This window comes from Aphelocoma coerulescens, chromosome 1A, assembly GCF_041296385.1.
Source record: "Aphelocoma coerulescens isolate FSJ_1873_10779 chromosome 1A, UR_Acoe_1.0, whole genome shotgun sequence".
NCBI lineage: Eukaryota > Metazoa > Chordata > Aves > Passeriformes > Corvidae > Aphelocoma > Aphelocoma coerulescens.
Window position 1 is genome coordinate 40,786,699 of NC_091014.1, and position 274,496 is coordinate 41,061,194.

General features: G+C 37.3%; 5 protein-coding genes across 9 annotated transcripts in view; all 5 read left to right on the forward strand.

Moving 5' to 3' along the window:
- Positions 1–2,340, forward strand: part of RPS16 (ribosomal protein S16) — a 3,750-nt gene extending 1,410 nt beyond the window's left edge. The window contains exons 4-6 of the mRNA XM_068999624.1: positions 286–382; positions 1,967–2,014; positions 2,142–2,340. Of these exons, the coding sequence (XP_068855725.1) occupies positions 286–382; positions 1,967–2,014; positions 2,142–2,287 (291 nt within the window). The 3' untranslated portion in view covers positions 2,288–2,340. The remainder of the gene's footprint in view (positions 1–285; positions 383–1,966; positions 2,015–2,141) is intronic.
- Positions 2,341–7,374: 5,034 nt separating this feature from the next.
- OTOGL (otogelin like) lies at positions 7,375–102,420 on the forward strand. The gene is made up of 58 exons (XM_068999633.1): positions 7,375–7,611; positions 8,555–8,594; positions 9,676–9,724; positions 11,821–11,878; positions 13,613–13,711; positions 14,413–14,567; positions 17,254–17,375; positions 18,532–18,737; positions 21,446–21,576; positions 22,219–22,325; positions 24,543–24,649; positions 25,312–25,437; positions 26,114–26,222; positions 26,462–26,508; positions 27,926–28,071; positions 29,643–29,766; positions 31,399–31,576; positions 32,500–32,624; positions 34,433–34,642; positions 35,499–35,664; positions 36,742–36,816; positions 37,347–37,399; positions 38,065–38,227; positions 41,722–41,829; positions 43,072–43,210; positions 56,923–57,057; positions 57,520–57,666; positions 59,320–59,439; positions 62,924–63,040; positions 65,796–65,952; positions 66,487–66,513; positions 67,973–68,140; positions 69,686–69,964; positions 70,597–70,714; positions 71,930–72,009; positions 72,913–75,725; positions 76,402–76,579; positions 77,453–77,595; positions 78,633–78,656; positions 78,800–78,892; positions 79,518–79,707; positions 81,938–82,152; positions 83,997–84,138; positions 84,474–84,659; positions 85,166–85,378; positions 86,228–86,332; positions 86,638–86,745; positions 87,110–87,211; positions 87,776–87,880; positions 87,969–88,009; positions 88,971–89,034; positions 90,001–90,179; positions 90,543–90,647; positions 91,459–91,578; positions 93,198–93,243; positions 95,116–95,187; positions 97,343–97,422; positions 99,932–102,420. Exons 1-58 carry the CDS (start codon positions 7,533–7,535, stop codon positions 100,130–100,132), a joined length of 9,795 nt encoding a protein of 3,264 aa, XP_068855734.1. The 5' UTR covers positions 7,375–7,532; the 3' UTR covers positions 100,133–102,420.
- A 3,973-nt stretch (positions 102,421–106,393) lies between these two features.
- Positions 106,394–235,976, forward strand: PTPRQ (protein tyrosine phosphatase receptor type Q). Of its 5 annotated transcripts, XM_068999669.1 has the most exons (62): positions 106,394–106,512; positions 109,121–109,258; positions 109,872–110,007; positions 111,077–111,331; positions 112,304–112,521; positions 115,631–115,817; positions 115,955–116,239; positions 118,808–119,092; positions 119,718–119,987; positions 121,124–121,384; positions 122,887–123,017; positions 123,196–123,325; positions 124,780–124,930; positions 125,427–125,533; positions 126,011–126,108; positions 128,908–129,070; positions 130,724–130,984; positions 132,709–132,869; positions 133,813–133,924; positions 134,610–134,836; positions 136,993–137,062; positions 139,106–139,305; positions 140,695–140,944; positions 142,078–142,206; positions 142,963–143,109; positions 144,902–145,074; positions 147,424–147,637; positions 149,310–149,462; positions 149,581–149,760; positions 150,561–150,668; positions 153,088–153,369; positions 154,535–154,717; positions 155,418–155,519; positions 157,787–157,907; positions 161,618–161,778; positions 163,341–163,486; positions 170,245–170,410; positions 170,878–171,168; positions 171,401–171,676; positions 172,479–172,630; positions 173,454–173,595; positions 175,190–175,459; positions 185,138–185,470; positions 191,760–191,881; positions 195,546–195,732; positions 198,006–198,250; positions 198,863–198,929; positions 199,511–199,669; positions 200,905–201,127; positions 201,575–201,648; positions 207,100–207,199; positions 208,010–208,138; positions 209,364–209,408; positions 216,304–216,385; positions 219,960–220,050; positions 221,439–221,515; positions 223,883–224,017; positions 224,134–224,259; positions 226,408–226,556; positions 228,326–228,461; positions 231,662–231,785; positions 232,074–235,976. In XM_068999669.1, exons 1-62 carry the CDS (start codon positions 106,465–106,467, stop codon positions 232,109–232,111), a joined length of 10,182 nt encoding a protein of 3,393 aa, XP_068855770.1. In that variant the 5' UTR covers positions 106,394–106,464; the 3' UTR covers positions 232,112–235,976. The 5 variants fall into 5 exon arrangements, with proteins under 5 accessions (XP_068855770.1, XP_068855745.1, XP_068855760.1 ...); XM_068999644.1 differs by lacking the exon at positions 209,364–209,408; XM_068999659.1 differs by lacking the exon at positions 209,364–209,408 and having other exon boundaries at positions 175,397–175,459.
- Positions 235,977–254,364: 18,388 nt separating this feature from the next.
- Positions 254,365–255,807, forward strand: MYF6 (myogenic factor 6). The gene is made up of 3 exons (XM_069003902.1): positions 254,365–254,880; positions 255,128–255,218; positions 255,439–255,807. The coding sequence occupies exons 1-3, from the start codon at positions 254,365–254,367 to the stop codon at positions 255,555–255,557; spliced, it is 726 nt and encodes a 241-aa protein (XP_068860003.1). The 3' UTR covers positions 255,558–255,807.
- Positions 255,808–262,068: 6,261 nt separating this feature from the next.
- MYF5 (myogenic factor 5) lies at positions 262,069–263,798 on the forward strand. Its single transcript, XM_069003903.1, has 3 exons — positions 262,069–262,651; positions 263,136–263,211; positions 263,352–263,798. The coding sequence occupies exons 1-3, from the start codon at positions 262,145–262,147 to the stop codon at positions 263,543–263,545; spliced, it is 777 nt and encodes a 258-aa protein (XP_068860004.1). The 5' UTR covers positions 262,069–262,144; the 3' UTR covers positions 263,546–263,798.
- Positions 263,799–274,496: the final 10,698 nt, after the last annotated feature.

Here is a 274,496-nt window from a genome sequence, read left to right on the forward strand (position 1 = left end):
GTTATGGCATTCTAGTTAAACTGTTCCATTGCTCTTAATTCCCATCTGCATGTGTTTTGCTGTTAAGATATTTGAAACTGAAATAAACCAAAGACTTCAGTAAATGCATGTTACGACAGCGCTAGTAAATGTTAAAGAACTCTGCAAGCGGTGTACTTGACCTTGGTGTGTGCTTTTAAAATCAAGGCTCTATTTTTCAGAGTATTCAATAACATCACATTTGGTAAATTATTACAAGCTCTAATCTTCATTACAAATGAATTTTCTTTGTGTTTTGTTTCCCAGCTGCTTGAACCTGTCCTCCTCCTGGGGAAGGAACGGTTTGCTGGTGTTGACATCAGAGTCCGTGTGAAGGGTGGTGGCCACGTAGCACAAATCTATGGTATGGTTCTTGGTGTGGGTTGGAATGGGCAAAGCCACTGTAGTGAGTTGATGCTGGCTGGATGCCAGGTGCCACCAAGCTGCTGTGTCACTTCTCTCCTTATCATGATGGGGAGGAGGAGAAACTAAGATGGAAAAATTTGTGGGTCAGGATGAAGGCAGATGGCAGATTATTAAAGCAAAGGCTATGCTGAAGCAAAGGAAAACAGAAGGCTTCCATCAGCAGGCAACGTTCAGCCACTTCCCAGGAAGTGGGACCTCAATACCTGTAGCAGGTGCTCTTCCTTTGCTTTTACTGCTGAGCAGATATCCTCTGGTATGGAATATCCTCTGGTCAGTTTGAATATCAGCTGTCCTGGCTATGTTTCCTCCAAGATCTTGACTGCTGCCAGCCTAATGGTGACAGGGAAATGTTGTAGGCACAGCCTTGGTGCTGTGCAAGCACTGCTCGGCTGTAGCCAGAACACAGACCAAGTGAGAACTGTCACGGGAAAATATCTCAGCCAGACCCAATGCAGCCATGTATTTAAGAGGCTTGTGTTTAGGATAGTGACTTGCCAAACTCTGTTCTGTTGCTTTCTCCACTATACAAATGTAGTTTTTCATAAGGGCTTATTAATTACCTTTTATGTGCAAAGCTGTAACAGAGTAAGCCGAATGAAGCAAAATGGTGAAGTTTTGAGGAAATGCTGGGGAACTACCTTTACATTGTGCAGTGTGACAGGATGGTTCAAATGCAGCTGAGCACAAGGATTTTGGGAGGGGTTTAGCATTAGAAATTATATGCGTAGTTGTATAGTTCCATCTTGTTCAGAAGCATCTTTCAGGTGATGAACAAAGCTGGGCAGTTTTCCCCTTGCAGAGAAGGCTGGGAATATATTTGCATTAGCTATTGATAAGAGTTCATCTTGACAAAAGATAGATTTGTTCTGCTCCTAATTTGAATGTAGTTCATGAAGTGGAGCTCATGCTGCATAAAAAGCAGAGGTAAATTTCAGGCTCAAACTTGGTAGCATGTGTTTTTCAGGACATTCATATTTTCATCAAAATCCTGATGTTAATGTTTTGACAGATAAGTGTGACAACATCCTGACAGTTATTCCCATTGTCGTGGTGTGAGTTCTGGTTACTGGGGTGTACTGTGCTAGTTTTTCTGTTCCAGCAAGCAGACTATCCTGTTGACCCTTTCGCCTCCTTAGTCTTTCAACACACAATCAATTTTATCCTTGTTGAAAAGTATAGACATTTCAGAGAACTGTTGTCTAAGGATTTTGAAAGTTGACTGCTTCTAGATAGGCAATGAACCTACATTAGTACTCGGGAGAGAAGGTGATCAGACAGCTCTTGTGCAATGTTTTGGTTAGCTGGCAGTTGTCAAATCGACAAATGAGTCGTGGGTGGCCTCTTGGCACAGATTCCTTAAGATTTTCCAAAGGTCACGTGGAGTATGTGGGAGGGGATATTAAGGAGAGAAAGGACAATTTGGCAGTGAACAAAATAGCACATTTCTCAAATAATTGACATTTTGTGTTTAAATTTTAAATAGATTTAAAATCCTTACTGATCTTTCATCTTTTTTTAATAGCTATCCGTCAAGCTATTTCCAAAGCTTTGGTGGCTTACTATCAAAAATGTAAGTAACTTTGATTGTTGTATTAGCTTGAAGTGGCAATATGTGGCTTTTGGTTGTTGTATTGCAAAAGGTATTAATATGGTTCCATGTGCAACTGCTTACACTAAAGATTTTTTTTTTTAAACAGATGTTGATGAAGCTTCCAAGAAAGAGATCAAGGATATTCTAATCCAGTATGATAGGACTCTGCTTGTTGCAGATCCTCGCCGTTGCGAATCCAAGAAATTTGGAGGACCTGGTGCTCGTGCACGCTACCAGAAGTCTTACCGTTAAAATTGGTCTCTAATCATGTGACAGTCAATAAACAAAAAGAATTTGATAATTTTCATGTTTCTAAATTGCCTTTTCTTGGGTGGATAGATAGATTTTTTTTTTTTTTTTTTTCACTGTGTGTTGAGATTGATACACAAAGGGATTTGTATCAAGTGAAATCAGAGGGCTGGAGGCAGTTCTTTTTTATCTTTTCATAGTAATTCCAGGCAGTTAGGGTCTTAAGAATGAAGAAGAGCTTTCTTCTGTTGATGAATGTGTGTGATGAATCCAAACATAAAGAAAGCTCATATCGTGGATTTTGCAGGTACATGCAACAACACAGTGGTTTGTGGAAGATTTGCATCCCAACCTTTCTGGTAGTCGACATTGTGAAAACCAAAGTAATTATGGGGGCAGGGGAGGGGGTGTGTTGAACTCTTGCATTACCAGATAATGCAGAGACAGAATCCTGGACTGGTGTGTCTAAATGTAGGAAACTTGAAATACTCACTTAAAAATACTATTTTGTAAAAATAAATCAAGGATTTTGTGTTTTAAGATTAGGTCTGAGTAATTAATCCTTCGACCACATGTTCACACAGTACAAGCACAGAGGAGTAACTGCTTATGTTATGAGCTGCAAGGCAGTTTGAAAGCCTTGGAGGAAGAAAGGGTGGAAAAAGTGAGCTGAAAAGTAATTTTCAAAAATTTAGCTAGAGAATGTGGGTATTAAATGTTGGAGAAGTTTCAGTTCCTATCCATTGACCCAAGGACAAAATGTAAATCCTGAGTAAGTGTGAGATGGGCCAACAGGAGTTTGTTGAAAAGACTCATTCTGTCCTTTGGAAGAGTTGCAAGTAATAGTGTGAGGCCTCGGATACAAGCTGACCCAACCAGTGTGAGTACAGCCCGGAGCTGTTTCCTACGTTAGTAAGCCAGTTTGGAGTGGAACTGCAAGAAACACTGGAGACTAAGACAGAGCCCAGCTACTCAATGCTGCTGTATTGCTCTCCAAGCCTGGTATTTTAATGTCATAGGTGTATATGCCAGTGCTGGAATTGTTAGAGGAGCACCTTAGTACTTGAGATTTTTGTTGGGCTTTCTCTTAGCATGGTATTCTCATTTGCTTAATGGGAGATTTTTTTCAGTGTACTCAAGTCTACACAAACCAGCTTACCTTGTGAGTTAGGGAATTGGAATGAATTGTAAAATTTCACCCTTTTGCTCTAGTTAAATAAAACAGGTGCTTACAGCTGTTTTTTTAATGTTAAGCATTTGTCATGATGCCTCTGCTTTTTCAGTAGAAAAGTATTAAAGGTATACTCACAGTTATTCAAGAGTTAAACAGAGCAAACAAATTCCTTCTAAAAAAGGAACTCTGCATCCATCTCCCTGTTTTAGCTGTCACTTTCTGCCACAAAATAACTGCATTCCATGATTTGGATAGAAGAGGAATGCTTGTATTCAAACCTCTCATGCTCCTATTGAAGCAAAGGGGACTGTTCTATGTTCTATCACCAGTTTACATACCAGGATTTTTTTGGTTTTACACTAAGCAAATGGGACACTCCATCCCAGACTCCTGCTATCTTTGGCAGGATGCATGGTCCGCTATCCTCAGTCCCCCATTCCTGCACTCTAAGCTCTTGGGCTGCTGAAAACTGCAATGCTCAGCCTCTTGGCTTTCCAAGGAAAAGATGCTATGCAGAGCTAACTTTGAGTTTGATTGCTTGAATTCCTGTGAGTTTTGTGAAAACTTGGGTCTTGATGATAATTAATTTCAGCTGAGGGAAAATAAAGTATTTTAGTTGTTTGGCTTGTGTGACTGAAAAGCAATGGCTCACTCATTGCCTGCCAGTTGGCACATACATACCCTATGCTGTGGCTTGTCCAAAACTGATTCTTGCCTAGCTGTGAGATGACTGGGATGGGGGGAAAAGAGATGATGCAAAATTGTAGTGGTGTGGAACTTAATGAGGCAGGGGCAGATGCAATACCTGATGCCAGTAACCTTAGGGGTGGATTTCACAGTTATGAGGAAGCCTGATGGACCTGTTTTTCTGCTCACAGAACAGCTTGTAACAATTGGGGATTATTGTTTTGCTGTTCTTTTGTGGAAAGGCTGAAAATAAAACTTGCATTGCTACTAATATATTCAGAGATGATATCTGCATATAATTTCTTCAACCAGAAGACTTAAAATAATAGAAACGCACTCTGATCCTATAAAAATGCCCCATTAATCCTGTAGAGTGATGTCATTCCCACATGCTTTCTTTCTAAATGAGAAATGTTTGTAGAATTGGGCCGCTGTCTGCCTGGATGGCTGAAGGTTTATATTCTGAGAAGTTGCTTACTGATCACCCACTAGAGGGCTTAACTTCATTGGGGAACTGTAACTGCTGTGAGTAAAGTTTGAAGGTGTTTGTAAAAATGTCTCCTTTCTTCATGTCCTCATTCTGCAGGGATGGTACTCAAGCACTTATCATTGAGCATACACTCTGGCCAGAGACACACAGATCAACAGAGAAGTAGTAAGAGTTTGATCTTCAAACCATTAGGAAGGTCCTGAGCATCTGTGGAGATGGTTCTCAGAAAAGAGGAAATGGCCCTAACCTCCTATTGTCCAGCTCTTTCATTAGTTTCACCAATGCTAATCCTTAGGAAGATCATCTGTGCACAACAAAATGTGGCCTCACTTGAATTCTTTATTGAAAATACCATATTTTGTTAACGATGACAGTGGACGTGGTTCCAAACCAGGGCAAGCTTGTGCCCACGGCATGGGAGGCAGTTATTTCCTTATCCATTGTTTATAATCCTGAGAAACATTGTAACCTGTATATAAATATAAGTCCTCTCAGATGTTATGTTGGAAAATTTGGAGAAAATTAATTTTGTCTGCAATATACAAATATATTAACATTGAAATGTTTAAATTTTATTTTTGAAGAAAAAACTGTTAACTTAAAAATGTAACACTGGCATTTTTAAAGTGTGGACAAGTGTGTTCTGTATTGTGCTTGTTTTCTTACAAAAGCAATTCTTTTCTAGTGCAATTTTTTCTGTTTCAGAAGTGCCAATCTAGGAGTATTCTAATACTTGCATAGATAATGTGTGTTGTTGCCTTGATATAATTTGATCTAATTTTTTTAATCTCTTAATATAGTCCTCTGAGTTACAGTTCAGAGTACTTGGCTGAATAATTCTTTTTTCTTAGCTGAAATGCTTAATGCACTTGAGACTTTGCTGTTTCCTACCTTGCCTTTGGCAGAGGTGTCTAAACTTTATGAAGCCTTTATGATTGCTTTAACTCTTACAAAGTTCCTTTGCAGCTCATAAGGCTTGGCCTATTTTTAAATATTGGAAGTTAAACAACTGTGAAATACTACATATACCAACTTTGCTCTAGAAAAAGTGTTTAAAAAAGCCCCCAAACCAAACAAAAAAGCTGTTTTGGATAACTTTTTTTTTCTCCTGTTAAACCAAAAGAGTTCCATTTCTATCAATATTACATTAATTTAGTTGTGAAACTGCATGTGAAGCATGGTGAGAAATACAGTCTTGAGAAAAGAAGGAATCCCAAATCAGATTTCTCAGAGCAGCTCGGAACAGTTTCTAAACCAGACTTAGCTTGACAGTAGGATTATACAGAGACTGGTGATGGAATTTGGAAGACGTAATGCTTGGTTTAGTCTCATCTTGAGAGCAGCCTTGAGAGTAGGTTTATGAGATGGTGAAAGTCTATTTCCTGTAAGTTCTCACATCAGAGTTAAAAGTCTGTGAGTGACTATATCAATGTGTCCATATGGCCTTGGAATTCACTTCTTTTGCTTCTGTTTGTGGTGTGGAGTGGTTTTGGACCACATGCAGCAGGTGCAACTGAGCTGAGAGATGCAGCCAGTCCACGGAACCAGCCCGTAACTAGTCAGAAGTAAAAACAAAGCATAAAAACCTCTTGAAATGCAATTATGGGAATGTCAGCTTCCCTGATCCAACAGTAATAAAAATAGTCCTTAAGAAATACTCCCCAAAGAGTGTAGTGCTATGTATGAATTTTCAATAAGTACCCTTGTGCCATCAGTGATCCCAAGCCTTCGCCAGTAGTTGGCTTCTGTGTGGACACAGGGTTTTGTGCTTGTCTGTGCTCGAAGAAGCTGAGTTTTCATTTGCTTTCTCTTGTCCATCTGGGGAGCAGGGAAGAGAAAGGGGTAGAAGAAAGCATGGGAGAACTTGTTACCCGAGAGAGGCCATCAACTTCTAAATTTTATTTGGGTCCAAACCCACCTTCTGTAGCATGCTCAGAGGGTCTTAAAAAGCACCTCCTAGGAAGAATGGAGGGTTAGGCAAAAGATAGGCTTTGCAAAATAAAATTAGCAGCAGCAATTTCAAGTAGCATTATATGTGTCTTTAAAGCTGTGGTTTTTCATGATTCTGTTTACATTATGGTAAAGCAGGTAAGAGTCTTTTATTTTAAAACATGATCATTTTAAATTTTAATGAAAATTAGAAATGAAACCCTCTGGTCCTGTTGACTTCTTCCTCCTTTTTTCTAATACAAAGTTTTTATAACATGATTTATTAAAACCAAAATATAATCCCCTGAGAAGCCTTCTTTTGTGCTGTAAGCAAACTGTACCCAGAAATGCATCCAGAATATTCTTAAAATCTAGATGTATTATTTAATAGACGTTCATCTATCTCCTTTTAGGACAGAGAAAAAACATTAATATGTTAATCTCTAAAACCATCTGGTTATAATTTATACAGTGGTATTATTTCAGGGTCTTGCAAAAACATTTTGCTGTACTAAGGAGTAGAGAACAGCACCCAGCTCAAGCCCCAAAGCACACAAAGGTGTGTGACGACTGAAGGATCTCTCAAACCACCATGACATGGCAACATTTCTGTCATTGTCTGCTATGTTATAAAGGGCCGATTCAATTCCACAGGGGAGTAATGCTCGCAGGTCTGGTGGAAGTGTAACTAATACAGACTGTGCTGAGGAGCTACCATGCATTGCTAATGAGAGACATGCAGCCAGGAAGTTGTACGCAACGCTCGCAAAGCTCCTGAAGCTGTATGCAGCTACCAAGCTTGATGTCTCCTGCTCTTTTCCTTTTCTGCATTGCATTATTTTAAATAATGAATCCAATTATCTAACCTCTAAAGGATTTAAACACACTGTAGAAATACATAGTTGTAAGATGCCATATAATCAAACCCATTAATTTGGATAAATTCCCTTTTCCTAACTTACACTGAAATGAACATTGTAGGAAAGCTCAGTTTAATGATACCATGGAGTATATTCTTGCTGCATTCACTGCTGTTGTCTTTGCAAGGTAAGAATTTGATTCCATTTTTTGTAGCAATACTAAGTTTTCAAAAATTTTTCCTAAATATTTTAGTATTACAGCTACTTCTTTTTCTATCGTTATAGTTTTTGACCTTGCTGGAATTTGTAAATGCAATTTAAACAAGTATATATCACCATTCTCTCTCACAGGTGTAGAAACTAAAATACAACTGCTTTTAAATATTCATTTTTTATGTCTGAATTTGTTACAAAATAATTATTTATGAATAAAATCTAACTTTCTTGCCTTTCTTGCTATTATGGCCAGATGAGTAAGCATTTAATGATTTTCAATGAGATATGATTTTGTTTGAACACTGCACCTGCAGTTTGTTTAAACATTTTTAGACTGCTAGGGTAAATAATTGCTCTCCTAGTTATAGAAATTACCGTATTTTATATGTAATGCAACTGGATCTTATAGATCATTTCCTCACAACAATTATAAAGATTCCTAATGTAATATGAAAAATTGTTTTGTGGTTTTGTTTGTTTGTTGTTTTAAGCATGGACTCATTTAAAAATATTTACAATTGAGTCTTAAAAGCCACGGTCAGAAAATTATTCAAATTCTGGAAGTTTGATTCTGGAAAGCTCAGGTTCTATTTTACCTGTCTACCTGTTCTATTGTTTTGTTATGAGCCTCTGAAGAACTATGAACTCTTTTCACTTCTTCATGGTAGCATGTACCAGAACTACAACCATGAAAACCTGCAGGTAAAGAGTCTGTGAGAGACTCAAATTCTTAGGAAGGAGAGCAAGTAGTGCTACATTCCTTGGAAACAGAGTTCGTGCAAAGGTGCCCTGGAAAACTCAGGATTGTTAAACCTCAAAATTCAATAATGTTCTTTTAAACTTGACATTGCTTGCCAAGGGCAGAGTGAGGCTGTAGAAAAAAATGTTTAACTTCATGATTTTTTAATCTACAGGATCTTATTGCAAGCTTTCTCTTTTGAGAAGAACTTTGAGGTAAGTTTTTATTCCTTATTTGTCAAGTCCTACAAACAGAACAAGAATGAGCAAGTGCAATGCAGTGCAAGTTAGAAAGTAAAATACAGCCTTGAACTCAACATGTAAAATGTCATCTACATGTAGGTTGGATGTAGAACACACTTTCAGAATGTTTACAACTCTTTTCCAAGTATTTACATAATGGGCATGGGTCATCTATTAGAAAAATGGAGGTCCTTATGAAAAATGATACTTCTATGGTCTCAAGAAAGCTTAGAGGAATAATGGAATGAAAACAGCATGAGATCATGATTTCATGACTGGAAAAATACATTAAACAAGTATCCATCCACAGTTTTAACTGCATGATAAAATCCTAGCTGCTATTTGAAGCACAGAGAAGTAAGTGCTATACAGCCTTAAAATAAACATTTTCAATACAAATTTTCACATAGAAGCTGAAATCCAAACAAAACCCAAACTAGGCAATGTTCCTGATCCCATTGAATTAAATGGGATCTATGCCATCAATTTCAATGGAAATCCAGCTTTATCCAGTTGGATAAAGCTTTGTATGTCTTATGACTTCTAATATATCTAGTGGACACACGTGCACGTCAAATGATGTGCCATCATGGAATATTGGTGGAATTAAGTGTGTTTTATAGTTTGATGCCCTTGTTTCTAAACTTAATCACAAATTAAAGTTGGCTCCAGCTGGAGAGTCATCGCTTGCTATCAAACGTACCATCAGAGTATATTCAAGCAACACTCTAGGGAATTGTAGCCACTCACATGTAGCATGAAGTAAATAAGAAGCTGGTTTACAATTTTGTATCCTGTTGTGTAAGTCTGTTTTGCCTATTTATGTCTTCCCAAAGCTCCAGGTACCTCCCTGTCCAAGTAGAAATTGGAGTGCCGCCCAATTCTGTAAAAGGAGACATTGACAAAAAAAATCACCTTTTAAAATGTTAACCCAAGAAAGACCTCTTTGATAAAGTGATGGTAATCAGAGAGAAACACTTCACTCTGGGGACTTGCTTATTCAGGTTGTTCCAGGGACCTTTGATAATACAAGATCCTTTTTGTTTTCTTCCAGAAATGAGTTTAATGCAACTCGACAGAAAAGAGATCTTGTAACAGCTGAGGTAGGTTATACCTCCTCCTCCCTTTTCTGCTCTGGGCCTTTGCCATCCTTACAAATGAGCCTTTGTGGGGAGAAGGACTATGGTAACAGGAGGACAGTGAGGAGGAGCAGCTACTCCCCACCTGCTCACCCCGCCTGAGCCGTGGCCTCATGCCTTCATTCTCCCTCAGCAAAGCGCCCAGTGGATGACCTACCCTGCCGAGCTGACTGATGCACACCATGGGAAATAAACCCGGGACGTCTCTGTCTTTTGTGAGGGCGAACAGAACGCCCTGGAAAGCTGTTTGTGTTTGTGAGAGGCACAATGGCGGCGCCACTGGCAAAGTTCCCTCCTGGCCATGATGCCCTGGTGGCTCCGGCCTGGCTCTGGTTCCCATCGCCTTGGCCCCAGCACTGCCTCATTGCTGCATCCCGGCAATGTTGTGCTGAAATTCAATCATAAATGGAGGAATCTTGTTCCCCCACTTATACACACTTGGGCTATGGAGCCCAGCCAAGGGTTATAACCCCTTTTGGAAGGGGTAGGCAGGAAGCCAGAGGCTGCCTTGGAATGTTTTGGGGAGCCTGCAGCTGAACCAGGGGTGATTTTCTCCGAGGCCCCTTGAGATCTACATACCCCTACCGAGTCAGAAGGCATCTGGTGTGAAACACTGTGCTAAGGGTAATCCAGCCTCTGAGAGAAGCAGGACTGGTGGTGTCCTTGGAGGGCCCTCAGTAGGGAAGTGCTGTCGCTCTACCTCTGAAAAATGACACAAAGGCCAAAAGCTGCTTTCCTGAGGCGGGAAGCTTGGAGTAGCTGTCAGGAAAAACGGAACTGGGTTTTGTTGTGCAAGGAGGGAAGGGACCCTCTCCAGCTAGCAATGGACCATGGGCACCAGGAATAATTTTGGTGCAGGGGCCTCCCAGGTGGTGATTCAATGAAATCTATTTCAGGTTGATTTCAGACAGATTGTACTACTTGGATGCATCCCACAACGTATTTCCATTTGGAAAAGGGAAGTTTTTATGTCACTGCAAGAGGCATTGGCAAGACCAACCCTAACAGGTTCCTATCACAGTGTTGTTCACCTTGTGATCCATCAGTTCAAACTCCAGATGTGGAGAATGAGTGGAATCAGGAGGGAAGAAAGAAATTAGCTTACAAGCAAAGACTAAAACAATTTTTTCACTTAGTTGTGCAGCCAAAGGCTTGCACTTAAGTCTGTGGGGACTGCAGAAAGGTAACTATTTTTTCATAGAACATCAGATAAGAAATAAATAAAAAACAGAGGGAAGAAGAGCTATTTAAGCAAAAAGGACCAGATTTATAAAGGAAGGGATTAAAACTGGCCATGAATAAATATAAGTGGGAAATATTTAAGTACTCAGCACTTCATCCTGGTAAGCTTTCCAGTCAGGCTAGTGAGGGCTAAAGCCCCAAAGTACTTTCAGTCTGGAATGGGATCAGTTATTGGAAGGGACAATGTGACGTGACAAACTGCAGTAGCAGAGTGCTGGGCCAGATGCAGGGCTTCCTCATGGTGTGAGGCTCCCTGTTCCTAAACAGGAAGCAGGTCAGGCAGATCTGCTTTCTCTTTTGTTTGGGATGAACCAAAATGCAATTCTGAAGGATGTCAAGGAGAAGACAAAATCCCTTGCAGCTAGACTGGCCATAGTTGGATGATCAGGGTGCAGCTCAGAGCATGACTCAGGGGAGTGGATGCAGTAGAGGGAGCTCTCCAACTGTGGGTATGAGTGAAGTGAAAAAGGTAGAATGCACTCTGTCCCCTCCCTTTTCCTTCCAAATGTAAGTGCAAAACTTCCCATGTGGAGCCTTGGTGATTCACAGGTACTGGAGGGCATGGATGAGAGGCCAGTAATGATCTCACAGAGCAGCTGTATCTTACCCCAGACCCCTCAAAAGCTACGATGCTTCTCCTCTCAGGCTGCCAATCCCTCCAGCAGCACCCATGACTGTGCCATGTGCTGGCTGAGATGCAAATTACTCTTCTGTATTAAAAGTGTTTAACCCAGTGTTTGACTGCAAGGCCTCAGGCTTTTATCAATTCATTTGAAAATCGCAAACCCCCTGATTTTGCTTTTATGTTTCTCTGACAGGTTCAAGCTGCCTCTCGGTTTCACCATCATGGGGCTCTGGTGCGGAGTCCACCAGGAGGTCAGTGCTGTGCTCCTCACCTGCAGGAGGAGAGAGCCCTGAAAATGTTGCCTTCCTCCCCTGTGTTACCATGCACTGCAGAAGCCCTCTTCTTCATGCTCCTACAAAACCCTGTCCTGTCTCATTTTCCCATTTTATCCATGTTAAAGAAGGAAAATTTTCTGTTAAAATTGTACTTTCAAAATAAGGCCTTACAACCAAATATGAACAGCTAATGATGCCAATCTTTTGTTTGGTTTTTTTTTTGTTGTTGTTGTTGTTGTTGTTTTTTTTTAAGATTAGTTCTATTGCAATTTTTCATTTCTTCCACTTTTTTTCTGGCCTTGTCAGAGGATGTAAGTATGTCAAAGAGGCTTGTAACTAGTTGTGCAAAGGGAAGGAATACTCAGGCAATGAGCATGAAGCTGCTCCTGGAGGATTTTAAGCACTGGACAAACATGTAAAGCAGGCCCAAGTTACAGAAATTGTTTTACAGAGAAGTTCACTGTATGCAACTTTGGTTGGAATTTTTGTGTCCTTCTTGGAAAATGCGTGGGTAGGTGCCTTCTTTTGCATGTTTTTATGTAAATGAATATATGCAATTTTATCACTCAAAATTCTAAAAACAGCAAAGAAGATTTCCCCATTAGTGCTGTTGTAGAAACAGTAGTTTTTTGCTTTGTTGGTATTTTCAGAGTATCTATGTATATTTGGAAAGCAGTTCTTAAATGGAAAAAATTCAAAGCTAAGCATGGAAAGGAATTTTCACAATGATGGATGATATTCCTAATCACTGGTAGCTTCTGTGTACCTTTACTGTAAAGGTCCCATTTGGTTCCCATTTAATATCACTTGCAGCTTTGCTGTGGCCTCATCAGGAGTGGAAGGGCCTGTTTATTTCATTTACTTTCTGTCTTTTGTGATGCTTTTTTAATCTCCATCAGCAACATTGGAAGATTTTGTATGTATGTAGAGTTTTAATCCTACACCAAGAAGGCAAGCAACTATCTGCAAAACCTGATGAAGTTTTGCTTTGGGACTAGTTTTCTTCTCCACTTTTGGGGAATTATGATTTAGACCCACCTCAATGAATGATTAGTAAATGACACGGAGGTCTTAGCTTTCAAAGAGACTATAAAACCATTTAATGTAACTGCTTTTGGAAAAAATTACTGATTATAGCATAAAACAAGTCATTCTCATGGAATCTAAAGTCTCTGATTCCAGTCACCTCTGAAGCAGAAATAACCTTTCAGCTGACTTTTTTTTTTAGCATGTGGGGAAGGTTGTTTAGGACTGGGTTTGACTCTCTAAAATATATATTCTGTCCTGTTCATAAATTGAATGTACCCTTTGCAGTAATGTTTAGGAGGGAGAAGCTAAATATATGTATAAATTATGCTGAATTTAGTGAATTAGAATGATCTGTATCCTGTATATTTTGAGATCGGCAGGACTGGGATTTGATTTCTTTACATGGGAACTTGACCTTTTGTTTGCTTGGAGGAGGTTGACCTTTTGCTCCTTTGTTAGTTTGTAAGTCTCAAACCAAACGAGAACCTTGCTTCTCTTTTAACCAAGGAACATGAAGGATAAAATTAAGCATATGTTAAAAAATGGAGATTGTTGTTGGTTAATTTTCTCAGCTAATATACCTACCTGCTCGTGATTTAACAATAAACAGATTTAACTGTGATCTCTCAGCCTGTTTGCAAAATACTGTATCTACTAAAAGGCTGGAATGCTTGCTTACAGGTTCATGTCCTCAGGAGTGCCTTAATGGAGCAGCCTGCACAGAAGCAGGTGACTGTGACTGTCAGTTATTTCAGGCTCAAGGAAGCAGGTGCCAAATTGGTAAGTTTTTTGGGCCAAAATTGTTTAGTGACAGTTTTCAGGAAGATCTGGGATACAGATTTTGAAAAAAATACTGTTACTAGCATATTTATGATTACTCTGTACTAGGACTCTCATTTGGCCAGTAGCTAGGAGGATTAAAATTATATGCATGAGGGACATAGAGAAAGCAACATCAGAAATGCCTACATTTTAGCACTTGGGCTGTAATGATACATAGATGCCATAGCAGATAGACCATTATCTAGTTTATCAGTAGCCAGACAGATGTTTTCTAAGTTAGTTGAACAACCAAAAAACCACTGCAGTTGTTCTAACAAGCAGTGGCTTATTGCAAATTAAATTACCCACTATTTAAATACATTAGTTTCTGGAATCTGCTGTGTGTAAGGATCAACAAGAATTGTCTTCTAGAATGTACAGAATATCTAAATCCCTTGCCTCTACTTGTAATTAAAATGTCTTTACTGAAGCAAATAAAAAACTTAGCAATGATTGCACATGGCTAAAACTGCAGATTTAAGATTGAAAAAGAGTTTTGAGTTTATTTAAAGTTGAAGACATAAGTTTATCTTTTGTACTTGCTATGTATTTTCTTTATAAGCTCGTTTCCTTTCTGAGCTCCTACTTTTGTAGATGCATGTGACACCTGTCAATTTTTGATGACCATGCTTCTTGTAAACTCAGTGTATTTTCTCCAGTACCTAACACTGGTAAGGATCGAGATGGGATTTGCAAATCGTGGGGACAGTATAATTTTGAAACATTTGATGGCATCTACTACTACTTCCCAGGAAATTGCTCCTATATATTTGCAAAAGACTGCAGTACTCTGGAACCCCAATACACTGTTTGGGTAAGTATGTGAACATACACTAGAAGTATGTAAGTAAATATAAAAGTAAATAAGTAAGTAAAATAAGTAGAGAGACAATAAATGTACCAAACTGGGCATTAACTACTTAAATATAAAACTGTGGAAATGTGGAAAGCTTCTGGAAATGCCTAAGCCTACATGCAGTAACTCAAAATACTGATGAATAATCAAAAGAGTCAGCATATTAAAAATAGTATTTCTTACTCCTCCTGTCCTTAATGGGAATTCTGCTCTCTCCCTTCTGGGAACAAAAGTGTGTCTGAAAGCAGAACTCAGAAACTTCACTATGCTTCAGATATCAGACTGTAAAAAAACCCACTGAGTTGCTGAGTGAAGTGCAAACAGCTATCACTTGCCTATTAATGAGGAACACAAATGTGCTAGGCTCTGATTCACAGCTATTGGCACGCTACGAGGATCTGCCTCCTTGGCCAATGGGATTTGCTCCCCCACCCTGTCCCCTCTAGGGATTTGCATTCTAATTTTGGATTACCTCTACGTCATGCAGAGAAGATTAACAGCTCAAAAGCTTTCATCTTGACCTATGAATGGAAGGCACTCTTTTTAGTAGTTTCTTCAAATTGCCGAGTATCCATGGTTAATGACTTTGGGTCAGGGGGAGTTCAGACCTATCCCCTCTTCGAAGAGAGATGCCCTGTTTGTCAGACTGGTGGTTATTGTGGGGAGAGGATACAAGCTCATTATATTACCTTATTCAAAATAGTTGGGATTTGGAGCCAATTGGGCAGGGAAGAAGAGACAAGAAGCATCCTAATTCTGAGCCCATCTAGGTTCAGTGGTCATAGGGATGAGGGCAGATCTAGGTGCTAATTTCTGCTCTGAGGACTGTTTTTCATTTATAAACAGATGACCTCTTCCTCCCTCAGATAATAGTACTTAGTGAAGATAAAACTACCATTAGAACTGCCATTTCTACCTACTAAAGTTACAGAGAGATGCTGTTACACCCATCTTTCACAATTTCATTTTAAATATTTGGATTCTATGTGCAGCTGTGACCTCTTAGAGGTTTTAAGAAAGTGCTATAGCAAAGTCCAAGATTATATTAAAATCTAGAATCAATATGTCAGTGGATTCCAGTGGCTCTGGAAAGCGAGAAGGTTCCATTCAATTACTGGAACAAATGTAATGTTTTACTAAAAACTGAAAATGTTTACTCAGCAAAGTCATAAGTAATGTGACACTGTAGACAGACTGGGCAATGGAGAGACAAAAACCTTGCCAAATCCTCACGTTATGGTCCTTCTGGCTTTAATAATCCACCCCTCAAGAGGAGAAGAAAACATAAGAATTATTTTGATTCTCGTTTATTGTTTTTCTGTCTTGGGCTGGTTTTACATAGAAGCCATCTGCCAGTACTAATAACTTTTATGTTGTCTTTAATTATGATTATCTTTATACATGTAAAAACTCTTAATGATTTTCCTGGTCTAGTTTATTTCACCTAAAGTAACAGTAACTGATTTTACTTCCAGGATTTAATGTCAGTTAAGGAAGATTAATTCAAGTATTCATTAGCACTGTATGTGTTTACTCATAGATATTTTCTTCAAAACAGTTACATTTACAGCTTCCATCACTATGTTGGTAAAATGTTTCCAATTACAAATTTATTTAGCTTTACAACACTGTCAAGTAAACTGGTGATGAAATTCCCATCCTTCTCAGAGAATGATGACATACACAGTAACATATTTGTAGTCATATTTGAGCTATCTAAACTCTGTCTACATTTTAATCTGGGTAACGATCGGCATCTGAGATTCAAAACATGTTTCCCTCTCTCTTCAGTGGTGTCTAAAATAAGCTCACAGGCTTTTGAAGCACTGTAGGACATTTTGCAGTTTGGGTGGCTCATTACCTCTGAGATTTACGAAAACTGTGTAAGTTTTGCTCAAGCACAAACCCACAGTTTTCAAGACCTGAGAGTACTGTATTAAAGAGAGGTAAGTTGATATGTGACTAAATCAACCCCCTGGCTCATTATGCTATATACATAAAATGAGGAGAAGCACACTTCAGAAAAGTCTACCCTTCTGCATTAGTAGGGCTGAAAAGCCAGTGAAAAATGGATTTTAACAGATCCATGTAAACTAGATGCCTGCCATAACCTGCAGGAGCACTTCAAAATCTCAGGAAATCCTGAGTGGTTCGGGAAGGCATGTTGTGGTTCAGCTGGTACTAGTCTCAGGTGGCAGTGCTGCTATTACACTGAGGTTCTGTATTGGTTTGTAATCCTGTTTTATAGGTCAGACCTCTAGAAACAGAGCAATAGGGGTGTTTCCTTAGTGCAAGTAACAAGCTCCTACTTTGGCCACTATAAGCTAGCTCACTACAGTGTCTCTGAAGTTTGTCAAGCATACAATACCTGTCTCTTTCATCAAGTATTTAGACTACTGGCCTGTGATGCTATGCACTATTAAACAGTTACTGTATTTCTCAGCAGTATTGTTTAGTGTGAACTTTGAGTTTTGTGTATCTTTGTAATTGTGACTTTGTAATATTCTAGGTATTTATTTGTAAAGCTCTTCCAGTAACTGGAGCATAAAAATGTAAAATATTATATACAAATTTAATAAAAATGGTGCGAAATTATTGAAGACAAGCATTTATTCTTATTGTGTGTCTATTTTTTCCCTCAAAGGTTCATAACAGTCCTCACTGTTATGGCTCAGTATATACTTGTCATAGGTCCATCAGCTTATTTTTTTCAAATCAAGAAGAAATAATGATTTCAGGACATGAAGTAAGAAAAAATGGAATCAGGTGAGTGTTCTAATGGTGGGTTTTAATATTTTATTGCAAAAATATAATGTGGAGTTTGGGAGATTGATGCTTCTTACACAATTCAGATAAATTAATTTGATCTTTGTGGATCCCTTGCTGTTCTATATGGGGGCTGATGGAGCTCTAGTGTGAGCAGATGTAACAGTACTGATAAAATACCTGAGTAAGAATAGAATACACTCCCTGCATTAGCTGTGTTCAACTTCTCAGCTGTAACCTGTAATTATTCATTCCTTCTTTGTACAGACAAAGTCTGTGTCAGGCAATCCTAGTTAATCCCTGGTGCATCCTGATACCATTTTGAACAAGGCAATTATTATTTATTCTTGGTAGCTATAGCTAATATAATACATGATCTTCTTCTAGACGAGTCTGAATTGGTTCAAAAAAAGATCTTAAGCTCCTCTGGGGCAAAAACTCCACAAAACATCTCTGAGGTACAGCAAACCTCCAAATTTACCTTTTTTGTTTAATTAGCAAAAAGATGTGCCTGAGGCTATCAGAAGTATATTTGCTGGTTGATAAAGTACAGAAAATTTAAGAAAGTTTTTGAGGTGCTTTTGCCATCCCCTTTGTAATGCTATGGCCTTTAGTATCTGAGAATGATAGCTACAGTGATACTGTTCAACCCAACAGAAGCAACTCTGGAGGACTAAGATTAGATCTGTGCTTATTGTTGTCCAGTGATCTTTCAACGAAGGAGGAAGAGCTACATCTTTTTTGTCAGTGGTGTTTTCTGTACTGCAAGTTCCTCCATTTAAAGATGTCTAACCCAGTGCCTAGAAGGGCTGCTGGTGGTCATAGCACCATATAGTTCTTGCCCAACGCAGCATGCTTGTGAACTCAAGAATTCCTCAGTGCAGTGTGCCAGGCTTTGAAAGTAAGGATGCATTATTCTTTCAAGCCTATAATTGGTACAGCTGATAGGTGTATACAACAGAAAGCACTCATTTTTGATGGTCGATACAGAGGATTAAACAGAAGATAGTAAAAACATGATGAAGAGTTGAATGGAGTGACTGCGTACACCCAGGAAAAAGTGTTTGTTGGTTTAGCAGGTGATGTTTTATGTGGTATTTTTCTAGCATGAACCTCACCTCATCTGAGATCTTTGATGTAGACTATATTTTTCCAGATTAATATTGCCTCAGACAGTTGGAAATGCTTTCATTGAGAGACTGGCTGACTATATTCTGGTGAAGACTACCTTTGGTTTTTCTCTTGCTTGGGATGGAAACTCTGGTATTTATATTAAGTTGACAGAAGAGCATAAGGGAAAACCTTGTGGCCTGTGTGGAAATTTTAATGGCAATAAATATGATGACCTGATACTCCAAAATAGTAAGTAAATAGCTTACCCTTACTTTGTGTGAACAGTTTCCATGTTCACTTTAAATACAATGCTTATAAATATCATGCTGTAAAAAGGCAGTCCTGTTTCAGTTATTTCAGGAAAAAAGTGTATCTGCTCTACTTTTCCTTCTCCTCATCATTCAAGATGCAAAAGGGAACAGGTCCTAGTTCAAGAAAGTATTTATATGTGCATTTAAGCCTCTTGCTCAGCAAAGCACTTGTGGTATGTTTATCCTAGCTGATGAAAATGCCTTCAAACAATGAATAAATAAACAAATGTTTATGGTTTTCTCTGTGTTTAAAGATGGAGGGAAGAGCACCATCTCGAGGTATTCCTTTATATCAACATCATAGAAATCCTAGTTGAAATAAATACATTTCCAAGCTGTTTCCAGGGAGTTCCTTGTATCTCCTGGTTGGTATCGTGGACTATGGCCCTCTGACTACCCTGTAGGATGAGGAGCTGCTTTGTGCTGTGTCTGAGGCAGAGATGAGTTTTTAAACTTGTATTCTGTAGCTTAGGTAGGGAATACTCCACGGGGACTTTTTTCCTACTTTCAACTAATGCGGAAAAAAAAAAAAAAGAACAAGAAGAAGCTTGAAAATATGAGGAGGATTTTTCTCACTCTTATAAAAACAAAATAAGATTATCTTACTGTTACCATTAACTGTGGAAGAATCTAGTCCCATGGCTCTGCATGTTCTTAAGTCACAAATGGTATCCCACTGTAACTTTTTTTCCCATTTTTTATGGTTGGTAGTGGAGCTTCACTGTACCTATCTTTGCAGAATCTTTAAAAATCTGCCTACGTATAAATTTTTCATAGCTTTTCTGCCATGAGAGCAGTAAGTTTTCTGCAGTAACTTCTGCACACCAGAGTACAGTATGTTTAATAAACAGTGTAATCTGCTGATGTATAATAATAGAGAAAAATAATATTTGGAGGAAATAATGAATTCAAATGATCTCTAAAAAAATAGTAATTTCAGTATCTTTAAATGTATTATCTGTTTTAAAAGATTTCCAGCTCATACCTGTCTTCATTTTCTGAGCTAAATTTATTCACCATCATAATTTCTTCTAGCATTTTTCTTTATCAGAAATGATAGCATTATTGCACTGTACAGCTGAGAGCCATATGAATCACTTTAATCGTGAACCAGTTGTATAACATGGTGCCTTGACTCTGCAAATGCAAAGCACAAAGTTCTGAGATCTTCATGAGAATAGATTGCTAATTCAGCTCCCTCCCAAGCTGCAACATTTTCCTAAGAGTTTCTATATCATATCAATCATTTGATATCATGATTTATCTCTCCCAACAAAAGTACTTCCCTGAGTAGTGTAAAGGTAGCTCTTAGATCTATCTTGAGTCTTTCAGAGTCCAAATGCTCATTATTTGTAATGCTCAAATACATAAGTTGCTGAGAGGCATATAATACTCCTTTTCAAAGTACAGTTTTAAAACAAACTCATTTTCTGTTTCCTTATCTTCACCTTTAATGCCATCTTTGTATTACTTTAACATGCAAGACTGTGTCTATGTATCTATGTGTCTATGAACTGTTTCAAGGACAGTGATTTTATTTTGTGGTATTTTTTAAAGACCTAGAAGTTTTTTTCAAGCCATGTCAAAATGTACATAAAACATTTTTAATGTCTTTCTAGAAGCAGAGTTATATCAATAGGTTCGCCTCTGGATCAAACCCAGCCTTTTATGTTTGGGAAGGGTTATCTGCATAAAGAAATACTCTGTCAGAGTGGAAGAAATATTTTAAGTCTGCCTCACTCTTAAGTAAAACAGAGTGATGGTTAGGATGTTATCGTCATTTATTTGTGGAGATCCAAGTGTATGTGTCTGATTAGTGTGCTTTGTGGCTTTCCACACTGCAAGTGTCCAACTTTGTACCTCTTGTGCTAGAAGTTTGATTAAGTTTTATATGGTACAGCTCTGGGAAAAAAAACCCCCTCATTTCAATATCTTGTCTCCTAGCCATGCATCAATATAGATAACCACAGCACAGATACCAATTACTACAAGGTTCTTCAAAGTGGAGGCAATATACCCTTTCTAACCTAATTAAGAATATAGAGAAAATGCAATATTTAGTTCTTGCTGCAAGTATATGGAATTTTTGTGTCTGTTTCTTTACTGCCAACCTTCTTGTATGTTCATGTATCTAACCAAGCCTGTTGCCATGACTTCCAGTCATGCATCTTGTTTGTTAATTCTCCCATGCTCATGCTGTGAGGAGAGCTGGGCATCTTGTGAATGTGTGTTGTAGGGCTTTTCTGCATGAGGGAAAAGGAGGGAGATAATAGCACTAACTGACCTTTGTGAAACCTGATGAAAGACTTAAATTGCTTCAAAGAAATGTATTTTTTCTTAAGTATTCAATGCCTTACACTTGTCATTATCTGTATATTTGTTGTAAAGCTATCAGTGATTGCACTTAAAAAAACCCAAGCCAACACTTTGTCATGTATTTTTCAATCTTTTTATTTAAATGTAGTATAAAATACAACCTGAAATTAAAAAAAAGAAAAATATCACTTTTCTTTACAACTCGTACTCTGAAATCATCTGTAATTGAGGTAATGAACGCATTGAAAAATGATTAAAGATTTCAAAGCTGTCTTATGTGTTTGTGTTGACAATTTTTTTTATTGTTGCTTTTTCAATGTTTTCATGCAGTAGGTGAATATACAGAAGACATTGCTGAATTTGCAAATAGCTGGGCTGTGCAAGCCTCAGATGATATAGCTTGTGTCCCTATTGCCTCAGATTTTTCCAGTCCTTGCTCGGCCGATGCAGAATCCACTGAGGTAAACTTACCATATTTTATATATATATACATAGATACATGCATATACATATAAATACACGAATTTCCTTAATCTTCACTGTCTACTGATGGTAAAAGAATCTAACAATATACACAATGTTGAAAAAACCTTAAATGCATTGAGACTTTGAAAAAGGAAAGATTCAGATCAGGGCTGTTGCTAGGGAGTCCCTGATGTTCTTCATATGTTTAGCTTAAAAGTACAAAGGCTCAGATGGATGTGCCAAGTGGCACCAGTCTGCTGGCAGAGCTCTTCATTACTGCATTAAACTTGGGTCCAGTTTCCAGTCCTGGCATCTTATAACTCATTATTTTAGCAATTGTGAAATAATGCAGAAATAGCTGCAGGTCAGCTCCTGCATTGATACAAAATACTTTTCTTTGTCATTTCACACTTTTTCATCCCAGCTGGTTTAGGACCAGCATGCAGTCAAGCAGGCCTAGGCAGAGAGGACAAATTTTAGGAAGAATAAAGAAAGAGATATAATAGTAAATTGAGACTGCACAATGCTCAAATTTTAATGGGGATATAAAGGACCTTAGACTAGGGAAACAAAGAAGAATGATGCCTGTTCAGAAAGGATTGGCTAACTTTCATTTACTGATTCTCCTTAATGCACAGGACATATTCTTCAAGTGCCAAATATTCCTACAGTTTCCTTTTCTCAGCTGTCATGAAAGCATAGATCCGTATTCTTATATTTCAAGCTGTATGAATGATCTTTGCAGGTAAGTACTGGCATTCTTGTGTATTTAATCTTGACACATGAAATGAATGCTCACTCTTTTGTGTGAGACCAGAATGAAAGAACATTGAAGGAAGTTAGGAAGAACTAAGTTCAAAATGAAAGAGATGGAGTTTCTCAGGGGGTGATTTTGTGTGGGAACAAAGGGCACAGAACCAGCCTGACAAGAAATATTTTGATTGCTAAGGGCTTACATAGATTCAAGGAAACACTAGACAAATAAGTGGAAGATAAATTCATGGAGAACCACTCGTGACAAAAGATGAGCTGCTAATCACAAAAAACCCATGAAACTTCTATCTGGAGGCCCTGAAACAGAACTGTATGAAGATGATACTAGGGAGAAATACCAACAATACTGGAGAAGCTGGACCATTTGTCAGACACAGCTGGACTGTTTTTTTATGAGTAACCACTATTGTTCAAATTAGTAGAATTTTTACAAAATGGTTCCACATACTTAAATTCAGAGTTGGCAAAAGAAATTTAACTCTCATTTGCTTTGGTGGGAGTCACACCCCCTCAGCTACTGGCATTGTAGGCAACTTGGTATTTTTTCCTTAGGTCTCCAGACTCCTGATTAGTTCTTGTCATTCAAGTTAAGATCGTACTCCAGTAATTGAATAGATAATTGAGCAACGTGCCACTTTCTTTTTAGTAAGGTTTTCAAATTAAGATGTAGTTGTCACAAATAGGAGGATATTTACCAGAGTATATAATTCTCAGAGTATCACCGGTTTAATCAAAAACATACAGAAAAGATCAAAAGACTAAACATAAGGATCACTCAGTATAATCCATTAAAACTTGTTAGTTCTATTTTTGATGAATGTTTAGTTTTCTGATTTACCATTGGGTCAAGATGGAAGAATTTATGTTTGTAGGCAAACATTGATGTTGCTCAGAAAAGAGATGTGTTGCCTCTGTATGGTCTGTTTGTAACACAGGAGTTTACTGTAACTTTTGAAGAGTAACAAAACCCAAATTTTTCAAATAGGGTATTGAATCAGTGCTGTGGTGTTAAGGAGGGTTGGATTTTTGTCAACAATCTGATGTGTGTTGATGTGAATTTTGTGAATGTTAAAAACCTTGAAGTTTCTGTGTCTCAGAACCTCATTAATTTAGGCTTATTTTGTTTATAAAAGAGACCTCTTTTCTTGTGGCTTAGTATCAGTTTATTAGGTTCTTTGTGTGGCAATAGTATAGGCCAAGTATTCTTTCTATTAAGACCCATTTAATTGGATTAGATAAGGAGAGTTGGAGAGACTGATCACTGTAACAAAGAGTATAGTGGTGTTTGATTTGATAAGAGATGTGTTGAAAGCAGAATACAAACACAGTATAACACGTTCTTAAAATGATTAATTTTGAAAGCATGATCTTGTGTGCTGAGAAGCAAATTTAGTTGATCTGTCATAAACATGCTTATAATAGAAATGTCATGTTATGACTAGTTAATTTTGGCATCAAATCTTCCACAGTGAATGATGTGAGTTGTTCGGCTTTCAGAGTAACAAAAGTTTGGTGGAATTTCACTGTATGTGACTTACATCTGAATAAAATTTGAACTTGCCTAAACATTAATGAATGTCTTTTTACTTGATTCTGGTAAAAATCCACTGTACAGCTTCTTCTGTACAGACTAAGGCAGAAATCTTGTCTTTGCCCAAGGTTGTGCTGTAAATCCCTGAGCCTGTCCATGGTATTCAGTGGATATTCTGGCTCTGAGAATTTCAGCACAACAGGAGCCGACTAATAAGGTTCTTTTCATCGAAGTTCAAGGCAATTGGAGACTTGAAATTCTTACTTGAACCAGAATGTCTTTTATCAGTGTAGGTCAGAGTTTCAACATCATGCAGGAAGGAGAGGCCTGAGATGGGGATCTTGAGACTCTTGAGTTGTCCATTGTCTTCAAGAAAAGGTCCTGTTTCTCTTTCACTATAAGCGGCACTTTTTAAAAACAATAGATTAGTGGTTTTGTTCATTGTGGTAATATTAAAATGAAATAACTTTTTGTGAGATCAAATGACAAAACCACAATGGTGTATTCAGTATAGCTTGTTACTTTTTACATTTTCCCTGTGTGCCTTTATGACCGAGTGGTGTCAGCTATGTGTGAAATATCCTGTGCCATGTCACATGGCAGGAATTGTAGATGGGATTTAAGTTCCTTGAATACTCTCTTATTTTATCATTTCAGAGTGGATGATGATGAAACATACTGCAGGGCAGTGACAGAGTACGCTAGAGCATGCTCTCACGCTGGGTCCCCGGTGCGGGACTGGAGGGATGACTTTCCTGCCTGTAGTAAGACTCTTTAATAAAGCATACTGTGTGACCTTTGAGCTATCCCATGTATTCAGTTCAAATAAGTTCATCTTGGCAACATTTGTCTCTGTAGAACTCAAACCTGATACTCAAGTTGATCAGCCAATTTCACTCTTGCTGGCAAACAATGAAGTCCATGACATGCTAGAGGAATATTTTAATTCCACTGTGGTATGGTTTAGATCCTAACAAAATTCATGTGTCTGTGGATTGCTTGAAACATCATGTGTGCTGATCATATTCTAGGACAAAGAACAAACATCTTTCAGCCTCTACTGGCCCTATAACATAATTAATGCAGTTAATCCAGCTCCTTCTTATTATCACTACCACCCATCAATTGCAGCTCAGTCTCATGCACAAGGCTTTGAACTGGCTGAGATATCAGCACATTTCCCTGTCACAAAGGCTATAACTTATTTTGGAGAGATGATATAAAGATTTGCTGAAGAAAAACTTAAATATTTATGAGAGCTTCACCATAGTTAATCAGTTAAACCTCCTCCAAAACATCCATTGTACTTGATCTGATTAACTACCTATACCAGCAGAGCTGCACAATGCTTATTTGACAGAAATGGGTTTTCTAGCATGGAAAGAGAAATTGCACTAATGTTCAATATACTGTGGGGTTTTTTTAGCTGAGAAGTGTGAAGACACGTTTGTTCACCGTGACTGTATCAGTTGTTGTCCACCAACCTGCACATTTGAAAAAGATTGTCTTGGCAGCAACCTGCACTGTTTAGATGGCTGTTACTGTCCAGATGGTAAATACTGTCAATATTATTTAAAAAAATACATGTAAACCTAGTATCCAATATTATAATGAAGTCTATATAGACTGTGCTTAAAATTAAAGCCTGAAAATTATGAATATTGTAAATTCTGCTGGAGCTGTTATCATTGTCACTGTGATTCTGTTCTTTATTCTGTGCTATTGCCTCAGCATGCAATATCAGTTAAAATATGGAGCCATTACTAATGCTTCCTGCAGTAAGATATTGCACAGATTTAGTCTCCTTTATTTGAATTATTCAAAAATCCATAGAAATTCTGCTCTGTAAAGCATGCTCTGTACAAGAAACTAAAGTTTCTGAGACCTGTACTGAATAAAAATTATTGACTGCACTGTGAACCGTCCTAGTTCTAGATGGACTAAAGATAATGAAATTTCAGAATATTTTCATTTTTGAGTCTGTGCAGTTCTACATGCTTAAGTCAGACATTTTTCATAAACCAATGATTCAGAGTGAAAACTTGTTTTAAGGGAGCTTCACTCTGAGCTCTCTGCACTCACTGGGCAACTGTTTTTGCTGGTCCTTGTTTAAGATTGATGACATCACTTTCTGGCAGATTGGAATGTTTGAGTCAGATGGGGAAGTGCAGTGATCTGGAGTTTGTTAATTTGTTTTATATCTCATTTATTAACTTCTTTCCCAATAGGTCTCATTATGGAAAATGGAACTTGTATCTCTTTGTCAAGTTGTCCTTGTATTTATCATGGAACTGCTTTTCCTGTAGGCTCAAAGATTGAACAAGAATGTAGCAACTGGTATGTGAAAGCCTGTGTGTTTCATCTCTCTGTGGCTACTGTCCATAGTTAGTTTAATATTGTAGTCACAGTTACATTTTAAATAACAGTTACCATCTATGTTTTACAGTCTGAGGCCTGTGTATCACTAAAATATACAGGTTATTCTGCGTGAATTCAAGGTATATTAATTAACTCAAAGCTACTTATTTTGCTAGAGATCAGAACACTGTTTAGTGTTTTGTGATTTTTCTTTTCAGTGTTTGTGTTGGTGGCATTTGGAACTGCACTGATCATGATTGTCCAGGTATTTGTATTTCATTACTTTTTTTTCACTTCATAACAAAAATTACAAACTTTCTGAAGACAACAGAACCATATATGACCCAAGACTTTTGGCTGCTAATTTAGGAAAGATTAGGCAGATGGATATTGACAGTAGCTGTGGGCCAGCTGGAATGAAGCTGTTAATTGCCTGACAAAACTCAGCCTGCAGTTTCCCACTTGCTTCCCTACCTCAGTGTGCTACATCCACCTCTTGTTTTCTATCTCTTGTTTATGCTCAGTATTATTTGCCACAGATGGTGTGTTTTTACTGCCTGTGCAGTACCTGGGCCAGGTATAAGGATCTCCTCACTTCTAGGTGCAACTTTAATGTACATAATAAGAAAACCATCATTCTGATGCTGTGTGCTGGATTTTCTCTCTCTTAATAGCAGTTCATGTTTGAATAATGATGCTTATCTTTAAAGATAGCATGTCTCTGTAATGAGTTACACAGAAGAACATGCAGCAGGCAGGTGGTGAAACTTCCTTGATAGTTCTGTACCACAGACAAGATTATATTATGAAGCTTCTGAAAGAGAGATTTTTTTACAAATTAAGGAGCCCTCTTTGAATGAGGCAATAAGGCTTAACAATTTCTAAGCAAGGCTTGACACTGTGGATCTGTAATGTAAAACAATTAAGATTGAGAACCACTCTCTATGTCCTGTGTGTGTTGTGTGTGGACATGGGGGGTTAATTATGACTATTTTGGTCTGGTCCTAGGAACTGAGTTGCTGTTAGTAGTGGGAGCAGGTTAGATGTGTTCCCACAGAGCACCTCTTGCAGCTAAAATGAATCTAGTTCATGTGCTCTGATGCTACCCCATGGTGTGATTGAAAGTGCAGTAAGTGGGGATGAGCTGGAGACTTGCTTCTGCTGTGCATTCCTGATTTGAACTGGAAAAAACTCCCAAAAAGTTGTGCCCTGAGGACACACTGAAACCTGCATCTTCTTCATACCTGTGGTAACAACCAATGCCATAATACCTAGAAGGATGGAGAAAGAAGCTTGTCCTCTTTCATGCTGAGTCTTGGGAAAAAAAAGAAGATTCTAGGATACTTCTGAATACTAAAGAGATAAATAAAGTAAATAAGTAAATTTTTATTTATAAAGTATCAAAGAGAAAAGTCTTTTGTATTTTTGTCAAAGGCATCTCATCTATTTAGAACCAAAAGATGCTGCACATGGATGTGTTCTTTATGAGATGGTATCTGTTGGAAATAGGTGTCTCTAGTATAATTTGTTTCTAAATGCCATTATAGCTACATAGATTAAAGTTAGCCTGGGTTATATGCTTAGAAATCAGGAGAAAGTTTTTTTTTCTCTCTCTTACATAGTTTGCAGACTAATGATACATTCTTGTGGAAGTGAACATTCTTTATCCTTTTTCTCTCAAGCTGAGTGCTCCATCACAGGCAGCTCTCATTTCACAACATTTGATGGACGTCATTTTACCTTTCTTGGGATTTGCCAGTACATTTTGGTAAAAGGCACTGGAAAAAACAAATTCACAATCACTTTACAAAAAGCACCTTGTGGACAGGTAAGCCACTTCTTTTTTTTTTTAATGTTGAAAAAACGAGTCCATCCGTATTTCAGGCAATCTTCTAGGAGTTCTACTGTAAACTACTTGGTTATGTTAAATGGAAAATATAAACTGAAACCATTTCACAGCTCTTTTTTTGTAATTGTTTTTGTTGCTACATGTTGTATTGCCCTTTGTAAAAGCTGTTGCAACTTTAGTGAGATCAATCTAAAGAGTTACTCATTTATGCATATTAAAGTTGTATAAACACCTTTAGTTATGGTACCAACAGATGTCAGGCTTTGGAAAAGCTGCTGTTGGCAACATTGTAGGTTTAATACAACACTATTTAGGCAAGACTTTTTTTTTTTTGTAGCTTTAGATTTTTATTTGATATAACATAACATATTTAATGTGTTGGAACAATGCCTTTTAGAAATCTATGAGATTAGTCACCACACATACTTGTTTGAAAATATTTTGGCAGGCATTCAAAAACAGGCTTTAGGAATAAAGGTGTTTATAAAAAGTACTTACCTGTGAGAATGGATTTAATGAGGCTGTTAGGCTCTCAGGAGAAGGGGCTTTGAGAGTGTGACTCGCAGCTGCCCATGTGCTGAGGAGAGGGATGTCTGAACTTCTCAGCAGAGAGCAATGTCCTACTACGGGACCGGCTCTCATGTCCTCCCTTCAAAAGCTTGATTATTATGAGCTGGTGCCTCTCTGCCTTTTTTGTAAGCACCTCCTTCTCCTGCATAGGTGTTGAGACAACTGTTTCTGCATTTCAGGTGGCCTCAAGCATGAAATGGTTGGTTAGGTAGCCACTGAGAAACAAGATTTCCACTGGTAATAACCCTTTGTACAACTCTAGGCACCTTGAAAAGTTTCTCGATGAAAACAGAGGGGTCCCCAGGGAGCACAAGATGCTTGGTGTCAGCTAATTCTGTGTGGGTTTTTGTATTTAGGTTCATGAATTCTGCCTGGATTGCACACTAAAATGATGTGTGTGACATAGTTTAGAGGTCACCATTTTTCAATAGTCAGATATTTATAAATTATTGTAATATAATACTGGAGAATTTTTATCCTTTTTGTCTGTTATCAGAGATCATCACTACATTTCATGGTGAGAAACACCTTCATGTGTACCAAAGTTTCTTTTTCCTGCATTGCTGCATTTGTGTTCTGATTGCAGCAGCTTGATTTAGACAGGATCCGACTCTTGCTCTACCACTGCTTAATCCATCAATGAGCAGTACCCAGGGTGGCCGTGCAAATACGGAATTTTGAACCCAGTATCAGTACCTGGGGACCTCTGCCCGCTTACTATAAGACTGCCATGATAACTAAAGTGCATTCTCCTGCCATATGGAGATTACACATAAGCAATGTTGTATTATGTTGTACATTTAATTTTGTGTGCTTTGTTTAATGCTTTGAGCCATAGTTTACAACTGATTTACCTGATGACAGTTCTGATATTTCCCTTCTGTATGATTGTCCCTCTGCCCCCGTTTGTTTGGTTCTGTTTTCCATGGTAATATTAACGTCATTGCCGGTTTCTGATGGTGAAACTTGTTTCTACTTAGAACTTTGACCACGCCTGCATTGAGTCTGTAACACTAGTTCTTGAAGATGATGTGAGGAAACAAGTAACCATCACAAGATATGGTCAAATCCAAACTGTCCCTAACCAAGTTTTTAATCTCAATGGTAAGAAGTGTATGGAGAAGAATTTTACCAGACTTAACATTCTGTCTCTTATATGCTCCAAAACTTTTTAGTAATATCGGTCTATGAAAAGGTAATTTCTTTAAACATAACTTATAAAAGAATACAATAATTTACTTCTTGGAACTTTAGTAATAATTATAGAAATTTACTTTTATTGTCTGTGAATCAGTTCTTCATTATGCCCTCATTTGTTTGCATTTCTTATCTTACAGATTACCTAGAAATTCCATTCATTTTGTTTGTGTTTAGGGGGAAGGAGGTGACAAAAAAACAGGAGGTGAAGAGACCTTGATGATAAAGTCTAGCTTGTTTAAAGCTTTTTTGACTAAATAGAATGGAATAGAATCCATGTGCTCCATGGGATTTGTATTGGTTTCACTGCTGACTTACATTGTGATTTCAGACAACTTATTTAACATTTTTGGAAAGGATAGTAAAATAAACCAGCCTTAAAAGCATGTTGTAAAATTAAGCACTGAAGGTAGAAATTACATTGCTAAATTTTGAAACTTATTTTGACCAGTTACTGGATTTTTAGTCTCTTTCTGAAAGAGTAAAGTGAGAGTAAAGTTCTTACCCAGCCTTCAACAAAACGGAATTTAGGGAGTCCTGTGCTGGTGGTTGCAGCTTTGTCTTTTCTTCATTGAATTTTTCCAGTCACAGTTCTTCTTTTGGCATTCACAGCTTTCTGTGGAAATGAGTTTCATAGCTCAGTTATGCTCTATGTTGACAGTTCTGCTTCATAATTTGATTTGTAACTCCATTTTATTTCTTTTGAACCAGTCCCTATTCACTTTCTTGCTTCTTTCCAGAGTCTGCAACAAATATAATATATGAAAAATATTTTAGTGTCACATTCTTGATAATTGTGTGTATCTAGTAAGTCTGGTCATCTAAGGACATCTTTAAGGATTTTATCTTCTTCTCTTGGTTTATGTGCCTGAGTCTGTGTGTGTGCATGCATAGAGGCTGCTTGTGAAGGTAGATCAGGTAGATCTACTTTAAGCCTCTAGCTGCAAGTAGCCCCACAATGTCTAGCAAATGAATATTGTGACTGAAATTTCTGTTTCCTCACATAATGGATTTGCTGGGAAGGAAAGCTGGGAATTTGATAGGGGCTCAGTTCACATACAGTCCAAGGAAGGAGCTGTACTGATGTCATGTCAATAGTGGTAAGACAGAACCTTCTATCCAAAGATTCAATACACCTTACAGAGATCTGTAAATTAGTGTTTTAATATCACTGGAGACTAAGAAACAAAGAGTTTTTTTTGTCGTGTCTTCTCATTGCCAGAGGCCTGCAGTTGCATTGTATTCTTCTAAAATAAAAAAACCAAAGAGAGGTGCACACATAGTTTCTAGATAACTCACAGGTACAGAAAGGTGTGAGATTCTTTTACTGTCAACAGTAGCTGGAATTCCTGATTTGTGTTGTTACTGGAAATAAGCTCAGATGGAGAATGGGTGAGGATATTTGATGGTGAGATTGTGCATAGTTTCTAATTTTATTTCTGAGTGTTCAAAATTTTTTTTTGTTTAGTGGGTAAACCAGTACAACCTGGAAGTTGTGTTTCATTGACTTTGTTTTTCTTCTTCTTTTGCTGTGTTCAGGGGCTATTGAAATTCAGAATATATCTTCTTTCTTTGTTCAACTGAAAACTAGTTTTGGTTTGAAGATACTGTTTGCTAAAGATGGAGAAAGGATCTATGTTCAAGTTGATGTCAGATGGAAGAGAAGAACATTAGGACTATGTGGAACGTACAATGGAAATTTAAGGGATGATTTTCTGTAAGTTGTGTGTTGTACATTTGTATCGTGTTTAATAACAAGTGAAAAGTTTTCTTGAACATAACAATCTGATTATTTAATTTCATTAACATGCTCAAACCATTAAAATAACCAATATAAAATGTCTTAATTAAAACGGTAGTCTCTTTTCAAAATATCAAAGTCACAAATTTAGGCATTCTAAGATGTTTTGCTAAGAAATTATAGAAAGCTACCACATTATTTGTAGAAGTTACTGGATGATATTACTTGAATGCACTTTTTTCTTTCTTGTTGCTCCCTTATCTTCAGAGCAAATACATGAGCACGGAGAAAAAGAGTGGGTGATAATAGCTGCCTCATCCTCACAAGGTTCACACTACTGCTCGATTTTCCTCCCCACATCAAGTTTTAATGTAAAAAAATGTAATTCTGAACCACAGGAATATTTGAATTAGAAGGGCACACTTTCCTTACTTTTTAACCTTATTTTCTCCAAAGCTCCTCAAGCTATAATGTCACAAAACTTGTCTGGCATTAATAAATGCTTCTGAAATACTTGGTGCAAGCCAACATCAAAATGCAAACAGCCCTGCTCTAGAACTCCAAAATTGGCTAACAGATCAAATTTTGACATTTCACTCCATTTATGTACTGGGATAAAGGCCAAATCTCCTCTAATGCATCTTCCCACTGATTCCAGACTACTTGAATTAAGCATAAGTGAAGGCAGACTTTGAGTGTAGGAGCATTTTCACATGAATTAAATATTGAGGAAAAAGTTTCACATGCCCTCTCTTCTTCTGTACCTGACAGATGGAAATTCTTTTGGCACACTGTTCAATGTGACTATGCATCTAAGCCTTTTTAATGAACTTGCATCCTCACCCATGTAGGCCCTAAGGTCAGCAGGATGCTTGCAGTGTTGATCTTTTCCTTTTCAGATCTCCAGCAGGGATGATAGAAGGGACCCCACAACTTCATGCCAATGCATGGAAGGTTTCCTCAGCGTGTTCCATGCCTATCAATATTCCTGTGGTTGATCCTTGCAACGTTAATCAGCAAAATGGTATGTTTTCACATGGGAGTCTGGAATTAGCTGTATCTTACTATTATGGGATAGTTTCTGTTTTCTCTGTGAAGAAGTTTCACATACATGTATTTCATGTATTTCAGCTCCAGGTTTAGATGTGCACTTTCTTTTCTTCTTCTTTTTTTTTTTTTTTGGCAAAGACTGTTCTTTCCATCCGTTTAGCATGTAAATTGAAGTGAGTACTTGATAAATAAAAGATAGTTGGTCATTTAGTGCTGGGTGTACTTGCTGTGAGTACTAAATTCTGATGTCTACTACACATGCAGAGTGTTAGCTGTCTATGGTCCTGTAAATTATGCCAGTTGAGAGGAAAGATGTGATGCATGTAGATTGATAAAGAAAGTACAGGAGACAGTGTTCAGGTCAAACGTCCTGTCTTTGGCTTCTTGATGCTTGTTGTTTTAAAAGTTTCTTTATCCTCCATCTATGTTCTCTGACAAAAACTGGTGCAGACAATATGAGAGCCTTGGATTTGTTCAAATTCCCAAGTAAAGATTTAGTTTTGGCTGGTTGGCATGCCTATGGCTTGTGTTGAACTTTCACTGTCTCCTTTTTGCATTGCTGTTCTTTTCAATTAATGAAGACAATGGGTAGACTGTAGTTGCCAATTCTGACAGAATGTAGTCTAATGTTTTTAATGTTTCAGACATCAGATCTCACTAAAGATGTGGGATTTATCCATATTTAGAGCCTAAATATGTTGCTGTTGAAGCAAGCCTAGAATAACAATAAACCTCTAACAATGTGGGGCATTCTAAGAGTTTTTATGCTTTCGTCATGGTCTGTCTTCTAAAGCAGTATCTCTCAGCCAGATCAGCTCAGAGCCTTTGTGCCTCACCCTCAGTTCTGTGCTGTCTCAGAGAAGGGGATGTCTGACATAAACATAAGCTGCTTAGAGCAGGAGGGTGGACTTTCTGAGGGTCCTTTCCAGCCCAAACTTCCCCATGATCCTCTAATAATCACTGTGAAAAAGCAGTGGAGAGTGAAGTGATCCACGCCATGCTACAAGCACAGGCATCTTTTCCAGGTGTGAGATGATACTGATCTGATGAAACTAAAAAAAAAAAATTATTGTTTGTTTGGTAACTTATTTTGTCAGGTTAATTTCCAGCCAAGTCAAGTTCAGTCCTTGAATCTAGTTTACTGAGAGACTCCATAAAATGTGAAAGTCTTCTGTCAATGTGTGTACATGGAAATGAACGTGGAGGTTGACGGGTAGGGGCATTCTTTTAGCAGCAAAATTGGCTTAAATATAATCCACACTACAGTGTTCCTTAGCTATTGTACCACTTGTGGTGGTAGTCTGCTTCAGTGGCTGGAGGGCTGGAGGAGGATTTGCTGCTGTTAGAAGGTGTATGGCCAACTTGGTATTTGCATGCCCTCAAGCTCTGCTTTGTAATACTTCCTGAGACCACATGCCAAAAAGTACATGACCATTGTTGATGGTAAAGCTAAATGAAATGTCAAGTAGGAAAACCATATTCCAAGCTTTGGGGACTCTTTTAATTACTCTTTTGAAATATATTATTTTGGCATTTAAATTTTCTGTCTTAGTAGAGGAAGGCATAACTTTTTTGGTATAGTTATTCTTATCGTAAGTGGAGTGTACTGTTGTGGGAGTTGCTTGTAATATCTATTTTAAACTATAGAATTTTATAGAATGATATTGAATGCAAGGTTTTATTGCACAGCTGGCTATGTTTGGTTTTAATATTCCATGCTATTCATTTGACTAACTGTTATATTAAAATGGATCTGGCTAAAACAATGTCACCTTCTCTTAGCTGGGTACGCATCTCACTGTGATATCATCAACCAAGACATTTTTGCTCCCTGCCATGCGTACATCAGTCCAGGGTTATACTACCAGCTCTGCCGCTTTGATGCGTGCAAATGTGGAAGCAGCTGTTTGTGCAACGCTTTGGCGCACTATGCTTATGTCTGCGGCAAGCACGGCGTCATCGTTGACTTCAGATCTCACATCTCTTACTGTGGTGAGTAACATCTCCACGATGGAATATCTTTTAGAAATGTGTAAAAGTCTAAAAATTTCATTCACTCCACAAAATACAGGGTTTGGCTTTTTCCTGGAAACTAGTATTGCACCAATGATGTACTAGGGGAGAATGATAATAGCCTTTACATAAGGCACCTGAGCTGGGGCCCCTGACCTGCCGCCCCTGACCTGCCTCACAGGGAGTCCCTGCCCTTTCTGTTGGTCACAGAGAGAAATGGAATTCCTTCTTTGAACTCCTAAGTCATATGGAAGCCCCTACTAGGATAAAGTAGTCAGGGAGTGGCAGGAGTGGAGCCATTCCATAAAGAGCTTGGCTGCCAGGAGCTCTCTAGGGTGGGCAGAGCAGGGTGAGCAGTGATCTGACAAGTAGGATACCATAATGATTTAAAACAAGGCATTTCACAGAATCTTAAAGTATCCTGAGCTGGAAGGAACTCACAAGGGTTATTCAAGTCCAACTCCTGTATTTCTGTTTCTAAGCCATATAGCAATGCCTCAGCCTTAGCTGGACCATTCTTTCTCTCTTGGATGCCTGAATTATTAGATAGATGCCCAATTTAACACATAGAAAGAATAGATAGTTACTGTTTACAAAACGGACTATTCCAGTCAAAGAATTATTTTAACAAAAACCCACCCGAATCTAAACCTGTCTAACTTAAGAAATTGGTAAAACAGCATGTTTTTCTCATGCTTTTCAACTAAACCCAGTGGAACAAGAGACCACTTTGATTTGCTTCTTTTGAACTTACATGATATACTGCTTTTTTTTTTTATTTTTCACATTTTAAGACTATGCTGTTCTCCCTTCTTTCTCCCTCTCTTTCCTCCAGCTGTGATGTGTCATAGTGGTATGCTTTATCATCAGTGCTCTTCTTTTTGTAAACATTCCTGTGCTTCACTTTCTATGGCAAATATCTGTGCTGATGACTGTGCAGAAGGATGTAATTGTCCTGATGGGAAGTATTTTGAAGAGTCGGTCAACTTTTGTGTATCAATGTAAGTAATAAAAAAATAGAATATATGTATGGGCATATTTTCTTCTTTCCAGCAAGATTTAAAATAGCTTTTCTGCTATTTCCCTTAAGATGTAGACTGCCTAGAGAAGATAACAAACAATATGTGAAGATTTCATATTCTTTCTTACTAATCCATAGTGGGGCCTCATCCGTTACTGTGTGTACACACATACACTGCACTTCAGAGCAGATATGTCAAACTGCTTTAGAGAAGGATAATGAATTTTTTAAAATTCATGGGATAGCATTTTCATGTGAAAACCTTGTTAGTAACACTTAAAAAAATGAGAAGGAATCTATAAAGCAGCAATCTACAAAGTAAGGGATAGTATGGAAAGAGCAGCTAGAAGTGTCTTTTTTCTGTCTCACAATACAAACCTCTTCAGTTTAATGGGAGGAAATGTTCAATGAGAGGAAATAGTTTTTGTATGGTGCATATCAAAATTTTACAGCTTATCACCATGGGTAGTTACAGAGTTATTTCTGTTCATTGCAAAATATATTTTGGAAAGATCAGTAAAGTTCATACTGTAGGGATAAAGACTGTTTCAAATTATTCAAGAGTGTAAACTAGCTTCTTACTCGCATATTTTTGCATGGTTTCTAGGTAATTCTGTTGCTGCTTCTAACCCATCTGGCTCTTGTCACAGACAGAGTTAGTGGATTTTGTATAATAACTGCTCTATCTCGTGATTTTAGCAACACTTTAAGCGGGAACTGCATGTTGCCATTCTACTCCCATAACTGAGAAGAAGTCCTTTCTATTAGAATAATGCACAGAAACAGCAAATTAAAAGTAGAGAGATTGAGGAAAATCCTGGCTTTGCTGAAGATCATATGAATTTTGCCACTGACTTCAATACAGTCTGACTGTCATCTTTAAGTTTTTGTCTTTCAAAGAATACTGTACATATAAGGACTGAGTTAATGAATAATTATATGTTATATATTATAATGTGATAAGTCCTGCTTATCATAATAACTTGATAAATTAATGGCCCTTAAATCCCATTTCATCTTGCTTTTGTATCTAAATGCATGAATATTCTTTTAACAGATCTGGCTGTCATTGTCATTACAAAGGCAAAGCCCTCCAGCCTGGAGAAATCCTTCCTACGCCAACAGGCTCCTGGTAGGTTTGAGTGCCAAGAGTTTTATTTTTCTTGTGTCTCACTTTGGACGCTACTTTAAGTGGTTTGAGAATTGTTTTCATGTAGATTGAAAGTTTATTGTATCAAGATTTTTTTGCACACTTAGTAAAAGGGAGTCTAGTATAAACTGGACGACGCACCTGATTATTTTAACAAAGTACCTGGAAAATTCTGCAAGCCACGGTGGATAAGGCTTTGTGTTATACTGCCTGCATCCTAAATCACCTGGCCCTCCATTCTCATGGGGGTTGACATATTCAGCTTTTTTTTTTTATTTTGCTGGAAGTTAGGAAATTATGTAGTACATAAACTGCGAATTTAGGCCCTTACTACAGATCAACAGTTAGGAAATACCAACAAAATATTGAGCAGCACTCAAGCTTTTGGATTTTAATCCACTTTCTCTTCCTGATTTCTGTTTAAATTAGGTTGAATTGTATAACCTTTTTTAACATGGTGACTACAAAACATTTTTTCCTTGAATAAACATGGGTTTCCTTTTCTTTTCTAGTCAATGTTTGAATGGAACAGTAAAATGTATTGAAGCCACTACAGAAAACATAGGTAATTTACAGTCTTGTCCCATATAAAAGTTGCACAAATAGAGAATTTGATATTGAATAGTACTTTGGTTTTCTCCTCATATGTATTTAAAATATGAGATACTTTACATCACAATGTGTTTAAAATAGGAGGTTAGGAGCATAAATAGTCTTGGGGTTTTTCCCTCTTTTTCTGTAGCACAAATTGTACTACTTAGCCACCTGGGAAATTAAAAGAAATAAATGATTGCATGTGACATCTAGGTCTGTGTTCTCATGGGAATACCTATAATTAGGCTTACTATCCATGTTTATGAAGCCTTAAGATCTTTATTTCTAGAAAGTAGATTTTTAGTGTATTTCTAGTGGATTTAGAATGCCACTTGTAAGGATTTTTTCTGCCTAAGGCATTATTGCTCCATCTTTAAGAACAGACTGTGGGTCAGATCCAGGATGCATACACCCAGATGCTTAATATTATTGGTTTTTTACATTAGAACATATATTAGTTTTATATTTCTGTAATATAGATTGTGTTATACACTGTTATTCAGATTGCATTCTTATATGAACTGTAATGAAACCTCACTTTGTATCCAAATAAATAGACTGTGAACAATAACAAATAGAAAACCTTCAGCATAAAAGAACAGGTGATTTTATCTAACCTGCATTTTGCATTTGAAGTTCACATATGCCCTGAAGGAAAAATCTACTATGACTGCAGATCTCCTGTGCCTGGGTTGCCAGCAGCGGGTGTGAATTGTGGGATCTCTTGTGCGAACCTTGCCATGAACTTCTCCTGCGTCCCGTCACCACCCTGTGCAAGTGGCTGCATTTGCCCCCCTGGGTAAGTTTTGATGGAACAACTTGGAGCACAAGCCACGTACATATTTTCCACAGTTCAACTCTGCATATTTTTTTTGCTTTTTAAATACCAGTGGTATCACACCTCTAATTTTGAAACTATTGTTCTGTAAATTGTCGCAGACACACAGTAACAGCTAAAAGGCCATCAGCTATCCAGCTTGCTCCCAGTCCAATTGGCTGCTATTTGGGACTGTCTGGACAGGAGATGATTTCCACCACTTGCAGAGTATAGTTTATTTGAATGTGAAAGCAAACGTGACAAAAAATTTTGATGAAAACCATTTGTGCTCCTGCTTATTGCTGCCCAAGTCATTTTCTCACCTAAATTTCTACTCAGGCTTGCAAGGTTGATGCCCAGCCTGGGGCAGGGAGGGCAGGTTTCTGCCCTATTTCCCCTCATTCTTCTTTTTTTGTTTTCTCAGCTTGTATCTGGTGCCCAGAAACAGTCTGCTGAGATTGGCAGGGGTCAAACCCAAGCATAAAATCTACACACTTCTGTTGTAGTTTGTGTCAGGAGCAACCACCACTCACTCCCTCCATTCATTTCCATTCCCTCCCCTGACACCTCCTGTGGGCATTTGCAGATTGAGGAGTCAAATATGCTGTGCAAATTGCTGTAATTGCTGCCCATCTCAGGTGGAGTGCTCCCTTTTTTTCTCAACTTTCCTTTTAATTTCACTGTGTGTGTAGCCAGTGGTCTCTTGAGAGTGTATCAGTTGTGCACTGATCAGAGTATAAACGAGACCATCACCAGTCCCTTTCCAGCACCTTGTCATGTTCATAGATGACTAAGCACTGGTGGAGGTACAGATTTCATGCATAGCTATTTATGATTTCACTAGTTCTTGCCTGGTAATCTGTAGTCCTCCAAAACCTCTACCTCAACTGAGAATTTAGCTTTCAGAACCATTAGTGTTATAGGAATAAAAAAATATTTTTAACACAAAAAGTGCATGAATTTTTAGAAGTAATAAACTAGTAAATTTTTGCTGAAATATCACTATGAAATTTTTGCATGAAAATAAACTAGCAGTATTGACATGAAAGTTCATTTGAAAATTAGAAGAAATTAAAATAAAAGTTAAAAAACAGAGCTAAAGTCTTGCTCTCACAGTCATAGCATATCAAAGTCAGTATTACTTGATTGTTTTCTGAAATATAAATGATAACAGGAGTACAAACAAACCAATTTCTAAATTTCTGTCAAATGGTAGAGTAAAACACATGAATTATTTTTTATTACATAAGAGAATAAACACTCTTTTTGCTATTAGGTTGAAAAGTAAGGGTATAATATTTAGCACAGTTAGTAATGTCTTTGTTGTTAAATTGTACTTCATTATGCCTTTCAGGTTCATGGCTCCAGAAAGTGAGTATGGTTTTAGCTAAGAAGGGGACAGCTGTATTATCTTAAAAATTAGTTTCAGAAGGCCTCTTTTTTTATGCAAGAAAATGTTAAGCATATATCTCCTGCTATTAAATCTAAGTGGACAAGTAATTAAAAACTTGTTTTGAGATATTTTACTGTAATGTAGTTTTTAAAATACTGTTAAGTTGCCATTCTTCTCTTTGGTTCTCCTTTGTCACCTTATTTCTACCACTACCCATTGTTTGACTGAATGATCTAAGCTTTTGAGGTGGAATCCTGAATTCTCCTGAGTCTGGAAAGTTATTCTAGCATCCTGGGTACTTATGGTGCTTATAAAGTAGAGCAGTTTGTGCGTGGTATTGAAACCCTTTTCTTTGGAAACCCATAAAAGGATGAGCTCTAGTATGCAAAAAATGGTCTTCCTAAAGTAAAAATGGTTTACATTTTCTGTTGTTAAAGCTCTTGCACAATAGCTTTTCATTCTTTTAGTCAGTAGTTGAAGAGGTGATAAAAGAATTAGAAACACTGAAAGTCTCTGGTATACTTTAAAAATTGAATAATATAACAGCCCATGACAGTAAATGACACTAAATTCATCACCCAAAGATACAATGAAAGTCACCCTTACACTGAGCTAGAGATACGGAGCTAAACTGAGTTGCAGAAGCACAGAGTAGTATGGAAAAGGACCTCATGGGGCTAAGTTAATCTCCTACCTTTAGGCAGCACCAGCAATATCAATGTTATTCTTGGGAGACTTTTCGTTTCTATTGACAGAAACTAAGTACCATCCCAAGCCGTCTGTTCTGATGCTTTCCTATCCTTAAGAAGTTTTCTGAACACTTGACTCTTACTTAAAGCTGATTGCTGTTTAATGAACTAGTAATGGGCTGAAGAAAACTCTAAGCTGTATATTCAACTTCCAGTGAAACAATCTCAAGAGTGTACTTTGAGCCACACGTCATGATGACTCCAGGAGCTGCTCTTCTAAAGAGCAGCACCGGGAGTGTCAGCAACATTTTTTGTTGTAACTGCTGGACTCTGCCTAGCAGGCTGCTGCTCCCTGAGAGCTCAGCGAGGGTTTCCTAGGGCCATGCGATCAGTGGCATCCCGGAGTCCATTTGGGACAGCCCTGTGATCTGGCTCCGGCAGCCAGCAGCGTTACAACGCAGTGAATGGTAAAGAAGGCAGAGAAGGGTCTCTCATGAGGGTTTGAGATGGCTTTAATCCCATCTTATCCCCACGATGTTCAGAGGTAGAGAGACAACGTGGCCTGGGTGCGGGGTGATTTTGTCAGGGGCCCAGGGGGGGTCCCTGGGCGGGGTTGGGGTACAGGAGCAAATAGGGAGAAACCGAGGGAGTGGCAAAGGCTAGGGAGGGAACAGGGGAAACACAGAATCAGGGGGTTAATAGGCTACCACAAACTTTGTTATAAAAGTTAATATTGCTAAATAGGTGGAAATGAGATAGCAAAAATGTAGTTGGCCATATCTCTGGGTCACTTATTGATCTAATTAGATTTGACGCTTTTTGCATTAAATACCTGTTTTTCTTAACCTTGTTAGTTGTTTCAGCTTCCCTTGTGTAGGCAAGTAACCTCCACCACTGCGCTTCATAAAGTGTGCAACAGATGCCATAGGCCAGCTCACTGTTCTGCACTCAGAACAGGACAGGTGCTGTCTCTGCAGAGGAGCAGACACACCAGTCCAGCTGCTTTCCTGGCACAGCAGGACAAGAGAGCAGCAGAGAGGGAAGGGCAATCTGGCTGCCAGCTCAGCAGCTTGCATGGTACCCAGATGCTCTGCAGGTTTCGGAGAGAAATACCTACACTACCTACACTCCTGCATGGGAGCTGCTGCCCACACCAACATATCCCTTTCTAGATAGAAGGAGAGCTGCAGCAGTGAGCTTGGCAAGGTCTCCAGCTGTGCACAGTGGACATCATTTGATTTGGACAGCTTTTGCTGATGGAACAATTTTCCTTGGCTGGATGGAAGACTGGTTTGGTTGGCCTTGCTGGGGTTTCAACAATTCACTACACATTCAGTTATATTGATCTTCTTGTGGATCTACTCTTTCATCTTAATAATTCTTTTATTTTGAAGGATGGCTGAGCACAGAGGGAAATGTTATATTCCTGAAAGTTGCCCATGCACCTGGAAAGACAGGGAGTTTCTGTCAGGAGAAGTGATAGCTACTCCATGTTACACCTGGTGAGTTCATTTTGCATACTTTCAAATCATGTGGATCTAGACCCAAAGTGAAACTGATACAGAAAATGTGTTGAGTACTTTGAAAATAAAAACTATATATGCTTGTTTGTAGATAGTTACAGGACATAGCTTTTATTAGGCTTACTGATAGACTTGGATAAGTAGGAAGACTTTGGAGTGAGTGCCTTTTCAGATCTAAAAAGGAAAGTGAAGATATCCAAGTTAAAAAGCAGTCAAGAACAAATGCTTAATTCCACACATATTTGCTAGTCTCTGAAATGAAGACGTGACATTTTGCAGAATAGAATATCATGAAAGACAACCAAGGAGAAAAAGAGAGCTATTAAATGTATGACAGCAGTAAATAGTCTGTTTCTTTGAGAACTGGATGGTTTTCAGTGTAATTTACCAGTTACTATGAGTGACTGTATAGGGAGAACATGAGCAAATTGAAAAAAAATTCCATTAGAATTGAAAAATGAGCTAGCACCCAGCATATTTTTAAAGGAGATTTACCTGATTCATATGGGCACAAAACAGTTCTTCATCCATGCTAATTTGCTAGCCAAAATATCTATGTTCAGTTAAGTGTGTATTTAATAATGAAAAAAAATTGGCATGGCAGGTTTTAATCAGTTAAAAACTGCACTGGCAAATCAACTGAGCATTTACACGTACACAAAGCAAAAATAGAGGATGCCAGTACTACTTTCATACAAGTTTGTGTAAGCCACTGAATGTAGCTGACAGGAAAAATAATCTTGCAAAATATCAGTGTTAATTTCTTAAACTCATTCCATATATGTCTGATACCCTGAAATCTTACAGGTAGCACTTGAAGTATTTTCCTTCGAAAATTTGCAGACCTTTATTAAAATTTAGAAAAAATAGACGATTGATGTCTTATGAAGGAGCATGTTGTGGCATTGGGCCTTATTTATATTGGAGGCAGTGATGGAAATATTTGCATAAGCCATGCAAAGTTTGAGATTTTGCATTTATTTTTAATGCATTTTTATTGTACATATGGGCTGATGGCAAAATGTTCAACACTTTTTTGCCATGGCATCACGAGTATCTTCAGAAGTGATCCACAGTATAGCTCTCTGTTTCAAGGTCTGAGAATTTTATTCCATTAATGAATTTCTATATGAGTTGAAATAATGACCACAAGAAAGCATTTTCTTGAAAATATAATGACTGCCATTACGAGGAGATACTGATTTTTAGTTTTCCTTGCAGTGTTTGTCGGAGAGGCGTCTTCAACTGCACCAGTTACCCCTGTCCTGCTGTGTGCACCATCTATGGAGACCGACACTATTACACCTTTGATGGACTGGAGTATGATTATGTCAGTGACTGCCAAACTTACCTGCTAAAGGTAAGAGGATTGGTCATAAGTTTTCTTGTGTCCATGAGGCAACAAATATTTTGAACATCAAGAGTTTAGCTATAGAAACAAACATTAAGAAAGCAGATGTAGAACAGATGTGAAAGAAGAATCTGTAAATGACATTTTGTCCTCATCTGTTTGAAAATGGTACCTGGGCATGTTCTTGCATATCATGTGGTTTTGAGAAAAAGAAAAATCAATGTTTTCTGGTTTAGCTTAACCATGCTTTTGTCACAATGAACAAAGAATATCACTATAGAAACTGCTAGAACTAGGTATAAGGTATAGATTTATTCAATAATTATCTATAAGCCCTTCTTGGCCTAGGGCTAATGATGAGCTCAGGCTGCTTGAAATTCTTCTTGAACATTATCTGCATCAGATCTGGTTTGTATGTGTATAATAATATCAAACACAATGATTTCATAATTCAACAATGAAATCATTCATTGAAATTGTCTGGCATCTACATGCTAATGTTCCTCATAGCACACATTTAGAGTATATTGCTAGCTTTTTGTTTAAAAATACCATTACTGACATTAAAAAATATACTCTTTTTCTAAAACCACTATTGTTTATTACAATTGTTGCTATTTTAAGACTGTCTTCTCAGTAATATGTTTAGAAGAATACTTATTTTCCTGACTGTCTAACCTTAAGAATAAAGCATAGTTTCTCAACAAGAACTACTGCAAATAGTTTATTTCAAGTATGCTTTAGTAGAGTATTTGCAGCTGTGAAATAAAATACATTGGTTCCAGATTTTTGAGTGTGTTTAAAAAGAAAATATATTTGAAAAAGATAATAATACCTCATAGGAAACTCCTGGCATGTATCATATATGATAAAAGAGCTCTTATTCTTAGACATATGTGAACCTTTGTACAAGCCTTCCTCCTTTAAGATGCAAAAAATACGGGTTACTTTACCTGTAATGATGATGTGGAAAGGTGGGTTGTAATTTCTTAATTCTTGTGCCATTCATTAAGAGAGGTTTGTAAAACAAATCTATGCTGCTTTTTCAAACTTCAGTATGATACTGTAATGTTTGGCTTTTACAATCAAATATCACCTGTCACTCTGCTTTGTAAGAAAGAACCTATCTGGAAGCAAACCATGGGGAGCATTTGGTGTCCGAGAATAAAGCTGACAGCCAGAAAATAAGGCAGGTGGCACACTGCCAATGGGCCATTCTTCAGGTGAACATGACACAAATAATGAAAATGCTGCCTACATAGATCTGCTTTTCAGAGTTCTCAGACTTTTTCCAGCTTTTCAAGCTTTATTTTTTTCCCAAACTCATTTAAGGTGAGAAACTATGCCTAATTTGTTCACAATTTTTCTTTCTTTAGTGTATGGAAAGCTTTCATGATCTATATTGAGGGATGCTTTTGTACAAATTAGGCACTGCATAATTACGTCTGTAACAGAAGATATATCTGTGGGTTATTTTTGTCTGGGAAATGTTTAGAGAATTTTTAAGAGGAAAAAAAAAAAGAAAAAGAAACAAAGGATGAGATTGTATGGCAGATGCCCCAGAGTTTTGAGGGAACTTAAACACAGAACTGATGAACTATGTGATGGGCAACCCTGGAAGCAGAGGAATGGAAGATGGCAGGATAACCAAATATTTTAAAAGGACTTAATGGCTGAATTTGAAAGGAACAGACCAATATGTCTGACTTATATATGAAGGAACTTAATAGAAATTTTAATAAAGAGAAATTGCAATGGGGGAAGAGTTGAACCACCCCCCCTTTTTTTTTTTAATAAAAGAAATTCAGGCATGATTAATTTTCTGAGTTATTCTGTGAATGCAATAAATATATGGATAAGGGTAATCAAGTTAATATGTGTGTATTTTAGCTCAAAGACTTTTTGAGAAAGATTTCAAAAAATATATTTTCAAAACTACTCTCACATAGGATGAGAATGAGTATTCTTTGAGACATGAATTTGCAAAATCACAGAATGGGTCAGGTTGGAAAGAACCACAGTGGGTCATCTGGTCCAACCTCCCTGCTCAGGCAGGGTCATTCCAGAGCACATGGCACAGGATTGTGTCCAGACACTTCTTCATTATCTCCACAACCTCTCTGGGCAATCTGTTCCAGTGCTCGGTCACCTGCACAGTAAAGAGGTTCTTCCTTATGTTAAGCAGAACTTCCTGTGCATCTCTTTCTGCCCATAGCCTCCTGTTGCTTGGCTGGGAAGAGCCTGGCTCCATCTTCTTGACACCCTCACTTCATATATTTATAAACTTTGATGAGGTCTCCTCTTAGTCGCCTCTTCAGGAGGCTGAACAGGCCTAGCTTCCTCAGCCTTTCCTTGTAAGAGAGACACTCCAGTCCCTTCATCATCTTTGTTGCCCTCTGCTGAGCTAATTACAAATCAGAGGTTAAAGCACAGGAATAAGTGATCTTTTTTTTTAGAAGGGAGAAATCCTGGTGAAATCCCCCATGGATCCATGCTGAGACCTGCCCTCAGCATCAGAAACAGTTTTGAAAAGGTGATGTGAGGATTGAGGTTGAGTATTCTGATGATAAAAATTCAGTTCAACAATGAACAAATGCAAATCAATGAACAGAACCACCCCCGCCCCGAACCCCCCGGTAACAGCATTACCGTGAAGGTAGGCACTAAATTAGCTACTATTATGCAGGAATGGTATTATATGTGAGAAAAATAAATGAAAATCATGTAATGGACATCTTCATAGTGGCAGCCTGAGTGATAACCCAGTGTCATCCATTCTCCAGTTTCACACATGCTTTTATTTGCATGTACGCAGTTACACTACACTTGTACCACATACTGATGTGGTTAAGCTGCATTATATATGCAGACACGATAGCATGATGAGGCTGCTCTTGTTTGAAGTATTCTTTTTTGTTCCTAGAGCAGAAGTTGCCATGTCTCTCTGTCTCTGTATAATCCTCTTCCCCTATATTGTGGCATTTTTAATACTAGTATCCAAGTAACACAAGTCTACCTTGAGCTAATATTTGTTGAGAAGGTATGCAAGAGAGTCCTGTCTCTTATAGCCCATTATCCACATAGAGAAGCCAAATGAAAGGTGGAAAAGTATGTATACAAAAGCAAAATTTTAAATTCCTTACCTAACATTTTGGCAGGTACAGCTATCCAAGGCACTAGCACCTAAATCATGCTACCTGTTTTATAAACCACTTTCTTTTTTTTTAGCACAATCACAGAATCACAGAATGATTTGGGTTGGAAGGGACCTTTAAAGGTCTTCTAGTCCAACGCCCCTGCCATGGGGATGTGTGTGCTGTGCTTCAAGTTTCCTACCTGTAAGGTATCACAGATCATAGATTTGATAGCTGCTAATACACGTGCCATTGATTTAATGCTAATTTGCAGTGCTGTTGCGAGGCTGATTTTTATGGATAATGTGAAATGCTCACCAGATACCTGAAACTGAAGCAGCCGAATTGGCTGTAGTATTGTATATACAACACTGTAATAAGTTTGTCCTTTCCCTTTTATCTTTAATCTTTTATCTTTTAACCTTTTTTATGTAAGCAGTGGACCACTTCGTTTCTACTAACAGAAATACCCTAAAGGTGTTGTAGCAGGGCAATAAGGGAAGTTATAGCTGCAATCAGTTTGTTGGCATATGAGGTCTTCCCAGATAGAGAACTGTGCAAGAATTATGTTCTGAATCCATCGTCCCCAGAGGCATGATAATGTGCTGTTCCCATCCACGTTACCAGCCTTCACCGTTTGATTTGGCTGTTGGCCTCCCTAAATCCGATCTGTTTGAACAACTCTTTAATTTGTCATCATATTGCACTGTACCAAACAGAGAACTCATCCTTACCTTTTATTATGTTTTTAATAAGGAGCCCTTGTGCTTTTGTGGGAGGAAAATCAAGTATAAGCTTACAGCCAATTATGAAACTTGTTTTCAGCATCAGTGTCCCCTGTCTGGCCTTTTTGTTTAAGGTGACAGTAAGTGTATGAAAAAGCCCTTTATAACTATATAGTTCCACAGATATATCCATTGGGCAGAAAATGACAGGAAATATTTAGAGCAGCAATTAAGAAAATTAGGGCAGTAAAGTCTCATGATTTGATAGCTTCACCTTTATTAAGGATTGGGAGTTACATTACATGCTGAGATGTAAAGTCCCTGTATAGATAAATGACATTCACAGAGAAGACTTCAATATTTACTTTTATCATTTTAAAATTGCAGTAATTTCAAAGGAAAAAAAAATCTTTGCAGACCAACTCGTTTATCAGTGTAGATCATGTAGACACTTCATTTTGCTAATCAAAATATGAATGATAAAGTCAAACAGTTTCTTACTTAAAAATATTTAAGTATCTTTTTTTCTTCCATTTTCTTGCTTATTGTCTTATTTTATTGTCTTTGATGATGCTACATTCTTCCTCCAAGAAAAGGGATTATTTTTCTGGCAAACTTTTTACTAGTTGCCATCTGTTTCTTCCACTTACCTATTTCATAGACTTCTGCTTTTATAGTAAAATTGATGTCTTTCTATGACAAGTGTTGGCCTTTTTCTCTCTTTGTGGTGGTTTTTAGTCCTGCAGCTCAGCATTTTCATTAAGGCTTGTAGGGTCAGTGCACTTGGAGCCCCTCAGACATGTTCTGTTCTGTGAAGAAGATAATTTTTCCTCAGAAAAAATATTATCAGAAAAATCAATCGTAATATTTCTCAGAAAAAATATTTTATCTGCTTTGGGGCAGACTTCAAGCAAGAGTTTAGAGGGATAAATTACCCATCAGAATATTCTCAAATGAGAAGGAGTTCTGTTGCAATGCTCATCTGCCTTTTAAAAAACACTCCAAACTCCCAACTGAAGTATTTCTGCTAACTTTAGTAGGTTGTCAAGGAGTTCCTAAAGCACAGAAAAGGATGGACTCTTTCGTTCCTATATCCTGAAAGATGAAGGTCAGCATAACTAAGTTCTTATCCTCAAGTATTCCTATTTAATAGATTAGTATTAACTTCAAAATATGCAATGAAAATATTTTCTCTTCTTTTCACCTGCCATTGGGGGTTTGAGCATTTTAAAGTCACCATTTTAAGCTTTTTTGATGTAATCATGAAAGCTCTTTTAAAGCCAAAGTTGGAGGATTATGAAAGCAACAACCATTTGAGCCATTTGATCAAATAATTGAACCATTATGCCAATTAGAAGTGCAGATGTAACTCTTTTGGGTCAGGAGACATTACATGAGAGACCATTTGTTAAATTCATTTAACAAAACATGCATCATCTCAGGAACCACTACTACAGTTTCCCAAATGATTCTGCTGTTGCTGACATGTCCCGAGAGCTAGATACCTGGACTGCCCTGGGGAGAAGAGCCAGGGAACTCTTTTCTTGCATTCCCCTTCTTTTGTAACTTGAAGCAAGTTCAAAGCTCTTAGTTAATAATACTTTTTATTAGAGTGCTTAATACAGAGCTTGGCTGATGTACTGATAATCTTTTAGCCATTACTTGCTGATATATTTATCTTGACTGGTAAATTTTTTACATGATGACTGGGCATAAGCTGGAGCAATCGCACAGAAAGCAGCAATTTTCAATTACTCATTTGACACATCTGAGGAGTCAGAAGTAGCATTTATCCTATTCTCCCTTATTGAATATCTGTAATATTTTGTGCAGCTTTTTTTCAACATCATTTGTGCCAGGCAGCCAGACTGTAGATCCGTGAAATTTGCAAATCTGTAGAATTAAATATTTTCTATGGTCTCTCTCATTATTTATTTCTTGTATTGTTTGTAAAAGAATACATTTTAAAAATAATTATTTGTAAAATAAATACATTCTTCTTGCTGTTAGTCACCCTACAGTGGATTGAAGCCGCAGGTGCATGGTTAATCAACGTTGTCGAGCTGACTATTCACAGTTAAGAGAAATAGTTTCTTTTAACAGATTTTGAAGATTTAATGGGAAAATAAATAATGTTGAATTTGAAATTACAAATGTTTAAAATTGGACACCAGACTCTAAAAGTAATTTCCATTTTTTCAGGGAATAAAGCAGTACATGGGGTTTCAATCAGAATACCTTTAATTTTTTAATTAACATATTTAATCCTCAAGTCACATTCTAGCATGTAGTTTCATGAGTAAATGATGTACCAAAATATTTCCACCTAAAACACTTGTCAAATTATTTATAGCAGCAGTAACTGCAAAAGTGTAGAAATAATGATGTGTTGCGTGAAAATTTGTGTCCAAAAAAGAGGGAGACTACATTTCAGTGAAAACACTGTTTACTGTGAATAGTTTGCCCTGCTCTAGTTGCAAAGAATACCAACAGTTTGCTTTTCATCAGTCCCATGATTTCAGATGAAACCTTTCTGGATGCCCTCTTTTTTTCTGAGTCTCTGGAAGATCTGTAAGGGTCAATAGCAAGCTCCCTCTGGGAGACATCCCTTTCCATCTTGTCTTCAGCCGTACCTGTTTTTCTATTTGTTCTATTCCTTCTGCGAGCAAAAGATCTGATTACATTTGGCAATGGATTTATGCTCTGGTTCCATTTTCTTCAGATCAATGATTTCAGACTCAATTACCTCCACATGCCTTTCCGCCTCCACCACCTGATTCTCCAGACCATTAAATTATGCAGTGAATGAATCACTTTTATTCTCCAACAAAGGAAAGATTTCTTTCAATTTGTGCAGATTAGCATGGAGGGCTTCCAGAAAAGGCTTGGGGAAACGTTTCTTACCATGAGAATGGCGATTTGGAGATTGTGTATGCATAGTGTGATTCAAAATTTGGATTCTCTTTCTGAGAACTTTGCCATTTAGTGACCTTTTGCCTTGAATTTCTGATTTTGGGTTAGTGTTCATCACCCAACAGCCCTTTGGCTATACTGACTCCAAAATGTTGTATTGTTGTCTGAAAAGGCAGTTCACTGTAAGAACGACTGCCTGAGTTGAAGCCCCTCTGGTGGGTACAGCTTCAGGGACTGTTGATCCAGCACAGTACAGGATGAGGAAAACCCAGCATGATTTGCTGCTGTTTCAGAGCTGTGGTGGCAGCAGTAACCCCCAGCCCTTCTCTGTGTTTGAAGGGGTGGGATGCTCGGGCCAGTCACCTGGAGGTGCTGCTTAGCAGTTTATGGCCTCTGACCCTGGGTGTTGGTGAGCTATGAGAACTGTGAATTAAATTTACTCTGATTTAGGTTAGGATATGAGTTGTTGGTTTGTTTTTTTTTTTTTTTCTGAATGTATAAAAACTAAACTTCAGCAGTGTAAATGAACATGCTTAACATTTTTATTTTGAAAAACATAAAAGCTTTGTGCACATACCAGCTTTCTAGTTCCTGCAATCATGTGCTGGAGCTCTGGTCCTTTATTTCCTGTTGCACTTTATCATTACCACCAACAGTGATAAAATATTAACATTTATAATGCACTTATTAATAAAACAAGACTAACAGGTCTCATATAAATGCATATAAATACATGCTTAGATATTAAAACTAACACCACCAACTCTGCTGCTGATTCGTAATTCAGAATAGTTCATGTTGCAGAATGTGTCACTTGGAAACAAATATTCAGATGTTCCCAAATCTTCAGTCTGCAGAAGGTCTCACTTTTAATTAGAAAGGGATTGCAGTAATATGACCTGTGCAAAAGCTAAATCTGGTACATGAGCAGGCAAAGTCAAGTAAATGAAACAAAAGGAAATCTGCTTTAAAAGATTTTTTCTCAAACCTTTTAATATAGTTCTCTTAAAAAAATCAAAACTTTTTCAGTGATCTCTCTCTAGTGTTTTCAAAATTAAGAAACACTGAGGTAGAACAAGGTTCTATTTTAAGTAGATAAAATATTCATGGTCATGTGTTTTCATTATTATCTGTATATTTTAAGTATTCAGACTTTATTGTTGCAAACCTTCAGAAGACACAACAGCTCTATGTTGCAGTAAAATCTGCTAGAAAAAAACCCAATGTATAAAGAAAATATATCATGATATGTTTTTCCTATTGCTTGTATATATATGTATGTATACATAATTGTAATGCATCTTTTTGGAGTTTTTGAGAGTTTATTCTGCCTGAGATGTATCCTTTTCAGAAGTCACTTTTAAAGAAATAGGAAAGAGTTATCATGGATGCATTAGCAAACATCTGGAAGTTGTTTGGGGATGAGTCAGAAGATAGAATAATCTCAGTCTTCTTGAATTTTCATCAGTGAATCTACTCAGTCATGTTGCTCTCCTCCATTTCTACTCAACTGTGCTTCAAAGCTAGAAATAGATCATATCTTACAAGTGTACTGAAAGCTTCTTTGCCATATTTTGAGTGAAAATAATCTGCAGCCATGTAGAAGATGTGAAGGAAAATTAATGTGCAATTGCATGAGCAATTTAGCTCTCAGGTTCTTAGTTCCTAAATGGGTTTTTTGGTTCTTTTTTTTTAATAGCTGAATAAAAATCCATAACATCAGTGGAAAAAAAGTGCTACTACTATTCCTTTCCTCTCTTTTTTCTCCTGTGTAAGAGGATCACCCACTGGCTTTCCTATAACATTTTTCCCAACTTTCATGTGGATTTCTTCCCAAACTGAGACAGTGTGTTTCAGTGCCATCTGTTGACTCCAAGCAATATTGCTCAGTTGTTTTAATAGCTATGGGGAAGAACATTTGCTGATACAAATTAGTACAGGATGCAAAAACAGGGATCGAATAAAGTTACATGGACTGTGCATATAATTTTGAAAAGGTAAAGAAGAAATTAGTGCACCAGCAAAACAAAGGAAGCCTTTCAGTAAGAGATGGTTCTTCGTGTAAATTAAAATAATTTTTGCATAATTAATGTGTTTTCACTGATTATCTGGAGATCAGGTCCATAGTAAAATGGCACAGGAAACTAATAGAGCAAGAAGATGTTGATGCCAAGGCATTTGTCTGCTGTCCAAAATCACTTAAATATTTATGCCCAAAGAAATCTGGGCTATCAGTAAATCTGGGCTAAGATGTTTTACTTCTCCGAGATCAAGCTCACTAGAAGTAATTTTAAATGTTAAGTTCCTTCAGAAGAAACTCAGAGCCAATAAACCACGACCAAACAAATTCTTACTTTCCATAAAATCTCCTGAAATGTTAGATCTGAACAGAGCTAAGGAATCTCTCTAAAAATATGTAGGAAGGAGAAAGCGAATTCTACTTTTTAAACTATTGTATATTTTTTTCAGTATGTTTAGAGCTTTTTGCACTTCTTTTTTATGTCTATATGTGAAAACATCTAAAGCATCATTAAAGCAAAAGGAAGATAGACCTAATCTATCTCTATTCCATTCCCAGGATGTCCTCATATGCCTTTATGGCCACCCTAGTTTGCAATTTAGTGTATTGTAAGGAATAAACCAAAAATAAGGGGTAAATCAGTCTATTAAGAATGGAAAATAATGAGTCTTTACACTGAACAGTTAGAGAAATTTTAATGAAACTTTCAAAGAAATAGATACAGCCACTTTTCAATTGTCTTCTCCCAGGCTGCATTTTGACAATGTAAGCACACTACACAGCATTGTTAGTGGTTAAAAGGGATAGAAAATGTCTAATAGGATATTGAAATAGAAAGTTTCTAACAAAAATAAACTCTAGCATTCCCAAGCACTGCTAAAAAAAAAAACAACAAACAGAAAAAACCAGAAAAAGGAAAGCAGTGCTTTGCTTTTCTACTAGGAAGAAATATGGAAAAAAGTGCAGTGAAGTCTAGAAAAAGAATGTCCTGAGAAGTGGGACTGACAATGAGCTTTTGACTGACTGCCCAGAGCTGTGACTCTGTCTCTTCTGTTGCTTGGCAACTCCATGTTATCACAAAGAAACTGATATTAAGTTGGAACAGGCTGGATATGGTAATTTACGTGGGAAGATACTCTTGCAGTGGGAAAACCATTTTATTTCAAGCTTCTGTCAGCGTAAGTAGGTTTCACATGATGAACTGTAGTACATCCCCTGCTGGGTGCATTTTACCTAAAAAGGTAAAGAGTGACTCTGCCTTGGAAAGAGGCTGTGCAGAAAAAAAACAAAACCGAAAAAACCCTGACCTTGTTATTCATTAGACCTGCTCCTGGTATCTACTCAGGTATTTCTTCTAGTGGTAGTAACAAAAGCTTGTTTTCATATTTGTTTGGATTTAGTGCAGATTAGAGAGATGGAACTCGATCATTATCATTTATACCATCACATTCTCTAAGATCTCTTGAGATTTGCCTAAGACCTCACTGTCTTATATAAACATCAGATGATCCTCGCCTAATCTGAATAGTCCTTTCTTTTGCATTGGTATTAGTTAAGTGTTAAGTTTCAATTGCACTTTATTTCTTCTTTATTGAAAGAAGAGACTGCATGTGAAGCAGATACAGAATAATTTGAAGACTGTGATAGAAACTGTCTTTCAAGTTTGAATTTGTCTAGTACTGTATGGCTGGGAAAGGTGTCTATTGAGGTATATGGAGAGAATGGCAAGAGTATATATGTAAAGCAAATAATTTTGTGAAAGCTTAGAGCCATAAGAGACATGTAATGTATAATGGTATTTTTATGTTTGTGTTTAGGTCTCAGATTTAATTTGAAAAAGAGAAAGCACAGAAGATTCAGGATTTAATGCAAAGCCCCTTTTTCTTAAATGTCTGGTTTACTCATAAGTCTACTGAACTACTGCCACAGTCTCTCTGCATTTCCATCCTGCATCATTTCTAGTAATTTAACCATCATGCAGTCCTAAAGTAAGGAAGTACTGCACATGTCTTCAGGACTCCTTGTTCTGCCTTTGGTCAGCAAAACACTTCCTGGCTCCAGGCTTCTCTGGACTTCAGAGTTAACTTGAAATATAACTCAGCTCATGCCCTTGGCTCAAATCCCAACCATACACAAAAACTTCTGACTTGAGTATGTTGATGCTGTTCAGATGAAGGGATTGGCCTGGACTGCCAGAAGGCACAGGCAGCAGCTTCAATTAGCATAGCTAATACAGCTACCCACTGCTGCCTCAAGGACTTGTCTTCATTGCCAAAAAAGGTGTATTTCTACTGTGGCATAATTAGCCTGATTTAACTACCCTTATTTAAAATCAAGCTCTTAATTTCTTTTCTTATGGGGAAGACATTGCTTCCCTATTAACTCTGAGTGTCCCTTTTTGCTAAGATTAAGCTAACTGAAGAGGAATGAACTGTGCCATGAAAAGAGCCCACAGTGTCATCGACATCAAATAGACCTAGAGACTGCAAGCAAAGTCCTTGTCTGCACTGAGCCATGGTGGGGAGGTAGCTTGCTTTCTTGCTTTCCAGTTGGCCAGCACAGAATGTATCAGCTTGCATCCTATCTAGCAAACTAATGAGATTGTCTCCTTTTTAATTTACCACATCACATCCAATAAATCAAAAAATGCTTTGGGCTGTTATCTGACTTGGAGGGGAACAATTGTTGTACTGACTACAGCAGCAAGCTTGTCTTAATTAAAACATAGTGTATTTCCCAATAAGGTAGTGACCAATTTTATTTTGAGTGCAACCTAAAACAACTTTACAACAGAATGGAACAGATGAACTTTGCTTTACCTTGAAGCTTTTGATACTTTTAAACTGAGTTCCCTTGCTAAATCATGGAGATCTGATTTCCTACACCCCCTTACCACTAAGCAGTTAGTGAATAATTTTACCCACTGTAAATGTTGTCTTCCAAGCTAACTGCTGACAAATACCATCTGTTTCCTAAGCCCTGGCATTAGGGTAACATAGAGCTTGCAGGCAGTCTCCCACAGCTTGTGTTCATTGCATTCACAAGCACTCGCTTGCTGTAGAGTGTTTTCTATGCCAGCTAGCAGCATCCTGTGGATTGTGGGCTATGCTAGGCTAAAGGCAGCAAAACTGTAGCACCTCCTCCGTGTGGCAAAAAAGTACCTCTACACTTTCCATCATCTGGGATTGGGTTTGGTTTTGATTTTAGATTGAAAGTGTTCTTTAAAGAGTTTGGTCACTGTTTCTTCTATTAAGGAAAAATACACGATCTGCTTCCTGTAGCACCTATGTTTTCTGTATGAGATGTTTATCACTGATGAGGAAAAATTACTGATTTTTTAAAAAATTCTTGAATTTTGATGAGCACGGAATAAATAAGGGCACAAATGTGAGACAGGCAAGAAGTAGTTAGGAGTAAGTAGCCAGCACCTTTTGGGGGTACACTGACCAAGGCAGTGGTACATTGACCACAGGAGGGAGCAGAGCTCTGGGGAGAGATTCTGTGGGCATAAACCAAGGCAAGGGATGCCTCCTGTTATGGCCAAGTGGAGCTCTTCAAGAGCATTGCTGGGAGCCAAGAGTAGTTCCCAGGACTGGGGAGATGCTGAGAGCCACCATTTCCATCTTGCACACCATGCCCATTAGCACCTGCAATTAGTTTCATCTAAACATAGTCTCAGAGACTATGTTTAAAGTAGGGTGGGAGTAAGGAGAGTTTTATCAGGAAGAGAAGCTTTTTGTTCCCAGCACTGCCCAAGTGTCCCATATAAAACTAGATTTGTCAGTGGGTGCCACTTGCCACTTCCAAGATTTTTATTTCATGTCTGTAAGATTTTTATTTTATGTCTGTCTCAGGTTTGTGATCACTGTAGGACTGAATTTGATCAAAAATTGAACCAGATTCAGAAATAGTGTTATTGGCTCATTAATGTTACGAAGTTAACTTTCTCAAGTAATTTCTGCAGTTATGGCTGCTTGTTGATTTGCAAAGATTGGTTCAGAAATTAACAGGAAAGCAAATTAAAATAGGAAATAATAGAAATAACTCAACTTTGCATTTGTTTATGGTAGTGTTAGCAACTCTGAAAAGAAAGTTGTTCTCCTTTGTTCAAGTAAAAACCTTAGCATGGGGAATTACAAGGTGCATGTGAATTTCCCTCAGGATACAGAAGAACCACAGAAGCTGTAGGTGAATAAACAGATGTGTTGAGCCAAGGTGCAAAGGTGGGTTTTTTGTGCCTAGAATGCAAAATTAATGTACAGGCTGTAGAGCCAAAAGGTGTGGGATTGGGAAGGCACTAAATTTGAGTTTAAAGTACTAAAACACCAGTAAATCAAGACAACAAAGTATTCAAATCTTCTAAATGTTAAAATAACCCCACCCCACAAACAAAAATATTGGCAGAAACCTTTACGCCCCCCAATAACACTGAGTATGACTCATAGTTTTGTGAAATTTGATGAGTGGTGGCACAGAAACTGTTCTATCTACTACTGACAGATGATAGGTTCCTTGGTTTTAAAAATACGAAAACAGCTTGATCTCATGTACCTTGGTTTAAAAATAAAGCTCTTTTTATAGCATGTCTCAATTTTGACAAACACACTGTGCTGTAAATATTGGATTCCAAGTATAAGCATGTTTTAAAAGCCTAAACCAGACTCTTATTTTAGGGGTAGCCTGATCCTCTGAGTTTGTGAGGTCTTTAGCAAGAGGAGTCACAGCTGAACATAATAGCTCTTTAACTCCAAAGTTCAGCTTTGAATTTAAAAATGCATTTCCTGGTTTGGTAACTTACTTAAATTTAATTTCAAAAGTGTGTAAACTCTAAATGATACACCTTTTTTGTGATGGTAAACATAGAATAAATCTTCAGGAGTGAAATGCAGTTGAATGTATAAGTAAAATGATTTCTTCTTAATGTTACAGAGCACAGATAACTCAAATATATCTATAATTGCTCAGAACAAAAAGTGCTTTGACAATGATATTGTTTGCTCGAAGAATGTTTTCATCACTGTTGGAGATACTGAGATTTATTTTAGTGAACCTTCTGAGAAACAGGTTAGTTATTTTCTTTCCTTTTTGTGTTGCCCTTTAAGATAAGCACTGCAAATTTACAGCTCTGAAGGAGCATGTTTTTGGAAAGCGTCTCTCAGTCTGAGTTAATACAGTACAAGTGCTTAGGCCAGGATAAAGCAGCAGGTCCCAGGACACTTTTTTTTTTTTTTCCCCGAGTTCTATTTGTCCTACAAAGAAGATTGCTCAAAAGTCTCAAGGTCTCAAGGAGTTGGAACATACTGGCATTTATGAGTTTCTTTCCACTTGGTTTTGAAAGGGAAACCAAAGTATGAAGCAAACTTGAATGACTGAAAAGACAAAATATCAAAGTATTAAACAGTTCCACTAATATTATTGATTCAGCTATATGCTGAAGTATTCTTCAATATAAATTTTGCTGTTATCTGTTTGTATACCTTGGTAGCACTACTTTAGCAGATCCTAATAAATATTCATTTGTGTCAGAAGACTCTAGGGGCACAGGAAAACAAATCTAACTATCAGCTCTGGAAGGCTGGATATTATACTGTGATACACTTTCCAGAACAGGACATTACAATTCTATGGGATAAGAAGACAATGATGCATGTTAAAGTTGGACCTCGATGGAAGGTGAGCCAAAATATAAACCTGAGATTTTGTGTAGATTCTCTATATTGCTAATGTGATCTTTTATTGAGTAACCGTGATAGTCTTTTCTTCGAGACTCCCAGTGGTATAGCTGTTTATCACAGTGTTCAGTGGCTAGCATTTCCCAGGGAAGAAGAGATGGAGAATGCAACTTCTGAAGAGGAGTGGTTTCTACATGTATGCTTACCCTATTGCTTGTTACACGACAACCTTGGACATATGCAGTGATTCAGCTCTGACTTAAAGATACTTTGGGGGCTCAAAGGGAGGGGTAGTTTTGAGATACCCATTTCACTGTGTGTTTGCATAATTGCTAAAGCCAATGGAAAAGAAGCTTCCATATCTAGTGACATGGAAGATGGCAAGTTTGCAGTACAGATTGCATTAGACTGATGATAGAACTGCAACCTGGGATGTAATAGAGGCTTCTGAGATGAACAGATAGAGTCACATCTTAGGTTTAACTTAAAAAGACAAAATACAGGAAAGGATGTAGACAAAAACTTACATTTAAACCTGAAAGATATATTGTGACAGGATTCTGTCATGATGCAAGCAAGAATTCAAGGCTTCTTCTTTTGCCAGTTGCTCTTCTATTTTCTATTCCTATATCATCATCTACCTTGGTGTTTCTGTAACTCAGTCTTTGGGTGCTGGCAGAGTAACCATATCTGTGCAATTCAGAGTTACAGTTCTCCTTTGTTTCAAACATGCATTAAGATGGGGCTCGTTCAGCAACAGAAAAGAAAGCATGCTAGGCTAGAACACAGTATCAGATTTTCTGAAGTGTAATTCAAAGCTATAATGACCATCTAATGTGGTTTTAAAGCAAAATTATTATAGACTTCTGTCCAAATAGCTGTAACATACTTACTTCACCTACAGGTTGATTTATCAGTCAACAAGACACATGGAGAAAAAAATTTCTTCTGTTTTTGAGTAAGCTAGCAGGGAGCTGAGGTTCCATTCAGGAACACAAATACTTGCAGTTCATTCTGTTTCCAATGACTGTTTCTTCCACAGGCTCCAGTTCAGTAAGATGTCTGCAGCAGACCTTAAAAAAAAAGAACTTATTAGCGTGAGCCACAACACTCTAAAAATCCAACTTTACTTTTTACTGTTGTACAGAAATATCTATTTTAATATATATTTATGTGTGTATGCATGTCTACGTAGGTTTTGCATCAGAAGTGCATACCCAACACAATAAAGTTGCAGCTGTCTCTTTTATAATTGTTATTACAAATGTTCTAGCTATTGTGAGCTAAAATTAGAGTTAACAAGTTTTAATGACAACACCTAGTCAGGCTTCACAATCATGAGGTAATTCACCTGAACTTTTGACTTTTGGACTGGAAGCACTACTAAGCTTTCAGAAAAAAAAATTATTAGATTCCAGTCCATTTTCACAGGCAGGCACTAAGAGCAAGTTCTGGAAAACAAGAAGAAAACCACTGATTTCTGTTAAAAGATATTTGCAATATGGAACTGCAGGCATAGCAGAGTGTCAGGTATTTTCAAAATATAAGTCAGATTTGCATTCACCCTTTTGACTTAAAAATTTTTATATTCCACGTGTGTCATTTGGGCCAATTATTGACTGTTAGTTTATGAAAAAAATTTCTTCTCCTTCAGGGCAAACTGGCAGGCTTGTGTGGAAATTTTGACAAATATACTTCAAATGATCTGACTACATCAAACAACATGGAGGTGAGAAATGCACAGGTGTTTGGAGACAGCTGGGTATTAGGACAGGTAAGTCCCATGTCCAGTAAAAAAATTAGAGAAAAACCATTATAATTTTAATTTCTAAATGAGCACATTGTAAGCACATGATGTACAGATATTTTCTAAATTTATGGTCACTGTATAACAGGACATTTTAAATTTTAAATTGTCTGTAGAGGTAAAATGTGTTAATAATGTAATGTCTTGTGTCATAGCAAACATATCCTGAATTTAAATGAAACCAAACAATCTCTTTAGGGCAGGATATGCTTTCCCCTATGCAAGACAATTATAATTGTCTGGATTTCAGTATTCTACAAAGTTAGGTACACTGCTTCTGATATTTTTGATTAATCCCAATTTTAAAAACAATTGTAATTTCTCTGGGATTGGAGGCATCAGGATACCAAAAGTAAACAGAATCTGAATGCTGGAAAGAAGTGGTCTGGAAAAGAGTTTCTGAACACTGAAAATAAAACAAGGATTTATTTTAGTTGCACTTTGTAAACAGAGTAAACTGATGAAGCAGAGGTGGTGAAGGGATGGGCAGAAAAGGCTCAGAACAGCAATAGGCACAATCCAGTATGGAAACTTGGTTTCTGAGGAGAAGGGAGGAGGAGGCTGTAGAGAGCGGATGACCACAACTCTGGTTTATAACACAGGAGAATAGGTATTTCATTAATTTGTGCTGAGATGTGAAGTTTTGTAGCCTTGTGGACCTCCTGAAAAATCATTATTTGTAAAGCTCTCTGTAGCAGGTTGGGTTTGTAACCGGGCAGAAACACCAATTTAGTGTAGTGGTTTGGTCCAAAAGACTCATTACTGTTTATCTTCTGTGAGATAAGAGTTAGGAGAAATGCACAGCAGGCACCAAAGTTGAAAGAATATAAAGAAGTTTATTAACAGACCTAAAAGAAGAAAAAAAATTATACCACACCTTCAGAATGCTTCTCCTCCCCCCACCTTCCTCCCTTCTCCCACTGACAACGTAAAAAGACAACCCTCAAGATGTTCAGTCCGTTTACCACTTCCATAATAACCTTGTTCAGTCCATTTAGGAAGAGGACTCTCTCTTGCTCATGCTATGAACACATTATCACAACGAGACAGCCGCCCACTTCCAAATAACTTTGTTCAGTCCATTTAGGAAGAGGAGTGTCTCTGCTCGCATGTGAGTCCCTTCCCCCCAACTTGCAGCTTTTCCCATAACTGCTTTTGAGGGTCCATTCTTGAAGTTTTTTGGGGTACAATTTTAAGGTTGAACCATTCAGAAACAAAAGTTCTCTTCACCCATCTCTGGGAACATTTAATCTCTAAGAACAGAGGCCCTTCTCCTTCCCTGGGAGCAAAGGGTCTTCCTCATCTTCATCTTTAGTACTATCTCTGGGAGCATCTCTAGGAACTGAGGTTTTCTCCTTTTCCATTTGAAGCAAAAGTCCTCATCACTTCTGTCTCTCCCTGTCCAAACTTCTCATGAAATTACGGCTGTGTCAGCATCTGCCTATCTCAGCGCAGGTGCTTTTGCTTATGAGTTGAACACTCCACCCCCCATATCTTCATGAAATTACAACGGGATACTCTGATATATCATAGCTTTACAACAGAATTTCAGCTTTAAGCATCTCCTCTTTCTCTTCCCTCAGGTTTTCAGCTCTTCACAGCACTAAAAGGATTAATCTCACCTCGGCCTTGCAGCTGGAATGTGGCTTATTGCAGTGGAGAGGGGGGTGAGCTGAGCCACTCCGGCTGCCCACAGCAGGGCTGTGGGGGGGTTCTGCAGGTGGAACAGGGCCCATCGGCTCCAGGATGGCACAGGGCCTGCAGCCACCTGTCCCAGCACCGGAAACGAGACAGACCCTCTGCCTCAGGGTTTCTGTTCTTAGGGGTGCTTCACAGAGGCGGTCACAACTTTAAGTGGCTTAAAGAATTGTCCATATTCAAACTGGCCAGCTGATAGGTTCTGTCAGGTCATAGAGGAAGCTGTAACCACCCCTTTGCAGAACATCACTTCTGGGACTATGCTTTGCTAACCTATGACATTCTCCCTTCAGATGTCTGTCAGGACTAGTTTTTAATCTGTTCTCTCCTTGACACAGCAGAAAATTGACTAAATGTTTCTCACCTCATGAAAGAATGCTTTGGAATAGAGATTTTGAGGCTTCTCTGCCTCAATATCTCCATTCGGATATATTTCTTTTTACGTAAGACCTTTAAATTTTGTAAGGAAACAAGGCAAATGTTTGAAGAATTACTGCTCATCTAAACGGCCGTACATAAACAAATGTGTAAATACTTTGTATGAAGTGTGTGAATTTTTCTTTTTCAATTTATCAGTTCAGTGCCTCCCTTAAAAAGCACAGCACATTAACTTGCAGGATGTTACAACTTTTGCTTATGCCACCCAGACTTTCACCTTACCTTTTGGTGGAGCTCTATATTTATAAAATATAATCTCCTGATGTAATCTCCTGTAATCTCCTAAAATGTAATCTCCTGATGTCTGTGTCTGCCAGAGCATTCAGGATCTAAGTTTGACCTTGGTCTTGCTGGTAGGCTGTGCTCAGACAGACTTGACACTTCCTTTTCCCCTGCAGTAGGCCTTAGGGATTTTTTCAGAAAGGACCTTTGGCCTTTATAAAGGTGTGTCCTGCTCACCATTTCTGAAAAATCTAAATACTGTAAAGCCAGAGGCCTAAAACCTAGCTCTGCTACTGGGAAATGTTCTTGTATGAGCACTGTGAAGCATGAGATGCTTCCAGGGCTTCTCCTTCCTGGGATTGGCCACACAGCAGTGTCTGAGCAACTGCACAGGAGGGCAGCACAGGTGGGTGACTGCACTGCAGCTGAGGCTGCTGTGGGACACCCCGATGATGCCTGTGGATTCATTGTCATACCCTCCTGGTGCATTACACCCACCTTCCCTGCTGCACCGAGACAGCATGGTTTTGGATGAACTTGTGTTCTCTGAGCTGAATGTCCCTTTCCTGTAATTTTCTGTTCTTTGTTTCTCTTTTTGAAGAGATCCTTTAAGTGATGTTGTTGTACCTCAGCCATTTTTGAGTTATCATGGTGATCTTTGACTCTATTTTTTTTAATGAGTTGCTCCCTTCCTACCACTGCTGCTTTATTTGAACTTACAGGGCTAAAGCTGTCTGTAGTATGACTCCATTTAAAGTCAGTGCAAAACCACCCAGGATGGATTTGGACCATGTATTTGTTTGTGATGTTACAGTTGGTTGCTCTGGTAATGATTATAATGTATCACAAAGAAAACATTTTGTCTTTATGCATTGAGCAGACAGCAGGAACATTTTAGTGCTTTAGAATGAAACACAAAGGTTCTTTTTTGTGCAAATGTTTTCAATTATAACAAAAAATCAGGGAAAGAAGATGAAGAACATAGCATTTAAAGTTTTTGTTTTCTGATTATGCAAGTATTGAATTATATGTGGTGTACCTGATAAACACAGCTACCTATAAAATATTTGTGGTATTCTTCCTTGTTTTCAAGTGCAAGAGCCCAAATGAAACACTGAGACCATGTGAAGTACATCAGAGCAAGTTCCCTTATGCCAAAAAGGAATGCTCAATTTTATACAGTGATCTTTTTGCACCTTGTCGCAATGTGGTAAGTTTATTAAATATTCAAGATACGCTGTCAGGAAAATAATAAAATTCCAGTAATTAATTTCTTCTTGCCATTACCCTCAGTCTGAATGTGAGGATACAGAGTAAATCCCTGCAAGTATCTCTGTGTGGGTGCACTATGTTTGTGCAGAGCTCCTTGTTCCTTTCAAGACTGGCATCGAAATATAATAGTGGTAACAGAGTTGTGAGTTAGACGACTGAATAATCAAGGTTCTATTATCTAGGTTTTATTTATACCTTTTATCTATATAGGTAGCTAAATTTTTATAAATTGTAAATTTGTATAAATTGAAGGACTCTAAAATAAGTGTATGTGTAATGCACCTACAGCTTAGCTCAAATGGTTTTATTTTGTTAAGTGTCCTGCTCTGTATAGAAATAAATATGAAAGAGCAAGATTTCAGCTTCAGAGCTATTGTTATTTTTAACTGTTTGGCAGCTTATCATCTGGTTTTATCAAAACTCTGAAGTTTGGTGTCCTTGTTTTCCCAATACCTGGCTGAGCCTGGGGCTTGAGTTACGAGAATGTCCTTCAGTTCAGTCTAGACAAGGTGGGGACAACAAAAGTTTGTGTGGTAATATTTTATTGCATTTTAATCCACCTGTTATCAATGCAAGACCTGCTTTATACACTTTTCCCTATTTCCAATTTTAGCCTCCCAATGGTATTTAGGTGCTTCTTTACACCTGTGCAAACAAGAACCACTATGACATTTCATCTCAGTCTCTTGCTTTCTTCATGATTATTAATACTAAATGATGTCATTAGCTGTCCCAGCTGAACCTCCTGACTTTCAGGACTGAAGCTGGACATCAACATGATTAGGAATTTGCCTGTGTAGGAGGTTGCAGTAGCTTAACCCAAGAGATTTATTAATGTTGACTTAAGTTACTATGTAAAGAATTTTCTGAGTGTGTGCCTGAGAACATAGTGATGAGTGTATTTGCAAAGTGGCAAATAATAAATAAAAATGGAACTTCTGAGGGTTTTTAAGAAAGTTTATTATTATAGCAACTTAGAAAGACCTTTTCTCTTGAACATTCATTTTCTATATCCATGTTGTGATTAGAATTTGCAAATATGATGCCAAAAATTTAGCGTAATTATATTAAAAAAATCTATGCCAGGTGCAAAACATGTAATTTAATTAGTAGTCAAATATTTCCACATGTACATATTTATCTTGTATGGGACAGTCTGTAAAGCAAACATCTTTCATGTTTTTTTAGGACCTATTAATCAGCATGTGAAAGTACAGCTTCTGCAAATGTAATGTAAAGTGGCCTCCTATCGAGGGCATGTGCAGCTGACTGCTGGGTGGGGAACTGGGTGCAAAAAGCCCAAGCAGAGACTGACATTGGGGGCAAAATAATAGATGTGGGCTTTTTGTTGCTTTTTGTTGCTCCTGCTATGTGGGTGATTGAAGATCCTGCAGTGCATGCAGGCAAGCTCCTGCCTGTGGGACAGGTGGCCTTGGAGTTCAACTCAGGCAGCAATGCCCGGTTTTCAGGGAGACAAAATCTTGCATCTCTGGCTGGCAGCAACTGATGGATTGTAGTTGTCCAGATAAGCACTGAATTCAACAGGGTCTGAGGAACCTGAACACTTGCAGAAAAAAAGGTCTTCCTCATAATTCCTGAACTCAGCAGAAGCTTTGGCCCAAGGCTCCCAGTTTGTCACAAGAGCAGGATATTGCTGACCCATGGAGAGATGCTGTTATTCAGGCATGAGAGACAGGTTGAGGTCTTTGGGGCCAGTTTGCTGTTTGGTGATTCCTACAAAGCTACTACTGCCATTTTCAATGGAGCTAATTCTCATGTGTGTCCCCCACATCCCCAGGGGTATCCCTGTTTTCAAAACAAGAAAAAGAAAGAAAGCACAGTAACATCTCCCTGCACTTGATCCAGTCCCTGCCAGCTTCTAGCAGCTGCCAGCTGAGAAGCTGTCTTCATGTTAGATAAGTGCTGCTTTGTTACTGTGATGGTATTTCTGTAATCTGATGTGTGCCATTTGAGTGCTGTACAATTGAGCTCGACCAGAGACTAAACTGAAGAAAAGCATTGCTTTAAACATTCCGTGTGTTGAGTAAGAACTCTGTTTTGGAAATATTGCTCAATATTACGAAAAAGATGATTTAAACTCAAGAAATAGTGTATCATGTAAAACCATGAAATATTGTGATAGGATTTTAGAGTGAGAATGTTGATTTCTGATCTAAGGAAGTTTTGTGGGCAAATTATATTAAAATCTTGAAAAGTACAGAAATATTTTTTTTCTGCCTAATGTTACCAATGGTCTTAATCTTTCTTTCCCTGGGAAAAATTTCCTCTACAACTTATTAATTTAATAACTTGGTAATCAGAGTTGCAGCTCTGATTTTGTTGTTCATGCAAAACTGACAGGATGACTAGAGATGGCAGTATTTACCTTATGAAAGCATAACTGCCAGCTTCAATAATTCTTTAAAGTTGATGAACAGCTGGTGTGTGGACAAGCATGTTAATAGTCACTGACTGAATTTTTCTTTTGACCTGTAACTTAGGTATAAGCTGATCATTTGAAGTGTTACTTTTTGTGTAGGAATATGCCCAAACTTTGAAAAATACCTTATTTTTTGTGTTTAATTCTTTCAGTCAATCCAGAAGTAAAACTCCTGCTGAAAATGCTGCAACAAGAATTTGTACAGCTCATGCAATTAAGCCACCTATTTTTCTTCTTTTTTTCCCCCCTGTAGATTGATGTCACTTCTTTTATCAAAAATTGTCACACAGATACATGCAACTGCAATCTTGGTGGGGACTGTGAGTGTTTGTGTACCAGTATTGCAGCTTATGCCCACAAGTGCTGCCAGCAGGGAGCAGCAATTCACTGGCGATCTCCTTTGCTCTGTGGTATGTACCTGGGCTGGCCATGCACCAGAGCTCATCTGGGGGGCATCTCTGGCTTTTTCCTGCCCAATTATACAAATATGACAGAAGCAGGGGGATAATAAACACAGTTCACATCTCTCAAGCTTTCTCTGTGTTAGCTGTGTCATTCTTATACACCCAAATTTACTGTTTTGCTGCAAAGGGCTGGCTGTGCTCAGGATGTGTTTGTGCAGAGACTGTGGGAAAGGCACTGGTGGATGTCCAGTTTTCTGTGTAGGGCTGCAAAGAGATCCAGTTCATTCTTCTTTTCATTGACAGCAAGAAGGGTTCTTGGCTGTAGAATAATTCCTGCTTCAGGCCTGCTGTCACTGAACAGAGGTCTAAGGAAATAAAATCACTGACTGAAATATCTTGTGGGACATTAAACTTCCTCTGCTGAAAGTGAGATTTACATTTTTAGAATGCAGATATGCATGGATTCTCTTGTTACTTTGTAGTAATAATAATAATAATAATAATAATAATAATAATATGCTTGTTTTCTTTTTCTTTTAGCTTATGACTGTGAATATTACAACCAAGGTATGTAGTATTTGATATTCCTGTTTAAAAAACTCAGTTAATTTACGGGCTATTTCTTTGACTTGCTGTATGTAGTTTTAACATCGCTTTTATTTTTAATGAGGGAAGATTAGTGGCCCAGCTGTGCTGAATGATCCTAGTAATCCCTAATATCTCCATTAATAACTTCATAATGTGCAGTGTGGGAGGTGGATTGATCCATCATCCTACAACATATGGTAGCAGTCAGGGAGAAGCAGAAGGATGTTACCTTGTGTTTGTACTGTAAATTTCAGAGCTGGGACCTACAACATTTGGACATTGATAGGCTAGGGGATTTTATGCACAAGTCTCACAATACCGTACTGTAAATAGAACAGTACCTTAGAATGAGAGTGGTATTCATTTAGCAGAATAAATTCCTGTGTCATCTGCTCTAATATTTGGATACTGTGCACATGCTTTGTAGGGAGCAATAGATACTGAAAAGGGAAACGTGACTAAGTGCAATGACATGAATCTGACTTTTAATGTTTTTTGATGACTAGGATGACTTGCATCCTATAATGAGCATCACTATAAAGATGGTTTTTTTCTCCTCCTGTCTGGCCTAGTACAGTAGTAGCATGTAAATCATGCTAGGTATGGCTGACTTTCCACAATTACTTTGTAATAGGGACTTTTATCTTACTCAAGAAGTTTTAAGGACATGGTTTTGATGGTGAACGTCATGCTAGTGATAGGTTGATGGTTGAACCAGATGATCTTGAAGGTCTTTTCTGACCTCAATTATTCTATAATTCTATGAAAAAGCAGGAAGGAGTACTGGTTTGGCTAATTTTTTTCATATAGTTAACATGAATTTAATTAACGTATTTTGTATTTGTGATGACAGTGGTATTTTAGCTACTGCTTACATACATCAAGACTATTCCCAGTTCTTATGCTGATCTACCAGTAAGCAAGCTGGGGATGCACAAGAAGTTAGAGGGGACAGAGTTGGGACAGCTGACCGCAGCTGACTAAAGGGATGTTGCAGAACACATGGTGTTGTGTTCAGCAACAGAAATCAGAGGGGAAGTTTGCTGGGGCTGGCATTGCTTAGGGTCCACCTACATAGTGGTCAGTTGGTGGTGAAGAATTTTGGTTTTTTCATCACTTTTCTTGCAATTGGCTTTTTTTTTCTTTTTTTTTTTTTCTTTTCTTTTTCCTTATTTCTCTATAAACAAAACTCAAACCAAACCATTATTTGTCTTTATTTCCACCCACGAGTTTTTTTCAGTTCTTCCCCTTTAATTCTTTTGTGAGATGTGGGGTGAGTGACCAGGTGTGTGGTGCTTAGCTGCCTGCCAGGGTTAAGGCCAAGGACAGTTATGCATGTTACCACTACCAAGTAGAACCAAGTGGAAAATTAAGACTTAAGTTTTGTACGTCAGGCGATGATGATTTTTCTTTTTCTATTTGATTTTCCTTCCCTTAGGTCTTGGTGAAGGACCCTATATTTTGGCAAGTTTTGGAGTGAATGACACAATTATAGGGGCTAATGTATCCAGCAGAAGGATATTTCCCCTGCCTAGAACTGGAGCACACAGAAATGTAATTTTCAGTTTCATGATAACTCCAGGTCTTTTCAAAGACAAAGATTTATGTAAGTGTTCTCAGGGGTTTTGTTAATGGTGAGATACATATCTCAAACTATATGAATGATTTTTGCTGCATCTTCTAAATGTCCTAAAATAGTCTAGATATTTGTAGTTATTGGAGTAAGTGGCCAATTTCAAAATGAAGGAGGGATTAAATTTTTAGGATTTTTTTAATATTAGAAAGCCTTACTTCCAGCTTTAAAGTTGACTTTTCAAGAATTGTTTTAGAAATATTACAAAATAAAATAATCTTGTGAAAAAATCCAGTTAGTTTGTACAACTGGAAACCAGTGAATTTTACACAAGTATCTAGCAAATATCAACACTGAATGTCAATGCAGGATATTTTTGTCTCCATTAAAATCTGTTCTACTTTATGTTTTCACCTTATTTGTTACTTTTCCTGACCTAGAAAATGTGCAACTTAGAATGATCGATCTATTTCTGCATTGTTAACAAGCAACATCTCTATGCAATGTAGAAGGTAGTTAGGTGAACAGCTGAATCCTAAGCTCTATTTTTCACTATTGAGACTTACCCAAACTATGCAACAAAAATAAATGTTTAAATATTTTCCCTTCTGTAATTATTTTTCTTTCTTCACATATATGAAGTTTGTGACAATTAAATCAATAAAGATTTTGTCATTGCTTTTTCAAATAATTTAATTTGTTGAAAAAATCACAAACCCTCAAAAATCAACAGCCCAAAAGAAGGGCTGTCTCCACAGAAGAATTTCAAACTAAGTTTATGAACATTTGGTTGTTTATTGCCATGGGGAAATTAGGTTTTTAGATGTGATTTTGAAATGAAAAATACATACAACAGAAGAATTAATTCAGTCTTGTCAATTCCCCATGTAAAGTGGAAGTAAAACATTCATTATCTCTGTGCAATACACAGGTGACTTTCACATAGAAATGAGGGATAAGATAGTATTCCTCTTGAATGAAGAACTTCAAGACTTTATTCAAGTTGAAAATCAGCTACTAAGTCAATCTTCTTATAAATTAATGCATTTTCAGAGAATTTTTTTCACTTTTGATTTGTGGTAGAGCAAATAGAGGTCAAGTCTCTTATTTGGCCACAGATTTTCTTACTGTATTTCTGGATATGACTGTATATAAAAAAAAGCCTGACCTCAATGTTCTTACAGCATGATATTATTTACTAATGAAATTTTGGCACTGCTAAGCTGTCAGACATTTGTCCAAACTTGAGAAAAACTCCCAAGATATGCAAGTTCCTGTCTGAGACTGCTTATGAATCATTTTTGAAGGTTAGTAGCAGTAGGCTGAATGCAGTTTTGATCTAACTGATTAGCTCCCTGGTAGTTCTGGATTATATGATCATTTGAAGTCTCTTTGAGGTCCTACACTGCATTTCTAACTCTTTTGTGCAACCTAAAGCTGATTTTTTTTTTTTTTGGTGAAAAACAGGTTTTTAAAAGGAGCCACTTAACAGCCAATATATAGGATTTAATCTCAATTATAAGTTGTTTTCTGTGAAAATCTCATTATCTTTATTATTTTTTCTTTCTTCTCTGGAAGCTCTATCTCTTGTTTCCTTTGAATCTGCTGAAAGACCAAACTACTTTCTGTATGTACATGACAATGAAACCATTGGGTTGGAGCAGTGGCAAGCAAGTGCCTCCTTTCAGAGACGAGCCACCTTCTTCCACCACCAGGGTCTCTGGAGTCCAGGCCTCAGTGCCTTTGAACTGCACAGTAAAAAAGGCTTTTTCGTCATTCTCACCTCATCCAGTGTTAAAGTGGAAAAGTACGATGATTCAGAAGAATTCAAATATTTCAGTAGCTTTAGTATTGAAGGTAAATTTTGCATAATCCCTAGGGATAAACATTCTTTTTCTGCTTGCCTTCAGAGCACTTTCTTTCTTGTCTCTCATCAGCTATAGTAACAAACATTTTTTCCTATTTTTAATTACTCTTTCTTTGTCTTCCATTCCATCTCAAAATGCTATTATTTTCTAATTTTTGCAGATACGATGGTCACTTTATCTTTGAACTATATTTTCATTGGTTTACTCTTTCAAAAAGAAAGTGGCATGTCACGATGTATGTTAATATCTCATTAGTAGTCTCATTAGTAGTCTATAGATATCTATTCTTTTAAACGGATTGAGTAATTGTATTACATCTGAAATCAACAGTATCTTCACTATATTTAACTGATCTTTTAGGTTTTGAAACAGAGTATATTCTAAAAGTGAATAGCTATTTTTATTGTCAAAGCTTGAAGTGTCTTTTAGCTTGAATGAATTTAAAATACTTGAAACTGAACAAAATTCACCTTTTTTGAAAGTTCTAAAGAATTTGTCTACTTGGTTTTCATTTTTTCATTTACCTGAAAATCCCAACGTATGTTATAGCAAAGGCTGTAAATTTATTTATTGTTTATTGACTATAAAATCAATAAATAATACCCTTTCTTTCCTTCTCAGAACTCAGTGCTTCTGTGCCTTACAGAAGGATGTGTGAATGGCGATATGAATCTTGTGCTAATCCTTGTTTTAAGACATGTAGTGATCCTGAAGGAATAGCATGTAAATTTCTTCCTCTGTAAGTAAAATTCGTCTCATACTGCTACTGTATTGTTTTTCATAATAAGCATACCATATGCATTCTGAGAATTACTGCTGCTGCAATATGCATTTATTTTTACTACCCTGATTTCAATATCACTCTTATGAGAAACTCTTACAAGTCATATGAAAACATTGGTTACAAACCTCTCATTTCCCACAGTTTGTATTCCCATTAACATGTGATTTCCAACACAAGAATGAGGGTTTGTATTTAGCCCAGAGGAGTAGCTTCTGGTAGTGGTTAAGTAGAAAGCTATTAAATTAAATGAAGGTTATTTCCTTCTATGGGTTTATAGTTGCATCCTAAACCAGCATACCCTGATGCTAAAACAACACTGTCTGGTGTTTACATGAGAGAGAGCAAAAATTGTAGGAATAATAAGGGAGGAATACGCCCTCTCCTGTAAGAACAGGGAACTTTTGTACTGGGAGATGCCCATCGACATGAAGAGAGGGATTTCAGAGCGGTGATGTTACCTTGTGATTTAGTAAACAGGTTTCCTGTCTCCATGGTTCTTCCCTGACCTCTATGAAACCGCAGTAAACTAAAAGGAAAAGTGCCTAAAAGCTCAAGGCACAATGTGGTGGAAAATAAAGGATATCCCTAGGCATATGCAATTTATGATCAGTAATACTATTAATAGTACTAATTTTCTCTGTTGATATTCTAAGCTTTTTCCTTATGGGAACACTGGTTGTTAATGTCATGATTTTCCTATTGAATAGCCCCCCAGAATGAAAAAAGGCTTGGGAATATAGTGGTTTGTCTACATTCTCTGATGTTGAAAGGACACAAGAAAAAGGCTTTATAGAGTCAGTCTACATATTTTGATATCAAAAATGAACATATCTGGGTAAAGCAACAGTCTTGTAGAGAAGTTCAGCATTCTGTGGAAAACCTTTCTGCTTAAGGATCTAAACTTCCACCTGGTTGTGGAAGCAGAATAGTCCAAAGCTATCATGTTCATCAGCCTATGCAAATAATGATTAACACTTTAGAAATAGAATTACGCTGCTCAATAACTTTTTTACCTTGAAATGCCTCAAAATGCTATGTTTATCATTTCATTGGAAAGTTTTCAGAACTCTGAAAAGACAGTCTAATGGTTTGTTTGGCCAAAACAAAATAATTTAAAATTAACTTGTACTTCTACTGTGGCTTTAGAGTTGACTGTGCAATATTTTAAAGGGTTGAAGGATGCATGCCATACTGTCCCAAAAACATGATCCTTGATGAGGTCACACTTAGATGTGTTTATCCAGAAGACTGTAAGTATTCTGTTGATCTACTCTTACACATTACTCTAGAGATCTCAGGAAAGGATTAATCAAATGTACATTTTTTAAAATTAAATGCTTTCTCACAACACCTTTCTGTTGAAGATAGTCTTTCTGGGACATAGACTCCATTTCCAATCATCCAAAATACGGCTTCTGCATTCAAACAAGTTATATTTCAAGTCGAATTCTTGTATTTCTTTAATAGTGGGTTATATATAACCTTTTGTGATTATGTTATACTTAGAGCAACTATATATTTAACTATATAATGCTAGTCTATTATGCATCTGTAAGGAAGAGATCCCAGATGAAAGACGCAGAGATGTGGCAAAAAGTTCAGTCTTTTCAGAGAATGACACACCACTAAAAATTTCAGCTCATCTATTTCATAATTTCTGGTGTGCAAAGATACCATATTATTTGCTTATTTTGGGGGATAAAATATTATTTTAATATTAAAATGTCATTTTAATATTGTATCTTATTTTATTGTACAGATTTTGAATTAAATACATTATGCTTGATATTTGCTAGTACAAAGTTATCTCGTATAGTATACTATATTCTAATGATGTATTTATTTCAAATATTTTACTATTTTGGATTTACTGAATTTTCTATGGAATTGCCTTGTTGCTTCAAACCTGCTCTACAAAATCAAGGTTTTCACCAATAATAAAAATTAGCTACTTCATTTGCAGAGAAAATTAGAAAACATTTTGAGTCAGCTGAGTTCCTCAAAGTCATCAGATGACCTGGAACCATTGGCAAGATGTGATTTGCTAATATTTAAATGGGGTTTGATATTTAAATGGGCAGTAGAGATAGATTTTCTATTTTTATTTTCTAATAATACATAAAAGACAGTTAAACACACATTTTTCCTTTTAGGCATACCTGTGACACCTACAGAATCAGAAATTGGATGGAAACCTTCACCGTTAATCTCTCACATGGGTGCTACCACGGAGAGATTTCCTCAGACACCTCCTTTATTTGTTACTTCAGGGAATGAATCAACTCACATCAGTGTGACAGACAAAATAACCATGAGTGCAAACACAGCTTCAAGGGGAATTAATATGTCGGCACAATCCATTACAGACTTTTATTCATTGGAAGCATCTAATGCAGCCACCTATTCAACATTTTCATTACCAAGTACAGTGGAGCCTTCTGATGTACTTCACAGCACAGCCAGCCCTAGTGCCCTTTCCAAACCCATCCCTTCAACAGATTTTCCAATTCTTCTTCAAGCCTCAGCAGTCACATCACATACTGCCCACTCTAATGCATCTATAACTTTACCCATTACAATAACAACTCCAACAACCCTGCTCAGTGCAAGTCCTATTCCAACACATTGTGCAGTGTTAACACCCACTTCCCTAGTAGTAGTTCCTTTTTCACTTGAAACATCAACCAGTCAGCTAGGAACAGTTCGACCTTCCTCAGCACTAACAACTTTAACCTCCAAGATATCTTTTGTCACTTCTGAGCTGCCTGCAGGGATTGGGAAGAGTAGGAGTCCTTCAGTAAGTCATCCTAAGGGAGCAGAAATACACTCTGAAGTGTCTTTGTCTGCCTTGCTCGCTGACAGAGCAACTTTCACAAGACCTGTATTTCTTCTAGGTCCACGATTGACACTAAGCACATCTACTTCTCCTATATCTGCTTTGTCTGTTAGAACTAGGTCTGGCGTTACTCAAACTGCGGTTTACCCAACACCCATTTCTGCACTGACTTCAACTGCTCCTCAAATTCCAAAGACTGCTAGATTTTCTAGCTCTAAGACAAGTTTTCCTCAATTAATCACAGTTTCATATTTCAAAACAGCAAAACCCTTGTCTAAAACTTCTCTGATATCATTAAATGCTAGTTCTTCAACTAATTTTCCTCCAAAGCCATTTTCATCTTCAGTGCAAATTTCAATGAGTGTTCCTGAGCGGACATCTCCATTAAAAAAGGGCAGTATTTCTGCTGATCTGCCAATAATGACAGTATCTTCACCTCAAGTTGTTTCTCAAATCCCTAAAAACACTTCAAGTCCTGCAACATGCACGGTATCTACACCAGTGCGTTCTCTGTTTACCTCCCTGAAGCCCAAAGCTATAGCAGGTGCCACGGTTACCTCCGAAAGTCTTTACACAGTACCTTCTGGTGCTTCCATTCCTCCAGTCAATTCAACAATCTTTGATAGGTCTGTAGTAAGTAAAGCCTCCACAGAAAATAAGCATATAATGCACACTGATTTATTTTCATTGTCATCCATTTCTAAAAAGCCAATGAAATCCATTATGTCTACACTCTTCCCTCTTGGGACATTGGTATTACCTCTAAATGCTACATCAATAACCACTTCAGAACTTACAGAGTACCCAAAAAGTTCAGATACAGAATTGAAAACTGACCCTGTGGCTCAAAGTTCAGGTACTTCCATTTCCAAAGATCCTTCTTTTACAAGGTCGTTATCTTTATTTACAACCTTGTTATCAACATCAGTACCATATTATGTGACATCTCAGACTACAAGTTCTTCATTTATTCCCATAGTCAGTAGCACATCATCACTAACACAAAATATAAGTGCTACCCAAGCATCAGTTTCATCTCTAGATACACAAGGAACTTCAGAAATTCCAATTACAGACCTTGTAACTTCTGCGGATTTTTCTAAATTCACTTTAAAAATAAGTCTCTCTACTAACTTTTCAGCAGCACTAAAAACATCCATTGTAATGCCCTCTTTACTAATGCCTACAACTTCTGACGTCACTTTAGTAAGCCAGCCCTCTATGCCTTCACCTCCTCCTAAGATCACTCCTATCTCTAATGTTTCTCTAGGAAAGCTGAGTTCTTCGGTAAGTTCTTCAGAAGAAGATGGAAAAATATCAGCCATATCAGCTGGAATCATCACTCTGTCCACTACACCAGTGATCACGAACACAACAGTGAATGCTACATCCTCAAAAGCACCTTATATTTTTGCAAAAATGCTGCCTAGTTCTTCAGCCAGTTTATTAGTTACTTCGGGAACTACCCTAGCCTCTAGGATCACAACAAAAACCACTGATTCTTTTGTCATCAATTTGGATTTTTATATGGCTTCAGCTTCAGTTCCTACCACCATAGAAGCACACAAATCTTTATTTACAACTGCAGTAACTCAAGCTTCACAGAGCACTAGAGAAACTCCAAAGATTAACATAATGAAAACAACTGGTACTACAAGTCCATTATCACAGATGAAGAGTACCTCATATATAGCATCAGAAGTTGAATACACAACTTCATTTGAAAAAACTGTGGATATTTCAGAAGGTGGTCAGACTTCACATGAGCAAAGAAATGCTACCAAGATGAAGACAACCACAACTGATAAATCTTCCCCACCTTATTTGCCAGTAACTGCAGTTCAGAGTTTGCTTTTTTCAAGGAATACAACCTCAGTCAAAAATATCTCTGTTTCTGGAGTCCTCGGTGTAGCGACATCAGATACGTCCAAAATGCCAACACAGAAACCCATTACACCTTATTTTAGTGTAACAGAGGCCACAGAGCTGCAAACCAGAACTATAATCGGTATATCTCATTCTAGTGGTGGGATGCCTCTGCCTTCCTCTTCAGAAACAATGCCTGTAGCTGACAAGGCTTACTTTGGCACGATGATGCATACACTGATGTCTACATCTTCTGAGTGTGTGGTATGATCAGTCTTACTTGCCCCTACATGTTAAAATATATATTAATTTTCAGTCCATTCTGTTATTCTACCTATCTGAGATTTAAAATATTTCTTATTTTCTATTTAATTTACTTTTTAAAAAAATTCTGTTATTCTTAGAGAATAGTTTTATTGCTGCTCTTACACTGCCCTGATATATTCTGCAACTTGGATGTATTGCTCTGGAAAAAAAAAGGCTTTAAAGCCATGTTATTGTTTTAGATAGCTAAATATATTTCTGAGGTGCAGAAAAAGGCATAATCCTTGGAATTTTGGTGTTTCTGCATAATCTCTCTGACTTTCCTTTTTCCACTTGTTTCTTTGTCATAGGGTTTAAAATGATGGGAATGCATGGTTTTCTGTTTCTTAAAATGCTTCAGATTATTACTGATGATAACGTGTAGCCTCAATGCATAATGCTTTACATAGGGTATTCCACCAAAGCTGGATGGAGCAGGAAGGGTGTGAATGAATGGACATGCATCATTGTCACTGGTTACTACCACACAGATGCAAGTCATTCCAAAATAACCAATGAGGAGCAAGTAGATGTGGTGAATCTCTCTCAGACCTGGGAGATGGACAAGTAATTTCTTGGACTTCATAAGACCAATGAAGTTAAAGTTGACTCTGGTTGTTTTTCCCTTACATGACAGCCGAGATACCTCGAACCTGTTGACAAATGTAGCCAGTATGTCTGTGTTAATATGGGTTGGATGTTATACAACCTTTCAAGGAACTGCCCTAAGGATGTGCTGAAGCCAGGTTGTGGTTTTCGAGGAATGCCTGTTCAAGTTAACACTGATAGCTGTTGTCCAGAATGGGAATGTCCCTGTAAGTTGCTGTTTTATTTTAAAATAAAACATGGAGCCTTGATCTGTACATTTCAATTAATAAAATAAAGGGTTATTACAATGGGAATAAGGGGTTAAATAGTGGAATGAATTAAAAAGAGGTATTCATCAGCAAAGCAGAATGAAATATACTGAATGTTTTGGTACCTTTGAATTGACATTCAGGAGAAGCAAAATATTTTTTTTTTAATGAAAACACTGAGATGACATCTGCAATGTGAACACCAATATTTCTCAGCTGAGACTTTTCAGAATTTTTATCAGTAGAAATGTTAAGATTTCAACATTTCATAAAGAAAAATAAATTAAATACTAGATTTTCTGAAAGACGGAACCCTCATATTTCATTTAGCTCTAATTGCAGTTTTTATTCACATGCAGAAACTGGTGGATGAATGTCTGCAGGGGGAACAAAAAGGCTAAAGACAAGTCATATTTAAAACCTTGCAGTATTAATGAAATCAATATTGCACTTTATATTTGCTTCAAGATAAGACAGCTAAGTCCCTTGTCAGTATTTCAAATATATATATATTTATTTATGTATATATTTTATCTCACACTGTGCAGATTCATTAACCTTGCCTTTAAAACATTGACTTAAGTGAAAATTGTCACCAATTTAAACATTCTCCCCTACCCTGGGCACACAGAAGCAGGTTAAGGTATTTCCACTGAGTAGCCTAAACACTTTCTTCTGCGTATGGCTGAATATGCTGCCTGCAGAACAAGGTCATCTATCTATCTATTATGAATGTATATGCAAAAGCAAATAATGTTAGAACTGAAAGCTTTTAGAAATGCCCTGTATTCAGTTTTGTGGTAACCTCATTAAATGACAGTTCTTTTTTAGGTCAGTGTTCTATACTGTCTGAACTGAGTGTTATTACGTTTGATGGAAACAACATAGCCCTCTGCAATATGGCTTCCTATGTTTTAGTCAAGTTACCAGGAGAAATTATTGTTGCTCATATTGAAAAATGTCCTGCTAATCAGGTAAGATTCTTGAATTTATGTAATATCTATAATTGTTCCTTGAATTTTTGTGTTATAAGTTTGAAATTCTGCAAAAATATGTCAATTAAAACTTATACATAAAAGCCATACTCAATGAAAAATGCCAAGTTGTTTAATTTTCAAGAAGCATGCTTAATAATGCTGTCTAGATAAAAAAAAAAAATTATCTTGAGTTAAATACTAATTGTGTTATAAGGAAATTCAAATGTAAGTTCCTTTTAAATTATCATAGGTGACATAACTTTTGAATATGCATATCTCCTTTCAGGTTCTCCACACAGAAGTGTTCCTGTAACCTTTGTACTGTACAGTATGGTCAAAATACAAAAATATTTTTAATAGTCAAAAACTATATTTTGTAGTTATTTTAGGAAAGTATTAATGACTTTGTGATGAGTTGTTCTTCGTAGTTGTCTAACTCTTGTCTAAACAGGGGATCCGACCACTTTATTTTTAGATTTCCAGTTTAGATCAGGTCAGTCTCATCCTTAGAGTCTGTACAAATACTTCCTTTGCATTGTCCACAGTCCTAGTTTATGCAGCCCTTGAGCAACTGGATTGAGTCCATCTTTGGTTTGTCGATAAACCAGTCAGTGATGAGGGGCTTCAGCAGGCTTCTATCCTTCCCATCCCTCTTATTTACTCTCACTGGGCAACTGTATGTTTGAACTTTATGATTGTTAAGGGCGTTGCATTGTTTTAGAGGTTTTCTATTGAATTGCTCTCTTGTTTCCTGGTTGCAGTCTAGAGGAGGGAATGCAGAACACATATGCAGATGAGCTTTAGAAGTCTGCATGTTTAGTTCTTCAAGAGATATTTTTTGAAAGGGCCTTTCGGCATATGCACAGAATTTGCTGCAGTGTGTATTTTTTATTATTTGTAAGGAATATATTAAATTAATTTAATTATGTAGCTGATTGTAGAAGAACATTAAAGACAAAGAAAATAGTAACTTTTTTTTCTAAATAAAATGCTGCTGATTATTATTGCGCTTCTAATTTATTTTTGTTTTCCAGAGTGCAAATTCAATAAGAAAACTAGTAAGTGCTTACTTATTTTGCTAATTATAAAATGCATTAATATTAAAAGATATTATTAAAGTAATATAAAAAAATTCCAATAGCACTGGCACAGAATTAGAAAAATGTTAGTAACAAAACTTGTTTGTCATTTTTCTTTCAAGGTGCCACCTGCAAACACTTCAGGGCTCTGTTTTAAGAAATTGAATGTCACAACACACACGTGTCAAATACTTATCAATCGTTTAGCAAGACAAGTAAGTATAAATCAGCAGTGTGTGTACTCTTAAAAAATAGCTGGAAAGCTATTCTGTTGTAGAATATGATAGATCAGAATTAAAATGAAACACTACGGGATTAGGATTACTTTTGCAGTTCAGGTTCCCAGTAATTCATGCTATGCTGGAAGCAAAACAATATACATTTCTGGTACCATGCTTCACTTAAATGTCATTTTTCCAAAATGACACTTTAAAGTTCTTTTGAGATTTTTAAGAAGCTGCAAAAGCAGTTATGCCTGAGACTATACTTCCAGAAACCCTAGAACCCTAGACACGATAAATTCTTAAGCTACTTTTCCTGCTAGTCAGTAACAAGTCAGAACAGATGACTTTGAATTACTAGAATGAGGTTTTGTTTTATCATATAATATATGATAAATAAGATTTATTCTTTCCTTAATTAGAATTTTTTTTTCCTCATGCCTACTTCATTTGCAGTTTTTGGAAGTAGCACTTGGTGGGAAGCTCTCTAATTTAAGCACTGTGACTGTCATATGTGGCAGAGGCTGTGAAAAAAACCTTTTGTTATAAAATAGAAATGCATATAAAATACATCATTGCAATCTGGCTTTGTCTCTAAAATGAGTTTGGTTTATTTTAGGTAACTGTGGATTCTGTAATTCAACCATTACCATTTTCAAAAGAAGGACTGAGTGTTCAGGATACTGGTGCAATGTATGTTGTTAATACCCCAGCTGGTATTAGCATCAAGTGGGCTCATGTTACAGGCATCATAGATATACAGTATGGATTACACTCCAACACATCGAGGAAGACAGAAGGACTTTGTGGTGAGGCTATGGTGGCAATTCTTTTCTTATTCAAAAACTTCCCCATAGAAATTTGCGGCTCCCTTTTGTATCTGTGACCAGCTGTCCCCATAGCTCTCGTGACCCTCATTAACTATGCTGACAATCCTATATGAGGGCCTGTAAAAGACTATTAATAATAATAAATTAATTTTTCTGTTTGAAGTTACTGTGTGATAATAAAGTACTTTGCAGAACAAGTAGTGATCAGCACATTGTATCTAAATAACTTTAAAAAAATTTACTTATTTCATTTACTTATTTCTACCTGTTTTAAGAGTATTGCTGAAGCCAAGTAAAGAAAAAGAAAATTTTTAGTGAAGTGGCTGCTAAAGAAGTTCAGGTAGTGACAGTATATTTCAGTGATTATGGAGAAAAGAATAACTGTCTGATGTTAACAGTAGCAGCTTATTGCTATGAAAATACTGACAAAAGTTGTATCTTGGGAAGGGTCCAATTCTTGTGAGGATAATGAATTTAGAATGTGTATTTAGACCTCTTGAGGCTGGGTCTAGGGTCCAAAACTGTGCTGAGTTGTTTCAGTCTTGAATTACCATGATAGTAAATGTAGCAGGTTTCAGGCTTCTCTTAAGTCTTTTTATAATTCTTCCAGTATGAATAATATAAAGTCTAAGCAGGTAATTCAAAATTACTTAAGTTTTATCATAAATGTTCATTTTCTGGTGGTTTTAAATTTTATATAATCTACTTCATATTGAAAAGGAAAATTAACTTTTTTATAATCTTTTAAACAGCTTTTAGTTTTAAAAACTAAAAACCAAATCATAAATGCTTTAAATATAAATATAAACATAAACAAATCAAGTATTTAAAATCAATTTCTATATTCTGCTTGAACAAAAGATCTAGTGAGAGAAGGTGAAGGCTGGCCCTGCATGTTTTCCCAGTGTCATGTCATCTTCTCTATGCAGGCTGAGCAAGTGGGATGAGATGAGGTCAAATGTAGGAAGACTTACAGGATAGTTCCTCTTTGTGTATGGAAAGATAAAGAGAGTAAGACAATGCAGACAAATCCAAACTTAGCTTACAAGTGTTGCACTACCTAATATTTTGCAGTAAATTCTGAAGCTTTCTTTGGTGCTTCTTTCCTTTCTCTGCTGTTTGTTCCTGTCTGGGAGTCTTCAATCTTCTTCTTCTCATCCTAGAAAAAATTGTGGGACTATGTGGTAAATTTGCTTTATTTTTAAAGCTGTATTGATTCTGCAGTTCTGCAGCATGGCCTTAAAAATTCTAAGTTTGTGATCTACAGCAAGAAGCATAAGAGTTAAGAATACTGGAAAGTGCTGCTACTGTAAAATGCTTCTTACTTAAATGCGATCTTCTGTATTTCTCCATGCTGTCTGAAAGAATAACAGCCTGCTACACCAAGCTCATCCAGTTCTAACAAAGGACCCTGGAGAGCATCAGACTGCAGGGCTGAAAGCATGAGGGCAAGGGCTTAGGATGTGCTTAACTGTGCAGAAGGAACAGAGAAACTTTTCCTGACCAGTACCCGAGACATAAAACGCCATTATGAAGATCAAAGTTTTGGCATTACTCACTTGTTCTCACTTAAAGAGATCATATAGTTTAATTGATTAATCAACAGAATGCATACAATAGTGAATTCAGGTAGACACTGAATGTCAGAGGTCTGGGAAGGTTGTTTTTATAGTGGTTTTGTATTAATAAATTGAGTAAGAAAAGTATTTTCTCTAGATAAAGCAATTTGTTCATCAAAAGGTTCTTTTCATAACTTCTTGCACTTAGAATGTTCAGTTAAATTTCAGTACAGTGTCAAATCATAAGTGACGAGCAGTTAATTTGAAAACCATCTACTGTTACTCCCAAGGAACTAACTGATATTCAGTGGATGAGATCAGAATCTAGTGCCATGTCAGTGAATTTGCTACAGTCAACAGCACATTTTGGTAGTAGTTTTTCTCAAAAGTAAATTGCTGTGAAAGGTATCATGAGTTGTGTTGTATGATCTACTTGCTTTACTAAGCCATTGAGCTGAGAAGTAGAATCACAAGCAGGAAGTTGGAACTACAGTGGATATACAGCTGCTTTAATTTATAAACTAAGGTGACTAAGTTGCACAGGTCAGCCTGCTGCAGTATTGATCATAACTTATCAAGTGCACTTTTCTTTCCCAAATGAAGGTATGTGGCATGTTTTTTGTGCTTTGAATATGATGCTCTGTCTCCAGGGGTGTGTAATGGAGATCCTAGTGATGACCTGAAAATGCAAAACATGACCATAATTACAAATATGGAGGAAATCGAAATGTTCATTAAGAGTTGGGAAATTGAGAAATCACTTGATGTAACAACCAGGAGGCCAGCAAGAAACTGTACTGAAGATAACTGCTCATACTGTATGGAACTGTTAAACAGAAGTACTTTCATCCCTTGTCACAAGAAAGTGAGTATGATGATCGGAAAAATTGCAGGAGCAAACCTAATAAAAGTTGTATAATTAAGAAAAGCGTGATGGATACACACACATTTTTCATGTTTTGCTTATTTTTATGATTTGACAACGGAATGGATGGTTTTAATACCCATGTCATGCTGGCTTTAGTACTTTAGTCATGTTGTCCATTGTAAACACACATCTATATTGATCCCTGTGCTATTACGCTGTTTATTTGAAATTGTTTAATGGGCAATTGTCAAAGGAGAGACAACGGATCATCATGTCAAGATAAACACATTCCGAAGGTGTTATTTTTATTAAATGCTTAACATGGATCACTAGAACAGAAAACCTCATGCTTCTCCTGCACACAACAGCAATTCATGCAGTTGGAGACTTACTGGACTAAAGAAATTTTCAGTTAAAAATTTTTGACATAGTCAAATATTATGTTGACAATTTTGTAGCATTTCTTACAGAAATCACTATCATTTGTTTCCACAAACTGTACTTTCTAACGGGGATATAGCTGTAGCATGCAGACTATCACTAGAGGTGGGTAGTGCAGCACGGCTGCTTCCCAGAACAGAAAATGAGGAAGCTCCAAATCCTTGAGGTCTGACTGACTTCCCCCACTTAATTAAAAATAAAAAGGATTAATTACTCAAGTGGCCCTTTCCTCCTGAGAGATACTTGAGTTCCCATTCCTGATTCACTTCGTTCTGCCTTTCCACCCTTGGTTCTTATTGTGTTACACTTTAGTTTTCATCACACACAAATGCTGTTAAAAGTGTTGCATGCAGCTGAGCCCCGTCTTTCAAATTCCTGAGACCTCTCGTCAATTTCCTGAGGTGGAAAAAATTCAGGGAGTTCTGAAAGGAAGGAACTAGAGTAGTTTCTTTATATACAAAAATTAATAGATATTTGCCTCAGAAACTTAGTGGGAAGGGAGCAGTGGTTAGTGGTTTGGAATCTAGAAGATAGAGTAGTACCAGTGAGTAATAGGATGCTTTGCATAATTGTTTTGACATACCTCATTTTCTAATAATTTAAGGAAATCTGAGGAGTCAGAATTCCTACTGCATATACATTCCCAGGAGAACTCTAATAGTGCATCTTTTCCTGGTTTATAGAAAAAACTGATGTACCATCAACATTTTCAAGGGGCTGGTTCATTCATTGTGAAATTTGTTTTTTTTCATATACAAGATGGTAGCAGAGCTAGAGTGGATGGAGCATACTGTGCACTCTGGCAGGGAGCAGCTCGTCAAGGATAGGTAACACAGTCATCAGTCATGACCTTCTTGGCAGAAGTGAGAGACTGCTTGAAGACTTGCTGAAATCACAGGGAGAACTCGGCTGCAACACAGTAGTGAACAGGCAGAATGAAATAAAATCTGACTTTTACATGTTGTTAAAAATTTATGCAAACAAATGCAACAGAAATAAGATAGGTTTCTCCACCTGCATTTAGACTCAGTAACATAGGCTATCAGGTCCTACAGACACAGAAACAGAGTAATAAGTAATTCATTCCCAGCAGGATTGTATGGAAGGTATAGCAGCAACGTTTAGCTGAGATTGTTTCACTTTCAGGGCTATACTGAAAAGTTCTTGTAAGTAGTGTGACAATCTCACTAGGTCTGCGTTCTGTGTCTGCTGATGAGCACAGAAAATTCTGGCAGTTTAAGTTTTGCAGAATGAGTGTTCTGACAAAGATGATATGTGTTAATTTAGACACTGCTAGCAATTTTTTCCCTTGTGGCTATATTATTTCTCTTAATTACTGATTTATTTTAATTACAGAAAGTCCTTATACTTGTTAATTCCCAATTGCAATATGTTCCTAGGTGTCACCACAGGAATTTTGTGAGAAGATGTGGGTCAACAGTTCTAATTTTTGGAATTATGAGTGTGATGCGCTTTCTGCATATGTAGCTTTGTGCAACAAGCACAACATCTGCATTAAATGGAGGACACCTGATTACTGTTGTAAGCAGACAGCCATGTTCTGTACCCCTATGTGGCTTTAGTGATGAATTTTTTCTAGTGATAAATTAAAAATATATTTCTTTCTATTATTCTTGTAAGTAACATCTCAATTTAGCACAGCATTGATAAATCAGGGTACAAGTTCTTAAGATGCGAATACATCATTTAGTCATGAATGAATTTTAATCTCCATTGAATTAGCTGCTTACCTAGAGTACTGTTAAAAGTATAAATGCATGCTTTCTGTGCTAACTCACTTGTTATTACTACCTGTTTATCCAGTGAAATGCTGAAAGAATACAGAAGCACTCAATGTCCTTTTTTATTCCTTGCAGCACTGAACTGTCCTGAGGGCAAGGAATACCAGCCTTGTGTGCAACCCTGTGAAGCCAAGACATGCTTGAATAAATGGTTCTATGAAGATTCTCCCTGTTACTATTTAAGGGAAGACTGTGTGTGCAAAAATGGCACCATTCTGCATAGAACAGACTCTGACCTCTGTATACCAGAAGAAAAATGTAGTAAGTACAGTAGGACAGAGTAGTTTTGCAGTTATGAAATATTAACTGCAGTTATATTAACAGTTCATGGTAAGAGATGAGTTTAAGTTCTGTGTCAGTCCTCAGTAACTGCGAATCTGAGAAAGGTCCCTTGAACAGAGCCTACCTTTTTCTCAAGCTGCAGCAGTTTGTGCTTTCAGTTATCTTGGCTTTAAGACCCAGTGCTGATGTACCCCTACTGGGGGGAAAATAGTGGTCATTCTTTAGCTCCCAGGCTTTCCTCCCTTGAGAACTTAGGAAGGAATAACCTGGGAGGTTCTGTCCCTTGCCCTCACCCATTTTCACCGTAGTGAAGCATTTGTTCCTTTGGGGCTCTTAGGGTCATCATCCTTTTTCTGGGTTTCTTTTATCATAATGCTCCACAGTGGTATTATTTTATGCAGAATGTTATGCAAGTCGTAGTTGCTTGCAGGAAATGGGACCTGTCTGCTTGTTGAAGGGATATCACCTTTTTTTTTTTCCCCCAGCATGTACAGATAATAAAGGACAGCCCCGCTCTGCTGGGGAGATCTGGAATGGGTCCATGAGAGGGTGCTGCATGTACAGCTGTTTAGAAAATGGAAGCGTTGTTGCTGTAGAACCTGAATGCAATGAGGATCCAGCACCAGTCTGTGAAAGAGAAGGGGAAGTTCTACTCTATGTCATTGAAGAGAGAGCTTGCTGTCCCAAGAAAGTTTGTGGTATGTACCACATTTGTGTTCAGTAACAGAAGTCTAAGTGCATGACATTCACAGGCAGCTGAAAAACTTTAAATTCAAGGTAACATTTTTTAGAATTAATTTTCAAGTACTTGTGGCTGGTTGGGCCAGCAATTAAGGCTTCTATTCTTTATAAGAATTATTCACTGAAATAATTTTTTTCTTAGAGGTCCACCGGTTAAGCCAATCTTCTGTTAAAAATTATTTTTTAAGCTCTTGCATGGAATTTAATAATAAATTGATATATATTCAATGATAGAAGTACCTTGGTATTTGGGGAAGTCATCAGAGATTGTTTGCTTTTCTTTCTAGTGCTTTGGTGTGAAGAGCAGTATCCTCTGATCTACTGCTGTTTCCCAGAAGATGGTTTTTGGGAGCTGATCACTGAATACTAATATTCTGCCTAGCCATGATTGCTAAGAAAAAGAATAAGTTTTTTGCTCTTAAAACATTGAGCAAAATATACTAATTTCTTCATAACATATTCAAGGCAAATGAGAATATATGGTCCAGCTGATATGGTCCTTTTGCTCATTAGATACCTGTAACCAATGCTGTATTGTGAATTTGCTAAAGGAACATCAATGGGACTTTATAGCTGGTTTCATGTATAGGAAGCAGAGCAAGTGAATACCAGTTTCAAGAGGGATATAACTGCTTGCTTGGGTTGAGCTCAAAAATCTGTATGATGGTATGGAGTGAACTTTAAGCTGACTTTGGCTGCTCTTGTTTTGTGGATTTCTGTACTAGATGGTATCAATGGTTTGAACTATAGGACTTGCACTTGTAGCTGTTTAAAGATGTCAAAATTGATTGTTTTTTATCCCACAGAATGTAACATGTCATTGTGTGATGCCATTATTCCAACATGCAAACCCAATGAACAATTAGTGGTAGGCTACCAGCCCCTGTCCTGCTGCCCACAGTACCGATGCGGTAAGGGAAATACAAAACCACAGTTAGTGGAAAGTTTTCCATACTTGTATTATATGTTGGGAGAAAATTTGTATTACAAGTTGGTTTGATTGTTGACAGAATGGGACATTAAATAGCACCAGGCAACAATGTATGTTTTTTTAAACATTCTCCAGTATTTTTTTGTGTTTGTGTTTTTTGTTACTTCTGATTTACAATCACTTTGGTGTATTTTATTTTACATAGTATATGAAGAATATTTTTTAAATCTTTTTGTATTGTTTCAGTGACTCCTTTAAAAATGTTGTTTGTTTCACATCCTGCAGAATGTGATCCTTCAGTTTGTTTTAATGCCTCCCAGCCAGACTGCCGAGAAGATCAATTTATTGTTGAAGCAAAACAGGAAGATCCCTGTTGTTTCTCTCATCTCTGTGGTAAGAAGCCTCTAATATTTTTATGGAGAGCTTAGGAATAGTCAAGTATTTACAAAAATAGACTATAATTCTAAACCAAGTAACTTAAGGTAGGAATTCTTGGAGAGGTCAGTGAGATTTCACACAGATCTGGCTGACTGGAGCATAATTATCCTTGGGTTTGGGGATCTTTTCTTTCCAACATTATTTTGAACATCATATTTAAACTCTGTTTAGTTTTTATATCCATAAAAACCTTAGAAGTTCTGTTATCTGAGTAACAAACACAATACTGCTTGTTATATAGTCTATTAGATGGAATTCACATGTGCTAAATTTTTAGTATTTAAAACTTTGTAAATGTCTGATTTTTTTTTAAATTTAGTTTGTGAATCCTGTATTGAGCCTGTTCCCTTGTGCAGTGAAGGGGAAATTCTCACTGTAGACCTTAATACCATACACTACTGTTGTCCTCATTACTACTGTGGTGAGTGTAACTGCTGTGAGTTCAATATGTCACCAAAATCTGTAGAAATGACAGACAGTGTGTGGGTGTGTGGGGATTTGTTCCGATTCAGCAGTTAGGGTGTGCTACAGGTGTAGACTAAGAGATCCAAATGAGGGTGTCCTTGTTTGAGGTAGGTTCAAGCTTCTTGGTATACTCAGTGGTGGGCTAACAAACCCAGTCAGTGGAGGTCTGGAGAAGTTATTTAGTTCACCAGACAGAATATTGTTATTTTCACAGTGATCTACATACCAATGTATTACTGTGGCACTGAATCCTATCCTTGGAGTATTAATATGCAATTGTTCATATATTAGAACAAATTTAATAAAACAGCTTCCATGTTGGGTTTTTTGTTCTAACTAAAATCACTTTTGAAAATCTTTGTTTAGTTTTTCATTCCAAATATAATTCAGATGCTTAAGAAATACAATAACATTTATATAAAAGAATGTTATTTTTGAAATAGTTTATCAAAAGTAATATAAGCTGGAAAACATGAAGGAAAGTTGAATACATTCTCATATGTCTTTTCCCCTCATTTAGTTTGTGATGAAAATCTTTGTTCTGAGCCTCCTATGATTTGTACAGATGACATGACACCTGTGAAGGAAAAAATACTTGGGCAATGTTGTCCAGAATGGCACTGTGGTAATTATTTATTTATTCCTTAGTCACAGCTGTTAACCAAAGCTAAGAGTTAGCTAATTGATTAACAGAGTTTTATTTATCTCTTCAGAATGTAGCTGTGAAAATGCTACTATGCTGACCTGTAAATTGGTAAGTGATGTCTTTTAAATATTGTTAATAATGGTGTTCCACTCTCTTACCCCTCCCTTTTACACTCCTTGTTTCAATTGGTTGTAAAGAGTGAACAGGGACAGGGTGGGATTGCCTTTCCAGTCCCAGCTCAAGCATGTGATTCCAACAAGTGTCTGCATAGTGTTGTTAACCATTCCTTGGAGAAATTTCACTTTGTGTGTTTTAATATGGAAAAAGAAAAAAAGAAACTGTAATTTTATCCTGTTCAGTGTTGACATGAAACAATATGCTAGTGAGGCTTTCTACATAAGTAATTCCCATTTTCAAAAATAATTAATGAGGTATGAACTTTATGATTATATGTATCATCTGAAGAAATGTGTTATTTTCTTAATCACTTATGCTTTTGATTAAAATGATTGAACATTATTGAATTTAGCTGATATGAGAAGTCATGAATATTTTGCTCCTCTGTAGTTTGTCATAATAGGGACTGTGAGCTGGAAAATAATTATGAGTGAATGTTCAAACTCCCATTAATACCATAATGACCATATTTTCCTTATCCAATGCCTGAAGTTCCTTATGTGAAGACTTCATAACATAAAGTCTATTAAGGACTTTTAGATTTAAATAGCTTTCACCACTCTTTCGGAAGAAAATTCTTAGGAGGCAATCATTTGCTACTATGTTTATTATTGAAAAAACTTTATATCTCAGGAAAAAACGCTGTTTATTGACTCTGCTGTTCTATGCACCCCTATGGAAAATGAAGTGCTGTTTTCTGTTTGACAAGATAAATACATTGAATAACTCTGAACGTGTTACTGTTTCTTGAGTACATTGCAGCTTTTCTCTTTTATGAAACCAGGGGTGGAAGTGATGAAAGTAATATTTTACATTTTTAGAGAAAAATTGTCCATGTAACACTACCTTTAATTGTGCATGACTTTGCAAACTTTTATCTTTTTATACTCAGGGAGAAGTTAAAAAAATAGATAGCAGTGTTTCCAGTGCTTGTGGATGCATTCACTACATTTGTGGTAACTTTTTCTTATTCCTCATTGTTGTGTTTCAGTTTTTAGCAAAAAGGGTGCTTTTTATGCATTTATGCACACCATTTTGTGCAAAGAAAGCATAAATAGGACCACTATAACCTTCTCAAATGTAAATGCTCTTTTGTCCTAATTTGATGTGTCTCTATCTAGTTATGCAATGATACTCTCTTTTCTGAATGTGGTGCTTTGTATGCTAAGCCATCCATTTTGTGTCTATTCTGGCAGGGTGTGGGAGTGTTGCAGAACTGCCCATGCTTTCAGAGTCAGGTACAGTCTCTCTGGTGAGAGGCAAATAGGAAACAGGCTGTGAATGGTAGCTGAGTGTGAGCAGGGCAGCTGCTCCTGGTCTGCTTTCAAGCACACATGAGATGACATCTCACACAGGGCAACTGACCTGTTCAGCCAGCACAAGAGCAGGTAGCCAGTCTTAAGATCAGAGCTCTGCTCCCGTCCCTCACTCAGCTACCCATGTAGATTAGATTTCATCTGCACTGTGCTGAGGCAAGCTGCAGTCTTGGCAGCAGCCCAGGCTAAACTGCCTCCAAGAGCCAAGCACACATTTATGGTTCAGCCTGAGCAGATTACTGGCCCACAGGTATTTGTAGACATAGTAGTTTAATTGACAGAAAGGCTACATTTTGTGATGCACAGAATAGCTGAATGGTAAATATTAGAATACTTTTAAAATAAGAACAACAGAATTTTTTTACTTCTATAGTACGAACACTATCAGTTTTAGGCAGTTTTGTAATTGTAGCATTTTCTAAAACTGAATTATCATTCCTCCTGCTCTTGTTTGGTAATTAAAACTACAAACCAATCAAGCCTAAAAGAGAGAATACTTTTGCAATGCGTAGGACTTTGCCCTACTTTTGTCTTATCAGTGTTTCTGTTAATTTGTTTCATGATTGTTTTTCTCCCTCTGGTAACATTTATTTCTTTTGGTTTTAGAGAAGGATGATGTGTGCATCTTCCAAGAGGTCACAGTACTGAATCCTGGACAGTCAGTGATTCAGTACTTGGATGGAGACCTTTGTTACACTGTACAGTGTTTACAAGAAAAAGATCAGAACACAGGCTACAATGCCATGCATTTCACAATGATGAACTGTTCCCAGCAATGTGAAGCTGTGAGTATTCTTAAAATACAGGAATGATGCAATTTGTGAGCACAACTGCATAAATAGGATAAAAGTTTTGGTGAAGACTTTTGCTAGTCCTGTTTACTCAGCAAGAACTTGAGAACTTAACAGTGATGGTGTGTATCTTGTGGGTACACGATTATTTTGAGAGGCAGTTTCTAGCAGCCTATGTAAACATATCTGTCTGTCAATCCATCCATCCATCCATCCATCCATCCATCCATCCATCCATCCATCCATCCATCCATCCATCCATTGTTTTCCCTGGTGTTTTTAATTTCAGAAATCAAAGAATTTCCATATAATGTATGTTTAAAAAGTACTTGTTTGGTTTTTTTCCTTGCTTTCCAGCATCAAGTATATATTCCTTCCTTCAGCCACCATACTTGTTGTGGTACGTGTCAAAACGTGTCCTGCTCTTTTCATACAGAGAATGGAACACTGATTGTGTATGAGGTAAGTGCCTCTGAACAGAGATAGGAAATAACTGTAATGGTACAATAGACAGGAGTCTGACAGGCGTTTCTTAGTTAACTCATGCTGTCAGTCTTGCTTCATACCTCCTTACTGCTGGTTACACACTTAGAGACTGTTTATGATGTATGACTGGAAATGAGTGTGCTTATCTAAAGACCTGACATTTCACACATGTACATATCTTATTGCTTATAGTATTTCCTACAAAGATGTTCAAATGTTATCATTTACTTAAGGCTGGACATGCTTTAACTGCAGAGCAAGGTTCAATTTCTAATTCTAAATTATATACTGTGATTTAGATGTGTTGAGAGGTTCTGAGCCTATATCAGGACTTCTGTGTCCCCCTCTTCTCAGGGCCACTCTTCTCTTCATGCTGGTTACTACAGAAAGGAAAAGTGCAAATTGAGGCACTGGGGTTCAGGATCTTGATGGTGTGCCCCAGCATACACATACACAGAAATTTAGATGTGGCCATGATTTGGTTCATACTTCCAACTGATTTCAGAGCAAAAGAAATTATTGAACTGACACAGAGTCCTTTCATCCTGCAGTAGGACACCCATGCTCAGCAGCATGCTGGAGAGTAGAGCCATGGCTCTGGGGAGGAGTAACCTCTGGTAGTTAGAGGATGATCTTTGCCTTTTGCCACCTACGGGTGGTCTGCAGCAGACTTTGCACTCCAGTAGATGCTACAGCATGAGGGCACCACTTTTACAGACATTTTAGGTTGGAGATAAAGTTGAAGTGTTTTGGCTTTCCTGACAGTGGCTTTGTTTTATATATTCAGGAAGGAAGCACCTGGACCTCCAACTGTACCAACTACAAATGTGCAAAGACTGCTGCAGGGGCTATTGTAGTGGGGTCAAGTGTTGTCTGTCCCCCATTTAATGACACTGAGTGTACAAAGGTTTGTACTTTGGGTAAGGTAAGTGACAATAATTGCTCTGGAATTTGGCTTATACTCCACAACACATGCAAACTTCACGTACTTTCTTTAAATTAAAAAAGTGGTAAGTAAAAATATGTAAATGAGCAATTTGTAGTCATTTCCTGTACTCTGGTTTTCTTTCTGAGTGACCAAGTATCTGTGAAGAGTGTAAAAGTTTGGCTTGGGTTTTGTTGATGACTGCTATTAGAATATTGTGGAATTGGAATCATGCTTGACATAACACTATACAAAGTGCTAATTGCTATGTCTTACTTTAGTTTGGAATAATACTTTGCTAAGTTCATAGAACACACACAGTAAATAAATCAGATCAAGAAATCCAGAAATGCTCCATATAAAAGTCAGCTATATTAAAAATTCCCTAAGTTGTGCAATGATTAGGAAGATGACAGAGTATATATAAACTTTATTGTCTCTTAAACTAAAATTTGTGTAACATAACAAAAAATATCCGGGTATCTACCTACATCATATATTTAAAAATGTAAAGGTGGCATATCCATATAAACTGCTTTGAAGAACATGTACTCTTCACAAAGATTGTATATTTGCTTGCAGTTTAATTTCTAAGTTAATTATTCTCTAACTTTATAATACTTGTAAAATTTTTGCACTTGTGGCACATCCTCTATTTAATATGAACTAAAAATAATAATAAATATATATGTAGAAAGGGTAAGTACCATTGCTGCCTTGACTACAGATAATACATTTGGTGCCAGTCCTACTTATTCCTTCCATTTGTTTAAAAAAGTTCCTATTTCTTCCAATCCTGAAGAAGGTATTCTATTTAAAATTAAATATCACAGCCTGTACTGCTGTGAATTTATTTCTGAGTTTCTTCCTTGGAACCATTCTAACATCATCTATTAGGGTCTTTCCTTACTAGTAATGGTTAAGATTTTAAGGAATGGAGCCCTAAAATTAACTTTCTGAATCAGTCTGACCTGTTTTTGAGAGATGCTAAGCATATGCTTGAACTAGTAGCTGAGAAGCTTTTCTCACAGGCAGTTCAGGATAACTCAGGAATATCTGAGTTTAAGTGCTCATTTAATGCTCATTTAAGTGCTCATCTTGAACAATTTATTCAGTAATTTTTCTGTAACAAGGTAAAAAATGTATGCTCACATGAAGATATAGAAGGTAAAAATGTCTGTCTTTTGTCTGTTGTTATCCTAAGAGTTCTGTTTATGTTCTGTTGTCTGCTTGATATGCAGATCCGGGCTGCTCACGTAAATTTTTGAAACTATCCTAATAAATCTCTGTGGTGGGGAAATAGGTGGTAGTGGATGATATAAAAAACATGCTGATAGAAACTAAATGACTTTTTCAAAGGAAACTAGATCAGATGAAAACTGAACACTACTGAACTTGTCATCAGAGTTCATTTTCACTTTCAAAGGCTGTAAAGAATTTGTGAAGCAAACCTTCAGCTGATACATATCTGTAATTCTCTCGATTTCAGTGACACTACTTTTTATTAGTTTGGCATCTTTAAAACATGGAATGTCTTGAGACACAATTTCCTTTGCATTGGGCCCAGACTTTTTTGCTATATTCTTCTTTTATTTTCCTAGAATGGAGGAATTGTGCAGACGTATAATGATGGCTGCTGCAAGACCTGTAAGTCATGAAGGCTGCAATATGTGCTAGTTTGGCTTTGGTTTTGGAGGGCTTATTTTTTAACCTCAGTTGCTGGGACATAAAGAGTGAAAAAGCATGCAGTTCCCCCTACAAATCACATAAAATTGTTGTAGTTACCTAACTACTCTTATTAAAAGGCCTTGCTTCATTTGGCTGCTGACTTGGTGATTTTTAACATTATTGTTCTGGAGTATAACCAAATCTCTCCAAATATAACCCATGGAAGATTAAAAGTTGTCTCAATTAAAACATTGAAAACATTCTCTTTATCATTAAGTTGGCTCTAAAATAGCGCCTATAAGATCTTCACCTGAAAAGACAAGAATATTTCCTCCTAAAATTGATTCCTGGTTCAATGACATTTTGCAATACATCTTCAAACTTAGCAGTTTATTCTGTATCCCTAATATGTTTTTTCTAGGCCCAAAATCCTGGAAAGTTTTTTCTTAAATCTGAAATGAGGAAAAATTACAGTAATATTGATGATAGTAATGCTTATATGAAATCAGCTTTTAATATCTGGGAATACATTCACATTTTCTGAGTTTGTAACTTTAAAATATGATTAAATGTGACTCAAGCTGACATAAAATTTTCATAATTTATGTACTTTAAAAAACTGATTGAGAAAAAACTGGTTTTCTCTGCAGTTTTGACTAGAAAAATTTTTACTATCTAAGTATATAATTATGTATATATATATATAAATAAAACACTATTTTGTAAAACTAATTGTGTAGAGCAAGGACATGTTCAATATTACAGAAAATGTTGACCCTCTTTTTTGGCCTTTTTTGTGTTCAACATTAGAGTAAAAGCAAATTAGTCTTTGGAACTTTTGTATACAAACTTTTACTTAATATTATTGAATAGCAAGTCACAGACTTATAACCAAATATTGCACAGTTATTATATAAAACTGAAGTGCAATGTATTGAATATAATTTGGAGAAATAAGGGGAAGTAGTGATATTTATAAAACACAGAACAACACCAAGATTCCAAGCTATGCGAGTCTTAGAAAGTGAACTGCAAATATTGTTGTTCCATTGTAACCAAAACATGGAAAACGAAAGGTATTTTAATACAACAGAATCTATTTTTTTATGAAAATCACCAGAGAAGTAACACACCAGAATTGTACTAAAATCCTACTAATCAATAATCTTTCTCTCATGAGATAAACTGAGTGGAAAAATACTTAAATCTGCCCCTCCAAAAAAAAAAATTAGCTTGGTGTTATTTAGAAAATCAGTCTTAAAAATTATTGACTGCTGGTTCTCTGCGGACCAGGAAGATTTATAATTTTGGCCATATTCTGTGGCCTCAGGAAAGGCATTGTTATACTTCAGAAATACTTGCTGAGGTGGCTGCTAAAACCCCCAGATATCATTCATACAATTATATACTATTTTATTTTTATTTTGTTTTATTTTTAACTAAAAGCATGTGCCCTGTGGTGAAGCAGTTGAGTACTTATAAATAGAGCTTGCAACACATTGGGGTTTTAATGGGAACAAATAACTTTTCTGAAAGAGCTTGATTTAATGCATGCAAAGTGAGTGGATATATTTAATTCTTACCTTGCCATAGAGAGACTAATTCCAAAAGTTTGATTTAAAAGTAAGCATTCCAGTTTTGTGCTAACCAGGTGGGTAATAAAGTGTAGGCCATCTTTAGTGAGACTTGAAGCAGCTGCAGAGTTTCTAAATTGTAGAAGACTAACAGGAAAGCTCATCATTTTTTGCTAAAAGAAAAATTGCAGTTGGCAGTGTAAGAATTAATGAAGTGTCATTTATACAGAAATGTTTTTATTTCATGAGAATCTTCTATTCCTAATGATTCTGGCAGGTTCTGGATTGGGTCTATTACCCTTTGCCATTAGTCCAGTAGTGCCTACTGATAGTATTAATTGTGAACAAGGTATTATTTTTAATAATGTATTTTCTTTTTTTTTTTTTTTTTTAATAATAATGTAAGCACTGCTTGATATATGTGTCATAGCTGTCACCATCATTAAATGTTACCATGCAGTTAATGGTTCTGGGCCTGATACTGAGAGATGCTGCTCCTCTGTTGCCTCCCACATCAGTGGTTTTCTAAAGCCTGTTTAAGATTCACTGCTCAGCACCTGTCAGAATTAGGTTCATCCATTTATGGCATATGCTGCTGATGGTTATTCCTCCTGCTCGTTGTTGAAATTGGTTTTATCACATGAACTTACTGTACAGGGTAGTTTTAATAAGAAATGTTACTTAAAAAAAATCGTAATTCTGAATACTGTTACTAACAGATTCTGAATCTGATCCTAGGTCTCTAAATTTAATGATGGAAATCTTTTTCCCTTAAAATAGAGCAAGAGTGTGTATTACTGTCTGGTCTCACCTTTGCAGACATGGATTTATGCTGTTGTCTCGGGGTGACTGTATTTCTTCTTTGTCACAAATAATATGTTTTACAAAGTTAAGGAAATACTGAGGGCAGGGGCGGGGAGGGGGCCACAACACATACAAATACAACCCCGTGGCAATACATACTTTTTATACCAGAAATTACAAATTGTTACAGAACTGTTGCAATACACACATAATTCTTTGCTTTTTAGGATAGGTAAGTCACAGAAATTCCTTACTCAAATAAGGAGTGAGTAAACAAAGCACATCTGATACTGAATGCAGTTCCTTTTTACAGTTCGAGGTTGGAGAGAGAAAAGTGTAGCAGCAGAGCTTTCCTAAGACATCAGCACTTTATATGCTGAAATGGTAGATTTATATCTCTCTATGACTTGCAGCACTACAAAGAATGCACTGTCTACACATACTCAAGTTGGCAAATACTTTCAGATGAAAATATCACAGAATTTTTTTAAGTGTTTCTGAGGAAAGAAAAGAGAAATGTTACAGTCTAACAGCTTTGCTCATACAGAGATCTGCTAATTGAGTAACATAATTTTGTTTGATTCCTCAATGCACAGGTTAAAATCTAGCTGTACTCTGCAGGCAACCTAATTTTGCAGCACTCAATGGAGCTGTGGTTGCAGAGTATCTTGGTTACTCAGAGATCATTTTACTTATAAAAATGCTCTCAAGTTTTTGGGAACAGAAGAGTTGTTGTTTTTTTGTACACTCAGCCATGAAGGAAGGTCAAGAAACTACAGAATAGTGCTTACTATTTTATATGCTGTATGTCCAGAATGGTTGCACAGCAAAACTAACAGATTATTTTGGTGGGTAGTGAATCAGGAGATCTAAATAACTGCTGTCACACAGATAGTAATAATGGTCTGAAACAGAGTGAAGCATGAAAATTTATATGTTCATTGTTTCAGTATTATATTATGACTTTTACCATGTTAAAAAATGGCTTTACACTGTACAGCTTTATTTTTCAAATTAAAAAAACCCCTCCTATCGATATCTCCAAGACTGAACATAAAAATTCAGTATTTCCCTCATCCTAGATCTGTAGGCTGACTTCATGTGCTACATGCTTCAGATCTGGTGATTAAAAGTGCACCATATTTAGCAAATAAATGCGCGTCTTCAAAGAAGCTTTGAAAGACATCTTTCTCAAAAATATATTGAAATAATATAATTACACTTAATTTTTAAAGATTGGAATCACATTCACAGCTTCACCTTCTCAAATGTTAAGTTCTGAAAATTTTATAAAAGGATCAAAATCCTATTTGCATTAAACATTCCCAATAAAACAGAATTAATTCTAATACTACTCAAAATTACTCAAGACATTTTCTTTTCTAATTGCATATATTTCTCTTGCCATATGTGCAATGTAAAAACATATTCATTGTTTAATATTTTAAAAATTCATATAGCTTATTTGGGCCACTTGATGCTCATATGTGCCAGCTAAAAATAAATAATACTGCACAGGAACTCTTTATTAATATATTAATATATTTTAAAAGAAAATTGTGGAAGTAATAGTTTCTGTGTGTACATTAATGAAAACAAAGTATAATTATTTAAATTATGTTTATATTTTTACTTTTTAAAGAAGGAAATACAGTACAGAAGATGTATTGATTCAGTATGCGTTTTTTGTATTTTATCAGGCAAAAAGGAAGAAAGGATTTGCCAGAAAATGACAATCAGGACAACCATAAGAAAAAATGACTGTATAAGTCAGAGCCCGGTAAGCATAAAAGAGCTGTTTCAATGCTGGGCCTATGGCTTGACAAACCAAGTATTAAGAAGTCGGTTATAACTAACAACAAGCAACAAAAAATGCTGCTTTCTTCTCAAAAGCAGACTCTTGACCATAGGAATGTTATCCTACTCATAAATGGAGTAAAACTAGCTATTTCTATTACTGAGAGACTGAGCCCTCCTACCTGGAGAAACATCTGGCTTCAAATGAAAATTAAAGACCATAATTACTTTAACTAATGAAGGCACTGAACTCTTTATCTGAAATAATATCCTGCTCTAAAAGAGGAGCAGAAATGTTTCAACTTAAAATGTGATGGAGCACTGCCACATTCCTCTTTGATGTTTATGCTCGTGGCTTCTCCCTCACATAGTATAGGTTTCCATATCATAAATTCATGATCCCATTTATTTATGGGTCTGCTTAAGACATTTCTCAGCTTTGGTGTAGCCCCATCTACAGAGGCTGGGAAATTTCTGAGCAGCAAATGTGCTTCTCATGTAGCACTTAAAAGAGAAGCAATTGACAAAGTATCTCAAAACTTCTAAAAGGCCTCTGGCAAGATTCTGTTGAAGATCCTAAGCAGTCATTAGGGAAGAGGCAAAAAGTCATCACATGTTAAAAGTCATCCTGATAGAAGGTCAATAGTGACATGTTCAGATTTTAATAGTAGGAGTGTGTGGTGTATTTATTTAGTTTTAGAAGGGTTGATAATGAGGGAGTATAAATATATAGATGAAATTAGAGTAATTTGCCATAGTTAAGAGAAGAGTCTGGAGAGCTTCACAGTTACTTTAGCAACCTAGGCTGAGACAGCAATACGACAAAATAAGGACATGGTATTAACTAAATAAAGAGTATTAAAATAAAAGATTTAGTCAACACTCACAGGTTTTTTAAGCTAGGGGAAAAGATCCTTGCCCTTTCATCCAATTCTGTGAAGATCTCTGCTGTCCTGCAGACAAAAAGGCTAAGAGCTGTGGCATTTAGGCAAATGGATAGGGAGTGGAAACAAACTCATTTTAGTGTCTCTTAGGAATCAGTGCTGCAGTCGTGGAGAGAGTGCTCTGTGCAGCTGCGGCCTACATTGCTGCAGTTCTACACTGCTGCAGAACTAAAGCATTCACAGAAGAGCAACAAGAATGTTGGCCAAGTCAGGTCTTGAATGGCGCAACAGCTGAAGCCTTCCTTTTTATGACTTTCTATTGTAAACTCTTTATCTTTTCTTCCCTCTCTACTGATCTTCCAAAAAGACCTACCACCATCCCACCTCTGTCTGTATTACAGCTCCCTTTTCCCAGTATCTCCATGTTCAAGTTTTCCTTGATGGCTGCACATCCTTCACACAGTCCAGATTCCCTTACCCTTCACACAGAAGTACCTCCAGATTTTCATGTCCTCATACCCTTAGCTCCTCTTCCTTTTCTCTCCAGCTCCCCCACTGGCACTCTTTTTCAATCTTGATTTGGCCCATCAAATGGTGGTATCAGCTGTGACTGGCTGGGAACTACATATTTGTTCTTGGCCAGATTACTGCTGCCAAACCTTGGATAGGGCCGAGCATGATTACATTTAATTAATTAATAACTGAGACTACTAATGCGGATGACAAAATCTTTTTTTTACTCCTGTCAAATCTCAGGAAATTTCAAAGTTATAAGAGTAATCTTTTGGTCTAACTTGTATGGGTATGGCATATTTAATCACAGGCTTGGAAGGGAGTGGCTGAAAGCAACGTTCATATGCCCCCCCCTGCATAAGAAATCAGATTTAAGTCTGTCATGAAGAGAACTAGACCTAGTATAGCCATCCTTGATTTCCCACCATTTCAACTCTGCTTAAGTTTAGTTAAAAAGTGTAATTTTTTTTCTGTCAATGTATCAGCTAAGAAAATTCTTCACATAATGTAACAGTGAGAGAAATCTTTGCTCTGCTGAAGCCTAGAGCACAAATAATTTTCTAACTAGTATGTGCTCCAGCTGGTTTGTTAATGCATCTACTTTTTGGATATATTTCTCTGAGTGATAACACAGCCCTCAGACACAAACAGTAAAAGAAAAAAGGGAAAAGGTTTTTCACTGATATGCTTTTCCTCTTGAACCTTCAAGGAGAAAGATAAACTTCCCTTCATTTTACATAGAAGAATTTAACTTTTTATCACTGAACATGAAAAGGACACGGATTCAACTGTGCTGTTTCAAAGTTATTAATTTGTAAACTGGGGATTCAGTTTTGGTATCCATAGCACAAGGTTGAAACAAAACATATGATTAAACAATCAAGGAAAGTTTAATTAAAAAAAAATTATTTTAAATGTGGCTAAGCTTAGAATGAATGAATTTTAGAAGAGAAAATAATTTTTAAGACCAAAGTCCTTTTCAAATGTAAAAATGGGTTTTAATCACAAAGAAGTTTGAAATGTAATCTTTTTATGTAAAAAATTGAGATATCGCATTTTTATTCTTATTCTTATTTTCTTTTATTTTACTCATAGATAAACGTGGCTTCTTGTGATGGAAAGTGCCCGTCTGCAACAATTTTCAATGTCAATATTGATAGCCATCTAAGATTCTGTAAATGTTGTCGAGAAGTGGGAACACGAGTCCTGACTGTGCCATTGCGCTGCTCAGGAAATGGCACTGAAATTATGTACGTCATTCAAGAGCCTATAGACTGCTCATGCCAGTGGAACTGAACATTGCTGTGGACATGATTTAGCTTTCACCAGACACAGTTTTTTGATCATGGATGGCTATGGTATTCTGTAGGGAAATAAAAAAGGCATCAGTTATGCTTTATAATGTCACTTTCCCCAAATTTAGCAAAGATGATGTTTGTTGTTCTTCAAATTGTCTTTGAAAATATTGGCAAGTACAGAAAGAAAAACATAAATCCTTTTGAACAAGGTGTAGTTTATCCATCATTTACTTCTACTCAGTGGTTTTCTGTTGAGGTGGTCAAAAAAGCTGGTTAATATCTGTATTTCCAGTGTTTTAAAGGTTTGGATTGTGGCTACCTATCAAAGTTGGGAATTTCTTAGTGGTTCATTTACTTAGAGGTCTCCAGTTCAAAACTGTCATCACTCCCATGTTTAAATGGGAAAGAAGCATATTAGGATTTGGGAATGACTGAATTAATTTGTTTAAAAAACAGTGGGTTCAACTGTAACATTTTTCATCCTGCTCAAAAATCTATCTTTTGTCTGTTAAGCTGTTGGCAGTGATGGATTCTGCTTACACTGTAAGTCACTGAGAAACAACATGACTGTGATCTGTAAGTACTTGTAGGAAATCTCCAGAGTATATAGCAGAATCATAATATCTTGAAACTTCAGACATGTATTTAATTTTTATGTATATTATAAATATGAAGCATGAATCGGCAAAGGCTGAGGAGTTACAGCTTTTGTGCCTTAAAAATATCTGAAAGCCATTTCTGCTGTGAAGGTTTCCATTTTATATGCATTTTTTCACTTTTCACAGAAAAGAAATTGGCTCTCTGCTAGGTATAGAATAAGATTATATGTATATATATTTATTAAAAAACCCAGGATACTGCACATTTTGAATATTCATAATGGGGTTTGTCTTTTTTTTTCCAGTCTGAAGATTTGTGTTCAATGTATGTTTTATTTTTTTTTAATATAGATATTTAGACTATTGACTGAATTTAGGAATCATAATTTTTGAGTCCAGGAAAAAAAAATCAAGTAAAATAAGTATTTTGAGGGGCTTAGGTGAGTTATTCATGCTCAATCAAGGTGTAACAAGATGATTCAACACCCTGAAGTGAATATAATCTCCCTTTTATTAAACATACTACATAACCTGCTTTTAAAAATAAAGGATACAAATTTAAGCTTGTTTTTAGAAGATTACTTTGATTTATAAAGTCACTGAATGAAAATTATTTAAGGTATGACAGTATTTTCCTTATCAATTTTCCTTTTAATTGACTCAGAATTAAAATTCTTGTCTAAAAGTTTGAAAACCTGACAAACAGTTTTAATTTCAAGCTGTCATCATTTAATTACAAAAAGCTTGGATTATCACAAGGGTTATTACAATGAAATATAAGCAATATATAGCAAAATAGCCTTAAAATCCAAGGCTATATTGCTACTTTGTGTGACAAATCTTAAATTGTTTGCTACATTCAGTTTGACGGCTTATAAAGAAAAATAGCTTATACAGAGAAGTCTGTCATTACTAACAAGACTCATCTACTCATCCATATCATTAAAAATAGTGACTTGGTTTAAAAATTAAATAAGAATAATTTTAAAATATCAGCAAAATATTTAACCATTATAAAGAAATAGTGATCAACTAGAGATCAAAATAAAACTTCGAGAAAGCAAATGCTTCATCTGCCTGTTTTTATGATTTGTAAGGCAGAAATTTCGAGTTGTATTATATACCAGGGCCTAGAACCAAAACAGTCTCTGATACTGCTGTCAGTATTTGTGTACAGAAACTTCATGCAGGCAAGAAATAGAAGATAAATCACAGTCACAGCTGTAATGTTTATGTACTTGTACAGCAAATTAAAGGACAACTTCTAAAAGAAAAATATGTACTTTTGTTTTTTGAGATAGATGTTGGTATCCTATATTTGCATTAAGAGACTTTGGCCCAAATCTATTTAATGAATTTAGCATTTGATAAAAAGGAAACTCTCAAAATATAGCATTTTTCCATATAATCATCAAGCATTTTCATTGGACAGCTGTGGCCTTTTATAAGCCCTGTGCTTTCCTAAGATTTAGAACTGTGTTTGTAATTGAAAAGAATTTAATAAACTTATTGTGCATAGTGATAATAAGTAAGTGTTGATGCAATTAATTAAGCTTTGCCACTAAGATGTATGCTAATGCAAACCCTTAGGAAAACCTGGAAATTGTAAAAGAAGTTATGTTTAAAACTTCATGACAACCTGTAATAAGATAAACGGTATTAAACTATTTTTGTCCCACTTAGACAACTTTCTTTTTTAAATGCAACAATCAGCAGGAACTGTGTCAGGTTTCTCCCTGAAGCCTACAGCAAAACCTTACATCAGTGGAGCTGGATTGGATGGCTCTAAGATTGTCTTTTGTTTTACAATTAAACTTCAAACTCGGTCTGCTTTGGCCTTGTCTGAAAGCAGACATCTATTAAAACCCATGAACCATTTCCTGCACAGGCCACTCAGCCCTTTTAGCTCCAGGAAGGTGACACTGGCAGAATGTGATGTGTTTTATACAGTGTGAACTAGCCCTTGCAGGCCTTGCACCAGAGAGGTTTCAATGAACCTGCAGTGTGGCAGCACTGTTCTACTCCACACATTTCCTCTGTCTGCAACTTAAATGTTAACATATATGCAGCTTTCTCATGTATCTTCAACTCTGCATTCCTGCCTCAATCCCTATCCTCAAATTTTGTGTAACTCTGACTGCACAGATGTCTTGTGAGCCGCTTGGAAAGCTGATCCAACTCAAACCTTATTTCATTAAATACCAAAATTAATTAGTCTGTTTATTATTGACTAAAAGAGCTTTAATACCCACAGAGTTCCCTCCCTTCTACCCTCTTGAAACTAAGACTAGAATAATGTCTACTCCCCTAAAAAAAAGGCCAGGAAGGCATGCTTCTGAAACTCCCACACTGTCACTGAAAAATGTGAGGAACTGTGCACAATGGTGTGGATGCCTTGTGCTGCAGTCCTGCCATGCCTTGTCATTTCTCCCATTTTTAACTGCTTCCAGCGGCCCTTCATTCCTACATTTCCACTGTTCTCTTCTCCTACCTAAGCTTCCAAAATATATTGCTCAATATAAAGTATTAGCCATAAAGCTATGCAAATATTTCAGGGATTAACATAAAAATATCTCTGCACTCAGAATCAGATTGTACCCGACTATGCTCTAAAAAATGGTAAGTCTTTGCCATGTTATTTATATTTTACTTTTATTATTTCATTGCTTTTTTACCATATAATTTGTTAAGACCAACTCTAGCCCCAATATATACAATTAGAATTTGAACCACAGCTTTTAATATTAGGTATAAGCCACTTGCTGTGTGTTTTCATCAATAAAATCTGAGTATAGCTGTACAGGCAGCTAACATTCCCATTTTTAGCTAGCCAAAGCTGTATACTAAAAATAAAAAGTAAAATGTAATTCGTGTGATTTATTTCCACATTGCAGACAGAGCTATTCTCAAATACATGCACCTGTGTATTGGTGAAAGTTTAGGGTAGCATCAGGCCTGAAGGTGGGTGTTTGAACACAGTTACAAGCCATATAGTACACTGAGAGGCAGAGGCATTTATAAGAACCCAGTCTGGGGTTATACACGGTTACTCTGCTGTTCAGAGTGTTTCAGCAATGACAAAATTCTGTTTCAGATGTGTCTCTTTTTCCCCCTCTTTCACACTATTTTCCTGACACTTTTTTTTTTCTGTTGATCTTCTTCACTGCTGATAAACTCATCTTACAGCACCTGTAATTTTTTTTATAATTATTTTCTTTTATTTTTATGCATTAGTTCTGTATAATTCTTTCCATCTCTTTTTCTTCCATCTCACCATTTATAAGAATTTAAAGGACAAATCCAATCTCCAAATACTACAGAGATTCACCTTTGTGTAAAACTTACTGCCAAATAAACATGTAGATACCACTCAGGAATACTGTGACAATGGCAAACATTGACTTAAACTAATTTTTTTAAGTTCTGTCTCATCAAAACCTTTTCTAGATGTTACCATGAGATGCTGCTGCTACTGTAATCATGTACAGGTGTATGTCCAAAGGAAAAATCCCATAGGTGTGTGTTCTAGTACAGGGGGCAAAACATAAATGAGTTGTCACATGTAACCATAGCAATATAACCACCATGGAGGACAAAGCATGAAGGCCAGAACATTAGCAGAAAATTTGTACAGTTACATGCTCCCAACTATTCTGGGAAATACATTTTCAAAAAACATTCACAACATGTAAGTAAAAACTCTTTTGAGGGGTGGACTTCAGCACTTTAATGCAAGAGAAAAAAAGGGTTTTATTGAGAAAAGGTTATGGTGGAGAGAGTGTGTGCCCAACACTGTGTACTAAATTTTGTCTAATCTTTCTTTAAATGCCAGGTGGAATGTGCAAGCCACCTATAGAATAAGAAAACTTAAAAAATTGTCTATCCATTAACAGGTTGCCACAGTTTAGGGAGGAAAGGTATATTCAGAACTGAAAGACAATGAACTTTAGCAAATAAGATACATCGACTGGATCTTGGCAGACACATACTGATCACTTAACTACTGGAATTTTTGTCTATTTGGAAAAATAATTCTAGATATGCACCAATTAGGTGGTCCTATATCTACTGAAATCACTGTTAACTGATTCCCTAAGATCAGAGATTTAAGAATCTTGCTTCAAGGAGATGGTCTGAAAAAACGTCTTATACATGTATTTTCTAGTTTTATGAGTAGTTTTTGTATGGGGGAGCTTGAAGAGCTGCTTCTGTACTGATGTCACATTCTGGAGAAAACCAATAGTGAATGATGTTAAGACTTAATCATTCGAAATGCTGAATAAAGGGAATGTGGTTATGTTTTGGGGGAGTGTTCTTTTGATTAAGGTGGAATGTGCCATGCGCATGTAATTTATTGGCATTAACACAGAGAGGGCTCCTGCTGGTGTCTTGAAAATCACTTTGTTAATAAAGTCTCCCTTTGTGCCTGATGACTACAAATTGCTCTGGAAAAAAATTGAGTATGTCTGCTTTGCAAAACATCTGAATAGGCAGTAGCTTACTTTTGTCATTAGTAGCTAGAATGGCATTCAGGTGATTACACCCCTGTGCTCTGCTGCTCTGGCAGGGGGACTGACTCAGTGTTTTGAGATGAGGGGTTTCATTGCAGCAGCTTTTGATTTACTATGTGTGTCTTTGAGTCTGGATAATATAAAAGCTTCAAAATGTTGTATTTCTGGTGAGAGTAATCCTTTCTTGTTTAGTACAAGTTCTAAATAAAGCTTTAGTTGAAAATTTTATTCCTTATTTCACAATTCACAGTTCAATGGGATACAGGTTTTAGTAAAAATTAGGAACAACCCACTGAAAAACAAGATACTGTCTCGAGAGAAGCATGATGTGATGATAGCACCTAAGAGAATACAAACTATATATTATGAGTGTTACTCATTTTTACAGTACACATATACTATGGCACTCATCTTTATTTATTCTACAATCAGTAAAAAAATTTGTCAGCTTATTAAACTGATTTAATTTAAAAGAACACAGTGGGAAACTAATTTTCTATTAAAAAGATTAATTGGGAATGGTTAAAGTACTGGGAAATATATTGAGGTAAGTTCAACTCAAATTGCTGCTTTAGATCTGTCCAAGGATGGATGTCACACAACATATTTTTTCTGAGACAAGTTCTTGTTCAGCAGCCCTTAGGAAATAGATCAGTTATGATCTACTGCTATGAATTCTTGTCTATTCTTTATTTATAAATGCTTATACTGGTGACTTTGTGTGGGACCTCTGTAAGGTCACAGGACATACCAATGGTTCTGTAGCTGTGCTTAATACTTCTGCAGAAATGTGTTTAAAGGCTTATTTTGTACACTGACTACATCTGGATAGAAATGTGTAATGTAGAAAACAACCAGAGTCTGAAGCAAAATAAGTAAGGAGTAACACTGATTGCAATGAATTTTGATCTGGTAATCACATAAAGACTAAAAAATATTTTTTACTCTGAGGGATTTTTATATGACTAGTGCACAACAGGCACATCCACAGTTCACTGAAATTAAAGGATCTCAGGAAACTTGATATGAGGCTTGGGAAGAGGCAGGGCCAGAGCAAAGACACACATCTCGGGTGCACAATTGGCTGCCTCTGTATCCATGTGAAGTATAAATGAGTGTATTAGTTTTTCCCTCCTTAGGATATTCTGACATGATTTTGCTTTGAAGCTGTGGTGATACAAGCACTTAAGAGGTACTGGGACTATAACATTTCTTTCTCTATGGATCAACCAATTCTGCTTCTGCTTTTATTTAAATATTTATTTGAGGTAAGAAAAATACTCTGTTTTTTGGGGGTGGATAATTAGACAAAGTGAATGTTGAAAATTGATGATTTTTGATTTGGACTGGGTTTTTTTCCCATTCTAGCAGTCACAGTGAGCTCTCGTTTAGCACTACTGAGGATTCTCAGTCTACCTTCTATTTAAATAGTTGGAAGCTCTTTTGAGATCTTTAATATGCTTTATTGCCTGCTGCTTTGGGTTTAATGTTGTTTCCCAGAAGAAGTAAGAGATCCCAGCATCTTTAAGTCACCTTTTAGACAGGATGGTGTGAATTAAAAGCTTTAATGAGTTCATTGTCATACCTCTGACAGTGGTAAAAAGCAGACCCTTGGGGATGACTGTAAGAATAGCATGTGAAAATTACCTATACTATGTCATTTTCCACCATTGGCAGCTTAAGAACTTCTTGAGATGGGAGTATTTACTTTGCAATTTGTGAGCTTCACTGTAGTTCTCTTCTATGAACTTCAAGTTTTGCGAACATGAATGGGCCTCCTCTGGCACCCCTCGAAACTTTTAGTACTCATTTTGAGCTCTGTCAGATAAACTACTTTGTGAAGAACTGCCTTTTTTCCCCCTCTTTAAATCTGGAGCATACCAGCTGTGTTTCATCCATCACAGTGCTTGTACTTGAAGAAAAAATGGAAATCAATCTCTGCACACTTTTGGCTACTTAAAATGTTATAGACCTCTGCTGTATTTCCCCTCGAGTGCCTTGTTCCCAGACTAAGAAGCCTACTTGAGTCTTATTGACTTCTGCTATCGACTGCTTCTCAACATAAGTGTTTGTTGTTTAGGTCTCCTGCCTCCCGTGTAGCCTGAAGACAGATTTGAGCCTTAGGTCTCTTTGGTCAATTTAATAATTTGGTTGTACTTTTTAAATTGCTGCATCCTTTAGATAAGGGCCTAAAAAGTGACAGCAAGGTGCTGGCAAAAAATGGGAACGTTCTAAATCCCTCTCATTAGGTAAAAGGATGGAAAAATTTCTGTGTACACTTGAAAATGCAGTTCTTGTTTTTTAGATCTAAGTAGGATGTTAGGATGTATTTATGTATAGTAAAATGGCACACAATTGCTGGTGCTGGAAAATTATTAAAAATGGTTAATTGAATTATTGTCAAATATATATTTTTTATCTTTAAAATTAGATTTTCCTACCCTGTGGATTGTCTGGGCTAGACAGATTGTATTTTCAGGGAATGCAAGCTGGCTATACACCCAATATACTGAATTAAAAATCTGCAAATTTTCCTGGAAAAATATTCATTAAACACTTCTGTGTATGCCATCAGTATTATAAGTTCATTGTGTCAGTTCATCCCAGAGGTGGTATATACCCTCTTGTAAAGGATTTATAGAGTTTAAAGACTTTATAAACTTTACAAAGTTTATACTTCACAATATATAATCTAAACTCTGAACACTGAGATATTGATAGATTTATAGTTATGTTAGTTATTCATTGGTTAAAGGAAGTTATGTTAAGCCAAACTGAATTCCAGAGTAAGTTGTACTTAAAAAAATTATACAGCTGAGTGTTTTTGCTTTTTATGGTGTTGGTTTGGTTTGCTTTGGGCATTTTTTGTGCATGGTTGATTGCTTTACAGGACAACACAATACAATAATAAAACTCCTAACTTTTATTTTAGTGTCCTAGGGGTTCGTATTTGATTTTTATTTTGGTTTAGTTTTTTGAACTAATTTTAAGTTCATTGCTAAAGATGGCATTTACTTGTCATCTCAATTCATTAAGAAAGGAAAAATGGAACGCAGAAGACAGAACTGCAGTCTTTTATAAACGTTTTGTGATAGGGATGGGCATCACATGCACCAATTTCTTTGAATGTTAGATGTGATTCAGGTTTATCTTAAATTAGATTGAAGCAGCCCATAAGTTTCTGGTTCAAAATGAAACTCAGAGAAGGAACATGCTTCTCTGAAATGTTAAGCCAAGGTCCTTTGAAGGCAGGTAAAATTATCAAAAAGGTAGTGTCAAAAATGCAGGATACTTGTGCCTAGAATGAGTTCACTTCTGCAAGAAGCTGAAGTGCCGGATGAAATTTGCATTGCCAGGGTAAATTAGATTGCTAGGGAGGTTATTTATATTTATAAGTTATTTCTTTACCTCTTGAAAGTGGTTGTTTATTATTCTGAAATATTTTAAAATTTTGAAAGTGATGCCACTAAAGTTTTTAACATGTAACGTCAGAATAGGACTGAAACCTCCAGCTCCTGACTGCCTGTAACTGTGGCTGCAGCGTGAACATTGCAAGTGAAATCTCTGACATTATTTCTAATATAAAAGAATGACAGGTTTCTGTCATATTTGGGTCAGCTGACATGATTATTCCACCAGAGAATAAGAAAGAGAGAGAGAAAGAAAACTAGAACCTGTACTTGCAGAACTTGTAAAAAATTAGGAGGCCTCTGTGTGTCACACAGTAGAGCTGGGGGTACTGGTCCATGTAAAAACTATTGCTAGCTGACAAGCTCTAGGTAAAGTTAGTTAAAATTGACAGAAATTAATTATTTAGTTAGAGGCATGTTTTCTGCATTTCTTACTAAGCTGCATTCATGTGTGTCTGTGTCACAGGGTGCACAGTGTCTGGACTGCGACCAAGAGAAAAAGCCTGCTAGAATAGCTTTGATGGAGTGGACTGAACTGCCCAAAGGAGAGGATCCAGACTATTATATTGTGATGTACCAGCAAGCAGATGCTTTCAGTCAAAAAGTATATTTTATCAATCTAAGCAATAAGCTGTTCCATGTTATTTAAGCTGTTGAAACCAGTAATAAATAGCAGCGTGTGCTTGTTTGGTTTGCTGATTTTGTCTTAAAAAAAAAAGTTAAATAGCAAATTAAGAGAAAATTTGGAAAAAATTTACTGGATTTTTAAATTCATGTCATTTACGTGTACTCTTACAGAGTCCTACTGAAACTAGAGGGACTTAAAAGACCCATGAGTATCATGTTGAATAAGGATGGATAGTCATATGCTCAAAATTAAGGTTCTTCAAGGTGCTGTGGTTTGAAGGAGGAGTCTAACTTTTCCAGGAGAGGCACAGACACTACCCCTAGATCTCTGTGGGAGGGCAGTGTTCTTATTCTGAGCACAGGATGTTCTGGAATGTAAAGAAAATATAGGGATTTTAATATGGAGGTGTTTGTTGTTAATGTGATTTCTAAAAGGCTTTGTTTTAAATGCATCAGGTCTTTTGCAGTGTAACTGTCGCCTCAAGTTCGATATGCAGCAATATAAGCTCTCCTTCTAAAAGCTTCATAGATCACTTATAAACTGTATTTTTATTACTTTCACTATATTCAGAAATTCTTCTAACTTGCAGAATGTAAGAAACATTTCTAAAGTTGAATGGAAACCTGTCAGTACTACAGTTCTGCTCGAGGAAAGTAAGAAGTATGATATTACAATAGAATCCCTGAAAAATGGCCGAATCTTAAGTGTAAAATCATTTAAGACACGTAAGTTGAGTAACACAAAAATATTTTGCTATCTTTATACTTAGTCTAATACTGAAGATTAAAAAGTACAGGTCCAAATCCTGAGGTTACTCACACATTTAGGAACTTTGCATTGATGTATGTTTTCAACCATGAAGTGTTGAAGGAATAATTTTATATAATGTGTTTGGTTGATGTAACAATTCTAAAATACGAGACTGATGTAAAAGTTTGTGAGATTTTTTAATATTACAGGTTTTTTTTATACTACAAGTAATTCTAGGAGAAGAAATTTATAAAAGAGGACCATGGAGAAAGTTACTTAAAGTCTGGCAATTTCATAATAACATGAGGTCAGGATTGTTTGTCTTATACAAATTTAAAAATTTAAAATTTTTGTTTTAGCTTTGTAACAGTCACTCATTAAAAAGGGTTAATTAATAAGTATCCTGAAGATCTTAACATTGTAACTAACTGGGACAGTCTTTTGGTATAAGAATTTATGATTTTGTCCACTGAACTTACAAAAACTTCATTTATAGCTGTGAATCTGTTCAAGACCACAAGTCCCACCGGTTAAAGGGGCTTCCCAATCTTAACTTTGTCAATTAAAATAGTTTATAGCATTACCTTTGTACATATTTCAAGATCATACTAGCTTTGGCATCCAGGCTAGGATCTGAATTCAGACAACAAAACTGGGAAAAATAAGTAGTAAGTTGAAAGCATTGCAGGAGCCATTGACTGCTGAAAGAACATTCAGCAAGCTACAGGAAATGGTTATGCTACTAATTTGTTACTGCACTTAACATCTATTACTTAACTGATATTCTATCAAAATATGTACTTTTGCAGCTAAAACACTTCTTAAACTGTGCACTTTTATCTCTGCTTGCTTCAGACATAAGCAAACATACTGTGAAAATAAAGAAAAACATTACTTTCTTAAATGACGCTACATTTCCTTCTCTATTGGGTCTATCCCTCATCCCTTCTCAAAAAAAGAAAGTAATAATTCTGATGAAATAAAACTTGGAGTTAAATATTCCTTTGTGGTAAAAACAGTGTTTATTTTTCCTTTCTCTACTAGGTGGAATTTCAGAAAATGACATCAAAACATTTGTGACAGCTACTACAGTGTCTTTTAATTGGAGTATGATGATCAAAGAATTTTCAGTTTCTCTTTTCCTGAATGGTACTTCTCAGATTGTAAAAAGACCCAGTGGATTCTTTGTATGGAGAAATTTGACACCTGCCACCATTTATACCTTTAAGTTTCTATTTGAACAATTAAATCCTAAATTTGTAAATGTGTCTCAATCACTGGAGATTCAAGTTGAAACAGGTATATGTTAGTTTCTTATAGTCACAGTAAATGCAAGTTAGTACTGCATATTTTCCAGAAGAGTTAAGAGTAAGTTGTAAAATCCCAAATTCCATTTTACATATTTTAGTAGATATGGATGTTTTTTCTAGAAAGAGGAAATAAATTGAATGTTAATGACATAGGAAGGTTATTTCTAATTAATTCTTCTTAGTATTTTAGAAGCAAGAATTCAAATTTGCATGTGCAAATATTTTAAGCTAACAATATTTTTGCAGTCTAAAATAGAGTCAAGCCAATGTTGAAGTTAAGCCTTGTAATTATTGGAGTGTATGGGTTGAATTTGCTATGTAGTTTCAGTGAAAAGGCAAAGAAAATCCTGAGTTTGGAAAGGATTTGGAACACTTTCTGCAGCATTCAAAATGATGTGTTTTTTATTGTTGAGTGGCAAGCTTAGCTGTACTGTTTTGTTAGAAGTGCTGTGAAGGAGACAGAGTTCTGAGGCTATTACAGCTTGGTTGTGTATCCTTATTCCTTTAAATGCGCTACTCTCATAATGAAACTTAAAATCTTTAAAATTAGATACACGAAAGAACTATATACACTCAAATTCAAGGAAGTAAATATTTTCCTAAACTCAAGCAGATATTAAAAGCAAATGATTTTTTAAATTCATTTTTATAATTAAAAAAATTGAACCATCAGAAACTAAACTTAAAAATTAATTTCTTTTCTACAGTATGACAAAGATTAGTGGATCTTTTTTTTTTCTTCGCTGGGTTGCAGTTGTAGCTTTTAATTCAGTCAATCAGATTTTTTAAAACACGACTTTGAAGAAGTGTTGGTTTACAATTACTGAATGCTTTGGGGGTTAAAATAATGACTTAATTAAATGCTATTGTCCTCAAAATGTCTGTGTAATTATAAGATGTCAGTACCACTACCATGACTAATACAGCATATCTTTAAAATCCTGTCCTTGCTCACTTATAGGCACCTGTTCCCAAGGGTGGGTGGCATTCCAGAGCAGCTGCTACCGAATAGGTAAGGAGAGCAAGCCATGGAAGGTGGCACAACGAATCTGTGAAGCCTCTTCGCAAGGGGCACATCTTCTTGACATAGGGAGTGAAGAAGAACGTGGATTTGTGTTGTCATATCTCCAGAAAATTAATCGAATAATCATGTTGTGGACAGGTCTTAATGACCTAAAGGTCAGTATATTCTATCTTCTTTGTTATTACAGATATGGAAGCAGGAGAACTTTGAAATAGAGAAACCAATCCTTTGGAACAAAAATTACTGAACAGTTCACTGGTTATTTGTTCATATAGTTACTAGTAATTAGATGAAGAACTATCGTTTCTTCCTATTTAGAAATACTGAAAATACTTAGAAGGTCATAGCTGGGGAAAAAAAACCCCATAGTGTATATACTTAACCTGTAATTGTGTGTGTGTATTTCCCGGGGATATTATTTTGCCTGTAGGTGGTGCTGCATTACCAGATTTTAAATCTCAGTCTACACACACTTGATACTGTGGATATCTAAGTCTGGGGTTGGCTTTCTCAGTTTTGCTGCAGGTCTGAAATGTTGAGTGTTGAGCTTAGTGATGTTTGTCCAATACAGGTGGAGCAAAGTGTTTATTGTAAAATATTTCCTGTTCCTCGTATTCAGAATATGAAAGTTCTTAATGCCACATCTGCTGTTACAAAATGATTCAGTGTTGCATGGTGTGTGATTTGGGAAGAACTACAGACATAAATTAAACTGTTGGGAAAGCTCTTGGAAAGATGGAGGCACTGTGCCAGAAATTATTTTACTGTGAAAGTAGCAAAACCAAAGCAAACTTTATGTGTAAAAGCAGGAGTGGTAAGTGTCACACCACATGTCATAGAGACAGAAAATTTCCTTTTTGTAGACTCTGTTAAATATTGGGGCTACACAAACAAGTGAGAGTGAGATAACATGCAAGCTGAGGAAACACAAATCTGTCTAGGTTAGAGAAACACTGTAGCCATCCTGGCTAGTAAAGCACCAGGAATATATGCACTTTCCATGTAATATGATTTTGTAAATATGACTCTAAAGTCGCTTGTCAAATTCCTATAAGTTTTACACCGTAGTGATATTCCTTGTAACCAGCTTGGAATTTTAGAAATAAGGTAGTATTTGTAAGAGGCTGTCAGAAATAGCTGTCCCGTGGAAGCATTATATTTTTGCATGTTGGAAAGAGTAGTAGAAAGTTGGTTTTTTTAAACTCTGATTACACAGAAAAGAGTTAATTTCCAGTTTGGAATTTGACTGTTAGTCAACTGTTTAATCATTACATGCATTTTTATGTTTGTGGGAGTCAGTCAGTTAAATGAACTAGATGAGAACCTATGTTGTTTTAAGAATAGCAAGGGATAGCTTGTTTTCCTAAATATTTGTACTTAATTAGTGTGTTCAAGCGCTGTCTGAACATGTTTTGGTCCTAAATGTCATTGTTGTCATCTGCCCTCATGAGAACTAAAAATTGTACTTGCACCAAATTGCCCTTACTTGAGGAGTTTAAATATCATGGGACATGCAGTAGGAGTTGCAGGATTTCTTTAAAATCTGATATGAATTGAAGATTCATTTATTTTTGCTTTCTCATTTGTATTTGAAGCATTAGGAAGTTATTGTTCTTTTTTCAGTAAGAAAGTTCAAAATTTCTATTTTTCTCCAAGAAGCCCAGGACTTGAAACACTTGCTGAGAAAAAGTTGAGGCTATAACCTACTCAGAAGATTCCAGCAGCAGAAAACTGCCAAGCAGTGTGACACTAATAAAAAATTAACAGCACTGTGAACAGGATTAGTTCTGTTGCATTTGTACTCTCACAGTTTCTCCTTCTTTAACCCTACTTTGATCTATATCTGAATAAAAGCCCTTCCTGGTGAGGATGAGCATTCTGTGAAATGCAACAGAGACCCTAGAGATGTAGGTCACTGCATGAATGAATGGAGTGCTTTGGTGATACCCTCATGTCTGTCTGTTGGTGCAGTTCTTCAGTTAGGAAGTGGAAAATGTTGCCAAAGACTGTTTACTGAACTTTCTCCTACAAGCCTTGCTGCAGAGGTTTGTGTCATTGTAGTATCTCATGGTTTCCTGTGCTTGTCCTTAACTCCAGTGTCTAGGAAGACCACTTAATAAAAAAAAGATATGCATTGATCTGTATAGCATTTTTGAAGTGGCAGACTATATGCACAAGTCCTCCTGAAAGACAAGTTCACATATTTCATACCATTGAAAATGTTCTTTGCTCTCTTGGGAAATGAAAGATATCACAATATTTTATTTCATTTTTTCAACACACCAAATTAATTGAAAAAATGGGCTTATTCTTAACAAATGTGACTTTTTATCATTTTCTCAGAGAAATGAAAAAAATTAGTTTCTTCCTCCCTTTCCACTCTTCTGAACATCTTTAATAAAAGGATAAACAACAAGTCTTAAAATGATGAGATACCTCACCATTTCTCCACTGGAGTACTTAAAGCATTCACTTAGATTGTAGGAGCACAGACTTGCTATGCCTGAGTGCATTTACGCTCTTTTGCCTCCAGAGAGTGCCCTAATGCCATGCCTAAATGTGTTGGGTTTTCTATTAATGCCCTGTAGATGTAAGAATATTTTAGTGTAGTGCAGACTGAAGCCTGTGTCCTACTGGAGGGATCTGCCTTACGATGCTGGAAGCAGACTGGGCAAGCATCTTTCCCCAAATTGTCGTGTTGCCCCACTCTAATGTTTGTAGAGCTCTGCTGGAAAACCAGAAATTACCTCAGAGGTTAGAACCCTGGAGTGAGGTGTGAGTGTCCTGACTGCTGAGAAACCAGCAAACAGGAGAAGGGGGAAAGATAGCATTTCCTCATCTGATTGTGAATCTGGTCACAGTTATTTTCAGCTAAATATTTCTGTTTTCAGACAAAATTTATGAGTATTTTTTGGCTGACTGATGTTTTAAATGAATACCATTTTTAGAAAATTATCTATAACTATTATTAAATTATTTGATTAATAATGAATTTTAAAGGATTGTTTGTAATGATGAAACATACTCATGTAGTTTTTATTATATTATGCTATGTTATATTATTATCTTGTAATCTTTGTAATAGAAAGGATAGAATTTTAGATTGAAACCTTTATTAAAAATAGTCCTATATAATTAATTTGTGTAAATGAAGTACATAAATTTTGGATGTTTTGGAGATATACTTGCCATGAGGGAAGCCTTAATAATTTATAAATATAACCTAAAAATATATGCTTTGTAATTTTATTTTTTTCAATCCAGGAAGAAGGTCAGCTCTTGTGGACAGATGGATCTCCTTATCTTCTAAAAGCTGGTATCTCATCTCTGTCAATGATACCAGAAAATCAAACTGACTGCTATGCCCTTCAGAGAGATCCCACTGGCCCAGACTATTTCTTCACTGGATTTTTCTGCTATGTACAGCTGCCATATATTTGTGAATATGAATGTAACTATATTTTTTCAATCTTTTGCATTTATTCTTAAAAGCCTTGCCTTGATTAAGTTTGCATTTGAAGGTACAAATATAAAAAGAAAAGGTTTTAATGATTTTCAAATTTTTTCATTTTTGATGTTCTTTTTCAGTACCTCTGGTACCAGAAGACTTCACGTTTGATGTGAGTGATGTCAAGACAACTGAAGCTGTATTTGTGTGGAACAATATGGACACGTGGCTTAAGTCAGGCTTTGCACTGATACTTAAGTACTATTTTGATCAGTGGAAACCATACATTCTGAACTTGCCTGGGAATACAACGCAAACAAAAATTGGGCAGTTGTCTCCCGGCCTTCGCTATAGTTTCTTATTAGCAGCAAGGAACCCAGAAGGAGCACAGACTGTCTTAAGTCCAATTCTGAAGGTAGAAACAAGTAAGTTACAAAAATAAATAGCAGTAATAACCAGATAATAAAATATTTTTTGCATTCTCTATCACGGTGTCCCGCAGTGGTAGGGAGGAGAAGAGAGATCCAACAGGCAGGAATTGTGCAGCAAGATTCATTTATTTATTTATTTTACAACTCTATTTTTATAGACTTTTTTCTTCATAGTCTTGTTGGTCAAAGGATCAGCCACCCCTTGGGGGTGATTGGCTAAAATCCTAAAACATCCATTGTCAAAATATTTTTCTACTGTATCATAAACAAAGCTCTGCAAGGTCGCAGGTGTTCATAGTTTATAGAACTCTGCTAATATCTTCCGTGAGAGAGAAAAATATCTCATGGGACTGGAAAGAAGCAAGAAAAATTCTTGCTAGCAACAATATTGTATCCACAATTTTTCCTTTAATGATACCGTTTCTTGTGCTGATATTTTGTCTGAAAATATAAATAAATCTGAACATGTATTCTGAACTCAGGATTTACTAGTTTGTGAAGTGGATTCCAAAGACTTCTTTTTGCTTTGTACTAAAATGCTTTGTCAGGATTGATGAGGAAAAGCTCTGAAGTTTGCAGTGCCTGCAAATAGAAAACCGTACAAATTCTGTTTCTGTGAAGCATATTTTAAAATCTCACTATTACAATGATTTTACTCACAGAGTTTCTACTGATGTTTAAAGGTAAAGCTGGATGTCGAAGTAGCAAAGAAATTTTGGCTGTGATGGTGAAACAGAGTAGCATATTTTCCAATCTGAAGTAAAAGATTTTGTTGGACAAAGCAGAGGTGTCCCTGAATATCTGAAGCTAAGATGGCCTTTATTGTTTAAAAATACATTGCCTTTTGACTTGCTACATGATGCACTGTGGCATACGTAATATTCATTCACAATTAACTTGTAAAGTCTATCTGAATGAAGCCAAATGAAACCTGCCAGTTGGTAGAGGTGATAAATGCCTTTGCACCTAATAAAGTGGAGATGCCTTCAAGGAAAAACTACTTTATAGACACAACTTTAGGTGCAAATTTTCTTCATATTCCTGTTTATGTTGTACTGGGAAGATGTTCTCATTTTCAGAAATTAAAGAGAAGATAGTGCCCTAATATTTTTACCAGTTCTGTCAAGGCAGCCCAAACATACAGAGAGGTCTATTTTCTTAGAGTCAGAACAAAATAGAAGTTAATCTTTGGGGAAAGAAGCTGTTCTTTTTCTCCAGCAAGTACGTTTTGTACAGTTAATTTCCTCCTCCAGGAGGGTGCTTTAGTGCACTTGAAAGTCCTTCCATCTCCTGTGCCTACCAGACTCTCTCCTCCATAATTTGATGGGGTTTTTTCTATATATAAGACCTTGTAATGCAAGTTGCCTCTGTAATAAAGGAAATACATTCCTGTTTTCTTCTTTGAGAAGCAAATTTGAGAGGTAGGCCTGTGGGAACCTCATGTAGCTCAACCAGGCCAAGTACAAGGTTCTGCACCTCTGCTGGGGCAATCCCAAGGACAAGCACAGGCTGGGTGGAGAATGGATCAAGGCTAGTATTGGACAGAAAGACTTGGGAACGTTTGTGGATGAAAAGCTTAATGTGACCCAGCAGTATGCACTCACAGCCCAGAAAGCCAACTGCATCCTGGGCTGCAGTGAGGGAGGTGATTCTGACCTTCTGTTCTGCTCCTGTGAACCCCACCTGGAGTGCTGTGTACAGCTCTGGGGTCTCCATCACAAGAAAGATGCTGAATTTTTGGAATGAGTCCAGAGATGGCCACTAACTAGATCAGAGGACTGGAGAATCTCTCCTGTGAAGACAGACTAAGAGACTTGGGGCTGTTCAGTCTGGAGAAGAAAAGCCTCCAGGGAGACCTTACAGCACCTTCTAGTACCTAAAGAGAGTCTACAAGAGAGCTGGAGAGGGACTTTTCATGAAGGCATGTATTGACTGGACAAAGAGGGACAGCCTCAAGCTGCAGGAGGGTAGTTTTAGATTAGATAATAGGAAGAACCAGTGTTGATATGCTGGAACTGGTTGCCCAGAGAGGCTGTGGACTCCACATCCCTGGAAGTGTTCAAGACCAGGATGGATGGGGCTTTGAGTAAGCTGGTCTGGTGGTAGGTGTCCCTGCCCATGGCAGGAGGGTTAGAACTTGATTAAGTCTTTAAGGTCCCTTCCAACTCAAACCACTCTGTGATTCTGTGATGCTATGAACTGGAGTAATGCATGCCATTTGCCTTGGATGGTGTTTCTGAACTGACTGAAATACAAGAGAGGACCTAAACAGGAAACTGGGTTCTATATAAGGAGCGAGTTGATTCAGAAAAACCTCAGTTAGAGAGTAGGAGTATTCTCTGTGTATCAATATTCACTGTCACTGGTACACTGTCAAGGTTGCTTTGTTAGATTTGCTCTAATAGTGTTTAGTCTGTATGTAAGTGTGTATTGTTAGGTTTTCAGGCTCTATTTAAAACACACAAACAAACAAACAAAAAGACACAACAAAACACCCCACAGTTATTGGTGAAAGGCCTGAGAAACTATTATCCTATTTCTATTCCTAATCTTATTCAACAGGGCCGTTGCACTCCCAGAAGTTAGAGGTTACGTATGTTTCATCTGCAGAAATACATTTAAAATGGAAGCCTCCACAGCATTCATCCAGTGCTTCTTTTCAGTACTACCTGGTCAACATATTGGATACCAAAACCAACATCTGGGAACAGTTACCAGTTGAAAAAAGCAAGACTTCCATAGTCATACAAAACATCAAACCTTATCATCAGTATCAGTTATATTTACAGAATGTAGCAGAGAAAGGAACTCTAAGCTGCCACGAGAAGCCTATATTAATCACAACAGGTGATGTATCCATTTTCTAGTTTTATTTTACTAGACAGATTTTAGATTGAAAATACAAGGCATAAAAGTATCTTTAAAGCCATGTCAGATTGTGGTTGTTGGGATATTCTTCAGAAATATTCCAAAATTGTGAAAGTACCAATCCCTTTATGTATTCATTTGCCTACTTAGACCATATTAGTATGAACTAAAGAAATTACATTCTGTGATAAATTCTGATTCATAGTTAGTATCTTTAATTTTAGCAAAGTTAAAACATTACAATGATGTCTCAAATCTTTTAGGGTAGACTAATTTATTTTTCTAATAATGGATACTGAGACTCAGACTGTGTCATCTTTTTATTCTTTACTTTTACATCATATATACTCTGTATATATCCAGTGGAATGGAATATGCTTGCAAAATGAGTCGCTATTTGTTATGAGAAAACAGAAAGTAGAATCTGCCTGTAACAGGCAGTTGTCTGCAAACTATTTCAAGAAATAATTAAATGAATCAGTAGCTTTAAAATCATGACATCTTAGAAGAAAAAACAAACCAAGAGACATCATTGGGAAGTGATTGTAAATTGATAGTAAGTTTGATATATGGTTTTATACTGACATCTTTTTCTTTGATCAAGCCGTCAGTCCACCTACAGCTGTTTATATTCACCCAGAGGATGTAGAAGAGGAGAGTGTAATCCTTCACTGGAAGCTGCCACAAGAGTGTCAGGAATCCTACATTGAAGTGAAACCTAATGCAGACATAGGTGAAATTAAAAAGTTTTTATTAAGCAACACAGAAGAATTAAAGGTTGATGGCCTAGTTCCTGGAATGGCTTATGAAATAGCAGTGGCAAGTGTGAAAAATGGAACTATGAGTGAACTGAAGACCATTCCATGCACTTTAAGTAAGATACTGCTTATAATGGAAAATACAGACTGTAATACATACGTCAGTCTTGCTATAGTTGCTATCACCTAATAGATTTTGTAGACCAAACCAGCTTGCTAAATAGGCAAGGATCAAAACTTAAATATGAAATGTAGAGATCCTAATCCTAATTGTTAACAGCAAAATTAACAACTTTTGTAAAGAGAGTGCAGCCTTTGAAAACATCCTGGTACTAGTGACAACTGTGATGGGGACCACAGCTGGAAATCCTGCTCCCACTGGCAGAAGAAACTGGGTGAATCATTGATTTGTATTGAAATAGGAAAATATTGGAATGGTTGCAAAAGATTTTTTTTTTTGGAGATACATTAATTCTTCTGTGAACGGTGAGAAAGAAATTGCTTTACCATTAGTAAGAGGCTGCTAGGAAAGAATTGAAGTAATAATAGCTAAAAATAAAAGCTTTTCATTGTTTGTTAAGGCATATTTCCCATCGATTGGGAAGGGTTTATTGAAGGATCTTAGTTTACCAAAATGTTGAAACACTTTTGGTACAGTATAAAGTATAAATTTTTTGCATATGTGAAAGGAGTGGGCAGGATTCACTTATACATGTAGTATGTAAAGGCTGCAGCTGTCAGGTTATGGGTTTATTGTCATTTTTTTTCTAAATGATTGTCATTTTTTTTCTAAATGATTACAGTATTTTGGAGGGTAACAGTCTTAAGTCTTTTCCAGAATTTTTTATATAGGATTAGATTTAATACCTCATTCACGACACAGACGACAAAATTCTAGATGGGATATTTCACAGCTGTCAGAGCCAACTGTAAGGGAAGAAAACTAAACATGTCAATGTTGTATCCATCAAATGTATCTCATTCTCCATGGTCATCTCCCTGTCCATATCTACATTTCTGTACAGTTTTCCAGTTATCCTGCTTACCTTCTTGGTGCAATTGTGGCTGAGAAGGAAATTCTAATAATAAATACTTAAAAGATATTGTTTCTGAGCTAAGACATTTTACTATTGTAGCTATGAATTTGCACGCAGCAAGAGTATTTCTCAGGGCAGTTGCTTCAGGTCCATTATGAAGTTTTCATTTAATTTACTTTCAACTGGTTTAACATGTGGCAATTTTTTTCTTCTAGAGCCCAAGCCTGTTCAAATTGTAGTTCCTTATGTGCTCTATAGCAATGCTGTGGTACTATTTGTTCGCATGCCCGATATTGGAGTATTTGATGGCATCTATGTTACAAGTAAAGAAGGACCTAATGCAACATTCTCTTTAAAAAGTGATGGTAAAATAACAATTGAAAACCTTACTGCAGGAAGAGAATATGATTTCTGTGTCTCCACAAAAAGTGGAAACATTTTGAGCTCCTTTTACCGTATAAATGGTGTAAAAACATGTGAGTATTTTAAGTTCTTATAAAATCGCACCATATAAAATCTTAGTTTTTGAACCTTTTAAATTTTATTGGTATTTCAGTGCAATAGAAAAGACATGCTATTCAAAAATCATCTTAATATATCTGTGTAAGCAATTTGCAGTTGTACTAACACTAGCTGTTTTTTAAACAAGACTATATGAATCCCTTATAATTTCTAAATGTGCTAAATGGTGTTTTTTATATTGTGTATAAAATGTCTAGCAAGCATTTCGGGAATTTAGGCTGTATTAAATTATTGTCCTTATGGGAGAAAAGACACATTTTGACCACTTATTTTAAACAAGTAGATGAGTATTAAAGGAGCTACTTCTGTGCCTTGAAATTACTAAGTTTATTCATCCTGGTGCAGCTTTAAGTGACAAATAAAAGTGTTGAGATTCTCCAAGGTAATAAATTCATTTACAAAGACATTAAAAGAGCTGTAATGGAAAGGACTGCTTCTAGCAAGGCCTTTAAAAATGCAATTTTAGTAGAAACTTTCAAAATGTTTAAAAATACCTGCTCAAATTTTGCGTTTTGACTTTCCTATTTTTTAATTGTATTTATACTTCCTCAAGTTTTTCTTTTCCCATTTTATCATTTTCCTTTAAAATTTTTTTTTACCCTGTTTCTTTCAGACTAGAAATGTTATAAAAGGAAAAATTAGGATAGAATCTAAGGAAGAAAGGAAGAAAGAAGAAGAGAAGAGGGCAAGACAGAAAAAAAATCTTTCCCAAATAAAGAAATCCTTGAAAGATTACTTTTCTTAAAAGAGTTTTAATAAAAACTTGGTGTTCAGTCAATCTTATGCCAGCATTTCCTAAATTTAGTGGTAAACTGCCTTAGAAAACCTAGTCTTGTTCTGGGTCTTCTTGGGCCTCAAAAATTTGGAAATAAAAATCCTGACCCCTTACATGCATACAATTTTTCCTCAGAAAATGTGTAAATTTTGGTATATTCCAGACAGAAATGGCTGTGATGGGAATAAAAGCGATGTAGAGAAGAGTGGAAAATTTCCTGTAATGTGATCTGAATTGTACCTGACAAGACTATACTAATTAGTGTATTTGTCTAGCCTGATCTACCCAATTTTGCTGAGCATTTTGACAAAATTTAGGTGCATTCTGACCACTATGGTGGTGCTTTTGGAGGAATTAACTTCATTCTGGAGAACTTTCCCACCTAGGAGTGCCAGCTCTGTCCTCAGAGAGAAATGCATATTCAACCTCATGTAATTTTAAGATAAAAAAGCAAGAAAATTTTCTTAAATAGTGGTATTACATATATATTTTTTTCTTTCTCTATTTTTTTCTTTCTCTATTTTGGAATTGCTGTGTGTCTGCATGTCTGAGATCAGATTTTACCCTCTGTTTGTCTGTTACCGATTATCTTCACTTTCATGTCTTTCCAGGAGATATGAAAAGTGTTAGATTGAACAGCTCCTGGGATTGAACAGCCATGTGTTTTGTGTTCTTCTGTAGGTCTGGCAGCTCCCCTGAATGTACAAGAGGGTAACGTCACTGACACTTCAATACAGGTCTCTTGGGACCGTGCTGATGGAGATTTTGAGCAATACGAGGTTACATGTACAAACTGTGAAAGTGCTTTCAAGGTATGCTGTGTACAGCACCACCTGTGGATAAACACTGCAGCTACTTCTCAGTATTCTGTTAAGTAATCAGAGGCTGAATTAAAAGCTTTATTTCCCATTAAAATAGTTGGGTGTGCAGTTTACATACCATAAGTGAATTTTGTAAGCAGTTTTGTGAAAGCTGTATTTGATTTTCTAGGTCCAGAAGGTCAAGCAACAAACAGCAACGTTTTTCAATCTTAGTCCTGGTAAGCTGTACAGTTTTGCAATTCGAACAGAGAAAGAAGGTTTCAGAGACAGTATTTTTGTGACAAAAGAAATAGAGACAGGTAAGACCACAATGCTGTCAAATTCAGCATTTGTTTTACTCCATCTATATCTCTTGCTTTCTTCTTGAATTTTATTTTTGTCTCAAATAGAGAAGAATAATTCAGACATTTTTGTAATTTTCTCCTTATTCTCTTTCATTGTTATTTTTCTTATTCTTTGACTGCAAGGGACCGTTAAGAATCTCAATAGTGCTCCTGTGTACAATGAACTACCAATGTTAACTTCGTGTTGATTCAAGCAGCTGTACAGTCCAGTACCTGATTCTTGCACAGTGTCTGGCCACCAACATTAGAGAAAACAATTTTTTTTTCTTAGACTTCTCTTTAATGCTTTAATTTTTCTCTTCAGCTATAACTTTGAACACAAATGTCCAGAACTAAATTCGTTTTATCATGTTTTCTCATTGGCCTCCCCTCACATCACAAGCAAATTCGGGCTTTTCTATGTTTAGTTTTACTTTGGGTTAGTACATTTGATTCTCAGCAGTGGAGTTCTCCTCAATTCCAGTACTTCTAACTGGTTGAACCTGGGGACACGGCCTCTCAGGCTATTAGATCTTGCGTGTTATAGTTTCCTCTAACAGGTCACTAATGTGAAAAAATCAAGCATAGTAGATGTGATTGAAAAGGTTCAGCACATGTGATCAGAGATATGTAATGTTTTGCATTCAAGGAGCCACTGAGTTAAAACTTACACGGGAACAACATAAAAGCATTTGTGAGAGGACGAATCATGGAGAGGCAATTATGGAGCAAGTAAATAATAATTCTCTGACATTTCCTTTTCAAGAACTAAAACTTCAAACTAGAAAACAGAAAGTAGAAAACAAGCAAAAGCAAATGGTTGTTTATTAAATTTGTAGATAAGTTGCAGAACTGCTGGCCACAAGGTATGTTGTCTGATGATTGTGATCATAGGTTCAAGTGGAGACCAAAGACATTCATAAAATAAAAATCTGCTGAGATTTATGAAATAGAAATCTCCTTTGCCTCATGAAATCCTTGGGCTGCAAACTGCAGTCTGGGGAAACTGAAAGGAATTATCACTCTATGCAATTCCTGCTTTTTCTGGAGACATATGCTTTTGGCCACTGTTGAATGAAAGATACTGTGCTAGTCGGGACTTAGGTCTCTGCAGGGCATGTTACCTCTTATACTGACATTTCTTTTTTTAAGGAATTTTCCATTTTTGAAGAACTCCACGTCAGTGATAACAGAACTGTGCTAAGCAGCATTACAGAGCAATAAACAGTTTGGCTCTGGATTTCCGGGATAACAAAAGTCCCTGTACAGGTTACTGCAGTAGTAGTAGTCTGCATGTCCTTGAGATAAGGAAGGACATGACATAATTTTTGTGGAGTTTTCATTGCATTCTGATGATGAGAGGCCTGTCATAAAGAAATGTGTTTAAAATGCGTTTTTGAATCAATGCATTTTGTTTTATTGTCACACAGTGCCAAGTGCAGTCAAATACCTGAACTGTAGCAGAGACTCTGAGTCAATAACTCTTACCTGGCCACCAGCCAAAAGTATGTTTGATGGATATATTCTTTCAATAAACAGTAAGGTCTTCAATGAGAAGAAAATGTTGCCTTCTGGTGTGAGGTATGATGATTACATTTTAAAAATAACTGACATAAACTCAAAGCAGCTGTTTCCCTGTGTATTTAAAATAAGTAGCCTGTGCTGTTATTTGTATGTTTTATGTGTTTTATGGTTTAGTTTATATACATTACTATGCCCATGTATTTTAAGAACTGCAATTTTTAAACAAATTGCAATTCTCATATGATACATTTATCCAAAGAAGAGCAAACAAAATACTGCATTGGGGTGAGCACCAGTAAAACCTGTGTGCCACTCTGGATATTTAATCCAATACTTAAAGACTTTCTATTGCTGGAACTTGCTGTGAACCATAGTGTAATGCACCCTATTTAAGATTTTATAGTACTAAAATATTTTTTGATTCACAACATATAAACATGTATGCATACATCATGTGTAAATAATATCCATAAAACTATAAAGAATTAATATATGAACATACATGCATTTTTAGAATCCTAAAGGACACAATCTCTTCTTTTAATCTTTGTAGAATGCACAAATTTGAGCATCTTCTGCCAGGAACTGATTTCTTAATCAATATTGTGACAACCAATGGATTAAAAAGAAGTCGCCCTACTGTCCTCAAGATTAGTACCTGTAGGTTCAGTTTATTAATGACTTTTCATGGTTTCAGATAATTAAGGTTTTTATATTTTAAGGTGTTTTCTAAGAAAAGCTATTCCTTATTAAATCCATGCATCTTAATGATGTCTGAATTAATGCATATAAGATTTCTTTTCAATCTAAACATCTTTGAAAATTATTATATATAAAAGCTTTTAAAACACAAACAAGTTTCCTCTGGATTGAGTGATATTTTGCCACTAACTGAATCAGCAGTAATGTTAGGATGATAAAAGTTTCCATAAAAATTGACAAATGTTGACTTTATTTCTGATTCTGTTTCTAATATATAAAGGTGAATTTCATTTATTTGAAATTCTTTTTAAGTACAAAATAAAATCTCTTTCTAGTTGGAACTAAAAAATAATAAATTAAACCTGTGTACTCTGTAGATATCAACGTCCTCAAAATTTATATAGATTATTTTAAATCTAAATTTTACATCCTCAGATCCTGATCCACCCTCAGATTTACAAGTGTTTGGACAAGAAGAGAATACAGTCTATTTTTCTTGGAAACAACCAAGAGGAGGATTCGATATGTTTCAGGTGAGATGAGAATGGGAAGAAACCATTGCAAATTTTTTTTTTGGTAATTTCTCAATTAAATTATCATTCTGTATGTACTGCAAACCCGGCAATAAATATTTATTTTTATAACCCATGTTAGTACTGGAAGGAAATACTGCTATTGGAAAAGGTCAGATAAATATGTACTTCATCTTACACAACAGTTTAAAAAATATTTCTAAAATATGCCTTTAATAGCTTTCAAAAACTGATTTTTCAACTAGTGTGAAAAAAGATCACAGGTGAAGAGTCGAATGTAACTGCAATGTAATCTTTTTTCTCAGCTTTTCAAATTTGTAATGCAAATTAATTTAACTGAAGTGAAAAATAAAAAATACATTCCATATAGAAGAATCTAAATGTTTTGTTTAGAAAGTTACAGAATAATTGGGGAGGGTTTTTTTTTTAAATATAGCAATTTATTAGACAAAACTGCAAACCTTTGCTGCCTCCCATATCCTTCTGGCCTTGGTCAGTAAGTAGTTTAGGGACTTCCTCAGTGATAGGTTTAAATTGGATATACATAAAGAAAAACAGGGGCTACTCCTGAATTTTTTTTGTTATTTATACGTCACAATTTTGTTATGTCCTGTTTAAAAAATTACACTTCTTCTTTTTAAACCTGTTAGTCTTTAGGTTCTTGGTACATTAGAAACAGCTAGTACTTCCCTGCTCACCATACCCATTCCTTTCATGATTTTATAAACTTCAATTTCTTCAATATCTCATCAGTCATTCTTTCAGTTCTCTGTCAAAAACAATCCAAAATGGCATCTAAATACTTTGCCCGCAGATCATGTTTCACTACGAAATGCAACCAGTCTCTTTTGTATCCCGGCTTTTGCAGTCTGTCTTGCATTATCCTCAGCATTTTGTAGCCACTTGTCAACATGTGGTCAATAAAACTCAGTATACTGCTGTTTTGACATGTCACTTGAATCAATACGGTTTCTAGGTATAATCTTTTATAGTTAACATACTTGACTGGGATATTCTTTGGTATGTAGCACTACCATGAGACAAAGTACTTTGCTTTAATGGTATGCACAATTTTTACCCCATATTACAGTGTCTAATCCTTTTCCTTCTGCTCTCCCATGGCTTCAATTATATCCTTACCTAAACCTGAAATCTGAGTATCCTTAGGATAGTTCCTTGACATTTTTTCTCTCTTCATTAGAGTAAAGCTGCACTGATCGCAATGGATAATAGCTGCCAGTTAACCTCTCACACTATTTTCTGGTGCAGCCTGGAGCATATTTACAAATTTTTAAATTAAATTTAATTATCTTGTTCATGTTTGAACCAGTTCAGATACACTTTTGAATGTGGTAATGCTATTGTTGCTACCCTGCAGAAAATAATTGTCATCTGTAATATTGATCTTTGCGTCACAGTATTATTGTTCAGCATTTCACAGAGCAAGCAGCCACATTAGACAGTGCTTTGTCTGTACAAATGAGCTTGTCTTTAAATCTTTAATGAGAAAGGCTTTCGTAGACTGGTTGCTTAGTAAGGTGCACCTGCATAAAAGAGATCATTTTACTAATCATTTAAAATTAATCGTCCCTGCTCACCAACTTTCTATGCTTTTCAAATTTGCAGTTTGCAGAGCAAAGAGTGCACAAAAGGTCCTTTCCTAACTTCTTTATACGAGATGTAAATCTTTAATCTATAGCTTTGCTTCTAGCATCTTGCAATGCTGTAATTCTAATAAGGTGATGACAGCTTCCAAGATTTTGTTTGTATAAACAGGCACTGTGCTGGTAAAATAGACAGAGGGGAAGTGGATCTTTCCTCCCCAGATGAATAGCAGCTAGCTGCCTCCCCTGATGAATAGCAGCTAACCCCAGTGCTTTCAGGTCACTGCCATGTGTACAACACCCCCTTTTGCTGGAGGAAATTACTTGTGACAGGACAGGACTCACTATTCAGGCAGCTGCAACCCTTCCTGGTCTCAGTATTAACTGCCACTCCTGAGAAACCCGTGTGTGTGTGGGAGATGCTTGTCCAGTGCTCTCCTCTGCATCTTGCCTCTCACTAGTGCAGATAGGAACCAGTCTTCAGGGACACTTTTCTATGTCCACAGAAAGAACTGTCGCAGGAATTATTTTTGTCACCTTAGAGCTGTCTGGAAGGTCAGAAGGAATCCTCACAGTCTCTAGGAGTCAGGTCCCCAGATTTCAGTGTTTTGATATCTCCAGCCCTTTTGTTGTCTGCAGTGGCTCTTATGAGATGAATTTTCAAGGTATAACAGTGAGCAGAGTTGAATGACTGATTCCTTGGGAGTCTTTTCAGAATCTCAGCTATGAACAGTGCACGTGTGTATTTTTTGGTTGAGTGCTTTTAGGTGTTGTTTGGCATTTTTTTCTTTGTTTTGCTTTGTTTTGGTTTTTTGTTTTGTTTTGAGGTTTTTTGCCAGAAAGGTACAGAGTTACTTAACTGTACAGTTCATCAGTATAGCTGTGAGACTGAAGAGTCAGAGTGCGCCTTATTATCCTTCCTCCAAGAGCAAAAACCTGTAAGCTTGAACTTCACTTTGCTTCCTCCATCTACTTTTAAATGTTAAAGTCATTGCTTTCACTACTTGGCTATTAAGGAATCTTAGAGTAAGTGTTCCACAATGGTGGAACATAATATAAAGCTGCTTGATCCTTTTTGTGTTTAAAATGGGGAAAATATTCTAAATATTTTTATATTAACAGGTACTTGCAATCTCTGAGCTTTACTTTTACCAACTTTGATAGTCTAATACAAGAAATTCTTTTTCTTCAATAGCTTTCGTGTTGTCTGATGAATAATGAAAAGATGCTTACCAGAACTATTTATGAAAGCAGAGCTGTAGTGAAAAATCTGACCCCTGGGACAGAATACATTTTTCAGTTAAGGACAATTAAAGGCTTGGATTCCTCTGTGGCTGTGGTGAAAAAAGTCATCACAAGTAAGGAAATACCCTCTAAATTGCCTTTTTGAAAACCAGTAAATATTCAGAGATGTTTATATCATTGTTTGTAAGTAACTAACAAAGGTCACAGGGTTCAAAATGAGACTTTAACTGTGGGAGAAAAGTTGTGCTTCTTCTTGTGATAGTTGTTTGAATAGGAGACTTGTACATAATTCGCTGGATTAAGGTTGAGGAGTCTAGACATGGCTCTTTGAAAAAAGCTTCCAGCTATAACAAAGTAAGATCTTGCCAGAATAGCTTCCTGTACTTTCATAATTACCTTGCATTTTGTTTATAATTGTTCCTGCATCTCCTAAGTTCTTGCAAGCCCATGGTCTCAGATTGGAGTATTTCTCCTGTACAAGGCCCCAGAATGCTTAAGACACTAAGAGGAATTGTGCTTCAGAGAGCTTAACAAGGTCCAGAAACCAGAATCTCGTATTCATTTTCTGTCTCTGAGCAAACACGTATTTTCCGATGTTCCTGTGATACAACATAAAAAAGAAGGAAATTTATTTGTGGCATAGATCTGAAGAAGAAGATTTATATTGAATTTTGGACTGCCAAAGCAGATAAAGAACAGCAAGTTGTAATCAGAAAATAAACAATCTCCCAGGTTTATACACATGCATATCATAGACCTCCTCTTTTCTTTGACAGATATTCTATTCTGTGGCTTGTTTGGACTATAACTCCCTAACTCAGTTTGGACTATAACTCCTTAACTCAGTTAATAGTCAAGGGGGCTATGCACTTAGTTATTCAAAGATAAGTGAATCTCTGAAAAAAACCCAGAACAAGTCCTGCAGATTCTTATGAATGAAATATGCAGCAGAATATTCATTATCATGTTCCTGAGGATTCTTTTTATCCTCAGGTAAATATTTTCAAGAGAATTGTGGATGGGTCCAGAGTATGCCTAGATTATGGAAAGTTTACTCTATAATTTTAATGGTAAACCTTTAGGATTTTTTTCAAGCTGAATAATAGGCATATGTTAATTAGTATTTTTCATAAAGCTTCAAGCAAGATAAATCAATTATCTGGGAGATTCACTTTTTAGGAGGAATTGTAACACTTTTCTTACCTAAGAATCTGTGCTACACAGATTAATGGAGGTGCTATTAGTAAATGATCTGTGACTTCAGGAATCTTAATATAATAAAAAATATTATTTAGAAAGGAAAAAAAGGATAATCACTGAGACTATGCTATTTACTGTGTCCTTAAGTGAGCAAACGAACAGTTTTCTAAAATTATATTTCATATAATGTATTTTAGAAAACTTTAAACTGACTAAAATCTCTAATTCTGCTTACAAAGTGTTCCATTCTCATTCTGTTTCACCAGTGAGCAATGTTACTGTTCTTAGAGAAACTCTGATAAAATTGGAATTTTCTTCCATAAATTGCATAGTGCACACAGGAGGTACATCCCCAGGTTGTATTTACCCTGTGCAACACAATGGCACTGCTTACTATATATCTGTACAAACAATTTTAAAATTTGTATCCATATTTCATGATTATTTGAAGTCTCAAAACATTCATTTAAGTAAAAACCACTTTTTAAAAAAGCTGTTATTTTCTTATGTTTTAAGTACTAGGGATTAATTTTTTTCTTTATTAATCAGAATAATTTTTACCATAGGACCTGCTGGGATATGTGGTCTGACATTAAAAATGGTAAATACTTCCTCAGCAACTCTAATGTGGAATCCAACCAAGACTAACTTCACTTCTTATAAAGCATCTTTATCAAACAACACCTTTATAAAAAAGTTAAGAATTCCAGGAACACTGACTGACTTCAGTGTTACAGACCTGACTGCTGGCGGCATTTATAATTTCACACTGAAAAGGCTAAAAGGAAATATTGAAGGAGCTTCTGCTTCCCTTGAATTTGTAACAGGTCTGTATGGTTTCTTGTTTCCTCTCCTTGCCAGTGAGTGATAGCTGTCCCTAGCAGTGCATGTTTAGCTTTGTACATCTCACTTTGTAGAATAAGACTGAAATTTCAAGAGTTTGTACATGTAATAGTTTGATGTTGTTGTGGGCATATATTACTTATAGCCTATTCAACCTATTCAACCTGCATGTAGTGATTCACTATCAGAAACATAATGTCTTTAGCTGTCCTGGATTTCTTTTGACCATTTTTAGTATTTCAGATCTTATCCTGCTAAGAGTTACACACAAACTGAATTTTACCTTACCTCATTTCAATAGGTTTTTTGCAGTGAGTGAAGTTAAACAAGTTAAGAAGTGTTTGTAGAATTAAGGCTTTAGATTGTAAACTTCACTCAGAAATTAATTGTGGGTCTGTACGAAAAGACCTCTGCACACATAAAATCCAGCTTTAATGGAAGTTGAGATCCATGCAAATAATAGGAGCGATGAGAGCAGTAGGACTCAAAATCTATGAGTATACTAAAAGGAAGAACCTCTGCTCTAGGTTAAACTTGCACACCTCCATATATATTATTAATATATTTTTTTCTGTTAATGTAAAAATAAAACCATGAGTTAAAAATCATACGTATGAGAAAAATACAGATGGAATGTAAAATCTAAAGTTAATGTTTGGATTTATTAATATTTCAGGTTATTTGATGGCAGAACTGGAGTAAACGGTTTGAAACAATTCTTCAACTTTGAATAGCCTGTGTAAATAGTTCATGAAAGATATCTACTCTTAGCAGATTTACAGCAAATAAGAAAGAAATAGAAATCTGTCAGAGCTATATGTTATTCAGACTGCCCAAAACGATACTGATGTATAAACAGTATTAGAAGATTTAGTCTGAATTCTGAAGAACTGTGTTAGAAAGGCAGAAAGAGGACTGAGTGCAAGGGTGAATCTGAAATGAGACAAAGAGCATCACTCACAGGGCTTGGTCTGAGACATGAGCATGGGGAAAGCTGATAGTTGTACATGTGTTCTAAAGTAGAAAGGAGACAGATACACGTGGCTGGAGACTGCACAGGTGAACAAATACGCAGTCTTATATGTAGATAACATTTTAACGACCTACTGAAGAATTTAAAATCTGATTCATTATTAGGCTTAGAGTGAATAATACACATTTAAAGTTGCATTTAAAAGCAGAATAATATGAGATGTTGTGACATGAGCAGGTGGAAATTTGGCTTTAATAAAAGGAGTAGACCGCTCAAATTTTGGGCACTTAACTGACTAGAGTTCATAGCATTACTGGGATTCCAAATATATGAAATGTATAAGAGTTACCAACCCTGTGGCTAGCAGCAGAACATGCACCAGCTGTATCTTGAATTTCAGCTGTAGCAGTAGTTATGTCAGCAGTAGTGCTAACTTTAAGGTTGAGGACAGCAGAAACCCCAGGACTGTGCAGAGATTTTGTTGCTAACTGAACACTGTGCAGAGACACTTGAGCTTGCTCTCTGTGAGTGGGGATCTCAGCAGGGTTGGGAGACTATCATCCAAGACCCAGAGGTAGCGTAGCAACTGTAGGATCACATGCTGCCATGTCCAGACTAATCTTTCATACAGAAAGTAAACTCTTCTTGGATGCTTTTATATTCAGTTGGAACTACTAATATATTTTATAGGGAGTTATTTAAGTTAATATCTTCTATTCTACAATTCTCTTTCAGAACCTGCAAAGCCAGAAGGACTTAAATTCTTCAATGTTTCATCATATTATTTTTCACTGTATTGGAGACTACCTTATGGACTTGTAGACAGATTTCATGTGGATCTTATTCCTGATCATGCTTCTGTTGTTATCCTAGATCTTGGAGTTAGGGAGTATCAAGTATGTGCTTTTATTCTAGGACTTGCAGGGCCGGCTTTTCCTTATGCACTGTGCTGATGAGGAATTCAAGCTTTCCTCCTTAGCTGTTTAATGCATATGTGAATACAAAAGTATTAATGAAAAATTGGTGGGATTGGAGCAAATTTCAGCATTCACAGTTTGTTACCTAACAACAGGTAGTGAACTTGCTGTTTTTTTAAAGTCTACTAGAAGGATGCAGACAGTCATCCAAGGGTTCATGAATAGTTTAACAAGGGAAGGGCCGAGCTATTGAGTAGTACAGACTCATTAATTGTGTACTCGCCAGGAAGATCTCTGCTTAAATCATTAATGCAGGCAACATTTCACTGCTAAGCCATCAAAAAGATATAGGAGCACTTCTTGATTCTGCTGTCTGGAAAATATAATATTAACAGAAATAATGGTTGTTCTGGTTGTTTTGCTTTTGTTTTTCATTGGAACTGCAAAGATACAGGTATTTTATATAATTTCTTGCTAAATAACTTGTTAATTATGTTTACTGCAAGGGATGGGTTAGTTTAAGGTTCAAAAACTTGCTTTTCAGGTTGCTTTTTTGTTCATTCTCTCAAAAAGGAATTTTATAATGCTGCATATTTACTTTGATAATGATAATAGAGAAAAACCTCTATAGATATACTGATAGGGGACTCTGGGATAAAATTAATAGCTAATTTTGTTGTTCTTTAATATTGAATGTTTTACACATCTTATGAAGGGTAGTTGACAGCAAAATACTGTACTGTAGCTAACATGTAAACAACTATTTTTAGTAATGAATTGCTCAAACTTTTCTGTGGTTTTTTTGGTGCTTTGTTTTGTAGGGTTTTTTTCTGTTTGTTTGTTTTTTGGGGGATTTTTTGGGGGAGGGGTAATTTTTGTGATTCTTGGTAAAAGGCTTGAATAAATCTATGTTCTGTTTCAGGCTGATTTTTCCTATACTATTCCTGGAACAACATACAATGTTACAGTTTCTGCAGTTTCTTCCTCAGTCTATAGTTCACCTGCAAGTAGAACTGTGACAACAAATGTGACAAGTGAGTTAAAAATGACTGATGAAATTTCTTCTATTTTTGAAGCTATGCTTTTTTATGTTTATTATGTGCACACTAATGTCCAAGAAACTATAATCAGTTTTGAACAGTCATCAAAATTTTTCATCTTTAACCATTTAAAAATACACTGAATCTGAAGCGTTGTATGCGACCTTAAGAATTTACAAGCTTTTGAAAAATTTGCTATTGTGTCATGTAATAATATCCAGACTCTGATTTATATCTATAGTGGTACATAAAGAAGCGTTCTGAGCTATTTCCAAAAACAATGTAACCAAAGCAGATGTGCTTTTTAAGAGAATGCCCTTTAATTGAGTGCTAGAATATGTCAGATATCAAACTGGCATTAAACTCTGTTTTTTTAACAAAGATCTTGAGCAATAAATTTTTTACATTCTTATAGAAGAATATTTTTAGGGTTCCAAAATTAACTTAATAATTTTTAACAGGACTATTGCCAGAAAAAAAAGCTTTTTTTTCAAAAATACATCAGTTTTCAGTAGTTTTATGGGTTTATGCTGGCAAATGATTTCATTTGTCTATAAAATCTGTGAATGTATCTTCACTATGATGATTCTTAATTAAAAATTGTTGTACTTGTGTGTGCTTGTGTGTGTGTATGTGTGTGTACAAATATATTTTTAAATTTTTAATTTTTTTTTTTTAGATCCTGGGCCCCCTGTGTTCCTTGCAGGTGAAAGAGTGGGCTCTGCTGGGATTCTGCTGTCATGGAACACACCACTCTATCCAAATGGGAGAATTGTCTCCTATGTTGTTAAATATAAAGAAGTCTGCCCATGGATGCAAACAGCTTATACACAGGTCACAACAAAGCCAGATAGTTTGGAAGTTCTTCTCACCAGTCTTAACCCTGGAACAACTTACGAAATTATGGTAAAAGCCTTACAAATGCCTCTTAGTATTTTGAATTCTGATTTATTGTAAATTGTGTGGGCTTATAGTAGGTTCCTCTAGAGTTTTCTGAAGGACGATGTTGTTTACTGTTGCCATATAACAAAATAAATTAACGAGATATTTGTTTATAGTAGTGTTTTTAAAATCTACTTAAAATATTCCAGTCAAACTTGTGCTGAAATGTACCTTCTTCTACTGATATTTGTATTGACATATGGCATTGTGTGGTAGAACATAAAAAGCAAAGGGTAGAAGTTTTGGAAACATCTAAATCCTTCCTTATCTTCATTGAGATTTAATCTTTCAAATAACTGGTGTGCTTTGCATATTACATGCAGATTACTAAATCATCTCAGCCAGATCCAGAAAAGCATGTAATCTAGACATGGAACTTATTAGCATTGAGATTAGGAACTCCTGATCCATCTCTGAACTCTTCAGCAACAGATTACTTCAGGTGGACAGAAATTAACTGCTATTCTTTTGGCAAAATTTGCCAAGCAATTCATTGCCTGCCTTATTCTTTCATAAGGAGCTTGGAGAGGTTCCTCTTCTCAATACCAAGAATTAAGTGAAATTATGTGTTGATTTGCTTCATTCCGTTCAGTTGCCTTGAAACTGTACCTATGTGGTAGGAATTTCCATGTCTATCTTAATTCTGGTTTTTGTTTCTGAACTCTTTCTACAATATCTACCTTGTGATGAGGTATTAAAAACCAATGTTTAGGTGAGGGCATAGCTTCAGATTTATATAGTGTAATTTAAGTACTGTCAGAATTTCCTGACTGCATGTCAACCCCCTGAAGACCTCCAGTCAATTTCCTCAGCTATTGCAATTACTGTAGAGTTCATCAATGCCTAAGGATGTTTCAAGTCATTGTCCCTGTGAAGCATAAGTAGGTAGGGTTGGCCGTAGTCGTAAGGTGGATGTGCATGTGTTTGTATGGTTTAAGAAGGAGATAGCCACTGACACAGATTCTTCTTGACATCCTAGATGAATTCTTCAATGTTACCTTGTATTTCTTTGCTGTCTTTGTCTGCTGTAGCTTTGTCCTTTGTTTAATATTTACAGTCTTTGAAAAATGCATGCTTTAGTGCCAAGAAGTGATTAGAAAAAGTTTCCCTTTCTCTCCTGAGGCCTTCTGCTTTCTTTTGGCCTTTTTTATTTTCTATGGACTGTCTGTCACTTCTACAGTGATCCACACTCAGTTTTGCACACCTACCCCTTCTCACCCTGCATTCCCCACAGTCTGCCCTGTCAGCTCCCAAAGCCCCACAGCCACACCATTGCTGCCTAACATTGCCAGCTATAACCTTGCTGGAGAGCTTTTCCCTTTGCTTCTTCTTTCACACACCTCTCATCAACACTGTTGGAATTTTGCTCATGTTTACCTTTTGTTGTCCCTTTTACTTCTTTTCAAAATAAGAAGTTAGACTCTGTTCCTCTTTCTTTGTAACTGTTGTATGCCATGGCCCATCGCTGAGTTGAATTGTCACCAAATCCTATGTTGCAGAGCAAATGGCATTGTTGTTTTGTTTATCTCCATAAATTCTACCAAAGTCTTGATGTACTGCTTTTCTGTGGGAAGACTGCCGTGATCATGAGCACTGAAGTGCATTTACAGTCCCCTGACCTATTGCCTTTCTGCAAAAAGACATGCTTTCCTTGGGTTTCTGCTTTGAGGAAGGTTGACCTGCTCTTGCTAGCCTTCAGGAGACAGAGAAATAAAAGGGAACTTTTTCTCCTTTTTACTCTTTTAAGTTATAGTAAGTAAAATAGGAATGCAGAATCTGGTTTAAGTGTATTGTAGTAGGAAAAAGAAGTGTTACTGATGTTATTCTTGCTGTTGGTTTTTGCATAAAATAAGGGCTCATAGATTAGGGATCCTCTTTTGATGTGTGGATATTCGCATGTGGTTTTCTCAATTTCTTATGCTGTTACATACTTTTTCAGTTTTATTTTTTTACATTTAAACATTGAGTATAAACTCAACTAAAAAGGGCATGTTCATTTGCATATTTATAGTTTAAAAGCTAAAAGCTGTATCTCTGTGTATCCTTAGGATTTTCATTTTCCCTGAAGCTATATATACTGTAGATTTTCTAATGTGGATTCTTTCCTTTTTTTTCTGTAGGTTGCTGCTGAGAACAGTGCTGGTATTGGAGTGTTTAGTGATCCTTTCCTTTTTCAGACTGCGGAAAGTGGTAAATTTAATAAAGCTGTTAATTATTTTGATTAAAGCTGCTCTAGTTAATTCAAATAAATTATCCATGGAAAATTTCATACTTGAGAAAATTCCAATGCATTTAGAACAAAATCCTTATTCTCATTCTGTCAGTGACAAAGGTTTGTTTTTTTCTATTTGCTAACGACAGCCTTTAAGATGTGTCCATAGGGGCGTTTATGTACACAAAGTAATTTCTCTTGGAGTTTTCCTATGCCAGTTTCTAGGTAGGCAGCTTCCAGAAAGTAAGTCACAGCAGAGCAGAGATACCTATCAAGTGGATCTGGCTGCTGCTGCCTGCAACAGTTCTAGGAGACAGATTTTGCTGTGGAATCATCTCTGCCATTGCCTACTTAAGTTGATCTGTATTTGTTTAGTGATGGGTTCTAAGAAGCTCAGGACAGAATGTATTTTATTAAATTTTTATGTATTAATTCTGAAGGTTAAAAAAAAAGGTCTGAAATGAAAATTTGAGTTGGTGGTTTTGAAGATCAAACAACATAGTCTGAGTTTGCACAATCTTTACTAGTTTAGTGTTTGTGATTTTGCTCATGCTCCAGGAGCAGTTGTGCCTTGGCTGAAGAGCTGGCACCAGTCCAGTTGTGCCAGTGTGAACCAGTCTCAATGGAAAACAGAGCTTGTGCTGCCAGGGCAGACTGTCCATCTGTGTTAGGCTGATTTCTGTTTGTGCGCAAACTGCAGAGTGAGATATCTCAATTAATGGCAGAAAATCATCACTCTGCCCGAGATTTGTAAAATAACGTAATAATTTATGAGCCCAATATAAGGAGGAGTAGTAAACTTGCTGCATGGATCTATGTGAAATCATTATTCTTCACTATTTGTGCATTGTTGCTGGTAAAAAGCCTTATTTCTGTGAGCTTTATTATTTACTCATGTTTGACAGAGTACAACACTGGCATGTGAGAACGTAAGCTTTTTAGTTTTAGAAGCATTTCTGTCTGCATTTTCATTAAACCTAAAATGCCTTACTATAAATGTAATTGAAAGGTTTCTTCAAATTCTAGGTGACTTATGTGTCATTGGTATAGCATTTATACTTTTACATTCTCAACTTTTTTTTGTTCTAATTCTTGCTTTGATGGCTAAAGAAAGCCAAACATTTTAATCAACATAAAGATGGGAAATCTAAAGTAAGAAAGTTAGCCAGAAGATAAAATTATTTAAATATAAAGGTGGTGGTTTGAGAGGAGGGGAAAGAAGGTGAAAGATCTGGAAAACACTTAGCAAGACTGAAAGAACTAAATATGAGGCTTGGAGGAGCTGTCACAAATCACCTGTGGAAGGTCTGTAAATGTGGAATGCTTTATTTTTTGGGAGTGTGAAAAGCCTTTTCTTCTTAGTACTAAGGCAGCTATTGTGGGACCTGCTGCTGACTGTGCCACGTGTAGGCAGGACTAAGAGGGAGCCACAGGAGAGTTCAGCATGTAACATAGCATGTAAAATATGATTTAGATGCTGCATCTCATTCCTTTGTGCTGTGATTAATACTGATGCTCTGACAAAAGGCCACAGAAACTGTCACTGGTACAAAGAGCACAGTATATGCAATAATTGTGAACATTCCAATTTAATTGAGTTACTTAAAGCTACCAAAAATCTATGTGCAGCTGAAAAGACGACACAGGTAAAGTGAAAGAAAACACACACTGTTTTCAGATGCTCTTAACCAGAAAAAATGGGCAAAATTTTTCTGCTTCTGGAAGAGTAGATAACTTGCTTTTAGAAAGAATATTTTAAGTTGACCAAACCAGTTACTATATATATTATGAGATTGAAATAATTGTATTTCTCACTTAAACTAGGTTGAAAAAGAGCTGGTTGTATATCAGCTACTTTACATGTGTCTGTGAATGAATTTTTATGTTTTTGCTTCAGAATTTGGAAGTTAGAAATGGCATTACCAAAAAAAAAAAAAAAAAAAAAAAAAAAAAATTATTGTTTTTTTTCAGTGCTGAGAAGAAAAATTTATCTCACTGCTTTTGTTTGTTTTGTTTTCAAGCTCCAGGTAAAGTAGTGAATCTCACAGTTGAAGCCTTAAATTCTTCAGCTGTAAATCTGATCTGGTTTCTCCCTCGGCAACCAAATGGAAAGATAACTAGTTTCAAGATTAGTGTGAAACATGCAAGAAGTGGAATTGTAGTGAAAGATGTCTTGGTTAAAGTAGAGGACCTTCTGTCTGGGAGGTTACCAGAATGTAATGTAAGTGCTATAAACCTTTTAAATTAGTAATAGTCTCAATCCACAAAATGTAGTTTTACATTTAAAATTTGAGACATAAAAATGTGGAGGCTTTATTTTCAGAAAAATTCCAAAAACCTTACAAATTTAGTCTCAAAACAGGATAAAATGAATGAAGAAAAACCTTTCTGTTCAAAATAGTTTAAATGGAACACTTTTGCTTGAAACACTCACTTTAATCAAAGTGAAAATGCTAAGAAATGTTAAATTTGGCATCCTTTTAACAGAAAATAATGAAATAGAAAATTTCTATTTTTTTCAGCTTTCAGTTTTTATTTTTTTGTTTTATATACTATTCAATTAGAAAGAACCAAGAACTTACAGGGTTTGTTTTGGTCAGTGCAGACATATATTATTGTTAACATCTTCATTTCTATATAGTATGACAATGCTTTTTGTATTTTAAAAGTATGCTTTATTCTGTGTATTTTATTTCAATATTTTTAAAATACTTCTCATACCAAAATAAAAACCAAACACGATTAGCAGAGTGATTTTCAAAAATATGGTTGTAGCCTGAATTGTTTTTATCATTGAATTCAGACCTGTAACCATTGTAACCTTCTGGAATTTCTTGAAGAAAATTCTCTCTTCTAGAATTTTTTCTCTTTTTTTTTTCTTACTTTGAGCACAGCTTTGCAATTACCCAAATGTCAAAATGTCAAGTAACCAAACCTTTTTCCTTTTAGCTTTCTTTTTTTTTTTTTTTTTTTTTTTTCCCTATTTCCTATGCTTAGTGCTGTGATGAAAAGTGAAGTTTTTAAATGACAAAAATTATCATAACTTTGGTTTCAGATTTTATTTGGAAGATCATGTTAGGCATTGCAAAGGTTCCTGACACCAGGCTGATTTAATTCAGCACTGAGAAGACAGGCTGCCACCTACTGAACCATCAGCATTGGTCACCATAATGCCTAGCAATTTTTCAGAGTTGTCTCCTGACACTGTGGATTAAGAAACTTCTGTCTGGTTTTATCCATGATACATGAATATATGTATGCTATATACACATAGAACATATAGGTGATGCAAAAGGACCTCACTAGGGAACTTTTTTTTTCAAGAGAGACTGAATGCTGAAAATAGAAACTGGTAATAAATAAATGAATCCTAGAGAGATGCTTCTGGTCAGTCAGATTTGAGATCTTTTTGAATAAGGCAGGAAACTGTAATACTGTCACTAGTAGGATGTACTAGCAATGTCTACCTTAATTTCGAAATTGAAGCATAAAAAGGAGAACCAATTTAAGGTAATTGTCCCAAAGATGGTCTGTCTTTTTTTCATCTACACATATTTACAATTATAGGTTATAGATGCAGCTTATTATGTTTCCTATTTTTTATTTCTAGGATAAGAGTGAATCATTTTTGTGGAGTACTACCACCCCTTCAACTACTTTTGGGAAATCCACAATTCTTTCACAGTCTACAGTGACTCCAAGCACAGAAGCACCAAGTCAAATGAGCTCTGTTTGGAGTGAACCAATTAGCTTTGCTGTAACTAACCTCAGGCCATACACCACATATCTTTTCGAGGTCTCTGCAGTTACCACTGAGGCAGGCTACATTGACAGTGCGATTGTCCGGACACCAGAATCAGGTACATAAAATACACGCTGCTTTCAAACGGCAGTAATGGTCTCAGATTTATGTGAAAAACTTCAAAACAGAGGTTTGATTTCCTGCTGCAAGGTACTTCAGTCCTAATCTGTCTTTATCTGCATCATGCTTTTGTATTTGCATGATTACATAATTTTATCCGATGGAATTAACTGAAAATATATATGTATTAATATATCTAATAATGTACAGTGAATGGGAGTCCAGTTATTGTTAGGAGTCAAAGATACCAAAGTTATGCTCAGGACAGAAAAAATCTTATGGAAAACTGAGGACAATCTAAGAACTGTAATTAATAGCATAATGGCAGAATAATTAAAAATAAAGATGAAGGGAAAAGCTGTCAGGCATAGTATTCTAAAAGTATGTGTATTGTGTACATAGTAATGCACTTAATGCTTCTTTACCTTTGTAGACAAATAAGCAATATAAAGAAAAGTCCTGTATTTAGGTTCCCAATCTGGACCTATTGCAGAAAGTTGTTCAGTGCTGAAGAAATCTTTAAGGACTAGGTGAAGTTGATTTTTGATTACTTGCAATGAATTGAGAAGTTAGAATTGGAAACAAAGGTCAAGGAGCAGGACTTTTATAATGGCAACACTGCTAATAGATCTATACCAAAAAGGCATTCCAGAGAAATGTTTTTCTGGCTTTCTGTTTGCTGGTACATCATTCTTTTGTTTGACATGGTTTGATGTTACTTGGTTCCCTTTCACACAAACAAAACAGATAGCACTGTCCAGATGAAAAGAAATTTCATTCCCTCCTAGATATGTTCATGTGAATTCCTTTGATGGAATTTAAATAGCCTTAGTTTGCTGCCCTGTCTATGGAAATTTGGTCAGTGTCTCTTCTTCTGATTTCAGGGCTAATTTCCAGATTATTTTTCACCTTTGTCTCCTAGGGATTATTTGCATACTATCAGCTCTCTTGATACCTTTCCTGACAATTACCTTAAAATAGAAATTAAGTAATTTTAATGAGATATGCTTTTATAACTTCTCTTCAAAATGTTTCATGTTTATGTGTAAAATGAATTGTCTGATACGGGGTTCTTGGACATCCTAATATAAGGTATTTTATGTTCAAAGACTTTTTCTAATGTTGTTTAAGTTCCAGAAGACCCACCACAGAATTTTGCCAAGAGCAACATTACAGCAAAGTCTTTCTCAGTAATATGGGACCCACCAACCATGGTAACAGGGAAGTTTAGTTACAGAGTTGAGCTGTATGGACCATCTGGTAAGTCAGAGTTGATGTTAACATTTCTATTGACTTTTTTGTGGTTATTTCCTTCCACTTACATTCTTCTGTGCCTGACAATCAAAAATGAATATTCAAAAGCAGTTATGTATCCCTTTTTACTATTATGTATTTTAATAATTTGTAGATTACTTTTAAGGGAAAAATCAGTCCATCACAAGGAAGAGTATAAAATTAAATTCACGTTAGATGTTCTTAAGAATGGAGAAAACTCACTTCTCCTCACTCTTTCAGGAGATGATAGGCTAAGCAGAGCGCAATTACTGTGGTTATACATCCAAATCATTCTGTATTTACCTTTACTCTTTTCTCTTTCTGTTAAAGATTTCTGGAGAGTTTTCATTCTCATGCAGTATGCAATCAACTCTTTAAGTCTGTTATGATGTTTTTGCAATTTTTTTAAACTCAGACATGTATAGATAAAGCAATTATAGAACTGCCTGTACTTATGTAAGACATGAGCTGTATTCTAATGTTTTTTATGGGACCACACAGGAAAAGCAATTGAAACATTTTTTTTAAAGTCTCTTCCTCTTGAAACTCATACCTCCTTGAACTGGCTTGGTTGGTTGGTTGGTTGTTTTATTCCCCATTTACTCAGCATTATTGCACTGAATTTGATTCCCAATTAGCTTTTCCCCAAACGAATGTGGCTTTTCATTTGTTCATCATCCTGGAAAGCAGCCATGGACTGTTTCTATTTTTGAGCTAGAACCTCTTTGTTTTTAATTCCAGGTCACATTCTGGATAACAGTACAAAAGACCAGAAGTTTGTGTTTAGTAACCTCGTACCGTTTACAACATACGATGTGTATGTTGGTGCTGAGACAAGTGCTGGGGTGGGGCCAAAGACCAACCTTACAGTTTTCACTCCTGCAGACGGTAAGTAAGCATAGAGAGGTAAAGTAAATGGACTGGATGTGATAAAGGGTTTCAGTTTTCCCTTTAGAGCCTTTAAGGTACTTTGCAAAAGAGAGAATGGGTATAAGAGCACTGCAAGAGATAAAAAAATAGATTAAAAATCCTAAAGAAAATAAGTCAGCCGAAGATTACTATGTCATTTATTCTTTGTTTTTGTCAAATTCATACTCTGTCAGTACATTTATCCGCTATCATAAGCCTTCAGAGATTGCGAAAGAAATGTTTCTTTCTAAATGAGAGGAGTTATTTTTAGCTGCAGTAATTAAGTTGCAGGGCCCCGTGTCCCCCGTTAGATGGCAGCAAGAGGAAAAGAAAGACCAGCGCAGATCCCCGCGACTGGTTCTTTCAGCCCCCACGTTCCTTATTAAACCTCTCGTTTGACTAATTCTCAGCAAATCCAAGGCCCCATCCCCGTCTCTGATGGAGCCACCCTTACTAGCGACCGTGGCTCTGGGATTGACCCAACATCGAGGTCTTGTCCTGGTGCAGTGAAGTGGTTGGTTCTGCCCCTGAGCCCTCGGTTCCGTGGTTTGGGACCTGTGGTCCCAAATAGTCAACTCTCCAAGTTAGAATCCTTGGTTGCATAGAAATGCAGTTTTATCTTATGTGTATGTGAGATTGTGCGGGATTCTTGGTCAGCATTTGAGGATGCAAGGAGGAAAAACTGAGATTTGGTGTGTAATAGAGAGGCAGTTTCAAGATGGTTATTTCTGTATTACATTTATGCCACAGAACACAAATTTAGAAAATCTCTGCCTCAGTGATTGCTGGCAATATTTGTTGTCAAGGTGTAACACTGGGAGGAAAACCTATCTTTATTTATTGTACTCTTTCCTGATTGATATGCTTTTGACAACTCTCAGAGACAATTTCCAGAGATGGCCTGCCTGACTACAATCATTCTCATCTTGTGCTGAAATGCACTGTCAGAAGCCAAAGGGAGTTTTGGTGGGTTTGGGGTTCTTTTAGCGTAACATAGGGTGTCTTAGTTTAATGCCAAATCTAAAAATCCTCCTTATGCAAGGAATTTCAAAATTGTCTTTTACTGAAGTGTATTAGAAAAAAAAAAAAATCTTTTTGTATCAAATCTGAGTATCAGTCTATTGAATGTAAATGTATTTTATCTCTGGTGGTCCTATGGAAATGACAATATAATTAAGACTGAATGTTTAATGAAGACATTATATGAACTATATAATTTATATCTATAATTTATATAGATGTAGATTTTACATCTATAATTACACATAAATATATATATAAATGATATATATAATATAAATAAAATGACATAAACCTAAATAAAATTATATAAACCTGTTGTTAAAGGGAAATTAACAAGATGTATCATATTAATTTTTTCCCCCCAGCTTTTTACTTCATTCTTGTATGGCTTTGATGCTTTTAGAGCTAACCTTTCATTTTCAAGTGTACATAAGATTCCATCTAGGAAAATATCAAAGGTCTGCTTGATTCCAATCAAGTAGACTTCAGTAGAACTATCCTGGTTTACATAACCTTAGTCTCTGATCATACTCATACACGTCTTATGTGTTAAAAAAAAGTGTGCATATTTTTAGAACTGTAGCTTGTTTGCTAAGAAAACGTGAAGTAAGTCTCTACCCTGCACAGGGTCAAATCAAAAGATAAGGATGTGAAATTTGATTGTCTATTGTACTTTGCATACAGTGCTGAAAAACCTTGTAACAATCACAAGTGTTTAAGGAAATCAAATTTCTTCTTGAATATTTAGTCCCAGGTGCTGTGTCAGATTTACAATTAGCAGAAGTGGAAGCCACATATATAAAAATTGTTTGGAGGAAGCCACAACAACCAAATGGAATCATTACCCAGTACAGAGTTAAAGTACATGTGCAGGAAACACTTGTCACTCTGGAAAACACTATTCTTGGAGATAAAAATAAGGTATTCTCTCTTTTTTTTTAATATGGATTTTTTGTTAGTTTAAATTTGCTCTCTGCCTTATCTGACATTTACAGAATGTGGAACTAGCTCCCACAGAGGAATTGTTAACGTTTTTAAAAGCCACCTTCCTCAGTCCACTCTCTTTCTCTGCCTGGCTTTCAAAAGAATTCCAATAATGCTGTTTCCACAACATGAAAAAATAAATCATTCTGGCAGAATGATGCTGAAGGCAGAAAACCATAGCCCACAGTCTTGTCCTTCTGAGTCCTTGAGTTCTTTGCAGCATAGGGTGGCCAGATTATAAGAGTAAAGATTTAGGTGCCTAGATTGATACACAGCCACTGAGTCAAACCTCTAGAAGATGTGGGTAGGAACCCTGTGAATTCAGCAGAAGTGTCCAAGGGCTGGTTAAGTGTTCTACTAGCAAGGCAGACAGGCCTAGACTTTCTGGCTCCTTTTGTATCCCTAAATTCACATGTGTGATACTACATGCTGAACTCCATGCTGTGGTTGCATACTGAGGATATGTGTGCACATCTATGGGATCATATCTCTTAGGGGACTTACGCTGTCAATCAGTCTAGCTTCTGGATTTTGGGTGCTGATGTGCTTTACATGCTTAGAGGAGCAGCTCTGAGTATGCAGCACAGAACTGTAGACCCCTTTCAGCTCAGGATTGAATTCTTTCTGAGGCAGGGCTTTTTGGGCTGAATTTTAAATACAGGTGCCTAAAGCCAGTTTAGCTCCTTATTTTTTCAGACAGTGACATCTTTCACTGGATCTGAATTGGAATCTAAGTTTATGATGTAGAGCTCAAGGAAGGAGTTCACTTTCAAGTTGAGTGATATGCATCAAATAGAGCCCTGGAGTACATTAAATAAGAAGTAACAGGAAAAAAAGTTAGGATAAGGATCCATTCATTAAACCAGGCAGGCATCCTTGGAAAAGGAAAGTATATAACTCTGTAATTAAAGATTGTATCATAGTCCAGACACAAAAAATTAAAGTAGTCTGCACAAAAATGTTTTAGTGATGGAATTTCCTAATTTTTGAGTTCTTCATTGCTGCTTTATTATAGTTTATTGAATGTAATTTTCTAATTAAAAACCAATACAAATCACCTTGCTTTATTTAGAACCCTATTGACCTAAGCTTAGAGCATCTACAGGACTTGAACTGGCAGACCCACAGTGCTAATGGTACTCCACAAACAGTAGCAATAAAAAGCTGTTGTCTTATATGAGGAAAATCCTCATAAGCAAAAAGTATTTCCATGTGACCTACAATTTTGCTATAAAATGCTGGTGAAGATGAGTCATACACAGTTTTTGCCTCTTGGTACTTAGCTGAGATTGATGCTCTGTCTGTGCCTGTGGCTAATGCACCCTCAGTTAAAGGAGTAAAAAAGTGGCTTTGCCCTCTCTCTACCCAGGGTCCACAGGGAAAGAACTAATGTGTCTTAGTTACATCACTGTAAAAGCATCTCTTTCTGGCAATGAGATGGGCCATATGTGTGAGTGGGGAGTGTTTCACATGACAGCAGAACAATTCAGAGACACCAGAGTCCTGGATTTGGTCCCAGATTTTGAAGGGGCATGAAGATCTGGTGTTAATGCACCATTTTGTACCTATACTCTAGCCTCTCTCTTTTCTGCTTTTGTTTCTCCTCTCTTTGTTGTTCTTGCTCCACTTACATCTACTGTCATCCCTTTCCAACATTTGTTCTTTGCCTCCTCCATCTTGTGGTCCCCTGTATAAATTACCTCCCTTTCACGCCCCCTTTTCACATATATACACCCTTATTTTTCCTCTCCCCTTTATTTCATCAGCTTCTGGTTTTCTCCCTCTTCTCTTATTCCCTCTCAGAGATCTAGTCAACCTGCTAATCCTTTTCTTGAGGGACAGGAAGGGCCATCTGAAGTCCTCTTGTTTTCAAAGCCTGCTGCCTTCTTTCAGAATATAGTTAGTACAAACAGAATCTCCCACGTACAAATGTGTATCTATTCAATATTGCTACAGGGATATAGCTTTAAAATTAAAGGCCTTACTCTAAAATTGCCACCTTAATATAAAATAGATATTTTAAGAGTTTTTTTTTTATAAAGGGGTGTTTGATTAAACAACAACCAGAATAAAATGTTGTAGGCTACTGGCAGCTGAGCATTTTTATGATAAAGATTATAATTTTAAATTATTCTAATGATCAATAATGTTTGTATACCAACACTTATATAGTATGCATATGCATACACAAGTATACAAGCATTATTTCTATATTATATATAAATTAAATTATATAATTTACTGATGACTAGGTTTGTGATTTCTTTTTATATGTCTAATTTTTAGTATCTGATGGATACTTTGGAACCATACAGAATAAATGAAAATATCAGACCTCCTTCTCCCACTTGGAATTCAATGGAAGCAGACAATGATTTATATGAAGGTTCAGCTGAAATGTTTTCCAGCATTCAGACAGCTTCCCCAGTAATGTTTACAAGTGTATCTGGTGATAATTTGCCTGATATAACTGGAGATGCAGAATTACATTCCTCTTTGGGTAAGATATTTTAGGGTATTTTTCTACCTGCTTCTTTGTTCTGAAGGACCCCCATCACTGTCCCATGATCTTTAGCACATGGTTCAAGCAAATTATAAATGGGTCATTTGCTGGAGTCAGAATTTTTTTACTACCAAATAACCTTCTGAAGCAAATGGGAATGCCACACAGGCAGGAACTAGCCCCTTGTCACCCAGCTGACCTTCTTCCTAGTGAAAGGAGCACCCGAAAGCCATCAGCCAAGCTGCATAGACAATCAGTTATTACAGTTGCCAAAGCAGGTGTGATTGTCAGGGATTAACATACCTCCAAGCCCTTCAGAGACCTTGATTTCTCTAAGCCTTTTGACTAATAGGTTTTCAAATGTCAGTGAAAGTAAATAGGTCAAAAAGTTACAACTTTGCTATATGGGTTACAAACAGGTGGAGATGACCCCATGACATGGTGATGTCATTAGTGAGTACACTTGTTCTGTATTATCAATGGACCACTGTTTCTTTACCAAGTATGGATATTTACAAATCATTAAGCAGGTCTCAGCTGACAGGCAGGGATTTCAAATACCACTCTAAATTTTTACAGTGTTTTAAACAGTGGGGAGAAAATAAAGGTTTTATTTTTTTAAATTAATTTAATTAAGTCACTGAATTAATTTATATGCACCAGTATCTAATACCAGTAGTTAATCCATTATTTTAACCTACAGTGGATATTTTCTGTGCTATGTTAAGCCTGAAGAATCTTCTTTGTCATACACAGGAAATAGTGTTTTAAATGTAAATATTTTTTGGCCTCGTTCATCTTGAGGCATTAAGTTGCTAAAAGATGCCTGTGTTGCTGAAAATTGATTTCAGCCAGTGTCTGTTGTGATCTAGCATATAAGTATTATTTTATAGGAGTTATTATAGTAGTTAGAACTGTTGACAGCCAAATTTTCAACAGGGTCTGCTGAGTTTTCAATGCCTTCATTTTAATGCCCTTCTCACTGAACTCTGAGCCTGATATTCAGGTATGTGAAGCACCCAAACTTCTTCATGTTGCACTGGCATAATGACTGCTTTATAGCAGATGATTTTGGTTAGTACAGTTGGATCGTGGCTGACTTTGAACTTTATCATAAGTGCGCCAGAATCTCTTTGTGGGCATGCATGGCTTCTTCATTCTACTGACCACAACTCTTCTGCTAAAAATACCAGCATGAAGGGATCTGTGAAAGCAGCCTTTCCAAGTATAGTTGTTCTAGCCCCATTGGGAGGGCAAGGAAGAGGGAATCTGTCTTTCTCAATTAAAAATATTTAAAACCCCTCAAAAGCTCCATCAGTCTAGGACCCATGGTTCTGAAATCACTGGAGAGACTAGGTCTTATGCAAAAGTACCCTTTCCTAGTTTCTAGGGGATAACTCACAAAACCTCACAATTCTACTTTTGTTCACTCCTTCCTTCACCCAGCCCAATCTACTGTACACATGAAAATGGACCTATAGTAGACACTCCTCTGTGGAATTAAGAGGTGGAATGTAGACTTTTCTTTATATTTTTATAATTGATATGAAAGTTAATTCTTTTAGAACAAAATAGTTCGTAAAGGTGAATCATGCTAAGGTGAATTCAGAATGCATAAGAAATAAAATGACTTTATGAGTAAGAGCTATTTGTCTCTATTTACTCACAGATAATCAATATAACATTGACATTTTGTCTGAAGACCTGTCATATGTTATAAAGGGCCTCACACCTTTCACAGATTACACAATTAGTGTGTCTGCTTTCACTGCTGTTGGAGAAGGACCACCATCAGTTCTTACAGTCAGGACACATGAACAAGGTAAATTGTTGTAACTCTGGTATTATCAAAGTTAACATACATGACTTATTTCACGGAACGTTTGAATTTTTTTAGTAATTTATTTACTTATTGTTATTTTTTTCTGTTTTTGTCTAAGTTCCAAGCTCAGTACAAAATATATCTTACAAGAATATTAGCTCCTCCTCTGTCTTGCTGTATTGGGATCCTCCAGCAAATCCCAATGGGAAAATCATTCATTATACTGTTTATGCTGTGGAACTGGATACAAAAAGAGCATTTCATGAAACAATTTCAAACAACAGCTTACTAATGACAGGTACAGTGTCATTTGATGAAAAGAATATAAAAATTTAAATTTGCAAGTACACTTTACAAAATTACTTTCTCCAATTTTATATAATGTAGCCATTTAAAATGTAGGTGGATCAAATCTCACACGTTCGCACACATCCACACATGTACAACAAAACTGCATGTAAAAACAGGGCTGGGACACTATTCACACTTGTCTACTGTGGAGCAATATGTAGAGTATGTGAGATGGGAGAAGAGGACTAGGTAAGATAAACAGTAATTTTTGAAATGGTAAAAGCAGTAAAATGTGAAATGGATTTCTTCTTGGAATATTTACCTCAGTCTCTTGTGTCCTCATAGTAAAATTTTCCGAAATTGTCAAGTTGTTTTCAGGCTTTCACAGTATTTGATATTAATAACAGTTTTCTTATTTTAAGGTGGTAATTTTTATAGTAATTGAAGCAAACATGTTCCTAATGGAGTTTCAGGCCTATATTGATTTTAATCAGAAAAATGCATACAGACTAAACTCCCATATTTGGATGTTCATATATACATTCTTTGACGGCCTTGACAAATTCTTTAAGCTATTTACAGGGTTGAAACTAGTGGACTTACTTCAAAATCTACTGATTTAACTGTATGACTGTTTGACTTCACCAAATAAATGGTATTGCACATACTCTTTTAGGTGACAAAGGTGTATCAAAAACTCTGGGAACAGTATCCAGTATTATAGTTTTGTAACTAGCTATGACAAAAGAAGTTGACAGCCTTGTTTACGAAGTTAAGAGCCTAAATTTTTTAACTTAATCTTTTCAGGTTTAAAAAAGTACACAAGTTATAAAATGAGAGTCACAGCCTCTACTGCAGTTGGAGAAAGTGCTTTGTCTGAAGAGAATGATGTTTTTGTGCGAACCCCTGAGGACGGTAATACATTGTTTGCAATGATGATTTATTTTCTGTACTGAAGTTTGTGTTTGTTCAAAAAGAAGACTGGCACATACATAAAGGGGGAAGAAAGTGTATGAATAAAATCAATGTTGAAATTATTAGTCTTCTAACAGTCAGTGACTTCATTCAGACCATTTTTAGGTAAGTGCTAAAAAAATAATGATGAAAGCTGCGGCATGACCTGGAATCAACTAATTTTGATTGTGATAGACAAATGGAAGGAAAGCTGCAGAGCTGAGGCTCCCTTTCTCAAAACAATGTGTCCCTAGCATCCATCTAAATCATAATCTTTATGACTCAATCTTATCTTCTTTTTCTTTTTATGTTATCATGTGTAAATTAGTTTGGTTTTGAAGTGTATGGACATGGCAGCTTTCAACAATTCAGAGGCCATATTGCTATCTGTAGGCAAAGAAGCTGATAAAATGAAGATTTTTTTTTTATGCTTAATATTATATGCGGTTGTTTTTGTATAGGTGTTATAAATTTTAAGACTGATCAATAGGTTTAATGTATGGTATAATACTACATTAGGAAGATTTCTGAATCTTCCTTTCTCACTTGCAAGGCAATTTCAACCCATGAAGGCACTGGGGCAAGAGCTGGAGTTGTCATTGGCTTCTGCAAAGAAAACATGGGAATTTGATTTGCAGAACAGAGTCATGAATATTAGTCTTTTCTCATTTGTATCAAGTTTGTATTTTCACTGGTTTCAGCAAAGTTATTTCCAGTTTTTACTGAAGTAATAGGGTGTGATTGCCCTGTTGTCGTTTCTCTCTCTCATTGTCAAATGTACAACAATACAAGAAAAACAATTGAGTGTCAATAAAGGAAAGGAAGGACTACAGGATTAAAAAACATGGGTATTTATGAAGCTTAGGTGATTTGAATAACCATGCAAAATATCAAATTAAACTGTGAAACTTAAAATACTTGCCATTTTTTTTTTAAATTTACATGCTTCTATGCTGTTAGGTTTTTTTTTACAGAGGAAAGGCATATCACAAGAATAGAAAGTTACTTATATAAACATTCTTTCCTCTGAGAGCTTGCAATCCCTTGCCTTTGAGTGTTAAAGAAATTTTTCAGAGCAGACTTTCAGGCCAACAGTTCATTCATTCATAAAAGAGCCACACAAACCTTGAGGAAACCAGGGAGAAACCCATCGATAATTCTTGCCTTTTTATAAGGCTATGCGTAATTAATTTTCTACTTCTTGTTGTTTAGCTTTCCTGAGGTAATTCAGGCTGAGATTTATGTCTCCTAACTTTAGCCAACCTACGAACAACAATTTGTTTGACTCTTGAAAAGAAAGATACCTCCAAATAAAAGATTCACTACAACTGTCTTAGATAACTTGCATTAGAATGGAAGAAACTAGGCTGCTGTATTTAAATATTTTACCATGCCAGATAAATTGCATAATGCATTTCAATTAAAAATTAAGCTTCTTCACATGGGAAATATCCATGTGGGCCGTCTTGTCATCCAGAGAGCAGTGATCTGTTACAGCTAACACTTTCCATTCATGTGCTCAGAAATCAGGACTAAAGTGATTTGTGAGACCTTTTAGGCAAAAAAGTTTATGATGAATTCTGAAATACCTGCTTACGGGCATGTGTACACAAACTGAATCCTATGATTCTGGGTAGGTAGTATATTTTAATTTTGATTTTACAGATTATTTCAGGGGTGAAGTGGTGAAGCCTTCAGTGGAATCAAAGTTGACATTCAGAGCTGATTTTATTCATAAGTGCAGCCCACTCACTCCTTCAACACTTCCATGCCTTATTAGCTCACTGGAGTCACATGAACTCATGCTTTGCCAGTAGATTTAGCCAACATAATACCCTGGAGCTGGACTTGTTTTGTGCATGACCTTCACACCAGAGTGTGTAAGATTTACACTGGGTTCACTAAAGGGAGTTTAGTTACTGTGCATACAGTCCCTTTCTTGATTCAATAGTTGGTTGAGTGAAGTACAAAGGGTGGTTATTTACACAGAAAACAGTAAGAGGACATTAATCTAAATTTAAAGAACTGAATATGAGGAAGACAATCAGAGGATTTGAAAGATCAGTCTGCATGAGACTGGTAGAGAGAAGAAACTTTTTTTCTTAAAAAATGCAGTTTCAGACAGATTTAGATGTGGATGAAAAAAGAAATTCCAGAAAAGCTAAAGTGTCGTAGCTCAAAAAGATGCCTAGTTTTATGAGTGGAAAAGAGACATACCAAAATTAGCTAAAAAGCAGTAAGACTTTGAGATGGAGAGTGAGAAAATGAGTGTAGCCCTTTTGATACAGTTAGGATCCAATGTCAGGATCCAATAGGTTTATGATCTCAGTTCTGTATTGAACTAATTGAAATGGTTTTTCTTCTGATTTCTGTATTGCAGAACCAGACTCCCCACCTCAAAACTTAGAATTAATAAATGTAACTGCAACAGAAATAAATCTGAGATGGTTACCACCTGAGCAGCCTAATGGTCTCATAACTCATTATGAAGTTCTGTACAGTGATTCCAATGATTTTTTCATTAAAAATACCTCATCTACAAGTATATCCCTGAGTGAAGTGAAGCCATATACTCTTTACAACATCTCAGTAAGGGCATTCACCAGACTTGGCCATGGGAATCAGTCATCTTTTCCACTTCTGGTCAGAACTTCTGAAACTGGTGAGTACATTATATTATTTTAAAAATGAAAATTTGTGAGAAGAAGCTGCTTATGATAACCTTTGATGGCCAGGAGATAAGATTTAATAATTTGAAAAGTATTTGCTTGCTTTGCAAGGCACTAAGTTTGAATCCAGTTTTTCTCTTTTATATACAAAGCAAAAGAGCAAAGCCAGGTGCTTGGTCAGGGATGGGGAGCCAAGAGCCCGGGGTCCTCAGGCCAGCTGGGCAGAGGCCTCACTTGCCAGGACTCATCTCACCACCCTGCTGTGAGGAGCGCAGGGCAGGTGAGGGGTGGCAGCCAGGGCCAGTCTGGGGTGCCAAACACTTCATGCTGACATGGCAGGTCTGAGGTCAAGCCAGGAAAGAAAGTTCACAAATTTGGTGACGGTAACCAAACCAGATACAGTCCAGTGCCAGCTGCAGGCCTGCAGGGGGGAAGCCAAGCTGAGGCCTGGCTGCCATGTCAGGCAGGGACTGGATGCAAGGCAGGGACTGGATCAGTGGGCCCATGGCCAAGCACAGCCATGACAGCGGCGAAGCAGGAGCTGTAATTCAGACAGGGGCAAAGCATGAGAGCCCTTGCTGAAAGCAGCTCCCCGAGGCCAGTGGTCAGCCCTGGCCACAGCCTCCCCACAGCATTGCCTGCCAGAAGGAGGAGGCAGCCCTTGACTACACTGGCCCTGAGTCCCAGCATCCAAGAGAGGGGTTACTTCCAGGGCCCCTCCAGCAGCATGTTTGGCTCCCTTTTTTTCGTGCGAGTATTTATACTGTTTGTGTAGAGGACCCAGGAAAAAGAAAGAAAATGCATGTTGCAAGTGTAAATTATGGTAGCACAACATGAAAAATATCCTAGTAATAGCTAACTTGAAGCATTGCAGTGATAGCTCTGGAATGTTAGAAGGAAAGTTTAGTGTCATGCTCCAGGTTTTTTAATATGGCATATTAAGATGATTTCTATCAATTTTTTTAAAATTACCTTGTTGTTACTGTGTGTATCTGAGTGGTTTTGATCTTCCAATCCATCCCCTTTTAAAATGTATTTCATAAAAAAAATAGGATACAAATCCAAATGTTTACAATGTGTTTCATTGAAACCAATTTATAAAAATTCTTTCCAAATCAATGAAACTGACTGAAACCTTCTATAATTTTTTTCTTCTAGTTCCTGATTCTGCACCAGAAAACATAACCTATAGGAACATCTCATCCATGGAAATTGAATTATCATTTTTTCCACCATCCATTCCCAATGGAATCGTACAGACCTACACAATATATCTCACGAGGACTAATGGGACTGAGCAAAGAGTCATAAACACTACTCTTCTGACATTACGTATCACAGGCCAGTATATAATAATCTGGAACTTATGGCAACTGTAAGTTGTTCTGAGAAGTGTGCAACAGCCAGACAGAGGTATATTAGTTCATTGGTTGGACCTGGTCCTTTTTGCCCTACATAAAGTTTTTTGCTCCCTGTCCTAAGAAATAACCTGTGTCTTGCCATGATGTGGTGAAGTGGGCATTAAATGGTATAGAGTCTAACATATATCTCCCTGTATTTTAGATGTTTAAAGTACAAGGAACTTCAATAGCTATCTTTGCAGACCTATCATTGTAACAAAGTAAACCTTCAAGTCACCTGCATATCTTTATGATTTTATTTTGGATAAAAATATTGGGTAAAACATTCTGGATAAAAAACTTCCTTTTCCACTCACCTTTGCATCTTTTCCTGAGTTCTGTCAGTATTGCTGAGGCATGTCACAGCAATTAGTGCTGGGATCTCAGTACCTTCACTGCAACATTTTTGGAGTACAGCCAAGGACAAACTGCAATGCATTCTAGGAATATGAAGTATTAACTGGTAATTAGGGCTTTGCCCCTTCTTTTGCAAAATACTTTGTGCTCCAAGAGTTCCCAATGCTTATTTCAGTCTCTAATGATATAGTTAAGTGTGATAGGCTTATTCACCACTTCAAAAATACTTACACTATTTTGTCCAATTGAATGGTTGTTTTATTGAAATATTCTTTTTTATTTAGATTTAAATAAATATACAGAATATACTGTAGAAGTGTCTGCTAGTACCGCAATTGGGGAGGGCGTTCGTAGTTCACCTCTGCATATACTAACTGATGAAGATGGTAAGTCAGAAGAGAAGTTTCAGTACATCGTTGTCTACCTGTATTCTTAATTTCCTCTTACACTTCATGTCAGATGTTTTTAAGTTTTATGCATTTTTTGGCAGTTATGTCTCTCCATTGCTATCTATGTATCTACACACAAACATACATCATATATCTATCTGTCTATCTACCAAAAGATTTATCAAGCTATATGAAACGTCTCAATTGCTGTACGTGGACTTTTGGCCTTACCAATACCTTATGAATTTGAAGAATCTTAATGTACTCATATTATTTTAATCTGATACATGACATGGTAGAATTAAATACTGTATTCGGTTTTTCAGTCATGAGAGCTGGGGAAAAGGAAAACCACAAAAAGCCAGTTTGAATTGCCCAGGGACATTTCTGTGGGTTTTTTTGGGGAAAGATTTTTGTATTCTTCTAAACAGATGCATGTACCGATACACCTAGATAGATATGAAATTATTAATATTATGAAAATGACCGAAGTCCATCATCTGTAGCACTAGACTTCCAAACTGAGAAGGGGAGTGTTCTGCACTGCAGGCTGAGGGTAGAAGACAGTTGTTGCAACCCCTGCTAATTTGTACAGTAGGTCACAAATCAGCAGAGTAACCTTAAAATTATAGTTGTACTTTCAGTACACAATGTAGTTGTGGGAAGTTATCATTGGTCACCTCTCTAGATTCTGCCAGGGAATTCTGAAAAAAAAATTCATAGCAAAAATCTTAACTTAGGTGCTGTGAGACACATTTTGGAGAAGGCTGTGTCTGTTCCTCTCCATTGATTAGGGAGGAAATCTCTGGGAATCTATTCTAAAGTGGCGTTGACACAAGCAACCCACCAGCCACACCATCAGTATAAAAACTTTGCTCAAGAGTTATGTTAGTGGAGCAGACTGAAAAGAGCTCATTTGGATAAATCCATTTTTTTAGCAGAGAGTATTTTTATTTAGAGCAATGTAGTTTCTATTCTTTAGGAAAAAAATCCTCTGAATAAGAATTGTAGAATGAACTAGACATGTCAAAAAGATGACATTCACTGTATGACAGATCTTTTATTATGTAGCCACTGAGGATAATATAACAAGTAAAACAAAATACAGCTGTTAACATTTTTCGCTGGTATATAGAATTCAGTGAAACTTCATTAATGAACAATATAAAAGAGTTTTTCCTATAATATAAAGAGTTATAAAACCTTTATGCCAACTTTCAATTAGTCAAAGCAACAAGAAGTGAAAAACAACAATATTTATAATACACCACATGTTCCGTATTCACAGGAACACAGTGTTCCAAGGTTCAGACCAAATGTTTCATAGATTTGCTAATAGTTATGCTCATATTCTCAATTTTCATGCATGACTACAGCTATGACCTGAATTTTTAGTGCATGATGCTCTTCAGTTTAATTTGAGAAAAACAAATGTAATTCTAATATTACTTTATAGTGATACATAGGTCTGTGAATCAAGATGAAGATAAAGATTCATTTCTCAATAGCATGCTGACAATAAAGCAGTATTGCTTATGCATACATGAGTTATTTTTCCTCAGTAAAATTAATAAGAACCTTAGAAAAAAATCAAACATGGTCTAACATTTTCATTTACTTACAATGTTTCCCTACAGAGTTGGGATAGGGTGTCATCTAGAGATCATCTTAAAATGAATTTTAAGGGTCTCAGTGAATGTCTGTCTTTTAATTCGCCCTTGTGACATGTTAAATGTATGAATGTGGTCCTTATCTGATGGAGTGAATAGATTTTATCACTGTCTCGTATCCCACAATTTTGTAATTTCTCAATGCCATGCCTATCTGTTTTTCCACCTTTTGGTGTTTTGTATTATTCTTTACAGCATCTTTTTTTCCTCAGGGGAACTATTATGCTGTACTTTACATGTGCTCATATCTATAAAGGTCTTGCTTTTGTTAGAAGGGAAAAAAAATTACAGCAATGTACTTGGGCAGTAGGTGAGTCACTGTGACCTAGCCACTGCTCTGTTTTCTCATGAAGTACTTTTTCCATTGAATCACAGAAACAGATGTTCTAACACCACCATGCAAAATCTTCTTTTATCATCTGTCAGAAAAAGGAAAAGAAGCTGTGCCTTAACATTAGCTGATGGATACTGTACCCCTGTGGTACAAGGTTAATTTTCTATCACAAATAATTAAAAGCCCATTTAAGGATGCTGTGTATCCCATCGATCTTAGCTGTTCAACAAGATGCTGTGTCCTGTTCTCTCATTTTATAGCTCCAAGTTCTCCTCCACAAGCCCTCTCTGTAAAACAGTTGTTGGGTGTCACTGTGAAGTTGTCATGGAAACCACCACTGGAGCCAAATGGAATTATCCTCTATTACACAGTTTATGTCTGGTAAGATTTTTCTGGAAGTAGTTCTGAGGATAAATGTTAATCTGTAACCTATCAGGAATGTTAGGTTTTTATTACACAATATGTTGATTACATGTTTTGGGAGAACAAAAATTCATCCAGCACTTAAAATACTAGACTTTTGTATGTGCAAATCCAGAGTAGCCAAAAACTGGGGGAACAATTTCAGCATTTTGTAAGAATCCTCAACATTTTTCCAAACGTTATGCTGTAGTAAGTGAATTCAAATTTAAACTAGAGCATGGTGACTATTTTCATTATATTCTGATTAGGCCTGCTGCACGGCAGGGCACAAACCCATGCTGAATTGTCAAGGAGATTTGAAATGGGCTTAAAATAGAGAACTATTGCCTCCTCTTTTAGACAGTAAGAGCCATGTTCAGAGTTTTTGTATGAGCTATCAATTATGTCTGCTGTTATATTTTGTTTTTATTACATTAATAGCAAATGAGTATTTTTAACAGATACTTTTCATTTATTTTGTTTTAGTTTTTTCTATCTAACCTTTTTTCCCATTTTTTCCCTCCTGACATCCTGCTGTGATATTTTTTCACCTTTACAAAGGAGTTTTGTCACTTTAAAACTTGCAGCTTCTGTCCTATTCCTTGCATAACATAGTTTGGTCGAGTGACATGGCATCTCTTCAGAGATCTGTAACTTCTATTGGGAGTGAAAGTATTTTTTATTGATCACTATTAATATATTGCATCTGTGCTTTACCATTTTATTGCCAGTACTAAGGTGCAGGAATCAAACACTAAAGTGAACATTATGAGATGTAAACCAGATGTGCAAATCCGCAGTTGTTATGGGCACACTACTCTTGAGCTTACATTATTTTATCATTATTTGACAGTTTTGGGGTAGGGTTTGGCCTCAGTCACTACTGATTTTTTTTTTTTTTAATTGTAATTTCTAGTTAAGTTGATAATAAAGTGAAGAGGAGCAAGGTCTTCTTTTCAGAAAAGTTAAATTTGTCTTCTCTTGTTAATTCTACTCTATTGGGAATGTCTGTTGCTCTTTCAAATGATGACTGTCCTCGAGCTAGGGAAGAGTTACTTCATGATAAGGGCTATATTTTCGATACACACTGTGTTCAAAGAATTGGGGTTATGCAAGTTTTCATCCTTATGTTCCCTTATAACTTACTGCTTTTGTTACTATGAGAAAAGATTTAGCCAGAAGTATTTTTTAAAAAAACTCTTAAATGATCTGTCTTTCTAAATATTTCAATTAAGCAACCACATAATCTCTTGCTGTAAGCCTTGCCCCATATTCTTTTTGCTCTGTCTTGTCTGTCGTTACTGTGCCATACCTAAATTTAGAGAGGCTTTATGTATCATGTTAAGGCAAGGACATTGGAGAAAAACTCCCTTTGCCTTCAAAGGGGCCATAACTTCACTCCTTCCTTGGCAGGGAGGGAGGGGGGTGGAGGAAGGAGAGTAATTTCAAGTATTTAACAGAGTTGTCTCTACAGTTTCATAAAATGCATTGCAGGGGGAGATTTGACAAGGCAAACTGTCGTGCCATATAGTTGCTGCTCTTGGGAGGTATTCAATATATTTTGGAGGAGATTGTTAATCCCAGTGCTTCTCAATAAAGCAGAAGGAAGAAGGTTACTACAGATGTTAAATAAATGTTCCTTCACTTAAATATTTTGCAACAGTTGTAGAGAATTTAGTAACGTTTCTTTAGCTGATTTGGAACAAGAATCCACAACAAAGAGAATAGAGAGGGTGATATCTGCAATGTTTTGTTATATTTCATGGAATTTTTCAGAAGACAAGGTGGTTTTGGGTGCTAGGGAGTATCAAAGAAACTTTCTTCCTGCCTTGAGCCTACAAACTCATACTCCCTAAATGTAATTTTTCAGTATTAAAGGTGCAATTAACAAAATTGCTGAACTTGTATGTAGCCATTGTTTTTTGGCATTATCCTTTTCTGCAAATTTTTGTGAGATACTTGTTGACTAGATCTATTTTGAGGTACAGATTTTTAAGAAAATATGGTACCTGTATTTATCAAATGAAAGTATGCAATTTCTTAGAATCTCTGTTGTTTGCATTTTTGAAAAATGCTGTTTAAGACCTTTTGTAATATTTTTCTTCATTAAGATTTATTGGCTTAACTTATTCTGCTAAGTACTTTCTCGCTGTCTGCAAAGACTGCGCTCAGTTTGATTACTGTTTTCTTATTTTTATTGCGATCTCAGTTGTTTCTAAACAGAAAATCAACTTCCCTTGAAATACCTCAAGCTTTTGTTCTTCTTTCTATGCCTAGTTGTGGAAATGTTTTTTGACAACTCAGACGTAAAAATGTAGTTACTCAAGAGTAGAAATGTTTGCAGCACTAAGCTGTGAATTTTCTTCTTACTTAAATTATAACCAGATACGTATTTCCATACTAAGAATACATTGGGCAAAGATCCAGGAAAAGATGTCTTTCTTTGTATAGGGTTTGATAAGCACAGCTGCAATCTCTTGTAAATTTAACTGACTATTAAAAATGTCAGAAGTTTGGGAAAAATGTAAATGTTAACTTTCTCTGTTGCAAAGAGTGTTTCCCATGTCAAGTGACATTCCACTCAAAATCTGAGGGTTAAGGAGGATTTTTTTTTTCATTCTCATACATTTTCTCATTCCATTTATTTGTTAATTTAACCTTATTTCAGATATATTAGGTGGTGATTTTTGCTAATGGGACAGTCATCCAGTTATCAAAGGATGAAAATGTAGTGGTTTTGAATCACTTTTTTCTTTTTTTTAGTGTTAGAACACATTGTCATTTGTGAAGAGCTTCACAGTGACTCCTGGAGTAAGACATTTTGTTTTACTTATCAAATTATCATCTCTGTATGAAATCCTATTAGAGACACAGGACACCTACTCATATAGAAATCTTTGAAAGAATGGAATGTTAGGTTTTTATTTTCCTCCTTTTTTTTTTTTTTTAAAGATTACATTAACTTTACAAGGAATAATGACTTTAAAATGAATAAAGACTTTTTGAATTCAAGTTAGTTAGTTCTGTATCTTATTTTACTTTCTGATAATCATTTCATACCTATGCTAATAGCAGTGTTTTATTAATGTTACATCTTACAGTCTTTCTAGGCGGGTTTTGACCTGACTAGAGTTCCATTCTGATCCTCTGCTACATTCCACCAGAATTAACTCAGCACCAGCTAATTCCTGTTCCATATCATCTTCTATTATTCCATTTATAACTTCAGCCTTCTGACCAATTTCACAGTGTCACAGTAGGGCATGCTCCCTGCTATAATCTTTTTATATTTCGCTATTCCTGTCCAGGGAGACAGTTTAGTTATGCCCTACTTTGTCCTTCCCAAGGGTACCACATAACCATTTGAAAGCAGCTAAGAGATAGAAATACTCCTCCTTAGTTATTTCATATAGCCATTGTCTTTGTTGATGTAATTTATAAACATATTTCTGTGGGGTATTGGCGTGTTATTATTTTAAGGAACAAACTGAAGACCCCTACCTCGATGTCACAGTACAAAAGTTAGTTTTTCACCATAAAAGACAAAAAGTTATCCTAGCCTATTTTAAAAACCTAAACTACTTGTATTTAACACAATATTGCATTTTTCAGTTTTACAACGAATGCCATAATTGTATATAGAGAGATATGGCGTGTGTATATAATTAATAAAATACTTTTTTCTTTAGGAATAAAATGTCAAAGAGGAGTGTAAATGTAACAGAAACATCACTGGAGTTGACAGACCTAGAATATAACTATGAGTATAGTGCTTACCTAACAGCAAGTACAAGATTTGGAGATGGCAACATAAAAAGTGATACTATAACATTCAGAACTTCTGAAGGAGGTAAGCTTATATACACTACGAACCTTTATTTTCATTCAGCCTTAAAATTCTGTCAGCCTTATTTAAGTTAATAAAGCCACTGAAGTAGAAGTGACATTTGACTTGTCAAGAAGAGACATGCTACCTGTCTGTGTGGCTCTATCCTTGTGTCTACGTGTATCTATGGCTCTATAAAATTATGATCGGTATTTATGTTAACTTATACTGAGAAAAAAATAGCATTTCTCTTCAGAACAGGTAAGATCCAAATAATTTCATTCTAAACTTTGAAATAAATTATTTCTGTAATATATTTTAATAGATCCTTACTTTAAGCTGCTGTGACCAACTTCCGATAGGGAAAATACTTAGAGTATCCCTCTCAAATCTGAAATATTTTTAATATGAAAATGAACTCTGTAAGTGTACATTGATTTGTTTATTCTATTTTAATTATTTTATACTTCCAACATGGAAAGTGACTTTTATATGATCATACTGTATACTGATCTTTGAAAGTCATTCAGTTTAAGTACTGTGTCTGGTTTTGCAACAATCATATTGATGTGGTTCCAAAATAGGTGTATGTAGGCATACTTCAGAATCATCCTGCATAGATAAAGCAATTCCCCAATGCACAGCCACTGGCAGGATTAGCATCTATCGAAGCCATCCCTCCAAAGTCTGTCTACATCATCAGGTTGTAGGTTCTTACAGTCATTGCTATTAAAGCTGTTATGGAAATATGAATTGACTTTATAGGGACAGACTTTTAGTAACTGGTCCTGGGATTCCCCTTCCAATTAATATTTTAGTATTTTACACAAACTAGAGCAGCACAAAGCAAGAGAGATACATGACTTAGGGTGTTCAGTACTCTACTGCATGTTCTGTACAGCACTTTCTTGGATGCTGAGAAGTATGGATTTAAATTCTCCTAAGCTGACTTAAGGAATTGAATTTAGCTCTCCTACATCGCTGTGTTACTGAGAAGAACCATATGCTGCTATTCTTTATAAAACAGGAGGAGAGATTAATTGAAGAAGTCTTACAGAGGTCTTCCTGCACATTTAATAGGCTGAGAAAAGAGGAAAAAAGTGAAATTTTCATACTGTCCAAGTTATGTACCTGGTTTACCCACAAAGGTTGGGAGACTAAATTCTGTTTATAATCAGAGAGAACAAGGCTTTTAATTTAGGTTTTGTGAAACAAGTCCTTTTTTTCCCTACTAACTGTATTTGGAGTATACAGACCTAACTGTGTCAACTTCAGTGTCTGCAAATTAGATTTTCTATGTGCACAAAGCAGTAAGTACAGGACAAATTCTATAAGAAAACTCTATCTGTTCACAAATGCAACTAAATACAAATATGGTTGAAAAAGTGTTTTAAAAATTCATTTTTACATATACAATTTTATTTCATTTTTTTTGTGAAGCATTTTCTATACCATAATCAGAAATACATTTAATTTGCCATAGGATGCTGTAAAATCTACCATAGTGGATGTTCCTCAGGTACTAAAATGTACAAAACCCTGAGATAGAAAAGCTTTAGGTGTGCTAAAACTTAACATTTTTCCAGCACCAAGCGATGCACCGAAAGATGTTACATACAGAAACCTTACTTCCACATCAATAATGCTATTCTGGTCTCCTCCTCAAAAGCCTAATGGAAATATACTGTACTACTCAGTTTATTTCAAAAATAATTCAGGAATATTCGTACAGGTAAGCTTACTTTTATATTCTTTTGTAGAAGTCAATGAAATGTTCTAAAAATTACTTAAAGATTAAATCAATTTTATGGTTATCAATAAATTGGTTTTTCATATTTCCTTTATCATGATGTAGTATTTTAACTTACAAAGGCAGAAGCATATCTTGTAATCATAAGTTACATTGTGTATCCCACTGAGCATTCCTATCATTAAGCATTAAAGCCAATAGATTTTGTGTAATATTCCATTATGCAAAGTTTATATGTACATGTATCTATATAAATATATGCACACGTGTGCTTAATACATATATGCTTAACATATGTAATGGATAGACTCAAGACCCACTACATGCATGGCACATCCTCAAGAGTGTTTATTTTAGTCTAATCTATCAATGACATTTCTGGTTCTGGTTTTACTTTTTAATACATGTTTGTACAGTATTGAAAATATGAAGGTAATATAAAAGTAGGGAGCACATTTTTACTTCATATTTTTCTTACTCTCTGGAGGAAATTACTGTTTACTATACTGAAGCAAAGATATTGATACTCTGATGTTAAAGCTTAAAAGACAAATAAAATCTTATAAATAATATTTTGGTGATTTATTTTCACATAGGTTTTTTTGCTGTTGCTGCTTTCATCCTTAATTATGCACTACACATTGATTTTATATATAATCTTTCTGTTCTCCTTTCTATGAATATCTTATGGTACAGAAATATAATAAGGGAAATAAGCTTCCTTTACAGGTCTTTTGTCACAAGTTTTACACATATGGAAGAAAAACAAGAAATATAAATTCATTTAGAAAATTATGTATGGAAAATAACCTTGACTGCATAAATTTATGCTCAAGATATGTTTAAGGTGAAGTATGCATGTGTTTGAGGATAACTAGAAAAAGTGTTTACAAATGTTACAAATACCTGTGAGTGAGTAGTTGCTGCCATACTTCAGTGTGTACACTTCTCTGACTTCTGTGGAGGTATGTGGTTGCCTGGCTCTGCATAGTTTCAGGTGCAAGCAGGACTGTGCCATGAGTTCACATTCTGATTAAAACTGAGATTAAAATCAGGGCTACAGCTCAGAACATAGACTCTTTTTGCACACACTGCTATAGCAACAGCATTTTTCTTAACAAATCTCTGGACCAACCTTTACATCAGTGCGCCTGAACTAGCCCATCCTATGAAGTACATCTCAAGAAATTTTGGAGGAGGGCTATGGACTTGGACTATTCCTGCCTTTAGGAAGGTGCAGCTCTGAGATGAATGAGTAAGGTGAAGCTGATACACTGAGAGAGGAAGAGAAAATCCCCCAGGATGTGCCCAGGACTCTGGAAATAAAGGAGGAAGATAGGGAAGGTGGAGCACGGTAGCATTGGCCCAGCAAGGCAAGGGTCCAATTTTATTATCCTGTGATGCAGTCAGACAGGGAAAGGACGGTGGCACAAGTGGAAGTTAATCATGCTTTGGCATATTATGAGGTGGATAGCAGGAAAGTGCTGACAGTAGCTCTACTTCTGTGTGTGGAAACTACCATTTTCATCATTTTGACTTTGATTTTTATCTCATCCCTCTGCCGTCAGAAGATAGGTTTCAGCTGCTGTTGCATCTGTCTCTTATTGCCCATGGGATATGAACATTAATCTCTCAAATCACGATCAAATCTTAATCTGTCTGCTCTCTTTAACTCCTTCTGCCCTTCACATCCTGTCTGCTCACTGCTTAGCATAACAACTACCATATCTACGCTGCAGTCCTATTCTGTACCTTGGCATGCCTCTGGGTGCAAGACAGATTTCAAACAGGTAAAAAAAGCCAACTCATTTCTGTGAGATATTTTATATTACTCTTTTTACAACAGAGAAATGCATGTGTGAAAGTCAGCCTGATATGTGACTATTTATATATATATATATATGACATATACAGACAGTTGTAAGCGGCACGAGTATGCATACGTATAGCTTACAACTATCTGTAACTTAGAAGTATAACCATGTAATTGTAGGATCTGTTGCTAAGTTTTGTATTGCACACATTTGGAAAGAAAGAATCCTCAGCTGAAATAGTCTGCGTCAAGGTAACCATTCTGCTTATGTTTATCCAAACTGTATTTTCAGTTTGAGAAATTATACAGGAGAATTTAAAAAGTAGGTATCTTTTCACGTTTCACATTTTCATGTTGTAGGCAGCCATTCTCTATCAGTCTTTCCTCTGTTTCTTTGTCAGGACATAATTCCAGAGGCCCAAGTCTTAAAGAATATCTTCTACATGCCTGAAAATCCACCCTTGCTGAAGAATATCAAGCAAGTTAACATCTCCCAGTGCTTTCATAATCTGAAATAGATTAAAAAGTCATACTAAAACTGGTGCTATTCTGTTGTCTCAATTTCTCAGTTCTCACACATTCTCAAACTTCTCAGGCATATTAAAACCAAATTATATAAACTACTGACTATTAATATGTTAAAACTAGGAAGTTAATATCTGCAGAGTGTTTTATTTAGGAAAAAAAACCCAAATATATAAAAGACCTGAGATAAAAGATACAGTTTACTCCTTTACATGATGCAGAAACTTGAATTTTCCTTCACAAAGGGAAAATTTATGTACCTTCGTAAGTCAGAAAAATAATATATAGTTTCTTTGCTTTACTGGTCTACATGAAAAATAACACTGCAGCTGTCCAGTCAGAAGGCCTGGGATGCTCAGACATAAGGTTCAGAACCAGAATAGCAGAAGGAAATATTTAGTGATGGAGATTAGATTTAAGGATTTTGGTAGATGAGTGGGCTGTTTCTATGGGGATGCTGACAGTTGTAAAAGAAAATGTGTCAGAGAGGGAGGAATGACTGGTAGCCAGCTAGAAGAAGCCATTACCTGCATTAGGCTAGGTTCCAGTTCAGCTTTGTATTTCATCTTCTGCTGTCATAGGTCTAGGGAATATGCTACTTCTTGGTATATATATCCTGTCCAAGTGCTGTAAAGATAAGACATGTATGCTGACCAAGAGTACTTCCTTCACAGATGACATGACACTGTACCTTTTCTTCACATCACTTCTCTGTGACACTGCTGGGTTCCTACAATTCAAGCTTTCACTGTCTGCAGTAGCAGCTTTGCAAGTTTTGCTCCATGATGCCTTGCCTGGTGCTTGAAGCAATCATACTGCCCACTTTTTAGTCTTATCAAGGAAATAAGTCAAAGACTCTGTGGAAGTAATTGTCTCATGGCTAAATAATCAACCTATGGAAGATATAATTGATTTGAATAAACTCTTTTATTCAATCTCTATATACTTGTGTTTTGATTAGCAAGAAAGTGGGAAAGGTGCTAATTACAAATATAAATTTATGCTTCAATAAAATTCCCCAGTGTAGCAATTTTAGTACAGATGAAAAATGTCCTGCTCTGACAAACCAGACAGGGGAACCAGGAGCAAAGTGCTGAAAAAAAGCCTATGATCCTTCTAGCAACTGAACATCAGACCCCAAATCATCCAACCTCTACCTCAAGCCAGTTGAAGTGAATATGACTGGATACAGTTCAGAGTGAAATTCAACTTGGGCTACCCTTGGGATGCAGACAAGGGATGCAAACAATGTGCTATATTACTTAACAACCAAACATTTTCTTTCACCAATATGACCAAAGTAGGGGTAAAAAGGGGAACTTCCCTAAAATAAACTGCAAGTTTTTAAAAAGCTGGTCTCAGAATGGCAGAGCACACAAAAAGGAAATAACTTCACTTAGGTTTTTACTGGAACAGTGACTATTACAGTCCTTGAAGCATGGTTTGGATTAGCCCTCACAGTGTCACCACTCACATGATTGCCAGAGTCGTGTGTGTGATCCTCCGACTTGAAACAAGAATGCAACACAATGAACCTAAAGAAGAAAACAGAACAGGGGAAAAAGGTTAAAAGTGAAGAAGAGCATCACCATATTTCCATATACAGCTAATTACAGCTTTATGCCCCTGGAAATATCCGCCGCTTCCTGAGGTGAAGAAGATACTAGTTTCTGCTGACACTTTCATGGCTTGAGTGTATTGCTTACACTTAGCTGCTTTTAATAATCTGATACTTTGCTATGTCGAAACTTCTTTCATGTATGGATGAAGAAAGGGACAGAAGGAAGAATTTCTTCAGCTGTAGCCAAAGATCCTAAGCTGTTTGCTTTCATCTGCAGCCACAGTTAATTGTAAAACTTCCTATAGTGTTCTATCCCCAGGGTACAATTAGTACAAGTTTCATCTTTTCTCAGTTTGTACCCACACAGTTCTTCCTGCTCACTGTTACTCTTAATTATGTGTTCCTTTTTTTTCCTAATATGTTGTCATATCAGTAGTTTGAGATAGTCTCCACTCCTTGGGCTCCTCAAAGTAAAGGAACTACCTCTCAAAATAGTTTTTGTTGACCCACCAAAACCCTGTTAATAATATTCACGTTGGTTCACTGAGTCCTTAACTGCCAGACAGCTGGCTAAATTGTAAAGGTATGCTTTTTAAACTAAGAGTTGAATTTTCAGCTGTTCATACCAATAAACTCCCATTAAATCTAGGATCAAAAATTGATGTGGTAGCCTTGACATTTTTACCTTGAATACTCAGGTTATTATTTAAGGGCTTATTAAAAAAAGTCTCATTATTAGATGTTATAAATTACTAATCATTGCTAACAGCAATAATAATAATAAGAAGAATAACAAAAAGAGGGTATTAAAATGCTTCTTCTGGGCCAGATGATGTATTCTGTCATACCCTGCTTAAGTATTAGAAAGTTTAATTAAATACCTGAGAATTGGATCCACTGTTTCCAGTATCTTAACCTACCAAATGTAACACAAAGCTCTTTCCAGCCTTTTTCAGTTAGGTATGAAGCTAGTGTGAAATCCAAGCTAATTTTAGAAGAAAGTAATATATTTAGGTGGATTTTTTTGTATTTTGACTGATGTTGGCTTAACTTAATCTTTTGGGCAAAACTAACAGCGTGCATATATTCAGTTAATAGGAGTGGATATAAAAATTTGTACTCACAATTTGTTTAGCTTCTGTTCTGCATTCAAAAAAAAAGGCTTAAATTTTCACTGCCAAACAAACTGTTTACTTATTTATGTTATGTAAGTACTAGTGACTGCAGGCAAAACTAGGTCTCAGGTACAGGTATAAGAATCTCAGGGAAATGGATGAGAGTGTCACCTATTGTTTTCTGAAAAAATAAAAATATTTTGCCCATAAAAAATATTGATGTGTTGCATTAAATATATAAATTGATATGTTTTGGTGACAGATATCAAGATTGTGTACTGAACTATCAGTTTATACAGTATTGATTCAGCTGTGATAGGGCACATAACAGTGACTTCTTCAGTAGGAACTTTCCTCATGGGAAATATAATCCATTTTTCAGTATGCAGTTTTAGCATGTCTGTGCTTATATGTGGTATTTCTAAATTTTAACATCCAAATATTTCTGTTGCCTTTCTCCTGCTTTAATAAGTTTGCTCTCACAGCCTCACTTTTTCAGAAAAGCATTTACTTGAAAGCTAACTTGGTTTTTAAAGAAGTGGAGGATGTGGATTAGATCTAACACCAAAAATAGGAGGCTGGCCAAATAGCTGGAATTCATCAGGGGCTTAGGAAAAATAAATCTCACCCTGAAAATGTTGCTATGTAGAAAAATTAGGACTTCTTTGGTCCTGAGAAGTGCTGTCCATGCCATCTGCTCAATGGAACAATGTGGCTGTCAGAGAGGAATGCTACTGGCTCTTTGAATCAGCAGCAAAGATTTGACCCAATGCTTGATCTGAATATGCCTATGGGCTAAATAACTTCTCAACAATTTTCAAATCATGAAACAAATTGTGTTGGATCCTCTAAGTCAGGTTCCTGTAAAGCAGTGGATGATTAAACACATTCGCTTATGTGGTATAGCTGAACTTACATAAATAATATGCTTTATAGTTTTTCTTTTCATCTTCCAAAGTTGTTGATTCTAAACAGGAATAGCCTCCTTAGAAGTGCTGATCTGAAGCACTAACCTATTGCTGTAGTCACAGTATTAGTGACATTTTCTTACACAGTTCAAAAGAAAGTGGGTCTAGGTTCTGCTGCTATCCTTTCATTAGCAAGTAACTGAAGAAAGGAAAAAAATTCTGTTGCTGCCTTTGTTTTAACACGGTCCACTCACTATAGACATTTTCTTAGAGATAATGGCATGTTTTTATTGGGAGGGACAACTAACAAAAGGAAGTGTTTATCAAGTGATGCAGTGAGATCTCTGCGACTGAAAGTTTTAAGTTCAAAATCTACTCTCATAAAAATAGATTAGAGAGGGAAGACCTTTGATTTGATTAATAATGATCAGCCAAGGCATGCGTGATTCAGGTAATCTATGAGCAATTAGTAGATGTTGCTTTTTTTTTTGTAATTTTCTGGATGAAATATGGATAAACACACTGGAATATAACAGTTTTAATCTCTGAACTGGCATTCAACAATTACAAACAAGAGGAGAAGACAATTATGTACTCTGTAGTATTACAAGCAGTAAAAATAGACATCATACAATCGAGTATTTCAGCAAAAATCAGTACTCATTAGGAGTCAAAGTATAGGTTTATGTCTTCTGAATACTATGGTGAATCATGTCTGCTGCTGATGCTGGTGGTGATGGCTAAATGGGGAACTAGAAAGAGAAATCAGTGATTAAAAGCATTTTAAGCGGTAACATTTTCTTTTTTTTTCCCTTTAGAATTTCACAAGTCATGGTAATGACAGCAACATCAGTGTATCTCCATTTGTAGTGCTGGATGACTTGGCAAAATACAGCCATTATATTTTATGGTTAACTGCAAGCACAGCATTTGGAGATGGAAACAAAACCAGCGAAAAAATAGATGTGCACACAGATCAGGATAGTAAGTTAATAACTTTTTTAGTGCTCATTGTATATCAGTGCTTATATTTATTAAATATTCTCTAACTTAAAAATTATTTTACTGTTATGATGGCAAAGTCAAAAACATATCATTGAGCGGTTTTGAATGCTGCAATATTTATCTTTGCCAGGAGGGCATTTTGATCTAAGTCTTTGAAATACTAACATAGCTCAAAAGCCTCTGTGTATACAAGCAATAAAATTATTGTCTTAAGCTGTCATTAAGACTCTTTTCTTAAACAAATTTAACAGAGATGATTATTCATATATGCCTTCAACTATTTTTCTTTTGATATTGAAACAAAAAATCATTTTTAAAAGTTGTAAAAAATATTACAACTGACATTTTCAGACTAATTATATTTTGAACAGTTATTTCTGGCTTGGGTTTGGATGTTTTATTACTGTAATCCATGCATTTAATTTTTTGCTTATTATCTCTCATAGTCCCAGAAGGTTTTGTTGAAAATCTGGTCTATCAAAACATTTCCTCATCTTCTGTAAATGTAAGCTGGCTTCCACCATCCCAGCCAAATGGCTTAGTCTTCTTTCATGTTTCTCTAAGTTTAATGCAACTGGGAACCAGTAAGACATTATCTTTCCTTACTTACAACATGAGCATAATTTTTGATGATCTGGAGAAATATACTGATTACATTCTGAAAATCACACCAGCCACTGATAAAGGATCTTCCGAACGGCATGCTCTAAGTCTTCATATAAGAACTGATGAAGATGGTAAGATTTTTTATTAATTCCTAAGGAAATGTATAAAAAAACCCCAAATAACTTTCTAAAAGAAAAAAAAATGTGTTTAATTTTCTTGTGTCACTTAAAGTTTTTTTGTTATACAGTGACACAAACAGCTGCTACACATTTCTGCTTTGACACCATGAAATGGAATTTTTCATTCTAACTCTTATTTTTCTGAGGTTATCCTTGTTTTTCTCTTTATTGTTTCTTCATATAGTCCCAGAATCAGCACCTGTAATCAAAACATTTTCAAATCTCTCAACTACCTCAGTTATGCTTTCATGGGACCCTCCTATTAAGCCAAATGGTATTATAATACGTTATGATTTAAACCTATATGGGCCAGAAAGGAATAACTCATTCTCTACCACCAATAATTTTATCATCTTGGAAGACCTTCTGCCATTCACATTGTACAGCATTTATGCAGCTGCAAGAACAATAAAAGGACCCGGTCCATCTGCTGTGCTTCAGTTCTACACAGATGAGTCAGGTGAGAAAATTCAATTGTAACCAACTTCAAAATATCAGCCTTATGTTCCTGCATCCATCTTAGATCTGAGCATCAGACCTGTTGAAATGAAGAATTAATTTTCCATTGGTCTGTGGGTGAAGAGCTTTCAGAAGGAAACACTGCAAGACAAGTGTTTCTGAGTGCTCCTCCTCCTGCCACACTGTGCAAGAGGAGGTCACATTCTGCGTAGGATTACAAAAATAACTCCGTGAAGAAATATCTTTTGCCTTTGGAATGTGTTATTGTTTGCAAAGCGTCAGGGATTTTGAAGCAAGCAACAGTACCTTTCCCTTCATCTGCCCATGTAATTGAAAAATGATAAAACATGTAAATATTTCTGACAAACTGACACAGTTTTCCTTTACATGGACCTTCTCTTTTGCAGTGCCATTAGCTCTGCTGCATGGTAAATGACATATCTTTTAAATATATCAGTTGTGCTCCATATATGATGTAGAAAGCAAAGTATACCTCATTCCAGTTATATATGTAATATGGCTTTTGTAAATGTCTTAGTTCTGACAGTAGGGATGTTTAAGTGATTAATAGTTTTGTTAGATCTCTAAGAAGATCCCTTGCTGACTAAACATGTATTCTGGATTAATGGAATTTGTTTCATGTCAAAGAAGAAGAAGAAAGATTGAAATAACAATGAAGTACTGTTAGCTTGAGTTTAGATACAAATGTAAACAAAAGTACCTACGTTCTCTGCATGTGCAAAGTGTTTTGTTTTGTTTGGATTATTTGTGATTTGGAACTCAATAGCATTTCTCTTTTGCAGTGCCATTAGCTCCACCCCAGAACTTGACCATTATCAACTACACCGCAGATTCTGTGTGGCTAAAATGGGATCCAAGTCCCCAGTCAAATGGTGTTATTATGAGATATAATTTTAAGATTTATCAGAACAACACTGAAAAACTATTTTTTTGGGTATGTTTTTAATTGAGTGTATAATTTTTTAAAATATTTTTTCATGCTTTAGGAAAAATGATATCGCAAATATTTTAAATATCATGCTCCTAGAATTATGAAGTTCCTATAAATTCCTATTTGCTGAGACAGTTTAATTCCCTTCCCACCATACCTGTAATTCAACTTTTCAAATGAAACAGAAAAAAATTGTTTGATGTTAACTTGCTTTGAGCTTCTGATGTTTCACTAATGGTGAGATTTAGTAATCTTAATTTGTATTTTAGTGTAAGCTTGATGTTAGAAAATGACAGAAGTTACTTGCCTTGTGGCTACCTTTGTTTAGCTATTTAATATCTATGGACTTTCAAGATTCAAAAAGACAGTAATTCCTAGTCATCTTATAAAATAGTAAAACTGTTCAGAGGTCTTCATTTAAAAAAAAATGCAGAATAAGAATAACTGAGTAAATTGTAACTGAAATAGCTGCTATATAAATGTTCACGTTCAAACATGCCTTGCATAAACAGGTCCAAGGAGTTGAGTGGTAGGTTTTAGGTTTTTTTTTAATAAAAAAATTCTTCATCAATCTATGTATCTAGTTAAGGTAAAGTAAAAGAAATTAGAAGCTATCTCTTCCACTGCAGAGGTGTAGTAAGGAAGTAGAAGGTAAGAGGGATTGATGTGAAGCTGGAAAGGGTTTTCAGTATTTGACTGAAAGCTACTCAGAGTGAAAGAGGCAAAACTATGGCTGTAAATCCTCTGTTCATTTCAGTAGGTTCAAGGTGAAGCCCGCAATGTTCCTAGAGATTAATTGTGTACTAATAATTTTTCCTTCCTTAAGAACATTTCAGGTTCAAACCATGAGGCGAACCTTGTTGGGTTAGAACCATACAGCCCCTATTTTATCAGTGTCTCTGCATTTACCAAGCTTGGGAATGGCAATCAGTTCAGTAATGCTGTCCAATTTACAACGATGGAATCAGGTTAGATGTGACTTTTTCTAAGCTGGAGTTCTGTTTAAATATATTTATATTTATTTTCCTTGTATGGCTGAACAAAAGTCTTCCTCATCTCTCCAAAGAAAACACAACCTAACACTACCTCACTGTCTCTTGCCTGTGTAGCACCGATTCACATTCCTGTTGTAGACTGGGTTTGAAGTTTGATTTCGGAAGTGTAGAATTAAAAATGCCCTCATCTGAAATGAGAGGCTTATATGGCTACTATAAATCTTTTAATAGCAACACAGATAAAGGGAGGAAAATTAGATAGGTATCAGTCTTTGCAGATCAAAGCAGTAATTCAGATCCCTATGAAAATAACTGAAACATTAGCAGTATCAAAAGCAGCTGGACAAAAGATTGGCAAATGGACTGGAAATTGTATTAGACAAATAGAAATTTTTAATTTTTTTTTTTATAATTTATTTTAGGATGGAAGCTAGACAATAAAAGTGAAATACCTAACTTTCACTAAAGAGAGCCTGTGGGTTTGTGAAACTGGCCATCGTGCAAAACTGTAGCTCCTTTGCCAGGTCAGAGCAACCCCCCGGCTCTGTAAGGGCTGTCAGTGCCAGGGGACTAGCATGGGTTAGGGGGCTCCCAGGTTCCTTTACACCATTAGCAAAGGGAGCAGACAAAATATCAAAAGATCCCATATGATGACTACAGGTTTGCTAAGATCATGCTTCCAGTGAGAGATTCTTTCCAGAACTGGTAAACCAGAGGTTCTTGGAAAAAGTTATGCTGTTTATTGTACCCAAGAGTTACAACACCATCAGAAATCTGGACCATCACTAAGCTGGTTCAGTTTGGCTATTGGACCCATGCTGCTGAAGGTGGTCCTGCTCAAGAACCATGGTCATCTGTCAGTTGTTTCATTTCATCACTGACATTCCATACTTGTGGTACTTTTTTCAGTTCTCTTTAACCAATTGTTCATAAGTAATTGCTCTATTTTCAACATGATTATTATATTTTCTACCTTCATTAATTTTTTATGAGCATTTAAAAATTTTCTTCTGCTGGAACCAGCAAATAGATGGGGAACAGTAAGATAAAATGATTCATATGAAAGCTCTGAAACCTGCCCAGTGACTTATGTACAGAGAAGTGCGATATAGTCCCTGAAAGAAATAAGGCTGACATAAATAAGGGAACAGATAAATAAGGAACTTCTGCTGTTGATGTGGTTGCTATGTATATGGAGTAGGTATATGGAGTATGTATATTATGTATGTTATAAACACCATGTTTAAAAAATCATGGTGAAAATACAAGCAAAAGTTTTGTCAGGAAAACAAAACTGAAGCACGCAACTAGGAAAAAGCCAGATAGATGGCCTCTTCTGTCTCGAGAACTAACATTGGTCACATTTATAGTAGTTGGAAATGAACAATCTAATGAGGACAAAGACATACTTTTGTTCCTTTAATGTGTTTCTTTTATTAATTTGTCTGAAACTGCAGTGTTTGACTCTTGCTATGAACATTGGGTTTGCTTCTCTAATGATATTGTTCTGTGACTACAATTTTAATGTGTATATGTGTTAATCTTTGGTGCATGTGCATCTTTTAAGTGCCAGATGCTGTACAGAACTTTCATTGTATTGCAACGAGTTGGCAATCAATCCTATTGCAGTGGGACCCTCCTGCTTCAGCCAACGGTGTAATTACACATTACATCATAACTGTTGAAGGAAATTCTACAAATTTTTCATCTTATGATACACTGCATACTTTTAGAAATCTGATTTCTAATGTTACTTATGAAATTAAAATAAAAGCTGCAACATCTGCTGGTGATGGTGAAGAACAGATATGCAATGCCAGCACCCTTCCAGAAAAAGGTAACTAAAATTATTCAAGTTAATTTTTTAAATTTAATTTAAATGATGACTATGAAACAAGCAGGCATAAAAAGCCTGCTTCAATACAGGCAGTTAAATCACTCTGTTGTTTAAATTTCTTGCTAATAGTGAATGAAGAGAAACAGGGCTTCCTCTTTGTCCTGTTTTAGAACCCACCTAGTGATGAGAGTAAATTGCCATTTTAAAAAACACAGAGAGAACACATTTTTCTGTGTGAGTTTGAATAGTTATTTTATTGATTTATGATCAACTATTACTTTTTTTCTTATAGTATCTGCCTTATTCCTAGTGTATTTAGGATATTTGAGACTGTAAGTCTGAAAATATTTTTGGGAGTGAAATTTTTGTTGTTTTGTTTTTACTAGCTGACAGTGGTATGAATTCATTGATAATAAAGCTGTTCAGAATTCAGGAAATTGAGAAGAATTTAGCTTCTACAAGCAGACTTTGTCATAACTTTTGATGGTTAGGATTTTTTTAAACAAGAAAGAAAATTGTGAGCTAAATCCAAAGAAAAATGTAGACAGGTTTTCTGGCGTTGAAGTGAAAAATTGTTACCCAAAATCTGTCTTACTTTCTCTCTCCACACACACACTTCACACTTCACCTAATCTTGGCTGTGTTTTCACTTGACATATGAAACATGGAGATGATATTCTGTGCAAAATACAGTGTCAATTCTGTGTGAACAGCTATGTACCTATCTTCTAAACTGAAATTGGAGAGGAGTTCAATTCTCAATCCAGGAAGCCAAGGCCTGTTTCAGGCCTTTTCTTCAGTCAGGGATAATTTCTACGCTTGGGACTATTTATTGGGGTTTTTTTCTTCTTTGGTTATAATTTCATATAAAAATTAAAAAAATTATTTTCAGCAAGAAAGATTCAGAAAAGATTTCACTTTTCTGCTAAATTACAGGAGCAATTACTGCATTTAGCTCATTTTTTGGTGTTTTCTTAAGTGATATCAAATTATGCAATAGAGTTGAGGAAGTCTCTATTTCAGAACAGCTGGATAATTAGGAAACACAGGGGTGGGATAAAGGACCACAACTGTACCCCTCGAGACTTAGAAACCAAACCTAGCTTTTGCAATACTTTATTACTAAGTTATTCAATAACTTAAAAGATGAGTTGCAGCACCCATTCCCATATATACTTTAACTGAAAGAGTGAGTTTTCTCAGATCTGTCAAATAATAAACACAAGAATCTGTGTCAGCAACAAGGTTTTGGTTCAGGATGACAAGTGGAGGGGAGCAGCTCTGCTGTGCAGACTTGAGTCAGACATTGAACTTGGAGGAGATCAGACGTACCCTTACTCTTAGAATTCCTGTTTCTAGTTTCCTGAGTAGCATGCACCTCCATTGTATCCCTCCTGTCTACAAAGCCTCGGTGCCCCATTATGAGCTTTGATTTCCACAATTCTTAAAATTAGACTTATGGATGTGCATGTCTGAATGAATCTAGACCATGTCTGTGCTGTCAGCTGAACTACTGCTGCTTTGGTTCCAGATCAAATGGATGAGCTCCAAATGAGGACAAGCAGGGTGTCCACTTGCTGGCAGATTTTGGCCAACATTGTGAAAATAGCCAGGGTTGTACTTTGATGGTTACCCCTCTTCATGATGCAGTCTATCCCACTAAAGCCTGGGCATGTCTCTTATTTGAACTATGATGTGGCATATTCCTACGCATTTCTGATGAAAATTTTCTAAATTGTCTTCCTCATCAACTGCTTGCCTAGAAATGCTGCCAGTTTGTGATCCCTCCTGGTCCCTTTCTTTCCAGAACCTTGGTAATTTAAGACTTCTGCCTGGGTCATCTTGTTTACTCAGAAACTTCTGTTCATCCGTAGGGCTCAAAATCCAGTTTTGAAAAGATAAAGGCATTGTTTAAGTGTTAGACATGAGCATACATAACATTTTACAGTGTTGGCTGGAAATAATGTAGTGAGCTTAGCTGCTGTGCTTGATGTGGATGTGTGTGCTCCTGCGTTTCCGGACACTTTTCAAACGCAGCCAAAACTCTCAAAGCTTTCTTTTACACCCTGGCTGCTGAACAGCCAACCCTCAGAGCTAGGGCACGACTGAACCTGGGGATGGAGTTCAGACTGGGAGATAGTTGTACAGGTGGGATGTTACCCTCTGGTAACAGAGAAGAACAGGAGGCTTCCCAAGTGCTTCACATCTTGGAAGATGGGGGAAAGTCTTCCTGTAGCGTTAAAGAAGCCTGACACCTGAGAAAGGTAATTGTTGGGATTTCTGAGAAATTTGGGGTTATCTTTTAATTAGTCCTTGAGGAAAGACTGAGAAAGCTGTATATTAAGCCTGGGCTTGAGGGAGAGACTAGTAGTGTCTCGTGGTCCATGTTATAAAGAGTTGTGCTAGCAGGGAAAATAACCAAACCAGTCTTTATTTTGTAGCAACATTTGTTTCATGTGTCTTATCACTGGGAGTTTTCCTAAGTGAAAGATTTATAGTACAACACATGTACTTTTTGCCATATACACTGCACAGTCCCTTTCTTGCTTTGTTGTTGCTTAGTCATAATTACAACCAACTAGTTATTACTAGGACATTTCCTTAGCTGTGTGTTTGCATGAATTGTTTTGTAGTGACTGGATACTAGGAACCGGAGATTCATGGATGGGAATGGAAACAGTTTAATAGCTGTTGTCAGCTTCTTATTTATGGTGGTCTAAGATTAGTCACAGAATATGTAGCCAGAACTGAGTCACTGACAATGCATTTATTTCTGACATAAAGTGAAATCGAATTTGGCTCAGTGTCTCACTGCACAGCATTTGACCTTTAAATTCTTGGCAAGATTATTTGTCTTTTTTTGAGGTAAATTTTTTCATATCTGGGTACAATTAAACATGAATCACGAAGCTTAAATTTATGAGGAGATTAGTAGTGTTTTGTGTCTAATCTAGCTCCCCTGTCACGGTAAACCACTTCTGCTTTTATAACATACTGCCAGGCTGCAGTATGTTATAAAAGCCATCAGCTTTGTAGTGGTAGTATTAGTTTGTGATTAAATACATTATAAAAGTTATGAAATACAATATAGTATACATACACATGCATAAGTGAGTTAGGATTTTATGACTGAATAGCTATCCTTGGATTATTTGCAAGATAATTCACATACTAAAATGAAATTTCATTAAGGTTGAGTGAATTTTTAGAAGCGCGAGAGAGCCATAAAATAGTAGGAAACTTCTCTAAAAGGCACACTAAAGCTGTGAATATTCAGCTAACTCACAAATCTGGGAAGAGTGTAACAGTCATTTAGTTTGCAATAAAAATAGAACAATTAAAAAAGCTGCTTGCGGATATTCAAAGAATAAATAATAAAAAGAAAACTGCTTCTGTTTTAAATTTTTTTAATTTAGATTTTTCTTTATAGACTTTTCATTATTTTCTGGGGATATTATTCATATTGATTGTGGTATTAAGACACACAGAGGAATCCCCCCACTTCTCTCCCTTACTGCTATTCATACTTAATACTATACCTGAACACAACCTTAGAAGAGGTTGAGGCCCCCATTGTACTCTGGTGACAGTCCTTACCATTTGTTTTCTGCTAAACAGAGATTCATTCATATCTTACATTTAAAAGAAATATGGCTAGAAATTTGTCTAAGAAGCATTTTTAAACTTAATCTGGGCTTCATTTTCCTGGCCATTGCTAACTTGTAGCTGTACACAGAAGTATGCCTTGTGAATAAAGTAGTGCCTAAGGGAATTGGTGATGGGAAGGTTTCTCTGGTCTTTTGGTGTGGAGGTGACAAATTAACATCATCTTTTGTTACATGTGCACAAAATGGCTTTACTCTCTGCACAAGGAACACTTTAAAGATTCTGGATTTGTATCTCCAGTATGGAGGTTCCCTTTGGAAAAGGTGGGCTTTTTTAATGAAGACCTTCGAGAAGCATAAAATACTGCAAGAGTTTAAAGCCTCCTTCATATCCAAGGAAATGCTGTTTCCTTCACCATAAATCTTTTTCTCAGAATCTGTCAGTTCATGACAGGTCAGAGTTGGACTTACATGATTTTCCTCATTAACTAGTGAAGAAAACAACAGATGACCGTGATGTACCGTAAGAATATTTAAATCCGAAGCCTTGAATGGTTCTTAGGGCTGCAAGGAAGATGTGCAGTGCAGTGTGTTGGCCTGGTAATCCTGAGAAATCAGCCTTCTGCAGAGCCACTGTATTGCAAATGGCAGAGCTTTGGTGTCCCCTGTCATGTCCCCATGTTCAATCCATGATGCAAGTTCACATTTCCAAATTGTATTAAAGTAAAATCATCCAAAAATTGTAGAGTGAATCAGGAATAAGAATCTTTCAAACTCTTCTTTCCAAGATAACTGGTTTTTTTCCCAGACGTAATTTGCTTTATGTAATGTGGATTTTTTACATTTTCTGATTAGTTGTTTGGTCCAAATTTAAGTTAATGGCTCTGATGTTGATGGCAAATCCTCACTAGAAAAATACAGTGATGACTTGGTTGATTTCATTGGCCAATGAAATTGTACTGGTGTTATTTTTATAAGGAGGTTGATAAAAATAGATTATTAATATAGTATAGGATAAAGGAATTTTTTTCTTTTTTGTAGGGACTAGGTCAACTCTGCATTGATATATAAGAAATGGTAGTGACATATATGTACAAAGCTGACATGGATAGCACTGACAGGTCAAATATAATGTTTACTGAAAAGCAGAGAGTGTTTTAGTTTAATGGAAAGATGAACATTTAAGACTTGAGTACGGACAGCTTTTCAGTACTTCTCTTTTTAGCTTAAAGGAGTACATTTCTCTCTAGATTTGCAGGATTTGATTCCTCAGTACTTAGATCCCACAGTTGGAGACTGAGTTTTCTGATGGGTAAGGACTGAGAAACATGGTCCAGAGAGGCTCTTTTAAGATGTGTTCTCAACTGTGCAATTTCCTTTAAAGCATGTCTGATAATGTCAGTCCCAAGTCATGGGAAAAATACTCTACAGTTTTTAATATTTTTATGTTAGCAAAATAATTTGGGTCCTATTTATGATGTACCTTTTCATACTAAGCAGGACTTTATATCACAATGAGTACCCCTGCAGCTAGCTGTCTATACTAGATTAATATTTAGTATGGTCAGGGTTATCATCTTAATCCATGGAACTCGTTTGTGTAACTAAGCTTTCAAAATTTAATAGAGATAATCAATACAGAATATTTATTTTCTTTTCACTTATTCTATTTTCTGAAGACTTTTTTTGGTGTGTGCCCACTGCTGTCGGTTCTACTTTGTTCTTCACTTTCCTCCTATTGATGCTCTTAATACCACCCAACAGATTTCTAGGCTGCCGCAGTTCTTTTAATCCAAACTCCAGCTACAAGCAGCTGTTCTGTAGGCAGACTTTTTTTATTAACTTCGTTAGGAACTATGCCATATCATATTACCGTCTTCTGTTCATGGCCCGTGCAGCTGTAGTTGTTGCTTTCCACAAAAGTCTTCACAGAAAGCCATAACCTCGCTTTTCTCAGCAGATTTGTGTTTGTCCTTTGCTGCCCTTAGGTTATCTTTGCATTGTGAATAAGGTTTTTTCTACTAAATGTTTTTGTTAGTTTAAAACAGTTCCACTGGCCAATTTCAACTTGATGTGAGTCTTTGCACTGTGCTAGTGCTTTTTCTACCAAGAATTTTCTTCCATTTAGGTTCTCAAATAAAAGCTTGATCTCAGAGCAGTCCACCAGCTTTGATTAGCATTGCAGCCAGACAAGCATCGAGCCAAGATCTGCCAAAGTAACTTCTATTTAGGTGTTTAACCTTCTGTCAACTTCAGTGAGAGTTCAGGCATGTAAATAGGTTTTAGGAGCTTAAAATTGCATGTGGACCTGACTTCAGTTACTTTTCATTGAAATTTAGGCATCTTATGAACAATGGTAGATGAACCTGAAAATACCTCGTTCCTCTTCCACTCCAGAAACTGAATTCACTAGCATTTCATGGCTAGCCTCTCTGCCAGCTCCCCAGCTGGCCCTCAGAAGCTGAATTAGAAGCTATTAAATGGAAAATTAGATGGAGTACATTGCACCAAATGTTTCAGACTCAGAAAAACTCCCTACTCCCAGACATAGCTGAATTATAGCAAGTGCAACATAATACAATAGGAAAAGACTGTGAGATATGTGATGAGACTTAAGGGATCTTATGTATGATTCTTGGGAAATTCAAACTTGGGATTAGGATAAGAATTCCCACTAGCTAATCAGAGCACAGTCCTCAGCAATTAGTGCCTTACAATACCACACTCACAACCTTTTTCATGCCTTTTCTTTCAGTACACCTTTCTGGAAGTTTGGATTAATAATAAAGTTCCCAGTAGGTACATGTCAAGGTGTCAGTGTTTAAGAATAGGTAATCTTTATACAGTTCCAATGAAACCTGAAATAATAATTGAAAAAGATGCAATTTCTGGCTTCCATAATTTTTAGTGTGAACTGTGATCACTTTATCATAGTTAAGTCACGTTTAGAAAATTTAGACAAGCTGCATGATTACTCTAGGAAGCATGGAATGGTTTGTTCAAATCAGTACCATCTGTGGACAGAAAAGTTGGGGGAATTTTAGTCATTCTTGAGGAATGGAAATCTGATTCTCCATGCTAGAGTAATTGTAATCCTTTTTGTATCTGTAACCCAATAGCATAGCTGTCTTGAAATTGTCTGAACACAATCATCAAGTTCAAGAGATACTGTGCCGCTGGGTGTCACTGCTCTTCACTGTGGCCCTAGGATCAAAGCTCTTTGATCTGCTCCAGATTCAGATCACATCTTTTTATTTGTTCTAATGAGTGATTACATTTATGTTTGATTTGTCTACACAAGGAAGGAGACAAAATTAGCTTGATCTTAAACTGACTGACTTTAAGGCTCTGATTCCATTTTAAAGGTCTGTCTAGGCACTGACAGAAAATTTTACTGTGAATTCTGCTGACCGACCCTCGATTCTGTGGGTTCAAAATATTTTTTTTATATAGGTCTTCATTAACTGGAAAAATGACAACATAAAATAGCTATCAAAGCTTTTGTGTAAAAGAGGAAATGCTTTTCTGATTGTCTGCTATCTGGATACCTGCAAGTTTATCTTTTAAAATGGTGGTTTTCATGTAGTGCTGCTTAATGGGATAATCACAGACATTATCTTCAGCCTTGTGAAGATAGTGTGTATGGGCTCCCTCAGTAGTCAGTGGGTAAAAGGACAGATAGAAAGAGAAACATAATTTCTCCACTGTTCATTCTTTCCCCCACTTTCAGTGAGTTTGTCTCTTTTCCAAATACAAGGAAAGCATATGGAGGCTGGATTCATTAGAATTTTGTTTGTCTGTGGGAGAGTGCACAAATCAAAGCCACCACCATTTTGCCTCATATAATTTCTAGTTCTATGAAAGACAAGTGTCTTTTCCTTCCTTATTGCAAAATTGCTAACTCTCAGTTATTTTTGGTGTCATCATCTGTGTTGAAACTGAGGGAACAAGGTACTCTCCTTAAGAAAGAAAGGCCACCATTGTGTCTAGACCATGGGCACTGCTCTTTCTATATCTGTGACTATCCTCTTTAACCTGCCTTGTTTTAGGTGCAGAGACTGCAGTTGTGCCAGCCAGGGCTTAACCAGCTGCACATTTGAGCAAGTGAAGGTATATATTTCCACCTTCCTATTGACACTCTCCAAGCAACCAATTACTATCCACTTTATGGCAAACCCCCGTTTCTGTATTGGAATATAGCCCAACAGTCAGTCTTCTATTCTATCCCACATTTTATCATTATCATATTTGAATGTGTAAGAATTTATATTTTTGCAGTATCTTAAGAGGTATTAATAGCTTACACTACAGTAGAGGATTTATAGAGGAAAAATACAGGTGTTTTCTACTAATCATTTGGCATTTCTCTGCTTTTATTTTCCAGAAACTAGGTCAAACTAGGCCATTTCTTGTAATTTACACAAATACTAATGCAGTTTATAGAGTTTTTACGAAAATATTGCAGTGCTTAATTTTTTTGAAAGTGAAAGGACTGAGTATTACATCTACAAATCTGAGCAAGGAAGAATGGTACTGCATGTTTTGAGGTTTTTTACTACTTTCTGTACTTATCCTCATGTTAATAACAACAGAGCAAAACAACTTTAATTTTGATAGCATGCTGTAAAATGATGGAAGTTGTCTATAGCAAAGACTTTTTTTTTTTATATAGTTTGCTCTTGTTCTGTGTCTGGTTAGTGTGTAACAAGATGGGAACCTATGAGGCTGTTGCATGCTGTGCTGTTGTGTACTTGTGCCTGAGAGCTGAATGGAAGAACAGGGGAAGGCACATGTTTCTCTGCCTACTCCCTCTCCTGCAGACTCCACTTGCTTTGGGCTCATTTGAAGGGATTTTAAATTCTTAACCTTTTCATCAAAACAGCTTTGTCTGACTCAGAATTTACATTTCTTGTTAAATATCCATATTTAATGGAGAAGTTTCAGCTTCGTATATTGTGATGATTTTAATAAACAAATTGTTGCAGACAAAAGCAAAGATCAGATATTTCCATAAGGCTGAAAGAAAAGAAAAAGGAGTGTTTTCTCTGTTCTTCCCCAGTAATGTTGGTCTGGGATCCTTTTCTTCTTTATGTAAGCCTTGGGACTTCTTCAGTTTCAGTTTGAGGATATATCACGTGTTTTTCTTTTACCAACAATACCTCTTCCCCCAAAGACTCTAAAGCACTCTTTAAAGCTAAGTGCACACAATGATTTCTGAGCTGATTTCTCGGCACAGTTTTTCCATAGAGAGTATTAGTATTATCTTACAGAGTCTTAGAGATAATGTTAGCTTTCTCTATGACTATGTGATATAGCACAAAACCATATGTTGCATCTAGTTTGTGAAAGCTGGGAGTACACTACTGACTCAATGCAGGCAGGGTAAACGTGCATACATGTCTATTTATGTACATGTATATTTATGTACATATATGCGCTGCTTCTCTCTCATGGACATGAATATAGCCTGTATATAAATAAATGGAATCAAAGTTTATGGGAAGTTTCTTTTTTATCTGTTATTCAGCTCTTTCTCTTAGCATTCTTGTAAAGCACTTCTATAATGCCAGACAAACGTATCACGTTGTTAATACTTTTCATTCAGAAGGTGAAACAGGAGACTTACGAAATTTACCTTGATGTGTTTTGTGAGGATTTCATATATTACCAAGAGAGAGGGAGACAAATTAGTATTTCTAAATGAGAGGTAAAGAATCTCAGTTAGAACCCACAGTAAAAGATGCTATGGGTAGGCGAAAAATAACTTTGCCTAATATTTCCTCCCTTAGCTAAGACTAAGTAGCAATAGAAATGTCACACCTCTCAAACCTGGTCCTACATGCCATGCCCGAAAGAATTTTTCTTTATTTCAAAAACAACAGTAAATGTATGCCACCTAAATATGTACAGTGTGATTTATGCCATTGGAATTATTGTTTATTAAACACATGAAGTTGACTCTTGGTCTTTAAACATGCTTATTAAAATAATTTTTCAACACTGGATAAAAGTATTATAGTTGCAATCACTTTTCATTCAAATTAAGGTATCTTACAAGTGTTTTAACCTTCAGTTCCTAGTGCTCCCAGGGATATTGTTTTTTCCAATGTGCAATCAACAAGTGTGACCTTGCATTGGAGATCACCAAAATCTATCCTTGGCTACTTTCAAAACTACAAGATTACCACACAGCTACAATCCATCCACTGCAGTGACTGGGAAGCTATGGAATGTATTGAATATGAGATGCATCAGTATTTATATGAAAATGTCATGGATGACTGGATAGAAGACACAGTATATGGACTGAAAAAATACAGATGGTACAGATTTGCTGTAGCTGCCAGTACGAATGTTGGTTATGGCAGTTCTTCACCTTGGATTTCAACACAAACCCTTCCTGGCTGTAAGTAAGGATGTCTGCTGTGTCTTATAATGCTGTAACAATGTGATATTCGTCTAAATAAGCAAGAACACTTGGTAGAAGTTATTTCTTCATAGACCTAAAATACTGGTGAAGTCAATGAGGATTTATTGCAACTCTGGACCTATGATATATATATTTATATTATATAAATCGTGCAGTAGGTATACATACTTAACACTGCTTGATATTTCAGTGTCTTTTGTATACCTCTTTTATATTTACCGCTTACCCAACAACATTTTCAGTCCTCAGCCATACTACACGTGTAGACTTGGGAAGTCTGAATTTTTGCTAGTTTGGGTTGATATGCCATTTTTCAATATGATTTCACATGTTGGGTGTGTCAATTTAAAAAGTTGTTTTTCAATTCTTTGACTGAAAGTCTGTTTATTAACATTGTAAAACTTTCCTGAAATTCTGTTGTATGTTCTTCCCAATAGAATTTAAGCAATAGTTTCAGAGGAATTAAGATTTCTTTCCAATTCCATATCCACCTACAGAGTTTACTAATCAGAGTAGCCATGTAACATGCACAGGACTGGCATGACATATATTAGAACTCTCATGCCTCAGCTGAGGATTTAAGTTTCCAAGTAAGAGAAGAGTCACCACTAAATATTTGAGAGAAGGGGACATGAAACATAAATTATTTAGGCAGTTGTCATGGGGATATATGACCTTCCCTACCAGTTTGCAGCCATCCTAGGATAGAGACTATCTGAGATCTGGCCTATAGCCTCTGTAGAACAACTGAGAATGAGTTTCCTGACTTAATCACAGCTCTTTCAGTCATTTCCCCTTATAAAGTAATAATAATAGAGCTACCAAGTACTTAAACAGCTGTGTACCAAGGACTAGTCAACAGTCCAGATACTTACCTTGTCCCACTCATGTTTTTATAATCATGTGATGTGAACGCAGGAGGCTTTGGACACTGTGATAGTAAACATTACAACAGCCTGGTTTTTTTATAAAGCACAGAAGCACTCGTTCGGATTGAGAAGTGCTGGAATCAGCTGCAGAGTCATTCTCACGTGCACTTACTTTCTTCATCCAGTGACTCTTATGGGGAAGCTCTGCCTGCAAATCAACGCGACATTTTAAATGAAGGAGAAGGAAAATAAAACAACAAACCCAGATGGAGCAGAAAATAGATAACAGGAGTTGTGCAACTCTTGAGCCAGCAGCTCTGGGGAGATTTCTTACTATTAATTTGATAGAACTCAGCTGCTGACATATGCAAATACTTATTTTCGAAAAATTGTTGGAGTTTAGACTAGTTAGGGATTTAAACTGGATGGAGAAGCAGATAATGAAAACACATATAATTGCATAAAGTTAGGAACTTTTTATGATTTCCTCTCTGGACAGTGATAATTTGGCTTAAGAGAGAACTAGTTTGCTATCCAGTCCCACTGAAAAGATGGTAGCTAAAAGTATAAACATCTCAATAGACTGCACAAGCCCTTTCCACACCAGTTCAGTGTCATTCTCAGCAGCAGGTCCTCTGTGTGCTCTGTTAGATAGTTTAAAAGTGGTGGGGTAGAAGTTTAAAAAGTTCCACCACTTCTTCAAGCCTAAGTGTCTGGGGCTGCTGACCTGTATCTGTGGTGATGGAAGTAGGCAGCAACGAGTCTCCTGTGAGCTGAATTGGTGACACATCAGGAGATAAGCTGCCTATAAAACACACTGTTGTGGAGTCAAGGAAGCATGGGCACTATTCCAAATGTCATAGCTGGGTGCTGGTCTTTTTCCTGGGATAATAGCAATCAGCTGAGGAGGAAAAAAAGAGGAAGGTGACATGACACAGCTGGGAAGCCAGCTGGCAGCTCCTTTGTGCTTCAGTGCTGGGAGCCGCGCTGGGCAGTGGTTTACCATTAGCAAGGGCAGGTTTCTAGATACCTCATAGTTTTCAAAGCCTAGTTTTTAGAATTACTGTTAAGCACCCCCCCACCCCCTCCTCAGTTCCCCTCTTTCTTTTGGAAAGGCTACAGCCTGTAGGAGGAAAGAGAAATTCAGAATGCACCAAACAGGTTTGGCACTCTGGGCAGCCTTGCAAAGTGTATGCAGAAAACAGGTGTTGATCTCCCTCTCCTTTCCCCCATGGACCGGGCCAAGCATCCTCTGGATTAGCCTGCTGATACACAGCCAATATATACATGGTCTGTTAGGGCTTAGGAGTGCTTAGCTGTTATGTAAAATACCCTGAGTACTTAGCCCATAAAATCAATGGGAGTTGTGTTTGCACATTTGAGAGCAGAAGCTAGGCACCATTTCACTTCATTTTCAAGAAGTGCCTCTGTAAGACATTGCTTCTATCAAAGTTAAAGTTACCTTCATTGTGAAATAATAGCTAAAGAATTTTTTCTTCATAATTCATTGCGTTCTCAGAAATTTGTGTTTCTCTCAAGCCTAAAAAAAATATTAAAGTATTATATTCAGGAGGTTACAGCATTTAAGCTGAAAACTGTTAGACTCATTTCCCAGAATATAAAGAGAAGAAACTTCAACGGCAGCAAAAATTATGTAAAAGAAATGAGGATTTGATTGTTGTGCTAAAGCAGAAATACCTAATAATTCTGACCATCCAGTGAATAAGGTGAAGATCTTAGCTGTTCATTTCAGTTGGTCATTATGAAGACAAATGTAAGGCTATAGGAATTCTTTTCATGATTCTTTATCTCATTTGCAAGTTTCAAACAAAAAGTAATGGCAGTGTTCTGTACTGATGGTGGTTATGGAGTTACTCTGTTGAAAATATTGTGGATTGTTAGTACAGTCCAGTTCTCACATCACACAGATAAACTATTCAGCCTTCTGTCTTGAAGATTATCCTCACAGGAATTGTCTTAACTGTCTCATAAAGTAGTGTGATGGCACCATTATTATTTAGCTGATTGATTACCCAAGAGCCAAATCTATTCTTCAAGATTAAATATGTTCATCATAACTCAGATTTATATAGTTACCAGCACAGAAGATCACAGTGTTGTTTCACAGTAAGGGAAAGAGCTAGAAATGTTTTCCATAGCTCTGGAAACTTTGTTCACTCACACCTGCGCTTAACCCCAGTTTTACCCTTACATTTATAAGGAGAATAACATTGGCTGAACTTAGGTTTTATGAGAGAAAAATAATTGTGGATGGTCAGTTTTAGATGGAAAATGAATGACAGTGAGATCACTGACCTCATTTTGGATCTCGTACAGTTACACAATACAATGCTTTTTGGTAAACCGCCAAATCCCCTAATACCAGGATATACTGAGATATAAAGGAAAATCCCAGATGCTCGAATGTCCCATGAAGGCTAGGACATAGAAGCATGGGGCAGAGGGTTATGCTTCTCTTTTCAGCGCCTTCTTTCCCAATCCCTGCTGATACCCAGTTGCTTGGTACTATTAAAGAAATATTTCCCTGTGATAAAAAGTACTGAGATTTCATATCTTGTTACGTGTTCTTTCTTGCCTGAGAGAAGTTCTTTTTCTTTGTTTGTTACATTTCCTCAAAAGTACACATTGGAATAATTATGGACTAATATAAGACATAACTGTTTAAAATTATGTAAAAATTACCTAGATGATTAAAAATTAAATAACTGAAGGACACACTTAATTTTTTGGGGAAAAAGGAAAAACAGAGCTGATCCTAACCAAACTGGCAAGCATGAATTTTGTTAGAAGACTGGAGTATTCAGTCTTATTTTTGAGGATTATGCTAAATGATGGGCTATCCAGACTTATCTTCAAACTAACACACTTAACTGCTGCCTTAGCATCAGGACACAGATGGATGGTAAAGATGACCCTGACCTCCATAAGACCCACATTCCTGTGCAAGGATAGAAGCATGATAATCAGGAAATGATGGTTATTAGTTACAGAAAATGCATTATTGTGAAAACCAGGAGGAAAGTGCTTATGAGAGGAAGTGATTGGATTATGGGGGAATGAGAGAATAAGACTAGGTCATTTCTCCAGAGTAAATTGCTGTGATTTATAAGAGAAAGGGGGTAGTGATATCATGGCTTCATATTGACCAGATTCATTTCACAAACAAACCTAAATCAGAAAGCAGGAGTTACCCACTGAATCAAACACCGTTTTTAAAAAGATGTTTTTTGTAAGACATGAGACACATCAGATACCTTTCATTTTGTAGTTTTCTCCCCAACTTTACATGTTATTTCAGAAAATATTCTTACATTTCAGTATGATTTGGTTAATGTCTGATATTTTACTTTTCATTATGAAAATAAACCAGGTATTAATGCTTACACGTACTTTGGATAAGTATCTTAAATATAGCATACAATCAGAATTTTCTTGCAAATATCTAAAAATGCATCAAGTATAAACTACATATGGAAATTAACCAAATAAGTAACTGCAGATTGGATAATTTGTAGATTAGATTATGCTTTAAAATTAGTTCCCACCATGACTGCAGAGTGGCTTTTGAAAAAAAATACTGAGAGACTAAAAAAGCAGTGGAAAATTTTCTTTGGAAAATTGGTTGGTTTGAAAACTAAGGCTCAAGAAGCTATATATAAATAACTTTATGCTGTTTTCAGAAATTTCATTTTGCGATAAAGTTAATAGATATCACTACCATAGTTACTGAATGCACTGATTACACTGAAAAACACTGTTTAGCAACAAGCTTGACATACATTACCTGAAAAATAAAATGTGTGCTTATTTTCATTTTCAGGGAACTTGCTTGCCTTTGTATTTTGTTTTATCTGTTGTACCTCCGCAGCTGACAGCTAGTCTTCTCTGAACACTCTTCTCTTTTACCATCCCTCATGTGCACTCACAGCTTGTTTAATTACACTCTTCATTCAGTTGCTCCATGCTATTCAGTATTTTTGGGGACTGCTTCCAATGGTTGAATTTGATCCTGCCTATAAAGTCTTATAAACTCCTGCTAATCCCTGCACAGGAATCTAATTCCTATATCCAACACCCTAAACTCACTATAACGCCTTACCTAATCCCAAATACTTCTGTTTTATTCTGCAACAATGGTGCCAAATTTTCAACTCCATAGTGCAAAATTTTATTATTTTCCTCATTAATCTTTCACACATAATTGCAACAGTTACATACTTCTTTCCATGTTCTTTTCCTGCTCTGTGTTCTTCCTGGAGAACTAAGTAGTCTTGTATATCCTCCAAATTTTTTTCCTCATTTAGCCCTCTTACCTAATGATTAATAGTGGCAAACTGCATATTCATATGTTAATCTTGTTTGAGAAAAGAGCCTGCATCTTCTGATTAGCATAGGTATGATCACTTCAGTATTTTTTTTTATAATATGTTGTTAACTGATATGTATATTTTTGTGGTAGATTGAAAAGGCACCATAAAGCCAAGTTCTGGAAATATGTACAAATATGTTGTTGTTTTATAACAGGCTGTTCTGTGATACTTACCACAGTTGTCTTTTTTTTTGTAGTAGATCCAAAAACAAGGCACCCTGGAGCCAAGTTCTGTAATTATCTACGAATCAGTTGTCATTCTATACCAAATTTTATTTTCCTGAAATTTAAAAGGTTATTATGAAAAAATAATACCACTTACTGAGAATTGCTGCGTTGTTATTATGATTTCATTAATTTCTTATTCATGACTAAGAAATAACTAGCTTAATTCCCATATCACCCTGACAAATGGAAATTTTAGGGAAATCCCATTTCTTAGTGTGAACATTCTTGCCCTCTTTCAATTCTTACCACTTCTTTTGTTTGGGTTTTCAGTAGTTTCTCAACATGTTAAGAATAAATTGAAAGGAAATGTAGAAAATTATTTCTGCTTGTACTTTCCAATAGTGCTGGAAATTTTTTCTAGTATGCAGAATATGATGCCTTTTCACAATTTCTTGTTCTTTGAATGATTCATTTGACATAAACAAATATATTATGATTGTCTATTTGTATAAATATTTGCATATATTTTACTTGTGTCATGTGAAATACTTATAAAGAACTTGTAATTAAATGACCCTATAAACTCAATTTAAGATGGAGTTGTAGGTAGTCCATACTCTAGAAAAATTGTAGTGGTTGCAATGAAAGATGTATTTCTAAATCACATGGTGTGCCTTACATATGAAAAAAAAGGAAAAAGTTATAGTTATTTAAGCAATGTATAATCTTAAATATGTGAAAAAGCTTCATTTTCAAATCTCTACTAGCCATTAAAATTACTGTGTTATTTTTTGTGCACTTCTTTGGCCATGATTCACATACACAGTTTTTTCTACAGCTCCAGATGGTCCTCCAGAAAATGTGACAGTTTTAGCTACATCTCCTCACAGTATTAATGTCAGCTGGAGTGAACCTGCCATCATTACGGGACCGACGAGCTACCTCATAGATGTTACCTCAGTAAGGCAATTCTGTTTTACTGTTAGTGGTTATACAGATGTTTGGAGATATTAATACCACAGCAGATATTCTTATAGAGATTTTAGAGCAGACATAACTAGATTGAAAACCATATAGTCGTGTCTATTTCCTCATAAATTCTTCATAAGAATTAATTGTACGTTTATTAATTTATTAAAGGAAGATAATTAATTACTTCATATTAAAAAACGTGATAATAAGAGGTCTTGGAGAAAAAAAAGAGTGTGCCTATAAACGTACACAGGAAAACAGTAGCTGAGCTTTGTGAAAGTGTACCTCTTTTTAGCCATCATGACATTTGTTTCTTCAAAGGAGGGAAATGTTCATAGTAGTGATTCTACAAATGAAAATGGAGAGCCTAGAGAAAGCAAATGACTTGCACAAAGTTACATGTCACCAGAGGGAAAACTTTAAAGTCAAACTAGATTTCCCGCTTTGCACTTGGTGCTCTGTCCATTAGATTAGCTGTATTTTGGTAACACAATAATAACACTTCTTTCTCCTTGACCTTTATAACAAAAAAAAAAACTGACATAAGAGAAAAACTCTGGTGGCTTTTCTCTTTTCATCCTCTACTACATTTCCAAAGCTTCCTAAAACCACCATTAATAAACGTCATTTCCTGCCCTGTGGCAAGATAATCAACTTTCTAAGTTCAAGCACATGAGAAGTAGGATATAGGTTCCCTGTTCTGACAGAAATTACACAGACAGGGCTATAATTGAAAATACAAAGTAGTTTATGAGACTTTACCCAGGACAAGTTGCTGTTTGCAGTTTCAAAAATTCTGAATCAGTCTGTTAGATGGTAGGAAAAAAAAATTAAAGAGTACTTCAAATTATTTAAGGCCTTTAAACACAAAAGTTCTTGAAGATTTCTGAGAATAGAGTAAGACAATGTGTGTGTATTTAATTTTTCTGAGTCTGTCATAAGAATTACAGATCTGCTAGTATATTAATGTGGAGCTATTTCTGCAATCAAAATTTCTAAGGAGATCAGTAAAAAATACCAATTATTTTTAAGCTACTCAGAAAAGTTACAAGAGAGAGTAATGTGTAGTCCTGCAATTTTCCTCTAAGTTCATTGTACAACATGCAGAGTGAAATCTGCTCAGTTCTGAACAGGCTTACTGCAGCAGTAGAATGGCAGGATGAAGGATGTACCACAAGGGGAGGACATATAGGGATGTTTCCTTGGCCCAATGGGTAGGTTGCTAAAATCTAAACAGCAAGTTTTATTTCCCTTCTAATAAAATTAGGGAAAACTTTCTCCTTGTGAAAAATTCCTGTCATTTTTTACTAAACAGCATTATAGTGCATCAGCAGAAAAACATTTCATGGTTTTCATAAAACTTACAAATTCAATTTTCAAAGCTTGATTTTTTGGGGTTTAATATTTATTAATCTGTATTGAAACAATTTTCTCTCTGTCTGATAATTCCAAAATTATAAATTATATAATCTCTGAAAATATTATAAATACCTTATCAATGTAAGTTATAATAAAACTCCTGAAGCAGGATGAACTAAGGAATGTTCCAGTTGAACTTGCCAGCATTTGAAAGGAACTTTAAACAATGGTTTAAATCTTCAGTTTGGAGGACTAGTTTTGTTTTTACAAAGTGAGTTTTTTGTTGGTTTTGGTTTTTTTTTTTTCCCAAATATATTTCAGATAACCAGCTTTGTGTTTATGGATTCCTTCTAATTAGATGTTGTCTGTCTAATGATCAGTAACTACAGATGCCAGTTCTGTAGAACTTTAGTAGACAAATCTATTCCTTCTTAAAGACCAATAAAGCTATCACAATCTTTTTCAGTGAAATTTTTAGTATATATTTTATTGTCACAGCGGGAAATTTTTTTGAAGACTCCAAATTCCACAAAATTCCAGTATGTATATTTTTATTCTCAACTGAGTATCTTTGAATATTTATAAAAATAGCATCATGGAACAGAATAATTCCAGTTTCTACTCTGTTATATACTAAAAGTTAATAATTAGTATTCATAACTGAATGTATTAGGATTCTGCTTAAATTGCTAGGCTGTTCCTTGCAGTTTTAAAGATCAGAAGAACTAAAAAGTGCTCTTTTGTTATTGTTCCTCCAAGTCATGTTTTAGTTTGTCTTACAGCCTACTATAATTAGAAGTAGTTCTGAATAAAGTATTCCTGGAAATGGGTAAGGAAAATGAAACTTAACCATTAAACTTAATGAAGAGTAGAAATACATTTAATGATGTAGTATTGTGATTGTACTTTAGCTGTTGAATAAATATTTATATGCCGGACTTTTGATAGTCAGATAGAAGAAAGTGTTTCAGCTCTTGATGGCCCTCCCAGGAAATGAATGTCTGTTTAATTCATCACAAAGTTTAGTTCAGGTTAATTCTCAGTGGGGATATATGCCTATCCATCAAATAAAAGGTATGCTTGACCTATTCTAATGTTTTATCAGCTGCATTTAATACAGATTTTGTTCAGTGGGAAAACTACTGTACAGCTACCTAATCCTCTTTTCAAATTACACACTGAAGAAACAATAATAAAAACATTATTAACTGAAGCAGTGGGAATATACATAAATAGGATTTTGTAAATGATACTTGATGAAACACTCTTTTTTTCCTTTTTCTCGTTTTTGAAGCTACCATTAGAAGTGATTAGTTGGATATAAAGTCTAACACTAGAGATTTTTCTACAGAACTACTGATTATTTGAGATGTAAGAATGATAGGTATCCACAATGTAACCCAACACATAGGCTGCTCTAACACAGAAACAAGTATGCCTAAAATATTCCTCATAAATTATTCGTTACCCTTTCCGTGTAATATCCAGTGCTGCAAATTGCTCAGCAACCCTCAAAAGATTATTTTAGTTTATAACTAAATTAATAGTAATAATTTTAGTTACTTTTTTAGGTATGTCATTGCAGACTGCATAATTTTTTAATTCCAGTTGTTTTTTTGTGCAAGTAAAATTTCTATTTGTATTTTAATGAACACTGTAAACAGGGGGTTATCTTCAATTTATTAACATCATTTTTTATATTTTAAACTTATTACTAGGTCTTCTGTAATCCTCCCTTTTTTAGATTGAACCCTAAAGCTTTCCAGCTTTTCTAGTGAGAGAAGTACTCCTTCCCAACTCTCTCATAAAACAGACCTTCTATTTATACATCCAAAGAAGAATCCCACTTTCTGCTGTAGTATCAACATTGTATATTGCTGCCCAATTTTCTAATTGTATTCCGAACAATCTTCTGCTGTATAACTGCTCATCTTCTGGGTCTTTGCCTAGTTTGATTCCCATTTCAGGTCACTACAGTTGCCTTGGCCCAGTGCCTCCAAATTGGTCCATCTTTACTTGGTGTGAGACAGCACCAACCAAACAGCCCATTCCCTTAAGCACATACTACATGGAATGCCACAGAGGCAACACGTAGGTGAGATGGGAATGTATTCCCCAGCACAGCTTTATACTCATGGTACCTAGAGACTTTTTGTGAAATCTCCTATGTAACTAGTTAGAAAAGTGGAAGAATAAAATTTAAATAAGATGTTCAAATAATAATTTCCTGCTTTTGCCTGTTTCAAGCCTTGTAACAACTCATTTTTCTTTTTTTTTTGTCATATTTTTAAAGGTAGATAATGACAACTATAAAGCTCGGTTTTTGAAGACAAATGAGGAGGGTAAAGTCTTAGAAATTTCTGATTTAAAAGCATTTACAAGGTATTCTGTAGTAATCATTGCCTTTACGGGGGATGTGAATGCTGCACTCCTAGAAGGCAAGGCTAGTTCCCCAGTAATTGTCTCCACTTTTGAAGCAGGTTTGTATTTTTTCTACTTTATACAGATCAAACTTCACAGTTTTACTTTAATTTGACAAATGAATGAGAAATTTGAACACAAAATGGGCTTTTAATACAGATTTGTCCTCACAATATTTTTCGTTTAATATTTAAAAAGGTGTCAGACAACAAAATGGTTATAAATACTAAGATTTACCTTTAGTTATGCAGGGATCCTACCTTGCTCCATGTAAAATTTGGATATGTGGAACACAGCCATGCAAATTACTTCTATAGCCAATGAAGGCAAAGGTTCTATCTATATTAGCATGTATATTTAAGACACCTATCATAGGCAGGCATGACTCCCTTGTGGAGGTGCCTGTTTTTCTTGAGACTACTGAAAACTCTATACAACATCCTTGGTTTTGGTGCAAAATTTAAACATAAAAAATTAAGTGAAGTGCATCTTACCATCTATAAATGCAATCTGTGCTGACTTGATGACATTATTTATGTATTCTCAGTGGAAGGAAGTTGCTAGCAAAGGCCCACAGGAATCTCTGCTTGAGTCAGCTGTTCCACAGATTCATAACAATCTGGAGAACGAGCTAGATTTTAAGGTGACAAAAGTAGATGATGCTGTTAAGTTACTCAGAGAAATAAAACTGAGAGATGAGATGTTACAGAAAAGTAGATAGCATTTGCATTTGCTCAGAAAAATAGAAATAGATGTACATGGGGAAGATGTAGTCCTAACTTTACACACATAGATCACAGTTATGCTCTGTCTACTATCTTTGCTGGTTCTGATTTGTTTTCAATTTTTTAAAAAAACAAGCAAGACACTAAAAATATTTTCTCAAGGGGTATTAAAGTTTTGTTTCATTCGAACTAATTATCACCTGTGTATAAAGCACAATTCCCTTATCTCTAGTGAGGTCAGCTGCAGAACATCTTTTTTAGTTATATACTCAGGTTAATTTCATATTTAAGTGCACTACACAGTGATTTTATTTATCATTTATCCTTCCTTTGATGTATGAAAATCCAAGGTCCCTGTTGATATGATACTATATGAGTGTGTACATACATACATACATATATATATATATATATATATATATATATATATATATATATATATGTATCTCCAATGCTTTAAATAAGTTAAATTCTAAGGATTTTATGACCTATTTCTATCCCTGGAAGATGATGTGGTCTTTTACTGTGGAAAAGTTAAAAAGTAAGCTATGTGGTAGCTGGGTCTGTTCTGAGATAGACAGCATCCTGTCTGGCTACCTTTTCTGGTAGCCCTTTTCCTTATGTAAGTATGTGATACATTAGGAGGTGCAGTAACTTTAGAGAGAAACAGTTATTTTTTTTCCATCTCGTTTCATCTGTTTTGCACGGCTTAGCTTGGTTAGGACCAGTTTACACAGAGTTACTCCAGAGAAGCCTGAGTAAGCATTTGTTGGCTAGTATAAAAAACCTGGGCAATAGGACAACTGCATCTAAATCCTTGGCTGAAGGAATGTGTTTACCTTCCATTGCTTGATTTCACTATTTAGAGGTCACGCTACATACTTATCTGCTCAGGTAGAGCAATAAATATTTAGCTGCCTGGAAAGAATGTTACAGCCTTTTCTTTCAGATAGAAACATTGGGAAAATGATTTATACCTTTGCTGTCCTGAGAATAAGCTATTGGAATAAGCATTTGACAAGAAACTGCCCCCGGGAAAAATGCATGTTGTGCTTGTGTCTGAGCATCAGCTAGTGGAAAAATTTTTCCTAAAGATTTAGTTATGGTAAGCAGAGACTCTTAGGAGGACAGTGGCTTGTTTATATGTTAGGAGAGTGCTTGCTGTCAACAGAGGTCTTTCAAAAAGGGATACTCACTGACTCTTGCTTCTTGCTTGTCAACCCATGCAAGGATTTGTTTAGCCCAGATGTGTTTCAAGGTATAATGATGTTTTCAGGCTTTCTCAGCAGGTAATCAGAAAAAAATTTTCTGAGTAGAGACTATTGAGTGTTATCTAATAATTATTTTTCAAGTTTGTAGCATTCAGTGCCATTAAGAATTCAGTGCTACATTCATTAAGAATAGGATTTCAGTAGATATTTGTCTTTTTATTGTGTTTATGAATATTTATGTATGCAGTAAGTATTTGACAATTTTTTATAAAAACCAGAAAATATCAATGAAATAATACTGATATACAAAAAAATTACAATTTTAATTTTTCAGGTTTTACTCTAATAGTAATAGTAGTAAACTGATTAAGTGGGTCTTTGAAATATTTATTTCAGTGCCTGAAGACCCACCTAATAACATAACTTTTCAGAAGATACCAGATGAAGTAACAAAGTTCCAAGTAACATTTGTGCCACCATCTGAACCAAATGGAAATATTCAAGTGTATCAAGCTATGGTTTACAATGAAGATGACCCTGCTGCCATCCAGATCCACAACCTTAGTGTCATTGAAAAAAAAGATCAGTCAGTCACTGCCATGATAGAAGGACTAAAAGGAGGACATACCTATAATGTCAGCGTAAGAACTGATGCATTTGGGGGGGTGTATTTTTTTCTTTGATGTAAGTGTGAGATTAGTTTGAAACTTTGACTGAATATGAGATTTTCATGCCAAGAAGGTTAGCTGGGGTGCAAAGAGAGGCAGGTCTGAGGAACAAGGGGAGCAATGAACAGGATAGAGTGAGTGGGAGCAGAACACATCACTAGTCTGGATGACCAGTTCATGCGCTTATTAAAGCAACCTGTGACACATAGTCACAAGCACAAGACTAAATCTCTCTCTTAATTCCACTACTGGCATTGTTTGTTTGGCTTATAGGACATGAAAGGTTCAGTTCTGCAAGGGGAGTTTGCTAGAAGTATGTGCATGAAGTACTTTCAAATACTCAGAGAGAGGGACACGAGAGGAGAAAAGATCATTCTTTAAGTGGGCTTGCTTACTCCTTTTTTAAGAGCTACATTATAAGCAATGAAGTGTTACTGTACTTAGGATTTTAAAGGAATATAATTTCTAGCCAAGTGTGAATGACAAATGGAGTGTTTTGGCATTCATTGTTGCTTCAGATATATCCAGTATTGGCCAATATGATGCTATTACAATACTCATTAAAACAAATATTTTTTTCTTAAGGTGTATGCAATTAATGGTGCTGGTGCAGGGCCAAAAATTCAATTGAAAATAACCATGGATATCAAAGGTATGTCCCATAAAGTACCCTTTATCTGAAATCTCTGTAAATTCTGAAGAAATTGCTGCTCTACCTGTGAGTACACAGCTGTGTGCCTTGAGCTATTACTTAGAGGCTGCATAATGTAGGAGCAGGAATATGTAATTGATCACCTTGAATTGTAGTGTTTAGTTTTACAGATCATTTGCTATTTGTATTAGAACGATACTGTAAAGCATGCGCAGACTCAGTGAAGTAATCATATCAAGTTCAATATTTTAGTTATCATCAGCAAACAGCTTAGAATATGACACAGGAATAGCTAAGTATGCAGTATCACAGCTGTTGAAATAAAGTAATTGATTGAAATTAATTGAAAAACTAAAAATCACTCTTTTTATTGTTTCTTCTTTCAATTGAAAACTGATATACATAGGTATTTATCAGAATATAGTTTTTAGAGGCTTAAGACATCAAGTAGAACATTAAGTAATCTCTGAAAATATGCTGGAGATCTTTTTTTGCACAACTCAGCTGTGGGCCTGAACAATGTACCTGCAGTGAAAATACTGTAAAACAGAACTCTGTGGTATATCTTTGTTTAAAAACAGAACCACCACGGCCTAAAAAGAAACCAGCACCAGTTTATGATACCAATGGAGCACTACTCGTCACAGCGACAACAATTACAATCAGAATGCCAATATGTTATTACAGTGATGATCATGGTCCTATCAAGAAGATACAAGTTCTGGTTGTGGAAGCTGGAGGTAGAATTTAATAAATTCCCTTGAAAGCAGTGTTCAGTTTCAACTGTTTGTCTTTTTCATTTATTTTCTTGGGTTTCAGTAATTTCATTTTAAGAGACAGTCAACAAAGTCACTTTTGCTGTGGCAACAGCACTAAGGGCAAAATATCTTTCACAGTACCTGTGGGCTAGGTACTGGATTCTGGGAATACTTGCCAACAAAATGTCTTCTATGCTGTTTGAAGCCACCAATATTATTCTGTCCCTAATTTTATCACTATAGTTCTTTATTTTCTGTTTCCTTGGAAAACACCCCAACATTTTACATATGTGAATGTGAATAAATATGAAACTTTTGGGGTTTGGCAAGGTTATTCTTCTGTTGCTATTAGTGTTGCCCATAAAAGAATGCAGCCATGTGCAGTTGATATTTCCATTTCATTACGGGGGCAGAGGGAGTTATATAAATCCCTTCTGTAGACTGTGGGTAAGAATGTTTATTCCCTTGTATGGACTGATGAGTATTTACTCTTACGAAGAGTGCTGTGAAACCTTTTGACTAACTGCTTATCAATGTGAGTGGGAGTTTTATGATAAGACATCATATGGTCATGCTTACTTTACCTAAGAAGGAAAAACTCCAGGTATTTAATTCCCTTATTTTTCTTGGTTTCAAAGTATAGAAGTAAAGCATGGACATTAAGTGAACTCACCTTAAGTGTCTCACCTATTTCTGAACTTTGCATTTTAACACTAGTCCTAAAGACATATACTTCATAGCTATTGCTGTGAAGATTCTCTTGAACTGAAAGATGAACAAATACCATGCTAAGCAACATTGTGAAGATTTTTCTCATGAGCTGCTGGGTTCCATCCACGTATGGAAATCTAGTAATTTAATTTATAAATCTTTACTGTCTTCAGACTAAAGGGTTTTTACTGGCTTGCTAGCTAGTCATGTTCAGTTTCAAAATCAAGTGTCTTGCATAAATAATATAATCCAAAGGCAGAGCTGCTGTGTGAAATTGCCCCTCAAATTTTCTAGATGTGATTTAGTTGGCTTACTCAAAGTTAACAAAACACAGATACTGTGGATAGTGAGGAAGTTTGGGTTTAAGTGCAAATTCAGTTATAGACTTATTTGTCTAAATGACACCAGTAGCATGCTAAGCTCTTAAAAAATAATTTCCTATGTAACTTTAATTGCAGTCTGGTTACAATGTAAATTGTATCTATTATTTCTTTTCTTGATAATAGCTCAGCATGATGGGAATGTTACCAAGTGGTATGATGCCTACTTCAACAAACCGAGGCTGTATTTTACAAATGAAGGCTTTCCAAACCCACCATGTATAGAAGGAAAAGAAGACATGAGTGGGAAAGAAGAGATATATGTCATAGGCGCTGATACTACATGTATGATACCAGCCAGTCAAGACAAAATCTGTAATGGCCCACTGAAACCAAGAAAGCAGTACCTGTAAGTACGTTTGTCTCTATGTTTGTCCAAGAGAAAGATTTAAATGAAATATAGATTTATGCAAACACTCAAAACATAGAGTTCAATTAGAAAAGGTGGACATTGAAATTATCATCATGTATATCTAATTTAAAATTTTTTGGCTGAGCACAGATATGGGAGATAAATTTTCTACAAAATTTTTCAAACGAAAGAAGATGATTATTGAGTTCTTAAATTAAATAAATTCAAATTCAAGATAAATAATTCACATCAGGGTTTTTCAGAAATTTAAGATTTTGGCACTGAGTTATTGATATCTGTCATGATGTCACTTTTGCAGGTGAATAATGATTCCAAATTATATTACACTAAACTTAAAAATATTTTTTAGTTCGTAAGTTAAACAATATTTAAGAAAATACACATAAACTTTATTTCATTAGTTTTTCTGGTTTTCTTTCACAGATTTAAGTTCAGAGCAACTAACATTAAAGGGCAGTTTACAGATTCTGACTATTCTGACCCTGTCAAAACATTAGGTAAGAAGAGTGTCATTTACTAAAGTATTTCTCTATTTCTAAAGAGTCGACACAATTCAGTTTCTTTTTAATACAGTGGTTTCCATGAAGTAAATAATCTCTATGTTTGTTAACTAGAATGGCTGAAAAAATATATCCATTGCCTTGTATGTCCTTTTGAAGTTGTCAAGAGATTCTATGTCAGCCTGGACTGTTAAATGAAGAGGCAGCATTGACAAAGCTTGTTTGCAGAGATTCAATTATACCAATAAAAATACCATGATGCCAGGATAGTTCATCCTGTTTGGCAAACCGCCAGCAGCCATTCTCTTTGTGCTGTTTCCTTCTCTGTTGGATGTAGAACCAGTACTTGCTACTCTTGGCTGCATGAAAAATTGGCTGGATGACCGGGTCCAAAGAATGGTGGCCAAATGGAGTTCCATCCAGCTGGCAGCTGGTCCCTAGTGGGGCTCCCAGGGCTCAGTATTTGGCCAGTCCTGTTTAATGTCCCTGCTGGTGACCTGGACAAGGGGATCAAGGGCACTTTCAGTCAGTTTGCAGATTACACCAAGTTAGGCAGGAGTGTTGATCTGCTGGAGGTCAGGAAGGCTCTGCAGAGGGAGCTGGAAAGTCTGGATTGATGGGCCAAGGCCAATTGTATGAGGTTCATCGAGGCCAAGTGCCAAATCCTGCACTTGGTCACCCTGTGTAGTGCTACAGGCTTGGGGATGAGTGGCTGGAATGATGCCCCAGGGAAAAAGAATCTGTGGGTGCTGGTCAACAGCAGCTGAACATGATCCAGCATGTGCCCAGGTGGCCAAGAAGGCCAGTGGCATCCTGGCCTGTATCAGGAATACAGGCTGAACTGTATCGGTGTAGCCAGCAGGACCAGTGCAGTGATTGTCCTCCTGTACTTGGCACTGGAGAGGCCACACCTTGAATCCTGTGTCCAGTTCTGAGCCCCTCACTACAAAAAACATTGAGGTGCTGGAGGATGTCCAGGGAAAAGTAATGGAGCTGGTGAAGAGTCTGGAGCACAGGTCCTGCGGGGAGCAGGTGAGGGAGCTGGGGTCATTTAGGACAGAGAAAAGGAAGCTCAGGAGAAGATCTTACCACTCTCTGAAAAGGTTGTGGCAAGATGGGTGTCAGTCTCTTCTCCCAGGTAACAATCAATACAATGAGAGGAAATGTGGTGTCAGGGGAGGTTTAGATCAGATATAAGGAAAAATTTCTTTATAGAAAGAGTGTCAAGCATTGGAGCAGGCTGCCCAGGAAAGTGGTAGTCACCATCCCTGGAGGTATTTAAAAGATGTGTAGATGTGGCACTTAGGGACAGGATTTAGTGGTGGCCTTGTCAGTGTTGGGTTAGCAGTTGGACTTGATGATCTTAAAGGTCTTTTCCAAACTAAATGATTCTATGATTATATTCCAGTGAGCTTAATGGCAGGTCATCTGAGGGCATGACCCTTTAGCCCCTTCATCCTTTAGAAGTAGACAAAGCTCCATCTGAATTAATAAATTAATGTTGTCTAAGAGAATCCATCAGGTTCTAAAGTCACTAGCCAATAGGTCAGTTGTTATTTGGTCCAAAATCAAACATAATTCCCTCATGGCCATGTTGATATACCCCTAAAATTGGGAATGACATTTCTTGTAGCAGACTGTAATAAGATCTGTAAGTTCTTTTAATATATTTGTAAGTCAAAAACGTACTTAGCTAAGCATTAGCCCTGACTTTCTCAAAATGCACACCAAGACAACTGGATGAGTACCCAGAAGAATTTTAGTGGGCACATATTTTTCATTTGGCATTCATCTTCTGTGATATGAGCTCCCTTATTCATCTAATCCATTTTAGGAATTTGTTACATGATCTGATGCTGAAGACCCTGAAATGCTGATTCACTACCTGAATATTCTGAAAGGATCTGGCACTGTTTCTCCAGCCCGGAATGCTCTGTAAAATGTAACATAAAAGTTGTATTTATATGTTCTGAATTTAAAAGATCTAAGCAAATGAAGCTAATATTTTTCCCAATAAGGGAAAGATAGTGTGTCCAATCAGGCAAAACAAGTTCACTGGAAATGAGTCCAACTCTATCCAGACCTCTGGGCAATTTTCTCCTTTCTAACAGAAAAATCTGCAATATTTAGTGGCAGGCAGATAGTGTAATTCATTGCCTTATCCATTGTTATTGAAAACTTGTGACATTTTCTACCTTGTACATGATAAATAAACAAGATCTGTTTGTATGATGAATAAAATCTAATATGGAAAAAACCAAAACAAGGGATAAATTCCTCAGATATCTGTGTCTCCTCACACCCATCCAATGCTTTCTGTATTAATCTTTAACATCAAGCACTGCTTTTTAAGGCCAAACTACAGCATACTTTTGTCTGGCCTTAGCTTCTAAATTTCAGAGCTTACATAACTTACATGGAATAGATAATCAAAACTTCTTTGCATGCCTTCTTACAAGTGCTGTGAAATTAACATCAAATTGATACATCACAAGTGATGCAGGTACTGCAGTTGAATGGTATTGAAGATACAGCACTCTCCTGAAACACTTAGCATGAGGAACCTTGCCCAAGTGTTTCTTTCTAGAAACTTTGGTTACAGGAACTTCCAGCTTGCTCTAGAAATATAACTCAGAAAACATGCGAAAAAGTCAGCTTTTATAAATCTTTGCAACCCAGTTACTTCTATTGCACTCATAGCATCAGCTGCTCTCCAGGAGAAATTTATGCTGCCTGAAATCAGAATTGCAATTTTATTTTAAATCAATTAGCTTCTTTAGTAATAACCACTGAAATTTTTGGGTTTCCAACATTAGACTTCCATTTTGTTAGATGAAACACTAGTTTGAATTTTGGCAGAGCTATTCACAACAGTTCAAAAACCCCTACATTCTGGTTTCTAGGTCTACTGAGAGATTAGGTAGGTCTTTGATCTGGAAAATCAGAAAGTTAACCTTTTAGTACAATTAAATGTCACATGTTTGAAGCAGAAAAAAGTATGGAAAACCTTGAGAGATCATTTTGTGACTCATGTCAGATGGTCTTGTAAATAATAGGAATTTTGTTAGGGAGGAACACTGAAGCAGAAATTATGGGAATATACAGCTGCAATAATGTTTTTTAATTACAGTAAAGGATATATTTTAATAGGGCAGACCCACCCAATCATATCCGGCGTACCACAACCTTCCTCTTGAGCTGGAGAGGTGGAGTTTCTTCCTCATAATCCATGACTCTCATTGCAAAGTTAATGTCCCTATTACAGTGAAAGGTCAGGATTTTTCCATGAGATAATTAAGATACAGTGATAAATCCTGTTTAAATTTGTAATACATCAATGCAGCTTGTAACCCTTTTGTAAACTCTGGTGGTTAGTTCAGCAAATCACTGTGGGACAACGGGTAGTCCTGTGTAAGTATGCTTATTCCATGTGAATTGTAAATCTGATGAGACAGGAAATAATCAAAATGGGGTTTCCTGACACTGTCTTTTACCTAGAAAGTGACCTTATGATATTCTATTATTGCAGTTTGTTATTATCATGTATTGAGTGCAGCACTTCAGAGTTATACATCATGATGTTCTCTGTTTGGTCTCCTTTCCCATGCCCTTGATTATCTCTACAGACATGTCTACAGGGATGTGTAGTCCTCCCTTGTTGCAAATAAGTAGGAGAAAATGTAGGTTTTTAATTCTTGGTTGGCATTTTACCAGCACTGTTTTGTTTAATAACATCTGCATTGTTTGGATTGATGTTAATTGTCCATTCTGACACAGACTTCACTATTCTGTGTAAAACAGAACTGTTGTAGAGGTTTCTCTGGATATACTTCTGTTCTTTCACAATACTGACATTTTTGCCTTATCACAGTGATAAGTGAGTGGCAGGAACTTTTTGATTCATTTTCTCATTGAAACATTTTTGTATGTACTTGCTTTTCTATTCTACTATCTATACCTAAGATTAAATGTTTTCTTACCTTGTAGTGTCCAGTGTTGCATCTAAACTTTTGCTAATGCAGTGGAAGAATTGTTTCAGGTGTTTTGCAAACTATACTGAATTCTGTTGTCTGTAACTTCATACAGACGTGATATTGCTTATTTATGTTGGTGTCAGTCTACAATAATCTCTGATAAATTTCTACCTAGCCTACTGTTTACTGTGCTGTGTTATTGTAGCTGTATTATTGTAGCTGATTATTCCTGCCTACATGTAGAACCATGCGCTTGATCTTACAAAATTCCATCCCACTGTTTTAAGGTGATTTCTTCTGATAAATCAGGATCATTTTGAATTTTAATCACATTCTCTCAGGTACATCAGTCCAGATCATCTGAAATATACTCTCTAATCCAAAAATCACAGTTTTTTGAGATAAACAAAACCAAGACCGTGGTGTTTCCCAGTGTGTCCTTGGGAGGATGTTGTCCCTTGAGCGGGAAATAGTTTCATATGGCAGGAAACAGTACATTTTCTCCTTCTCCTTGATGCTAAACAGGAACTAAGTTTTTCTGCAGTGTATCAGCAAGTGGAGGTGAATGTCAACAAAAGTGAACAGTACCATCAGTAGTATTCCCTTGCTTTACTTATTTTCACTGTTGCCTAAGGGAAAATGAGGGTGAGTTTTATTATAGGCACAGGATTACAGGAAGGGTGGGAAATTAAATGAGTCTCAGAAATTTAGCACTAAAGATATTCAAGACGAGGCCTAGAAACTACCAATCTAAGTAGTTTATCAGTTTCTGAATGAGCTTTCATTCTCACCTGGAAGGACTGATTAGAATACCGACACCTTTACTTTTCACTCATCGAGGCCTTTATGATGACTTTTGGCCTACTGGTGGTTATTCCTAACAATATCACAAATTCTCACATAAACCAGGAGCATGAGTTAATGGTCAGCGAGGCAGATTAATCCAGAAAGTTCAGATCTCACCACTGGTTCAGTTCCTTCAGCACCTTTAGATTACCACTAAAAATAATATCATTGTCTTTGTGAGTGGCAGCTGCAAGCCTCATTGCTTTAGAGTTGTGCTCTTTCTTTTCCACCTGAGGAGCTGCAGTAGTCCTGCACAAAGACTGAAGCAGGAGCTGACCTCCATCCAGTGTTCAGACTGATGTTACTGCAGTATAGACTGACCTTAACCTGTTCAGCAGGTAAAACTGAAAAACACCAGGTGAAACCTGCACATATAGTATTAGCATATCTGTATTAAAATTATGTATTACGTAGATCAGCAATGCTTAGGAACCCTTACACAAACTATTTCTGGTTTTGTTATATTTTTCTTTTTTTTTTTTTTGAAGCTTTTCAACCAACATAAAATGGGTGCAGTTATACAGAGACAAAATGTGTCTGTCTTTCACTATTCCCCTATTTCATACTGTCAGAATTTTAGAAATTCTGAAGAATATATGATATATTAGTTTTCCACTTTCTGTTGCAGGTGAAGGACCGACAGGAAGATCTGTAGAAGTTATCCTTGCTGTTACTTTGTGTATACTTTCAGTTGTTCTTTTGGTGGCTGCAGTATATGCTTTTGCAAGGTGAGATTTACATATCCTTGCCATAGCATGTTTGAAAATACTCAAAAATGGTTTAAAGAAGAGTTGAAACAGTCCTATAAATGTAATTTCAAAATGTCTTGATTTTTGGTTGGTGGGTTTTTTTTGTTTTGTTTTGTTTTTATGTAGAAACTAAGGGAGAGACTCACAAAGAATTGAGTCTAGTGAGGGTGGAATCTTCCATAGACGAAGAAGAAAATCCAACTATTCCAGAGGGTAAATCAAAGTGGTAGCCTTTCTTAACCTTTCAGAGCCACTTCTCTATTGACAGATCAGAGTGTCAGCTGGTTATAGATATCATGATGCCTAATACTATTTACAGCTGGGTATGAAGTAAATACTCTAAATTCTATTTTCTGTCTTCCTAATAAATTTATCAGTTAAATACACTGAAGTCCCACAGGTGGAAGAGAAATTGAGTTTCAATTCAAATAGTGAACAAAATGTCCATGTAAAGAAGGCGGCTGCATACTGCACACACGATGTGAGTTTCATCATTCATTCATGATGTTCATTCATCAGTTCTGTTCTTACTCAGCTGATTTATTCAGGCATTACCATAGAATTTTTGTAGAAAAACTAAAAGAACACTGCACCTAGATTCTTTCTTCTGAATTTTAGACAACATATATTCAGTATTTGACTAAATTACACTCTTAGAAGGGAGACAAGAAGAAAGGCCAAGGAAAGATTCCTGGCAACCATTTTTCAGTTTCAGCCTGTCAAATCGAAGTATTGACATATGTGTCCTTAAATATTTTGCATGTGTATTTTTCACTATTTTCTGTTTAGAATTCGGCAAAAGCAAAAAGAGGGAGGCACATACTCCCCACGAGATGCTGAAATTATTGACACGAAATTCAAACTGGATCAGCTGATCACAGTGGCAGACCTGGAGCTGAAGGATGAGAGATTTACACGGTAAGCATACTCCTTAGGCAAAACAGTAGTGCAGAGGGTCTGTAGCCATGACCCCTTTCTGACCTTTGCTTGTTTGGAAGTGTTTGTGCTGTTCTTATTTACACAGGTCACTGAGATCCTTTTTCAAAGAATGACCTCCATCCTCAAGACACTTCTCACTAGCTTTTAGAAAATCACTTAATCTTAAGCTCTTTTTACAACAAGATAAAAATCTAAGTGCAAATCACTGTTTAATTGTGTTAGCCAAAGAAGGGCTACATATTTTAAACATGCAAAATTTGTGAGTTTTTTAATGGCCCAATATTTTGTGTAGGCTGCAAACTTACACAGGCTTTTTGAAAAAGCCAGACTCCTAGAAGTCCCTGTCAACTAAGTCAAGAACAAATCTGTCATTGTTTAATTGATATTTAGAAAGCAGGGGGTTTTTTTAAACAGAGGGATTGGCATAACATTTGGGTTTCTGTGGAACTCAGCACACTGACTATCCTAACATCTACTCATTTGAGGTGCATGCAGCAATTCATATTTTGTATCTGACAAGAAATCTTTTCACAGGTATTTATCAGAAGGAAAACCGCTTTTTGACTGCCAGAAATATTGATATTATTCACCAAATAAATATAATGGTGATTATCAGTAATATGTGACATCCAACTGAGTTAGAAATGTTTGGTGAGCATTCTTCACCTGCCTGTATTTTCCCTGCTGTGTCACAGATGAAACATTGTGGTAGGCAGTCTCCTTAAAGATGAGAAGCCTAAAACAGCCCTAAAATGGCCCTAGTAGCCAAATATCCTACTGTTGCAGACTAGGAATGGCTGGAAGATGAAAGGTTGTAGTTGTTGACCTGGGGTTTTTGTGTATGTCTGTGTGTGGTACAGAGTGAGTTGATTGCATGTACAAACCTGTTCAAAATAGAGCACGCGAGAATGGCTGCTTGTAACAGATGAGAAAACATACTGGGAATCATCTGGAACTCATTGATGTAATGGCTGGGGTATGTCCTGTGCAGGGCACTTGTTCAGATAGCAGAATTTAGTACCTGCTAATAACAGTGCAAAGCATCCTCTGAAGGCAGAACCATTGACAATGCACTGCAGGAACTGTGCCTCAGATAAATGATCTTGATGTATCTTCAAAATTACCTTGTTTTCACATCGTTAGCTGAATAAGAATAGTACTAATGTTGTTTATGTACTAAAGTATTAATGGATTTTACTTCCAGATACTCTTCATTTTTCTTTAGACGCAAGGAGATTTTTGTCATCCAGTAAGTTTTTGTATTATTGAAGCAACATGGTGTGTTTTCCATTCTGTTCTCTTAACCTGTGTGTTATTGTGCTATATTGAATGATATAGTTAATCAAAATGAAATGTCAATCTTTGCAGATGTTCTAATGAGAAACAAAGGTATTTGTCATAATGAAATCATGTATATTTTTAGTCCCTAATGTTGAGTTATAGGAGTTCCACAACTATTTTGGAATAAATCAGGGCAATTTTAAAATAGAAATTATAATACATTATGGCAATATAGCCCTGATATATACAACATATCCTTGAAATAAAGGTAGTGCAAATGTGACATAAGAAACATGCTGTTTCTTTTCTTTGGAAGTTAGGTTATATATACTTAAGAGAAATTATCTTTTTTCTTCAACTGTCTTTAGTACACAAGCTACAGCTGTTTCATACTATGCCCCTACAATCTCAGCAACATATCCACACAGTCAAATATCCTTTGTTGGTTTGCAGATACAATTCTGCCACTTTTCTGTCTAAATTACGTGTATTTTAAATTTTTACGGTCTCAAACTCTAAAGGGTAATTGAAAACTATAATATTTAATACTCTTTTACACTTCATTATGTGATTTATGCACAGCAAGACCTTTACTGAACAGTGCTTCAGCAGTTTTAGTTACATCGCCCTTATTTTAATGAGTCAGTCTCACAATTTGGTTTGCAATTTGTCATGTCCTTCCATCTGTACTTTTCCCTCCTTACAACTGTCCTTTAATGGTCAAAAGCAAAGACTCTCTCCTGTCATTGTAAGGTACAGGATGCAGGATGGTGCAGGATGCAGGTACAGGATGATAAAATTTTGGATTATTATTTTTCAAAACATAGTGGCACTGAAGCTACAGCAGGCTTCTTGCCCAGGTCCTTTGTTGAACATTATGACAAACTGTTGAAGTTTGAAGTGCAGGCACTAATTGAGAGCTCCTCAGGACAGGATTCATGGCATCTTTTCAGCTGGAAGACAGAAAATGTCCCGAGGTACTCTCCTAGATAACATGAGGGGTAATGAGGAGCAGGATATCCTTTATCTGTTCAAAATGTTTTAGTTTATTTTGGCTTTTTTTTTTTAAGTCTCAAAGAATCTTTTACTATGTGTAATATTCTGTTCTGGTAAAGTCAATAGCCAAAAGGGACATTTTAGGTGTCTATAGTACCTGTCTTTAATATAGTGGCATCCTTCCTGGTAATGATGAGTTATATCAAGGAGCAGAAGCATGGCAGCATTTACCAAGGCAGCTTACTGCAAAACCTAATGACTAAAATATTTCTGTTTCCTGTTTTTAGACTTCCACAGTTGCATAATGAAAGAACCTTTGTACCTGTTGCCATTGGGGAAAAACAATGTTGAAGTCAATTACAGTCCCAGTTCTTGTGTTGACCCTATCATTCTCATGATTTGTGGTTAAAGCAGTGACATGTTAGCATGTTTAATTATTGTATTTAAGTCTAACCTTCACAAATTTCCCATGCACTTGGAATGGGCATCACTGCATCTGCACAATCTACACTGGCCGCATTTAGGCAGCTATCTCAGCTGTACTTGCAGAACATGCTGTGTTTCAGTTCGTGGCATCTTGCAAGTGTTCGAGGAGGGCAGAGGTGGGCAGATTTCTTTACCAGACTGGCATGTTTGTATTTTTCAGATAGCAGTAAATCAACAGAAATCTTGTCCAGGTTCCTACCCTGAAAGGGCAATGGGGAGTTTGTGTGATCCTAGGTGATAGAAGAACAATATAGATTTTTTTCCTCTACCTACTAATTATCCCATTCAGTGCTCATTTGAAGGGAGAAACCAGGTTTTTGGTCACTTCTCTGACATTATATTATTTAGCTACTCTAAATCAATAAAGGCACATGCAGCTGACACAGTTCATCCACAGAATCAAAATACTCTGCTTCATGAGATCCTTCTTGACTGCCCCTCATCCATTGTCTCTTCAGACATTCTCTCATTCTTAGTGAATCATGGTTTATGATCTTGGCTCATATTCTCAGAAAATTTTTGCAGCTGGTATCTCATGAGAAAAACAGTAAAGTAGAAAAAGATTTTTCTGTTCTGTATGAATATGACTGGAAATACTTTTTATTATTCCAAGATCAAAAATTCAACAGCTTGAAGCTCAGCAAATGTTCAGTATAGGTTAATCAAAACCTTACCTTTCACGCATTTTTATAGCTTTTTGAATATGATGTATTTTGCACTACAAAAGTCAGTTTGAGTAGGAAAAGAGAAATTTAAATGTGCCAAGCATTCAATTTTGAAAATTTTGAATTTTTTTTTTGGGTAGCATTTTTTTTTTCAGACCAGGAAATTAAAGGAAAATCCCAGTTCCAGTAGTGGTCTTTTAGCATAATGATCATAGTAAAAAATTATTGACAAACTTCAGTGTCTAAAATTACTAATACTAGCTAGTACATATACAGTCTGTCTCACCAAGTCTTTGTTAAGCAATTTATCAGTTGGGTGTAGTTTCAGAGGGCATGCAGGGAATTAAGTCCTACTGAATTTAGTGGAAAATTAGATCTTCCTTATGAATCCAAAATGCTAACTTTGAATGTTTGGGACATATGTTGCACTGATGGTGGAGATGGTGTGAGACAGCTAATAACAGTAAAAAGCAACCTTGTTCAAAATATATATAGCCCATCAACCTAAACTGAATTAAACACTTTTTCATCAAGCGCATTGGATATGCGAATACTGGGTGCTCTCATCACTTGCCTTTTACAACAGCTCCACAGGGTTTGCCAAGTCACCCTTCAAAGCAGACCCTGATCTTCTGTGAATAGATTCTGTCCCTAAATTTTCAGGGTGCACCAGGTTTGGTGAGATACTAGTAACTCTTCCTTGTTCCAGGTGCTTACCTAGGAGACAACCTCTCTGGCACTCTACTTTTGCGGTGCTTTCTGCAGCAAGGATAAAGCAATTTAGATCTCCAGGTTTTTTTTAATTTTTCCTTGAGGAATTGCACCTTGTAGTTGATCTTTTGAGGCTTTTGTTTCACTCTATGTGAGACAGCTTGTCAAGAAAATGGGGTCAGAAGAAATATTTCTGCATTACAGACACTGTAGCCCCTGTAAACACTAGGTAATTAGAACTCCTTATGGAAAAGTATTGTATAGAAAATGATTGTCTGATCCTATCTTTCCTATATACTATGCATTCAGTGGGTGTCTATATTGGAGGTAACAATTTTGCACACACATTAATTTCTATAGACCAGCCTAATTCTTTCTTTGTGTAGACAGACCTGTCTTCCTTTGAGTAAGGATAGGCATGGCTTCTGCCTTGTCTTTTTCTTCAACAACTTTCCCTTCAGGAAGCCTATTTTTGACAGCTGATTACTAAAGTTTGTGTCCCAGGAGAACAATGTTCATGAATGTATATGTCCTGGTACAATGGAAGAAATGACCATGTGTTCTCTTTCCTTAGGCCTTTAATATGTAGGAAGGGTTAAGCTCCGTATTGCTTTCAATTAACTTATTAAAAATTAGTTCCTCTGTTGGTCCTAGGAAGTGTCAGTGGTGCTTATGAGTTAAGCCTTTTGCCTACATAGTAATTTCTGTAGTTTTCTGGTTGGGCGAAATTTTAATTCCTTGTGGATTTCAGATGATTGACCCAGAGAGAAAGCTGAGTCTGTGTGACAATATGTCTTCAGTTATCACTGCCAACACAAATAAATGGCTTCTAGCTCTATCACAAGTAATCTGAGTGGGATTCAGATTTTTGATAGTCTTCAAAAAAACCCCACACATGAAACAATACACTGTTTTAAAAGAAAATCAGATTTAAGGCAATAAAGCATTCTTTATCTTAGAGAATGTTTTTCTTTCCTCATTTCAGAGTCAGACAAGTGGAAATCTGAAATGGTCCAGCTGAAATAGGGAAATTTTCAACTTCATGGTTTGATTCTAAATTGTGCTTATCAAGATCTAGTGACATTTATATTTTTAAGTTTTATAAAAAACACTGGGAAATGTGGAGGACAAGATTACAGATAGATGAGTATTTGTTCATTGACAAAATACTGTAAGACTATTACTATGTATTCCAAGTCAAGAGACATAGAAAAAATACTATTATTTTAAGCCTAAGTATGGTGAAACAGAGCACTGCTGGAAGTATTTAGTGAGAACACAAAATTCATCCCTTCTGAAGATCCGTACACAGCAAAGCCAACTCCTTTGCTGCAGTTAGACAAGTTAGACATTAACTTTCCTATAAGCATTTTAAAGTAAACCATCTTATTTTCTGAGCTGCCAAGCCACTGCTATGTGCACTTGCTACTAACAGAAGTGTGACAGTTCAGTAGTTCTAAAAATCAAGTATTTCACTTAAATTCCCACAGATAGGTTTAAGTATCAACCCATAAATGCCTTGCTTGTTAAAAAAACCTTATACTGTTGGATCCAGGTACCTTCAGCACTGAAGTGCTAAATGGCATACCTGGATTTCTTATGTACAACACAGAATTAGTTTTTATTCCCTAATGACCAAGCTGCATTTTCTTACTGCAAATTATGTGCAGTAAGCCCCTCATGGCTGAAAATTTGAGAGCTGACTGTATTTGAAAAATTACTGGAATGCCAACTGGGACATGACTTTTTTCTGTTGTTCTTTGGTGAAAATAGGTGAATCCAAAGGAAAAACAAGTGTAACCTCCCTTCAAAGTCTGCTTATAATTTTGTCCTGAAAAAAAAAGGCTACAAAAAGTTTTTGTTCTGCTCAAAGACAAATATATATTTGTGTGCAGTACTTTGGTACAGCTATTAAAAATCCTTTTTTGTTAGGAAACTTTAGCTCTGTAATGTTGCCAATACTACTAGAAGGTAGTTTCATCTGCCATGTAATGCAAATAACTTATGTGCTACAATAAGCACAAGCTGTATGTCTAAACATTCTGAATAAATAGAGTTGCATGCTTTCTTATCTTATTGCCTTCTTTTTCTGAAGCTGTCCTTCAGTTGTCTTAGTAAGCATCTTTATTTCTGTGAATACTTTTAACTCCGGTGAGACTGATTCAGTGAGGCTTTCATAGCCAGTTTGCTTTGTTTGAGTGTAACAGTTCTAACAAAGTATGCATCACAAAGACATCCTTAGTAGCCTTGAAATTAACTTCTCTAAAGCTTAACAATAAATTATTCAGCAATTGTATTAATCTCATTTTATTATCACAATTAAATTTAAATAATTACAAATAACTTCATAAACCAACTATTTTAAAGCAATTTTTTCCTTTTCTACTAAAATTATGACAGCAGTAGAGTAGACATTTGTATTATAGAATATTTTTTGTCATATTTTCTGCAAGAATGTGTATTTGGAGGAACAGACACATAAAAGGGGTACTTAGAATTTTTTGAAGGAGCAGGTTATCTTTTAAACTGAATTATTACAAACTTTTTTACTTGGTCCTTTAGACAAGCTTTGTGAGTCTGAGTGCTCAGAAGCAATTGTGACCAAGTTTCAAGGCCATCTGAAAGTGCCCTGAGTGTAGATGCTCATATACTATCTTCATGAAACTTGCTGTGAGATCAAGTTAAAGATTTAATATGTATCACAGTTTTTAAAATTGACATATACAGAAACAGTAGTGAACATGTGAAAAATGAACATGAAACCAGGACACTAATTCTTAAAGTATTTAGGAAAACTACCATAGCTGTAGTTTCTGTAGAAGTACACCAGTAGCGTGATTCATCTGTGACTCATTTTAGATATCTGCTTCAAATGAGATGAAATTACACCTATTTCTCCTCATTGATTTTTAAAGAAATCTAGTGGCTAACTAAGAAATAGGTGTCCGTGTTCAGTTAGATTAATCCTATCCTGATGCTCTGAAATGATCCTTAGAAGAATGATATTGGGTAAAGAATGCAAAATAAAGCCTATAAATATATATGTAATGGTGTGCAGCAAGTATGGGTTTCCCAGGGCCATATGAGCCCAGAGCACTGTGAAGTGACTTAAAGAGAAAGATAGAAACTGTAACTATGTTATTCATATCTGCCAATACCTGAGACAAAAACTAATGAAGACAATCACCCAAGATACCTGAATTGGAATCCATAAGGGAAACCAATCTTTAGTTACCTGGTATTTAATCTAGAATCTATAAACATGCACAATATTGGTTATCTCTCAGCTTGCTATACTTAACAAAATCTCTGTTGCAGGTTACTTAGTTATAGAAAATCCATCAAGTAAGTTTATTAAAGATTTTTATGTTGTGTTCATCGATGAGTCTCAATGTGTGGTTCCCTCCTCTATGTTTATTAGAAAAAAATTCCAAGCTGCGTATAAATCATAAAAGCATGACTAATTGCATGGTAACTGGAGAAATGCTTTCTCTCTCTCTGGGGTGAAGCCTGCATGTCTGTGTTTTAGCTTGGGAAGTAATACAGGGTTATTTAACCTCCTCAGGATTTAAAAACCATGTCATTATGAGAATGAGGTCACCGCAATATTTTATATGTCTAAAACCTTGCAAAGTATAAAATGTTTTCTGTGTGACAAAGAAGTATTATGTACCTTAGAATGCAATAATAAGTTCACAAATTTACTTTAATGTCAAAACCTTGCCTTGAAATGCTGTTACCTATAAAAACAATCATAGCCTACAGTACTCTTAACATTAGCAACATTAAAAATTTTGTGAGGGGGAACAACAAGGGGATAAAATGTTTCTCTTTTAAGTAATTGAAAAGAAATCAAATAAGCATGCTGTAAGAAATTTATCATTTTCTGTAAATATCAGTTTCCATTGAACTGGAAAACATTGCTTATTAACAAACTACAGTTAAATAAAAAGAATGACAAAGACATTCCCTATGGGTTTCTAATTCTTCTGTCCTTACTTTCAGGCCAATAAGCAAGAAATCCTTTCTACAACATGTTGAAGAGCTTTGCACAAACAACAACCTAAAGTTTCAGGAAGAATTTTCGGTATGTTGCTAGCAGTTGTCACAACATCGCAAGACCTTCAGTCGTTTCATGTGTCACATTTCATGTCCATTTTAAGCAGACAAGGCCATGAAGGACTCTGGCCTTGATAATCAATACCCAATTACCAGGTTGATTGTTTAGAAAGTAATAGTACACTGATTTGGATTCTGCAGTCTATACTGCAACCTGGTCAAAATTATTCACCTTAGTGTCAGCCAAAGATGATCTTCTTTAGTCTCCAACATTTCAAGACCACCATATTTATGTTTTTACATATGTAGTGTTGCATATGTAGATTAACTAAGAACAAGTTATTTAGAGTTTTCTAACATATACACAGGTATATTTAACTGCTATAAATATGTTCATTTTCCTGAGTGACGATGACTCCAAAAACAGAGTTAATGTTCATTCTGTGAAATTCTCATGCCCCAGTCATACTGCCACTGCCTCAGAAATGTTTTCCTTTCATAGATTTTGGTGCAGAAAGTAAAAGGTTTGCACATGGTACTTTGCTTTTTGTTCCTCTACAAGTAGTGGGTCTTATTTGTTATGCTCTTGAGAATAGCTTCCATGTGAATAGTCTCCATCTCCTTACATGAGCAGATGAACACAGCCAACCTGTCTTGCTTTCTGAAAAGAGCCTAGTTCTCAAAATATACATTACAGATAATATAATATACGTATAATTTCAAATTTAGATCTCAAAATTTTCACTATCTTCATTAAGTAATATTTTATGGCTATCATATTTTTTTCTCAACAATAACTTCTTGTTATTTCAGAATCTTTATCATCATTATCTTTCTTTGCTCATACAGTCATTTGACCAAAAATAATTTGTCAGTGTCCAGTGATTTTTATTATTTTGGATTTATAAATTTACCATGAATAATTTACCAGTTGGATTAACAAAAATAAAGATTTAACAACTGGCTTTTCTTCTGCTAAATTATAATATTTCACTTTCCAAGAGAACACTAACAAAAGTGTATAAAGATTAATGGTTTTTCCTACAGTTTTTTTTGTTATGCTCATTAGGTAAAATTGGTCTGGATGTAATAATAAAAGCACCATAAAATTCTCACAGCCATAAAGTAAGAACTTTTTTTCCTAAAACCAGAAATGTTATTTCACTTGAGCAAGAATGAGTATAATTACATTATACATGACTAAACAGATAAAAAGTTTTACTATCAGTAACACTTTCACATATTAACATTCATTACTAGAAAGTGTCTAGTAAATTCAGGTGTACTGGAAACTGAACATGTGAATATGATAATTTATACTAATAACCTGATAGTATATTCCCTGTGTTGAATTTGGATTGTTTGACCTAGCAGTCTTCCTGGAAAATTCTAAGATATGCTTTAGTAGGTAAAGTAGTCTACAGATAATTTACAATAGGCAGTTTGTGGGCAACAAACATGATTTGGAGTTTTCCAACATAAATGTGACTCTTTCCATTTCACTTAGTCTTGTAATCCAGGAACATTCCTGATTTCATCTAATTTGCTTGACTGACCAAACTGCCATGCCAGGACATCCTCAGGGGTCAATCTTTGTCCACATGTGAATATGACCTGTGTGTAAATGTGATGAGAAGGGAATCTGGACCTCAGAATGGACCTAGATCCATTTCTTGTCAGAGAAGACAAATTTAAAGAAACCGTAAGAAGCCAAAGTAACTGATGATGGGCACCACCTCACTGCTATTCAAACTTCCAGCTTTCAAGCTGATTCCTGTGTCTCTCAATACATTTGGGAACTTAAGCTTTTTTACTAGCTGGAAAATCACTGAAACAGAAATACTAGTGTAATACTTGTTTTATGATAAGTTCTGTTCATGAATAAAAGAATGAAATACTTCAAAATGTCACCACAGTGCTATAAAAGTAGTGCAGTAAACAAAATGCAAATTGTTTATTTCAAACCTGTAGGAGTTTGCAAAGAAACATGGTTTCTGTGAAAATTTGTCATGGAGTCTGGGAACACAAATAGTCTTTCCCCAAATCTGAAAATAATAATTAAGGCTGAAATCCCTGCTAATGCAGAGAATTGATACAAGGCTTTTGAGCACTTGTTTGGTCATGGAAGCATTATTATGAAAATAACAAAATCTGCTTCTCTGTTTCCTCTCTACTTACAAACTGCTACCAGTAAATGGTGCTACCTCTACACAAATTAACTGGCAAGCTAAAACTTGGAGGAGTGAGGCAAATGAGGCAAGTTGAAGTTCACATGATATGGGATTCCATAGCCCAAAACACTTGCAAAATGCAAAATAGGCATTTTGTGTATGTTCTTCCTTCATGAAAATGTTCAATGACATAAACTTTGTGGGAGAGTTTCAGTTTTCTGAAAGAGAGGAATTTTAACATCTCCCCCTTTAACTGTGTTTTACACACAAGGCTGACAAAATACTTGAATTAACAATGAAAGAAAAGCACTGTAGTAAAACAGTCCTGGTTTTCCATTTTTCATTACCTCTCTCATTAATTTATTCATTTGCTAGTAGATTCCCATTAAATTCTATTTATAAGATACAAACTGTCTCAAATACCTGGGCAAAAGGGCACTTGAAAATAATTAATATTGAGCCTGAAAGTAAGGCTATCTGCCCAACTTTTGGAAGTAGCCCATGCAGACAGTAACCACTAATATTAAAATACAAATTTGAAGGGATTACTCTGCACAAGCAGAGTAATTTTGTATTGTGCTCATTCAAAGCAATAGGTGGATCTCTTAATTTATATCTTAGATATAAAAAACAAATTTGCATTTGCGTAACATTTGTCAAGCGAAGGGAAATTCTATTAAAGTTAACAATATATTTGGAATTCTGCCTTTTCTGAGTTTTCTATTCTCTTAACACCATGATGAGATCATCACTTTAACGCATTTTCTCCATTAACAAGTACTGAAGTTGTCTCCACTCTTTTAATCGACTTTGTAAATTATACCTGTTTATGCACACAAACATCCTCATCAAATAAGTGCCTCAACATGAATGATTTATCTGTCTCTGTCCTCCAGTAACAGAACTAATGACCAGTTATGAAACTGCAGTACAACCCAAAATACCTCTTGCCACCCCTTTCACAAACAGTCTCATGAACAACAGCTAATTGCCAGTTGTCTCAACTCAATTAAATTCTCATCAGTTCTCATGCTGTACCACAAACCCTCCCAAGTTACAGGAGTCAGGAAGAGGCATTATTCAAGACTAAGGCTGAGTCAGTAGCGCATGGTAACCAAGCATGTGACTTCATGTAAAAAAAACAGAAAAGAACTACAAAAGGTGATAGACTGACTTTTTCCAGGCTTGTAAAGGTGAAAGTTCATGTAGGCTTAATTGTTCATCTTGACAGCATTGTCTGCAGTGCTGCATCCAACACTGCTGGTGTAACTGGGGTTGACAGTGAGGTGGAAAGCTCTGTAATGCTTCCAGCTGTTCTTAGAAATGCACTGTTGCAGAACTGTAGAGTTTTTCCTCTTACTGGATGAATGTGTCATATTTTAAATTAATTCAAGTGCAAAAGTTTTCCAACAAACATTTATTCCTCTGCAGGAACTTCCCAAGTTTCTTGAAGACCTTGCTTCAACTGATGCTGATCTGCCTTGGAACAGGTCTAAGAATCGTTTCCCAAACATAAAGCCATGTATGTGTGTTTACTGACCAACTTCCAAATTTTGCTCTTTACTTTCAATAGTGTAACAGATATTTGGACTGCAAGTGTATTTTTTTTTTGATCTGTCTTTGAAATGGCAGTACAATCATGTCCACATTATGAAATAATTTTCTGTTGAGTAATCCGTTTTTACTTTGTGGGTTTTTTTAAAGACAGTTTTATTTGCAAATAGCTTTCAACTTGCTCTCACAAGCTTTAATATGCAGGTGCAAGAAACTGTAGCCTCAATAGTTTCTTGGCTTTGTAATTCAAGCCATGTAGCAAACTCTTTAACATTCTTCCTCATTGTTTTTTTTCCCCTATAGAAAGAAGTAATTTTTTAAACATATAAAATCCACATGTTTGTGCATTCAGCTACCTCAGAAGTCTAGATATGCTTTCTTGTGGATATGTGTACGTGTGCTACAAAGGTTGCACAGAAGATCAGAGTGACTGTATGATAACTTATAAGCCCAGGCTAGATATTATCACAGGAGACAGGAGTCTGTCTATCTCAACACTGCTTCATTTTTCAGTTAATAAGACAAGAAATGTCATTATTATTTTAGGCATTAGCTGTGATGTGAGATGGAGTGCATGGGATTCCTTGGTTAATAATGCTGTATTCTGTGCTATTAACTTTTCAGAGCAGCTGCTCCTGCTATCTACTTCCATGTTCAAGTCATACTCTAAGATACAGTCACTAAAAATTTATATTCATAACACACAATAAAACATAAACAGACATGTTTCATAAATATTTAACTTTTTATTCCAATGGTCTCTACTAAGTTGGGGACCAAACACCAGTGTTCTGGTGTTACACATGACATGTTTCTTGGATATTGTAATTTCTGCATTTGTGCTGTGGGACCAAATCAGAAACCCTCTTTTTTTTTTTTTTAAATGACTTAACCTTGCATCCAAAAATTAAAATTATGGAAAAGTGCCAGAATCTGAATCAGATCTGAGACCTGGGCAGCAAGTATATTGAAAAAAGCTATCAGATCCCTGACCCTACTCTCTGATTCACACAGAAGTTGTGTGTGCTAGAACAGCATGGCTTGAAGTACACAGGATACTTTTAGGTAGAGAATCCCCTCCCATATACACCACACTGGAGGTTTTGGCCCATTCACCATTTAAATTAAAAAGTATTACATACAACATGTCTGGAACATTAAAGAAAGACTGTACAGTAATGGAAGAAGTTTAAATTACCTTTGTAATTAGTGTTCTACTCTGTGAAATATTGTTAGATTAGCAAAAATAACACAATTTTTAATTTCTTAGGATTCCAGGAATACTTTTTACATGTTTTATGGTTTTATGGTTTTTGAATAAATCTTTTAGTTAACTAGACTTTACTTCCGTGATAGATAATAACAACAGAGTAAAGCTGATGCCTGATGCTGGTATTCCTGGATCTGACTACATTAATGCCAGCTATGTGTCTGTAAGTAGAAAGTCTCTCACATTTTTACTGTGTTTGTTTTCTGGTAGAAGAAAGCCACTGTTGCCATGGCATTGTTCAAGTGGCTCCTGTGTCACTAAATACAAAAATTTTAAAATACACATGTCCCATTTTCATTGCTAAGAAATTATTTCCAGTAATAATCAAAACTGTGTCCAGCAAATTCCTTTTTATAAATTATCTCATATCATTATCATTAAAGACAATAGTGGAGCTCCCACTGAGGTCAGTTATTTAAATAGGTGTTATTTGGTCTCTTGATTCAGGAGTTAAAGTTGTTGTATATGAATAGGACAGTGCAAAGATTACTGAACAGAAAATTTTCATGGAAATCGCTAACAGTTTTGGCATGTTCCTTATTATTTTGTGAAAGTTATGATGGAGGAAAATTAAAGTAGGTTTCTTGAAGAAAATAATACTGCATTTTTCATCCTCAGCTTTCTTCCCAGACTTTCCATTTTCTTATTGTGTGCTCAGTAAATTCTTCATCTCTATTTTTATCTCATTTTTGTCCTATTGAAGCTCAAAGTGTGAATTATAGTTATGCATTTAATCTCTTCTAGCAGTGGCTGGTGATCTCACATGAAGTCAAGACTTGGTTTACACTAAACACTTTTCAAACACATAGCAAGGCATGCAGACTGTAGTCTAAACAGATGACACAAAGGAAAGTAGAAATTGTTATTTCCAGGTAACTAAGAGACATTACAGAGAATAAGCAACAGAGCTGAGAGGATCTTCCTTTCTCATCAGCAAATGCTATTTATGGCCTTTTTATGGAATGTCTTTGTTCCGAGGGTTGGCAGATAGGAAGAGCCATGCCACTTGATGCTGGGACCATACACAGAATGACTGAGAAGGAAAGCAGGCGTCTTGGAGCATGGCCTAGTCTTTACCCTTCTATCACTGACAGGCCAAGCCTTAGGCAGGGAACACGAACAGCAACTTCCCAACAGCTGCAAAATCCAGCAACAGAGTGTTCCCTGCTGAGATTTTGCGTGTATGCATACATTTTAGGTGACCATTCATCAGTAAATAGACAATTCCAGTGTTGTGGTTTCTCAAGGCTAAAGTTTTTCCCTTTATATGCTCTCACTTTCCATATTTGTAGATGTATAAATATATAAATGCATATAGCTGAAAACATGCAATATGTATGTGTATTTACATACTTAATCACCTAGATCTATTTACATATGCACATTTGTAAAGAGAGGAAAAGAGAAGTCTGGTATACAGTTTTAACAAATGGGAACTCTGCTGCTACTTTTACTTTCACTGGTTAAACAAAGTCAGTAACTGAACTGTGAGCTTTGCATCCCTGAATTATTGTTTCTCACCTCACTCTTAAACTAAGGAGAATTAGCATAGTTTCCCACTGCCACCTATTCTGTATATTATAAATGGAGTAAGCAACAGGCAGCTGTGAATTATAGGGCTATAATTCCAACAAGAAGCTTTGGTGGTGCTATAAAACACTGTGTCAGTCATTTTGAGCAATAAGCAGAACTCTGTGATATTATAAACTGCTAGTTCTACAGCACAAATTTATTGCTATTATTGCCATTGTTGTTATTTTAGACTTTCTGTAGTACATAATAGTTCCTGTAGGTATGCTTCTTTTCTATGAGGAACCAGATCCAGGTGATCTCATGCACTCACAGCACTTACACAGATTTTTTCAACAAACTTCCTTCTTCCCAAGTTTTGCACCAATTTATAAATTAACTAAATAGCAGAAGCCAACACTAAAATAAAAGTCAACACCTACAGTAGGTTTCTTGAAAACCTTTCATCAGAAATCATTTATTTGAGTAAGCTCCAGCTGTAAGTTACAGCAGATCCCTGACAATCACCAAAGAGCAAAGGTCATTAGTGGATGTATTACTTGCACTAGCTCTCAGACTGTTCCTTAGTTGTTTCCCTGGCTCCACTGCTCCTTAGCACTATTTAATTCTACTTTGCTGGCTGCCTCTTGACATAGTTCTTGGTGGCCTCTGGCTGGATCTGCGGTAAGGCTGATATAAAGGCTTAGATATTTTTTAATGGGATTTGATGACCTGATGTCCCTGTAATTTCTCTGCTAAATGCAGTTCTATTACCATGGCACTTCCCATACTTCAGTAGAGTGTTGTTTCATAACTGGACTATAAAAAAAATGCCATTACTTCCTTAGTTTTCCAAGGCAGCCTGCCATGCAGTGATTAACCAGGCATATGCCAATTCGCTCAGTATGTCTGACAAGGTTTTAGCCTTAGGCACGGCAGATACAAGCACAACTATGAGTCACATGCAAACTCTTTTGTTTCCTTGCCAACCATTATGTATTAAATATTTTCTCTTTCTTAGGGCTATTTATGTCCAAACGAGTTTATTGCAACTCAGGGACCGTTACCAGGAACAGTGGGTGATTTCTGGAGAATGGTGTGGGAGACAAGAGCTAAAACACTTGTAATGCTCACACAATGTTTTGAAAAAGGACGTGTAAGTTACCAGTGAACCAATTAAAAGCATTTGTTACAACTGGAAATTCTGTATGTAATTTCTGTCAAGATTATAATATGATAATTTTTATTTAATTAGTAATCATCTCCCTGCAGATAAGATGTCACCAGTACTGGCCAGAAGATAATAAACCAGTGACTGTGTTTGGGGATATAGTGATTACTAAACTGATGGAAGATATTCAAATAGACTGGACCATCAGAGATCTAAAAATTGAAAGGGTAAGCCACAACTGGAAATTGACGGGAAAAATTCATCCAACACCTCAAAGATATGCTATATTCCACCCAACTACTCCCTCAATATTCTTCTTTTAATCTTTCAGTGTATATACATTTTACTGCCTGGTTGTCCTGCATTTTGTTTTCATTCATGTTTTATTTCCTGAGAATATATGTCACAAAGAGCTCAGAAATATGTCCAACATGCTATGAAGGACCTATTAAGGTTACTGAACCTCTGGTCTGGTGGGAGGTGGAGTTTCTACTTGGACACCTCAGTGTCTCTTCTAGAAGGGAGTAATGCTAACCATTCTGGGATCAGACAAATCTCTTTGAATGTATCCCTCTCAGATTAAAGGGCAAGATTCTCTGGTGCAGCTGCTTTGCATTGTACCACCAGCCATTGGCCTCCACCCCCAGGAGATTCACCCAATATAAGTATTACTCCCACGCTTTGTGCTGGGAAGGAAAAGTAGGGGTACAGAAGAGATCTTCACCTTTGTCATGATCCACAACTACAGTTTCCATGCTTTGGAAAAATTATAACCCAGCATTAAGTCAGAGGAGCAGGCGGGCTCAAAAAGCAATCTGGGGATTATGACCCAAAATTAGGTCAGCTTTCTTTTGCACTCCCAGCATTCATCTGTGTGGTATGTTGTGCAGCCAGATCCTAGGACCTGAATTTGGCTGTCCAAATGCAGGCATTATCACCCTGTGGCATGTGCATGTGACAAAGGGCACACAGCAGTTAGGGGCTTGTCTCAGCTGTCACCCCATAAGGATATGTGGTGCAGATAGTACAGAGAAACTGAACATTTAAAAATGATTGAGAGAAGAGAAACCTTTTTTTCAGCTAAAAATAGAGCATAGAGAAACAAGACTGGAAAAAAGACTATTTAGAATAAAAATGAATGCCAGTGAAATGCAAAGTCACTTGTGTTAATGAGGGTGAGGCTGAAAAGAAGATAATCTGAATTGACTGACTGATCCATTTACTATAGCTGAACTACCCTGCACAAGAAGCTATGCCCTTTATAAGCATGTCATTAAATGTGCTGTATTGCTGGTTTTAAGATTGTACATCCATTCACAAGTGGGTGGATGCTTGATGATCTTCCAGTGAAGATAAAAAGCATATGTGAAGCAAATAACTCAAAACCATTGCCATTGTGCATCCAAAGTAACTCCTCTTCCATGTTGATCAGTTTTAAAAAAATAGTACAACTACAAAGTAATTGCCACACATACTTGTTCACAGTTGTTCAATATTTCTTGCAATAAGAAAGAAGCAAGTAATTGGTTCAAAAGAAATTTGAAAAAATAGGAACTGGTTCATTACACATTTGATTAAACTGTGGTACTCCTTGCTGCAGGATATTGTGAATTCTAAAAACTTACAGGGATTCAAAAAATCTCCATAAATCAGTAGAAGAAAATAGTGACGTGTGCTATTATTAAATTTCAATTTACTGTCTCCGACTGAGGCAGCTCAAAAGTCAAAAACTATTAAGAATGGAAAGGATGTTCTGGGGAACTACAGATATATTGTTGCCATGTTTTATAATGTTCCCTAACATTTTTTTGACCACTGTTGGAAATGCATATTGAACTAGACAGTCCTTTGGCATGATCCTGTTCTTTCATTTTTACATCCTTCAAAAGTAATCTAGGTATCAGATCATAACCTATTTTTTGAGGTTTACTGTTGCTGCTGCTCTGAGAGAGCATGAACGAAAATGTATCTATGTTTACCAATGCATGTGTGTTTGCCTTCACTACACTGGATCAGTCTTAGAATGGTTGCTTTTTCCTGAACAGATTTGTCATCCCAGCTCAATAAACTTCTAAATGGGCCATAGAAACTTCAACCCGTAATCTACAAATTACACTGATATAATGACTAAAGTCAAATGAAGAGTGACTGCTTGAAGTCACTAATACTTGAAAGATGGACTTGATGCCATCCCTCAGAAAACATCCCAGAAGTTCTGTGAACAACAAATTATCCCTTCATGCCAGTAAATCCTATAATTATTATGCTATTCCAACTTTATTTTTTACATGAAATTACAGAGATGGTTACATATACCTTACTGAACCTTCTGTAGCATTTCTTCTGTAAAAACTGCATTTTTTTGTATTTTTCAGCATGGAGACTGCATGATGGTGCGGCAGTGTAACTTTACTTCTTGGCCAGAACATGGAGTCCCTGAAACTACTGCACCAATTATCCATTTTGTAAAACTCATCCGTGCAAGTCGAGCACATGATAGCACACCAATGGTGGTTCACTGCAGGTAAGTGTATTTACCAAATCATCGTTTGCTAGCCTAGAATTTCAAGTATGTATTAATGCACAGGGAAGTTGCCAGAAGAGCAACCATGAAGACTGATTGCACAGATAGGGTTCTAGTATGGACAGCAGTGAAGGTTTCTCTAGCAGTCCTTCTTACTCCCTTCTAGAAGGTAAAATGCCAATGTCTGTGCTTCCATGTATGGAAATCCATTATGGGATTATGAGGTGATGGGAAATAATTGCTCCAACAATTACCATAAAATAATGCTGGGTTTATCTCCATTTTCCTCTTTAATCATAAGAAGAGGAATAGAAAATGACATATGTTGGTTTAAATTAGTTCTATTATAATTAGAGGTCTTCTTAAGAAGCAAGTATTAAAAATATATTTTAAATGCACATGTCACATATCATAAGGAAAAAACTATTTGGAAGCCACAGAGAATGACAAATAGGAATAAGGGTTTGCACAGGCCAGATTTCAATCTTGGATGCCTGTAAACAGCTAAAACCTATATTTAGGCTCTTAAATAAATGGTCTGATGGTTAGAGGTGTTCAGCTGTCATAGTTTCCACTGATTTCATTAGCACCCTTAAACTTCTGTTTCAAAGAGTGAGTGTGTGGGGAGGCCTAAGTCTTAAGGAAACCGATGAGTGTGTTTGCAATTTTTGTGCAGGTCAGTGTTCCCACTGAATGAGTGGGCTCCATAAAAGGGATCTGAACTCATAGGTCTGCTCCTGAGTCTTTGCCTCATTCTCACTTGATGTGAGCCTGGAAATAAGAGGAAGGAAAAGATGGCTTTGATGCTACAAATCTTTTCCCAAACCACTTTATCATGCATGGGAGGTCTTTTTATTTGTCCTCAGCATCCTATACCACAAAGGGTGGTAAAGCCTTATTTATTTGATATTGTTTTCTTTGATGAACATTTCCCTCTACTGCAAGGGCCAGAGAGATTATTACAGGAGAGAACAATATTGTCTTCATATTTTCAGGACACTTGTATTCTGTGGGGACTCTCTGCAAGTTCTATCCTCTTTTCAGAACGGAGATGTATGCAGGGGACAGCATGGCACATCCACCTGTGCTCAAATTCCTGATTGTTATAGAGCATTACTATGTATTCTCATATTCAGAAAATTCATTCATTACTTTTTGCTCATTAGATCTTGCAAGTTCAAGAGTTCTGCTATATATCTCTTGATTATCTGCAGAGATATATCCTGCATTGATTACACCAATTGCAGAGAAGTCTGATAGTAATTTGGAAACGATCCTATTCATTATGACACCTTGAAATAAAACAATACCTACCAGCATGTCTTGCACACTCACCCTCCTTTAAAAGTATTTTCTTTTAAATTTTTTGCTAGATCCCATGTTGTTTTGTCTCAAACACCAGAAGTATGACAGAATCCAAGTGTGATTTCACAAAACCTTATGCTTTTTTTTCCTCTCAATTAATGAGCTCTAGAAAACTCACAGAAAAGCTATAGGAATCTGTTCAAACAGGTTTGGGTCATATAAATGAGTAAAAAAAATTATGAAAATGTGAAATTGTAGACTCAAAATTAGAAAATGGTTCAAATCCAGATTTCACTTGATCCAATTCAGCAAGGAATTCACAAAATATAAATACTGAAAAAAGATTTTGGTTTTTTTTCAAAAGTTTTTCTTTTCACAATAAACAATTTATCCAGAGTATTCCAAGAAAATGCTAAAAGCCTTAAAATAATAGCTTTATTTTATCTTGTTTATCATGTTTGCAGTGCTGGTGTTGGAAGAACAGGTGTTTATATTGCACTTGACCATTTAACCCAACATATAAATGACCATGATTTTGTGGATATCTATGGACTTGTAGCTGAACTAAGAAGTGAAAGAATGTGTATGGTACAGAATCTGGTAAGATTTATCTATTCTGCTTTCCTGTTGTTGAAAAATTAGTCATCTCTTCCTCTGATCAACTAAACAAGACTAGAAAGCTCATAACAATCAGCTGTATAATTCATTTTGTACCAAACCTTGCTTTCATTTATTTCAAGCATTGTGGAAATATATTGTATGTGCCCACCTAAGTATACTTAGCCAGCAAAGTCTTGACACGTGCTGAAAAGAGTGCTATTTATTTTTAGAAGCTAAATAATAATTTCTCAGTCTCTAAGAAATTTTATTTCAAGTTTTGAATGAAGAACAATTGTTAAATTAAAAATGGGATTGCTCATTCCCTACTTGATTTGACTTCATTTACTACTTAAGTGCAATTTTTTTGTGTATGCATATGTCACATAGTCCACCAGACTTTAAAATATTCATTTACCTTTGAACTCATTATTGATTCCTTGATTCTTTTTCAATTGCTTGAAATAAAATAGCACATATGAATAGATTTAAGTACAGGTTTCAAACTTTTCAAAATCAGTGGTGGGTTTTGGGTCTAAAAAGTACATTTCTGGCAGATTTATTTTGTATGAACATAAGTCAGTGACAATCTGCTAGTGAGGAAGACTTCCTTCTGCTGTATCTGGAATTCTGAGTATACATAAAGGAAAAATAGAAGAATTTAAAGCTGATCCTAAATGCCCAGTGGAATGGAAATCAGCTTTATTTGGATAAGGCTTCTGGCATAAGTCTCCTGCAGGCCAGATCTAACCCAGGGCAGCCTGAAGCCTTTGAGTCTACAGCATGATTTACCAGCTTCTCAGTATGGAGGAGTAGTTTCAGGATGAACTTCCACATGACTGATGGATTTAAATTGATTTTAATGTAAGGAGACTTTCTCCATTGGGAATGCAATTCTGCTAGTCCATATCACATTAGAATATGTAAAAAGTATGTCAGAATATGCAAAGCAGTTAACCCTTCCTCAGACGTTTTTATGAAACCTTCTGGTGATACTCTGGCATGATGTATCTTGTAAGGTGCAGTCTGATTACCATTTGCTCTAAATTTTTCCTTTTGAAATCTTGATGCCGCTAACCAATTGCCAGCACTTTCTTGTGATGATGAATTCTGGGACTATTTTTGGTCCTTCTTTTACACTTTTGACTAGAAGTAGAATCATCTAAAAATAAATAAAAGTCTGGCAGACAATTTAATAGGAGTACTCCCAAAATAAAATCTTAAAACAGTGAGACATTCAATAAGATCAATGTTTGTTTTTAAAATATACATGATTTTTGTGTACCTCTTCATTTGAATATTTTGGCAGGGGCTAGGAAAAGGTGTGCTGAAATGCAATACAAGATGATGGTGTCAGAGTTCAGATTTTCTAACAAATCAAATATCCATCTGTATGCTAGCAGTAAAATTCTGAGATTGGCTGTTCTCTGTCTAGGTAATTTCTAGCTCATGTTTGCAAGAGTATAAAAGTCAGATCATCAACAAATCTTGCCCAAAGGGAATAAATCTTGTAAATTTTTATGGTAGATTCAAAAGTCAAGCTGTTCTGAGAGTTCTGTTATAAAACACTGTTGAGTTGCCTATTAATCAGATTTTATGTGATCAGCACAGAAGATATAAATTAGAGGAGCAATGCCTTCCCAGGACTCAGTATAGAAATCCCTCAGTCAAACTGTCTGTAAGTTCTATGAGTAAATAAAAGCTGATTGCTCTCAGACCTGTATTTTTCTTGTTTATAGTTTCAAAATAATGTTTCTTTTTCTAACAGAGTCTTGATCTGTTACTGTAGCCAATGGATGAGAATAGTTAAGATTCTCATTGATTCTAACTGGGAAAATAACTAGTTACACATAAAATGCCCAGGTAGCCTGCCTCACTCTCCCCTGGCAAACCCAGAAAGATTTTCATTGCTACATCATCAGGAGTAGCTGTATGAGTGCAAGAGATTATGGAGCTTTCAGTCTGCATTCTGAACTGGAATAGCCAATCTAAACTCCACTGAAACTTCAGACCTTCATTCTAAAAGTCCATGTTTGTCCAGCGGACATATTAAAGTTTATCTTCTTGCCTAGTACAAGGGCTAGTTTGAAGTAATGCCATGCTATTATTTCAGAAAGAAAGTTATTGAAAAGTGTGATGGTACTGCATGCTGCAGGAGGCCTGGGAAAAGCTGTTTTAATTACCCCCACAGCTCTGGAGCTGTGACCATAAAACTTATCTATGTAAGCAAATTTCTCTCATACATCTGAGACACTTGAATTGCAAATTGGTGGCAGTTCTGAAACAAAATAGCAATTATTGAGCAGAAAAATTACATAAATATTTTTGTCGGTGCAAAAGTCAATGGTAATAATATGATTTTGGTGCAGATATTCCAGTCCATCTCAACAAGATCCTGGGCAACATGTTTTAGCTGACCCAGCTTGAGCAGTGGGTAGTTGCACCAGATGGTCTCAAGAGGTCTCTTCCAACCTGAACACATCTGTCTTATTTTCTGCACCTACATATAAAATACTTCTCCTATGTGAATATATGCTTAATCCATTTATTATCTTTCTATCAGTTTTCATTCATTTACTTCATTCTTACATTGCCTTATTTTGTTTTCCTCTTTTCAGACTTCATGTCCTGGAAGTGTCATTAACTTTAGTTGCCCACTCTTTGTGCTATCATCTGTTAAAAATGAGGCTACAGCTCGAGAAGTATCACTCAAAATACCAGGTTGATTTGCTCCTAGCACTGGCGCATTCTGCTAGAACATATACATTTAGATTTACTTGAACTTCTGCATTTGAGTGCACCCTGCTGGTTTTCTCTATGGTAGAAAGAGGAAAAATTTCTTATCTAGATATTACATTCTTATGGTTCAGTTTCTACAGTCTGCATTAGTGGCAAAATGTCTGTTCACAGAATAAACAGTCACAGAAAATTGTGGAGTAGCCCTCAGTTATGGTTAGTCTAATTTCATACATCTTACTAGTCATAAGGATTAACATGCTTTGACAAATTTAAAGCATTATTCTTCATAATAATTGAAATCAGATCAGGCATACACAATATGCTCACCAAAGTACTGAGATTGCTGAGTTAAACTTCAGTTACTTTGAGATATTTCTAGGTGTTATAGAAAAAGTAAAAAGGTTTTTTGGTATTACAAGTACATTTTTCTTCTAATCAAGCATCTTTAAATTCACATCTTACAGGCACAATATATTTTTTTACATCAATGTGTATTGGATCTGTTGACAACCAAGGGAAATAGTCAGCCCTTATGTTTTGTAAATTACTCAGCACTGCAAAAGATGGACTCTCTGGATGCCATGGAAGGTAAGGAGATACAGACTGTGTCAAAATTATTTTTTCAAAGCAGGTGCAATGACTTGTCCAGATTAAGAAGCAGAAAAAAGTCCTTTGACACGCATTTTTTTGCTTCAAAAATATACATATCTAGCCTTTTGCTGCTTTTTATTCCCCCTTATAGTGATAGTCATTGCTCAAGCTTTCCCCACTTTTTTCCATGCAAGATCTTTTAAATTCAGTGAAAAACAGTTACCTGCTGTTAGTTAAAATTTGTTTACAAGGTAGGTTAATGTAATGTATCTGTTTCTTCTGCAGGTGATGTGGAGCTTGAATGGGAAGAAACTACGATGTAAATACTAGGAGTAAATATTACAGAAAGGAGATTTTGAAAATCAAAGTCATATTTTTCTAAGCACAGGGGCCAAAGTGAATTCCCCTATTTTGTTGATTAAAGGAAATACAGATGATTGAAACATCTTTTCTTCTATCAATGTGCCTTCATAAATAACTTAAAGTATTTTATTCAGAACACTAAGCAATAATGGTTTGGAGTACTTTTGCAGAGACTGTACTTCTGGTGTTATATAAATAGTGCATTCAGTATGTATTTAAATATAAAGTGTATTTGAACACATTCCTTTTTTCCAAACTATCTTTGTAAAAAAAAAATGAGCCAAATAGGATGTAAAAAATTAATATTTCCACTGAACTTATTTTGGTGTGAATTTGCTGTGTTCTGCGTGTTTTGGTTTTAAGTAAAAGCTACAGTTTCTTTACTAATTCTTGCTAGACTGGCTTCAGTGTTGTCAGTTCTTGCAGATTAATTCCAAGACCATGACAATGATCTTTACCTAACTCTATGTTCTTGTGTTTTGAATATTTTTTTTACAAGTGGTAGCATATCAGCCCATGATCCTGAACAGCTGAAAAGTCACCTTCTGACATGGGCAGGATTATTCAGCTTTTACACAGTACACAGTAGCTCTTCAGGGACACTTGGGGCTATTTAAGCCATTTTATAATCAGCAGGTTGGGTTTTTTAAAATATATAATGATGATTGCATATGTTCAGTGCAAAAGAAAATATTTTACATTCCTGCTGCTTTTTCAAGCAGATAAAACAAAGTAAAACTAACAATATACTATTATAATGAATGCTAGATTGGCTTGTGTAATAGAATGTTTAGAATTCATTTACCTTTCTTGAATACAACACTATTCATCATTTTGAAAGGTTGCTTAAAATTTAATATCAATGTATTTTATAACAAAGTTGTTAAGTAAAAAAGCTTTTTCACTTTCCTCAGGTTTGACAAATCACAGTACACACAGAAAATTACAGGAGTTAATATCTGGAGATTTAATAAAAGAAAACATCTTCCACTCCCAATGATGATGATGATTATTGGAAATAGATCTGAAACAGGAATGCGAGAAGCAGGGAGCTTGTATCTGAGAAGAAAAGCAAAAACTGGTAGAATAGGAAGACTAGAGAGATAATGAAACTGTGCCCTGGTTTTACATGGAAGTGACAGTATTCAATTGATATTATTAGGTGGTTGATTGCTAATTTTTTCTCAGTGTAAAGAAATGTATCATCATTCTGAATAACAATGAAGCTGTGACCTTAATCTGAGATGGAAAACATAATAATAAAGAGACTATGCAACTGCCATCTCATATTGTGTTTAGACAGAAGAAATCAAAGCTGTCTTGTTGAGACATCAAGATCAGGGAAGTCAGACAAACCTCTTTAGAAGCTTGAAATATGTATATGAGGGACTGTTCTTCTATGTACACACTCCAAACAGAATAGTCAATGAACAGAACTTTCCATTTCTTCACTGTAGCTACCAGACAGAAAATGCTGTGCAGAAGGTAACATGGTACTTTTTCAGAACTAACTGATGGTGTTTTTAGAAGCTGACGAGGATGGTACAGTGAAGACCTTTGTAATTTGGCAGAAAGTGTCAAATATCTAAAATGAAAATCAAAACACAGTGTTTAAGGAGGTAGAAGTGGTCTACAGAGATATTTGGGCAATCTGTCTTTTAGGAAGATCAACAGTATTGTAAACATCACCTGTCAGGCTAAAAAAGAAAACAATGCCTTTTAATGCTTGGTAGGGGGAGAGAGAGTTGATGTCCACAGCTGTTCAAGTCTCTGGCAAAGCATTCGGTACAGCTCTAGTTTCATTTGGTTCCTATGAAACATGTGTTCTTCATTTATTATACATGTACTTTAAAGTATTCTGACAAATTGCTTATAGGGACTTACAGATGTTTTTCATGATTTGTGGTTGTACTTGGTAGCAGTACAGGGAGCACTGTGATAAATTGACATTATAAAGTCATAATCTTGTATAATCTTATATCCACAATGGTGGAATATCTGGAGGAAAAGGCTAAGCCTTATACATCATAGAGATGAACTCCAGAAGTTCTAAATGTGCTTAAGTGTTTTCTGCCTTTTATAAAATACTTAATGGTGAAGAATCCTATGTACTCCTTTAGGGGATGTGCCTATGGTTACACTGCAGATTACACTGCATTCAGTAACCTGCTTGTCTGACAACTTAGTAAGAGACTAGAAAATGTGACTCTCTTTTCTTCATGAAAAGTAATTCAAGTACTTTACTGTACAGTTTGACATAAGCAATCCGATGCATGCTACCTTGACACATTTTGTGTCCTCTCCAGGGTAAAAGACAATATTCAGCATAAACTGGCCACAGCTCAGAAGCTACATGGTCAGGGAAAGAAGTATCTTCAAGCAATTCTCTCCAAGTACTGGCTTTCAATATAAACACAGCAGTAGTTTGAACCTTCCTGTGTGTCTGCCAATGCTTTACAGGGATAGGGGAGAATCTAGGCATCAAGAAATTCCTCCAGACCTCAGTTCAGTTATGAATGAAGAATTTCCACATAGTCTCTTGTCTTCCATCCCTCCTTCTCTTATGAAATGACACCTATGGTGGTGCTACTGACAGCATTGCAGAGCTGGAGTCAAGCAGAATTTGTCCAATTGCTATTTTAAGAATATATTTATATATATGAAGCAGCACATCAATTCATTTTTAGTGTCACCACTTTATTTTCTACAAATTCTTGGCACTACTAATATAGCAAGAGTGTACTCTGCCAAAATTAGAAATGGAACAAATAAAAATTTGAGAAAAATTCAGAAATTCTGCAGAATTATTAAAATCGTATTGAAACTAGGTCACACTATTAAATTATCTGGGAAATTTCTAGAGACTGATATGTCTGCATACACTGAAGAAGCAGTATTTATGTATATATATTTATAGCCAGTTCTGCTGGACATCATTACAAGAAGCTACTGTCAGTGGCCTTAAAAAACTGACTTGTTCAGGTCACAAAGGTAACAGAAAGCAGAACATTAAGTTCATGTTGAATTTAAAGCACTTCTTAAATTGTAAAAAGAGTTGATAAAAATAATTGTGAGTTCAACACAATAATTTTACTGCATATGTGGAGCTATTCAGTAATTTGATTTCATAACATTATATAAAAAATTAATAATGTGAATTAATGTGTGACACCATCTATATATTTCTGCAATACAGAGTATGTTCATAAGGAGTTACTAAGAAAAAGCAGCAAAGAGGAATGGGTCAATCGTATTTCATAATAAGGTAGCATGATAGGGAGATTTCTTGGCTGCATACAGAAATTAAAGAGCATCCTAGATATGGATATAAATTTGCAGAGATTCAGGACACAAAGCCCTGTGAATTCTGTGAACAGATTTTCTGAAAATGTTTTAACAGCAGATGAAAATAAAATTTGAGAAGTACCTGTTTCAGAGGGTAACATGTTAAGCATAACATGAAGTCATTGTCTATGTGTGGAAATATACAGAAAAATAGATTCAAAATAATTTTTCTTGTAAGATCTATGAAAAATATTCAATTAGCCGTTTAGGGGATATACATATGGTAATAATGAGTTCAGGGTCATTTTATAATTAAGTTATGTGCCCATTCAGTGCTGCAAAATCTCTAGAGCATTAAATACAGTAGATTGTAGCTGGAAATCATTGACACAAAGAACTGAACATGTTTTTGTCAGTTTTGATTGTAAGGAAATGAGTCAGAGAAAATATGCTGAAAGGTGATGCTCTGTTTCAACCATTTCCCTGTGACCGTTGTGTCACCACTCTGTGTATGGTGTCAGAAAAACCAAGTCCTCCCAACATTGTTCTCCATGTTTTATTCTCTTTTCTAATGTTGTGTTTCTTGTATGTGACTATATTAGAAGGAATTGTAAATGTAGTATGGGCCATCTGAATTCCAATACTGCAGGCATGATCTGCAGGTAGTGGTCTTACAGGTGTGTAGTGGTCATACTTCAAACATTCTCTCCATCTCTTTCCTGTGAGTTGATTTCCAGATGACATCACAGAATATCAGCTGCATTTTTGCTCTGACTCCTGTTCAATACATTTTCTGCCCCGTCCTCTCTGTGGCTATTATTACAAGGCAAGTGCAAATCTACTTCTGTGGTTCCAGAGCTGAGCTATGTCAGAGGCACATCTTTGCAGCATCAGCTCTGTATACAATTGTAAGGGTAAGCTGGTTTCCTACCCAGAAGTTGCTCTTACTGCTCTAACAAATTCTGGTATAAATTTTAGCACTGGTCGTTGTTCAGTGTGAGCTGAAGGAAGCAGGATGGATTCAGTGTTCGGTATTTTGCATGGTGATTCTCTTCTCCCAATAACTTTTCCCAAACAATGCTGAACTAATTACTTATTTTAATTGTTTCTTCTCACAGCTCCCTTATCATGTAGGCCCTTTCTCAGATTCTACTATGTAAACAAAACTGAAAATCAATGGCTTTTCACCACTGAGTAACAATGTATGACACATTTCATAGATCCCACATCATCAGGCAGCTTGCAATGAAGCTGTGAGTCTGTATTTCGGTTGAAAGACAACATTTAGAAGGTTTCAGATATATTTGGATCATCTTACTCTGCTTGTTGATTGGTGTTACCAGGGTGATCTTTTTGTAGGATGACAGCTGCACCCAGCTATCCACTGTAATCATGAGTAAACCGTTCCAGTACTCTTTACAGTCAATACTGTGAGAGCTGGGGGAAGTTTTACAAGGATGTTCCCAAAATATTTTGGAGGCAATGGAGTTCTGAATGATATAAAAAGAATACTTGGATACTGGAAACCTAATATGCAGCTAAAGCTGTACCATTCACAGTTGCATTCCATGAAGCCTGCTGAGCAGGGGGTGTGTCCTAGAACACAGAGAGCATTTTTGGGACAATGTAACACAGCCCTTGAGCTGAGTAAGGCACGGCGCAGGGAACTCCTGCCATCCATGCAGGAATGCATTTGAATAAGCTTTACCATAAAATATCCCTAGCTTACTTGAAAAACACAAATGCAGGTAACACCTATTATGACAGCTGGTAACATCCTTTGTGATTCAACTTAGTGATAGGAACCAAAGGACTCTAGATAAATACTTTGACACCACAAGTGTAGAACATGGACAGACAGTATGTAGACAAGGAAGATTTTCTTCCACTCATGGAGACACAAGCATATAAGTAATTAAACCTGTATGTCCCTCTCTTTCCCTCAGTCTGCTATCTGCACGTGCTCACCAGTTGGGAATAATATTCATTCACAAAAATTACATTCATTCAATTTTAATTTGATTCCTATATTGGTAGTCCCTTTCTCAGAATCCAGCATAAAGCAGTTACAGAATGGTGTCTTTTCATCTATCAGCCTTCTGTTTGGATTCACCATAGTTCCATCTAACTATTTTTCTTACAGAATTCTACTAATTCTCTGTCAGTATTACAGAGACAATGCACAGAGTGTGAATCTGGGCTTGCATATTGTGCACAGAATTTTTCACTGAGCTGTACTAGCACAATACTGCACTCCAGGCCCAGGCAAGGAAATGACCTGAGGAGAGTGGCTGCCTAGCATGTAATCCTACCCCCTTTGAGAACAGGATAGTTATCTGACAATGCACTGTCCCATTCAGGGAGTACAGAAAATGTTCTCAAAGCTGTCTGACATTTATATGTAGGAGTTTAATCTGAACCTTTCTCTGCTAAGGATAAACAAGAAAATTCAGGACTGTCATTGTCAGCAACCCATCTTTGCTGATTAGGACACCAAGAAGGAAACCTCTTGTTTAACTGGTATTAATAGTGCTTTTAACTTACAAAGACTTACTGTCTTCTTCATGGTTTGCACTTAAAGTGCACTTACATTTTGACGTATTTCTGTCCTTTACATCTCTTTTTTTCTCTTTCAAAGTGGGAATTTGAACATATGACTTTTAAATAGTTACAGGTCGCCTTAGGAAAATACTGAGCTGTCCTGATAAAACAGCCATTAAGAGGATTTTTTGATAAAAATTGTTCTATAATAATGGACTGATTATTGTAATCACTAAAAAATACTCCTATACCCTGTGGGGTGGCCATTATTGTAAGGACATATCTAGTAAATATCCTGCACACCAAGAGTGTGACTGAATGCTCATGAAGGCAGATACATTAATCACTTCTTGATTTTCCCATTCTTTTTGCCCTTCCAATTCCTCTTATCCTATCCTGGCACTCCTAAGCAGGTTTTGGGGACATATCAGGTTGCTGGTTAATGGTGATTAATGCATCAGCTATATTAACTCTGTCAAAATTTAATGAGTCAAACATTCCTCCCCTGCATACTGGTGTGCTCTCTCTGAAACCAGAAGGGATCCCTGGCATCACTACCAGTGCCAGCTGGCAGTCAGAGAAAGATGGTCCTCTGCTAATGTGGGAGAAAATCTGTTCTTAGTTCCACGTGTTCACAGACCGTGCATATCTGAAACAGATAACTTAATTTCTGTATAAAATATACCTGTAAAACCTTTTTTCCTGATGCTTATGTGTCCTATGTATTTGTATTTGAAAGCTCTGTGGGAAAGCAATTTCTCCCCAAATGTCTTTGTGCACCTTCTATCACAACTAAGAACAACATTAGAGTAATAAATTCTTTCTCTATCCCAAACCACACAAATGGCTAGAAGATTGTCAAGAGTCACTATGGATGGCAGCACTGCAACATAGTGTTCATGCTTTGCTTAACCTTTATAATTCCTTCAGTTTGCTTGTCTTGACAAGGAAGAGCTAGTGGTAGGCAGTGGCTCTCAAGATGAAGGGCATTAGCTAAGAGAGATTTTGCATAAAGCTAACTTCATCTTTCTGGAAAGATTCCAAATGAACATTTCAGAAGTACAGCAGGTAGTTGTCACACAAGGCATCTTCCTTCTTTGTCAGTCCTTGGGAAAAATCTCCCAGATCTGTATCTGGAATACTAGAAAAATTACAAGAATTAACTGAAGATGCAAGCACTTTTTCTGCTGTGTGATCATTGTTATGATATATCACATCCACATCCTTTATTATGTGTGCATGCACAAGCAGATACTCAAGCTCTTGAAACTAAAAGCACATCCAAATCAGTCAGGTCAGGTGTGACTAGCTTTCTTGGTGACCATTAAGTCTTGAATCTACAGAAGTAATTGATTCTGATTTTAGAAATAAACTTTGGGCTGTCATTTTTTCTGGTTCTCCAAAACCAGAAAAGATGTTCAGCAGTGTCTTTAAGTAGACTTCGTGAAACAAAATTTCTCCAACAGCTGAAAGCAGTAGAACGCTTCCATTGAGATAAAACTAGCAAAAAAGTTTCAAAATGGACAGCTGGTGTCAGTTCCAGAAGGATTTAAAACTTAGACATGAGCTTGAAAAAAACATGCTAATTGAGCCAATATCTGGATGAAAAGAACTTTGTATTTAGCAAAAGTACATTGAACGATGCGTTTGAAACACGAGTATTAAAATCTTTAGGAGAAAAGAATACTGTATTAATTAAATACAGAAATACTATATTCCATTGGTATCCAACATAATATGATGTGTTTTGCTTTTTCCTAAGAGAAATTCCAAATAAAACTCAGAGTTCAGTGTTTTGATGAACTTGACTAAAAAGTTAATCTTTCAAAGATGTAAACCTGTGATAAAGACTTCATGGTTTTATTTCTAAGAGAATACAAATCAAATTAAAAGAGATTTTCTATTACTATTTCTATTATAAAATAAGCCTTTGTAATCTACATAGGATATTTTCAATCACATTTAGGAAATCAATACAGTATATACTATAGAAGAAATACCTATAATTCTTTCTGGAGATGGACTGCAAGAGTAATTTTAGGCTTTGTATTTCAGCAGAGGCTAGCCTTGTGCTGCACATAGGTCACACACAATTCAAATAAAGTTTCCATGCCAAAGACATAGTGCATGACTGGCAGTGATGGTCTGCTGGCATTGCTGGGTAATCCAAACCCTGCCTTTGGGAGGAAGTGAGTCAGGGGAAGCTGTTGAGGCCAACAGCATCAGAATAGTCCAGGCACTCAGCCCAGTCATGTTCCACAATGAAGCAGTGAGATCAGAGGACAACCAAGGCAATCTCTTGCATTCCAGCCTTTCCAAATGAGTGCTCTTCTCCTGCTTCCCTGTGTACCAGAAACACTGGTGGCTCTTGGGCACAGGAAGTTTTCAGTATGCAGACCAGGTAGATTACAATCTGCTTCATATTCCACGGACTGTTTCTTTTTTTGTCGGGGTTTTGGTTTTTTTTTTTTAGCTGAAGGTCAAAGAGAAAGGTATTGAGAAAGGAGCAATGACATAAAACAGGAATTGGGTTGTGTTAGAGAATTTCAAGGACATTTAAATGTTACAGTGCTTAACTCTTGGACAGAATCCTTAGCTGACAGGCAAGTGCTCAAACTCAAAGCACATAGAAAAATAGCAATTAAGAAAGGCATTCTCAGAAACTATGAACGAGACTTAGGAAATATATAGATAAAAACTGTTGTCTAATTCAACTGGAATTGCCAATTCTTATGTCCTCCTCCAAAAATAATCCAGAAGTAAACCACTAGGCTTGTATTTTAAACACTCAAATAATACACTGATTTACTTTCATCCTCTTCTTTATTCAGAATGGGGAACAGTTTATCCTTGTTTATCACATCTCAGGGAATCATCATAGTGGGGAATCACGTATGCACCATCTGTCTTGCAGGGCCATTTTCAAGAATATTCAGATATTCCTTCAGAAAGGGATGTAGCCTGAGGGGGGCAGGCTCTTACATGAAATGTGGAAGGCAGCTGTTCAAATCCCAAAGTACAGTAATAAAAAAAAATTACAGGAACCTGGCTGGATCTTCTCCCTTCCTGCAAGAGCACTGATACCTTGACTGCTTTTCTTCTACCTTTAATGATCCTCAGTTATCCCTAACAAAGTAGAATTCTTCATTACAAGAAACAATGATAATATATTTCATGGCAAAATAGGGCAGAAAAGGAATCTCATTGTCCCATAGTCTGCATATTTTGCTTGAAAGCAACATCTCCTCTAGCAGAAGTTGATATTGCTGCTTCTCTGCAGCCAAGCTATCTGGGTTTTTCTTTCTATCAGGAGACTGACATAAATCTGCCTAATTATATCTAATTGCATGTATTTGTTTCTATCCATATAAACACCAGCATCAGTTTACTCTGTTCCTCTTTGCAGCAGTGTTTACTGCTTGCTTGATCACTGCCAGCACTTTCCCTTGACTTTTCTATCTCCTTTATCACCACATTCATTCAACATTTACACAATGTTTCTAAGCACCTCATGAGTCTTTGTAGCCTTTCATCTTCCCATTCTGTGCTTTCTGTAGCTGTACCAGCTGTATCAGTTTTGAGATGCAGTGCAGTCCCTGAAAATGGACATGGAATTGCAGCTAAGTCTTCCCAGCCTGGAACAGGAGGGAAAGACTACCTCATGTACCTCTGACCTGTTTGCATGTCCTAGAGGCATGTGTGATGTTCTTTTCTGAACAGCATGACATGTATCCATCTTACGACTCACTGTAACTATCAGTTTCCTTCTTCTGTAGAATTACCACCTAGCCAGGTACTCAGTTTGTATTTCTGCAGTGATCTGGCTCCCTGAAGTGCTCATTTGTGCACTTGTCCTTGTCGAATTGAGGTCATGAACAATTTGAAATCTACAGAAGTCCTCCAAAAGATGATAATTCAAGGTGTCTCTGTGATATCTGCAAACTTGATGAACATATTTTCAATTCTACCAGATGAGTTATTAATTAAAATCAAATTAATTTGATTCCTAGAGTGGAACTCTGGGAAGTCCCTCATTTGAGAGCTCTGCTTTGATGAGCTTGCAAAGAGTTGAATACCCATAGGAGTTTCATTTTATAGTCTTCATTTTCATAGTGTTCATATGAGGATGTCATGTGAAAATGTAGAGAAAACTTCATTTAAATCAAGTGTTTTCTGCTTATTCTCCTTATATTCTTCTATATTTCTGCTTATTCCATAACTACCTATTATGGTAGGGCAAAAAATCGATTTGGCACAGCTTACTCTTGAATATTTTTTAACAGGAACAAAATTACTCTGTGTTGGCATTATTCACGCCTTTGTATTCTTATAGGTGTGCACAAATATTGTATCATTTTCCAGTATTTTCACAGAAACTTGGGCTGAACTTCTCATCTACAAGTCCATCTGTTTCTGCATTACATTTGCCCGTCTATACTCCTCTGCAAGTTCACTCATCCACCAGTAGTTCTCAAAGACATCAGGAAATGGGACTGAGATCATTTCGGGCAATTCTCTAATTACACTGAGGCCAAACCAGTTTTAACATGTAAGTTAATCTAATAATTTTACCTCTTGGTTTTCCTGTCCTGTCCTGACTCCTTCTACTTTTGTCATTAGTGCTAATAATTTTGTTAACCAGCTAATTGCACTTCATTTTTTAATTGCATTTTGAATTGACAGAGGCATTAAGCACAGCATCATCTGTTAATGGATTTCTCTCTGTTTAGCTTCCCTTTGTTCTCTTGATATTGCAAACCTTAATAGAAGTTTCTTCTTAATTTTTATGACTTTTGATATTGATTTCTTGATTTGTCCCTTGCCTTTCTGATTCTGTCCTTATGTATCTATGCTATCCTTTCTTTCCCAACCTTTTTTTTCCTGTGTTGTTTATGACTGCTCTTCCTCAGGTTTCAAATAGAGTATTAGAATAACATAGGCTGGAAAGGACCTGTGGAGGTCATCTAACCCAGGTCCAACTCCAAAGTTTGATTAGGTTACTCAGGGTCTTGGTATGTTAAGATGGCCATTTATCTTGTGGTTTCACTAAGAGGTAGTTACAGTCTCACCAAGAATGACAAGTAAGTCCTGAACTGCCACATAAATGCCTCGGTAGAAGTTGTGTTTGAAGTTCAATCTAGAGAGTGTGTTCTGAGTCCATCTGTTCTAGGTCCTGTCAATATGTCAGCACATGAAAAATAATGCACCTAACTGCTCTGCTGAGCCAACAGTGAGTGATTTCTGCATACATCCAGAAGATCATGTTTAGGTACCTCTGGAAATTACTGATGAAAAATGCAGCACATATACCCTTCCAGGTATCTCTAAGGTCTTGCAGCAAGGCCTGAAAATACACGCGAATTTAGGCACTCAAATTGGAGCACAGGCACATAAATCCCATGTGGAAACAGGCCCTTGATGTCATTAGTGCTAATTGGCATGTGCTAGCATTTGCAATTCCTGATGTCTCTTGGCAGCTCTGAGACCCTTCTCATGGCTAGTCCAAGAAGGATTATCTATCTAGATTTCCCTTCACTGGCTTGTCCTTTGGGACTCGATCCTGCAAGCCCTATCAGATGTAAGTAATTGCAAAAAATACTTTGGGAGGTGAGACACTTTTGGGATGTTCAGAAAGGGATTAGATAAATTCATGGGCAACATGTCTGTAAACAGATACTAACAGAAGTAGGCAGGAATGTGCTCTGTAACACAGAAAATCGGAAGAGTCACACTCATCCATTAATTATTTCTGTAAGCTCACCGTGTCCAAGAGCAAGTATGTGGATGACGGACATAGACTGTACATGACTGGTCTGATGGCTTATAGCTGTAAAAGGAAGCCATTTGGTTCAGGTCAATAGTTGCTATCACATGTTAATTCTTATGGCAAAAAGGAATGTAAGGATGGCCGAAATTAATCCAATCTGTTCCTCCTTCTACTGCATTTGCTCAGGTACAACAGGGTTAAGATCATGAAGATCTGACCTAGGATGCCACCCTGCTGAACCGATGCTAATAAACTGGTCAAGTAGTGCTATGCAGGACAATGAGAACTTGGCAAGTCTTATAATGCAAACGCTTTCAGAAGTATCTGTTATGCATCTCTCATCTTTACCATAGTTCAGCAAGACTGTTGGGATCAGCAGTGTGCACTGACAGCTCAAATGAAAAAGCTGTTGGTATAACTTGGACTCTTCAGATGAAAATAAATTCTGTTATCAGATACTATAAAGTTGCAAATAAATCACAAAGAATCACATTTCTGCCTGAGGTATTTTTGATTAAAATAATGTCATAGTATTTCAAACCAAAAGCTATCACAATCAGAAATCTAATGCCTTCCAAGAGCTTGGTACAGTTGATAAGACCATTCTAGATCATGGTTTACTTAAAATTTTTGGAGCAATGGAGAAGTCAAATCAAGTAGTTTGACTACCTTTAGTCTCATTTACAACTCTCTACATACACCAGTTTGGGTCACAGGCATGACTGTTGTTCTCTGCATGCATGCAGTTCTTGAATGTGCTATGACTAAGGTAAGTCAGTGACTTTTTCCAGAAATAAAAACGCAGCTATAATTTCTTTTTTATTAGATAGCTTATGTTGGTCAGGAAAAGAATTATTTGATCACATCAGGCAGTTCTCTACTTATTGCCCGACTTTCAGTTCAGGGACATTGTGAGCACATACTTATCTTCAGTCAGAGAATATCATACATCTCAAGAAAGTGACATTGCTTTTTTTTTAGTCTCTTATTTTCTTCTCTTACTTCAGATACATGACTTCACAAGAAGCCTAGCAGTTCCAAAAAATTCTAAGCAAGTTCACTGTTAACTGAATCAGGGCATAAATACAGTACTGAACAGCTGGAATTCTGGAAAATAGTTTATGTGAAGTGTCACAAAATTCCTGGGACCATGGAAACGTCAAATTTGAGATGCTTGACCGAGAAAGCTCCACAATGAGAGGTGATAATCTGAGCCTCTGCAGATTGTTTTTAACAGTTTATTGTTTATAAACTGTTGCTGCTGCCTGTGTAAAATCAACTTCACCAAAGACACATCCTCTGCTTGGAAAGAAAGCTAAATATCAGCACCCATGTGGCATTGGTGCTGCTTGAGTCTGCTGACACACTGCTTTTCAGCCAATATAATGAATAATACAGTTTGTAAAGATGGTGCCAATTGTGTGATCATTTAATAACTCCTTATTCCATTAAATACTCAGGCCTAGCATCAGCTGGATCAAGACTATCTATATATATCTATATCCATATCTATATCTATATCATCTATATCTATATCTATATAACATGACTTTTGGATCCAAATGGACCAATCCTAGTGATCCAGAACCTTCAGAGGGCTCTCCTCTCCAAAAGAAATTTCAATTAATTAACTATGTATTAATTCATTGGCAATCTTTCTTGGTAATTCTTCATTAATTACCTTGAAACCTTGGATGCTGATTTCTAATTCTCTTGTAATAATGAAAAGTAATTTCCTTGGAAAAAGAAAAGTAGAAAAAGTGTCTTTAAGGCTTCTCATAATGTCAGGTTCTTCACCATAATATTCTTGAGAGTTAGTATATTGTACAGCATGGATTTTGCAGCTTGAAAGATGATAAAAGATTAAATCTTCAGGGTGAATCCGCATCAGAGAGAACATATTTTTTTACCCATGTTCCTGCTAATGGTCATTCCTGTAAATGTTTCAGAGCTTTTGTATTCTTCACTGTGAATCTTCCAAATATGGCAGAGTTTGTTTATCCTGTTGTTAAATACTTGTTTTATTCTTGCAGATGAGAGCCATTGTTAGGTGATTCTGTTTCATACTGTTGAGTGTGCTCAACTGACCTTGTAGGAGCAACACTTAGAATCTTTACACTGCTTTAAAATAAACACTGATGCTGTTCACCACAGTCAAAGCAGAAATGTGGATAATTTTGTATTGTCCAATGAATGCTAAAATTAGGTTTAATTTTCAGTGTTTGCACCAACAACTTTATCAGAGATGGTCATATTCTTTATTGTGATGACCAGTCCAGTTTGATTATTTCTTCTCCTGTAGTAGTTTGCAGATGGAAATTCAGTCTTGTGTATCTTTTATTTAATTCAATTTATCCTGATTCCTCAAAGCAAGACATGGTTTGCTGATGACAGCTATGTGAATGCAAGAAGAAAGCAATCTGTGATTAGCTATGCCCTTCAGACTGCCTCTCTCTGTAAGCACAACTGCTCTCATTACCCTTGCTCACAATTTAATTTGCAACATGCTAATTAATATGGCTGCAAGCACCAATTCTGAAAGAAATGGAAAATAAGGTGCAGTAACATGAACTGGTAAATGCCATGGTCTGAACTCATCTAATTCTAACTCTTCCCTTTTCAAATATCGTCCAGTTTCAGAAACCAGCTGCAGACTCTACTAGAAAGCTAGAGCTGTTTCACTATGGCTGTTCCAAGCTGAAGGCAGTAGTTTCAATACAAAGTTTTTAAAATTAATTGTATTATCCTGAAACTACATCTATAATCTATACTTGCTCATCTCACTTAAACGCTGGACACTTTGAGTCCAAAGCACTCAGCAGCTCCCACTGAGCAGCATAGGCTACAAGGTATGGACCTATCAAAATAAAATTAATTTCCTATTGGTCATATGGAGTTTATTTAGGAATTGCTAGTGCACAATAACTTAAGTATATTCCATTTCTTAGTTATTATAGTAGTCAATAATACTTCAAAGTAATAATTGTAAAGCATACACTTCCAGGCAAACATTTCTATTAGGCTGCTCTAATACATGAATGTTATTCACAAATAATGACACGACAGGTTGACAGATTCTGGTATAAGCCAGCTGGTTTACACATCACAAAAAAAATTTTCTCACAATTTTCTCTGAGTCTAAACATAGCTATAAGTTGTCAGTTACCGGTTTCAAAACATAGATCTAAGATTACTTTTTCAGGGTGGTTTATCTAATCAGAATAGAATATGTTTCTTCTTCTAAACTTTTCCTCAGTGTTTAATTTTCAAATAATTGCCCCAAAAAACATAATCAATACACTTTCTCAAAAAATCCACAAGCTTACATCGATTCAGTTGAAGCCTTATTTTGGATGATTTTTTGCCAGCCAAGAAGGCATCTGGCAATCTTTTCTCTGAAATGTTGTCCAGAGCAGCCTGGTGAAAAATTAAATACAAGTGGATTTTTGGCATGCTTTTTTGAATCTGATTAGAATGTGTAGGTTAAGACCCATTTTGTGATATGGAATCTCTGAGTACTACACCACTTTCATTCCTGTCTTTGTTTATATTTTATGAATTGCATGGGGAAGGAAGAGTATCAGCTCAGCCAAGGTTCTTTCCATACCTTGAGAAATGTCATGTTCTCTTTTAGGAGAGACCATAAGACTAATTTGGATTTTGGAATATCACCAGGGTGTTTTAACATGGTACAGAAGTAGTTATCAGAGCCATCTACTGCAGATTTTTCTTTGTTCCACATACCCATATCACATTCAAGAAACCATGTTAAAACCTCTATATCCCAGTGTACTTTAATATGTTTCTGAGCCTTCAGGAATACCAAAGCAAATAAAATCTTAGTATATAAACATGCAGAAGTTATAAAGTGAAATGATGAGACATGAACAGAACACGGAGGTGAAGGAGTACAGTACAGACTGTTGTATTCCTTGGAGTGACAGATCACAGGTAACCAACCTTGTATATGAGCATATACCTTAAATGTCACACAGATGAGTAACTGAGTGACCTTCACAGCCTAAAACAGTTTTGCAGCTGTGCAATAAGTTTCCGTAACAACAGGATACAATATTCAAGGTCATTACTGCTATTTAATACAGTGCAAATTTCTTTCCAGATGACTTTATCTTAATAGCTTCTATTTTCCAAAAACAGCAGCTATTTTCCTTTTGAAAGAAAGGAAATATCATTTGGCATAATCATTTCGTGGTTTTGTGGTGTGCTGTTTTAAACAATCCCTATGTTATTGCTAAGGAGGGAATTGTGTGCATTCATTACTCTCAGTGCATCTCCAGAGCTTCCACTTCCTAGCCACTATCATTCCAGTTTTCCATGAAGGTCCATGGCTCTGCAAAAACTCCTTGTGAGGCAGAACAGTAAGCTGTCATTTTTCCACAGTCTGAGCACTAAACTCTTTTTTTGTACATAGACAGCAGGGATGTGATCAGCCTGTGCTGGATGCCGAAACTAGCTCTTCACATACCCTTTTCTTCCTTTCACTTGCAGAATTATGGTTTGACTATTCCCCTCTTGACTGAGATTAGGTTTAGATGCCACAGTCGTCATGTTCAGAAACAACATGGTGTGAAAATGCATTTTACGCTTCCAGCAGTTTGTAGTGTAAAGAGACAAATCAGCACATACTTTAAAAATAGCCTTTCATGTAAATACAAAAAACATGGTAACAACAAGTGATTGTACAGCACACAATGTGTCTTGTACTCATGTCACATTTCATGTTCCCTGTGTTTTTCCTAATCACAAGTAGAAGACATCTGTCATTATTACTCCTTTTCTTCCTGCAAGGAATCCCTGCTTGAGGATAGAACCATGGAAAATCCTTGTCCCAGCCAGCAACAGTGCAATGGGCCTCCAGTTTCTGATAGGCCCTCCCTCCTCCCCAGGAAATCGTCTTGTAGTAAAATAAATGTGTTTGTGCAGTGGTGACTATTTGTCACTGTAGACCCTGACACAGGCATTAAAGCATCTGCCATTTAGAACTGTGTCTCATAACTGGCCAACATGAGAGCTGCAATGAAACCCTATCTTACCATATTGAACTGGAGAAGTCTGTTTAGTTAGCAAGGTTGCACCTCTCAGATACTAACAGGACTGTAACTGATATGAACACTAAAGTCCATATCCAATCAAAGGCAAACAGCAATAATTTGGAACAGCTATAACAGTCAAGACCTCTGTGAATAAGAATTTTTAAATCTTCCCCTACAAAGACTGTAAATTTACGCAAAGTTCTCTTTTCCAGAAACAAAGTTTCTCTTTCTGGCTCCCTAGCTCCAGAGCATATACTATACTGCTCACTACTCTATTTGTAAAACTTGCATTTGAGGGATGGTTGCTCCCATGTGCTTTTAAATTCTTTAAAGTGTCACATACTTATATACAAGCACTGGCATGTACAGTACACACACACTTCCTCTAATCAGTTCCTAAATCTCCTGTGAGAATGCATGTGACATTGTGGATATGCAAATAATATCATGCATATCATCAAATAGTAACCTTGGACAAGCAGAATTTGAATAGGGTCAAGTAAACAACAAATTCTAGGTAAACAAAAGTCAGGTAAGTCTAACAACATATATAAATTACCATCAAGAATTAAAGCTGGCCTGTGTTATCCCTACAGACCTACATGAAATTCAGTTTAAGGCAAGAAGAGCTAATGGAATTCAGCTGAGAAGTGCTGCTACATACTAAAAGCCATAAAGTTCCATATGCTTTGTTCCAGTACCAGGAATTATGCTTCCATGAATGTCAGAAAGATTCTTTTGCTTAAATTTCCCCTAGGTCATTGTCAGCATAAAAAATGCTGGTGCCTCATAGAGCCTCCATTGCCCAGACTTTGAAGAAAACTCATGGCAAATCTCTAATCTCCTTTCACCAAACATTTCTGTAATATGTTGTAGATTCAGGAATAGATACATGCTTTTTAACAGACTACCAATCTTTGGTGCACCAACTCCCCCTTACACATCTGTCAGCCATTTCAAACATCCTACAAAGTAGATGCTTAAAATATCCTTCTGAAGGGAAAGGAGGGATGAAGTTTCTAATCCTCCATTTGCAATCCTTAGCATAATATTCTATTTCAGCAGCGAATCACACTTCTCTCATTGTTCCCTAAGAACTGTGACTACAAATGTTAGCAGATAATATACGTGAGCCAAGTACAGATCTGTCAAACATATCAGTGCTGAAGACCCAGCATCCCTTTAACATTTCAGGGTGCCTTCTAACTTAGTTTCTCAGGAACAGAACCCAGATGACACACCCTTGAGAGCACCCTGTCAAGAGTATGGAAAGTGCAGTAAGTTGGGGCTAGTCAGAGATTTGCTCCACAAAGGCATTCCTGTCAAAGTGAAATGAGAATGTAAACACATCCTGGGTATCTGAGTGCACCTACTGACACATCATGAGGAATGACAGACAATTAACCAACCCTCTAACAGCTTAGACTGGTGTCCTAATTACGTTACCACACAGGCTACAAGTGACAACAAAACATGGGCAGTAACACATATTTCTAGACATGCCACCTACCCTTACCTGAACAACCTACTAAACTCATTTGAGAAGGTCAGTGTGAGCTGGAATAGACTGAGAACACAACAAGAGCAAGAGCCTAGAGGTTTTCAGTAGCAAAGAGGTTTCCAGTACTCTAAGTGGTTGCCTGGAGACAGTAATGAGGAAAGCATTTTTCTTTTTTTCTGTGGAGAAATTAGATGAAAAATGCTACAATTTTAAAAGGTGTTCTTTTTCCTGTGGGGAAAAGGATGTTAGAAATAGCAGTGAGTAGAAGATATAAAGTCAAATGTTAGAGGGATTTCAGAAACATGTTTAGAAGAATATAAACCTTTTGAAAACACAAAGGCAGAAGAACAACATACTGTATTAACAATAAAATATACTGAAAGTTTCTGCTAAGAAAGATGCTGTTGAACGTGAGTGTAAAAGGAAGGAAAGTAAGAATGTGAACAGAAAGATTTCCATTTCTAAAGGGCAGACAAACTCTGAGAGCCCCATTATGCCCACAGCTGGACCTACACTGGTAACCTGCATTTCATAAATCTGCAAGAAGCAATTTAAGAATCATTATCCTCGTAGCCAAAGTATCTACCCATCTCTCAAATGAGGTATTGTATGAGTAGAATAGGGCTATAACAAGGGCTGAAAATTTCACCTTCACCAGGTGTGCTTTCACAGTGACACATAGGAATGGATATGATGGGTCCTCACTGATTACCAATGCCACTGCAAAGAAGGGCCAAAGAGATCAAAGATTTAAAATGCACTGTGCCTGTGGTTGGAAGAATCTTGAGAACAGTGAAGGAGAAAAAGGAGATACTTGGAATGGTATAAAGTGTTAAGTAGGTCCTAGCTGACAAAACACTTCTCTATAGTTCTCTACTAAGTTTCTGCTTAAATATGTCAAGTGACCCAGGCAGTTTCAGGCTTATTATTCAACCACAGTTATCTAGAAAAGTTGTATGTGGAAAAGTGAATTTGAAGGGATCTAACTCCTGGAGACCAGCTGTGACTTAAAATGCAGTGCATCTTTCTTGGATTTGGTCATCCTGACCACTTACTGAATTTACAACTCACTGACTTTCTGAAATACTTCTTTGGTAAGGATAATAGACCTTGTAGACCAAATACAGCACATCACAGTTATATAAATATGCTGAAAGTGTATTTTCAGTAGAGCTACCACATGTGGAAGCATGAACAATTGAATAAAGAAGTGGCTTCAGAGTAAGTTTTTCTGTGAGGTTCTATCAGGCGGACAGAAATTACAAGCAGACTTCAGCAGTGATCCTCCTTTTAATTCTATGTCCAGTTGTTCTTATTCACATGCTTTTACCTCCTCTTATGTCTTTATGTTTATATCTAACACGATCAGGAATACAAGGCATGAAGAGAAAAAAGGCCACTCCGCTTGACGCAGCTTTGTAATGGAGAACATCTCTGAGGATATTTTGTTCATATGTGCTAGGGCTGTTTTCTAGCTGTGTTATATAAACCAAGGATCTGGAGTGGGAGATACAGCAAAATTCAAGTTTCTGATATGATGAGGAAACTCATCGTCTTCATTCAAATTAAAATTCATTTACGGTTGTTAGGAGTTTTGCTCCTATCAATTAGTTTTACAAAGGACTAATTATGCTGTGCCCACATCACTGTGAGGAACTGAATCTGTTTACTCTGTCACTAAGTGCTGGAAAGAAAGAACTGATTTTGTTTCCTGTTTAAAAAAAAAATCTGTTGAAAGCAGCAGGAGCATCTGGCTCCTAAACTTACAGTTTCCCAACTTGCTGAGTTCTCTTAAAGCTCTTGAAAGGCCAACAACAATTTGGAAATTATCTTTCTCCCTTAAACTAAATTTTTATTTGTACACCTTACCAATAGACTGATCTCGTCTGTCTTGTTCCAAACATTCCCAGAGTAGTATTGAAGAAGCAAAAGATTAAAAGAAAAAAAATGAGGGTAGTAAATGTGAAAAAAAAATTTAAACAATCAGCACTCTTTTGGTTTGTGGAGTTTGGGGGCTTTTTGTTTGTTGAGGGGTTTGTTTGTGTTTGGTTGGTTGGTTTTTGTTGTTGCTGCTTTGGGGTTTTTTTTATTACTACCATTATTAATGCTATGGGACAGAGACCCCTGTAATACCTGAAAGCATGCAAAGGATGCAAAGGGGTAGCTTCTCTGTGGACAGTTAGCAAATTAAATCAGAGACACAAGGGATGGGTAAAGGTCAACATTATATCCCTCTTTAAAGGTAGAAAATTAAATCACAGGAAAAGTGAGTGGCTGGTCAAAGGTCAAACAGAAAGCAAGCTGCAAAACACGGAAACTGACAAACTGTTTCTTATGGTCAGTGCCTTAACTGCCAGACTGCCCTTTCTTTAATCTGAAGAGGGAAAAAACCTCAGTGGTGGAATAGTATGAAAATTAGTTTCGCTGAGAACAGTCTGAATTTCTCTGTCTCATCCAAAACTGAATATTGTTCTGCCTCATTAAAGCAGAAATGAGATCCACTCCAACAACACTGATGTGGTGAAAACAAAACTACAACTACTCTTAGTGTTAAAGATTTTTGTACTCCAAAAAATTGGTTTGCAGTTTTGGAGACCCAGTCAAGTCAACGATTAATTTCATTGTAGCTTTAGAGAAATGAACAATACCACTACACTTGCCTTCAGAAAGATGAAGTTTGGAGCTACATTTGAGAGCTATGAGACCATTGCAGGTGCTTCATCCTCATGTATTATTGTTTCTATAAAAAGCTTACATGTGTGTATACACATAAGCACACAGGAATGTACTTACTTATCCACATAAATGTACATACATATGCATGTGTGTGTGCCTATAGATATGGACACGTATGCATATACACACACACACACATATATATATATTTATTTACATGAGCATAAAAAACACTACGTGGTACTTAAAGAACACAAGGCAGTGCAGGAAAAGAGGCAAAGTGGCCATTTTCCCCATCCTCTTTCTTTATGTCAGACAGTTCCAGACATGATGTGACATTACAGTATAAGCTAACAGAGGGTGATCACAAGCTCCATTTCTGTCTCAGTGTCTAGGAAGCTCTGTATACCCTGCCAGGCCCAAGGGATTAAACTTCAGTTAAACCATATGCCTGGGCTTTGCTTGCACTAAACAGCGTCAAGGACAAGGGCTGTCCAGAGAGCCCTGTCACACTGCAACCCAGTCACCTGGAATCACTCCTGTCACCTCATGGGCAACGTGGGAAAGTTCAGACTGAAAGGCTAAGCCGAGGGGCACTGTCCGTGGGTGCCTCATCATCGCAGCCCAGCTCTGCCTTGGCAACCTTCCCCATGTGTGGAGGAACAGCGAGCTTGGCTCCTAACCTTGGGCTGGCCCGAGTGGCTTGGGTCACAGGAATGGCATGCTTCAAGGGGAAGGGGGCGGGGAGGGGGGAAAATAGCAGGGGCTTCTTCTGAAAATATTAACCCGCCTATTTGGAAAGTAATGGCTGCCTTTGAAATCTCTCCTTATAGATCTATACTTAGCCCCGGGCAGGGAGGGTGCGCCGGGGGTGTGAGGATGGGCTGGGGGAGGGCTCCCTGCGCAGCCCCGCGCCTTTGTCCTCCAGCTGTGCCCCCGAGGGCTCGGCAGCGGGGCCGGGGCCGCCCGCAGCGCCGGGACGCTGCTCCCGAGCCCCCACCTCGCGTCCCTTCGCTGCACCCCGAACTCATGGGCTTTCGGGGGAGGGTGGAAAGTTGGGTTGTATTCTTTTTACGGTTGGTTTTGTTCTTTTTTATTTTTTTTTTTTCTAATTTATCTCCCACCTCTCGTGTCCCGTCCCCCCCCTTGTCCCCCCCCCCCCCTTCTAAATAGGAGATGTTCTCAGGACAGCGCCCGGGAGACTGGCTGGAATCAACTTTGGAGGGTGATACACCGCGACAGCTAAAAGTTGGATAGGGTTTCAGCAGCTCCTATATAAAGCAGGGGGGACTTATGTCACTGCACTAATTAAATTCCATCTGGGTTGTTCCTCGGGGTGTTTTTGAGACTGCCACCCAACTCAAGCAGGCAGAGAGGCCGAGGGACAGCATGATGGACCTTTTTGAAACTGGCTCCTATTTCTTCTACTTGGACGGGGAGAATGGAGCCCTGCAGCAGCTGGAGATGGCTGAGGGATCCCCGCTGTACCCAGGCAGCGATGGCACCTTGTCTCCATGTCAGGACCAAATGCAGCCAGAGGCTGGCAGTGACAGCAGCGGAGAGGAGCATGTGCTGGCACCCCCGGGACTACAACCCCCTCACTTCCCCGGCCAGTGTTTGATCTGGGCTTGTAAAACTTGCAAGAGAAAGTCGGCTCCCACGGACAGACGGAAAGCAGCCACCCTGCGGGAGAGGAGAAGGCTGAAGAAAATCAACGAAGCCTTCGAGGCTCTGAAAAGGCGGACTGTGGCGAACCCCAACCAGCGGCTGCCCAAGGTGGAGATACTGAGGAGCGCCATCAGCTACATCGAGAGGCTGCAGGACCTCTTGCACAGGCTGGATCAGCAGGAGAAAATGCAGGAGATCGGGGGGGACCCCTTCAGCTTCAGCCCCAAGCAGGGAAATGTAAGCACTGCCGCTTGGCCCCTCCGCCGCCACGGCAGCGCCGCCGCGCCGTCCCCTCCCTCCTCCTCCTCTTCGGCAAGGCCGCTGCGGGGCCGGGAGGGCCGGCGGGCGCTCCTCCGGGAACCTGCCAGTCCTCGGGCCTCCAGAGGCCTGCCTGCCCGGTCCGGCCCGGGGAGCCGCGGCCGCCCCTCTAACACCCGTCCTCTCTCCGTGTCCCTCCGCTCCCGCCCCCGCCTGTGTGCCGCAGATCCCCAGTTCGGACTTCCTGAGCACCTGCAGCTCCGACTGGCAAAGCGTTTCTGAGCATTCCCGAGCCCTAGGAGTCAGCCCCAAGGAAGGTAACTCACCCCGCGGGCCCCGCTCGCAGCCCTGCCGGCCCTGCTCGCCCTCCGCCCCCGGGCCCGAGCCCCCTTCCCCCGCCCCGACGGCCGCGGCCCCGGCGCTCCGGCTCCCACGCTCCCTCCTGGGCCCGGGCCCTCCGGCAGCCGCGAGCCCCGCGCCACAGGCCCGGCGAGGAGGAGCGGTCTGCTCTTTAATGCCTTTTCTCTCGTTGAGCAGGCGTCTCCGTTGTCGAGTCGTCGGCCTCCAGCAGCCTTCGCTGCCTCTCTTCAATAGTGGACAGTATTTCTTCCGACGAGCCCAAACTGCCCAGCGCGGAGGAAGCGGTGGAGAAATAAACCCGGTTTTGTGGTAGTATATTTAACGGAGATGGAGCCCCCACCCTCTTTCCTCTAAACTAAGAAACGAAGCAAATTCACACAGTGGAAAGCCCAAGCAGGGGCCTTTTTAAGATCGAATCGAGGTACACCTACCCCAAAGAAAATGGCTCCCACTGACTCGAGCCAGGCTTACCCCTTGCCTTCTTTCTTTTCCCGAATTTTGTTTTCTTTAAATTGTGTTGCATAGACCACCCTTCCTTTTTTTTTTTTTTCCCCTTTTTAAAATTTTTTTTCCTTTTTTTTTTTAATTTAAGATACTTACCTGTGTACCGGTGATCCGCTTTGTCTGAGACTCACCGGGAAGTTCATTCCTGTCTGAGTGAAGCTGTTGGTTGCCTTTCGTGTGAGTCATATTTAAAGAGTTCCCGCCTCATTTCGTTCCTGTAAATAATTTCAGTACTGTCTTTTCTTTTGTAAACATAACAGATATATTTAAATGGTGGAATGTGATACTGTATATAAGAACAGATGGATTTTTTGGATTGTAAAATAAAGCTCTTTGTGTTAGTGTTTTCCTCCCCTCCCCGTAATTTCATAAAATAACCCGATCCTGGAGTTAAAACCCTCCACTGACTTTAGCGAGATGAAGGCCAGAAGAGTCAGACCCACGTAGCAGAATCACGACCCGTGTGACTGGAGGCAGAACACGGGACAGATATTCCCTTCGTTTACTCCTCTAAGGACCGTCTCTCCCTCTCTAGGGCCGCACCCGCGGTGTGAACCACCCACTCCCCGGGGGCTCCCGGGGAAGCCGGGCGGGCACGGGTGGGTGTACGGGCAGGACCCGCCGCCTCTCCGGCCGCCCGCAGCGCTCCGGTTCCTCGCCGTGCTTGCAGAACGCACGTCCCCCTGGAAAGCGGTACTGCTCCCCTAAAATGTCCAACAGTGCCGCTCGAGTACCTTGCCAGGCTTCGTCGGCCTTGCCCTGCACGTGGAAGGTGAGGTTAGAAACTGGGCATGCAAGAAGATATCCCCGCCCGTCCCCCCCGCCCCGGCCTCCTGCCCCGGTTCTTGAGCTGGGAGAGGCTCAGTGTCTCACCTTCTTCTCTCGGCACCGAGGACTTGAACGCAAGGGCTTGTCTGCGGCAAAAATGACGGGCCTGCTGCACTAACGGGGCAGCAAGTGGCTGTGACAGGAGCCCGCTCCCTCTGGGGCTGGAGGGAGCTGTGGTTTCTTCCCAGGAAAGGTAACTCCCCTTGACTTCCTTGAGCCTGAGGGAGAATGGAATGGGGTCCTTCGGGGAGGAAAGAGTTAAGTGACCGAAAGGGTTTAGAGGTGGGGGGTAACAGCATATGAAGCTTTTCACTCAGTGATGTAAAAAAACACAGCCTCTCTGAGGATGGTGGAACGGAGCTGCTCACATTCAGAGCGTTACGGTTTGTAATAGATTGCACCCCCGGGAAGGGGCGACCACCAGGGAACAGCGCGTTCTGCCCCTGGCACACACACGAGGCTCGCCGGAGAGCCTGCACAAGTAAACGGAGAGCACTTCAACTCTACCTGCGTGCGCTCTCCTCGTCAACTTTAGTCCTTGATTTAGTCTTTTTTTTTTTTTTTTCTGTTTTTTTGAAAGGTCACAGTCGCGTTTCGGGAAGGTCTCCCCGTTCCCGGCCATCTCGGGCGCGGGTAAGCCCGCCTGAGGTGGCAGCTCTGGGCAGAGCCTGCCTCGAGAGCTAGCTCTCCAATCGACCGTGCCTTCTTACCACCCTTTCTGTGTCACGGTGGCCAGCCGGGTTTCTAAATCAGTCATGTGCTAGCTCTAATTGCTCTCTAACGAGATACTCCGTTGTAAGGAGTAATTGCGGCGGGACAGTGTGGTGGGTATGGTAATGCAACAGTTTCTCCCTTTTTTTCTCCTTTCAAATTAAACCCCGTTGCCTCGGGGAACGCTCGGACTCTTCAGAAAGCGGCGCATCGGGGACCGTGGATCCCTGCGTCCCGCCTCTGCGACCTGGTGCGAGAGAGGAGACCGTGTAGCTTGCTTCTATAGCGAAGGCACTTGCCCAGCCAGAGGGTATATCCGATCGGGCTAGTAGCTCGTCGCCTTCCTTCCTAATTTGTTTCAAACCCCGCTGGGTCCGCGGTAAGGGCTACACACAGTTCACACGGCGATCCGAGCCCCGCGGGACCCGCTGTCCGCATCAGGGCAGGGGCCGTGCTGAGCCACCCCTCAAAGCCACAGTGTCGCGCCGACACCGCGGCAACCGACTGTCAGGTTTGCCCGCAGCCGGGCATTCACCTCAACAAGCCGCCCGTCCGCCCGCTAGGACCCCCACGGCAGCGTCTCCTCCAGCAGCAGGGTAACTTGAGCGATTGTTTGGAGTAAGTTTGCCTAAAGGAGAGTTTTTTCATTAAATAAAGAAAATACCTCCCGAAGAGACTCTCCGTGACCCCCGCGGCTGCAGCTGACATGCCGGGCTTCCCAGTGAAGGTCGTCAGTGTGTTTGCAATTAAAATGTTTGTGTTAGATATTAATAACGATAATCTTTACTTAAGTCCCCAGCCAAAGCAAACAGGGCCCTGGAATCACAAAATCAAAGGGCAATAACTAGGTAAAGACAAGAGGTTTGTGATTTAATGAAGTCTTTTTCCGGAGGGACCACGCACAAAGTCATAGAAGTTTTTACGCAAATGCAAGTGCCCCTGTCGCTCCCTCCTCCCCGCTGCGGGCTGGAAATCCCACGCTCAACGCAGGCCCCCTCGCCTCTACCTGCTCCGCTCCGCCGGGAATCACCTGCTCGCTCCCTCAGGAGCGGAGGGATGCGGGGCTCCGCCGGCCCGCGGTGCGGGGTGCCCGGCCCGGCGTGGCACAGCCAGCCGCCCGCCCGAGGTGCCTGCGGGACCGGGAGCGATGGGGGCAAGGCAGGGGAAGTGGGGGAAGATGGGGTGCCTGTCTGCAGTGCTGCCGCGTTGACACCGCTTTTCTCTGAAGTAACGCGACCTAGTGTTTAAAGCCTTGTTTTTAGTTTGAGGTTTGGGGTTTTTATTTTCTTTTGTTTTATTGGGTTTTCTTGTTTGGTTGTTTTTGGTTTTTATATTGTATATCTTTATTTTCCTCGGTAAAATCGGCCGCAATCCAGGGAGGGAAGCGGACAGCCAGCAGCAGGCTTAGCTCATTCTCTGAGGTCGAAGTCAAGGCGGTCAAGAGCCAACACAGCAGCTATTTCCACTGGAGAATTTCCTGCGTGGACCACTGCTGCTTTGGGGACCCCATACGATTTTTCCAGTTTCCGTCTTTCTGTGGAGAATGAGCTAGGGATGGGTGTAGGGGGCAGGGAGGGTGGAGGTTGAATAATTGAACCATGTGCTCGCTGGGACGTCCCTCCAATAGCAGGAACTAGCAACTTTTCCCAGTCTCAAGGCTGCTAAAAACCCCCTCGTGTCCCTTTGATCTCTCCTGGGAGTCCCGGGGAGCCAGCAGAGGCCAATGCCTTCTTCAGCTGTCCTCTATACAAATCCCTCTGGCAGGTACTAATGTGTTTACTTAGGTGCGCACGGTTCCCAGCGCTGGGGGGAACCAAACGTTTCTCACACGGCTGGAAAGCGCCCGGCCCCACCAGCCCGACTGGGAAACAGTTTTGTTGTCGGGGCATCACGGAGGAGCCCTCGCTGCGGCTGCCGGCACCCACGGACGGCAGCATTAAGTTACGCGCTCTCGCCGCCCTGCACGGGGCCCCGGTGTGCGCTCCGTGGGGGCCGGCCGGGCACAGCGCGAGGCGCTCGGGAAGGCCGGAGGTGGGGGTGCGCTCGGGGGGACCGCAAACACTTCTCACCCCCTCAGTCCGGTGACTTATGGTTTCGGTAGGATTTTCTTCTCCTAAACAGAAAGGCGTGGGATACGGGAAAAAATGGCACGCTCTGCAAACGGTGCCCACACGGGATGGAATCCCTCCAGGAATAGGTGCGGCACGGGGATTCCTGAGGAGCGGGGAGGGCTAGGGTGAGGAACACAATTTAAAGGGATCGTGACACGTTTACCACTTTCTCTCTACCAGTCTACAGGAGCAGACAGTGTCTGATGCTAAAGCTGCTCCCGCTTTTGAGACTTGAGCCTCCTGAAATGCAGCACTATTCTCCCCCGCCCCCCACCCCGCCCTTCCCCAGCAGCCTCATTAGCCAGCCTTGTAGTTCGTGTTTTCTCTCCCCTTTCTTTAGTTCCACTCGCCTACTGCATTTTTGCAAATTTGTTTTGAGATCACTTTACCACAGGAGCCGGGGGCTCCTTAAGGGATACTAATTACTGATTTTTTTTTTCTTCCTGAGTGACAGGCTCTTCGATGCTTTCTTCCATTTCCCCAAAAATATTCAAGGAAAAAGGAAAGAAATTTTTCCAGCTCTTCAAAGACTTTTGGGGGAAAGCGCATTTCTTAACAGCCCCAGCTCCGCTGAGTTAAGAATCAAATCTGCGAGCTAAAGCTCTGTATGCCAGGAGAGCGGGACTGAGGGGCTTGGCGTTGTGCACCGGGAGATCTACAGTGCATGCTTGGAGAGAAACCAAGCATGCACCAACCCAGAAAGGTGATCGGAACCGCAACTGGCACTTTAAAGATCAGGTTTATTTGTGCACGAAGCATAAATATGTAAACACGTCTATTTTAGCCAGCGCAAACGTGATAAATCAAATTGCGTGCATGTGTCTGTGTGTGTGCACGCCACAGCCCAGTGAAGAGTTCAAGTTACTGCCGAGCAGAACCCCTCCTGACTGATGCTGTCTTAGGAAAACAGTGGGAACTGTCCTGTTTCAGATGGGGCCCAACAAAACAGCAACCTGCACCTCAGAGTGGCAGAAGCCTGAAATTCTGAGCTTCCCCATTCTGTAACTTTACTCCTTTATCAACTCTCTGCTTTTCATACAGTATTCATTTCAAAGGGGGCTCCCCGCGTTTATGGCCCCAAGTGCAGATGTAGCCTTCTCCAACTTTTAGATAATTATGCATCCCTTCGTAGGAAGAAGGGTGTATGCATGGTTGCTTCTTAGGAAAAATTTTAGCCTAAGAGTGGAACTCCGCCTTTGGGGGCTCGGGGGTGGAGGTAGCGGGGAAACAAGGATGGGTTCCCTCCAGCCCCAGCCCAGGCCGAGCTGCTTGCCTTTCTCTGCCTTGCCCGCGCGGATCGGAGGGCTTCCCAGCGGTGTGCGCTGCTAGGGCATCTTTCTCAGGAAATACTCCCTACCTGCCTTGCTCACTTAATCAGCGGCTCCCGGAGACAAGCGGCTCGCCATGCCACCACATTACCTCTTCCTGAAGGGAGGCTAACTGAAGGCGCCTTTTTCCCGGGCACACAAACCGGCTCCGTAGCGTTTGAACCGCTGCTGGGTCATTTGCTCTCCGTTTGAGTTAGCCTATGTCACATAATTTTATTCCCAGGTAGAGAAGGTTTCCTTTGCCTTCTCATAATATTTTCCTCAGCTACAAAAGCCACCTGGATGAAACCAAAGGATTCCTGCGCGTTAGCAAATGCCTGTTAAATGGCTTCATTACCACTCTAATGACCCTTGCACCTCTCCGCTCGGCTACTGCTGCGGCTGGGGCTCTGCGAGGCTTTTGTCCCCGACTTGTGTAAAGTTACTTAGGGATTGCGGGGTTAGAAATTTTACACTTCCAGGAGGGGTTTGTTGCACTGGCAGCTGGGACGCATCTGTAACGGTACAAGTTTGCCTGAAAGCAGAAAATTAGCAAGCCACTGCTTGACTGTTGTGTCTCTAGCAGCACCAGGTCACACGAGTAGGAGAAGGAATGGGAAGGGGATTTATCTCGGAGCAAACACATACGCTTTTCTTTTCTGAGTACCTTTCCTTGTGACCCGATCCGACAGCAGTAAAATCTAAGTTTCCCCCCTCCCCGTCTCTCCTGGCCACGAGTAGCTGTGCATTGTTGTCCCCGAATTTGTAAATTTGAGCGGTTGGTGAGAGAACTTTAATTACAGGACAAAGCGCTCCTTGAGATAAATAAACACATCTTAGGTCTAAGAAGAAAGTTATATTGTTTCAGGTTACATCTGGATCACGGGCTGCGGGAGATAAAGATATGCAAGTAGACACTGGAGGTGTCCCTCCCGAGGAAACCTGTGATGGGAAACATGGGAAACGGGAGATGGGAACATCGGGACGAGGAAGGGCTCAGTAGGAAATGTCAGTGGTTCGTGCGCGTCCAGTGCCCCTCTTTCTCTTTCCACACCAAAACTGCAAATTCACAGACTTGGTTGAAAATTCGGAGATGTCGCAAGCAGTTCTTGGGAGGTCTTTCATTAGAAAAGTGCCCATCTCTCGGCGCTCCAAAGGAGCGGTGCGGAGCAAATTGTCTCCTGGGGACTGGAGGGGGCTTGCCCAGACAGCTCCCGGCAGGGGCTGTGGTGGGATATGCTAATAAAGACTGGCCGCTGCGGACCAGCCTCCCTTTCCATGTATATATAAGGGCCCCCCGCATCAGCCGAAGGACACTTGGTCTCGGGTCGCTAATTACGGAGGAAATTGCCCCAGCGCGCTGCGGAGCGCCTCGCCGAGAGCCGGTGCCCGCCGTCCCGCACTGACGCCTCCGCAGCAGGGATGGAGGTGATGGACAGCTGCAAGTTCTCCCCGTCCGAGCTCTTCTATGACAGCTCCTGCCTCTCGTCTCCGGAGGGCGAGTTCCCCGAGGATTTTGAGCCCAGGGATCTGCCCCCCTTCAGCGCCCACGAGCCCCCAGAGCCCGCCTGCTCCGAAGAAGAGGAGCATGTCCGAGCTCCCACTGGCCACCACCAAGCTGGTCACTGCCTCATGTGGGCTTGCAAAGCCTGCAAAAGAAAATCCACCACAATGGACCGGCGGAAGGCAGCCACCATGAGGGAGAGGAGGAGGCTGAAAAAAGTGAACCAGGCTTTTGAGACCCTGAAGAGATGCACCACTGCCAACCCCAACCAAAGACTCCCCAAAGTAGAGATCCTGAGAAACGCCATCAGATACATCGAGAGCCTCCAGGAGCTCTTGAGGGAACAGGTAGAAAACTACTATCACCTGCCGGGACAGAGTTGCTCCGAACCGACCAGCCCCACTTCCAGCTGCTCCGATGGGATGGTAAGAGAGAGGCAGGAATGATAGGGCTGTGGGGACCCCAGGACGGCCTGCGGGCAGGGCCCCCTCGGGTCAACGCCGTGGGACCGGTCCCATGGGTGTGGGACGGGCCGAACTCATCCGGACATCAGGAAAAGGCGGGCGGTTTGCCTCAGAGCAGGCCCCTTCCCAGATTTTGCTGGGCAGGCACGTGGGCTATCCGGGGATGCATGGGGGGGGGCGGCGGTAGCGCTGCCCGAGGGCACCCTGCAGGCGCCCCAGCCCCCGGGGTCCTGGCGTCCCCTCTCCTGCCCTCTTAGTGCGGCCTTAGAGGGGTAAGGCTGGGGGAGACGGGGAAGGCGCTGCCCAGCGCCAGCAGCCTGGTTGGGGGGCGGCTGCTTCGCTCGCTCCCCGCCGGCCTTTATGGCCCTTTCCCTTAGCGGGGATCGTCCCGCTGGCCCCTGGGCGGGGGCGGTGGGGCCGGCACTCGCCCGTCGCTGTCTTGCAGGCCGACTGTGGCAGCCCTGTCTGGTCGGCGAGAGGCGGCAGCTTCGACGCCGTCTACTGCGCCGAGATGGCCCACGGTAAGCCCGACTCGACCCGACGCGGCCTGGGGGGTAGAGGCGGGGCCCGGGGACCCCCCGCTCCCCGGGGCATTTGGGGGAGGCGGCGCCGCACCCCGCGGTAACGCGCTGCCGTGTCCCCGTCCCTCCCCTCGGCGCAGGGTACGCCGCCGATCAGAGCAGCGCCCTGTCCAGCCTGGACTGCCTCTCCAGCATCGTGGACCGTCTCTCCCCGGCGGAGGAACCCGGGCTGTCCCTCCGCGACGCCGACTCCCTCTCGCCCGGCGCCAGCATCGACTCGGGGCCGGAGGCGCCCGGGACGCCGCTGCCCCGACGGACCTACCAGGCGCTATGAGGGGCCGGAGGGCCCGCACCCCGCGCCTGCCGCCGGGGCCGCCGCCGCCCGCCGGGGCCGCCTCCTGCAGACGCTTCTCGGGCGAGAGGGGCAGCCCCGGAGCACCTGGGCCGCCGCTTCCCTCCTGGGCTGGAGGCAAAGAGCCCCTCCGGGCCCCGGCCCGGGATCTCCCGCATCCCGGCAGGCAGACCCCGCGGCTCGGGACACACGCGCTGCCCTGGAAACCCCGCTGCAAATAAAACGTGCTGTGAGAGAGCTGTCTGGCCGGCTGGTTCTTTAAGTGCATTCCCTGGCATGGGGGAGGGCAGCGAGACTCGGCTGCGGGGCGCCCGCCAGCATCCCTGTGGAGCCCCCACCCAGCCTTGGTCGCCCCTCGGCTCCTGCCTGCGGGGCACCCGCCTCATCACGGCGGTCCCAAGCCGGCACGTGGAGTGTCTTGCCGGGCTGGGGCCTGGCAGCTTATTTCTCATTCCACCAGTGCGTATTATTCTGAGACCCCTCATGGAGCAACAAAAATGTGGAAGTTTAAATACTCACACTATATGTCCTGTTATGGGCAGCGGTTCCTTTATTTTCTGCAAAAGTAAAAGTAATATTTCGTAGTAATATTTTTCTATCCTCTCCTCCCCCCCTTCCTTTCCCATCCACCCCTGCAAAGCTCATGTTTCTTCACTGGGTATGAAGATGGACTGTGTATTCCAGAATTTGACCCTAAAATTGCATGGTGACTCTGCTCTTAAAACAGCTGTATGATCTAGCTCTGATGCTGTGCTGGGGAATTTTACTTCTTGCTCTGGCAGAGACAAGTTTAGCAAAGTTAGTAAGAACAAACCTCATGTATCTCTTTCACAAGCCACGAGGTATATTTCACAATATTCCGAAAGCAATACAGATTTATTTATTTGCTCCTAATGACTTTGGTCTTACCAATCAGGATGCAAATTCATTACTCTACATGGCTCTAGAAATAGCCAGGTCAAATCTTCATGCATCTTCAGACTTAACAAGTATTTCCTTCCAGGCACTAAATCAAGTCTATCTATAATGAAAAATTTCCCGCTCTTTGCCCTTCTCTAGTTATAATTCAAAATCTTCTTAGCCAATTCCTCCACCCCCACCCCCGGACAAAAGAAAAAGAAAAAGAAAAAGAGAAAAAGAAAAAGAAAAAGAGAAAAAGAAAAAGAAAAAGAAAAAGAATATATGAGACGGAGAGATGGGCTCTTTCAGTGCATCCAGAAATGTTTCATATGATAAATACTCTGAGTGGGAAGGGATATATACACCCACCTATTGTGGGATAAGGATGTATTTGCCATTTGTGTTTGTGTTGCTAGCACTCAGTGGCCAAAGGGCCTGGTAGTGGTATTTCACCTCTGATAAATCTTTCACTTGAACCCAGCCCAGCTTGGTCATGTCACCAAAAGTTATCACTCGAATGCTCTTTGTTAGTGTCTCTGAACCAAAGATAAAAGAAGCCTTTGCTTAGGGATGGCTCTGTCCCTGTAACATACTGAGGGACTGTGTCGCCCACAAGGGGCCACAGAGAAGGTGAGGTGGCACCTGCCTGCCTGAGCCTGCAGCAGGGTGTGTGTCTGACACAGAGCAAGGCCAGCCCACCCTTCATGCCCAGCTTTCCCCAAAATTACTTTCTGCCCTTGTGCATAGCCTTGAGGTAAGTGTTCTTTTCCTGCAGAGTATTTCAGGAGGAGCTTTGACCAGAATGGGCTTTCTGTGTATATAGGTATATCTGAACTAATGATGGAGTAGAAAAAGTGGTTTTAAACCCCTGAGTTGCTGTCATGCAGAGGTACAAACTAGGTATTCTCACTCTTCTGTCATTGCAGATGCTTCAGGAGTATGCAAGTCTTTCTTGGTTCTGGGGGATCACTTCTCGAGCCTTCTGTTCGTAGGAATCCTTATGCAAGACTGTGAACGTCACTGGTTTTATTTCCTGGCTTCTCACAAGTTGCTGCAGTGTTGCAGTGTTCACTTCTCTCAATCAAAATACCATCCCAAGGATACTTCTTATGCCTAGGATTTAATAAAGTGCAGATGATTTTAAATGGTATTTTAAAGTGGGCTAAGCTAGAGAACTTTCAGCATTTCATTCTGCAGTGTGCTGACCTTGGCAAGTGATCTTGGATGAAGTATGCAGAGTAACGCTAGCAAATCACATGTTGGTAATGTACACCTCTCTTTGGCTGGCAGACATTTTAAGAGTCACAAAAAGGTCAATACTTCTGAGAAGCAGCTTTTCAGAGTGTGAGGAGTAAAATTCTGTCTGTGGGATGTTTGTCCGTAGCCTCCTAAGTCCTACTACGGTAGTTTACAAGCTGTAGGTTTTTACTATACACATCTGGGAAACAATTACAGGACAGCTATGAAGAAAGCTCTCATGAGCTGAAAAGTGCAACAATCCTTGTAAGGAATGGAAGTGAGCACCATGAAACTACCTTTAGTCTATGGATTGGGAATAACAACAAGGCTGGTGGGAGATACACCATTGTTGTCAGATTTTGCATATTTAATAATCATATTAATAAGTGGAACTGAAAAGAAAGATTTGTGTTCTATATGAAGCATGTTCATTTAAGGAAGGCTGTACCCAGAAATAAATAAGAAAGTGGTGGTCTAGAAAATCTGAGCTCCACCTATCCCAACTCCTACTATGTGTCTGATTGCTTAAGGCTCTGGGACAGCATGTAGTGACCTCTCAGGCAGGTGGGCAGGTGCAGGGATGTCTCATGCTGTCACAATAATGAATGTAGCACAGAAGCTGTTTTACAGAAAGTTTTTTGACTATCACTCACTGCAAGGAAGAGCATAATTCTGTACATTTTTTACAATACAACTGATGTTGTATTTTACCTCTGAAAACCATGCTTATTTGGCTTAAATTATGACTGAGGGAGGCAGCTGACCTTTGGGTTTTTTTGTGTGTGAAGTCTCTTGTATCTTTTGTTAACAAACCAAACAGAGATCTTTAGTGAAATACATATTTTAAATTCAGATCAAAAGAGACATTTGCACATTGCAAAACTAACATAGAAACCTGGAAAAGGTCTCTTAAAGATAACATCAAGACAAAAATCCTGCTTTTTTTATGTTCAAATTTCTTGAGTTGCTTTTGTGGAAAACCATTCATTTTGCTTGTAGGAAAAGATCAAGCTCTTTCTTTTCCTGTAGTAAGGCTTAAAAATGATACATTTTTAGTAATTAGTTCTTGGAGGATGAAGAGATCTTTATTCCTAGTGCTTGTCTAAATATGCCTAGGAACACCTCAAATTCATAGTTACATTTCAGTGGAAATTCAGCATCTCTTCTTCCCAGTTCACACTGCTTGTCAGGAGCAGTCAGCCTTAACCACAGCAGGCAGAGGGCAGCTCACCTCTCCCCATCCTAAACCTCCTCCCTCACTCCCTTCTGCCCTCCTTTACTCCTCCTTCTCCAGCTTCTCTTTCTCCTCTGCAGAACACTTGACTCCCTCATCACTTCTCCTTGCTCCTCTCAGCTGGACCTTGGCGTGCTGGAGGACTCACAGCTGGCCAGCTGAACGACTGCTGACCTTTGGCAGGTTCTGCATGGGGTATCAGCCTTACAGCTGGCCACAACTGCCTTCCTGGCAACTAAAGGCCTAATGAGCTTGGCCAGCTGAAGATTGGGCTGGAATCCTGCTGGCTGATTTGACCCTGCATGAAGGATTGAGGGGCTCATCCCCAAATGTGGAGGGAGTGAGCAGTGCCTCCATCTATGTGCTGCTGCCCCAGGGCATTAGAGCCAGGTTTCCCCTACACCCAATTGGATTAGTGGAATGACTAAAAAAAGAGACAGCAGAGCTGTTTTTTTCACATGCTTTTTTGGAGTTTTCTGTTGAGTATTAGATTAGGCTTCATTAGTGGCCTTTACCCTCACTGCATCTCACAGTGTTCACTCCATGGAGTTCAAGAGATACACTCATCCACCAGACCAGGGCTGGACTGAGGGAGTTTTTCCCCTTCCCAAATGTGGTGGAATGTATTTTCCCTTTATCCAGCAGGTGCTCCACTTTCCTATCTCCAGGAGCTTATCTATCTTGGACATTCATAGATCTCATGCAAAACTCTGTACTGCTACTTTCTCAAACATCTCCTGCTTTCCACTCCCATGACCAGATGAAAGGCAGCATCGATCCATGGAGTCTGTTTTCTTTTTGAGCATTAGTGACATTTATGAACTGCCTGGCAATCTGCTGAAAAATGTTGCTGGCTATGATGCCAAAGGCATTGCTCATCTGTGCTTGAAAAAGGTGATACCATGATATACAAGGGTCAGCAAGCCCAGAGAGAGATCAGAAAGGTATTTCAGTATCGGCATTAAATCAGGTGAATTTGGGTCTGACAGTCTCTGAGAGGCCTTCAGATGTGGAGTAGCAGCAGAGAAAAAATTTGCATATTTTCTCATTATTTCTCTGATCTTCTGTGAATATATGCTTTTGAACCAATACTATTTTCTGTTTTAAAAATCCATATAACATGACATAAAAAGTAGCTTTAAAAGCATTAAAACCCCTTCCAGCTGGCTGGAGTAGAGTCAGCCAGTCATCTGGAGGTGGCTGCCTTTGCTCTGGTCCTCACTGTCATGTTCTTTGGATAGTATCAAGCTGATATTGGGAGCAGACACCACACTCCCTTCTCCTCTGGGCATATGCCTACCAAGGGCTGTCATTCTGATCCTAGGACTCCTACATTTCATGAGCATTGTGTTGTGGGTGGCTGGGAGTCCTTCTGGTCTTTTTTTCTCAGGTTGTATATAATGCTGTGAACTCCCAAATTGGAATAGTTTGGCTGTAAAACTTCTGCAAATGGGTGAGCACCATTCCCTTGCAGACCTGCAGTAATGAAGACTTAAGCAGCACCTAAATAGTGAGATTTGAACTCATAATCCCTGCATGATTAAATGGGGATTTTTCTGGGCCTCACCCTGACTTCAAGCATTCACCCTCACCTTCCTTGCAAGCTCTATGAGACTGTTTACCTTGTCACAGCGTAGTGAGTGACCACCAGTGCGGAGTTACTTCCTCCTGTGCGACTGGCCAAGGAAGACACATCCCATGAAGGTGCTTCATGCAGTGGGAAAGCAGACACTCCACTAATCTGAAGCTGTTTGACTGCTGGCAATATGGGTGAATTAACACCCAGTCTGGGAGAAAGGGAGTGTCTCATATTGGGAATTCTCTTCGGAAGACACACCTGGTGGCAGAAAAAAGGGGGTTCCTGCTGAAGCCAGGAGGGTAAGCACAGAAAGCAGGGAGGGCAGTGGTCACATGGCTGTGTTTGCAGCTACTCAATATGGAGTAAAGGGATGGTGACTCCAGGCAACTGGAAAAAGTTTAATAACTCTAAAATTCCTTTTGCTGAGCATGAAGTAGAGGAGAAACCAAGTAAACAAGGGCTGAGGCAGCTGTATCCTACTTGTGCCTGAAATGCACATTTCTCACTGAGTTTCACAAATTTCTCACGTTTATTTCCTGGGTGAAATACAAAAATGACTGAACTTTGAAATGTGAAACTTGTTATTTCTAAACTTCCTAAGAAGTAGGACAGTGAAACTCCTTTTAGAAAAGTGCTCATGAAACTGGACTTTTCAAGCAGAAGTTGTCTGCTCTGAGGGGTGTCCTGACCATGTCTGCCTCCCACAACCCACATCCCCATTACTCTCTTTTGTGTGGATGATAAGAACCATGAGAAAAAAAGATGTATTCTGGTGTATAGTCTTGCTTTAATACATCATTTCAGAAATATTATGATTACTTACATTCTTTTTTGTAAAGTGAATAGTCCTATTTTTTTACTGCTTTTTATTTTCCATTTTTTCCCATCTCTATAAAGTTTTACTGTTTATAAACAATACTCTTGTTTAGATGAATAAATTTGAGTTCCTTTTGGGTTGGATACATACAGAAACAACTTTATCTTCATGTAAACTGTCTTTTAATCAGAAATAATGTATTATAAAGTACAGCTAGACAGCTAGGTTTATTCTTGCTGCAACTCCACTGAAGCCCCTGGAGTTTCCCCAGGAACAGATTTGGGCCAGAAGGCCTAGAATATAGTTACAATATATTCATTTTCTCATGCTTCAAAAATGAACTGTTTATGTGCCAAGCTGTAAAGTGATATTCATGATGACTGAAGCCTGAACAACATTAAAATATCCAGATCCTCTGCTCCAAATCCTCTGGTATCCGAAACTGCTCCTTTGCTTTCAAAAGGAGGGGTCTACTGCTGCTGAGGGTAAACAAGGGCAGGGGCACAGCTTTGGTGCTCAAGCTGAAATAAGGACTAGCCTAGCTGATATTGAAGCTTAACTGTAGCAAGCCTGTGTCTTCAGACACTGCCCCAGCCCCAAAGGCTGCCCAGTGCCCTCTCCACCAGCCTTGCCTTCCTGCTCCTGTGGCAGAAAGTTTCCCATTGATCCTTTCAGCTCAGAAATCCTTGTGAGACTTGCTGCCCCATTCCCCAAGCCCCCCTTTCAGAGGAATTTTTCTTTAAATGAAAAGTACTGTGGAAAATTGCTTTTTATTGCGATTATAATGGATACAGTGGTTCACATAACTTGCAGTGTGCTTGAGAGCCAGAGCCCACACTCTGTTTACACACTGGCATATCAAGTACAATCATGTTCTCTGTTTAATTTGGCCATGATATCTAGAAGTAGAAGCTTGAAATTGTGCTCACAATAACTGCAGTGTTGTTTTGAAGGTCTTGGAGGCCAACAGCTCTTATTGAATAGGTAAGACATAGGTACCTCCCTACCTACCACAGTAGTTATTGATAGGCAGTAGAGTGCAAGGAGCTCTCGAAGAATTCTTCCTCTAGAGCCTAATTATTTTTTAAAAAACTTTGCCCATCTGTTTAGTTAGAAATAAAGTCAGAGAGAAAATGTTGCTGAAGACATGATAAAACCCTCCACTTTTTAAAAACAAATTTCAGACTTTAAAAAGATCAGTTTGTGTAAGATTTTAGAGTAAGATGCAACCAAGTTTATTTCCACATCCTTTTGAACCAGTAGAAATACCTGTGCACAGGCATACTTTATATATGCAGCTTTTAGCATGTTCAAAGCCTGAAAAGGGAGTCCATTTGGGGGAAGGGAAAAAAACAATATAGCAGTATTACCAGATTCTTTATTTAAAATGACATAGTATTTTGGGGAGGATTGGTCATGTGGTGCTTGACTGAGTCTTCAGCCCCCACATAATTTTTATTATATGTAATCCTGGTATGTTAGATGTAGATGTCTGTAGTGTTTTGGGCAAAGTCTTTCCCCATAGCTTTTTCATCATACTGCTGCAGGCGATTTTTTCAGAAAGCTCAGGGCCTTTAGAGACATTAGCGTCTCCCAGCAAGCAGCAGTTTTGCAAAGGGGAGGTTCTGCATCTTTTAGCTACCTGAATAGCTCTGTTTGATTCTAATATTGAAGGTCACTTGGTTAAAAGCTGTGAGCAACACCTACAACCCTTCTTCCTCCAATTCCAGGAAGAAATGTGCCTGGAAAATATTTTGTGGTTTATGAATGCTTTTATATTCCTGTTTCCTGCTTCCTTTAGAAAAGGAGAAAAGCAGTGTATAATCCAGTTGAAAATGTGGGTTATCTGAGAACTGCCTGTGCTGTAAGAATTAGAGCATTGCCCCAACATTAAACAGTCCTCAAAATCTTCTGATGACATGCATGCTCAGGCAGGGTTTGGCAGGTCAGAGCTGACGTTGGTGCTGTTCGGCATGGCAGACCAGCATACCAGGCTCTAACTTAGAGCTGGAAGTAGGGAGAAGAGCTTCTGGATTAATTTTGATGCTGTAATTCTCCCACTGCAATGAAATGAAATGAATCACTCGGTAAGAGAAGGGAAAAAAACCTGAATCCATATTGAAGGCATATGCTGTGCATCTGAGCCAAATGTGACTCAAATAGCCGTAGCCTGAAAATTGGAATTTATAAGCATAACACCAATCCAGCAGAAAGTATAACACACAAATACTTATAAAATTAAAAACAATTCAGCAGCATCCAAACATAAGAACACTATAAATTATATTCTTTTGGTCTTAATAGAAGTACCTACCTTTAAGTGACACCCTACACTTCTGTGAGCTTTTACTCCCTCTGGCTTCCCCAAAGAAGTCTGCTGCAGCTGAGGCCCTTTTAGGTGCAGGAATTCAAAGCTGAAGAATCCTTTTTCCAGTGGGATTATTCTTTTTATAAGGCTCTGTGTGTGTGCTGGAAAAGCAATTTATTTTGCCGCTAATATGGGATAAAGCATCATTATGCTACTCAGCTGTCACTGGGGAGTATTTGAAAGTGGTAAATCTATTTTGGGCCCAGTAGTAGTTCTAATCATTCCAATCTGAATAAAAAAAGTAGGAAGTACAGGACAAGGTCTGAACTCTGCTTCTCCACCCTTCCCCCCTCCCCAAAAAAAAAATTTCTGACACTTAAGGGACAGATCTTCTACAGAATGTAGGATTTTAAAAAAAGTGTCATTTCTCTAAAATGTTGAAGTACAGAATTTTAAATAGATGACTAAAAAATCAGCTGTACTATTTAAAACATTGAAACACATAGGAGTTAGGCACTTCACAAAATCCTATGGCAGACAGAGGCTCAAATTCTCCAGGGGGATTAGGTGTTTAAATATAGCTGAGAATCAGAGACTCCAGATCCACAAGCAGGGTTAGGGATCCCCAGTGCCAAGGGCCTTGTCCTTGTAATGATATACAGAACACTGGGAATACGGGAAATTCTCAACATGCAGTGAGAGGCACCTGGGCCCCAGTAAAGTGTCTGGAAATACATAATGTGAAGCAGGGCTCTGTCTAAATAGCAAGAATTTGATGAAAAACATGCCTGACTTAAGTGTCTTAATCTGGATTGGAATATAGTGTCTTTCAAGATCAATCTGTCCATCTTTCTTTCTGTCTGTCTGCCTTTCCATCCTGTGCCCAAACCCCGTGTTCCATTGTCTAAGCAGGCATAAATACTTCATTTACAAACTAAAAGGGGAAGTGCAACTGTTCCCCTTTTATTAACTGGGCTGTCACTTACAGCATTCACTCACAATGTGGGAAGATGAGTTTGAGCCCTTTTCTGCCTGTGTTGAAGGGACTGTTTTGATTAGGATAGGAGAGGGTGTTTCAGGGCATGGTGTCTCCAGTGCAAATTTGATTTGCACTACTACATGGACTAAACTAGATGGTCCTTCCTTCAGCTTGTATTATGACTTTGGCTTAGACATTTCATTTGCCCCTAAATCAGCTTTCTGCTTCCTTTTTCCCCGGGTTTTGGGATGGATGAGTTGTGTGGCATATAATCATCTCTTTCTGAAGGGCTCTGTGATCTTTTTGGTTATGTGTCTGGAAGCACAGCTGGTACATGGATAAACTATTGGTGTTTTCCATTCTGCAAGGACAGCACATTCAGTCCTGTGACAAGACCTCTTGTGTGTGCTCAGACATGATGGGAGCAGTCTGCTCATCCTCATTTTCATGTGCGTCCCTTGCAACCTGTGTTTTGGTCTCAAAGGAGGCATAATTGTCGTTGAGAAAAAATAGGCAGGGTCAGGACCTATAGCTCATGTCTCTTCTTCAGACTGAGTGGATATCCTGGAGCAAGAGCCTTGTAACCACTGGGCTGCTGCAGAAGGTGGATCTTTTTGGGCTGTGGAGACCCTGTGACAGGAAAATCCATCAACTCTGCTGTGGCCTGGGAGGAGTATGAGCAGTAGTAACAGGGAGGTCTTGATCCACCACAGCTGTTTGCTGAGTGACTTGGGTATTTGGGTATTTCTAGACCTTTTTGCTTTCTAGAGGAGGCCTCCTTGCCAAACCTGATCCTCTTAGGACAAGCTGGAGCTCTAGGACAAGTACAAGGAGGTTTCTGATAAACATCAAGTATACATACTGGAATAGCAATGTATAATAACTTATTCTCTGCCTTCATCAAATACTGGAGGAAGTTTCTTTCCGGTGGTCACTGCACTTTGAATAGTTATGTCCCAGAATGATGAACAGGTTTGCATATCACACATAGTAACTGCTTCAGCAACTCAGAGCATTGAAGGAGAAACAAAGAGAAATCTGTGCTACCTGCAGGTATTTGTAACCTCTGTTGCTGAATTGAATTATTACTCCATGGGGAAGAAGGTTAATGAATTGAGGATGAAATGGCAGTTACCACAGGCACACATCTGGAGTATGTTGTTGTGTTAGGTTCCTACATTTCTGAGAAAATTCAGCAGCAAAGTGCAGTGTTGCTGCAGCAATATCTTAAGGACTGGTGAGTGTCCTGGGATCTTGCAGCAGATCACAGAGTGTGAGCATTTTTTTTCCAATGCTCAAGTAGTTCCTGGCTTGAATACCATTAAAATAAATGTGTGTGTGAACAGTGACTCTTGAATAATGCTGAAGGATACAGCAATGTCCAGGCAGAAAGTTTTTGTCCTTTTGCTGCACCACAGGTGGCATAATTTGGCATGATTCCTTACATGCTTGTACTGTTCTGTGACCAGCATTTGTCACTTGTTTTTTTGGTTGTTTTTTTTTTTTTTTACCCACTATTCCCTTAAATCCTGTGACTTAGAGTGACTTAAAGTGGTGGCAGTCACCCATGTCAGATTTCCTGTAATTTTGCACATTTAAGGATGCTAAAGCAGCAAGGTCCATCTCGCAGTACACAGGATGCATCTAACTGCTTATCCTGCTTGAACCTGCTTATGTCTCCCTGAGAGGAAAAACTGATCAAAAAGTGTACACAGCCTGATTAAACCCATCTGCTGTTACTAGTGCATGACAAAGAGCCAGGCTGCTGTTTATAGCTTTCAGAAGTTGCTGCGATGAGTGGCGTCAAAATGCACAAAACCACTTTCCATCTGGGTCTCTGGGGAAATGTGGATGCTGTTCCTATGCATTTAAACTGA

What these genes read in the sequence shown, in the direction of transcription:
- OTOGL (XM_068999633.1), top strand. Translation starts at nt 7,533, where the DNA reads ATGAACATTGTAGGAAAGCTCAGTTTAATGATACCATGGAGTATATTC. An exon ending in GTAAGAAAAAATGGAATCAG is followed by an intron (nt 17,376 to 18,531) that starts GTGAGTGTTCTA and finishes ATATTTTTCCAG; the next exon opens with ATTAATATTGCCTCAGACAG. An exon ending in TGATGGCTGCTGCAAGACCT is followed by an intron (nt 93,244 to 95,115) that starts GTAAGTCATGAA and finishes TGATTCTGGCAG; the next exon opens with GTTCTGGATTGGGTCTATTA.
- PTPRQ (XM_068999669.1), top strand. Translation starts at nt 106,465, where the DNA reads ATGGATCAACCAATTCTGCTTCTGCTTTTATTTAAATATTTATTTGAG. An exon ending in CTGAAAAACTATTTTTTTGG is followed by an intron (nt 172,631 to 173,453) that starts GTATGTTTTTAA and finishes TCCTTCCTTAAG; the next exon opens with AACATTTCAGGTTCAAACCA. An exon ending in CCAATGGTGGTTCACTGCAG is followed by an intron (nt 226,557 to 228,325) that starts GTAAGTGTATTT and finishes TCATGTTTGCAG; the next exon opens with TGCTGGTGTTGGAAGAACAG.
- MYF6 (XM_069003902.1), top strand. Translation starts at nt 254,365, where the DNA reads ATGATGGACCTTTTTGAAACTGGCTCCTATTTCTTCTACTTGGACGGG. An exon ending in TCAGCCCCAAGCAGGGAAAT is followed by an intron (nt 254,881 to 255,127) that starts GTAAGCACTGCC and finishes TGTGTGCCGCAG; the next exon opens with ATCCCCAGTTCGGACTTCCT. An exon ending in AGGAGTCAGCCCCAAGGAAG is followed by an intron (nt 255,219 to 255,438) that starts GTAACTCACCCC and finishes CTCGTTGAGCAG; the next exon opens with GCGTCTCCGTTGTCGAGTCG.
- MYF5 (XM_069003903.1), top strand. Translation starts at nt 262,145, where the DNA reads ATGGAGGTGATGGACAGCTGCAAGTTCTCCCCGTCCGAGCTCTTCTAT. An exon ending in CCAGCTGCTCCGATGGGATG is followed by an intron (nt 262,652 to 263,135) that starts GTAAGAGAGAGG and finishes GCTGTCTTGCAG; the next exon opens with GCCGACTGTGGCAGCCCTGT. An exon ending in CTGCGCCGAGATGGCCCACG is followed by an intron (nt 263,212 to 263,351) that starts GTAAGCCCGACT and finishes CCCTCGGCGCAG; the next exon opens with GGTACGCCGCCGATCAGAGC.